Below are 275,955 nucleotides of genomic sequence, written 5' to 3' on the forward strand. Positions count from 1 at the left end.
TTTTCTACACCATTGTTTTCTATTAATAGTATCGTTTTATTTTTATTGAGGTCTTTAATCCATCCAGAATTCACCCTGTACACACTGCTGTATAGGAACATGGTTTTCATTTTTCTCCATATAATGAGCCAGTTTTTCCAGCATTACCTATGAAACAATCTGTCCTCTCTTTAGTGATGGTGATGCCACATTTGCGCACATGATGTTCTCATTTGTACTACATTGTGTGTCAGGTTCTCTTTTGGTTTCTTTGATCTTACACCCATACCATACTGTTTTGATTACTGTAGATTAGAACTTTTTTTTTTTTTTTGAGATGGAGTCTCACTCTGTCGCCCAGCCTGGAGTGCAGTGGCGCAATCTCGGCTCACTGCAAGCTCCGCCTCCCGGGTTCCCGCCATTCTCCTGCCTCAGCCTCCCGAGTAGCTGGGACTACAGGCGCCCGCCACCATACTGGTTATTTTTTGTATTTTTAGTAGAGACGGGGTTTCACCATGTTAGCCAGGATGGTCTCGATCTCCTGAACTCGTGATCCGCCCACCTTGGCCTCCCAAAGTGCTGGGATTACAGGCGTGAGCCACCAGGCCCGCCCCCCCCCCCCTCTTTTTTTTTAAGACAGAGTTTCACTTGTCTCCCAGGCTGGAGTGCAGTGACACAATCTCAGCTCACAGCAACCTCTGCCTCCCAGGTTCAAGCAATTCTCCTGCCTCAGCCTCCTGAGTAGCTGGGATACAGGCGAGCGCCACTACACTTAGCTAAATTGTTTTGTATTTTTAGTAGAGATAGGGTTTCACTATGTTGGCTAGGTTGGTCTTGAACTCCTGACCTCAAGCAATTCGCCCACCTTGGCCTTCCAAAGTGCTGGGATTACAGGGGTGAGCCACCACGCCCGGTCTATAGTCTTTAGTCTTGTAGTATGTCTTGATAACTGGTAGAGCAAGCTTCATTCTTTTTTTTTTTTTTTGGAGTTGGAGTCTTACTCTGTTGCCCAGGCTGCAGTGCAGAGGCACAATCTCAGCTCACTGCAACCTCTGCCTCCCAAATTCAAGTGAGCCCCCTGCCTCAGCCTCCTGAGTAGCTGGGACTACAGGCACATGCTGCCTGTGCCACCACGCTTGGCTAATTTTTTGTATTTTTAGTAGAGATGGGGTTTCACCATGTTGACTAGGCTGATCTTGAACTCCTGACCTCAGGTGATCCACCCATCTTGGCCTACCAAAGTGCTGGGATTACAGGTGTGAGCCACCGCACCCTGCCCAAGCTCCACTCTTTATTCTTCTTTTTATATATTGACTTTGCTAATTTTGAAAATGTACTTCCGCATATAAATACTAGAGTAAGTTTAAGTTTTTCAGAAAATTCCCATGGATTTCAGTTGGAATTGCATTGAATATACACATTAACTGGGGAGAACACTAACAAAATTTGTTATTAAGCCATTCTGTCCAAGATAATGAAATATTTCTCTATTTTATTTGGATCATCTTCTGTGCTCTTTATTTGAGTTTTTCCCCCCAAAACACTTCTATTGGACTTTGAGTTTTAATGTTTTCTTCAGTGTTTGTTGTGTTTTGTTTTGTTTGAGATGGAGTCTCGCTCTGTTGCCCAGGCTGGAGTGCAGTGGTGTGATGTTGGCTCACTGCAGCCTCCGCCTCCTGGGTTCAAGCAATTCTCCTGTCTCAGCCTCACAAGTAGCTGGGATTATAGGCACCACCATTGCACCTGGCTGATTTTTGTAGTTTTTAGTAGAGACAGGGTTTCACCATGTTGGTCAGGCTGGTTTCGAACTCCTAACCTCAGATGATCCACCGCCTTGGCCTCCCGAAGTGCTGGGATTACAGACATGAGCCACCATACCTGACTATAGAGGTCTTATATATTGTTAAGTTCCTATATACTTTATAGTTTTTGTCATTATTGTGAATGGCTTCTTTGATTGTCATTTTCTAGTTGGTTACACCTGGTATAGAGATACGCTATTGAGGCCGGGTGCAATGGCTCACGCCTGTAATCCCAGCACTTTGGGATTACCTGACCTCATGATCCGCCCCGCCTTGGCCTCCCAAAGTGCTGGGATTACAGGCATGAGCCGCTGCGCCAGGCCTATGCTCTCATTCTAACAGCAAAAACCTGCCTCCCTACTGGCTGGGCACGGTGGCTCACACCTGTAATCCCAGCACATTAAGAGGCCAAGGTGAGCAGATCACTTGAGGTCAGGAGTTTGAGGCCAGCTTGGCCAACATGGTGAAACCCTGTCTCTACTAAAAATACAAAAAGTAAGCTGGGCATGTTGGCGGGTGCCTGTAATTCCAGCTACTCAGGAGGCTGAGGCAGGAGAATCACTTGAACCCGGGAGGTGGAGGTTGCAATGAGCTGAGACCACGCCACTGTACTCCAGCCTGGGTGACACAGCGAGACTCCGTCTCAAAAAAACAAAACAAAGAACTACCTCCCACCATGCACCATTGGAACTTAATTGTTCAAATCTGGGATACACATGGAGTGATCTCAACATTATTAACCTACCCCAAGGAAACAGCATTATCAACAAGAGTACAGTACTTGTGTACAGTTCCTTTTACCTTTAGTCTTACAGACTCTACACATTTCCAAAATAGGTCAGCACCATTCTCCCCACGACTCCTTTTCAGTGAAGTTATTTCATATGTTTGTAATACAGGTAGATTCTTTTATTCCATTCTTCACTCCATCCTGGGATCGCTCAATCTCCTAAATGATTTTTTAAAATTTGCATGCATGATGTTTTACTCTTTGAGCTGTAAGGATCTATGGGTTTTGACAAACGCATAGTGTCATGTATCTACAATTACAGTATCATACAGAAAAGCTTCAATGCCCTCCCCCATATCTCCTGTGTTTCCTCATTTAACCGTCACTGCACCCTCCCTCCCAAACCCTGGCAACCACTAATTTGTTTATTATTTCTATAGTTTTGCCTATTCCAGAGTGTCATATAAGTGAAATTATACACTCGGTAGCCTTTTCAGACTGACTTCTTTCACTTAGCACTGTGCATTGAAAATTCATCTATGTATTTGTGTGGTTTGATAGCTCATTGCTTTTTATTGCTGAATAGTATTTCATTGTGGGGATGTATCACAGTTTACCCATTCACCTATTGAAGGATATTTTGGTTGTTTCTACTTTTCAGCAATTTTGAATAAACGTGCCATAACATTTATGTGCTAGATTGCTAGTTTTTGTGTGAACACAAGTTTTCTTATCAGCTGGGTAAATACCTAAGAGTGGGATTGCTGGATTGTGGGGTAAAACTATGTTCAGTAAAACTATGTTCGGCTTTGTAAGAAACTGCCAAACTATCTTCCAAAGTGGCTGTATCGGGCCAGGTGCAGTGGCTGACGCCTATAATCCCAGCACTTTGGGAGGCCAAGGCAGGCAGATCGCCTGAGGCCAGGAGTTCAAGACCAGCCTGACCAACATGGCAAAATGCTGTCTCTACTAAAAATACAAAAATTAGCCGGGCGTGGTGGTGGGTGCCTATAATCCCAACTACTTGGGAGGCTGAGGCAGGAGAATTGCTTGAACCCAGGAGGCGGAGGTTGCAGTGAACCAAGATAGTGCCATTGCACTCCAGGCTGGGCGACAGAGCAAGACTATCTCAAAAACAACAACAAAAGCCAAAGTGGCTGTATCATTTTACATTCCTGCCAGCAATGAATGAGCATTCCTGTGTCTTCACCTCCTTGTCAGCAACTGATATGGTTAGTTTTCTGGATTTTAGCCATTCTAAAACGTGTGCAGTGGTTATTTATGGTATTTTTAAAGTGTTCTTTTTGTTATTTATTTTTAGTTGTAATGCATAATGGTTAGGGAACATAGTCTATGTGATATTGATGTGAATCTAATGGTGGAATCAATGTTGGTCTTTCTTTGTGACTCAATGCATGGCTTATTTATGTAAATCTTCTGAGTGTACACGAAAAGAGGATTCCCTGTTTGTGCAATCCGGCAGAACATAGGAGTTCAGAGCATAAGCTTTGGAGTCAGCCTGCATGTTTCCCATCCTGCTCTAAGGTTAGTAACAATATGAGCTCAAGCAAGCTTTGTTCCCTATGCCTCAGATCCTTCAATAAATGGAAATAATAACAATAGTATCTACCTTTTAGAGTTATTGTAAGGATTAAAACAGCTACTATTTGTAAAGTACCTAGAACTGTGCCTAGCACTGTAGTAAGCATGATATAAATGTTTGTAAAATAAAGTGATGTATCTAAACTTATTGTATATTTAAAGTCTTTTACTATTTTCTTTCTTTTTATTTTATTTATTTTTTTTGAGACAGAGTCTCACTCTGTCACCCAGGCTGGAGTGCAGTAGCACGATCTCAGCTCACTGCATCTTCCGCCTCCCAGGTTCAAGTGATTCTTTTGCCTCAGCCTCCGAAGTAGCTGGGATTACAGGCATGTGCCACCACGCCCGGCCAATTTTTGTATTTTTAGTAGAGGTGGGGTTTCACCATGTTGGCCAGTTGGTCTCGAACTCCTGACCTTGTGATCCACCTACCTCAGCCTCTCACTGCAAGACCAGCCTGACCAACATGGAGAAACCCATCTCTACCAAAAATACAAAAAAGTTAGCCGGGTGTGGTGGTGCATGCCTGTAATCCCAGCTACTCGGGAGGCTCAGGTAGGCGAATCGCTTGAATCTGGGAGGCAGAGGTTGCGGTGAGCCGAGATCGTGCCATTGCACTCCAGTCTGGGCAACAAGAATGAAACTCTGTCTCAAAAAAAAAAAAAAAAAGAGGAATAAACTGATTCATACTACAATGTGGATGAATGTTGAAAACATTATACTAAATGAAAGAAGCCAGACACAAAAAGTCATATATTATAGGATTCCATTTATACGAAATATACAGAATAGGCAAAGCTACAGCGACAGCCATATTAGTGGTTTTTAGGAACTGGGAAGGGGGAAGAGGGAGTGACTGCTTAATGGATACAAGGCTTTCTTTCGGGCTGATGAAAATGTTCTGGAGCTAGACAGTGGTGAATGATTGCACAATATTGTGAATGGGGCTGGGCGTGGTGGCTCACGCCTGTAATCCCAGCACTTTGGGAGGCCAAAGCGGGCAGGTCGCCTGAGCTCAGGAGTTCGAGACCAGCCTAGCTAACATGGTGAAACTCCATTTCTAATAAAAATATAAAATTACCCACGTGTGGTGGTGGGTGCCTGTAATCCCAGCTACTTGGGAGGCTGAGGCAGAAGAATCGCTTGAACCCAGGAGCCTGAGGTTGCAGTGAACCCAGATGGCTCCATTGCACTCCAGCCTGGGCGACAGAGTGAGACTCTATTTCAAAAAAAAATTAATCAATCAATCACTATTGCGAAAGTGCTAAATATCACTAATGGCAAATTTTACGTTATGTATATTTTACCACAATAAAAAATAGTGCATTTTACTACATGTAAATTATACCTCAATAAAACTGATGTAAAATATTATTTAGGTAATTAATGGATGCTAAAACTGGTGGGTGAAATTTTGATGAAGATTAGGATAGTTACATACAATCAAATTGTCTCCCTACAAATGTACTTATTTAATTATAAAAAAAAAATAGTAGCATTATAGTGGAGAAATCTGGCAAGCAACAACCATGATGGTTAATTTTATGTGTCAACTTGGAGTGTTTTTGAATGAGATTAACACTGAAATTGGTGAATTTTGAGTAAAGCACATTGTCCTCCAGAATATGGGTGGGTATATGAGTCACAATTCTCCAGAGAGACAGAACCAATAGGAGATAGATGATGGATGGATGGATGGATGGATGGATGGATGGATGGATGGATGGATGGACGGACAGATAAATAGATAAATGGATGAGAGAGGATTTATTAGGCGAATTAGCTCACATGACTATCGAGGCTGAGCAATCCCACAGCCAGCCCTCTGCAAGCTGGAGACCCGGGGATGTGGCAGTCCAAGTCCAAGTCCAAGTCCGAAGGCCTAGAGCCAGGGAAGCCAATGGTGTAAGTCTCAGTTTGAGGCCATCGACAACCTGAGAACCTGGGAGGCCAGAGAGCCTAGAGTTCTGATGTCTAAGGGCAGGAAAAGGAGTGTCCCAGCTCCAGGAGAGGGAGACAGAGGAAATTCTTTTCTCTCCTTTTTTCTTCTATCTGGGCCACCAGCAGATTGGATGGTACCCTGCCACATTGAGGGCAGATCTTCCCTACTCAGTCTACTTACTCACATGCCAATCTCTTCTAGAAACACCCTCACAGATGCACCCAGAAGGAATGCTTTACCACTTCTCTAGTCTTCATTTTTTCAGACTATAGTCAGCCTTCTTTTTTTTTTTTTTTTGAGATGGAGTCTCATTCTGTCACCCAGGCTGGAGTGCAGTGGCATGATCTCGGCTCATGGCAACCTCCACCTCCTGGACTCAAGCAATTCTCTCACCTCAGCTGGGATTACAGGTGTGCACCACCACACCCGTTAATTTTTGTATTTTTAGTAGAGACGGGGTTTCGCCATGTTTGCCAGGCTGGTCTCAAACTCCTGACCTCAGGTGATCTGCCCACCTCGGCCTCTCAAAGTGCTGGGATTATGGGCGTGAGCCATTGCGCCCGGCCCCAGCTTCTGAATAGGTCTTCCTTAATTTAGTCAAGCTAAGACCCAGAGTTAACCTTCACAATGTTCCTCATCCTATCACTTGAGGGCCTGAACAGAACAAAAAGATAGACCTCCATGAGAAAGAGGAAATTCTCCAGCAGGCTGCCACCAAATTTCATCTGCACCATCCAGTCTCCTGGGTCTTCAGTCTGCCAGCCTGCACTTGACTTGCCTATACAAGCACACAAGCTAATTCCTTATTTTATATATATATGTGTTCTCTCTCTCTCTCTCTCTCTCTCTTTCTCTCTCTCTCTCTCTCTCTTTCTCTCTCTGTTGGTTCTGTTTTCCCTGGAGAACCCTAACACACCACCTTATTGAAAGGATCAAAGTTAAAATTGCCAGTAACAGTAACTGACATGTACATCCTCCCAATGAGATATAGTGAGAAGGATACAATGTCACTTATGTGGTGTTCCTACTGAAAGTGCATATCCTGAATCTAATTATGAGGAAACAACAGACAAACTCAAACTGAGGGATATTCTACAAAACGACTGGCAAGTAAAATGTGTCAGTATCACAAAAGACAAAAAGGAGAAACTACTCCCAATAAAAGACTCTTAAAAGCTGGGAGTGGTGGCTCACACCTATAATCCCAACACTTTGGGAGGCTGAGGTTGGCAGATTACTTGAGGTCAGGAGTTTGAGACCAGCCTGACCAACTTGGTGAAACCCCGTCTCTACTAAAAATACAAAAATTAAGCAGGCGTGGTGGTAGGCGTCTATAATCCTAGCTACTCAGGAGGCTGAGGCAGGAAGATGGCTTGAACCTGGGGGACAGAGGTTGCAGTGAGCCGAGATCACGCCACTGTACTCCAGCCTGGGCAGCAAAGCTAGACTTCGTCTCAAAAAAAAAAAAAAAAAAAAAAAAAGCCAGGCGTGGTGGCTCACACCTGTAATCCCAGCACTTTGGGAGTCTAAGGCGGGTGGATCACCTGAGGTCGGGAGTTTGAGACCAGCCTGACAGCCAACATGACAAAACCCTGTCTCTGCTAAAAATATAAAAATTAGCCAGGCATGGTGAGGTGCCTGTAATCCCAGCTACTCGGGAGGCTAAGGCAGGAGAATCGCTTGAACCCAAGAGGCGGAGTGTGCAATAAGCCAAGATTGTGCCACTGCATTCCAGCCTGGGCAACAAGAGCAACACTCCATCTCAAAAAACAAACAAACAAATAAAAGACTCTAAAGCAAACTATCAACTAAATGCAACCTGTGATCCTGGATTGAATGGGAGAGGGGAGTATCTATAAAGAATATTTTGCAACAATTAGTAAAATGGGAATATTGACTATAGTTTAGATAATAGTATTGTTTCAAAGTTAAATCTGTTATGTAAGAGTATGTCCTTGTTCTTAAGAAACACAAACTGGGCCAGGCACTGTGGCTCACAAACTGGGCTAGGCATGGTACACCTATGAAAAGGTGGCTACTGCCTGGACCTTTGTAATCTCAGAACTTTGGGAGACTGAGGCAGGTGGATCACCTGAGATCAGGAGTTCGAGACCAGCCTGGGTGACATGGTGAAACCCTGTCTCTACTAAAAATACAAAAATTAGCCAGGCATGGTAGTGGGCGCCTATATTCTCAGCTAGTCAGGAGGCTGAGGCAGGAGAATCACTTGAACCAGGAGGCGGAGATCACAGTGAGCTGAGATTGCACACGCTCCAATGTACTCCAGCCTGGGCAATGGAGTGAGATTCCATCTCAAAACAAAGTAGGCCAGGCGCAGTGGCTCACGCCTGTAAGCCCAGCACTTTGGGAGGCCGAGGCGGGTGGATCGCAAGGTCAGGAGATTGAGACCATCCTGGCTAACAGGGTGAAACTCCATCTCTACTAAAAATACAAAAAAATTAGCCAGGTGTGGTGGTGGGCACCTGTAGCCCCAGCTACTTGGGAGGCTGAGGCAGGAGAATGGCGTGAACCCGGGAGGCGGAGCTTATAGTGAGCCAACATTGCACCACTGCACCCCAGCCTGGGCAACAGAGCGAGACTCCATCTCAAATAAATAAATAAATAAAATTAAAAATAAATAAAAATAAAAATAAAAAAATTAGCCAGGCATGCTGGCGTGCAAGTGTAGTCCCAGCTGCTCTGGAAGTTGAGGCATGAGACTCACTTGAATCCGGGAGGTGGAGGTTGCAGTGAGCTGAGATTGAGCCACTGCACTCCAGCATGGGCGAAACAGTGAGACTGTCTCAAAAAAAAAACTACACACACACACACACAAACTGGCTGGGCATGGTGGCTCACAGCTGTAACCCCAGCACTTTGGGAAGCCAAGGGGAAAGGACCCTTCGAGCCCAAGAGTTCAAGACTGCAGTGAGCTATGATTGTGCCACTCTACTCCAGCCTGGGTGACAGAGTGAGGCCCTGTCTCTGGGGGGAAAAAAAAAAAAAAGAAAGAAAGAAAATAAAAGACAAACCAAAGTGTTTAGGGGTAAACAGGTATGATGTGTAAAACTTAGTTTGAAATCATTTAGAAAAAAATGCTTTCTTTGCAACTTTTGTAGAAGTTTTGAAGTTATTTTCAAATACAAAGTTTAAAAATTGCTGAATTGTTTGACGTCTTTCGTGCTGCTACTGTCTTGTTTTCTGCTGTAGTTCCAGCTGTAGCACGTCATAGGCTGCAACAAGAAATATTTCTTGAGTTAACGAATGAATTAATGAACTAAACCATCTTCCAATTTGGGTTTCAGGCAGAGGCTGGGATTTTGGAAGTCAAGCTTTAGACAGCAAGAGGCAAAATTCCTCTCTTTCTTTAGGTGTATCTCTTCTGGAGCTCCAATCTGAGAGGGTAGATCATCTAAACTTTGGGGAAGCAAGACCTCTGCCCTCCCAGGGCAGACAGGCAGCCCATAAGCAGGAGATAATTGAGTCGTACTTTGCAACAAGAAGACCTGGCTGAGTGCCATTTTCTAAGTTGGTTCCCTCAGGTTCACCCTATTCCCCACATCACTACCACCCTTGGTTAAGATTTTTTTTTTTTTAATTGTTATGGAGACAGGGTCTCCCTATGTTGTCCAGGCTGGTCTTGAACTCCTGGGCTCAAGGGATCCTCCTGCCTTAGCCTCCCAAAGTGCTAGGATTACAGGCATGAGCCACCACACCAGGCCAGTTAAGATTTATTGATATGTTCTATCCCCAGTCTGGCAGTGGTATCCTGGGGGCCAAGTTTGAATCTTCCCTCTTGGGCCAGATCAGAGGAAAAGCAGCACTCTGTAGGCCAGCATGGTGGTGGCTGAGGTGAGCAGATGCCTGGATAGGGACCCTGGTGGCCACAATACATTATAAATATATACAATATTTGTCAATTTAAAAATTAAAAAGCCAGGCACGGTGGCTCACGCTTGCAATCCCAATTTGGCAGGCTGAGGTGGGCAGACCACCTGAGGTCAGGAGTTCAAGACTAGCCTGACCAACATGGTGAAACCCCGTATCTACTAAAAATACAAAATTAGCCAGGCGTGGTGGCAGGCACCTGTAATCCCAGCTACTTGGGAGGCTGAGGCGGGAGAATAGCTTAAACCTGGGAGGTGGAGGTTGCAGTGAGCCGAGATCACACTCCAGCCTGGGCAACAAGAGCGAGACTCTGTCTCAAAAATAATAATAAGAAGAAATGTTAAAAAATTTTAGACCAGGCATGGTGGCTCACGCCTGTAATCCCAGCACTTTAGGAGGCCGAGGTGGGCAGATCACGAGGTCAGGAGATTGAGACCATACTGGCTAGCATGGTGAAACCCCGTATCTACTAAAAATACAAAAAAAAAAAAAAATTAGCCGGGCGTGGTGGTGGGCGCCTGTAGTCCCAGCTATTCGGGAGGCTGAAGCAGGAGAATGGCATGAACCCGGGAGGCAGCGGAGGTTGCAGTGAGCTGAGATTGCACCACTGCACTCCAGCCTGGGTGACAGGGCAAGACCCCATCTCAAAAAAAAAAAAAAAAAAAAAAATTTTAAACACTTTTTTTTTTTTTTCTTTCAGACAGGGTCTTGCTGTGTCATTCAGGCTGGAGTGCGGTGGCTGAGTCACAGCTCACTGCAGCCTCAACCTCCTGGGCTCAATCAGTCCTCCCACCTCAGCCTCCCAAGGCATGTGCCACCACACCCAGCTAATTTTTAAATTTTTTGTAGAGATGGGATTTTACCATGTTTCCCAGGCTGGTCTTGAACTCCTGGGCTCAAGTGATCCTCCTGCCTCAGCCTCCCAAGGTGTTGGGATTATAGGCATGAGCCACTATTCCAAGCCTTAATTAATTTTTTTAGTGACAGAGTCTGATTTTGTTGCCCAGGCTGGAGTGCAATGAAGTACAATCATATAGGTCATTGTAATCTTGAACTCCTGAACTCAAGGGATCCTCTTGTCCCAGCCTCCCAAGTAGCTAAGACTACAGGCACACACCACCACATCTGGCTAATTTTTAAATTAATTAATTAATTTATTTATTTATTAGAGATGGGGATCTCACTATGTTGCCTGGGCTGGTCTTGAACTCCTGGTCTCAAGGGATTCTCCTGCCTTAGGCTCCCGAAGTGCTGAGATTACAGGTGTGAGTCACCGCCAACCAGTTAAAAGCTTTTATAACATCCATCACTCTTGTAATGCAGCACTTATCTCAAGCTACTGTAACTGCATATTTCTCTGCCCTTTTCACTGAAGTGTGAGACTCTTCTAGGCACAGGCTAAATCTTTTCAGCTCAATATCCTCCTATGGGCTGGGGAAGGTGGCTCACGCCTGTAATCCTAGCACTGCGGGAGGCTGAGGCAGGCAGATTGCCTGAGCTCAGGAGTTCAAAACCAGCCTGGACAACTTAGTGAAACCCTGTCTCTACTAAAAATCCAAAAAATTAGCCGGGCATGGTGGTGCTCACCTGTAATCCCAGCTTCTCAGGAGGCTGAGGCAGGAGAATCACTTGAACCTGGGAGGCAAAGGTTGCATGCAGTGAGCCGAGATTGCTCCACTGCACTCCAGCCTGGACAACAGGGCGAAACTCTGTCTCAAAAAATATATCTATATATCTATATCATCTATACTCCTTTTTTTTTTTTTTTTTTTTTTTTTGAGACGGAGTTTCACGCTGTTGCCCAGGCTGGAGTGCAGTGGCGCGATCTCGGCTCACTGCAAGCTCCGCCTCCCGGGTTCCCGCCATTCTCCTGCCTCAGCCTCCTGAGTAGCTGGGACTACAGGCGCCCGCCACCGCGCCCGGCTAATTTTTTGTATTTTTAGTAGAGACGGGGTTTCACTGTGGTCTCGATCTCCTGACCTTGTGATCCGCCCGCCTCGGCCTCCCAAAGTGCTGGGATTACAGGCTTGAGCCACCGCGCCCAGCCCATCTATACTCCTATGACTACCACGTAGCCCACTCCATGCTATCCCTCAGGCTGGCCTCGGATCTCCTCTTGGAACATGGTTCCTGCGCTGTCCTGTGCCGTCACCTTCTGCCCTTGGCTGCCATGCTGCTGCCTCACCACCAGAGGGCCTTCCAGCTGGACCTCAGAGACCCTTCTTTATTATTATTATTATTATTATACTTTAAGTTCTAGGGTACATATGCATAATATGCAGGTTTGTTACATATGTATACTTGTGCCATGTTGGTGTGCTGCACCCACCAACTCGTCAGCACCCATCAACTCGTCATGCACACGTATGTTTATTGCGGCACTATTCACGATAGCAAAGACTTGGAATCAACCCAAATGTCCCATCAGTGACAGACTGGATTAAGAAAATGTGGCACATATACACCATGGAATACTATGCAGCCATAAAAAAGGATGAGTTTGTGTCCTTTGTAGGGACATGGATGCAGCTGGAAACCATCATTCTTAGCAAACTATCACAAGAACAGAAAACCAAACACCGCATGTTCTCACTCATAGGTGGGAACTGAACAATGAGATCACTTGGACTCGGGAAGGGGAACATCACACACCAGAGACCCTTCTTACTACCCCACCCCAGGTTCCAGGCAGCCAGCACTGACTCCCCACCCCCTGCCCCTCAGCCTGCAGAGTACCCTGCGCTTTCTGTGGAGCCATTCATCTGTCTCTCCCTCCATTTGCCTCAGCTAAGGCGGCCTTCCTAGCAAGATCTCAGGGCTGGTCCAGCTTTCCAGCAAAGTTTGGCTTCTGCCAATGTGTGTGTCTGGTCTCTGATAGGGATGCTATCTTCCTGGGAGGCTGTCTTACATCCAAGCTCTCCTCAGGACCGAACAGAAGGACCTCTTTTTCCATTTCCATGTGTCGGAGACCTCCCTAATGACTGCTGTCTGCAAACTCATGTTTGTCCAAGGGCTACATGTAGCTCTTGGTTCATTTGTAGAAGGGGCAGAGCACAAGGTGCTTGTGGAAAGGTGACCACTGCGTGGACCTTTGTGAGACCCTCAGGACCAGGGCTGGTCCTACCTGAGGCCCTGGATCACCTGGAGGGACCATCAGCCCATCCACTGTTTCTCCCTAGGCCTGAAAGAGGGACCCTCGTTCAGGATGAAGCTGAGAACACACTCAGTAGAGAAAGGGGGAGAGAGGTGAATGGAACCATGGCCCAGGCAGTATGGAAAGAGGGCTAGGACCCAGCTGGAGCTCCCTGTGTGTTGGGTCCATATGACTGTGTCTGTGCTCCCTATATCGTTCCTGTGCACCTTCCACCCATGAAATTCCCTGGGAAAAGGTCGAGTTCTCTCCACCATGCTAAGTGGGGTGAGCAAAAGGAGATGGTTGGGGTTGAGGGCTCAGATGCTCAAGGAGGCAGGGAGCCCCCCAGGGGATGATCATTGGTGATAGTGGTTGAAATCAGAAGGATAGAGTTAATGCGGAAGAGTGAGAACCATGGGCCCCACTTGAAAGTCCACTTCCTACTGGCTGTCCACCCCCAGCTCTCCTCAAGCTCTCTCTGCAGAATCTCAGTGTGGCCTCTGTCAAAAAGCTTACATGGATGACCCCAAACATGGTCATCTCCCCTCCTTTCCCCAGGGCTCTCAGACTCTCCCTCGGGGGTCCTGGGAGAGGTTTACCGGACCTTCCTAGTTTTTGACAGTATAACACTGTCAAGCACATGCAAAGTCTGCCAATAACAAGGGGCCCTTCTGACAAGCAGAGATGTTTTCTCTTCAGGCGCTGCGGTGATGGGTGGGGGTCACTGCTATGAAGGGGCAGTCTGCAGCCATGAGAAGGCTCTTCAGGCTGGAAGGCTTCACTCCCAAGACCCGCACAACTGAAGAGACCAAGGGGTTACAGGCTGACGGAGCTATCGTGCACACCCTCCCACCCCAGCAGAAGTGGGTAGTTGGCACTGCAGCGATGCCAAGGCCGGTTGTTTGGGGGTGGGAGGAGGTCGCTGCAGTGATGAAGAATCCCTGCTTGGAGTGAGTGGTCACTGAAGTGGCTGCATGAACTAAAAGTACCTGCAGGGATGGGGGAGGTTTTCTGCGGTGATGAAGAGCACTTTGCAAAGGAAAGGGGCTGGCTTCTTGCGGGAAGAGTCCTGCGGTGACGGTGATGGGGGGCTGAGGTTCGCTGCAGTCAGGAGGGAGGGTCTCTGCAGCGATGGGAAGCCACCCAGGGCAGGGGGTGGGGTGGGCTGGGGAATGGGATGCCGTCCCATTGGATAGCTGGGGTCGCGGCAGTGCGGGTGGCACTTGCAGGACGCCTTATTCCTGAAGAATGGAAAGGGTGGGGTCTCTGAGGCCTCGGTCCCGCAGTGACGGGGATCCGTGCGGCGGCGGGAACGCGGTCCCTGCACTGCGGTGCCCAGTCTGGCTCGGGCTGCCGCGGCTGGCGCGGAGGCGGTACCTCGCCCGAGGGAGGGGGGAGCGCCAGCCCCGCCGCAGCAGCAGCAGGCGGGGCTACGGCAGGCTGGAGGGGCGGCCTCTCAGAACCGGGGCGGGACCACCGCCGGCAGGGCCCGCGCCCCTGCGGGGACTCAGAGCCGCTGCAGCCAGAGTCGCTAGCTGGCGGCCGGCAGGTGCCGGGACCCAGGGCCACCCGGGACGCAGAGGCGGCACTAACCACACGGATCCCGTGGGCGCCTAGAAATCGCGGAGGACGCGACGGTGAGGCTGAGGCTGCCACTGGGAGGGGGGCGATCCCCAGAGCCAGCCCGCGGCATCCCCAGCGCGGGCCGCGGCGACTGCAGGTGCCCCCTCCTCCCACATTAGCTCTGCCGGGGTGGGAAACGATGCCCTGGAGGCTCCCATGGACTCTCCCCTGGCCCGACACCTCTCCCGGGCTTGCCTCCCGAAGAACCCCTCTTTTCGCTTTCCCAGCTCGTTCTTCCCACCCTTAACCCCTCCACTCCAGCCAGCACCCCGGTCGGATGAGGCACCAGGGAGAGAAAGACCGAGGCCCTTTCGGCGCCCCCTCCACCCTGCCCCCGCCGTCCCTCGCCGGGCCAGAGGCCTCGGGGGGGTGGAATTCGGACCCTTTAAACCTCCGCCCTCCCGGAGCATCTTCCATCTCCACCCGCGCCGCTTCCGACAGCTGGCGGCCGCGGGGAGCCCCGGGGGGCTGGCAGGTACGGGGGTGGCAGCGAGGTTGGGAGCGGGCGGTGGAACAGCTGTGACCGCCCCCACCCCCGGGGGAGCCTCGGCGGGACTGCTGGGCGCCCGAGCGCGCGTTAATCATTAACCCTCCGCGGCCCGGCTGACCAGGTAACGCGTGAGGATGCCCCCCTCGCCTCCACGCCCTCCGCCCCCTTATCTCCCCCGCCACCTGTCGCCCGCAGGAGCCCCCGCTCGGCCTCGCGCCCCGACAGGCCCCGTCCGGGCGTTGGAGTGAGACTCTCGCGCTGGCCTCGGCGCGGGGTGGGCGCCCCGTCACCTTGCGCCCAGCTCCCCGGGCCGGTTCGCGTAGGGCCGGCCTCCCGGCGCCATGCCCGGCCTGTACTGCCCCTCCAGCTGGACGCCGCTGCCGCTCACGGACTCCTGGGTCCGGGCCTGCGCCAACGGCCCCTGCCTCAGCGTGCGGGCCCGGCTCACCTACCGCAACCCGCAGCCGCACCCGGTGGACGGTGAGGCCCGGGTGGGGCGCGGGCGGGGCGGGGGGTGAACCGGGCGGGGTCCGACGCCACCTCCCGCCGCCCTCCGCAGGCGTGTTCGTGTACCCTCTGGCCGAGGCCGAGGTGGTGTCCGGCTTCGAGGCCGAGGCCGCCGGACGGCGCGTCTCCTTCCAGCTGCAGAGCCGGCGCCGCTCGCAGGCCGCCTGCTGCCGCGCTCTGGGCCCCGGGTTAGGGACCCCGACGCCCCGCCGCTGCGCGCAGGGTGAGTCCGACGCTCCCGCACCTGCGATCCTGAAGGCCCGGCGCAGCTCAGGCTCCCGCACCCGCTCGGCCTACGCCCGTCCCCCGCCTTCCTCCAGGCTCTGCCTTGTGCATTCATTGGCTCATCCTCGTATTCAACAGTCGTGGGCTGGGCACCTGACCTGTGCCAGGTGCTGGGAGAACATGACCCTGAGGTTCACAGCCAGGGAGACATACACAGCAGGCAGCACAGGGCTTGCGGGGGCGCCAGCAGCCCTTACAGCCCAGGAGACGGGTCTCTCTAGGGGGCTGCAAAGGGAGCCTTCTCCCCAGCTGGTCCCCTCCGCCCCCTTACTTTTTTAGGCTGCACACCTCAGCCAGGTCCCGCGTGGGCCAGTGGATCAAGTGTAGACTCCTGTGCCTAGCAGCCAAGGCCCTCAGTCTCACCCCATTCCATCCCTCTCCCCGCGATCCCACACACCAGGTACCACCGCCACTGGCCACACTGACTGACAGGTCCCTTCCTACCTCTGTGCTCTGTCTTCCCATCTTCTATTGAGCAAATTCCTACTTGTCCTTTAAAATCCACTAAACGTCACTCCTTGGGAAACTCTCCCTGACTCCCCCACAAATAATTAGCTGCACTGTTTCCTGGCTCCCCAGCCTTTTGTGCCCCCTCCATTATGGCACTTACAGGGGGAGTCATTGTCACAGATCTGCCTGTCTGTCTCCCCGCTGGAGCATCTCCAAATCCCAGCACCTCACACAGAACCTGGCACTATGAGACCCAGCGAGTGCCTGGGGAAGGGACAGAAGCCCAGCCCTGTGCTGTGCGCTGTGTTTGCACCTGGTTCTTTCATTGATTCATTCATACATGCCTTTGATTCCTGCCCATGGGATTTACAATCCAGGTAAGAAGAGGAACAGAATCTGGTGGTGTTGAGAGCTGGCATAAGCCCAGCAGGTTGGGAAGCTCATGGTTAGAGGCTAGAGTGAGCTCTGGGGTGAGGCCCCAGGAATGTTCCAGAAAGAGGGAGAGCCAGCATTTGTCTGCAAGAAAGGGTAGGACTCAGTTAGGTGGAAGGTAGGGGCAACAGTATAAGCAAATGCTTATAAGTAGGTTATAGTGGGTAATGACAATAAAATGCCTCATGTTTACAGTGATTTACAGTTTACAATTGCTAGTATCACCTCATTTGAATCCTGAGTAGTGGGTAATGCTGGCTTCTTCCTGTTATGAGGGATGGAAGGGCGATAATCCCCCTCCCTCCTGTTATGGGGGTTGAAAGTCATAGCTGGGGTCACTGACTTACATGTTGGGTGCTTTGCATACCTCATTTGTTCCTCCCCACAATCACAGAGTTATTATGATCCCCACTTTATGGATGAGGAAACAGGCTCCTCAGAACAAGACAGTTGCCAAAGGACTCAATTAGAGGTCACAGAGCTGATATTTAAAACCTGATGCTGTGCTCTCTCCACTATGTCAATTGGCTGGAATGGAAGCCCCTTTCTTTCTCTCTTTCCATCTTTTTCTTCCCTTCAGTTATTCAGCAAGTATTTACTGAAAGGATGAACAATTGGTCATTGTGAGGAAGTGAGGTACAGTAGGGCTGTGAAGGTGGGCTGGGGCCAGACCACGTCGGTGGTGTACACAGCTGCCACTGTACATGGTTGGTCATTATTCCTTTAGCAGCCCCACGAGTCCCCAAAGAAACCTAGGAGTTAAATAAAACAGTGTGTGCAGTGTGCAAATGGAGCTTTATGTCCTCTAGCCTGCTTCCTGTTTCTTTGTTCCTCCTGCCTGGGAGGAGTAGATAATTCTGGAGCCACCTTAGTGGGCAATGGGGGAGCTCCTGATGGTTCATGAGCAGGAGATTTATGAGCAGAGTGGGGTCCCAGGCTACAGGGAGATGTCTATCCACAAGGGATGGTGGCCAAGGGCTGAATGGAAAGAGGCAGGCAGGGGGAGAGGGGCAGAGGGTGTGGGTATTCCCAGGGCCTTGAGAGTGGACATGGGCCCTTCTCTTCAGCCTTCCATTAGCAAGGATGTCACTGAGCTCTTGCCTGATGACAGCCAGATCTTTCCACAGTTAGTCTGCCTCTCCTGCTATCATTCATCTCATGCCTCCATCCTGTGTCACCAATGCATTAGCCTAGTGCCAACACGCAAAGTCCCCTTTGCCCAGGCTCCCTGACCCGATGCCTGCTCCCACCTCTAGCTTCCTCCCTCTTCTCTGCTCCCAGCGTGCTCTGACCCCATTTCTCACCCATCATAGGTCATCTTGTCTTGGATCTGGCCCAGGCCCGGTCCACGTTGGTGCTGCCCACAGGCCTTATCGCCGCGGCTGGCACCATGACAGTGACCCTGCACAGCAGCCGGGAGCTGCCCTCAAGGCCTGACGGGGTGCTGCATGTGGCCCTGCCCACTGTGCTCACCCCACTGGCCCTGCCAGGCCCGCTGGGGCCCCCCAGGCCTCCGGGGCTCTGTGACGACAGGTTGGGCCTATGGTGATTCTCTTCGTCCCTCCCTCGGCTTCTCTGGGTCTAGTGCGGGTGAGGGGGCATTGGTAGGGTACCCCAGGGGATGGGAAGGGTGAGGAAGGGCTGGGACCAGTCAGCCGGAGGGGTTAGGGGCCTTCACGGTGGCCCAGTGACCCTCCTCGTGCTCCCTTCCAGCCCCACCAGCTGCTTCGGGGTGGGCAGCCCTCAGGAGGAAGGGCTGGCGTGGGAGGAGCCAGCTGCCCCTCAGGACGTGTTCTCAGGCCCTGCCCGATGCCCTGCCCCATATACCTTCTCCTTCGAGATGCTGGTGACTGGGCCATGCCTGCTTGCAGGTGGGTGCATCTGGCTGGCCTGCCCTCTTTTCAGATGCCCACTCCTCCCAGTGTAGTGACTGGAAAGGAAATAAGGCTCAGGGATAGGAGGGACACAGGACAAAAAGACAGGGACCCAAGCCTCAAGAACATCTGGGTTAGCAGTGGGAGCATCCCCTGGTCACCTCTACCTAACACACACACCCCTAATTTTATCAAGGTAATTTATTTATATCTCATCTCACCCACCAGTGGGAAGAGAGATACTACAATGGGACCAGTACCCGTGAGGAAGTAGCTTTTCCTTATGCAGAAGGTGGGGGGTGGATGCTAAATCAGCACCTGGCTGATGCATGACTCTTCAACCAGCCAGAAACCCAGCTGGAATCTACTTCCCTGCCCATGAAAGCAGGCACATCCTCCCTCGTCCATCTGACCCCTATAGATCAGACTCTGAGAGCTGACTGAATCAGCCATGACCCCTGCCAACAGTTGCTGTCCTTGGGAAGGTGTGATGGCTGCATCTCCCCTTCCTGCCTCTGTGTCCCTTAGGCCTGGAGAGCCCCTCTCATGCCCTGCGGGCAGATGCCCCCCCTCATGCCAGCTCTGCAGCCACCATCTGTGTCACACTGGCAGAGGGCCACCACTGTGACCGGGCCTTGGAGATCCTGCTACACCCCAGTGGTGAGAGACTGGGACACACCGTGGGTCACCCCTGACTTGCTTCTGTATGAATGGGGGAAGCATTTCTCAAGTACAGGTTTCTGGGCCCCAGCCAGATGGACTGAGTCATCTGTGAGGGCGGAGCCTGTGGTGTAGGAAGGCTGGACCTGCAGGCTCCTCCCAGACAGTGAAACTGGGCACTTGGGGTCCAGAGGCAGGGACTTCCTTGACAGAATTGTGTCCTCTCCTCTCAGAGCCCCATCAGCCACACCTGATGCTGGAGGGCGGCAGCCTGAGCTCAGCAGAATATGAGGCCCGGGTAAGGGCCCGCCGAGATTTCCAGAGGCTACAGCGAAGGGACAGTGATGGGGACCGGCAGGTACTGCCATAGGAGCCTGGCCTGGCCCCCGGCCTTGGCTGCATTTGTGCACAAGGAGCAGGCAAGCAGGCTCACATTGGGATGGGCACGGGGAGGTCTCTTTCTCAGCAAGATCTCCACACAGCTGCCACCCCCCATCACAGAGGGCAGATGAGTACTGTCACTGGAGGGCCGATGTTAATCTTTCTGGGGTGTGTCTCAGAGGATGGAGGCTAGGTCTGATATAAACAGAGGACAGCCACCAGCCTTTGCCCCTGCCTTTATTCTAATTACTACAAAAAGATGTCCCCTCTGGGTGGATCAGACAGAAAAAGGCCCCAGAACCAGTCCCACTGCCCAGCCTCAACAAAGTAGCACTAAGCCTTGCCCAGGCTGATTTGGGACTCCCCTGCTCAGGTGTGGTTCCTGCAGCGACGCTTCCACAAGGACATCCTGCTGAACCCTGTGCTGGTGCTGAGCTTCTGCCCGGACCTGAGCTCCAAGCCCGGACACCTGGGGACAGCTACTCGGGAGCTACTCTTCCTGTTGGATGGCAGCAGCACGGCACACAAGGCCCGTGCGGGTGTGGTGTGGGCAGGCCTGGGGGTGGGGTGGGGCAGTAGGTCTGTGGTGGGCTGGGGGCAGCCTCTTGAAGCCAGGAGTTACCTTGTTGCTTCAAACACCATCTTCCAAAGAGGAAGCAGATGGCAACTCCTCAGGGGATTCCTGTAGAGAGCAGCCTTGCTGCAACCGCCAAACAGACACTGTCACGCTCTCTTGCTCATATTCACGCACACACATGTCTCTCCAGGATTCCAAGAGCCTCTCATACATAGACTCGCACTCAGTCACAGGGAGTCACTCCAATCACGGGGAGACTCAAGTTTCATGTATACCTCCAGAGTCCCACACACAGTCTCTCACACACACTCGGGGACTCACTGGCACAGAGGCTTTCCCTAACATCCAGGACCTCTCCCAGGTTACCACAGCCTCTCATTTGAATCACAGCCTGGATAAGGCAGCGATCTGGCTTCCCTTGCTCTCTATCAGGGCCCATGGGGCCGGCCTCATGCCGCCCTCCCTGGCTGTCCACAGGATGCCATTGTTTTGGCTGTGAAGTCCCTCCCGCCTCAGACGCTTATCAACCTGGCCGTGTTTGGGACGTTGGTGCAGCCACTCTTCCCAGAGAGCCGGCCTTGCAGTGATGTGAGTGTGGTCCAGGGATTCTGGGGGTCTTACATAGAGGTTTCATCCCAGTGCGTCCCAGCCTGTGCCTTCTCTCTCCAGGACGCTGTGCAGCTGATCTGTGAGAGCATTGAGACCCTGAAGATTCCAAGCGGGCCTCCAGACGTGCTGGCTGCTCTGGACTGGGCCATGGGGCAGCCCCAGCACAGGGCCTACCCTCGGCAGCTGTTCCTGCTCACTGCTGCCTCACCCATGGCTGCCACTACCCACCGAACCCTGGAGCTCATGAGGTGGCACAGGGGGACAGCCAGGTATGGGATGGGCAGAGCCAGATGCCTAAGATTGAGCCCCCACAAGGGGCTCCTGAAGATCACAGCTGCTTCCTTTCCCTCATCAGATGCTTCTCCTTTGGGCTGGGGCCCACCTGCCACCAGCTGCTCCAGGGTTTATCTGCCCTCAGCAGGGGCCAGGCCTACTTCCTGAGGCCTGGGCAGAGGCTGCAGCCCATGGTGAGCTTGAGCCTGGGCCCTGTTCCCTACACCTGAAAGTTTTTCTTCCAAGTTACACATCCAGTCTGAAACAGAACTCAGGCAGGCCATGGGGGCTCCTGGCGCCCTCACCAGGCCTTCTCCCCACTGCACCAGGGAAGAGCTGTCGGTGCTGTGAAGGCCAAAGGTGTCGGGACACTGTCTCTGACCACCCTCTGAATCTCATTTAGTCCTGGAACTGAGCCTCATCTTCACAGTCCTGCCCCATCCATGTGGCAAAGCTCAGGCCAGGAGACAGACCAAATCCTGAGAACTGAGCACTCAGGCCCCCTGCTTGCTCCTACCCTCATTCCTTCTCCTGACCCCAGCCTGAACCTGTGCCCCATCAGCTCAGGGGCTGGGCAGATGGCATCAAGGGAAGGGCAGCCTTCCTCCTGTGTCTGGCTGTATGACACCTCTTTCCCTCCCATGTCCTCCCTCTGGCCACCCCGCAGCTGGTGCAGGCTCTGCGGAAGGCACTGGAGCCTGCCCTGAGTGATATCTCTGTGGACTGGTTTGTGCCCGACACCGTGGAGGCACTGCTGACCCCCCGGGAGATCCCAGCACTCTACCCTGGGGACCAGCTCCTCGGTTACTGCTCACTCTTCAGGGTGGATGGCTTCCGGCCCCGCCCACCAGGGGTAGGCCTGGGCTAGGGTATGGTAGGGGGGCTAGGGTGTGGTAGGGGGGCCTGGGATGGCTGAAGTCCCCGCATCTCTTCCAAACCCTTTTTCCATTCTCTGTGCCTCTCTCTACCAAGCTCCTCTACTATCCCCTAGGGCTCCACAGAGATCACACTGGGTCCCCCAAGATGACCAAACCCTGCCGCCTTCATGGGGTCTTCCACTGAGTTGTCCTGCAAAGTGTTGCCCCTGATTTTTTACCCAAGGTCATTAAAGCACACAGCCACAGAAAACAGCACCCGCATTTGCTATGAGGTTTCTGTCAAGGCTTGCTCAAGGCTTCACATAGTTCCCTACAGAAAGCACCAGCCAATGTATTTTCTGGGACACGCAGTTATGGATGAGCATAACCTAGGCGCAATCTCTAATCCCAGCTCTGTCACTTGCCAGCCATTTGATTTGAGCAAGTCACTTCACCTCACTGACCCATTTCCTCATATGGAAATGATATTGTTCACAGGTGGCTGTCATCAGGGGTCATAAAGTGAGTAGTCTTGGCAGGACACTTGACACAGTAGGAGCTGGAGACATGGTAGTTATTTTTTAATGAAAAGCCTTATCTCTTTAGAAGAACTATGCATACTTCCTCCTTTTTGATCATGAGAGCTGTATAATAGACTTTTTTTTTTTTTTTTTTTGCCTGGCTGCCAGGGAGCTCAGGGCCAAACTTAAAGCTCAGCTTCCCAGCAGCTCTATTAAGCCTTACGGTGAACATGTTTGCTTCCTCCTTCTTTAGTATTGGTCTTTTGTTTCTGGTTTATTAGCTTTGTTGCCTCTTGCTATAAGCCATCTAAAAATCCTGTTTGGAAGGAGGTAGCATATAACTGCAGCTAATTTTTTCCCAATAATACTCTCTCTAGGGCCAAGAGCCTGGCTGGCAGAGCTTAGGTGGGTCCGTGTTTCCATCCCCAGAAGAGGCCCCATCTGCTGCCAGCCCTGGCACTGAGCCCACTGGCACCTCGGAGCCACTGGGAACAGGCACCGTGTCAGCAGAACTGTCCAGCCCATGGGCTGCCGGGGACTTGGAGCGGAGTGAGTGCCCAGGTGTATGTGTGTGGCTATGTTGGAGTGGGTACTGGGAGGGGTCAGGGCTGGGGTCCATTCTACTGCCTCCCAGCAGGTACTGATGCTCTGACAGACCCAGTCACGGATCCTGGACCCAACCCCTCCTCTGACACAGCCATATGGCGCCGCATCTTCCAGTCCTCGTACATTCGGGAGCAGTATGTGCTCACCCACTGCTCTGCCAGCCCCGAGCCAGGCCCAGGCTCCACAGGCAGCAGTGAGTCCCCAGGCTCCCAGGGCCCTGGCTCCCCCGAAGGTAGTGCTCCCCTGGAGCCCCCTTCTCAGCAAGGTTGCCGCAGTCTGGCCTGGGGAGAACCTGCAGGCTCCCGCTCCTGTCCCCTGCCTGCACCCACACCGGCTCCATTCAAGGTATGATCCAACCCACATTCATTCACCTTGTATCCAGCAAATATTTATTTACCACCTGCTGTGTGCCAGACATTATGTGGAGCTTACTATTAAGTCTAGCTAGAGAGAAAGGTGGGTAAATCCCCAATGATAATACCATGTAACAACCAGTGATGAGCACAAGGACATGTATTATGGGGGCTTAAAGTCAGGGTGACTAACTCCGCTTGAGGGACTCAGGAAAGTCAGAGCCATATCTGGAAGAATAAGCACAAGGTAGTCATGCAGAGAGGGAGAAGACATAAACGAAAACAGAGACAAGCAACAACCACAAGTGGGAAATAGGAAGTGGAGTGGGATGACACTGGGAAGGGGCCAAGGCCAGAGGTCATTATAGGCCATAAGGAACTTGGCCTTTCTCCTCAAGGTGGTGAGTGGCCACCCAGGGTTTCAGACAAGGGGCATGGGCCAGCTGTGCACCCATGTATGATGGTCAGGGGTTCTGCATTCCTTGACCAGTGGCCCCCATATCTCACATTGCAGGTGGGGGCCTTGAGTACTGAGGTGCTGGGCCGTCAGCACAGAGCGGCTCTGGCTGGCCGAAGCCTCTCTTCACCTCCAGGCCGGGCAAACCAAGTCCCCGGCCGACCTCGGAAACCCTCTTTGGGTGCAATACTAGATGGCCCAAGTCCTGAGCCAGGCCAACAATTGGGACAAGGCCTGGATGACTCAGGTAAGTGTTGGATGGGGAGCTGGTTTCCCTGACACCAAGGAGGCCTTGGGGAGGTAAATCCCAGAGGACCACTCTGCTCATGCCCCTGTCTTGCCTTCCCAGGAAGCCTGCTCTCCCCAGCCCCCATGGACTGGGACATGCTGATGGAACCACCCTTCTTATTCACGGCTGTGCCTCCCAGTGGGGAGCCAGCCCCTCCGGCAGTGCCTCCCCAGGCTCCACGCTGCCATGTGGTGATCCGGGGCCTGTGTGGGGAGCAGCCTATGTGCTGGGAGGTGGGTGTTGGGCTGGAGACACTGTGGGGACCTGGAGATGGCTCACAGCCTCCCTCACCTCCTGTAAGAGAAGCTGCTTGGGACCAAGCACTCCATCGGCTGACAGCAGCCTCTGTGGTCCGGGACAATGAGCAGCTGGCCCTCCGAGGAGGGGCCGAGACCACAGCAGACCGGGGTGAGTGGCTCATGGGTCCAGTCAGGGCCCAAAGGCATGGGCTAAAAGCAGCAAAGGTAGAGGTCTGTGTGTTTGGTCACTCTCCATACCTCACTTTCATCACAAAGGATTTGAGGCTCATGACAGACAAGATAAAAAATTAAGCAGGGCAATGGGAAAAAGTAAAAATAAAAGGAAACTGAGAATGAGGTTATATTATATTAAAGGTGCATGCTGTGAGGTGATACACTCTTGCAAGGATCGGATCCAGGACTGACAAGCTTCCTAGCAGCCAGCTCAGAGGGCAATGTGATCCTGTAATGATTCAGAGCACCCACACATTAAAACAAATCTTTGTCATTTAGGAAAATACTTAGAGTTCATTTCCTCAGTTGCACTAGCCACAGCTGAAGTACTCAATAGTCTTATGTGACTAGTGGCTACCACACTGGATCACGAAGAGAGAATATTTCCAAGTTCTGTTAGTGCAGAAATAGGTGGAAGAAAAGGTGCTTCCTCTGGGTGGTGTCCAGAGTGCTGAATTCTGGGCAGCCAGGGGGCCCTTGTTCTGCTACGGGTTGAAGGTTCAGCCTGACCACTTCTTGTCAAAGTCGGGGAGTCTGAGCTGGTTCTGGGCCTAGCAAGGCAATCTACTCTGTTAAAGTCGATAGAGGGAGAAGCTGGGGAGAATACTGCAATTTTTTCTATGAGCCCTCTGTAGAGGGTGGGTGGTAAGGGTTCCACAGACCGCTCCTTGGTTCCACAGGCCATGCCCGGAGGTGCTGGCTTCGAGCCCTTCAGACAAGTAAGGTCAGCTCTGCCCCTTCCTGCTTCACTTGCCCTGTAGCTGTGGATGCTACCACTAGGGAGGTCCTGCCTGGGGTCCTGCAGGTGTGCAGCTCAGGTAGGGGCCTCTTCTGGTGACCTCTCAGGTGCAGCTCTCACCTCACTGGCCACTCTCCTGGACAAACCTGACTCCTGTCCCCTGTGCCCCTGCAGAGCCAGCTGAGCCCCCAGGAACCCCTCCTGCCGCTCACAGCCGTCTAGATGCAGCTCCTCTGCCTACTGTTGTCTACTCTAAAGGTAGGGAAAGGGTAGGGGCACTTGGACTTAGAGACCACCCGCTGGCACTGATGATCCCCACTGCAGGACTTCAGGGAGGCTCTCCAGCAGGCGCCTGGGACTCGGACGGAAATGGCAACTCCAAGTGTGCTTTGGGGGACGCTGCCACTCCCATGGAAGGTCCTCGCTGCCCACCTCCCCGTTCTCCCTCTCGGCTTAGCCTGGGCCGCCGTCACAAACTCTGTAGACCTGACCTGGGCCAGGCCAACAACAGTGAAGGCATCGACCATGACTACCTGCCCCTGGTGAGGACTCGGGAGGTGGAGGGTGGCGCCGCCGGGGCCAGGCGCTGTCTAAGCTCGCTTCTCCCCCCACCTCCTCTCTCCTCAGGTGCGGCTGCAGGAGGCACCAGGCTCCTTCCGCCTGGACGCGCCCTTCTGTGCCGCTGTGCGCATCTCGCAGGAGCGCCTCTGCCGCGCCTCGCCCTTTGCCGTGCACCGTGCCAGCCTCAGCCCCACCTCGGCCTCATTGCCCTGGGCACTTCTAGGCCCTGGTGTTGGTCAGGGTGACAGTGCCACAGCCTCCTGCAGCCCGTCCCCCAGCTCGGGCTCCGAGGGTCCGGGCCAGGTGGACAGTGGGCGGGGCTCAGATACCGAGGCCTCGGAGGGGGCGGAAGGGCTGGGCGGCACCGACCTGCGGGGCCGGACCTGGGCCACTGCCGTGGCGCTCGCCTGGCTAGAGCACCGATGCGCTGCTGCCTTTGGCGAGTGGGAACTGACAGCAGCCAAGGCTGATTGCTGGCTGCGGGCCCAGCACTTGCCTGACGGCCTTGATCTGGCCGCCCTCAAGGCCGCAGCCCGGGGGCTCTTCCTGCTACTGCGCCACTGGGACCAGAACCTGCAGCTACACCTGCTGTGCTACAGCCCAGCAAACGTGTGAAGGCTGCCCGCTGCTGCTTGGGTTGGCGCCCCACCCAACACACTAGACACTGCCGCCCAGGACTGGCCTCTTGGTGCTGGGAAGGTGTAGGCTGGTGCCAGCCTGTCCCCCACTGCTTCCTACTCCCTCCCTAGAGCCCTCTTGCCCCCACAAGAAGTGCCTGCCTGTGCTCTCTCCCGCTCCTCCCACCCCACACACCCTCCCCTCCATCCTCTGAGCTCCCTGCAGCACAGTGGAAGGGGAGAGAGCCACAGTCCCCAAATCCTATGCAATAAAGTGCCTCTTAGGACTGCTTGAGTGAATTCTTTATCTGTCCCACACATGTCCCTCACAGCCTGGACCAGGCATCAGTTGCCCCTACCTCCAAGTAGGTTGCACAGAGGTGGACTTAGCAAGGTTTATTTGGAAGGGCACAGAGTCCATCCCATCCCAGGTCCTGAGAGTGGACTGGAGGGAAAGGGGTGGATTTCAGTGAGCTTTCTTGCTGTGTTGGGTGCTCTTGGGGAAAGGCTGCAGGCCCAGCCAGAGCTGCAGCAGGATGACAGCATGGCATACATGCAGGGCAGCAGAGCTGCAGGATGTGGAGGGGTATGTGTTCCAGGAGAGCTCGATGAGCCCCAGCACCAACAACCTGGAGATGAGAAACAGGCTCCACGTTTTATCCAGTTTCAAGGCCTGCAGACCAGCAGCATGCCCTAGACATAAACCCCCAACAGGAACTCCCTATCCCTTCCCACTCCCCAGATTGTCCCAGCTGGTACCTGAGCAGGTGTGTGAGCCAGCGTGCAGGCGTGGCCCACAGGAGGTAGGGCAGTGTGTGGAAATACCAGACATAGAACTGGTAGTGGAGGGAGCGGCTGAAGCAGATGCCAATGAAGTTGGAGGTGAAGAGGGTAGAAACAATCTGTATGCGGCGGTCAAGGCCAAGGGCAGGAGTGTGTGAGTTGGGGGCTATCCCAAAACAGAGGGGCAATAGTTTTTAGGTCACATAGCCCCCCGGCTCTGCCATTCCTTGATGCATGCCTTTGGACAAGTTTATTAACCTCTCTGGATCTGCTCCTCAACCGAATATGGAATATGGAGAGTAATACCTAGGGCCATAAGGCCTTGTAGGTTTGAACCCCTAACGTACTGGCTGTGTGACCTTGGTAAGTTACTTAACCTCATGAAGTCTTATTTTTTCCATCTGTAAAGGAAAATAGTAAATGTAAGTGTACCTCCCTATCTCGGAGTCTCTTGTGAGCTTTAAATGTTAGAACATATGTGAATCTCTTATGATAGTACCAGGGAGAGGTACTTGTAAGAGTAGCTCGTATTTAGAATTAAGAATCAAATATACCTCAATATGTGAAGTGCTCAGCGCAGTGGTGCAGAATAGGACTTCTATGATTGGGGTCCCCTTTCCTCACCCAGGTCACCAGCTGTCAGGGGATACCTGACCAGGACTCTGTCAGCACCTAGAGAGGGCAAGACTTACCTTCCCACAATTTAAAGGATATGGTTAGGTGTAAGGGGCTGGGGTGGAACCTTCCTTTTGGAGGGATCCCTCAGGAGCGACAAGATACTTTCTCCTGTCCTGGGGAAAAGCCATTCAGACAGTTATCAAGCCCCTATTGTGAGTCAAACTCTAGACTCACCCCATGAGTTTAACTGACACTTCCCCCAAGCAGCCCCTAAGGCTTAGGCCCTTCACTCCTTCCCCCAACTCTGCCCACGGCACTACCACCTTTTCTCACCTGTGCCACCTGCAGAGGGCAAACAGCAGGAGCAGGGTGAGGTGGGCAGCCAACAGGGCCAGGTGGAAGGCTCGATGCAGGAAGAGAGCCTCCGGGAGGAAGCGCCAGTTCACTGTCCAGCGGAACAGAAACTGGCGGCCAAGGTCAAAGGAGCGGGACAGGTAGCCGATGGGGTTCTCCAGCAGGAAGGGCAGCCCCAGCACCACCTGAGGGTCGGTGTGATGTCAGCAGAGCTGCCAAGGCCCGTTCCCAATGACCAGCCTTCACGCTACTCATTGAGGGGTGTGGGACTGGGATGTAGGCCTCAGAGGTTCCCCAATTCACACCAGAAATAGCAGGAAAACCACGCCCCCTGCCCCCACCTCAGGCCAGTGCCTGGGGCCAAAGAAGCTCAGGAGGGAAGTCATAACAATGCTTTAAGGTGTGGATTCACCAAGTCATAAATGGGCAGAGCAAGGAAAGCTCTCAGAAGCCAGGCAGGGTGGCTCATGCCCGTAATCCCAGCACTTTGGGAGGCCAAGGCAGGAGGATTGCTTGAACCCAGGAATTTGAGACCAGCCTGGGCAACCCAGCAAGAACCCATCTCAAAACTTAAAATTACAGGCGGGCAGGTCACAAGGTCAGGAGATTGAGACCATCCTGGTGAACACAGTGAAACCCTGTCTCTACTGAAAATATAAAAAAATTAGCTGGGCACGGTGGCAGGCGCCTGTAGTCCCAGCTGCTAGGGAGGCTGAGGCAGGAGAATGGCGTGAACCCAGGAGGCGGCAGAGCTTGCAGTGAGCGGAGATGGCGCCACTGCACTCCAGCCTGGGCAACAGAGCAAGACTCCGTCTCAAAAAAAAAAAAAACAAAAAACAAAAAACAAAAAACTTAAAATTAAAAAAATAAAAAGGCTCTCAGAGACCATCAAATGTAATACCCTATTTTACAGCTATGGAAACTATAGCCTAGAGATAGTAGCTTCCTAGCTCAGGATCAACTCCAAAACCCTGTCTCTTGGCTTTGAGGGAGTCTCAAGGATAGATCCCCTCAATCAAGGCAAGTGGCTTCTCCTTGATTAGAAAGAGGAAGGGTGAGGTGGGGGTACCTGAAGGCCAGCACAGATGCCCAGCTTGGGGAGGGCCCCACGGAAGCCAAACTGCGTGAGGAGAAGAAACAGTAACCCAGGGGCGAAGAGGAGCACATTCATCTTCACAGAGACTGCCAGGCTGGGGTAAGCAGGGGAGAGGAAGGGTGGAGATCAGCTCCAGGGCCGTGCACACAACACCCAAAGACATACCTCCCACCATCACCACAGCAACCTCCTCCTGCCGCCACGCCAGCAAACTCCAGGATGGGACCTACACTCACAACTGTTGAAGGGAAGAGCCTGGAGTAGGCAGGGGCCAGATACATAGTCTCTATGCCTACTATATGCAAATAAGCATAAACTAAGTATTTAGAATGTGAAGGACTAATTCCAACAATGAATGCTGTCTGGGAGGAAGACAGGATGGAAAGAGGTCATGTGTGTATGTGGGGGGATGGCAGGGCAGAAACTTTCTATATATCCTGGACTGGCTTTGTAGAGCCCTGAGTGGCCCACGCTGTCTTGGCTACTCCTTTACTCCCTCTGCTGCAGGAAATTGGGAAGAGATGGAAATGCAGAAAATGAGAGAGGGGGCCAGAAGGAAGAGGTGTTGACCTGAAAAAGCAGCAGCCCCAGCTCCAGCGCTGGGCCAACAGGAAGTTGATACTGAGGAAGAGCAGCACCATAGCCACTGGGTCATTGAAGAGCCGCAGCACAAAGATGGAGTGGACACGGTAAGAGGCGCAGCACATGAAGAAAAAGACGAAGGGAGGTACCTAAAGGGTGAACACAGTAAGGAACAAGGTCAGCTCAGCAAGCCTGAGCCATCCCCACCACCCAGCCCTCCCAGGCTGGGGCCCTCTAGCCCCGGTAGCATGGATTCACCTTGCAGGTCTGGTGATAGATCAAGAAAACAAGCAGCAAGGTGGCCAGGTAGAGCACAGCAAAGATGTTCTGGGCCATGCGGATGTCAGTGCCTCGGCCAGTGGCATAGTACAGCCCCATAAAGATGTACACGAAACCAGCTGGGTACCTGGAAGATGAGAGAAAATGTGAGCCTGGGTCAGGCCACACAGACTAGTACCTAACCAGCCCCTCACATCCTCCCTGAACTTCCTGACCCCACTCACACAAGTGGTCCGGTGTCACCCTGCAGTTGGGTATAGTCATAGGTACCATTGATGACGCCTTCTACCTGGGCCATGTATGCCTTCCAGTCAATCTCTGTGTCTGGAAGAAGACAAGATGATCTGGTTACTTCTGAGTCTAGAACTTGTCTGCCACCCTCCCCATGCCTCCAGACCATCAAAACACAGACTTTCAGCCAATTCCCAGGGCTTCACTACCTCTTAATCTAACTCTTTATCTGACATTCTCTGGGTGAGCCCAGGCATCTCAAACTCAACATTTCTGTAAGTGAACTCGTGATCTTTCCTCCCACTCCAATCTACTCCCCTTCCTGGGTTCCACAGATGTCACCACTGACCTCTTAGCTACCAGGTCACGAACCTGAGTAATATCTTTGATACTCCCTCCTCTCTCATTTCCAACCCTTCATCACCAAGTTCTGCCTGCTCCTCACCATAAATATTTCTATCTCATCCTTCTCTGCTACTACATACTTGGAGCCTAAAGTAATCTCTAGCCCCAGTGATTATATAATAGCCTGCTAATTAGGCCCCTGACTTCTACTTTTACCCTACTACGATGTATTTTCCACCTTGTACACCAAAGAGTTCTTCCTGAAATACAAATCGTAACAGGCCTCTGCTTAAAACCTCTCAATGATTTCCCAAGACCCTTAAGATAAAGAAAACTCTGTATTATTCCCCTTTTTAGAAAGGGAGCTTAAGAATTAATTAGGTTAAGTGACTGGCTTAAGATAATTGAGCTAGGATGGTGGAGTTGGGATTGAAGCTTGCAGGGTCCTAGGTTCTTAATTATCATGCTGTCTTCTTAACAAAGCTTTCCAATTTCTTCATGATCTGGTCTCAATTTCTGCATTCCCATCTCTTACTACTCTCTTCACTTGATTTCTATACTCCAGCTCTAAAAAAATTATTTCAGTTCCTCAAAGGAACCAGGCTTTTTTTTTTTTTTTTTTTGAGACAGAGTCTTACTCTGTCACCCAGGCTGGAGTGCAGTGGCACGACCTCAGCTCACTGCAACCTTCGCCTCCTGGGTTCAAGTGATTCTCCTGCCTCGGTCTCTCAAGTAGCTGGGACTACAGGTGTGTGCCACCATGCCTGGGTAATTTTTAAGTTTTGTATTTTTAGTAGAGATGCAGTTTCACCATGTTGGCCAGGCTGGTTTTTGTTGTTGTTGTTGTTTGTTTTCTTTTGAGACAGAGTCTCGCTCAGCCACCCAGGATGGAGTGCAGTGGTGCGATCTCAGCTCACCACAACCACTATCTCCCCGGTTCAAGCAATTCTTCCGTCTCAGCCTCCCAAGTAGCTGGGATTACAGACACCTGCCATCATGCCCAGCTAATTTTTCTATTTTAGTAGACACAGGGTTTCACCATGTTGGCCAGGCTGGTCTTGAACTCCTGACCTCAGGTGATCCGCCCGCCTCGGGCTCCCAAAGTGCTTGGATTACAGGCGTAAACCACCGTGCCCAGCCAGGCTGGTCTTTTAACTCCTGGCCCCAAGTGATCCGCCCACCTCAGCCTCCCAAAGTGCTGGGATTACAGGCATGAGCCACCGTGCCCACTCTAACTAGAGAGTTTCTGTTTTGTTTTTTTTTTTTTTTTTGACACGGAGTCTCACTCTGTCACCCAGGCTGGAGTACAGTGGCACAATCTTGGCTCATTGCAATCTCCGCCTCCCAGGTTCAAGCGATTCTCCTGTCTCAGCCTCCCGAGTAGCTGGGATTACAGGCATGTGCCACCACCCCCGGCTAATTTTTATATTTTTAGTAGAGATGGAGTTTCACCATGTTGGCCAGGCTGGTCTCAAACTCCTGACCTCAGGAGATCACTCACCTAGGCCTACCAAAATGCTGGGATTACAGGCCTGCGCTCCCGCACCCGGCCTAACTGGATATTTTTAATAGAGGATCCTCTGCCCAGAGCACTCCTTCCCCTCACCTTTTCCTTCTTTCCTTAACTAGCTAGTTCCTACCTTCCTTCAAGGGTGGCTCTATGAAGCCTTTGCTGACTCCTTCAATCTGGTTTAAGTGACTTCCTATGCCCTTTATGGCATTCTGTCTTACTACCATGATGAATACGATGCATTATCATTGCCTGCTAACTTATTGTCCAGACCGGAGTTAGAAATGCATCTCTTATTCACCACTGTACCTCTCTCTGGTAATATAGTAAGCACTAAATAAATATTTAGTGCATATAATAAGCACTAAATAAATATTTGTTGAATTAAGAGTCTTTAGCAAGAAAGTCAAGTGCCTTAAGCCTAGAGTATAGTTTCAGCCTGGAAAAGAGTAGCCAATAGTGCCTAATGGACTCAAGTGGTCACAAAATGCCATCATTGAGAAGGGACGTTCAAAGATCACAGAACTGAATACATGGAAAAAGCTGAGATTCAGGAGGAGACCTGAGGTGTCCAAAGCCACAGAGAAAAGCAGCAACAGCAGCAATACAACAATTTTGGCTCAAATCTGACTTCTAAGCTAGTTCGCAGGCTGTAAGTTCAGTGCAGAAGGCCAATCTCTAGGGTATCCACCTCTGCCATGCGGGCAGATTAAGATCCGGTTTCTGTAGAGCAGGCTTGGAGCTCAGGTAAGGGATATGTATGGGTTTGCAATTGATGAGTGAGTGGATACAGAGTCTGGTTTTGAGTTCCAGGTCTGAGATCCAGTTTGGGTCGCGGGTTCAGGTCTCCCTCCCTCCCCTCCCCTCCCCTCCCCCTCGGCGCACTCACATGCCACCCTGTGAATGACCCAGAAGGTGATGCCCACCTCCGCCAGGCAGAGGCAGGCGGCCACCAGCAGCGTGTAGCGCGGCTCCCGCAGCAGCAGGCGCCGCTCTTGCCAGGCGCGCTGCAGCCATTGCTTGCAGAGTCCCGCTGCCTGGGCCGCGGAACCGGACCGTCCGCGTTTCCGCAGCCCAGCGGCCATCTTAACGGTGCACCGCTTGTGTGGGCCCACCACCCGCGGAAACCCGAACCTTCGACACTTAGGTTCCGCTTCCCGCGCCTGGCGTCCCACCAGGCTAAGCGCCGATCCGGGTAGCCAGTCTTCATTTACTCCACTAAAATGTAATTTTTCCTCTACATTTGTCTCCTCTGATGCACTCCACGCTCCATAGGAGCAGGAACAATGTCTTACTCCTCAGTTTATACCCAGCCCTAGGTACACAGGCGCTAATTTAGAACGAATGTCCAGAAAAGCAACATTCCTGCCTACCTCCGCTACAGTCCCTGAAGCCAACATTCTACTTCGCTTACGCTGGGAACATCTGTGTTCATGCTGTCTCTCCAGGAGGGCAAAGCCCCTGTTCGCGCCCCTCCTGCCTCTGCTTAGAGCCTTCCGGATGCTGAGAAAAATGAACCTTTCACTAATTTTCAGACTTCCTAATAAAAGTAATTCACATTGAAAATATGAGAGGACGCAGTGATGAGCCCACGTGAGTCTGACACCATGAATGCAGCTCTAGGAAATGAGTTGGCAATACAGCTGGAGGATTCAGGGTCTGGACGATGGTTTTCCCAGCCGGAGGATTGTTCAAAGAGCGCTTAGTAAAGGACGGAAGTTCCACGTGTTTGTGTTGAGCAACTGCAGGTGGTGGGCGGAGACACCAGGGCCCAGCCTTCTGCATCCTGCCGTCCGTATTGGCTGAAGGGCCGGCGGCTCTGGCAGTCCCCGCGGTTGAGAGCATGGCTTCTCCAGGGGCCGGTAGAGCGCCGCCGGAGTTACCGGAGCGGAACTGCGGGTACCGCGAAGTCCAGTACTGGGATCAGCGCTACCAAGGCGCAGCCGATTCTGCCCCCTACGATTGGTTCGGGGACTTCTCCTCCTTCCGTGCCCTCCTAGAGCCGGAGCTGCGGCCCGAGGACCGTATCCTTGTGTTAGGTGGGTAATCCCGGCGCGGCCCCGCCAGGTAGAGCTGGCAGGACCGGCGCCGCGCGGGCTTGGCCCGGTCCGCTTTCCTCCCGCCTGTCTACCCTCTTGGAGGACGCCTGAGTTGGGACGCGAGATCCAGCTCCTTCAGAGTCCCGGCTGTATTTAGTCAAGGCAAATAGAGTAAGAGATTGTCGGTCCCGGGGCCCTCGGGAGAAAGACACCCCCTCAGGGTTTGAACGTGGGGGGTACCCAAGAAGACCGTGTCCGGACCCTCGGGAGGCAGGCAGCCTTGGGGACCGAATTGCTCAGAGGACCTAGTTCAAGTCCTATCGCTAATTGACTTCTGTAACTTAGGACAAGTCATGAACCGGTTCTGAGCTTTAGATTCAGTTCTAGAAATGGGACTGCGAGTTCACATCGGAGGCGGCACGCGCAGGCACCTCGAGAATAATGCCCAGTGCTTTTCTTTTTACTCCTGGGCACTGGGAGCCAGAGTCATCTAGAGAGAGTCCTATCTGAAACTTGGTCCTATGCCTTAGAGAGTGAGAACAGCACCCTCTAAGGGTGGAGGGGAGATTGCCGCCCAGGGTGATGCGATTCCCCAAAGGGAAGACGTGCTGGAGGAAAGGTAGGGCTCTGGGGTGTTCGGCTGTCCTCTTGAGGTTCTCTCCTACTGTCAACCTTGGAGGCGCTAGTAAAGTTTGAATGAGCAACAGGTTTTCTTCCAATTGTCGTTTTTACTTTGCTCTTTGTAAAAGCCTTTTTGTATGTTTAAGTGACGTCTTTAATAAATAAAAGATATATGTAATATAGTACATATGTAAGGTATAAATAACAAATCTAATGTGTGTGTCTATTCCACTCAGTTTGAGAAATAGAACATTACTAGGGATAGAAAAAAAGTATAATTTAGTGGTTAAGAACTAGACTGGGCGCGGTGGCTCACGCCAGTAATCCCAACACTTTGGGAGGCCAAGGCGGGCGGATCACCTGAGGTCGGGAGTTCGAGATCAGTCTGACCAACATAGAGAAATGCCATCTCTACTAAAAATACAACAGATTAGTCGGGTGTGGTGGCACATGCCTGTAATCCCAGCTACTTGGGAGGCTAAGGCAGGAGAATCACTTGAACCCGGGAGGTGGAGGTTGTGGTGAACCAAGATCGTGCCATTGCACTCCAGCCTGGGCAAGAAGAGCAAAACTCCATCTCAAAAACAAAACAAAATAAAACAAAAAGAACCTGGACTGTGGGCTGGGCTCACGGTTCACGCTCGTAATCCCAGCACTTTGGGAGGCCAAGGTGGAAGGATCACTTGAGTGCAGGAGCTCAAGACCAGCCTGGGCAACATAGTGAGATCCCATCTCTACAAAAAATTTAGGTCAGAGTGGTGGCTTATGCTTGTAATCACAACACTTTGGGAGACCAAGGCGGGTGGATCATTTGAGGTCAGGAGTTCAAGATCAGCCTGGCCAACATGGTGAAACCCTGTCTCTACTAAAAATACAAAAATCAGCCAGGTGTGGTGGCACGTGCCTCTAATCCCAGGTACTTGGAAGGCTGAGGCAGGAGAATTGCTTGAGCCCAGGAGGTGAAGGTTGCGGTGAGCCAAGATTGCACCACTCCACTCCAGCCTGGGCAACAGAGTGAGACCCTGACTCAAAAAAAAAAAAAAAATTAAAAATTAGCTGGGTATGGTGGCCTGTGCCCATAGTCCCAGCTACTCAAGAGGCTGAGGCAGGAGGATCATTTGAGCCAGGAGATCCAGGCTGCAGTGAACTGTGATGGCTCCACTGGGCTTCAGCCTAGGTGACAGAATGAGACCCTGTCTCAAAACAAAGCAAAACAAAAAACAAACAAAAAACCATCTTGGACTCTAGAAGCAGTGAATGATGTTGGAATCTTGGCTCAGCTTTTACGGGCTGTGTAATCCTGGACAAAATACTTGAATTTCTGTGCTTCCATTTTCTCAACCTTAAAAACATAAGCATATTTATTAATTGGGCTTTAAGATGATTAAATGAGCATGAAGTATACCTAAAACAATGCCTGGCAAAATGAAAAGTATATTCAAGGTTCTCTGTGTGGTCCTCCTAAAACCCCTTCTCCCCACAAGTAAACACTTTCTTGAATCTGTGATTTTAAACCATTGCACTTATTTATCAATTTACCATAGATCTATGTTTTCTCAAGCTTTAGTGTGTATCAAAATTGCCTGGAGAGCTACATTGCACTGTGAGATTCTAATTCCAGGGATGGTCTAATGTGGGTCTCAGGAATCTGTATGTTCAACAAGCTTCACAGCAGATTCTTATGCTGGTGATTGGCAGAGTAACACTGCCTTAAAATCTACTTGATCGGTTTTTCACCAAACTGATGCTTTAAAAAAAATCTGCGCCGGGTGCGGTGGCTCAAGCCTGTAATCCCAGCACTTTGGGAGGCCGAGATGGGTGGATCACGAGGTCAGGAGATCGAGACCATCCTGGCTAACACGGTGAAACCCCGTCTCTACTGAAAATACAAAAAACTAGCCGGGCAAGGTGGCGGGCACCTGTAGTCCCAGCTACTCGGGAGGCTGAGGCAGGAGAATGGCATGAACCCGGGAGGCGGAGCTTGCAGTGAGCTGAGATCCGGCCACTGCACTCCAGCCTGGGTGACAGAGCGAGACTCCGTCTCAAAAAAAAAAAAAAAAAAAAAAAAAAAAAAATCTGCTTGACTGGGAACTGTCCTTTTCTGGATAGGAAGGGCAAAAAGTCTAAAAACCAAAAGGGGAATTTCTAGAATGGCCAAGATGTAAGAACAGGACCCACAACTTGGGGAATACTCTACATTACATTCCACCTCAACAAACTTAAGTTGAATGCCTGATAAGAGCCAGAGAACGTGCTGGGCCCTTTCTGACTTACTTAATCCTTATAACAATCCCTAAAGGCAAGTCAAAAGTATTAAGAGACTTACTCTAGGCTAGGGTCTGTAAACTTTTTTTTTTACTCTAGTCTGTAAACTTTTTTTGAAAATGGCCAAACAATAATTTAGGCTTTGCAGGCTACACAGTCTCTTTTACAATGACTCGGTTCTGCTGTTGTAGTGGAGAAGCAGCTACAGATAATACAAAAGTGAATGAAGGCCGGGCGGGATGGCTCATGCCTGTAATCCCACCACTTTGGGAGGCTGAGGCGGGCGAATCATCTGGGTCAGGAGTTCCAGAGCAGTCTGCCCACCACGGTGAAACCCCGTTTCTACTAAAAATATAAAAATCAGCTGGGTATGGTGGCAGGCACCCTTATTCCCAGCTACTGCGGAGGCTGAGGCAAGAGAATTGCTTGAACCAGGGAGTCGGAGGTTGCAGTGAGCGGAGATTGTGCCACTGCACTCCAGCCTGGGTGACAGATTGAAACTCCATCTCAAAAAAAAAAAAAAAAAAAAAAAAAAGTGAATGAGAATAGCCATGTATCAATATAACTTTACAAAAACAGGTGGCAAGCTGCATTTGGCAACCCCTGCCACTCACTGTCTTAGATTGAGTTCCCCAGAAGCAAATCCTGAGATGAGGATTCATGTCCAAGTTACTTGTTAGGAATGTGCTCCCAGGAGAATTGGTAAGAGCTAGAGGGAACAGGGAAAGGAAAGAAGCGAAGTTTCCCTGAAGGTTGTTTCAGGCTGAAGAGTCACAGATGTACACCATTAGAAGCAAACACACACCAAAACCTAGGGATATAAAAATTAAAATGGGTAAAAAGACTCCCAGAGCATCTAGTCAGAACACTGACAGTGTCCACTACTGTCATGCAGCAAGTAAGTGGTGAAGTAAGTGTGCTTTGTGACACCACACAGATGGGTGTAGGGAGGCACCTAGAACTCTTAAAACTGGTAAAATGACTACATTGTGAATTATAGCCTTATGGTTATATCGACATAGCTAACAATGGGATGTCACAACTGAAGGTGAGTGGGCCTCTTGAAAACTGGGAGGCAGTTGAACACAGTGGATTCAGAGCTCTGGCTCTGGAGCAATAGAGACCTGTGTCCAAATTCTGGCTCTTCCACTGACTATGTGACCTTGAGAAAGTTTCTTACCACTTGGAGAAAATGGGAATGGTAATAATAGTATCTTTTTTTTTTTTTTTTTTTTTTAGACAGAGTCTTGTTCTGTTGCCCAGACTGGAGTGCAGTGGTGCAATCTTGGCTTACTGCAACCTCCGCTCATGGGTTCAAGTGATTCTCCTGCCTCAGCCTCTCGAGTAGCTGGGATTACAGGTGCCCACCATCACGCCTGGCTAATTTTTGTATTTTTAGTAGATGGGGTTTCACCATGTTGGTCAGGCTGGTCTGCAACTTCTGACCTCAAGTGATCTGCCCACCTTGGCCTCCCAAAGTGGTGGGATTACAGGCATGAGCCACCGTGCCCAGCCAATAGTATCCTTTATATGGCTCTACTATGAAAGTAAACTGAAATAATTCTTATAAATGCTTAACATAGTACCTGGTGTTCAATGACTGTTAGCTATTATTATTTTTATTGAAAATGGGAATCAGAGAAGCAGTTTATCCAGGACTGTTCAGAGAACAGAGTACCCTGTGGGAGGACTCGTGTGTCTGGTCCCTATGGCTAAAATATCCTCATAGCAAATGAATATATATGAATGGCTGGCCCCACTTGGCTGTTATTGTGCTTTTCTGATTTGCTGTGCTTGCTTGACTTCATGCTCTGTAGGAATCTTCTTCTTGTTTTTTTAGAGACAGGGTATTGCTCTGTCCCCAGGCTGGAGTGCAGTGGTGTGATCTTGGCCCACTGCAGCCTCTTGAACTCCTATGCTTAAGGGATCCTTTGGAATCTTTTGATCATAATCAAAAATTAATTTGGAAGCGGCCAGGCATGGTGGCTCATGCCTGTAATCTCAGCACTTTGAGAGGCTGAGGCGGGCAGATCACAAGGTCAGGAGATGGAGACCATCCTGGCTAACACGGTGAAACCCCGTCTCTACTACAAAAAATACAAAAGAAATTAGCCAAGCACCTGTAGCCCCAGCTACCCAGGTAGCTGAGGCAGGAGAATAGCGTGAACCCGGGAGGCAGAGCTTGCAGTGAGCTGAGATCGGGCCACTGGACTCCATCCTGGGCGACAGAGTGAGACTCCGTCTTAAAAAAAAAAAAAAAAAATTAATTTGGAATCAATTTGACTTCCAATTTAGATTTCCTATAAAGAGAAAAGGGACTGGCCAGAGGATTCAACTCCAGTCTCCATGATGGCTATTTTTCTTGTTATAAGTTAGTAAATTGGCATTCTGGCTTATATTTCAGTCTCTTGGTGTTGAGTTAGGATCCACACAGCTCTGGGCCCTCATGTGATGTATTCTTGGATATGGATAAATTCTCCAAGGCTCTACTTCCCTCAGGCTCCACTTTGGAAGGCAGTGGCTTTCCCAAGCCCCTTCTTACTTGCTGGCCCCAAATCTCTGAGTCAACAGAATCAAAAGTCACTGCTTGTAAGCATGACTGCCCCAGTGGTCAGCTTTTGTTCCCCCTTCACCTTTGGTAAAGTTCTCTTGGAAGATGCCATCCTGTGCTAAGGAGAACAAAGGAAGGAAATCTGGATTTGTCCACAGTTTGGCAGAGCTCTACAGGTATATGAGGTCAGGTGTGGGGGTAATGAAGGGATTGTGGGTCAGCAAACCCAGTGGGATTTCAGCCTGGAACTAAGTCAGGTTCTGCCACCCTTACCCCCATCCCATGTGCTGTATCTACCAGGGCTTTTTGTGGCTTCAACTTTGGGAAGCACGTGTTGGTTTCTCCTAGGCAAGATAGTTTTCCTTGAGCCCCAGGGCTTGAAGAGGAACATGAGAAGGGGCAGCTGGGGAGCAGCCAGCTGCTTCTGGGTATGTTGTCCAGGTGCCAAACCCTGATAGATTAGGGCTATCCCAACTGCTGATCCTGTGATCCTCTTAGGGAGGCAAGTGGGGATTAAAGGAAACCTAATCCCAAGAGCTGAAGATCCCCAGCCTGGGGCTGCTCCCAGCTGGGACTGGCCATAGGAGGGCCTAGAAGAGGCCACTGGATCTTCTAAGGAAGTCATGCCCTTTGGACTATAGATCCACATCCACTCCTCTCACCTCTATCCCTTCTCCATCCTGACCCTACCCACTTTGGGACTGCTTTCCAGGCACTTCCCACCAGAGTGTTGGGAAGTTGTCAAGACTCCGTTTTTCAAGACTTTGCTTGGTTGTCACCTCCCTGGAAACTCTTGGCTGACTCACCTGAGGTGAGGTCCAGACCCTCCTGCGTACTCTCACAGCCTGTCCCTATTGAAACACTCATCATGTTTTGCAGCAACTGTCTGATTACACATTTGTTCCTCCTACTGGAGCAGGAGCTCCTTGAGGACAGGGACATTTATTCATTGGCAGAGCCTAATATGTAGTGCTCAATACATATGTTAAGAATTGCAGCCAGGTGTGGTGGCTCGTGCCTATAATTCCAGCACTTTGGGAGGCCGAGGCAGGTGGATCACCTGAGGTCAGGACCAGCCTGACCAGCGTGGTGAAACACTGTCTCTACTAAAAATACAAAATTAGCTGGGCGTGGTGGTGCGTGCCTGTAATCCCAGCGACTCAGGAGGTTGAGGCAGGAGAATTGCTTGAACCCGGGATGCAGAGAGCCAAGATTGCGCCACTGCGCTCCAGCCTGGGCAACAAGAATGAAACTCTCTCTCAAAAAACAAAACAAACCAAGCAAACAAACAACAAAAAAATATCGCAAGGAAGTGATTGGCTCCACTGTGTGTCCCCACCTAGTTTCCCCTTCACTTGTTAATTCTGTTTTGGAAAACAAAGTAGAATAACCCCTAACATGAAGCCTTCCCAGGGTTGATACCTTCTAAGGTTTTCTAAGAGGCTGGGGATTAGGATAATGCTAACTTATATCATTATTATGCTACCAATGATGTTGCGGTCCTAATGATACCAGTATTATCCCCATTTTGAATCTGAGGAAACTGAGGCTCAAAGAATTGAATGATTTGCTGTGGCTGTGTGACTAGGAATATCAGAACCTTAATCTCTGAACTCCTAACTTTAGAGCTCCTTCAGCTACTCTACAGCTCTTAGTTCTTTTCTTTTCTTTCTTTTTTTTTTTTTTGAGACGGAGTTTCGCTCTTGTCACCCAGGCTAGAGTGCAATGGCATGATTTTGGCTCACTGCAACCTCCGCCTCCTGGGTTCAAGCGATTCTCCTGCCTCAGCCTCCCGAGTAGCTGGGATTACAGGCATGTGCCACCAAGCCTGGCTAATTTTGTATTTTTAGTAGAGATGGGGTTTCTCCATGTTGGTCTTGAACTCCTGACCTCAGATGACCCGCCCTCCTCAGCCTCCCAAAGTGCTGGGATTATAGGCGTGAGCCACCACGCCCGGCCCCTAGTTCTTAGTTGTTAAGTTTAATGCATCACATCCTTCATATGGCCTAGGTATTATTATCTTCATTTTTCTGAATAGGATATCCAAGTTTTAGCCAGGCATGGTGGCACACACCTGTAATCCCAGCTCCTCGGAAGACTGAGGCAGGAGAATCACTTGAACCCGGGAGGTGGAGGTTGCAGTGAGCCGAGATTGTGCCTCTGTACTCCAGCCTGGGCGACATCTCAAAAAAAAAAAAAAAAAAAATCCATGTTTCTAGTATTTAAACAACTTGTTCCAGCCCACACAGCTAGGAGTGAGAGAGCCAGGGTTTGCACCCAGGCCTGTGTGATTCCAAGGCTTGTGCTTTTTCTGCACTCTACCACCTCCTCTCAGTACTGGAGGGTTTGGACTGAGAGAAAACGGGGCCAAGAGTGGATAGATATTCAGGGGGAGGTGAGAACCAAAACTAACGTAGCTCTTTTGCCACCCATCCCCTCCCACCCCAGGTTGTGGGAACAGTGCCCTGAGCTATGAGCTGTTCCTTGGAGGCTTCCCTGATGTGACCAGTGTGGACTACTCGTCAGTCGTGGTGGCTGCCATGCAGGCTCGCTATGTCCATGTGCCGCAGCTGCGCTGGGAGACCATGGATGTGCGGAAGCTGGACTTCCCCAGTGCTTCTTTTGATGTGGTGCTCGAGAAGGGCACACTGGATGCCCTGCTATCTGGGGAACAAGATCCCTGGACCGTGTCCTCTGAAGGTGTCCATACTGTGGACCAGGTGTTGAGTGAGGTGAGGGAGCAACGAGACAGGAAGGCAGATCAATAGGTGGGGCTGTGGGGTTGAGGTTTCATGGGACTGGAAGAAATCAGAAGCCAGAAGCATGTTTTGGAACAAGTAGTGGGTTGCCCTCAGGAGTGTGGCTCTCTGAAGGAAGGGAAGGGTTAAGCGGGGTCGAGATTATAGAGGTGACTGGAATAGCCAGGCTCACAAAGGCTGATGTGTGGCTACCAGGTTGCCATAGGGATGCGGTAGCCAGGTTCCTGATGGGTGACAGAGACTGCCAAGGTGAGCAGTTATAGGAAAGTGGTGCCCCTGTACCTGATATCACTCCTATACCCCTCCCTGAATAGAATATAGCCCTAATCCCAAGGAATGACTGGGGCAGAGAAAGTGGCTCACTCTTTGCCTGAGCTACAGATGAGGGGTGGTTCCTGAGGTTTGACTGGGAGGGCATCTGGAGCAGTACTGACCTTTGAGAACCTGAAGATCCACTTCTCACCAATGGCTTCTGTGTCTGCCTTGCAGGTGAGCCGCGTGCTGGTCCCTGGAGGCCGGTTCATCTCAATGACTTCTGCTGCCCCCCACTTTCGGACCAGACACTATGCCCAAGCCTGTTATGGCTGGTCCCTGAGGCATGCTACCTATGGCAGCGGTTTCCACTTCCATCTCTACCTCATGCACAAGGGCGGGGAGCTCAGTGTGGCCCAACTGGCTCTGGGGGCCCAAATCCTCTCACCCCCCAGACCACCCACCTCACCCTGCTTCCTTCAGGATTCAGATAATGAGGACTTCCTTAGTGCCATTCAGCTCTGAGGCCAGAGCATGGTCCACCCTTCCTGCCATTCTGCCCTGGGCTCCTCAGGTAGTTGGAATTCCTGACTCAGGACTTGGGGTTGGGTCCAAGGTGCTTACATCCCAGGGGCCTCATGCCTAAGATAGAGGGTGGGAGCGAACCCACATGAACCAATACAGCCCATCTCCAACTAGATCCCAGATTTCTTGCTTCTTTCTTGGGTTCCTCAGTTCTCTTCTGGGTTCCCCAACGTCCTCTGCCACCACACCAAGCCAGCAGTGATGCATCCCCTGGGGCAAAGCTCAGCATAACCCCTCTGCACACCAGCCAGCCTGGAGACCTTTGTCCCTGGGGCCTGTTACTGATCCTCATCTAGCCTTGATTTTTCCACAGGAGACTGCAGATTTTGAACCTAGATTGCTTTATGTTTCTCACCCCAGCTCCATCCCGAACACTGGTGACCAGTCCCACCTGGGTTGTATCTGTACCCAAGGAGGCCACATCATAATGATGTTCCCAGGCCAGGCTGGCCTGCCTGTCTTACTTGACAACCATCCCTCACCAGCAACATGCACCTGAGATTCCCAAGTACCTGCCCCTCCTCCCATTTTGGCCTGGCTCCTGAGACCTAAGCAGCGCCACACACACACAGGGAGGTCTGTGTTTATTCACACACTCCTGGTACAGTGAGGATGGAGGAGCATTTACAAAGGGCACCTCTGGGTTGAGAACATCTCCAGGGCCACAGATGTCATCCAGAGGTGCAGAGCAGTCCCCAGTTGGGTTCCCAGGGGCAAGACGCAGGGGTCCAAGGTAAAATCGGATCTGGGCCCTTGGAAGGTGATGATACCTTGGGGAGAAGGGGTCTGCCAGAGAGCCTTCTTGGGTCAGGCCTGGGCAGACTGGCCATGTGGTTGGTAACCGTGTTGGGGGGCTTGTCTCACCCCAGCCTCAACACCCATCCTATCTGCCAGGCGCAGAAGAGCGTGGCCGAGACTGAGGGGAGGGCAGGAACCATGAGCAGAGCCAGTAAACAAAGAGTCGGATATAAAAATACAAATGTGCTGAGGAAGTCCCTTAGAAAGAGGCTGAGGCTGGGGTCACGCCAGACAGGGGTGGGGGTGAGGAACGGCCCGGAGGACTGGGCTCAGGTGGGTAGAAAGCTCATGCAAGTACGCAGCCAAACATCCCTGGCCGCTTGCGGTCCGACACCGGCGGCCGCCCGGTCTGCAGACCAGACTGGCCGGAGGGGGGCGGGGCAGGGGAGCCGTGCGGGAGGGGGCGGGCAGGGGGCTGGGGGCCGCGGGTCTCCGTGTCCGTTCCGGTGTGCGGGGTGGGGCTGCGGCCCGAGGTTTTAAAGTGCATGAGCGCGGCGGCGGGTTCCGGGCGGGTCCGCGCCGCCGCTACCGCGGCCGCCGTGGTGCTGAAGCGGACAGCTCCGGAGTGCCTGGCGGCGGCGGCCGCACGGCCCTGCAGCCCCCGCCCGCGGGCGCCTGGGCCGGGGCGGGGGGCGCCGGCAGCCGCATCGCCGGCCCGCGCTCCTGGCCGCTGCGAGGCTGGGCCCGGAGCCCGCCGCCAGAGCCGGCACGTCTACACTCCGGACGGCGGCTTCTCCCCCATCCCCTTCAGCACGTCGTCTATCCGGTCATCCTCGATCACCACTGCGCAGGGAGAAAGCGCGTCAGCCGCGCGGCCTCGGGGGGCGGCGGCGAGAATAAGCCCCGCGTCCTAGCGTCCCGCGCAGCTACTGCCCGTGGCCCAGCGACGCCCCTCGGAACCCTGCGCTGCTGTGTCCTCCCCGTCCGAACTCTCCTGGAGACCCAACCCGTCGCCAAGCCTCGGTCCCACAGACCCCCTCCCCTCCCGATGGCGGAACGCCCCTCTTCCAAAGGCTCTAGCTATTCTGCCTCCCAGTGCAAGCCCTCCTGACACCTGAGCCTTCCTCCCTCTGAGTTGATCAGAAACCTCTTGCTCATGGAATCCCCCTCTTCAACCTGCACTTCAACAGATCCCCCTCCTCAAATGGGGCTCAAACCGAGTATCCAGCTGGTCCAGCCCTCTCCTCAACCTGAGACCTCTCGCCGCTGGAACCCCTCTTCCGATCCTGGCACCAACAGAGCTCCCCTCCCCATGCAAACAACCAAGACAAGCGGACCCCCGGCCTCCTCCCCTCTCTTGTTAGACGCCCCTCTCGACCCGAAGGTTCTTCGTATTGTCCACCGACTCAGTATTTGATCCCAAAGAATCAGCCCGTTACCCCGTGTTCCCACTTCCAAGCAGCCCCAAATGCCCCGACCGGCCCCTCCCCCTCGCCCGGGTGCCAGGGCTCTGCTTCCAGAGGTGGCGAGCATCGAATCCGGGGCACCGTGTTCCCGGGAGAAGGGAAGAGGGGGACACACACTGCAGCGGGGACCCCCCCTCCAGCCCGGGCCGGAGAGCGGCTGGTGCGCTGGTCTGCGGCAAGAGCTGCGGGCACTCGGCGGGGAACGGCAGCCGGGGGGCGCCCGGCGGAGGGTTTCTGGGTCAGGCGGCGACTCCGGGCCCGGGCCGCGTACCTCGCTTGGCTCGGCCGATCTGGCCCAGCTTGGGGGGTCGCTTGGCCTGGTTGCCCGCGAAGAAGGAGTTGGTGTCCTGCAGGCGGCAGCTGAAGGAGAGGTCGGAGCCCTCGGGGTCTGCGCCGAAGCGGCCCATCTTGTCTTCGCTGTAGGGCAGGATCTCGGACATGGCGGGCGCGGGGTGGGCGCGGGGCGGGAGTGGGACTGCGGCGGGGCGCGGGCGGCGGGCTTGCTGCCGGACCGGCCCTAGCTCAGCAGGGGAGCCGGCGGAAGGATGAAGTCATGCAGCATCCGGGGCTGAGGAGCCAAGCGGGGCCTCCTCCCCCGCGCCTCCGCCTCCCGGGCCGCTGGGCAGGCGGCGGCGGCGGCGGTGGCGGGGACCGGGCGGGGGCGGGGGCGGGGGCGGGGGGCGGGGGTGGCGGCGGCGGCGGCAAGAGCGGAATGACGATGAGCGCCCGACTGCGGCAGAGCACGGCGGGCGGGGCGCGGTAGAGGCGGGGCGGGCACTGGCCAGGGGAAAGAGGCGGGGCCGGGGGCAGGAGCGCGCCCAGCTACCCGGGGAGCCGAGGCAGCTGGAGTGGGAGGTTCCTGCACTGTGGCGGGGAATGACCGGCACGTGGGTCTTGGGGAATAGTACCAGCCAACCCGGCCAGGACCTCGCGGGGAGAGGCGGGACCGGAGGGGGGTGGGATCCAGCCTGGTACTGGAGGAGCTTGGGGGAGGGTCTGACCCCTAGGCTGGAAGAGGCGTGCAAGGGGAACTGGGAGCAGGGGGGCAAAAGCTGACCAGGCGCGTTGGGGCGGGAAGGCGGCTGCAGGGCTGGCAATGGAAAACGGGGAGCGGGAAACGCGTGGGGAGGAGACTCGGGTACAGGGTGACTGGGGAAGGCACGAACCCACAGCGCGGGAAGAGCTCGGGCCAGTGGATGGTGCCCTCGCCGCTGGCGCGCTCTTATACTAGTTGCTCTGCTGGTCTTAAGTAGATATTCAGGGTCTGTGCGTCTCTGACTGCCCGTCTGTGTCTCTTTCTCCACCTTTATATGTGTCAGTCCATCTCTAAGTGTCTGTATCTCGATCTCTGTGCCCCATATCTCTTTCGCTGTGTTATGGCCTTTGTCTATGCCTGTCCCTTAAGTGTCTTTACCTTTCTCTATCTATCTTCATTCTTGGCTCCTGTATCTATGTGCCACAGTATCTCTGTCTCCTGAATCTGGGTATTTCAGTCTCTCCTGGGAGGGGTCTATAGTAACTGGGCCGACGCAGCGCGCACCAGGGCAGACATCCCCAGCCCTAGCCCGGTGGCTGGCGCCGAAATGCGGACTCGAAGAGCCCGCCGCGCCCTGCGGCTCCCCCGGCTCTGGAGTGGTGCGCTCGCAGTGTAGGAGGAATGAATGGCGGCGTCGCGGGGGGCGCCCTGGCTGCTGGTGACGCGGGGAAGCTTGGAGCACCTGAGGACGCGGAGCGCGCCAGTGTGTGCCCTGAGGGAGTGCGGTAGAGATGGAGGGTGCCCCCCGCCCTCGTTGCTTGGGATCACGGGTGAGTTCTCGCCTCACCGACGCGAACATGCCCTCTTCTCCCCTTGCCTCCCGCCCCCACAACCCCCGCCCTGGCTGGCCGTCACCCGCGGCGTCACCTGCTTGCCAGCGCGCAGGAGCTCTGGCGCAATCACTGGCCTTGGGGAAGAGGGGGTGTCTCACATGCGGCGACAGTGACGGCAGCGCTGATAAGGGTAATAATCACTCTGTACGTTCATTCCACACTCCAGGCCGACGCGCTTTCCTTCCTTAATATGGCCAAATAACCAAATCACACAGCTGGTGAGGCTGCCTTGTAGTGGGTCTCCTTCCAACACTTCCTTGCCAGGTGTTAATACCAGGGACAGAGGGACAAAGGCAATGGTGGCTGCCCAGGGAACTGGATGGGGAGGCGTATGCCACAGGATGCCTTGATGCCAGCCTCACTTAAGGCCCCAGGCCTGGGGGCCCATCACTATGAAGCCCTCCTCTGCTCTGTCCTAGTCTCTGGGATGAGGGCCACAGCGGAGGTGGAGGCCCAGCCTGGAGTGAGAGGAGCCCTGAAACTGGAAGGACAATAAAGGTGGAAGATTGGGGTCACTGAAAGAGAATCCAGAAAATTCCACATCCACTGGAAGTTGTCCAGTAATGGGTTCCAATCCTGACTCCCACTTTCTCAGTGACCTTGAACTGAAGGACCCATAATCATGGTTTTAAAAAATTAATTCGTTTGTACTTAAAACATTTTAGGAGGCCAGGTGCAGTGGCTCACGCCTGTAATCCCAGCACTTTGGGAGGCTGAGGTGGGTGGATCACCTGAGGTCAGGAATTAGAGACCAGCCTGACCAACATGGCAAACTCCTTCTCTACTAAAAATAAAAAATTAAAAAAAAAAAAAGCCAGGTGTGGCACACACCTATAGTCCCAGCTACTTGGGAGGCTGAGGCACAAGAATCGCTTGACCTAGGGTAGCAAAGGTGGCAGTTAGTGGAGATTGGGCCATTGCACTCCAGCCTGGGTGACAGAGCGAGACTCCATCTCAATAAAAGAAAGAAAGAGAGAAAAAGAGAGAGAGAGAAAGGAAGAAAAAAATTGGGGGGAAAATTAAGAAAATCACATAACATCTTTTTTTTATTATTATTTATTTATTTTTTAGATGGAGTCTTGCTCCATTGCGCAGGCTGGAGTGCAATGGCATGATCTCGGCTCACCACAACCTCTACCTCCCAGGTTCAAGCGATTCTCCTGCCTCAGCCTCCCGAGTAGCTGGGACTACAGGCACACGCCACCATGCCCAGCTATTTTTTTTTTTTTTTTTGAGATGGAGTCTCACTATGTCACCAGGCTGGAGTACAGTGGCACGATCTCGGCTCACTGCAACCTCCACCTCCCGGGTTCAAGCGATTCTCCTGCCTCAACCTCCTGGGTAGCTGGGATTACAGGTGGTGTCACCACGCCCAGCTAATTTTTGTATTTTTAGTAGAGACAGTTTCACCATGTTGGCCAGGATGGTCTCGATCTCTTGACCTCGTGATCCACCTACCTTGGTCTCCCAAAGTGTTGGGATTACAGGTGTGAGCTACTGTGCCCTGCCAATCTTTGTAGTTTTAGTAGAGACAGTTTCACTATGTTGGCCAGGCTGGTCTCAAACTCCTGACCTCGTGATCCACCCGCCTCGGCCTCCCAAAGTGCTGGGATTATAGGCATGAGCCACTGCACCTGGCCTTATAACATCTCTTATATATATATCCTTCTAGTGTTTTCACCATGTGTCTGCATGATATGATATCTCTCTAAGCCCCATATTCTAGTCTGAAGCATGGGGGTGATAAAACCTACTTATTAAGGAAAGTTTTGCTGGGCACCATGGCTCACACCTATGAATTCTGCAACTCAGAAGACTGAGGCAGAAGGATCGCTTGAAGCCAGGAGTTGGAGATCAGGCTGGACAACATAACTAGGCCCCATCTCTAAGTAAATAAGCAAGCCGGGCATGGTGGTACACACCTGTGGTCCTAGCTACTTGCAAGGCTGTGGTAGAAGGATTACTTGAGCACAGGAGTTTGAGGCTGCAGTGAGCCATAATGGTGCCACTGCACCCCAGCCTGGGTGACAGAACAAGACCCTGACTTAAAAAAGAAAGAAAAGGACAGTTTTGTAAATGAAACTGTCCTGGGGTAAAGTGGGTTGTCTCAGGAGGTAGTGAGCTGCCCCTCACCTAAAGGGCCAAAGAAGAGGCATGAGGGTTCTTGCCAAGGATGAGATAAGAGCATTGTGTGAAGTATTGAAACAATTCTCTTTTCTCTCTGCACAGTGAGGGAGATTGGAAAAATGACAGTTTAATCCAGAATTCACTTGGTTACAGCCTTCTTAAATAATTATATTCCCGTCCCTGCTGGATCATGGTTAAAGCAAAAGTCCTAAGTACAAACCTGTGTACTATTACAATATATAAGCTTCAGCTATGTTGTAAAAATGTGGGGATTTCTTTAAGTTCTGCTTCTCTCTTTAAAATCCTGATATTCTGGGCCAGGCGCGGTGGCTCAAGCCTGTAATCCCAGCACTTTGGGAGGCCGAGACGGGCGGATCACGAGGTCAGGAGATCAAGACCATCCTGGCTAACATGGTGAAACCCCGTCTCCACTAAAAAATACAAAAAACTAGCCGGGCTAGGTGGTGGGCGCCTGTAGTCCCAGCTACTTGGGAGGCTGAGGCAGGAGAATGGCGTAAACCTGGGAGGCGGAGCTTGCAGTGAGCTGAGATCCGGCCACTGCACTCCAGTCTGGGCGACAGAGCAAGACTCCGTCTCAAAAAAAAAAAAATAAAATAAAATAAAATCCTGATATTCTGCATCCTTCCCATGAGAGAAAAATACATTTTCACACTAAAATGAAATAAAGCTTGTATGAAGTTGTGCGACAGTGCGTTGAGTCTCTCAATTGGAAGTCCCTCAAACCTAGTATACTTGCTCCACATGCTCCAAACAGAATAACATGCCTTTTGACAATTGAGTATTAATGACACTTTTAGTCAAGTGGAAACTGTAGACCCCTGTAGTGGATTGAATAGGGGCTCCCACAACAATTCGATGTTCACCTGTAACCTCAGAGTGTGACCCAGGGCCAGGTGCAGTGGCTCATGCCTGTAATCCCAGCACTTTGGGAGGCCAAGGCCAGGGGATGACTTGAGCCTAGGAGTTCAAAATCATCCTGGGCAATATAGTGAGATGCCATCTCTACTTAAAAAAAAAAAAAAAAATTAGTTAGGCATGGTGGTGGCATGCCTGTAGTCCCAGCTACTTGAGAGGCTGAGGTAGGAGGATAACTTGAGCATAGGAGCTAGTTTACAGTGAGCTATGATTGCACCACACGGAACTCTAGCCTGGGTGACAGAGCAAGACCCTGTCTAAAAAATAAATAAATAAATAAATAGATAAATAAATAAATAAAGTGTGACCTTATTTGGAAATAGGGCTTTTGCAGATACAACTAGTTAAGATAAGGTACAGTCAGGCTTGGTGGCTCATGCCTATAATCCCAGCGATTTGGGAGGATGAGATGGGCAGATTGCTTGAGCCCAGGAGTTTGAGGCCAGCCTGGGCAACATGGTAAAGCCCCATCTCTACAAAAAAAAAAAAAAAAAAAAAAAAAAAAAAAAAAAAAGGCCGGGCTTGGTGGCTCACGCCTGTAATCCCAGCACTTTGGGAGGCCCAGGCAGGTGGATCATCTGAGGTCAGGAGTTCAAGACCAGCCTGGCCAAGATGGAGAAACCCCGTCTCTACTAAAAATAACAAAAAATTCGCTGGGCTTGGTGGCGGACGCCTATAATTCCAGCTACTCTGGAGGCTGAGGCAGGAGAATCGTTTGAATCCAGGAAGTAGAGGTTGCAGTGAGCCAAGATCGCGCCATTGCACTCCAGTCTAGGCGACAAGAGCAAAACTCAGCCTCAATAAATAAATAAATACATAGCCGGGTATGGTAGTTTGCGCCTGTAGTGCCAGCTACTAGGAAGGCTAAGGTGGGAGAATTGCTTGAACCTGGGAGGCAAAGGTTGCAGTGAACCCAGATTGTGCCACTGCACTCTACCTCTGTGACAGAGTGAGATCCTGTCTCAAAAAATAAAATAAAATAAAATAAAATAAAATAAAATAAAATAAAATATAGGCCGGGTATGGTGGCTCATGCCTGTAATCCTAGCACTTTGGAAGGCCAAGGCAGGAAGATCCCATGAACTCAGAAGTTGGAGACCAGCCTGGGCAACATAGGGAGACCCTGTCTTATATAGAAAGAAAAAAATAAAAATAAAAAATAAATTAAGATGAGGTTATACTGGATTATGGTATGCCCTAAATCCAATCACTTATATGTTTATAAGAAGAGGACAGACCCACAGGGAAAAAGGCCACACGAAAGACACAGAGATAGGAGTGAGGAGTAAGGGAACTACAAGGTAAGGAACACCAAGAATTGTTGGGAGCCACCAGCAGCTGGAAAAGGCAAGGAAGAATTCTTCCCTAGAGTCTTCCAAAGGAGCTTGACCCTACCAACACCTTGATTTTGGACTTCTGGCCTCTAGCACTGTGAGAGAATAAGTTTCTGTTGTTTTAAGCCCCCAGTTTGTGGTACTTTGTTACAGCAGCCCTAAGAAACAAATACAAGCTGTTAGAAATATTTTGGGGTAAACCGGGTGTGGTGGCTCACACCTGTAATCCCAGCACTCTGGGAGGCCGAAGTGGGTGGATCACCTGAGGACAGGAGTTGGAGACCAGCCTGGCCAACATGGCGAAACCCCGTCTCTACTAAAAGTACACAAATTAGCTGGGCATGGTGGTGGGTGCCTGTAATCCCAGCTACTGGGGAGGCTGAGGCAGGAGAATTGCTTGAACCCGGGAGGCAGAGGTAGCAGTGAGCCAAGATCAGCCACTGTACTGCAGCCTGGGTGGCAGAACAAGACTCCATCTCAAAAAATATAGGCCAGGTGTGGTGGCTCACACCTGTAATCCCAGCACTTTGGGAGGCTGAGGTGGGCGGATCACGAGGTCAGGAGATCAAGACCATCCTGGCTAACACGGTGAAACCCCATCTCTACTAAAAATACAAAAAATTAGCCAGGCATGGTGGCACACGCCTGTAGTCCCAGCTACTCAGGAGGCTGAGGCAGGAGAATGGTGTGAACTCAGGAGGCGGAGCTTGCCGTGAGCCGAGACTGTGTCACTGCACTCCAGTCTGGATGACAGAGTGAGACTCTGTCTCAAAAAAAAAGTATATTTTTTTGGTGGAGTAGTATTTTTACTATCATTTCTTATGATCATGTTTCTCCTTCCTCAGATTCTTTCTGGGACCTTTGGTCCTACCCTATCCACCTGATGGAAGCCCACACCATGAGGGTATTTCTAGGACTCATTCTATTTAAAAGAAACTGATAAATTACTGTATCAGTCTGTTTTCACACTGCTGATAAATACATACCTGAGATTGGGTAATTTATACAGGAAAAATAGTTTAATGGACTTACAGTTCCACATGGCTTGGGAGGCCTCACGATCGTGACAGAGGGCAAGGAGAAGCAAGTTATGTCTTACATGAATGGCGGCAGGCAAAGTGAGAGAGCTTGTGCAGGAAAACTTTACCTTATAGAGCCATCAAATCTCATGAGACCCACCCATTATCACGAGAACAGCACAGGAAAGACCTGCCCCCATGATTCAATCACTTCCAGCCAGGTCCCTCCCACGACACATGGGAATTCAAGATAAGGTATAAGATTCAGGACACTGCCAAACTATATCAATTACCAGAAAAAGAATGAGAAAGATCTATGTGAACAGGCATGGTAAAATCCTCAAGACCTACCAAAATGTCACCAAAAAACAAGTTTAGAGTAGAATTTTACATATGTGGGAAAAGTACACACACTCACATATGTATACACACCTACATTCACATATATACATATAGTATAGGTAGGAACATAAATGCACATAAAAGAAAGATCTGGGCAGGCGCAGTAGCTCACACCTTTAATCCCAGCACTTTGGGAGGCTGAGGCAGGCGGATTGCTTGGGCTAAGGAGTTTGAGACCAGCCTGGGCAACATGGCAAAACCCCATCTTTATTAAAAATACAAAAATTAGCTAGGTATGGTGGTGAGCACATATACTTGGATTGCTTAAGCCCAGGAGGTAGAGGTTGCAGTGAGCTGAGATTGCGCCACTGCACTCTAGCGTAGGTGACAGAGTGAGAACCTGTTCAAAAAAAAAAGAGAGAGAGAGAGAAAGAAAGAAAGAAAGAAAGAAAGAAAGAAAGAAAGAAAGAAAGAAAGAAAGAAAGAAAGACTGATTAGGAAAGATACATACCTAACTGCAAATGATAGTTATCTCTGAGGATGGTACCAGGATCCCAACAGAATGAATTTCATATTTTATTCAATGTAATTCTAGAGTATATTACATTTGCAATAAAAGGTTTAAATATATTTTAAATTTTATTATTTTATTTTCTTTATTAATATTACTATTTTTGAGACAGAGTCTCAGTTCCATCACCCAAGTTGGAGTGTAGTAGCATGATCTTGGTTTACTGCAGCCTCAAGTTCTATGGTTTAGGGAATCCTCCACCACACCTGGCTAATCTTTGTGTATTTTTAGTAGAGACGTGGTTTCACCATGTTGCCCAGGCTGGTCCTAAACTCCTGGGCTCAAGCAAACCTCTAGTCTTGGCCTCCCAAAGTGCTGGGATTACAGGCATGAGCCACTGAGCCCAGCCTTAATATATATTTTTAAAGGCTTAAAACCAGTGATACAGCACATTTATCAAACATTATACTCTAGCCCCAGACAAATTAGCTGCCTTTGAAAGGAAAATAGTGGGCCAGGTGCAGTGGCTCACATCTATAATCCTAGCACTTTGGGAGGTAGAGGCTGGTGGATCACCTGAGGTCAGGAGTTCAAGACCAGCCTGGCCAACATAGTGAAACCCCATCTCTACTAAAAATACAAAGATTAGCCAGGTGTGGCGGCAGGCACTTGTAATCTCAGCTACTCTGGAGGCTGAGGCAGAAGAATCACTTGAGCCCAGAGGAGGCAGAGGTTTCAATGAGTCAAGATTGTGCCGTTGCACTCCAGCCTAGGCGACAAGTCTCAAAAAAAAAAAAAAAAAAAAAAAGGGAAAATAGTGTAGCAGTTAAGAACACGAAGTTTAGATTCAAATCAAGGCTCTGCCCTCTACCTGCTTGTAACTTTGGACAAGTTATTAAGTTTCTCCGTGTCTTAGGTTCCTTATCTCTAAAATATAGACAATGATATTGGTAGAATCCATCTTATAGGCTATCGCAAGGATTAAATAAGTGAACATATATATAAATTGTTTAGGTAAATGTTGGACTATAGAAATGTTATTATTATACAGAAAAACATAAAGAAAAATAATGCCATCACTAGATATATTTATTATTAACATTTTGTTGTATGTATTCTTAATCTTGTTTGCTTTTTTTGTTTGGTTGGTTTGTTTTTTGTTTGTTTTTCTTGTTTTTGTTTTGTTTTGTTTTGTTTTGTTTCCGCTCTGTCATGCAGGCTGGAGTGCAGTGGTGTGATCTCGGCTCACTGCAACCTCTGCCTTCCGGGTTCACACCATTCTCCTGCCTCAGCCTCCTGAGTAGCTAGGATTACAGGTGCCCGCCACCACACCCAGCTAATTTTTTGTATTTTTTGTTTTTGTTTTTGTTTTGTTTTTGTTTTTGTTTTTGTGACAGAGTCTAGCTCTGTCGCCCAGGCTGGAGTGCAGGAGTGCAAGAGTGCAGTGGCACGATCTTGGCTCACTGCAAGCTCCGCCTCCCGGGTTCATGCCATTCTCCTGCCTCAGCCTCCTAAGTAGCTGGGACTAGAAGCGCCCGCCACCATGCCTGGCTAATTTTGTTTTTGTATTTTTAGTAGAGATGGGGTTTCACTGTGTTAGCTAGGATGGTCTCAATCTCCTGACCTCATGATCCGCCCACCTCGGCCTCCCAAAATGCTGGGATTACAGGCATGAGCCACCGCGCCCAGCCTATTTTTTGTAGTTTTAGTAGAGATGGGGTTTCACTATGTTGGCCAGGCTGGTCTCGAGCTCCTGACCTCATGATCCGCCCGCCTTGGCTTCCTAAAGTGCTGGGATTACAGACATGAGCCGCTGCAACCGGCCTTGTTTGTTTGAGATAGGGTCTCACTCTGTCATCCTTTCTGGAGTGCAGTGGCACAATCAAAGCTCACTGCACCCTCAATTTTCCAGGCTAAAGCGATCCTCTCTCCCCAGCCCCCTGAGTAGCTGGGACTACAGGTGTATGCCACCATGTCCGGCTAATTTTTAAAAAATTTTTAATAGAGATGAAGTCTCACTATGTTGCCCAGGTCTCAAGCTCCTGAGCTCAAGCAATCCTCCTGCCTTGGCCTCCCAAAGTGCTGGTATTACAGGCATGAGCCACTGTGCCTGGCAATTCCAATTTTTTTTTTTTAACCTATGCTTTTATACCTTCTGCTTAACAAAAATGAGCTATTGTAACCCTTTTTCTCCTCCACTTAACTGTATGTGGGGAACATTTTCCTACAGCATAAACTCTTCTTGTCTATCGTTTGTAAACACTGCATAGCATCTCACTGTATGGATGTTTGATTCAACAAGCCCTCTACTCATGAACATTGAATTCCCTCCTAATTTTTTTGTTTGTTATTATAAATAGTGCTGTGATGAACAAATGTTGTAGGGAAAAATGGCCACATTATTTTGTACCTCCTCCAATCAAGAAGTAGCATCTATTTCTCCAACCCTGAATGGGCTTGATCATGTGACTTGCTTTGCCCAGTGTGGACGCTGGTAAATGTGTTGCAAGCAGAAGCTTGAAAAAAGTGTTTATGACCAGGCACGTTGGCTCACGCCTGTAATCCCAGCACTTTAGGAGGCCAAGGCGGGCGGATCACCTGAGGTCAGGAGTTCGAGGCCAGCCTGGCCAACACGGACAAACTGTCTCTACTAAAAATACAAAATTAGGCATGGTAGCACATGCCTGTAATCCCAGCTACTCGGGAGGCTGAGGCAGGAGAATCGCTTGAACCCAGGACGTGGAGGTTGCAGTGAGCCAAGATCGCACCATTGCACTCCAGCCTGGACAACAAGAGAGAAACTCTGTCTCAAAAAGAAAGTGTTTATGTACTGGGGCTTGCCCCTTCTTTGTTGCTGAGAATCCTAAGGCCACCATATGAAGAAGCCTGGGCACGTCTACTGGAAGAGAAGATAATACACAGAGACACTGTTCAGACATCCCAGCTGAAGCCCCAAAATGGAAATGAAGCCATACTAGACCGTGCTAAACCATCCAGCTCCTGCTGAGCTGGCCAATCCCAAAGCATCACAGAACATGAGAAATAATCAATATTTGTTATTTTAATCCAGTTTGAGATGATTTGTTACACAACAAAAGCTAATTGATATAAATATCCCGTGGATAATGATTATTTCCTGGAACAATTTCCTAGAAGTACATTTTCTGGGTCAAAGAGTGTGTACACTTTTATGCCTTTTGGTTCATATTGCCCAAAAGGTTGTATCAACTTCTAAGCTACCAGCAATGTATGAGTGTTCACATCTTCCATCTTTATCTATACTGACATTGATGTTTCTTTTGTTTTTGAGATGGAATGTTGCTCTATCACCCAGGCTGCAGTGCAGTGGCACCATCTTAGCTCAGTGCAACCTCCATCTCCCAGATTCAAGCAATTCTCCTGCCTCAGCCTCCGGGATAGCTGGGATTACAGGCACCCACCACCACACCCGGTTAATTTTTGTATTTTTAGTAGAGACTGGGTTTCACCATGTTCGCCAGGCTGGTCTCGAACTCCTGACCTCAAGTGATCCGCTCAGCTTAGCCTCCCAGAGTGCTGGGATTATAGGTATGAGCCGCCACACCAGGCCTCGTTGATGTTTCTTGTAATCTTCATGACTATATTGTGTTTGAAATTTAACACACAAGCCATTGTCCATTCCCTCTCAATTCACAATCAATTTAGACCAAAAATGAGATTATCCATGTAGGAAAAAAGACCAAAAAAGATTATTCAGTAGGAAAAAAAGATCAAAAAAAGATTATCCATGTAGGAAAGGAAGAGTAGAAGAGAGAGAAAATAGGAGAATAAGAGAGAAACAGAGTCAAAGATGATAAATACAGAGAAAGAAAATAGAAATATAAAATAGAGCAACTTCCAAGACTCTTATACATAGGGTATTTAACATGTAGTCAGAAATAGTTATGGGGGGCTGGGCGTGGTGGCTCAGGCCTACAGCACTTTGGGAGGCCAAGGCAGGAGGATTACTTGACTCAGGAGTTTGAGACCAACCTGGGCAACATAGTGAGACCTCATCTGTATGGAAAAAATAAAAAATAAAAGGCCAGGTGTGATGGCATGCACCTGTAGTCCCAGCTACTTGGGAGGCTGAGGTGGGAGAATCTCTTGAGCATAGGAGGTTGAGGCTGCAGGGAGCTCTGATAATGCCAGCCTGGGTGATAGAGCAGACCCTGTCTCTAAAAATTTGAAGGAAGGAAAGAAGGAAGGGAGGGAGGGAGGGATGGAGGGAGGGAGAGGAGGGATGGTTATGGGTCTAAAAATAATTTGGGCTATGAAAGAGACTTGAAAAGAAAGTGTCCATTTAGGCCAAGCCTAGTGCATCTGAGAGCACTGTAAAAATAGGTAACAGGCTCTATAATATGTGGTTGCATTTAATTCTCACAGCAACTCTCTGAGACAGGGGTGATTGTTCCCATTTTATAGATGAGAAAAATTAACAGTCAGAGCTTTCAAATAACTTGATAAAGATGATACAGCTGATAAAGAATTGAACCCAGATTTGAGCCCAAGTCTGCCTGTCTTGGAAATTTATGTATTTCCACTAGAAGGGATGTAGCAAAACAATAGCAACTAATGCAGGGAGGAAGTGTAGCCTCCTTTTGATTCATATTGCTAAACTGCTCTCCAGAAAGGAACCATATTCCCTGGGTTTGAATCCCAGCTTTGCCACTTACAAGCATATAACTCTTAGTGTTTCTATGCCTCAGTTTCCTCATCTGTAGAATAGCTTCATAAGTGTCATGAGTGCATAAGATGTAAACCACTTAGCGTAGTGGCTGCCACATAGTAAAGTACTGTCTAAACTTGCTGTTGCAGTGACCCTGGGAATATTTCTAATGATCCTGTTGCCAGGTGGCCCATATGCAGTAGCTTTCCTTATGCAATCATGCACCACATAACAACCTTTATGTCAATGATGGACTGCATGTATAATAACAGTGGTCGCATAAGATTATGATGTTGTAAGCCAGGCACAGTGGCTCACATCTGTAATCCCAGCACTTTGGGAGGCCAAGGCGAGCAGATCACTTGAGGTCAGGTGTTCAAAACCAGCCTGGCCAACATGGTGAAATCCCGTCTCTACTAAAAATACAGAAATTAGCTGGGCATGGTGGTGCGTGCCTGTAGTCTCAGCTACTCGGGAGGCTGAGGCAGGAGAATCGCTTGAACCCAGGAGGTGGAGGTTGCAGTGAGCCAAAATCGCGCCACTGCACTCCAGCTTGGCAACAGAGCGAGACTCCGTCTCAAACACACACACACACACACACACACACACACACACACATTGAGTGCCCATTATGTGCCACGCACTGTCCCATATACTTTACAAGTACTATTTCATTTAATTCTCACAACTAGCCTTTGAAATAGGTATTAGTCTTTTTTTTTTTTTTTCTTTTCTTTTCTTTTTTTTTTTTTTTTTGAGACAGAGTTTTGCTCTTGTTGCCCAGATTGGAGTGCAGTGGCACAATCTCAGCTCACTGCAACCTCCACCTCCTGGGTTCAAGTGATTCTCTTGTCTCAGCCTCCCGAGTAGCTGGGATTACAGGCGTGTGCCACCACACTCGGCTAATTTTTTGTATTTTCGGTAGAGACAGGGTTTCATCATGTTGACCTGGCTGATCTTGACCTCCTGACCTCAAGTGATCCACCTGCCCTCAGGTGATCCACCCGCCTCAGCCTCCCAAAGTGCTGGGTTACAGGCATGAGCCACCATGTGTGGCCCGAAGTAGGTATTCTCACTTCCATTTTACAAATGAGGAAACTGAGTCTGGATCCAAAATCTTTTATCCTTACTGTGACACTGTACTGTCTCCAGTTTGAGAACTATGCAATTTTGGGATGAAAAATGCCAACAAAAGCAATGCAACACTTCTCAGCCTGCTTCATTCATCATCTACTCTTTCTTAGCTGCAAGAACATTCTGCGTTAGATCCACTGCAGCAAGTTGTCTGAGAACTGAGGTGAGCATCAATAAATGGATTATGGGCCAGGCATGGTGACTCATGCCTGTAATCTCAGCACATTGGGAGGCCGAGGTGGGAGGATTGCTTAAGGCCTGGAGTTCAAGACCAGCCTGGGCAAGATGGGCAAGACCACCCTGTTTCTACAAAAAAAATTTAAAAAATTAGCCAGGCACAGTGGCACCTGTCTGTAGTCCCAGCTACTAGGAGGCTCAGGTGGGAGGATTGCTTGAGCCCAGGAATTTGAGGCTGCAGTGAGTTATAATCATGCCACTGCACTCCAGCCTGAGCCACAAAGTGAGACACCCGTCTCTTATTTTATTTATTTTTTTGAGACCAAGTTTCATTCTTGCCCAGGCTGGAGTACAGAGGCACGATCTCAGCTCACAGCAACCTCCACCCCCCTAGGTTCAAGCGATTCTCCTGTCTCAGCCTCCCAAGTAGCTGGGATTACAGGTGCCCACCACCATGCCTGGCTAATTTTTGTATTTTTAGTAGAGATGGGTTTTCACCATGTTAGCTAGGCTGGTCTTGAACTCCTGACCTCGTGATCCGCCCGCCTTGGCCTCCCCAAGTGCTGGAATTACAGGCATGAGCCACTGCGCCCGGTTGACACCCTTCTTGAGAGAAAGATGAGAAAGAAAGAGAGAGAGAGAAGGAAGGAAGGAAGGAAGGAAGGAAGGAAGGAAGGAAGGAAGGAAGGAAGGAAGGAAGGAAGGAAGGAAAGAGAGAGAAAGAGAGAGAGAGAAAGAAAGAAAGGAAAAGGGAGAGAGAGAGAGGGAGGGAGGAAGGAAGGAAGGAAATGGATTATGTGTTTGCTACCCATTCAAGCCTTCTCAGGTCAAATTCTTGTACTCCGTCAGTGGGGGTGGGGTTGGAGGATGGGGAGAAGAAGATGAAGCGCACTCTCTTTTCCTTTTTTTTTTTTTTTTGAATTGTAAAACACTAGGCACTTTTCAGTGCAGCAGACTGCAATAACACCAGGCCTGATTAAGGAATGACAATATGGAAGGCAGATGGCAGATGCATGGGTGCCACACTATTGCTTTTCAGTTAAATATTGCTTGGTGTTAGTTTTTTTCTCCTTGTAAATCTCCCAAATAAAACGGTTTGCTTTCCCCAAGTTAGAAGTGTTAGCACGTCTTTTCTTTAAATATCTGTGCATGGCTGTTTTTTTCCCTGCCAATTTGTCACCATCTGTAACCCTCCCTTTATGAGATGATCTGATGACAGCAGTTATCTTGGAGAGTAGAAGTGTGGTCTTGAAGCACCATGGAAGAGTGGAGTCAGTGTGGGCTGTGTGTGTGGAGTGTATGCTCCCCCTGCACTTGGTGTGTGTACGTACAGAAACACAGTGTGCGTGTGTTGGCTCTCGGTGTGTTGTGCGTGTGTACACTGTGTGTGAGTATGCAGAGTGTGTACATTCTGTGGGCATTTCATGTGCTTGTGTGGACTGTGTGCTGGGCATCGTGACTGCCCGTGTCCTTGGCGTCTATGTGCTCTCTGCACATAGGTAGGTACCAAAGGTAGGTACCACGTGCACACCCTGAATGTGGGTGAACTGCCTGTGTGCTCTGTATTTGCCAGCTGAAGAGGGGCTGTGTGGACTACTGGGGGAAGACGTTCCTCAGGAAGGCATAATTTCTCTAAAGTGCTTAAAGGGGACGGAGAGAGCCTGAAATTTGGGGCAAGTAGGCCAAGGAATATTAGCAACCTCTGGGACTGGTTGCATTTCATTACTTTTCCTAGGAAAGTAAATTATGAGTGGCTTGAAGGAGGGTGCTGCTGAGATGGGGGGCGGACCATGAAGCGTGGAGGGGTCTCCGGTGTTGCCGGAGGGCACTGGAGCCTGCGGAGAGCCTCGGCGCGCTCCTCCCTCTCCCCCACGCTCCCCCCACCCCAGGCGGGGCGCCGCGTGGGGCGGGGGACTCCGGCGGGCGGGGGCGGCCGCGGCCCGAGCGGGGGTGCTGCGCAGCGGCCGGCAGTGATGGCTGGTGGCGGCGGGGCCGGGCAGGGGACCGGGGCCGCGGCCTGGGAGAGGGCCAGCTGCCGGGAGCCCTGAATCACCGCCTGGCCCGACTCCACCATGAACGTCGCGCTGCAGGAGCTGGGAGCCGGCAACAACGTGAGTGGGGGCCCCCGGGCTCCAGGGGAGGGAACCGGGTGGAGGGGGACGAGGCAGAGGGGTCGGCAGCAGAGGGGCAGGCCATGCCTGGCTCGCGGAGGTAGGGCTGTGTCCCGGGCCTGGTGGAGCTGTGATAGAGAGACCCCAGGCCCGAGAGCGTGGCAGGTGGGAAGAGAAGGGCCCTCTTAGCAGGGGGGAGGGGTCCGCGAGGCAGGGGGCACTGGGGCAGGGTCGTGGGCAAAAAGCCCTCTCTGCCTGACCTCGGTTGGCAACCCCGACTGTCTGGCAGATGGTGGAGTACAAACGGGCCACGCTTCGGGATGAAGACGCAACGGAGACCCCCGTAGAGGGCGGGGCCTCCCCGGACGCCATGGAGGTGGGCAAGGGGGCTTCCCCTTTCTCACCAGGCCCCAGCCCTGGCATGACGCCTAGCACACCCAGGAGCTCTGGGCTGTTCTGGAGGGTCACCTGCCCCCACCTCCGCTCCATCTCTGGCCTCTGCTCTAGGACTATGGTGAGGCGATGCTAAGCCATGACGTTGCACAAAACAGACTCAGGGCTCAACTCACCAGCTGGCCTCATTGCCCCCGGGCCCAAAGTTAACCCTGTGGCTCTGAAAACTGCCTGTGGCTTCACCCTCTGGTGATCTTGGACCCCTGCCCTGCAGCTCAGTTGCTCTTTGTCCCCCTGTGTTCCCCAGGTGGGATTCCAGAAGGGGACAAGACAGCTGTTAGGCTCACGCACGCAGCTGGAGCTGGTCTTGGCAGGTGTCTCTCTACTGCTGGCTGCACTGCTTCTGGGCTGCCTTGTGGCCCTGGGGGTCCAGTACCACAGAGGTAGGTGGGCCCACACTCTTCATCAGCATTCATAACTAGGGGTTCTGGAGGCCAAAGGGCCTCTAAGATTTTCACTCGAGGGGGCCAAGCCTTCCCCGAAAAAAAGCCCTGGCTTTGCTTTCTCTTCTCAACCTTCCTGCTGTCATGGCCCTTGCAAAGAGTTTGCCTCTTCCAGACAGACAGACTGACAGTCTCCTACCCTCCCGCCGTGTCCCCTACCACAGACCCATCCCACAGCACCTGCCTTACAGAGGCCTGCATTCGAGTGGCTGGAAAAATCCTGGAGTCCCTGGACCGAGGGGTGAGCCCCTGTGAGGACTTTTACCAGTTCTCCTGTGGGGGCTGGATTCGGAGGAACCCCCTGCCCGATGGGCGTTCTCGCTGGAACACCTTCAACAGCCTCTGGGACCAAAACCAGGCCATACTGAAGCACCTGCTTGGTGAGTGGGGCTGTTAGGGAGGCCTTGGGCCACCTATGTGCTTTATGCCTAGCACAGGGCCTGGCACTTAGCAGATAGTCAATGTCCATGAATGAGGAAGTGGATGGCTCTGTGAACACTCCAGAGGGTTGGGAGGCAGAGAGCAGGGACTCTTGAGAAGTGGGGATGGGTTTGACGGGGGCAGAACTCTGGGTATAATGGAGGACCGCTTCTCTGCACCCTGTTTGGAGCACTGTTGTGGTGTGGTAGACACCAGGGAGCCTGTACTGCTTAGATATACTTGAGTCTCCATGGACAGGGAGAGGAAGCCACGGCTTGCTGTTTCAGACACTCTTCCTGGGTCTGCGTTAGGAGGACTGCTCATTGACAAGGCAAGGAGAGGAACCGAGCGAGCAAGGGCCAGGGACTCCCTCTCAGCAGTTAACGTAATTGCCACCTGGATCCTATGTTCTGCCCCACAGAAAACACCACCTTCAACTCTAGCAGTGAAGCTGAGCGGAAGACACAGCGCTTCTACCTATCTTGCCTACAGGTGGAGCGCATCGAGGAGCTGGGAGCCCAGCCACTGAGAGACCTCATTGACAAGGTGGGGCCACTGAGCCGGCTGAGGGCAGGGGAGCAGGAGGGGCCTTGAGAGAGGAGATGGCCCAGGAACACTTTGGGAGCTCCTGTGCTAATTATTCCACTTATGGTTTCTACACAGATTGGTGGTTGGAACATTACAGGGCCCTGGGACCAGGATAACTTTATGGAGGTGTTGAAGGCAGTAGCAGGGACCTACAGGGCCACCCCATTCTTCACCGTCTACATCAGTGCCGACTCTAAGAGTTCCAACAGCAATGTTATCCAGGTGATGAGCTGGGAAAGGGTGAGGAGAGACTTAGGGACCCTTTGCTGAGCCCAGACTTCCCTCTCGTGTGACAGGCAGGCTGGGCTGACCCCCGGCTCCCACCCCAACCCCTGCTGGGGAATTCAGGTTCCCGTGGTGGGGAAAGCGAGGGGCTCACCTTCTTTCCTTGCCGTTGCAGGTGGACCAGTCTGGGCTCTTTCTGCCCTCTCGGGATTACTACTTAAACAGAACTGCCAATGAGAAAGTAAGGAACATCTTCCGAACCCCCATCCCTACCCCTTGCTGAGCTGGGCTGATCCCTGTTGACTTTTCCCTTTGCCAATGGTCAGAGCAGGGAAGGTGAGCCTATCCTGTCACCTAGTGAACCAACTGCCCCTCCTTTCTTCCTTCTTTTCTTCCTCCCTCCCTCCCTTTCTTCCCCTTTTCCTTACTTCCTTTCTCTTGTTCTTCTAGTAGGTTTCATAGACACCTACTGTGTGCCAGGCCCAGTGGGGGAATTCTGAGATATAAGTTTCCAAGCCATTGTCACAGGAAGCGTTCAGTGTCAATGGGTTCCTGGACCTAGATAGCTGAGAACAAAGCTCACAAGAGGGTCCTGAGGATTCAGGAGAGACTTAGGGAGCCAGTGAAGTCTTCCTAAAGAGATTGCATTTGATCCAGGCCCTGTAGAATACATGGGAATGCATGAGGGCATGCTGGGTAGAAAGAAGTTTAGGCCAGGTGCGGTGACTGACATCTGTAGTCCCGGCACTGTGGGAGGCCAAGGTGGGTGGATCACCTGAGGTCAGGAGTTCGAGACCAGCCTGACCAACAAGGTGAAACCCTGTCTCTACTAAATATACAAAAATTAGCCAGTCATGGTAGCAGGCACCTGTAGTCCCAGCTACTCAGGAGGCTGAGGCAGGAGAATTGCCTGAACCCGGGAGGCGGAGGTTGCAGTGAGCTGAGATCGCGCCACTGCACTCCAGCCTGGGTGACAGAGCGAGACTCCAACTAAAAAAAAAAAGAAAAGAAAAGAAAGAAAGAACAGTTTGCCGGGTGCAGTGGCTCACACCTGTAATCCCAGCACTTTGGGAGGCCGAGGCAGGTGGATCATGAGGTCAGGAGTTCGAGACCAGCCTGGCCAAGATGGTGAAATCCTGTCTCTACTAAAAATACAAAAATTAGCTGGCCATGGTGGCACACGCCTGTAGTCCAGCTACTTGGGAGGCTGAGGCAGGAGAATCGCTTGAACTCGGGAGTGGGAGGTTGCAGTGAGCTGAGATCATGCCATTGCACTCCAGCCTGAGTGGCAAGAGCAAAACTCCATCTAAAAAAAAAGAAAGAAAGAACACTTTAAACAAAAGTGTTGATGAGGCCGAGCACAGTGGCTCACACCTGTAATCCCCGCACTTTGGGAGGCTGGGCGGATCACTTGAGGTTAGGAGTTCGAGACCAGGCTAGCCTACAGGGTGAAAACCCGTCTCTACTGAAAATACAAAAATTAGCCAGGCATGGTGGCAGGCACCTGTAATCTCAGCTACTTGGGAGGCTGAGGCAAAGAGAATCGCTTGAATCCAGGAGGCAAAGGTTGCAGTGAGCCAAGATGGCGCCACTGCGTTCCAGCCTGGGCAACAGAGCGAGGCTCTGTCTCACACACACACCCTTAAAAAAAAGTGTTGAAGAGGGAAAGGCTAGGCGTGTTTGGACCATGGCGAGGGGTCCACTATGGTAAAGTACAGAACTCAAGGCAGATGAGAGGCTGGAGAGGTGGGCAGGAATGGGTTATGGAGGGGACCTTGAATAGCACACTACGGAGTTTATTCTGTAGCTCCCGGAGAGCCACTGCATGCTCCAAAGTAGGGAGGCAGCGCAGTGCTTTGGGAAGTCAGTTTGTTTGGGGTGTGAAAAGTAGATGTGAGAAAGAAAGCCTGGAGATGAATTAAGAGTGTCTGTGGTACTCTGTGCTCTGAGTCAGGAAGGTCCCAAATGAAAGAGGTGGCAGAAGGAATGGTAAGAAGAGGAGGATGTAAGAGATATCATCAAGTCAGAATCATGAGTTCCTGGTGCCTGGATGTTAGAGGAAGGAAGAGGTGAAGATGGCTGAAGCTGTTCACTTTCATGATGGTGGAATGGAGGGGTGCCTTGGGAATTAGGGGTATCTGTAGGAAGAACCAGCTTAGGGTACATTGAGAAAGAGGAGACAGTGCAATGTCACAGGAATAGGAGAGACTTTGGAGCCAGACCTGCATTTCAGTCTCAGCTCTGCTGCTTGGTGCAAGTTAATTAATCTCTCTGATGCTATTCCCTCATCCGTAAACAGGGGATCATAGCATCAACCTTATGTGGTGTCGGGAGTAGGGTAGGGGTACAAACTTATGCTCCTGCATGTGGAAGATGCTCAGGGTGTGGGAGTTGCTCCTTTTAGACATGTGAGTTTGCTGGAACCTGAGCACCTTACATACAGAGAGGCCAGCAGGCAGCTGGGAAAGCCGTGCGGAGTCCTGAAGAGAGAATAACCCTGAAAGGACCCAGAGGCTTGAGAGGCATCTCCTTAGAAACCCAACCAGGCCACGCAGGGTGGCTGTAATCCAAACACTTTGGGAGGCCGAGGCGGCCTGATTACTTGAGGACAGGAGTTTGAGACCAGCTGGCCAACATGGTGAAACCCCATCTCTACTAAAAATACAAAAATTGGGCCAGGCGTGGTAGCTCTCGCCTGTAATCCCAGCACTTTGGGAGGCCAAGGCAGGTGGATCACTTGAGGTCAGGAGTTTGAAACCAGCCTGACCAATATGGTGAAACCCCATCTCTAATAAAAATACAAAAATTAGCCCGATGTGGTGGCGGGTGCCTATAATCCCAGCTACTTGGAAGGCTGAGGCAGGAGAATCGCTTGAACCCGGGAGGTGGAAGTTACAGTGAGCTGAGATGGCGCCACTGCACTCTAGCCTGGACAACAGAGCAAGACTGTGTCTCAAAAAAAAAGAAAGAAAAAAAAGAAACCTAAACAAAGGCTTTGAAGAGGTGAGACAGGAGGAGAACAGAGAAAGGACAGAAGGAGATCCTTGTATTTTAAGGGCAGTGGGAGAAAAATAGTAAAAGAGATTGCTGTGGAGTAGGACAATCATTTATCCTTCTGTCATTCATTCAGAAACATCTGCTGACCATCACTTGGCCAGACCCTCCTCTAGACATATGGTGAACAAGACACTTCTACTACCCTCTGAATGGGGAAGAAGGCATACAACAGTTTGCTACACAGTTGTCCTGTTTCCAGTTGTTGAGACTATTATAGAGAAGAAGCATAGGGTTCTGAGAGCAAGTGCGAATAGGAACCTGCCTAGTTCCAGGGTGCGGATAGGCTGCAATGAAGGGAGAGGGCTCTGCAAAGGCAATAGGTTATGCAAAGGCGCCAAGGTGGGAAGGCATATGGCCCACTGGCCATTCTCAGTGGGAGAGGGAGCAGGAGGGGCATGCAGGCCAAGGCCTTCTGGACAAGTCCATAGGCTCACGCTATGCAGGAGCATTGTGGGCCAAATTTAGGATTCATCCCAAAAGAAATGGAAGGGGAAACTTAAAAGTGATGTGAACAGATGTGTGATTTTGACATCATCTGAGTAGGGGAGGAGATAATTTTTACGATTTGGGAGAGAACCACATCCTTCAACCCTTTGATAGGGGCAAGAGGAAAGACTTGGGTTTGACTGTCAGCATGTCACTGGTTGCCTTCAGGAAGCCTCCTGTGCTGGGATCTAGAGAAAGATGAAACGCAAAAGGTTGAGATAGGATGAAAACTAAGAGTAGGCTGGGTGCAGTGGCTCACGCCTGTGGCCCCAGCACTTTGGGAGGCCGAAGTGGGCAGATTACCTGAGGTCAGGAGTTCGAGACCAGCTTGGCCAACATGGCGAAACGCTGTCTCTACTAAAAATACAAAAATTAGCCAGATGTGGTGGCCCACGCCTGTAATCCCAGCCACTGGGGAGGCTGAGGCAGGAGAATTGCTTGAACCCGGGAGGTGGAGGTTGCAGTGAGCTGCGATCACACACCTGCACTTCAGCCTGGGTGACAGAGGGAGATGCCATTTCAAACAAACAAACAAACAACAACAACAACGACAAAAAACTAAGAGTAAAGCAGGGTTCAGGAGAGTCTCAAAAGTAAGCACTAAGCTGAAGGTGAGGAGGTAGAGAGAAGGGGTACGATGAGATCACTGGTTTAGCTAACCATCCCCCTCAGGAGCTGGGATGACTGGGATTGGTACTCAAACCTCTTCCTCTGATGCCAGCAGCAAGTAAGAGGAGAGGTGAGGGACAGGAGGAATTTGAAATACACAGAATGGATATTAAGGGATCTAAAACTTCTTAGTAAGTAGAAGAGGAGATGGCCTTTGGTGATTTGGGGAGCCCAGGTGGGCCTTCAGATTGAGTGGAAAGTGATTTCTGGGAGGAGGATTAAGGGAATTGGCACAGAGCAGTGTTGAGTGTCTGTTTGCAGGTTTTCATCCTGTTATTCAACAGACATTTATTAAGCACCTACTATGTGGCAGACAGTTGCACTTGGGCCTGAAATTACAGTGGTGAACAAAGCAAACACAGCCCTGCCTTCATGGAGCCTCAGGGCCAGAAGGGGTGAGGCCGCATGAGTTTGTACTGGACCCGGGCAGGGCCACTGGGTTCATCGGGCCTGGGCCACATTCTCACTCTGCCATCCGCTAGTTTGTGATGGAAGTCAAGCCGTGTCATCTTCCTAAGTTTGTCCCCTGGGGTGTGAAATGGGACTCATCTTCACTTCATGAAGTTGCTGTGCAGGGAGGAAAAGATACACTGTATGGAAAGCCTCTAATAGAGAGTCTGATGCATGTCCACAGAAGTGGTCACTAAATGTTTCTTTTCCATGCTTTTCTCTCCCTTGGAGACCAGCGGGTAGTGGAGAAAGCAGCAAGCTTGAGGCCTGGCAGGATGGGAGGTAATAGAGGCCTGAGGATACCATGGCCCAGATCCCCTGTGAGGTCCAGTCAGCTGTTCAGTGAAGGCACATGGTCACTGATGGGCTGGGACAACTAGCAGGGATCTAGGAAACAAGAAGGCAAAGCAGTATGGGAAGCAGGCCCATCTGCTGGACAGACACTTGCAGAGCATTTACTCTGTTCTAGTCCCTAGAGACTAGAGTACTGAGTAAGCTGCTGTAACTTGGAACAATGCTCTGCTGGAACTCACCTTCTCCTTGGGGAAATAGATGACAAACAAGTACAGAAGTAAGTAAACAAGGCCAGGCACCGTGGCTGATGCCCGTAATCCCAGCACTTTGCAAGGCCAAGGCAGGCAGATCACCTGAGGTCAGGAGTTTGAGACCAGCCTGGCTAACATGGTGAAACCCTGTCTCTACTAAAAACACAAAAAATTAGCCAGGCGTGGTGGCGGGCACCTGTACTCCCAGCTACTCGGGAGGCTGCAGCAGGACAATTGCTTGAACCCGGGAGGTGGAGGTTGCAATAAGCTGAGATCGCACCACTGCACTCCAGCCTGGGCAACAGAATGAGACTTAATCTCAAAAAATAAAATAAAATAAAATAAAACAAAAGAAGTAAACAATACTTAGCCGATGGTGGTAAGCAGCGTGTCAGAAATGAAACAGGTCATCCAAGAAGGCTTCCAGAATCAAGCAGAAGAAATAGTGAGCAGAGGTGGTGGTAAGAATAGATCTTCTCAGCCTTGGGCAAGACTTGTTGCTGGGCTCTGAGGGTCATCTGGGCCTTGACAGGTGCTCACTGCCTATCTGGACTACATGGAGGAGCTGGGGATGCTGCTGGGTGGGCGGCCCACCTCCACGAGGGAGCAGATGCAGCAGGTGCTGGAGTTGGAGGTACAACTGGCCAACATCACAGTGCCCCAGGACCAGCGGCGCGATGAGGAGAAAATCTATCACAAGATGAGCATTTCGGAGCTGCAGGTGGGGCAGGCAGGGGACTGGAGACATCTGAGAGGGGCCAGCCCTGGAACACACCACCCAGCTTCCCTCCATGCCATCTCCCCAAGGCAGCCAGTCCTTTCCTCATTCCCTTGCATTTCTGTGCTTTCCAGTTGCACTGGGAAAAACATGGTGTCCATTTAGGGCCACCTCTGGTCCCTTTCTTGTTGCCTGGGGATGCATGGAGGGATTGTGTTAAAAATGTGTAACAGTTTCTATGAGATGTCCACAAAACAGTCAGAATAGGCTGGACATGGTAGCTGACACCTGTAATCCCAGCACTTTGGGAGGCCGAGATGGGTGGATCACCTGAGGTCAGGAGTTCAAGACCAGCCTGGCCAACATGGTGAAACTCCATCTCTACTAAAAATAAAAAATTAGCCAGACTTGGTGGCACATGCCTGTAATCCCAGCTACTCGGGAGGCTGAGGCAGGAGAATCACTTGAACCTGGGAGGCGGAGGTTGCAGTGAGCTGAGATCATGCCATTGTACTCCAGCTTGGGTGACAAGAGTGAAACTCCATCTCAAAAAAAAAAGATAGAAGTGGAAGTTTCTACTGGAGGACCGGTACTGTGCCAGGCCATTAACACTTTAGATGTTGGATTATGGAAAAGTTGGGGTGGGATGTGGTTCTGGAGGAGAAGCCAGTATGTGTGGGGTGTCAGGGGAGTGGTATTTTATCAATTGTTAGGAAAATATTTGAATATCTAGGCCCCAGCTGAATGTCACAAGTAGTGGTTATCCTTGTATAATAAGTGGCTGGGCTCCCAGATTGGAGGTGCCCAGGCCTGGAAAAGGGTATATTACAGGAAGGAGTCGCCATGAAGCCAGTAGTTGTTGCTATGGCAATGGGAAGGGCTCCCAGGCTCCAGCCTACAGTGGGGGAGGGTTCTGCTGGAAGTGAGTCAGGCAGGCAAGGCCTGAGATTTTTTTCTCTCAGGCTCTGGCGCCCTCCATGGACTGGCTTGAGTTCCTGTCTTTCTTGCTGTCACCATTGGAGTTGAGTGACTCTGAGCCTGTGGTGGTGTATGGGATGGATTATTTGCAACAGGTGTCAGAGCTCATCAACCGCACAGAACCAAGGTGTGGGGGGATCCCAAGGTGAGGGTGGGTTCCGTGGAGGTCTCCAGCAAGGCTGGGCATAGTGGACTGGCCCAGCCACACAGAACAACATTTGATAATGCCATGAGCCTTCCAAACATCAAATCAGAATGCCTATGGGCTTTTCATCTGTGCTAGGGTTTCAGGGTTCTCCCTGTGATCTCTGTTCCCACACCTCTCTCCAACCTGACCTCTACAGGCAGGTATGTGGCCCTGGGGCCAAAGAGGAACTCTGGGACAGCTTCCACATATGCCTCTCAGGACTCCTGCAGCCTGCATGTTCCTAGGGGCTGGTTTGGGGGGTGGAAAGGGCATCCCACCTGCCCTTTTCTTATTTTCTGGTCTGGTTGTCAGCATCCTGAACAATTACCTGATCTGGAACCTAGTGCAAAAGACAACCTCAAGCCTGGACCGACGCTTTGAGTCTGCACAAGAGAAGCTGCTGGAGACCCTCTATGGCACTAAGAAGGTGGGCTCTCTGACTTTGCCTCCACGTTCTGATCCAGTCTAGCTGATGCTGCACGCCTTCAGTGTATCAGGCACCATGTGCCTCATGGTGCACAGGTGCATACTATGGAGCGCAGAATTTGGAAGCAAGCCGACTTGGGTTCCAACCCCAACTCATTCATTTTCTAGCCTGTAGGACCTTGAGCATGTCACCTCTGAAAGTGCTAGAATTACAGGCATGAGCCACCGTGCCCAGCCCACAACTAATTTTATATCCAGTCAGTCGCCCATGCAAGAAACATGAGAGTCACTCCAGTGACTCTCAGGACACTCTCAGTGACACTCTCCATTTTCTGCTCTGTAAAGCAGGAATAACTTGGAGGGTTGTCAAGAAGAGTATTAGCTGAGTTAACATAAGTGAAGCATCTACACAGTATATGGTATGTATAGGCACTCAGCTTCGATGAGGAGGATGGAGAGGATATAATAAATAATGCAGTATTTGGTTTCAAGATGCCCCATTAAGTGGGGGGAGTGGACATGTAAACAAATACATTATATTTTGTGGTGATAAGTGCTCACACTGAGTGAAAGACTTTTGTGCTATAGGACAGAGGTGGGACAGCACATTTCACCTGGGGGGTTGGTGGGGAAGGGCATCAGAGAAGCGTTTTCTGAGAGGTGCCATGTGATGGAAAAGTTCACCAAGAAAGCTGAGGAGAAGGGCATTCCAGGGACAAGGAACGCCATGTGCAAATTCCTAGAGGCCAAAAGGAGCACGGTGGCTTTACACATATTCTGGCATGAGCTTGAGAAGAGGGCAACCGAGAGGCAGGGTTTGGTAAGGTGGGCATGGGGCACTCGGGAAGGGACCTGAATATTGTGTCGAGAAGTCCGGCCTTGATTGTTTCACAGATGGGGCTCCATGGGAGTAGCCATGGAGAGGAGAAACACAATTGGGTTATGTATGAGATGATATTTCTGGTGGCTAAATGGAAGATGGAGGGGAGCAGCAGGGACACGAGGATAAGAATGGAGTCAGGGTGTCCAGTTAAGAGGCAATTGCAGGCTGGGCGGGGTGGCTCATGCCTGTAATCTCAGCACTTTGGGAGGCCAAGGTGGGCGGATCACTTGAAGTCAGGAGTTCAAAACCATCCTGGCTAAGACGGTGAAACCCCATCTCTACCAAAAATACAAAAAATTTGGCCGGGCATGGTGGCAGGTGCCTTTAGTCTCAGCTACTTGGGAGGCTGAGGCAGGAGAATGGCATGAACCCGGGAGGTGGAGCTTGCAGTGAACTGAGACTGCGCCACGGCACTCCAGCCTGGGTAACAGAGTGAGACTCCGTCTCAAAAAAAAAAAAAAAAAAAGTCAAGTTTGGGTGCGGTGGCTCAAGCCTGTAATCCCAGCACTTTGGGAGGCCAAGATGGGCGGATCACAAGGTCAGGAGATTGAGACCGTCCTGGCTAACATGGTGAAACCCCGTCTCTACTAAAACAAACAAAAAAACTAGCCGGACGAGGTGGCAGGCGCCTGTAGTCCCAGCTACTGGGGAGGCTGAGGCAGGAGAATGGTGTAAACCTGGGAGGCAGAGCTTGCAGTGAGCTGAGATTTGGCCACTGCACTCCAGCCTCGGCAACAGGGCAAGATTCGGTCCCCCCCCCAAAAAAAAAAAAAGTCAAAGTAGTTGAATGTGGGGGTTAGGGAGATGGAGGAAGCTGGAGTGACTCCCAGGTTTCTTGCATGGGAGACTGACTGGATATAAAATTAGTTGTGGGCCGGGCACAGTGGGTCATGCCTGTAATCCCAGCACTTTGGGAGGTCAAAGCGGGCAGATCGCTTGAGCTCAGGAGTTCAAGACCAGCCTGGGAAACATGGTGAGACCCCATCTCTACTAAAAATACAAAAGAAAATAGCCTGGCATGGTGGCATGTGCCTGGGGTCCCAGCTACTCGGGAGGCTGAGGTGGGAGGATCACTTGAGCCCGGGGGACAGAGGTTGCAGTGAGCAGTGATTGCACCACTATACTCCAGCCTGGGTGATAGAGTGAGACCCTGTCTCAAAAAAAGACAGATGTGGCACTGAGCAAACCCAGGACTCTGTTGTCCAGAGCTAAGAAGGGCTGCTAGCCCCAGTGACAGAGAAAGGCCCTCTGACTGGAGGACATAGCCATCTCTGGGGGCCTGGCTCTTTGTCCCTTAACAGTCCTGTGTGCCGAGGTGGCAGACCTGCATCTCCAACACAGATGACGCCCTTGGCTTCGCTTTGGGCTCCCTCTTCGTGAAGGCCACATTTGACCGGCAAAGCAAAGAAATTGTGAGTTTACAAGATTATTTCAACGCTATGCCCTCAAAATTGACTGTTCATGTATGTGCGGACATATAGAAAAACAATGGGGGCCAGGCGTGGTGGCTCATGCTTGTAATCCCAACACTTTGGGGGACCAAGGCAGATGAATCACGAGGTCAGAAGTTCGAGACCAGCCTGGCCAACATGGTGAAACCCCGTCTCTCTAAAAATACAAAAAATTAGCCAGGTGTGGTGGCGGGTGTCTGTAATCCCAGCTACCTGGGAGGCTGAGGCAGGAGAATCACTTGAACCCAGGAGGCGGAGGTTGCCGTGAGGCGAGATCGTGCCAGTGCACTCCAGCCTTGGTCGACAGAGTGAGACTCCGTCTCAAAAAAAAAAAAAAAAAAACCAAACAAGGCTGGGCGCGGTGGCTCACGCCTGTAATCCCAGCACTTTGGGAGGCCAAGGCGGGCGAATCACAAGGTCAGGAGATGGAGACTATCCTGGCTAACATGGTAAAACCCCGTCTCTACTAAAAAAGACAAAAAAATTAGCCGGGTGTGGTGGCGGGAGCCTGTAGTCCCAGCTACTTAGGAGGCTGAGGCAGGAGAATGGTGTGAACCCAGGAAGCAGAGCTTGCAGTGAGCAGAGATCACGCCGCTGCACTCCAGCCTGGGCAACAGAGCGAGACTCCATCTCAGAAAAAAAATTTAAAAACCAAAGAAAAACAACTGGATGTAAATTCATGAACAAATGAAGTGCTGCTTTGGGCAGTGGGATTATAAGCGTCCTTTAAAGTTGTCTATGTGTTTATGTTTATATAACTAGAAGAAATATTTATTTATTAGGATATTATAATGGATGTGCTTAAAGTATTACCTGTAAGGATGTTTATGGTTTTTATGGCAATGTTGTTTATCATAGCAGAAAATAAGAACTGGTTAAATGTCCAACTATAGAGTAAAGGAAAAATAAATTGTGGTTAGGATGGGTTGTGAGGATCCTTAAACAGCTGATATATCTTTCAGTGAAAAAAGTAGGTTACAAAAAATATATACCTAATACAACATAATTCCATATTTTATGTGCATATCAGGGGAGGGAAAAACTCTAGAAGTGGGTAATCAAAATGTTAAAAGAACTTACCTATGAATGAGTGATTTATAGCTGGTCTGTTTTCTTTTTCAATTCTCAGTTTTCCAAATTTTCTGTGAATGCCCTCTTTTCATAATCAGATAAAAATCATTGCACTAGGCTGGGCACGATGGCTCACGCCTGTAATCCCAGCACTTTGGGAGGCTGAGGTGGGTGGATCACGTGGTCAGGAGTTCAAGACCAACCTGACCAAGATGGTGAAACCCCATCTCTAGTAAAAATACAAAAATTAGCCCGGCATGGTGGCAGGCGCCTGTAATCCTAGCTACTTGGGAGGCTGAGGCAGGAGAATTGCTTGAACCCGGGAGGCGGAGGTTGCAGTGAGCTGAGATCGCGCCACTGCACTCCATCCTGGGTGACACAGCCAGACTCTGTCTCGAAAAAAAAAAATCGGCCGGGCGCGGTGGCTCAAGCCTGTAATCCCAGCACTTTGGGAGGCCGAGACGGGCGGATCACGAGGTCGGGAGATCGAGACCATCCTGGCTAACACGGTGAAACCCCGTCTCTACTAAAAAAATACAAAAAACTATCTGGGCGACGTGGCGGGCGCCTGTAGTCCCAGCTAGTCGGGAGGCTGAGGCAGGAGAATGGCGTAAACCCGGGAGGCGGAGCTTGCAGTGAGCTGAGATCCGGCCACTGCACTCTAGCCTGGGCAGCAGAGTGAGACTCCGTCTCAAAAAAAAAAAAAAAAAAAAATCATTGCACTATATTAAATTATGATATTAATTTGATGAACTTATTGTCAATTAAAATGTTTATTTAATTAAGAAAAAAGCCAGCCACAATCCCAGTACCTTTACAAATGGTGTTTCCTTCTTGTCCTCTCTAGGTGCTCAGCTGTATTTCATTAGTCTAGGCGTTCCCATTTCCCCTGGGGGGACAGGGATGGGGCACCAGGGTGGATGGGGGGCGGGGCAAGGATGCATTCAGTGCAGGGGGAGGCTGACTTTGCCTCCTCCCTCCCAGGCAGAGGGGATGATCAGCGAAATCCGGACTGCATTTGAGGAGGCCCTGGGACAGCTGGTTTGGATGGATGAGAAGACCCGCCAGGCAGCCAAGGAGAAAGTGAGCGGTGGCTAGAGTTGGGGCGCCATCTTGAGGTGGGGTTCAAGGATACAGTTTTGCTAGGAACCTGGGGAAGGAAACAAACCCTTAACCTGGTCTCTTCAGGCAGACGCCATCTATGATATGATTGGTTTCCCAGACTTTATCCTGGAGCCCAAAGAGCTGGATGATGTTTATGATGGGGTGAGTACCTGAGCTCATCAGTGCTGAACCTCAGCCCTGTAGAGGACACTGTTCTTTGGGCTTAGTAACTGGGGCTCAAGCACTGGGAAAGAGGTGTTCGTCGGTTTCTTTTAGAGGCAGATGGAGGTAACCAGCATTGTTAAAGTGTTGGCTCTGTGTCAGGCTGCAGGCCAAACAGCAGTGAAATATAGTGTTAACGAGCCAAGATTTGGAGTCAAGCCTAATCATATTCTGTTTCTACCCCTAACTTGGTAACCTTAACAAAACCTCTCTAGGCCTCGGTTTCATTTTCTGTAAAATGGGGGTCCTACTAGTGCCTATCTCATAGGGTTGTTGTGAGATAAATGAGTGCAGTATGTAAAAAAAAAAAAAAAAATAGCACCCGTAACATAAATGCCCTTTAAATATTGCCGATTATGGTTTACTAGATATTTTACAGTTGAGGAAACTGAGGTTTGGAGAGATACTGAGTAGCCAAACTGGGGCTATTATCTTCTCCAATGGATTCTCTTGCTCTCTTTCTACTTCCCACCTTTCCCATAGTACGAAGTTTCTGAAGATTCTTTCTTCCAAAACATGTTGAATTTGTACAACTTCTCTGCCAAGGTGATGGCTGACCAGCTCCGCAAGCCTCCCAGCCGAGACCAGTGAGAATGAGGGGGCGGACATAGACACTAGGGGCGGCGGGAGAGGTGGGGAAAGGTTTCCTGGGATGGGGGAAAAGGGTGGCAAGATTGCTCCCAGACCAGAGGCCCCAAGCCCTTGCAGGAGGTAGGTGGGGCAGGGCTGCTGGGAGGGGAACAGTGTCAGGAGAGTCGGGAGCCTCAGCCTCTCCCTCTTCCTCCTCCAGGTGGAGCATGACCCCCCAGACAGTGAATGCCTACTACCTTCCAACTAAGAATGAGATCGTCTTCCCCGCTGGCATCCTGCAGGCCCCCTTCTATGCCCGCAACCACCCCAAGTGTGTCTGAAGCAGGAGGGGCTGGGTGCTGGGGCCTGGGCCTGTGGCTGAGCTGGGAGCAGGGCTAGAGGTGGGATTCAGAAGTACCCCCACCATGTCCTCACTTGCCATTCCTCACCTACCAGGGCCCTGAACTTTGGTGGTATCGGTGTGGTCATGGGCCACGAGTTGACACATGCCTTTGATGACCAAGGTAGGGGCCCATGGAGTCATCCCCTGGAGCCTAGAATTCCCAGTGGCTCCTGCAGGGCCTTGGGACATTGATGTAGCCCCAAGGGACCTGTAGTCTATGGACCAGGGCTGGTGGGGGCACTGCTGCCCCCGAGATGAGCTCTGGTTTTGGTGGGGTGCAAAGGTGAGTTCTCCTTAGGGCGCGAGTATGACAAAGAAGGGAACCTGCGGCCTTGGTGGCAGAATGAGTCACTGGCAGCCTTCCGGAACCACACGGCCTGCATGGAGGAACAGTACAATCAATACCAGGTCAATGGGGAGAGGCTCAACGGCCGCCAGACGCTGGGGGAGAACATTGCCGACAACGGGGGTTTGAAGGCTGCCTACAATGTGAGTGGCCTGACCAGCCCTCCAGCGGCTGAGGCCTGCTGGCCTGGGGTGAAAGGTGCTGGGTGGATGGGGGCAGGCCTGGATGGGCTTGCTGCCCACTGTTCTGTCCCCAGGCTTACAAAGCGTGGCTGAGAAAGCATGGGGAGGAGCAGCAGCTGCCAGCCGTGGGGCTCACTAACCACCAGCTCTTCTTCGTGGGATTTGCCCAGGTATCACCCTCCGGGAAGGCCTGGGGTCTGCCCCTTTGTCCTGCTCCCTCCTGAGTATGTCATTAGGAGAAGTCTGGGGCATGTGTCAAAGGGGCTGGGGAATGGGGCTGAGGCTGGGGCGTGAAAGGTGGGCTGGGAAGGCCTGTGCCCAGAGCCTTTCGGCCAGCCGGGGCCCACAAAGGCAGCCTGAAGAGGCCTGAGCAGGAGAACGCCTCGGTAGGATTTTACATAGCTCAAAGGGCAGGGTTGCGTGCTTGAGGGGCACAGGGTGGGGCAAAGGGTGGCAAAGGGGGCAAACATTGATCCTCACGCTGTTCCTGTGAGGAAGGCATGCAGGAAACTAAAGCTCGGGACGCAGAGTGGCCTGTCCGGGGCTGCCCAGGAATAGAGTAAGTGGCAGAGCAAGGACTCAGGCAGAACCTCCACTGGGCAGCCACAGCAGGCAGCTTCCGGGGCTCCGCTTTTTCCCCTCGTCATGTCCATGCTGGGCAGCCCGATGTCCAGGGCAATTTTGGAAGGAACTTGGGAGGGGCTGCAGCGGTGGTGGTTTGTGTCTCTGGGACAGCTGTAGCCGACTCTAAGGCCCGGCTCCACACTAGACACCATATGTCCCCATGTCTGTCCTGGCCTGCAGGTATGGTGCTCGGTCCGCACACCAGAGAGCTCTCACGAGGGGCTAGTGACCGACCCCCACAGCCCTGCCCGCTTCCGCGTGCTGGGCACTCTCTCCAACTCCCGTGACTTCCTGCGGCACTTCGGCTGCCCTGTCGGCTCCCCCATGAACCCGGGGCAGCTGTGTGAGGTGTGGTAGACCTGGATCAGGGAAGAAATGGCCGGCTGTCACCAGACCTGGGGCAGCTCTCCCAACAAAGCTGTTTGCTCTTGGGTTGGGAGGAAGCAGATGCAAGCTGGGCTGGGTCTAGTCCCTCCCCACCACAGGCAACACGAGTACAGTCCCTCACTCCCCACCACAGGTGACACAAGTACAGTCCCTCCTCAATCACCACATTGTGCCTCTGCTTTGGGGGTGCCCCTGCCTCCAGCAGAGCCCCCACCATTCACTGTGACATCTTTCCCTGTCACCCTGCCTGGAAGAAGTCTGGGCAGGGAGGCCAGTTCCCACGGGAAGGAGTCTGCCTCTTCTGGCCCCAAGCTTACTCAGCCTGGCGGCCATGGGGCCTGCCGTGCCTGCCCCACTCTGACCTGCAGGCCTGGATGGTGTACCTTCTGGACTTCTCCCCAGGCTCACTCAGTGCGTACTTAAGGGTGGACTCAGCTCTGTCTGGCTCACCCTCAGGGGCTACCCGCACCTCACCCTGTGCTCCTTGTGTCACTGCTCCCAGTGCTGCTGCTGACCCTCACTGACAGCTCCTAGTGGAAGCCCAAGGGCCTCTGAAAGCCTCCTGCTGCCCACCGTTTCCCTGGGCCGAGAGGGGAAGTGCATATGTGTAGCGGGTACTGGTTCCTGTGTCTTAGGGCACAAGCCTTAGCAGGTGATTGATTCTGCCTAGACCAAGCAGGAAAGCAGATAGAGCAGGGAAAAGGAAGAACAGAGTTTATTTTTACAGAAAAGAGGGTGGGAGGGTGTGGTCTTGGCCCTTATAGGACCCTGTGCCAATAAATAGACATGCATCCGTCAGCCTGTCTCTTCCTTCAGTCCTGTTTTCATGGATCCATTCACTCATTCCACCAGTGTCTACAGAGCAACTACTGTATGCCAGCCACTCTCCTCAATGCTCATTTACTCACTCAGCAGATACAGGGGACTGAGATTTGAAGCCCAGAGAAGACAGAGAAAGAGAGGCAGGATGGAGGAATGGAAGGAAGTTGAGTCTGGCTGGGCAGAATACATTGTCTGCTAACTGGTGGCCATAGCCCCATCCCCAGCTGTTCTACAGCTGGAAGGATTTGCTGCTTCCCTCCACTGGTGCATGCAGCCGGGCCTGACACTGAGTCTGGGTAACTACTGGGCCAGGGTCAACTTGGAAGATGGGCAGCCCTTACCCTGCAGTGGTGGGAAGTCCTGGGCGAGGTAGCATATCACTCCCTGAGCTCCCAGAGCTCAAAGCCCTGGCCTCCGCTTGTAGCTGAAAAGACAAACATTTCCTTCTAGCCTCAAAGACTCAGAGCTCCTGAGAGTCACTCATTCCACCTACACGCACTCATCAGGCCTACCAAGTGCCAGGCACAGAGACTGAGCATATGGACTCTACCCTCCAGAGTGAGGGAGGGAAAAGGAACATTGACTGAATACCTCCTGTGTTCCAGGCACCTGTGCTAGGTGGCTCATTTCTTTATTCATTCATCCATTTATTAAGTTATACTTTCATAGGCTTATTTTCAAAAAATATATTGATTTATCAACAATGTGTCAGGCACTGGTGATATAAAAATGAATAGGATAGGTGAGGTGGTGCACCTGTAGTCCCAACTACTCAGGAGGCTGAGGTGGGAGGATTGCTGGAGCTCAAGAGTTCAAATCCAGCGTGGGCAACATAGCAAGACCTCATCTCTTAGAAAAACAAACAAACAAAAAACCTGATGAATGAGAAGTTTCTTCTTCCCTTAGGTGACTCTTCTTCTGTTGGCACTTCCACCTTTATGAGCTCACCTAATCCTTGCAGCAATAGCCCTTTACAAATACTCTAGTCTCCATTTTACAAATCTAACCCTAACTACTACACTGCAGTCAAAGAGAGCTGGGCTGAAATGGAAGCTCTGATAGTTTTGTGAGCTTCAGCTCATTCCCTAACCTCCATGAGCCTCAGTTTCTTCACCTATGAAATGAGAACTACAGCAAAACAGTGGAAAGAGTCCAATCTCAATTATCTTTATTTTTTATTTTTGAGATGGAGTCTCGCTCTGTCACCCAGGCTGGACTGCAGTGGTGCAACCTCCGCCTCCTGGGTTCAAGTGATTCTCCTCCCTCAGCCTCCCAAGTAGCTGGGATTACTGGCATGCGCCACCACACCTAGCTAATTTTTGTATTTTTAGTAGAGATGGGGTTTCACCATGTTGGCCTGGCTGATCTCAAACTCCTGACCTCAAGTGATCCGCCTGCCTCACCCTCTCAAAGAGCTGGGATTACAGGTGCGAGCCATAGCACCCGGCCTCAATCTCAATTCTCTTTAAAACTCAGTGCTCTAGGCGGGGCGCGGTGGCTCACGCCTATAATCCCAGTGCTTTGGGAGGCCGAGGCAGGTGTATCACAAGGTCTGGTGTTTGAGACCAGCCTGGCCAACATGGTGAAACCCCATCTCTACTAAAAATACAAAAATTAGCTGGGTGTGGTGGCGCATGCCTGTAATCCCAGCTACTTGGGAGGCTGAGGCAGGAGAGATTGCTTGAACTGGGACCTGGGAGGTGGAGGTTGTAGTGAGCTGAGATTGCACCACTGCACTCCAGCCTGGGCTACAGATCAAGACTACGTCTCAAAAACAAACAAACAAAAACACAAAAAAAACCTTAGTGCTCTCCAAGGTGCAAGTAGGGATGAGTTTGTTCAGTCTGGAAGGGGAGGAGTGAAGCTCTGGTAATGATTGCTGCTGGTCCTTGGCCCCTTGGTGAATGGCACTAGTATGTGTCCCACAATCTCTCCATAAAGAGCTGTATGTGGATCTCTGTCATGTGACCTCAAAGTGCTGGCTGCCCATGAAAGGAAGAAAGTAGCCGGCTGCTGAGAAAGGAGGAAGGTGTTCTGAGGAACTCCATGACCCGGGGAAAGCACAGCCTGAGTCTCTAAGAGCATGACTCCAGGGTAAATGACTGTGTGTATTGGAAAGAGGAGGGCCATCACATCTGCAGGCCCGGTCTAGCTCCAGCTCTGCCACCCTTGAGCTGTATGACATTAGGCCTTCAGGTCTCAGTATCTTCTGCAGTCTGTAAAACAAGTGAATTGGATGAGACGATCTCTGAGGAACATTTCTGCTTTAATGCTCTAAAAAGTGAATCCATGGGCTTAGCAAATTCCAGCACCCAAAGAGATAGTAATAAATGACTTGTGACATTCAGATGAGATTTATAATGTCAGACAGCATAATGACAGAGGAGAGAGGCTTGGCAGATAAAGCCTTAGCCTTTCCCTGACACCTAATTTCAGAGGCCAGTTTACGATTCTGACAGGCTGGCCAGTGGGGTATTAAAACCTCATGTTGCAAAAAGGTCAAAGTGTCAAATAATGATGATGATGATGGCTAACCTTAATTTACTGAGTCCCTATTTTGCTTAAGCTTGTGCTAAACACTTTAAACATACCTTCTTATGAAATGCACACAACGATTTGCAAGGAGGTTCTATCATTGTCTCTATTTTACAAATGGAGAAACTAAGGGAAAAGATCACGTAACTTCCAATGTCAGACAAGACAGATTGCATTAAAGTTAGATTTGGAACTCAGATCCCCTTAATCACCATCAGTTAGTCTTCCGACACAACAGAATTTAGACTCAAACACAGACATCTGTCTTCTGGGCAATTTCACCATACTTCTGAGTGGGACCATCATCAGCAGATGCATTTCCATGCAACCCAGATCCCCTGGGCAAGGCACATGTGACAACCAGACAGCTTCAGGAAACCTAAGCACACATTAAGCTGAAATCAAGCCAGGGAACACCTGTTTGTTGAACACTCTGCAGGTGCTTGGTTCCAGAGGCAAGGCAAGGTGAACATCAGGTAAGAGATGTAACCTTTACCCTTAGTAGCCCTGTCAGGCTGAGTATGCATATGTAATACGCTCTGGTGTGTCAAGGCAGAAGGGGAAATAAAGGATGGCGCTCCTCAGTGGACACAGGAAAGCAATTATTGGTAAAGTGCTGGGCCATCCCTTATGCAGTCCCATTGATAAGTCTAACTAATTCCCATCCACAATAAGCTAACATATGCCAAGAAGTATGATTTCACACACCTGACAGCACTTTGGAAATGTCCGGGTGGAAGAGAGTCCCTCATAAAACTAAGCACAGTTTTCTGCAATATTGGAGATCCAATTGTTTTTTTTTTTTTTTTTTTTTTTTTTTTTTTTTTTTTTTTTGAGACGGAGTCTCACGCTGTCGCCCAGGCTGGAGTGCAGTGGCGCGATCTCGGCTCACTGCAAGCTCCGCCTCCTGGGTTCCCGCCATTCTCCTGCCTCAGCCTCCTGAGTAGCTGGGACTACAGGCGCCCGCCACCGCGCCCGGCTAATTTTTTGTATTTTTAGTAGAGACGGGGTTTCACTGTGGTCTCGATCTCCTGACCTTGTGATCCGCCCGCCTCGGCCTCCCAAAGTGCTGGGATTACAGGCTTGAGCCACCGCGCCCGGCCTTTGTTGTTTTTTAATTTAAAAAAGCAGGCCGGGCGCAGTGGCTCACACCTGTAATCCCAGCACTTTGGGAGGCCAAGGCAGGCGGATCACCACGTCAGGAGTTCGAGACCAGCCTGACCAACATGGTGAAACCGTCTCTACTGAAAATACAAAAATTAGCCAGGTGTGGTGGTACGTGACTGTAATCCCAGCTACTCAGGAGGCTGAGGCAGGAGAATCGCTTGAACCCAGTGAGCCGAGATCGCGCCACTGCACTCCAGCCTGGGCGACAGAGGGAGACTCCATCTCAAAAAAAAAAAAAAGTGGTTTTAGTGGATCTGTTATGATTCACAAATGGAGAAACCTGATGATTTTCCAATGCCTAGTTCTGGCCTCCAAAGACAGCCCCCAATGGGTCATTGTTATACACAAAGATGGCCTGAAGATGAATGCAAAGCCATTCATTCATTCATTCATTCACGCATGCATGTATTCTGCAAACATTTATCAAGGCCTACCACAAGCCAGGCACTAGGCTGGAGGCAAGGAGCATAAAGATGAATAAGACACAGTTCCAGGCCAGGCACAGTGGCTCATGCCTGTAATTCCAGCACTTTGGGAGGCCGAGGCAGGCAGATAACTTGAGGTCAGGAGTTCGAGACCAGCCTGGCCGACATGGTGAAACCTCGTCTCTACTAAAAAATATAAAAATTAGCTGGGTGTGCTGGTGCATGCCTGTAGTCCCAGTTACTTGGGAGGCTGAAGCAGGAAAATCACCTGAACCCGGAGGCAGAGGTTGCAGCAAGCTGAGATCATGCCACTGCACTCCGGCTTGGGCGACAGAGCACAGTTCCTGTCCTCCAAGGGCTCAGAGTCTAGGGAGGGAGAGGTATGTGCCAAGCATGATGAGAGCACAAGGAAGAAATGAATAACCTAAAGGTAGGGTAGGAAAAGCTCCCTGGACTGGTGACATGGAGCTGGAGCTCAGAGGATGGGAGAATTTACTAGCTGACAAACAGTGAAAGGCGTTTCATACAGAAGGAGCAACAATGTGAAATGGGCAATCAACTGAAGGGGCAAGGCCTATTCAGAAATGGTGAAGTGTTTAGAATGATCAAAAGGGGATAAGTGAAAGGGACACAATAAGGGATTATGAGTCTGTAGAAGGGTGGTAGTAATAGTGGGTATGAAAAGAGAGAATTGTAAAATCTTCTGTGGGACTAGGTATGAAAGGGAGAAAAGGCTGGGCGCGGTGGCTCACACCTGTAAGCCCAACATTTTGGGAGGCCGAGGCTGGTGGATCACTTGAGGTCAGGAGTTTGAGACCAGCCTGGCTAACATGGTAAAACCCCATTTCTACTAAATATACAAAAAATTAGCCAGGTGTGGCGGCACATGCCTGTAATCCCAGCTACTTGGGAGGCTGAGGTAGGAGAATCACTTGAACCTGGGAGGCGGAGGTTGCAGTGAGCCGAGATTGTGCCACTGCACTCCAGCCTGGGCAACAAGAGGGAAACTCTGTCTCAAAAAAGAAAAAAGAAAAAAAGAAAATAAAAAAATACAATTCGCTGTCAGTCCCAGGAATTAAGAGTAAGAAGGGCCACAGCACAATCTGGCTGTTTGAAGAATATCTCACAAAGAAAGAAGCAAGCCAGTGGAGACAGTGCAATGCTGAGTGCTGCCAGGAGCATGCCTGGTGTTATGTAAGTGATGGCTTTGGGTTGAACAGTTCTCTGATGTGTGAGCTATCCATAAGATACTATAGCTCTACGGCTTGGGCTGTGTTTGGGGGGCAGCATGGCAGGCTTCCAGATGTAATGTAAGGAAGGAGGAAAGTAGGGTCAGGTAATGGGCTGGCCCCGATTGGAGAGCAGTTTGGCCACAAGGCTGGGAGTTTGGTGATATGGTAGGAAGGAGTGCTCCTAGAAAAATACTTTGGATGAAATGAAGTGTGAAGCAGGACATCAGTGTTATCAAGGGGCCTTGAAAAAATGCCCACAGCTGGGCACAGTGACACACACCTGTAATCCCAGCACTTTGAGAGGCCAAGGCGGGTGGATCACTTGAGATCAGGATTTTGAGATCAGCCTGCCCAATGTGGCAAAACCCCGTCTCTACTAACAATACAAAAATTAGCACTGGGCACGGTGGCTCAAGCCTGTAATCCCAGCACTTTGGGAGGCCGAGACGGGTGGATCGAGACTATCCTGGCTAACATGGTGAAACCCCGTCTCTACTAAAAATACAAAAAAGATTAGCCAGGCGTGGTGGCGGGCGCCTGTAGTCCCAGCTACTCGGGAAGCTGAGGCAGGAGAATGGCGTAAACCTGGGAGGTGGAGCTTGGAGTGAGCTGAGATCGTGCCACTGCACTCCAGCCTGGGCGACTGAGCAAGACTCCGTCTCAAAAAAAAAAAAAAAAAAATTAGCCAGCATGGTGGCGGGCACCTGTAATCCCTACTACTCAGGAGGCTAAGGCAGGAGAATTGCTTGAACCCAGGAGGTGAAAGTTGCAGTGAACTGAGATGGCGCCACTGCACTCCAGCCTAGTGACAGAGTGAGACTCCGTCTCAAAAAGAAAAACAAAAGAATGGCCAGACATTTGCATTTGGCAAGAGAAACTTGGAAGCTTGAGGGCTTGGAGGCAGGGAGTAGGGGACAAGAATATTTAACTCACCCTGTAGATTTGAGGTAATTGGAAAATAAAATGACAACTGCCTGCTTTCTAGTTGCCAGGCATCTACCTGGGCACTTTAAATACCTCAGCTCTTTTCTTTTCTTTTTTTTTTTTTGAGATTGAGTCTCACTCTGTTGCCCAGGCTGGAGTGTAGTGGTGCTATCTTGGCTCACCACAACCTTCGCCTCCCAGGTTCACACCATTCTCCTGCCTCAGCCTCCCAAGTAGCTGGGACTACAGGTGCATGCCACCATATTCGGCTAATTTTTGTATTTTTAGTAGAGACAGAGTTTCACTATGTTGGCCAGGCTGGCCTCGAACTCCTGACCTCATGATCCACCCGCCTTGGCCTCCCAAAGTGCTGGGATTACAGGCGTGAGCCACCGCTCCCAGCCTCATTTCTTCATAACAACTTACAAGAGAGATACTTTATGATTCACATTTTACAGAAGCAGAAACCAAGCTGAGAGAGATTAGGTAGCTTGCCCAAGCTTCACGGCTGGTGAATGGCAGAATTTGGTTGTAAATATCAGATCTACCTCTAAAACTTGTGTTCTCCTATGTGTAAAACCCCCAATGTTTTATTTCAAAACATTTCAAACCTACAAAAATGTTGAAACATACTACAACACCTATTCATTTACTCTTCATCTGCAGTCACCTGAGCTTTATTAAAGCCACATCACCTTACCTCCTCTAAGGTACTGGCTGGGGTGTGACTGGTATGTGGCACAAAATCTGCGATCTGATAGAAGTCATGGGGCTGGGCACGGTGGCTCACACCTGTAATTCCAACACTTTGGGAGGCTGAGATGGGCGGATCACCTGAGGTCAGGAGTTCAAGACCAGCCTGGCCAACATGGTGAAACCCCGTCTCCACCAAAAATACAAATATTAGCTGGGCAAGTTGGCGTGTGCCTATAATCCCAGCTACTCGGGAGGCCGAGGCAGGAGAATCACTTGAACCCAGGAGGCGGAGGTTGCAGTGAGCCAAGATCGCGTCATTGCACTCCAGCTTGGGCAACAGAGCAAGACTCCGTCTCAGAAAAAAAAAGAAAGAAAGAAAAAAAGCAAGAAAAGAAAAAAAAGAAGTCATGGATAAAGAGGAGATTTAGAAAAAAATCCCTCTACAGATGACTGAAGAAAGTGAAAATGTATGGACACCGTGAAGCCAGAGATAGAATAGGCAGAACAGTTATGGACTGTTGAATTTTTGTCTAAAGACCAGCGATGGGGGAGTCATCGGCAATGGCAATGGAAGGTCATGCCTAGAATCCAAACACTGAGTGGAAAAGAGCAACAGGTATTTAAAATGGATTCAGACCTTTACTTCTGTATCTACACGAACATTTAGCCAACATTCATTCAGTGCTATGTTGTACTAGGTGTCTTTCACTCTTCAATGTGTCAGAACCCATAAAATAAGATTCCTAGAAGACTCCTGAGTGTTCCCACTAGGTGAAGGGGAGAAGAGTTACTTCCTTTTTTTCCTCACCTTACACACACACACACACACACACACACACACACACACACACACAGCCGAAGAAGAAACTCTGAGCCGGGCGCAGTGGCTCAGACCTGTAATCCCAGCACACTTTGGGAGGCCAAGACGGGCGGATCACGAGGTCACGAGATCCAGACCATACTGGCTAACATGGTGAAAACCCGTCTCTACTAAAAATACAAAAAATTAGTCGGGCGTGGTGGCGGGTGCCTGTAATCCCAGCTACTCCAAAGGCTGAGGCAGGAGAATGGCGTGAACCCGGGAGGCGGAGCTTGCAGTGAGCCGAGATCCCTCCACTGCACTCCAGCCTGGGCAACAAAGCGAGACTCCGTCTCAAAAAGAGAAAAAAGAAGAAACTTTGGGGTTTGCCTAAAACAGTCGAGGGCTTTGAAGACTGGAAGACTGAGCTTTAAATCCTGATTCGGCCAGGCGCGGTGGCTCACGCTTGTAATCCCAGCACTTTGGGAGGCTGAGGCGGGCGGATCATCTGTGTTCGGGAGTTGGAGACCAGCCTGACCAACAGGGAGAAACCCTGTCTCTACTAAAAATACAAAAATTAGCTGGACGTGGTGGCACATGTGTAATCCCAGCTACTTGAGAGGCTGAGGCAGGAGAATCGCTTGGACCCGGGAGGCGGAGGTTGTGGTGAGCCGAGATTGCGCCATTGCACTCCAGCCTGGGCAACAGGAGAGAAACACTTTCTCAAAATAAATAAATAAATAAAATAAAAAATAAATCCTCATTCTACTACTTGATATGATCTCCTCTGTCAAATGGACCTAACCCTACCAATCTCAAAAGGTTGTAAGAAGTGCATGGACTCACTCAAAAGCAGTCCTGACATAAGCGGGTCAGTCACGCTCCTCTAAGACTGCACAGGGAAAGACGAGAAGATAGCGGAGGAAGACCTTGTCTTGTTCTGCTTTTAACTCCAGAACTTGGCGGGGAGCACAGGGCTTTATTGATCGATTTCGACTCCACCTGGCTCCCCAAAGTATTTAAAATGGTAGCCACGGGAATAGCAGAGTACTCTCTTTCAACTGAGTAAGAATATCAAATGAGGTTAATAAGCCGGGCGCAGTGACTCACACCTGTAATCCCAACACTTTGGGAGGCCAAGGCAGGCGGATCACCACGTCAGGAGTTCGAGACCAGCCTGACAAACACGGTGAAACCCTGTCTCCACTAAAAATACAAAAATTAGCCAGGCGTGGTGGTACGTGACTGTAATCCCCAGCTACTTGAGAGGCTGAGGCAGAAGAATCGCTTGAACCTGGGAGGCGGAGGTTGCAGTAAGCCGAGATCGCGCCACTGCACTCCAGCCTGGGCGACAGAGGGAGACTCCATCTCAAAAAAAAAAAAGTTTTAGTGGGTCTGTCATGATTCGCAAATGTAGAAACCTGATGATTTTCCAATGCCTAGTTCTAGCCTCCAAAGACAGCCCCCAGTGGGTCATTATTATACACAAAGATGGCCTGAAGATGAATACAAAGCCATTCATTCATTCATTCATTCATTCATTCATTCATTCATTCACGCATGCCTGTATTCTGCAAACATTTATCAAGGCCTACCACAAGCCAGGCACTAGGCTGGAGGCTAGGAGCATAAAGATGAATAAGACACAGTTCCAGGCCGGGCACAGTGGCTTATGTCTGTAATTCCAGCACTTTGGGAGGCCGAGGCAGGCAGATAACTTGAGGTCAGGAGTTCGAGACCAGCCTGGCCAACATAGTGAAACCCCCATCTCTACTAAAAAATACAAAAATTAGCTGGGCTTGGTGGCGGGCGCCTGTAATCCCAGCTATTGGGCTGAGGCACGAGAATCGCCTGAACTCGGTATGGGGAGGTTGCAGTGAGCTGAGATGGCGCCACTGCACTCCAGCCTGGGCGAGACAGCGAGTCTCCTCAAAAGCAACAACAACAATAACAAAGACAAATGAAGTTAATATTTCACAGTGGGCTAGACACAGTTACACAGACTTTATACAGGCGGCAATCAAGCGTCCTGGACTTCAAGAAATCTACTTTGTCTGTCGCGCCACGCAGCCAACTGGAGTGTCACTGTGGGTTCTATTTACACCGTTATGAGAAAAACCTATGGCCAAGGAAAACTCGGTATCTCGGGTCGCAAACCGCCCATCTACGGCAGCGAGCGTACCCAAACGCCACACGGCGAAGTCCCGCTGGATGCAGGAAACTCCGAAGAGGTCGGGGACCAGGAGTGCCTATGGCGCGAGGGAGGCTGGGAATTGTAGTCTCCGCCTGCCTCCGAGGGCGGGGTCAGGGGGCGGGGCTCTCAGGCCATGTGGGTGGATGGGTCGCCGAGCGCCCCCGGCTCGCCCCGGCGTTTCCGGTCGCGGGTGGCCTCTGGAGGAGGAGGGGCGCCGCGGCCGACGCGCGCGAGGCGGTCTGGGAAAAAGGGCGGTGCGAGCGGGTGCGCGCGCAGCGGGCCGGCAGTGGCGGCGGAGATGGAGGAGGGAGGCCGGGACAAGGCGCCGGTGCAGCCCCAGCAGCCCCCAGCGGCGGCCCCCGGCGGCACGGACGAGAAGCCAAGCGGCAAGGAGCGGCGGGATGCTGGGGACAAGGACAAAGAACAGGAGCTGGTGAGGCGCGACCCCAAGAGCCGGCGGAGGAGGCCGCGGGGCTGAGTCACGGCGGCTCCACAGGCCTCAGGCCCGACACCCAACGACCCCACCGCACCAGGGAGAGGGCGGTTGGGGCGACCCTCGGGACTCCCGGCACCCTGCCTCTCTGCTCCTCATTCTCCGTTCCGCGCTGTCACCTCCGCCGTCTCCACCAACCCTCACCACCGCCGCGTGAGGTGGACTCGGGCGGGTCATTGTCACCTCCGTTTCCTAGAGTGGCTTTCAAGTAGAGCCTCGTTCAGAACCCAGGCTGATTTCCCACCAGAGCTTCCTATTCCCACTGTTTCCTTGCCCACCTGGCCCCTCCTAAGAAGGCAGGCTTATTCTCCACCTGCCCCGGGTAAGTGGGAGGAGGACGTCTTTGGGATTCCTTCTCTTAATGAGCTGCTTCTCCCAACCCTCCAGTCTGAGGAGGACAAACAGCTTCAAGATGAACTGGAGATGCTCGTGGAACGACTGGGGGTGAGTCACGATGTTAACACGATTCGGACATGTTTGGATCTTTCCCACTTGTTTGTTTTATTCTGTTTTGAGGCAACTGCTGTGTGCGGTGGACTGTATTTTAGAGTCAGTGTTATGATGATGTTGGGAGGCAGGAGAGTTACAAAGGGTATTCGTGCAGTTTTGCAGCTTTCTCTTGTGGGAGAAGCAGAGTTCTTAACTCTTAACTTGGGTCATTTGTTTTGGTGCCAGGCAGGGTGCAGGGAGTTGAGGAATCACAGATGAATGAATAAGACACGGCTATTTCCTTGGAGGAGTTGTTAAGTTAAATATCTCTGTATTATGACTTGAAGGGGTGTGACTCCTTTTTGTCTGAGCCCTGTCTTCTCTTGATCAGGAGAAGGACACATCCCTGTATCGACCAGCGCTGGAGGAATTGCGAAGGCAAATTCGTTCTTCTACAACTTCCATGACTTCAGTGCCCAAGCCTCTCAAATTTCTGCGTCCACACTATGGCAAACTGAAGGAAATCTATGAGAACATGGCCCCTGGGGAGAATAAGGTAAAACAGTTTCAAACCTGGTGGAGGCCTAGTTTAGGAATTCCTTTTTACCCAGACCATGGGGGGGCTCATTGTGAGTCACAGGCAGCCTGATAGACCTAAGCCCTGATCTATTTGAGCAGAGTTCATCACAGTCAAAATATCCATAAAAGAGCTGAAAGGAAGATCAACTTCTCAGAAGACACCGTTTCTGTTATTTGTGTTGGACTTTGGGGTTTCATTATAATGGTTTATTTTTAACTTATGTTTAATCTTGGTTTTTCTCTTTCCTTCTATCCCATGCACATTCATTTATCTCTAAAATATGTTCCACATTCAGTCACTTCTGTGCTTGCTGGTACAACCCTCATCCTGGAAATGTTCAGTTTTCGCATGGGCTATTGCAGCACCGCTTAACTGATGTTGCTTTTGTCCTTTGTTCCTACACAGTCTGTCTCTTATGTAGCAGCTATTGTGATCTTTCTCAGTTATGGGTCTTTTCTGCTTAAAACCTTTTAATCGTTTATAATTGCCATTAAAGTAAAATTGAGAGCCTCCATTTTTCTCCACATTATCCCTTGTTTATCACCCTTCAGCTGTGTTAGTTTAAAAGGAAGATAGTGGCTGGGTGTGGTGGCTCACACCTGTAACCCTAGCACTTTGGGAGGCCGAGGGGTGGATCACTTGAGGTCAGGAGTTTGAGACCAGCCTGGCCAACATGGTGAAACCCTGTCTCTACTAAAAATACAAAAAAAAAAAAAAAATTAACTGCGTGTGGTGGTGGGCACCTGTAATCCCAGCTACTCAGGAGACTGAGGCAGGAGAATTGCTTGAACCCTGGAGGCAGAGGTTGCAGTGAGCCGAGCGCACCATTGCACTCCATTACTCCATCCTGAGAGCGAAACTGCATCTCAAAAAAAAAAAAAAAAAAAAAAAAAATGGAGATAGCAACACCAACCTTGGTTTTTGTGAGGTTTAGCTTAGATAACGTGTTAAATTTCTAGTACAGAGATTGGTATATAGTTAATAGTTAAATTTTGGAGATAACGATCTTGATTCCACAAGGCATGTTCCCTTTATGCTGGACTGTTGGGTTTGACTTCAAAGGACTGTTTTCTTTATAGCGTTTTGCTGCTGACATCATCTCTGTTTTGGCCATGACCATGAGTGGGGAGCGCGAGTGCCTCAAGTATCGGCTAGTGGGCTCCCAGGAGGAATTGGCATCATGGGGTCATGAGTATGTCAGGTAAGATCTTTCTTCTTGGGAATCTGAAGGGGGCCTCTGAGGCTCTGAGATAATTCAGAATTCTCTTGTGGAGAACCATCTGTCTTGGAGTATCAGTGTATTGAATTTCCCAGACACTGGATTCCTTGACCCACAGAGAAGTGCTTCCCCTGAAGCTGTGCTCCCTTAATCGTCTGGGCGTATCTGTAGGCATCTGGCAGGAGAAGTGGCTAAGGAGTGGCAGGAGCTGGATGACGCGGAGAAGGTCCAGCGGGAGCCACTGCTCACTCTGGTGAAGGAAATTGTCCCCTACAACATGGCCCACAATGCAGAGCATGAGGCCTGTGACCTGCTTATGGAAATTGAGCAGGTGGACATGCTCGAGAAGGACATTGATGAGAATGCATACGCAAAGGTCTGCCTTTATCTTACCAGGTGAGTGAACATGATAGGGATGGGTGGCAGGCATGCCCTCCTCAGCACCTCTCTCTCTCTCAATTGTGCCTCCTCTATTTTCCCAGAGCATTTGCTCAAGCATAGCATCACGCTGTAGTTAATCTGTTGATGTCTGAGTTTCTTGAGGACAGAGACTTTGTGTCTTCTTAGTACTAACATCTAGCACAGTGCCTGGTGTGTAGTAGGTATTCATTATTTATTTTGGGTAAGTGAATTCAATGGGGAAAATGAGTGCCTGGCACTTTCTGAATTCTTTGTTACTTTTACTTTTGTAGTTGTGTGAATTATGTGCCTGAGCCTGAGAACTCAGCCCTACTGCGTTGTGCCCTGGGTGTGTTCCGAAAGTTTAGCCGGTTCCCTGAAGCTCTGAGATTGGCATTGATGCTCAATGACATGGAGTTGGTAGAAGACATCTTCACCTCCTGCAAGGATGTGTATGTAGGGAAGAAGTTGGCAAAGAGATAAGCTCACGAATAGGACATTTGCATAAAGAGCTGGGACTTGTAGTTTCTGGTTAGGGCTTGAGGGGTTTTCCTGTGCCCTTAGTGGGCAGTGGTGAGCAGATGTACGGACTCTCTCCACAGGGTAGTACAGAAACAGATGGCATTCATGCTAGGCCGGCATGGGGTGTTCCTGGAGCTAAGTGAAGACGTTGAGGAGTATGAGGACCTGACAGAGATCATGTCCAATGTACAGCTCAACAGCAACTTCTTGGCCTTAGCTCGGGAGGTGAGACTGCCCTTTTTTCATCAAGGCCTTTTTATCATAATTCTACCTGCCATTTCACCTCGCCGACTATACCTCTGACTAGACTCTCCTTGATTAGAATTGCCATTCAGTGGGATAGCAGAAGGGACAGCTGGGGGAGTTCTAGGGGAGCAGTTGTGACCCTCTGACTTCTCTTCAGCTGGACATCATGGAGCCCAAGGTGCCTGATGACATCTACAAAACCCACCTAGAGAACAACAGTGAGTATCCCTCTCTGTGTATGGGAGTTGGGGGATTGTAGTTACGCCCCTTGTATTGGGAGTGATGGCTTGGCCAACATGCTTATCCTACTGAGCTCAGAATCCCCATGAACTTTTTTTCAGGTCACTGCTTGGGGGTATAGGTAGAGGATACTAAAGGACTAGTTCAGAACCAGAAACCAGCTGCCATGCTGTGTTTCTTTCCTGTCCTAGCTGAAACCTTCTTTCCTCTCCCTCCTGTTGCAGGGTTTGGGGGCAGTGGCTCTCAGGTGGACTCTGCCCGCATGAACCTGGCCTCCTCTTTTGTGAATGGCTTTGTGAATGCAGCTTTTGGCCAAGACAAGCTGCTAACAGATGATGGCAACAAATGGCTTTACAAGAACAAGGACCATGGTATAATTCCGTTCCTGCTTTGCCTTTTGTTTTGCTTTGATCACTTCTTTTGTCCTCTTGGAGTCATAAGTTATCTGACAAGGGATCCACCGTGCAGTTCTTTGGAGAGCTCTTTATAATAACAGGATCCTCAGGATAGGACCATTTTAAAACTAATAGATTCTTCCCTGGTATAGGAATGTTGAGTGCAGCTGCATCTCTTGGGATGATTCTGCTGTGGGATGTGGATGGTGGCCTCACCCAGATTGACAAGTACCTGTACTCCTCTGAGGACTACATTAAGGTTCGTCTACATACAGCCTGCTCATGGGGACTTCCCCCTTCCATATTCTATTGCCTAGCAGTGCCTCTCTTGCACTGATGAGGTCTGCCCAGTTTTTAACTCCAGTTAGGGCAGGTGCTGCAGTGAGGCCCATGTTGCATCCTTTGTGGTAAGGAAGGTAGAGTATCCTGAGTGAAGAATCTGTTTACTCTTTATAGTCAGGAGCTCTTCTTGCCTGTGGCATAGTGAACTCTGGGGTCCGGAATGAGTGTGACCCTGCTCTGGCACTGCTCTCAGACTATGTTCTCCACAACAGCAACACCATGAGACTTGGTTCCATCTTTGGGTAAGGTTCCTCACTTTTCTTTCTGGTAGTGCTCAGCCTGTACACTCTGGAGAACAGGAATTGGGCCCTTTACACCTATATTGCCAAGGGCTACCACTACGCCTACTGGGTATCTGACTCTTGGTGAATGTTTGTTGAAATGGTGAATGAATGACCGATTCTCTTTTTGTTCTTTTCTTGCTGCATCCTTGGGTATGTGTTGGGGACCGCCTCCCCATGGCTTTTGCAGGCTAGGCTTGGCCTATGCTGGCTCAAATCGTGAAGATGTCCTAACACTGCTGCTGCCTGTGATGGGAGATTCAAAGTCCAGTATGGAGGTAAGTAGAGGCTAGTGAGCATTTAGAGTAGGTAGAGAAGGTGCTTTGAGTCCTACTTTGATAAATAATGAAAAAGAAGTAAGTGTGTGCATGTGTGCATACGTGTACATGCCTCTTTGTGTGTATTGAGGGGTGTCACCTCAGTGAAACCCCTTCATCTAGAATTCTAAGCCTCTGGTGGTTTTAAGGCTAAAGAGTTAACATTTTAGGCCTGGTGCAGTGGCTTGTGCCTGTAATCCCAGCACTTTGGGAGGCTGAAGTGGGCAGATCACTTGAGCCCAGCAGTTTGAGACCAACCTGGGCAAGACTGTGAAACCCCATCTCTACCAAAAATACACAGAAAAATTAGCCGGGTGTGGTGGCACTCGCCGATAGTCCCAGCTACTAGGGAGGCTGAGGTGGGAGAATTGCTTGAACCTGGAGGTGGAGGTTGCAGTGAGCTGAGATTGTGCCACTGCACTCCAGCCTGGGTGACAGAGTGAGACCCTGTCTTTAAAAAAAAAAACAAACAACAAAAGTTAACATTTTAGTATTGCGTTCTGTCCCTTGGAATGTCTGAGAAACTACTTGGACTAGAGTGAAGTGTAACTTAACACAGCCTGGGATTGATGATTCTCCTTAGTATTACAGACATTGGTCAGCCTTAAATGTTCATACTTCTGCAGCGTCATTAATGGATAAATATAGCATGGTGGCTAGTGGCATAGGTTTTAGAGTCAGAAAGTCTTGAGTTTAAATCTTGCCACCTCTGCTTATAAGCAGTATGATCTTGAACAAGTAATTCATTCTCTTCAGGCCATATTTTTCTCATCCATAAACGGGGATAACAGCCAGGTGCGATGGCTCACGCCTGTAATCCCAGTACTTTGGGAGGCTGAGGCGGGCGGATCACAAGGTCAAGAGATCAAGACCATCCTGGCCAACGTGGTGAAACCCCGTCTCTATTAAATACAAAAATTAGCTGGGTATGGTGGCATGCACCTGTAGTCCCAGCTACTCGGGAGGCTGAGGCAGGAGAATCACTTGAACCCAGGAGGCAGAGATTGCGGTGAGCCGAGATTGCGCCACTGCACTCCAGCCTGGCGATAGAGGGAGACTCTGTCTCAAAAAAAAAAAAAAAAAAAAGGCAGTGCAGGGGATAACCTCAGGACCTGTGATCCTGGGGTTGTCATGAGGGTTAAATGTCGATAGTATGCAAAACAGTTGACCTAGTGGCTGGCATATAGTATATATTCAATGAGTAATGGCTACTATTGTTATTTTGATCTACCATCAAAAAGGGATTATAAACTAATGTTATTAGTGAGAATATCTTGCAGTGGACTGTAGAAATAGGCTATCTTGAATCTACATAAATGTTTTAATAACTTACTGTGTGTAATACTGATTTTCCTACCTCTAGGTGGCAGGTGTGACAGCTCTAGCCTGTGGAATGATAGCAGTGGGGTCCTGCAATGGAGATGTAACTTCCACTATCCTTCAGACCATCATGGAGAAGTCAGAGACTGAGCTCAAGGACACTTATGCTCGTTGGCTTCCTCTTGGACTGGGTCTCAACCACCTGGGTGAGGGGATGTTTCTATTTGAGCAAAGAGCTGACAGTAACTGGATACAACAGGGAGGGTTTATGTGTCAGGCTGTGCTGGATGGAGGCAAGTATCCTCAGACGCCTTGAATCTGTCCTGTAGGGAAGGGTGAGGCTATTGAGGCAATCCTGGCTGCACTGGAGGTTGTGTCAGAGCCATTCCGCAGTTTTGCCAACACACTGGTGGATGTGTGTGCATATGCAGGTCTGTGTCTTTATGAGTCTGTTTTGTGCTTCCCCAGTGACTCCTCACTTCTTTCTTGGTCCTTATTTTCAGGTTGTTTCTCCTTTCTCCTTCATTGTGATCTGCTCTAGATTCTTTAGACTTATACTGTTTTCCAAAGCATTTCCTTGGTAACTTCTCATTTCTGTCCATTCTCCCTCACCACCCTGATGCAGGCTCTGGGAATGTGCTGAAGGTGCAGCAGCTGCTCCACATTTGTAGCGAACACTTTGACTCCAAAGAGAAGGAGGAAGACAAAGACAAGAAAGAAAAGAAGGACAAGGACAAAAAGGAAGCCCCTGCAGACATGGGAGCACATCAGGTTATATGGGCAGCTGGGCACTTTCAGAGAGGCTGTGAGAAGAGATAAGCATACAGGGGAACTGGGTTTGGTTTTTGCTTTAGAGCCCCTCTGGGTATTGCCACATATTGAAATAGCGTGAGACTGGGTTCTGTATGTAAGGGGTAAGGGTGTTCCCCACAGGATGGCTTTTTATTTTCAGATGGGACTTGAGGCAAGGGTGACTGTTTTTTATTCCTTGAGCTTAGTGGGTTCTGGTGTCTCTTCAATTGCAGGGAGTAGCTGTTCTGGGGATTGCCCTTATTGCTATGGGGGAGGAGATTGGTGCAGAGATGGCACTACGAACCTTTGGCCACTTGGTGAGTATAGCATGAAGAAAATTGGAATATATTGGTTTTGATGACCTGGGGTTCCCCAGCGAAGACTTTTCTGATGGGTTTTCTTGGTGGACAGGTGGTCTTTTTGCTGTGCCTTTTCTTTTTTTTCTTTTTTTTTGGAAACGGAGTTTCGCTGTTGTTGCTCAGGCTAGAGTGCAATGGCATGGTCTTGGCTCACTGCAACCTCTGCCTCCTGGGTTCAAGTGATACTCCTGCCTCAGCCTCCCAAGTAGCTGGGACTGCAGGTGCACACCACCATGCCCAGCTAATTTTTGTATTTTTAGTAAAGACAGGGTTTCACCATCTTGGCCAGGATGGTCTCAATCTCTTGACCTCGTGATCCAACCGCCTCGGCCTCCCAAAGTGCTGGGATTACAGGTGTGAGCCACCGCGCCTGGCCTGCTGTGCCTTTTCTACAGAAGTTAAGACCCCCTTTTACCCATCAGTCCACTCCTGTAATGGAACTTGTTTTTACTGCATTCCTCTTTACTGTTGTATTTTCTTGGATCATCAGCTGAGATATGGGGAGCCTACACTCCGGAGGGCTGTACCTTTAGCACTGGCCCTCATCTCTGTTTCAAATCCACGACTCAACATCCTGGATACCCTAAGCAAATTCTCTCATGATGCTGATCCAGAAGTTTCCTATAACTCCATTTTTGCCATGGGCATGGTGGGCAGTGGTGAGTATCGGGCAGAAGAAGATCATAAACAGATTGGGGGAAGATTTGAGGCCCCTTTTTTCACTTCTGTAATGCTTAACATTTCCAGGTACCAATAATGCCCGTCTGGCTGCAATGCTGCGCCAGTTAGCTCAATATCATGCCAAGGACCCAAACAACCTCTTCATGGTGCGCTTGGCACAGGTAAAGAATAGAACTCTTCTCCACAGAGCATGCCGGGGAAGTATCTGTGGTGATGGAAGGAGGAACATGGAGTGCTGGCCCAGGAGGAAAGATGTGACCACATGGGAGATTTCTGTTTGGCTGGGTTAGGCAATGATTCCTCAGTGGTGACTCCTCACCTCTACTTCCCTCTGTTTTTTTCAGGGCCTGACACATTTAGGGAAGGGTACCCTTACCCTCTGCCCCTACCACAGTGACCGGCAGCTTATGAGTCAAGTGGCCGTGGCTGGGCTGCTCACTGTGCTTGTCTCTTTCCTGGATGTTCGAAACAGTGAGTTCCTGTCAGAAATTTTATATCATAGCATGTAGTGCTCTGACTCCACCCTTTCCAGGACCACTTGGATAATTTAGGTTCAAGACCCCAAGTTAGCTCTGTATCACTCTACGTTCCTGAGATTCTTTGGGCCTTTCATCACCCACACTTTCGATCTGGCCCGAAGAGGCTTGAGGGTGGTGTGCCCTGCATCTGCTCCTAAGTCACTGGGGAAATGTGATTTTCAAGTCTAAGGGCTGTAAGCAAAGTGAGGTGGGGGTATCTCTGGGTTAGTAGTAGGGTATATGAGGGGAGGAGTATGGATTCAGTCATATGACTGAGAGGTTAAAGGGTTAGGGCTGAGGTGAGCTCTAGTGTTTCTGGCCAGGCCTGCCCTTTTGTCTCCCAGCTTTTTGTCCTGTCTGCTTCCCTCAGTTATTCTAGGCAAATCACACTATGTATTGTATGGGCTGGTGGCTGCCATGCAGCCCCGAATGCTGGTTACGTTTGATGAGGAGCTGCGGCCATTGCCAGTGTCTGTCCGTGTGGGCCAGGTGAGAGGTTGAGTAGAGGGGAGGGCTCAGGCTGTATTCCCAAACTGGAGAATGTACATATACTTGCTTTGCTGAAACTAGCGTGGGCAGTGGGTTGTTGCTACTTTTCCATCTTTTCAATTTTCTTACCCTACAGGCAGTGGATGTGGTGGGCCAGGCTGGGAAGCCGAAGACCATCACAGGGTTCCAGACACATACAACCCCAGTGTTGTTGGCCCACGGGGAACGGGCAGAATTGGCCACTGAGGAGTTTCTTCCTGTTACCCCCATTCTGGAAGGTTTTGTTATCCTTCGGAAGAACCCCAATTATGATCTCTAAGTGACCACCAGGGGCTCTAAACTGCAGCTGATGTATCAGCAGGCCATGCATCCTGCTGTCAAGGGTGGACACGGCTGCAGACTTCTGGGGGAATTGTTGCCTCCTGCTCTTTTGTTACTGAGTGAGATAAGGTTGTTCAATAAAGACCTTTATCCCCGAGGCCTCTCTGTGTCTGTTTTCTGGGGTGTCATGGCTGGAGTCGAAACTAGGGTAAGGAGTGGAAGTGAGAGGACATTGTTTGGGGCAACTCTGAGTCTAGGTTAGCAGTGGGGCTGCCCTGGATGGAAAGAACTGAGCCCCTCCCCTCCCCTGGGTGGAAAAAACTAAGCCCCTCCTTTCTAATCATCTTCTGTTTGCATTTTCTTAGAACCCTTGAGAAGCCAGTAAATGTAATGGATATTCTTTTTGTTTTGTTTTGTTTGAGACAGAGTCTTGCTCTGTCCCCCAGGCTGTCGTGCAGTGGGGCAATCTCGGCTCACTGCAACCCCTGCCTCCCGGGTTCATGCTCTTCTCCTGCCTCCGCCTCCCGAGTAGCTCCCGCCACCATACCTGTCTAATTTAGTATTTTTAATAGAGACAGGGTTTCGCCATATTGGCCAGGATGGTCTCAAACTCCTGACCTCAGGTGATCCTCCTGCCTTGGCCTCCCAAAATGCTGGGATTACAGGTGTGAGCCACCATGCCCAGCCAGTGGATCTTCCTAGGAGATGCAAACACAAATTTTTACACAAACTCTTCCAAATAACTTTTCAGGGGGCTTGTGGATCCTGTAAATAACCCCCCACTCTCACCCTCCATCACCAATACACCCTCTTCAAGCCTATCATCTCCTGACCTTGGGCTAAGGATGCCCAAGAGTGGGCAGCCTCATACTTTTGTAACTTGACTTCTGTGCTACTGAATGAAAGGGACATCTTTACCTCCCGCAACCCTCTGTCTCTCTTGGAAGGCTGCTATTTGAGGGATTTCATCACGTTAACATCTTCTAGGATGTCCTTGTAGAAAGTGGATTCAAGAAGGCTTGACCCTCAGCCTCCCAAGTAGGTAAGGTAGGGCTACAGGTGTGTACCTCCACATCTGGCTGTTTTGTTTTCTGGGTTTTTTTTTAGAAATAGTCTTACTCATCACTCAGTCTGGAGTGCAGTGGCACAGTCATAGCTCACTGTAGCCTCAAACTCCTGGATTCAAGTGATCCTCCTGACTCAGCCTCCCAAGTAGTAACTAGGACTATAGGCATGAGCCACCACACCTGGCCTATTTTTATTTTTGTAGAGGTAGGGGTTTTGCTATGTTGCCCACGCTGGTTTCTTGGCTTCAAGGGATCCTTCTGCCTCAGCCTCCCAAAGTGCTGGGATCACAGACATGAGCCAGTGTGCCTGGCCAGTTATTTATTTTTTGAGATGGAGTCTCGCTCTGTCGCCCAGGCTGGAGTGCAGTGGTGCGATCTCAGCTCACTGCAGCCTTGGCGTCTGGGATTCAAGTGACTGTCCTGCCTTGGCCTCCTGAGTAGCTGGGACTATAGGCATGTGCCACCATGCCCTGCTAATTTTTGTATTTTTAGTAGAGACGGGGTTTCACCATGTCTGTCAGGGTGGTCTCGATCTGACCTTGTGATCTACCTGCCTCGGCCTCACAAAGTGCTGGGATTACAGGCGTAAGCCACCATGCCTGGCCCGGTTACTTTATTACTGAAGTTTTTTAGAGACAAAGTTTCACTTTGTGGCCCAGGCTGGAGTGCAGTGGCATGATCAGAGCTCACTGCAGCCTTGAACTTCTAGGCTCAAGTGATCGTCCCACATCAGCCTCTCAGGTAGCTGGGATTACAGGCACGAGACATCAGCAATTTTGGATTGAGTCATCTTGGCAGCCTGTATAAAAAGGTTGAAACAGGACTAAGGAATCCCTGTTGAGCCTCTTTATTGTTCCTGCCATAATCTTCAAGTTAGCATGTGTGATATGATGAGCCTCTGTTATTATATAATGTGGATACAGTAGTTGCCTTACCTGATTTCCAGTGGTGGTGATGTTAAAATAAATTAAAAAGTGATTTGTAAACCGAAAAGAATAATTCTCTCCCAAATTGTGATTTAGGTGATTATGCATTAGAATAAGACAGTTTCATAGTGGCTTTTAACCTTTCACCTTTAGTTCTTCATTCAGCAGTGAATAGCAACCGAGCCTTACTCTGCATCAGACATTAGTCTATGGGGATGCAAATAGAGAAAAAAAAATCTATGCTCAAAAAGTTTAATGCAATGTCAAAACAATTGTGATGGATACCAGGGTGTGAACGAGGTACCCTGGGATCACTGAGATGGGGCCTAAGTGCCTGGGGCGGTCAGGGATGACTTTGAGGAAGCTTATATGCTTAGAGGAAGATAAGTTTGTACAGAGGAAAAGAGGGAAGAATATCGCTAAGGGAGTAGCAAAGGCAAGAAGGAGGAAAAGCTATTTTCAGAAACTTACTGATAATTTCGTTTGGCTAAATGCATAGGGGCCAGGGAAAAGTGTGGCAGGAGATACAGCTAGAAATTCAGGCTCAGACCAGGTTTACAAGAGCTTTGTTGTGCTAAGAATTTGACAGTATCTTTCAATGGGGCCCATTGAATGCAAGCAGAAAAGTGATGTGATCAGCTATCTGGGTGAGAAAGCTAACCCTGGAGAGCAGGAGAGCAGGCAAGGAAAATGAATGCTTGAACTAATGCAGTTGAAATGGGGACATAGGGAAGGGTAGAATAGTTATTTTTTAAAAGATAAAATCAATAAGACTTGATTTTGATCCAAATACCAATAGGACCTGGTGTCTGATTAGATGTAGTGTGTGGATGGAGAAGGAATATAGGATGAATCCCAGATTTTCAGGTTAGGCACTATCCATTAGGTAAGCAACAATATATTTGGGGGACTTGATTGAGTAAGGAAAGTTAACAAATTCTGGCCAGGTAACAAGTATCAGAGTTTGGATGAAAACCCAAGCTATCTGACCTGTGGATTTGGCTCTGGATGATGGTCCCCGGCCTCTGTCAGTGTTTTTTGTTTTTTGTTTTGAGACGGAGTTTCACTCTTGTTGCCCAGGCTGGAGTGCAATGGCAGGATCTCGGCTCACTGCAACCTCTGCCTCCCGGGTTCAAGCAATTCTCCTGCCTCAGCCTCCTGAGTAGCTGGGATTACAGGCATGTGCAACCATGCGCAGCTAATTTTTGTATTTTTAGTAGAGACGGGGTTTCTCCATGTTGGTCAGGTTGGTCTCAAATTCCTGACCTCAGGTGATCTGCCTGCCTTAGCCTCCCCAAATACTGGCATTACAGGTGTGAGCCACCGCCCCTGGCTGGCTGTCAGTTTTAGGATTACTTCTCTTCCGTCCTTATTCTTCCATCCTTACGCTTTTGCCCCTCCGTGGGAGTGTCTGCTCTTTTTATATTTTATTTATTTATTTATTTATTTGAAACAGAGTCTCACTCTGTCGCCCAGGCTGGAGTGCAGTCGTGATCTCAGGTCACTGCAGCCTCCAACTCCCAGGTTCAAGCAATTCTCCTGCCTTAGCCTCTCCACTAGCTGGGACTACAGGTGCTTGCCACCACATCAGGCTGATTTTTCTATTTAGTGTAGAGATGAGGTTTCACCATGTTGGCAAGGGTGGTCCCGAACTCCAGACTTCAGGTGATCTGCCCACCTTGGCCTCCCAAAGTGCTGAAATTACAGGCGTGAGCCAGCGTGCCTGGCCTTATTTTTTATCTTTATTTTTTGAGGCGGAGTCTCACTGTCATCCAGGCTGGAGTGCAGTGGCGCAATCTTGGTTCACTGCAACCTCCCTCTCCCGGGTTCAAGCAGTTCTCTGCCTCTGCCTCTGCCTCCCGAGTGGCTAGGACTACAGGCGTGTACCACCAGGCCCGGCTAATTTTTTGTATTTTAGTAGAGACGGGGGTTTCACCATGTTGGCCAGGATGGTCTAGATCTTCTGACCTTGTGATCCGCCCACCTCGGCCTCCCAAAGTGCTGGGATTACAGGCGTGAACCACCGCGCCCCGCCCACGATCTTTTTAAACTACAAATCTCATACTACTTGGCCTAGTTAGAATGTTTATATCCTTTTAATTTCCTTTGTTATAGCCCTTTCAATGACCTAATCTAAATTATTTTCAAAGCCTGCATAATTCGTATTGTATCACGATTTACTTAGGCAGGACTGAGTCTTTAATTTCTTTTCTTTTTTTTTTTTGATATGGAGTCTCACCCTGTCGCCAGGTTAGAGTGCAGTGGCACAATCTCGGCTCACTGCAACCTCCGCCTCCCGGGTTCAAGCAATTCTTTGCCTCTGCCTACTGAGTAGCTGGGACTACAGGCGCCCGCCACCAGGCCCGGCTAATTTTTTGTATTTTAGTAGAGACGGGGGATTCGCCATGTTGGCCAGGATGGTCTCGATCTCCTGACCCCGTGATCCGCCGGCCTCGGCTTCCCAAAGTGCTGGGATTGCAGGCGTGAGCCACCGCGGCCGGCCCATGATCTTTTTAAACCACAAATCTCATACTACTTGGCCTATTTAGAATGTTTCTATCCTTTTAATTTCCTTTGTTATAGCCCTTTCAATGGCCTAATCTAAATTCTTTTCAAAGCCTGCATAATTTGTATTGTATCACGATTTACTTAGGCAAGACCGAGTCTTTAATTTCTTTTCTTTTGTTTTTTGAGATGGAGTCTCGCCCTGTCGCCAGGTTAGGCTAGAGTGAGGTGGCACAATCTCCGCTCACTGCAACCTCTGCTTCCCGGGGTCAAGCAATTCTCCTGCCTCAGCCTCCCGAGTAGCTGGGACTACAGGCACACGCCACCACGCCCCGGTAATTTTTGTATTTTTAGTGGAGACGAGGGTTCACCATGTTGGCCAGGATGGTCTCGATCTCTTGACCTCGTGATCCGCCCACCTTGGCCTCCAAAAGTGCTGGGATTACAAGCGTGAGCCACTGCGCCCGCCTTTTTTTTTTTTTGCCAAGTCTTTAATTTCAGTTTCTCAGGCCCCAACCAGCACTTCGCCTTGTACTTAGCATGCACTCAATAAATGGTTGCTTAAAGTATGAATGAACTGAAGAATCGCGGAACAGACAGAGACCCAGAGGGGAGTCGGTCCGGGAGTCTCAAAGTTCGGGAGGGGACACGGGGGCGGGCTGTGGCTGTCATGTGACGGGGCGGGGCAAATCCCATGTGCTCGGCGACGCAGAGCGCCCGGCGCGGCTCCGCCCCCTGCGCCGGTCACGTGGGGGCGCCGGCTGCGCCTGCGGAGAAGCGGTGGCCGCCGAGCGGGATCTGTGCGGGGAGCCGGAAATGGTTGTGGACTACGTCTGTGCGGCTGCGTGGGGCTCGGCCGCGCGGACTGAAGGAGACTGAAGGTAAAGCCGCCATGTCCGGGCCCGACCCGGCCCCCCCACCCCCTCCCCCCGCATCCGCCGCCATCCGGGCCGGGACCGGCCACCCTGCGCCGCCGCCCCGGCGCCCTAGCCCCGCGGCCCGAGCCCGGGCCCCGGCCCGCCAGGGCCCCGATCCCCGGCCCACGTGTGCCTGGCCCGGCCCGGCCTGGCTGCTGGGTGGGGGTGGGGAGCGCAGGGCCGGACTATGCGGGCCCCGCGGGCTGGGAGGGCGCCGGGTTCGTCGCAGCGAAATGCCACCTCGGCCTGACCCGAGGAGGCCCGGCAGCCCACGGGCGCAGGCACCACGGCTCCCGGCCCGCCGCCCCCTCCCCCCTTCGCGGCCGGGCCGCCGGGAAGTGACACGTTGTTCTTTGGCACTGGCCCGCGCTGCGCAAGGAGGGCGCAGGGGAGGGAGGAGGTGGCGGCGGGCAGGGAGGAGCCCCCGGCCCCGCCCGCCCTCCGGGCCGACCCTCACTTGCCTGAAACCGGCTCCTCGACGGCCGCCGCCCGCCTGGCCTTTTAGGGCCTGACTCCCGCCCTTCCTGGCCTACACTCCTGGGCGGCGGCAGGCCTAGCTTCTGGCCCAGTGCGGGTTCCCTGGCGGCAGGCGTATCTTGTGTGCCCCTGGGCCAGGCCCGAACCCGGTGTGCCCGGGTGGGGGGTGGGGACACCACGGCCGAAGCAGCTAGCTCCGTTCGTGATCCGGGAGCCTGGTGCCAGCGAGACCTGGAATTTCCGGTCTGGTTGGTCTTGGGCCCCGCGGAGCCAGGTTGATACCCCTCACCTCCCAACCCCAGGCCCTCGGATGCCCAGAACCTGTAGGCCGCACCGTGGACTTATTCTTAATCGAGGGGGTGAGTGAGGGGACTGTTTGAGTAGACCAGGGGTTGGTTGGAAGTGATGTGGGATTGACAGCATGTTGGTGGGGACAGGCTCTATCTTTTCTGCTTCACCCTCTTGGCATCTCTGGGACTCCGTATGGGACCCAGCCTTGCATCAACCCTTCTACCGCCCCATTTGCCTTAAGCTTGGGTCCTTTCCTCTTCCTGAGCGCCACTCTTTCCCAACAGGTGCTGGGGGGACCCTGATGTGGCACCAAATGAAATGAACAAAGCTCCACAGTCCACAGGCCCCCCACCCGCCCCATCCCCCGGACTCCCACAGGTAATTAGGGAGGAATTAGCAGGGGTGGGGGTGGGGGAGACCAGGCAGTCGGGCAGGAACAGGTTCCAGCCTCTGGATTTTCCTACCCCCATCTGTGTCAGGGCAAAGTGCAGCCGCCTGCTGCCAAATTGAGACAGGGCCCCTGGGCTGTCCCCGGGGGCTGTCACGGGGAGGGGGTATGTGGATTGTTAAGGCTCTTGCCGCAGATCTGCTCCCCTTATTTCACCAGCTTGGGTTTCTGCCCCACCTGGGCTTCCCCTCTTGCTGAACTCTGGTCTCCCCTCTTCAGCCAGCGTTTCCCCCGGGGCAGACAGCGCCGGTGGTGTTCAGTACGCCACAAGCGACACAAATGAACACGCCTTCTCAGCCCCGCCAGGTGAGGGGCTGTGGGGAGGGGAGTAGGGGTTCTGGGTGGGAGCAGTGGAAAGCTTTGGCCAATTTAGGCCTAAGATGGAAACTGGAGGCCCCGTACCTGGCCTTAATCCTCTGTGTTCTTTCATGCGGCTCTGCGCCTTGCCCTGTTGATTACTTACGGTGGCTGGTCCCTTGGATAGTATATTGTCAATGAGGGTGGCATTACTGGGATCCTAGTGCATCTAAGAATTGGGGGCAGTGCTTTGGGCCCTGCTGCCAACTCTTGCTTTCCTATTTGCTCCTTTTACCGGAGGCTGCCATTGCTCTATTGCTCTCTCTGCTTTCTCTTTGGACTGTGGTGAGGTAAACACTTCAGCTGGTCCTTGCCTTTCTCTGTTCCGCAACTTCTTCCTTACTAAGTGGGAGGATTCTTGTCCTGTCCTATTGCCTTCATTCCCTCCCCCCGCCATCACCTTGGGGATAATTCTCTTCTTTCCTGTCCCCATGTGCTCTCAGGGAGGATTCAGGTCTCTGCAGGTAATACCCCTTTCCTAACCCTGGACGGTCTCCTGGTCTCATCCTTACCCTCCATCCTAGTCAGGGGCTAGACACAGGGAATGGGAGTCTTCAGGGTGGTGACTTGTTTGGTGTCCAGGTTCTCAGTTGGACGCCGAGTGATGCATGTTAGGGGCTACATCTTGAAGAAGGCGCATCTGGGGACTGGGAGGCTGTTGCATGTTATGGTTAGCTCCTCATTACATGCTGGTGGAGCAGTGCATGCTGGGGGTATGTTGCCCGAAAGGGCCTTACTTAGGCATGATGCATCTGGGTGTTAGGAAGCCTCTGCAGAGGGGTAGTTTGGTACAGGTGACATGCGTAAGCATGGCAGTGAGAGAGTAAATCTATACAGGATGCAAACTGTACATCTGAATTTGGAGGGTGTGTGTGTGTTCAAGAAGCTGCTTAACCATTTGGTCAAGTGGTCTTGGAAGGATTGGTCTCGATGTTCTGAAGCCCACAGTACTTTCCAGGCTATAGAGACATTGTGGAGTGGCTATGTTTTGTCCACTTCTTCCTCTTTACAATGCCAACTGCTTTCCTCCCTCCTGACAGCACTTCTACCCTAGCCGGGCCCAGCCCCCGAGCAGTGCAGCCTCCCGAGTGCAGAGCGCAGCCCCTGCCCGCCCTGGCCCAGCTGCCCATGTCTACCCTGCTGGATCCCAAGTAATGATGATCCCTTCCCAGATCTCCTACCCAGCCTCCCAGGGGGCCTACTACATCCCTGGACAGGTGAGGCTGGGGGCTTGGAGCCTAGAAGCCACAGACCCATATACTTCTCACTTCCCTCACCCTGACCCTCCAGTTCCATTCCTTTTCCAGAGGTGGGACTTACTTCTGATCATTGCCCAGAGTTGGCTTGTCTTGTCTTGACCTCCATTCTTTTTGGAGTCTGATATGGAACTCATAGCTCCCTCAACTCCTTCTCTCCCCCTCCCCAACCAGGGGCGTTCCACATATGTTGTCCCGACACAGCAGTACCCTGTGCAGCCAGGAGCCCCAGGCTTCTATCCAGGTGCAAGCCCTACAGAATTTGGGACCTACGGTAAGCAGGGGAGGGAGTCGGAGGTGAGATCAAGCCCAAGGGAGCATGTAAACCCATCTGCTGATTTCTAAAGCAGAAGACCCTTCCCAGGCTTGGCTTTTGGTCTAAAAATGATAAAGTTAATAGGTGGTAGGGATTGGTGCTTAATATTTAACTGGTGTTGATTGTGGGGAGAAAATGTGATTCTATTGCCAGGAGAGTTTAGGGTCTTCCCCACATCAGGGAATGTAGAATCAGGTATCAGCCTGAGAGCCTGTTAGTAGGCTTTCCCTATGACACTTCTTCCATGGTTGGGAGCCCATGTAATGCAAATTCGGGAGGTTTTTGTAGCTATTTTTTATTTATATTCTAGGAAAGGATTAGTCTGTTCTTTATGGCAGTGGTTTCCAAGTGTTTTGATCACCTATCAGGAAAAGTTTTGAGTATGAATCTCTCATACACATATGTTTTTGTTTATATGTATGCAAAATTTAAACATACACTCGTGCTTGTCAAAAACAAAACAAGTGGAATTTAGGGATGAAGTTAAAGAATGCGTCCTGGCCGTGTGAGGGATCTTGCCTGTAATCCCAGCACTTTGGGAGGCAGGAGGACTGCTTAAGGCCAGGAGTTTGAGACCAGCCTGGGAAACATAGTGAGACCCTGTCTCTTTTAAAATTTAAGGGGGAGCTGAGTGTGGTGGCCCATGCCTGTAATCTCAGCACTTTGGGAGGCTGAGGCAGGTTAATCGCTTGAGGTCAGGAGTTGAGACCAGCCTGGCCAACATAGTGGAACCCCGTTTCTACTAAATTTTATTGTTATTTTTATTTTCTTTTTGAGACAGTCTCACTCTGTCACCCAGGCTGGAGTGTAGTGGCACAATCTTGGCTTTCTGCAGCCTCCACCTCCCAGGTTCAAGTGATTCTCCTGCCTCAGCCTCCCGAGCAGCTGGGATTACAGGCGTGTGCCACCACACCCAGCTAATTTTTGTATTTTTAGTAGAGACGGTGTTTCATCATGTTGACCAGGCTGTTCTCGAACTCCTGGCCTCAAGTGATCCACCTGCCTTGGCCTCCCAAAGTGCTGAGATTATAGGCGTGAGCCACCACGCCTGGCCCCGTCTCAACTAAAAATACAAAAATTAGTCGGGCGTGGTGGTGCAGTCTTGTAATCCCCACTATTCGGGAGGCTGAGGCAGGAGGATCACTTGAACCTGGGACGTGGAGGTTGCAGTGAACCAGGACTGTGCCACTGTATTCCAGCCTAGGCAACAGAGTGAGACTCCATCTCAAAAAAATGCATATATATTTAAGGGGAAAAAAAGAACGCACCCCACTTTGGAGATAGTTTGCTTTAAGGAATTAATTTTTCTTCATATTGAGCCTAGCTCATAATGTTACTTTGTTTCTTTGCCCCTTTGTAAAGGGCTGGAGACAGGAACTGGACTCAAGTTAAATGGAACAGGGTTGTCAAATCTCTTTCATTCCCAGCCAAAGACCTGGTTCTGTTTCAGGTTCAGAGTATGTGTGTACACGTTGATAGCGGGTGGGGTACCTACATGAGAGTACCTTGTACGGTAGAAGGACAGACATAAGTCCTCTTGGTTGCTGGTGTGTGGTGGGTAAGGAGTGCCTGCCTATGAGATGTGTGTATGTGTGTGTGTCAGTGTTAGGAATTCTTGTAAACGCAGTTCAGACTGGTTCCCCAGCTTTGACAGACACCTGATTCCCTGGGGGAGGAGGGCAGGGCAGGGCAAGGGGCCGGCTGTGGGTGTTGAGAGGTTTTGGGGTGGGAGGTGTCAAGCAGGCATTAGGATATGGTTGGGCCCTGACGCTACCACCATTCTTCTCCGTCCCCCTCCCCCAAGCTGGCGCCTACTATCCAGCCCAAGGGGTGCAGCAGTTTCCCACTGGTGTGGCCCCCGCCCCAGTTTTGATGAACCAGCCACCCCAGATTGCTCCCAAGAGGGAACGTAAGACGGTGAGTAGCAGCGAGGGGCTCCGGGACATCTGGGAAGGGGAGAATCAAGGTCAGATGCTGCTGGGACATTGTGCCGGAAAGAACAGTGACTTGAGGAAGGAGCTGAGAGTGGGCAGAGAATGGGGTCTGTGGAGGGCTCAGGTTCTTTGTAAGATACTAAGATTTTAGCATAGAAGCAGGTCATGGGAAGACTGAAGTGGCTAGCGAGGAAGTTCCTGTGAGACCTGGGTGCTGGGAGGTTGGAAGAACTGTGCTTGCTTTTGGGCTTCTGGTGGCTTGCCTTGGAAATGGTTTGTTTTCTGTGGCCCCAGCCCCCATCCCCACCCGGCCCCCCCCACAAGTCCTGGAAGCTCTCAAGGCCTCCGCCTCTGCTCAGTCCTCAAGCCCTGGGCGTGGTGCCCAGAATAGGGTGCCAGAGCTGGGGAAGCCGCTGAGTCACCCTGGCTCCACCTACTGGATCTGGGCCCTGCCCCCAGAGATCAGGCACACTAGCCACAAGTGAGCCGATTGGGTGCTAGATGGGGGTCTTGGGCCCCAGGGTGTGCAGCCACTGGCTTGGGGACTGCTGGTGGGGTAGGGATGAGGGAGGGAGGGGCATTGTGATGTACAGGGCTGCTTTGTGAGGTCAAGGGTCTCTTAAGGGTGGGAGCTAGGGCAGGGACTACAAGAGCAGCCAGATGGGCTGAAAGTGGAACTCAAGGGGTTTCTGGCACCTACCTACCTGCTTCCCAGTGTGGGGTGGGGAGTTGGCCCAGAGTCTTAAGAGTGGGGCAGGGTGGAGAGGTGGGCTCTTCCTGCTTCCCACTCATCCCATAACTTTCTTTCCCCAGATCCGAATTCGAGATCCAAACCAAGGAGGAAAGGATATCACGGAGGAGATCATGTCTGGGGCCCGCACTGCCTCCACACCCACCCCTCCCCAGGTACTGTCTGTTTTTTGAGCGATACCCTGACTGGGATGTCTGTTCTGCCCTGGACTCCCAAGTCTCTGGATCTTTTCTTTCAACTAAGGGATTTATTTCCCTGCTTTCCTGGATTTCTAGGCAGAGCTAAAGTAGAAATGGCTCTAGTAAAGAAGGGTTGTGGGACTCTTCAGTGCAAACTTGGTAACCCTTTGTGTCCTGCAGACGGGAGGCGGTCTGGAGCCTCAAGCTAATGGGGAGACGCCCCAGGTTGCTGTCATTGTCCGGCCAGGTAAGTAAGCGGGTGGGATGGAACTTTTACGGGGAAAGGGAATGTTGACAGTTTGCTGTCACCTCAATGCTGAGGTGGTGGAGTGACTTGAACTGGGTACCAGAGAAGGATGACTTAGATTTCAGGTCGTGGGATTTTGAGGGTGAATTGGGTTTTGGATGAAAGTGGAAGTATAGCTTAGGTGGGAGATGATGACGTGGGAGTGTTAAGTTGGAAATACCTTGGCTGGAGGATGGGGAGGAACAACAGCAGTGAAGCACTTGCCTTTAGTTGCTCATTCTTCCTTCCTATGGTGCAGATGACCGGTCACAGGGAGCAATCATTGCTGACCGGCCAGGGCTGCCTGGCCCAGAGCACAGCCCTTCAGAATCCCAGCCTTCGTCACCTTCTCCGACCCCATCACCATCCCCAGTCTTGGAACCGGGGTCTGAGCCTAATCTCGCAGTCCTCTCTATTCCTGGGGACACTATGGCAACTATACAAATGTCTGTAGAAGAATCAACCCCCATCTCCCGTGAAACTGGGGAGCCATATCGCCTCTCTCCAGAACCCACTCCTCTCGCCGAACCCATACTGGAAGTAGAAGTGACACTTAGCAAACCGGTTCCAGAATCTGAATTCTCTTCCAGTCCTCTCCAGGCTTCCACTCCTCTGGCATCTCACACAGTGGAAATTCATGAGCCTAATGGCATGGTCCCATCTGAAGATCTGGAACCAGAGGTGGAGTCCAGCCCAGAGCTTGCTCTTCCACCAGCTTGCCCCTCCGAATCCCCTGTGCCCATTGCTCCAACTGCCCAACCTGAGGAACTGCTCAACGGAGCCCCCTCGCCACCAGCTGTGGACTTAAGCCCAGTCAGTGAGCCAGAGGAGCAGGCCAAGGAGGTGACAGCATCAGTGGCGCCCGCCACCATCCTCTCTGCCACTCCAGCTATGGCTCCTTCAGCTACTTCCCCCGCTCAGGAGGAGGAAATGGAAGAAGAAGAAGAAGAAGAGGAAGAAGGAGAAGCAGGAGAAGCTGAGAGTGAGAAGGGAGGAGAGGAACTGCTCCCCTCAGAGAGCACCCCTGTTCCAGCCAACTTGTCTCAGAATTTGGAGGCAGCAGCGGCCACTCAAGGTAAGGATTGGTTGGGCAGTAGAGGTAGGGTGGGCTAGGGGATGTGGTTCCTTGCCCTCCTTGATGACCTCCCGTTTTTGCCATGTTTCTGGGTCATAGAGGCCCTGCAATGGAATCTAAGAACTAGATTAAGGACTTTTAAGCCTGAAGACTGTGATGCAAAGGGGAAATATGTACTTTGGCTGCTTTTTATTTCCCAGGGATTAAGGGTACTCCTTAAATTATTGGCAAAGACCCATGCTTTTATTTATTTTTTAAAATTAGTGGCAGTATCTGTGCCAAAGAGGAGACGGAAAATTAAGGAGCTAAATAAGAAGGAGGCTGTTGGAGACCTTCTGGATGCCTTCAAGGAGGTAAGGGAGCAGAAAACGGAAGGGGAGAGGGCCAAGTTGAGGTATGGAACAGTGGTCATTGTGCAACCAAAACTGGTGTTCTGTTGTTCTAGGCAAACCCGGCAGTACCAGAGGTGGAAAATCAGCCTCCTGCAGGCAGCAATCCAGGCCCAGAGTCTGAGGGCAGTGGTGTGCCCCCACGTCCTGAGGAAGCAGATGAGACCTGGGACTCAAAGGAAGACAAAATTCACAATGCTGAGAACATCCAGCCCGGGGAACAGAAGTATGAATATAAGTCAGGTATGCTGAAGAAAGGGTTGAGAATGACTTGAGTTTTCTTATTAGGGCCAGAGAAGACAGTATGATTGCTTCATTCTCTTCCTCGCAGATCAGTGGAAGCCTCTAAATCTAGAGGAGAAAAAACGTTACGACCGTGAGTTCCTGCTTGGTTTTCAGTTCATCTTTGCCAGTATGCAGAAGCCAGAGGGATTGCCCCATATCAGTGATGTGGTGCTGGACAAGGTTAGTGGCTTGAGTCAGGGAGGGGACGATAAGTTTGTGCTGGATGGATTGGGGAGGAGCCTGAGGTCCTGAAAGAGTAGTCAACTGCTCTAGCCTGCTTCTAAGACCTTTTCCTGTCCTCTTTGCAGGCCAATAAAACACCACTGCGACCACTGGACCCCACTAGACTACAAGGCATAAATTATGGCCCAGACTTCACTCCATCCTTTGCCAACCTTGGCCGGCCAGCCCTTAGCACCCGTGGGCCCCCAAGGGGTGGGCCAGGTGGGGAGCTGCCCCGAGGGCCGGTGAGTGGGGCTGGGTAAAGGGGCAGGTGGGTAAGGAGTGGGAGTGGATGATTCCCCTGTGTCTCAGTGCTGACGGGGAGGGTTTTGCCCTGGAGGCGTGTAGTAGTGGTATCACATATTGTGCTGACTAGTTCCACGTCCCCTCTTGTCTTCATCTCTTGCTTAGCAGGCTGGCCTGGGACCCCGGCGCTCTCAGCAGGGCACCCGAAAAGAACCACGCAAGATCATTGCCACAGTGTTAATGACCGAAGATATAAAACTGAACAAAGCAGAGAAAGCCTGGAAACCCAGCAGCAAGCGGACGGCAGCTGATAAGGACCGAGGGGAAGAGGATGCTGATGGCAGCAAAACCCAGGTACTGGCGAGTCCTGCTTTTGGTCTCTCTCCATTTCTTTTCCATGTCTGCTGTCAGTGCCCTCTTTGCTGCTTTTTGTCCTTATCAGTAGCATCTGTCATGCCTAAGTCCCCACCACTCTCTCCTGTCCCTCTGAACAGCCTGTTCTGAGACCCTCACTGGAACTCTTGTCTCCTCTTCCTCCAGGACCTATTCCGCAGGGTGCGCTCCATCCTGAATAAGCTGACACCCCAGATGTTCCAGCAGCTGATGAAGCAAGTGACGCAGCTGGCCATTGACACCGAGGAACGCCTCAAAGGGGTCATTGACCTCATTTTTGAGAAGGCCATTTCAGAGCCCAACTTCTCTGTGGCCTATGCCAACATGTGCCGCTGCCTCATGGCGGTTAGTTTCCACTGGGTTCTAAATCTTATGGTCTAGTTGCCCATTTCTATTCCCAAGACTCCTTGAGTCCAGCTTCTTGGTTCTCCTCCAACTTGCACCTCTTCCAGCTGGAAGGAGGCACAGCTGGGGCCAGATATCTTCCTGGGTCAGGTAGTTAAAGGCTCTTGGAGGGCCTTCCCTGCCCAGTACTAGTCTGAGTGTGACATTCTCTCCGACCTGCAGCTGAAAGTGCCCACTACGGAAAAGCCAACAGTGACTGTAAACTTCCGAAAGCTGTTGTTGAATCGATGTCAGAAGGAGTTTGAGAAAGACAAAGATGATGATGAGGTTTTTGAGAAGAAGCAAAAAGAGATGGATGAAGCTGCTACGGTGAGAGAAAACCCACTACCGATTCCACTCCCCACTTAGCTCCTTCCCTCACCCAGATTCTACTCAACTGTAGAATTTGGAATGGAAATAGTGGTGTCTTGGGGATTTCTCTGGCTCAGAACTTTTTTTTTTCCTTTTTGAGACAGAGTCTCGCTCTGTCACCGAGGCTGGAGTGCAGTGGCGTGATCTTGGCTAGCCTCCACCTCCCGAGTTCAAGCGACTCTCCTGCCTCAGCCTCCCAAGTAGCTGGGATTACAGGCATGTGCCACCATACCTGGCTAATTTTTTTGCATTTTTAGTAGAGACGGGGTTTTACCATGTTGGCCAAGCTGGTCTCAAACTCCTGACCTCAAGTGATCTGTCTGCCTCGGTCTCCCAAAGTGGTGGGATTACAGGCATGAGCCACTATGCCCAGCCAGCCTGCCTCAGGACTGAGTGCTTATTGCTAAGTTTGGATATCCAGGTAGAAAAGGGTTTTAGCAGAGTGGCTGGCTATCTTTTTGACACAATCCCTGTCATGTGAATGGCAGGCAGAGGAACGAGGACGCCTTAAGGAAGAGCTGGAAGAGGCTCGGGACATAGCCCGGCGGCGCTCTTTAGGGAATATCAAGTTTATTGGGGAGTTGTTCAAGCTGAAGATGTTAACAGAGGCAATAATGCATGACTGTGTGGTCAAACTGCTTAAGAACCATGATGAAGAGTCCCTTGAGTGCCTTTGTCGTCTGCTTACCACCATTGGCAAAGACCTGGACTTTGAAAAAGCCAAGGTAGAGGTTCTTGCATCTGGAGGGGGATGGGCTGAAGCATGCGGGGCTCACTGAGCCACAGGGACGAGGCGGAAGGCCTGAGGGGAGGGGTGGGGCCTGCAGTTATAGGTGAGACATGAGAAGTTCCTGGTCTGATGCCTTTCTCCTCCATAGCCCCGAATGGATCAGTATTTCAACCAGATGGAAAAAATCATCAAAGAAAAGAAGACGTCATCCCGCATCCGCTTTATGCTGCAGGACGTGCTGGATCTGCGAGGGGTGTGTGTCCCCCTCCTCCCCACTGCCAGCCTGCTGCCTCCAGTTTCTGACACTGTCTTGTCTGGCCTTCCCTGACATCATCGTGACTGGCCTTCTGTCTCCACAGAGCAATTGGGTGCCACGCCGAGGGGATCAGGGTCCCAAGACCATTGACCAGATCCATAAGGAGGCTGAGATGGAAGAACATCGAGAGCACATCAAAGTGCAGCAGCTCATGGCCAAGGGCAGTGACAAGCGTCGGGGTGGCCCTCCAGGCCCGCCCATCAGTGAGTTCCAGGCTGGGATTGAGAAGGGAGCAGTGAAGAGACTGGGAGGTTATACTTTCCTCTGATGACTTCCTGTTAGTGCCACGTGTCTGGGCCACTGAGACCCCATGATGGAACTGAGGATCTGAGGAAGGGAGGCTGGGGGTGGCCCAAGGGGAAGGGGCTGCTAAGGTTTATTCATTATTCCAGTATGCCCCTCTTTTTGTGTCAGGCCGTGGACTTCCACTTGTGGATGATGGTGGCTGGAACACAGTTCCCATCAGCAAAGGTAGCCGCCCCATTGACACCTCACGACTCACCAAGATCACCAAGGTAGGGGTGTGTGTGGGAGTGGGTGATTCAACTCAGGTTTAGATCTTCGTCCCCTCACTTTTCTTTTTTTTTTTTTTTTTTTTTTGAGACGGAGTCTTGCTCTGTCGCCCAGGCTGGAGTGCAGTGGCCGGATCTCGGCTCACTGCAAGCTCTGCCTCCCGGGTTCACGCCATTCTCCTGCCTCAGCCTCCTGAGTAGCTGGGACTACAGGCGCCCGCCACCTCGCCCGGCTAGTTTTTTGTATTTTTTAGTAGAGATGGGGTTTCACCGTGTTAGCCAGGATGGTCTCCATCTCCTGACCTCGTGATCCACCCGTCTCGGCCTCCCAAAGTGCTGGGATTACAGGCTTGAGCCACCACGCCCGGCCGTCCCCTCACTTTTCTAAGGTTGAGAAGGTGACAACTAAATGTTTCCTCTTAGACTAACTGGTTGGATTGGTAGAGACAGTACTGCCAGCTGTAGAGGGAGGGTGGTACTCCCATTAGTCTGGACCAGTGTTTGGCAAACACACACACGTGCCAGATCCAGCCCATTCATACATCCCAGGACCCAGTAGTGGGTTTTTACATTTTAAAGTTGTGAAAAATTAAAAAGTGAATGATAATTTATGCTGTGGAAATTAAGTAAAATGTAAATGTCAGTGTCCATGAAGTTTTATTGGAACACAGTCACAGCCATGCCTTTATCATCTACAGCTGGTTTCATGCTGCTGTGGCAGAAATGAGTAGTTGCAATAGAGACTGGCCCTTTATTAAAAAAGGTTTTCTGATCCCTGGACTGGGCCGTGCACTACCTGTTTGGCTGCATGTGGTGGTGCTGGCCAAGGGACTCACCCAGGTTAGACCTATGACTCTACTCCCCTTTTCTTCTTCAGCCTGGCTCCATCGATTCTAACAACCAGCTCTTTGCACCTGGAGGGCGACTGAGCTGGGGCAAGGGCAGCAGCGGAGGCTCAGGAACCAAGCCCTCAGACGCAGGTACGGAGGCAGTGTCAGGAGCTGGGTGGTCCGTCAGAGCTCCCTTGAGGACAGAGCCTTTCCTGTTAGAGAGGCTTTCAGTACAAGGTAGTTAGGCAATGTAGGCAATAGAGGAGGTTTGTGTTGTGGTTCCAGGGATTGAACTGCTTTACTTTTGGGACTGGGACCAAGTGTCTTAAACTGGCAAGTAGGGGATAAAATGCAGGAAAGGAGAAAAATATTTTAATACGGATTTTCTGCATCCCCAGCATCAGAAGCTGCTCGCCCAGCTACTAGTACTTTGAATCGCTTCTCAGCCCTTCAACAAGCGGTTCCCACAGAAAGCACAGATAATAGGCGTGTGGTGCAGAGGTGAGGTTTCCTGGATGTCTTTGTTATTCACACTGGGGGTACCATGATTGGGTTCTGGTTGTTGCCATGGGATGGAAATTCTTCATACCTGTCCTGGTTGGAGCCCTTGGGTTAGATTGGGGCATATTCATTATGCCAAGAACAAGGCCCAACAGTTGCTTAGCATGTTGTGTAATTATATGAGTGCCTGAGCAGTGCAAGTGAGTGAAAATGTGCCTGTCTTTCTTCCAGGAGTAGCTTGAGCCGGGAACGAGGCGAGAAAGCTGGGGACCGGGGAGACCGCCTAGAGCGGAGTGAACGGGGAGGGGACCGTGGGGACCGGCTTGATCGTGCGCGGACACCTGCTACCAAGCGGAGCTTCAGCAAGGAAGTGGAGGAGCGGAGTAGAGAACGGCCCTCCCAGCCTGAGGGGCTGCGCAAAGCAGCTAGCCTCACGGAGGATCGGGACCGTGGGCGGGATGCCGGTGAGAGTCTGGGAGAGGAATGGAGGGAAAAGTGTTGGCTGCCTTGGGACTAGCTGGTCCCCGCTTTTTGAGAGCTCTGAATCTTGTTTGCTGGGAAGACTAAAAAGTCTCTCTAATCTGTGTTCTCTTCCCACAGTGAAGCGAGAAGCTACCCTACCCCCAGTGAGCCCCTTGAAGGCAGCACTCTCTGAGGAGGAGTTAGAGAAGAAATCCAAGGCTATCATTGAGGAATATCTCCATCTCAATGACATGAAAGTAGGCAGTGGGAGCGGTGTGTGATTGAGGAGTGGGCAGGAAGGGATCATGCTGGCAGGCATGGGGTGCATTGTGTGGGTCAGACAGTGACTGGTCTCTTCCTGCTGTGCCCTGCGCCCCTCAGGAGGCAGTCCAATGTGTGCAGGAGCTGGCCTCACCCTCCCTGCTCTTCATCTTTGTACGGCATGGTGTTGAGTCTACGCTGGAGCGCAGTGCCATTGCTCGTGAGCATATGGGGCAGCTGCTGCACCAGCTGCTCTGTGCTGGACACCTGTCTACTGCTCAGTACTACCAAGGGTATGACCAACTTCTCTGGGCCTCCCACTTTTACAGACCCACAATTTTTTACCTCCTTTTTGGGACCCTTGGAACCTTGCATAAGAATATAGGTTCCCTGGCTGGGTGTGGTGAGTCACACCTGTCTTCCCCAACACTTTGGGAGGCCAAGGTGGGTTGGATTGCTAGAGGATCACATGAGGTGGGGAGTTCTAGACCAGCCTGGCCAACATGGTGAAACCCTGTCTCTAGTAATAATACAAAAATTAGCCGGGCGTGGTGGTGCAGTAATCCCAGCTACTCAGGGTACTGAGGCAGAAGAATCGCTTGAACCCGGGAGGTTCAAGGGAGGCCACCTCTGTGTCCTTAGCTTGAGATCATTGTCCCCATGTCTAGAAAGTGTTCCTGGGGGCCAGGCACAGTGGCTCATGCCTGTAATCCCAGCACTTTGGGAGGCCGAGGCGGGCGGATCACAAGGTCAGGAGATCGAGACCATCCTGGCTAACACGGTGAAACCCCGTCTCTACTAAAAATGCAAAAAATTAGCCGGGCGTGGTGGCGGGCGCCTGTGGTCCCAGCTACTCGGGAGACTGAGGCAGGAGAATGGCATGAACCCTGGAGGCGGAGCTTGCAGTGAGCCGAGAGCGCACCACTGCACTCAAGCCTGGGCGACAGAATGAGACTCTGTCTCAAACAAACAAAAAAATAAAACTAAAAGAAAATGTTCCTGGGGGTTCCATAGTTGATCCCTTAGCCATGCCATGTTGCCCCAGAAGGAAGAGTGGGGACCTGGCCTAGAATGTCTTGACTTTGAATTCCCTTTGCAGGCTGTATGAAATCTTGGAATTGGCTGAGGACATGGAAATTGACATCCCCCACGTGTGGCTCTACCTAGCGGAACTGGTAACACCCATTCTGCAGGAAGGTGGGGTGCCCATGGGGGAGCTGTTCAGGTAAGTCCCCTGGGTGGAATTCAGGGGAGGTAAAGACCAGAGGAAAGGTGGTAGGGAAATGTGCTGGGTTGGATACCCGGGTTTGGAGGGAGATGGAGAAGTGGCGAGAGAACTGTGGAGGCTGTCAACATTAGGTTTTTCTCTTCTTGTAGGGAGATTACAAAGCCTCTGAGACCACTGGGCAAAGCTGCTTCCCTGTTGCTGGAGATCCTGGGCCTCCTGTGCAAAAGCATGGTGAGTGAGGGCCAGGAATCCAGAGATGCCTCCCACGGTGTGGTTTTGGCTGTTTGCTGTGGCCCTGAAGCTTCATGGTCCATTGGTGGAGTGGAGTGATGGTGATGGCAGGACTGTGTTGGTACCTGGGAGAGGAAATACTGAGGTGGGCCATCTCCCGCACACCAGTTCCTATCATGAGTTCTGGCCAAGACTGGAGGAGAATGGCAGTCTAAGACCCTATGCCCATGATTGATGCATTTATTTATTCATTTATTGAACTAGGGTTTTGTTGATCATTTATTGTATATTAAGCACTAGGGATACAGCAATGAATAAAACATAAGAAACAAGTTGGTAGAGAAAAAGGAAGAAATGACGGCTTGATAAAAACAGTAAAGTGTGAAATAAAATAGTTGAAGTAGAGTGGAGTATCTTAAGTACTGTGGGGTTGCAAAGGAATATTTCACAATATCTGTGACAGCAGGCTTTCCTCAGGGTGCCGAGGTGGCTTTGTGAAAGTTAATTGGTAACTAGCAAATGTAAAGGCAAAAAGATGGGGAAAAGTAAGTTGAGTGTGGTACTTAGTGGAAGTGAGAAGTTGGGGTGAGTGTGTGCAGTTTCAAGGGTTCAGCCATCTTGAACCTGGAGGAATCACACTTGGGATTTAAAGGAATTGTTATGTCAACATCACTTAATTCTTTTAAATAGATGTGTACCAGGACAAGTTGTTGTTTTTTAACAACAGATAAGTGTATTGAACTATTTGTGTATTTCATCCACTCCAAGGTGCCATAGATTATAAGACATTCTTTATGCGCTGTTAAGAAAGAAAAGACTGGGCCGGGTGTGGTAATTCTAGCACTTTGGGAGGCTGAGGCAGGTGGATCACCTGAGGTCAGGAGTTGGAAACCAGCCTGGCCAACATGATGAAACTCTGTCTCTACAAAAAATACAAAAAAGTTAGCTGGGCCTGGTGGTGCGCACCTGTAGTCCCAGCTACTCGGGAGGCTGAAGCAGGAGAATTGCTTAAACCCAGAAGGGGCAGGTTGCAGTGAGCCAAGATTGTGCCACTGCACTCCAGCCTGGGCGACAGAGCAAGACTCCATCTCAAAATAAAAAAAGATATATATTGGCCGTAAGATAACTTTTAGTTAAAATATGAAAAAAATGGACATGTTTTAAAATATATGAACTGCAATAATCTTGCTAAGGGCCAGTGCTATCATTCTGTTATAAAGAAAAGAATGATGTCTTCATAGTCTGTTGTCTCTTGCAGAAAATGCACTCAGACTGCTGGTTTTATGAGGATTTTTTAATTCATGTTAGGGGTGGGGTGTATCTGTGTCTAACATTTTCTGGGTTTAAGAAACAAGCATACTTGTTAGAAGTTGTCCCTTCCTAGAGGACTTTACGTCGTTTTTCCTACTCTGGTGTCATAGCACTGTGGTGGACAAGTTCTCTTTTATTTTATTTTATTTATTTATTTTTTCGAGACAGTCTCACTCTGTCGTCCAGGCTGGAGTACAGTGGCATGATCTCAGCTCACTGCAACCCTCGCCTTGGGTTCAAGCGATTCTCCTGCTTCAGCCTCCTGAGTAGCTGGGATTACAGGCACCCACCACCACGCCTGGCTAATTTTTATATTTTCTGTAGAGACAGGGTTTCGCCATGTTGGTCAGGCTGGTGTCCAACTCCTGACCTCAGGTGATCTCCCACTTCCACCTCTCAGAGTGCTAGGATTACAGGTGTGAGCCACCATACCTGGGATGAGTTCTTACTTGGGTGGTTATTTGACTGACGTCTGTGCCCTGCACTAGACTATAGGAATGGAAGGGCTGTGCCTGTTAGTACTTCTATAGCATCTTTAACGCCTAGCAGGTACCTAGTAGGCTTTCAGTAAATATTTGTTGGATTCATGTGGTAGAGCTGTTGGGTCCTTGGAGAGAGAGAGCATTGGTAAGTTGGGTTGGTCTTGTGTTTTCCAGGGTCCTAAAAAGGTGGGGATGCTGTGGCGAGAAGCCGGGCTTAGCTGGAAGGAATTTCTACCTGAAGGCCAGGACATTGGTGCATTCATCGCTGAACAGGTTTGGGGCTGGAGTTGGGTTAATTCTAGCATTTGAGACTGGCCAGTCTTCTTTCGTGTCTCACGTTGGCAACCTTACCTCTTAACTGCGGGCCTTTTCCATTGCAGAAGGTGGAGTATACTCTGGGAGAGGAGTCGGAAGCCCCTGGCCAGAGGGCACTCCCCTCCGAGGAACTGAACAGGCAGCTGGAGAAGCTGCTGAAGGAGGGTAGCAGTAACCAGCGGGTGTTCGACTGGATAGAGGTAGGTTTCTCCTGGATATCGGTAAAGGAGAGGTAGTTCTTAGGGTGGGGCTGGGGGGTAGCAAGAATGAAGACCGAAGGGCACAATTCAGAGTTGCGGGGTCATTTGTTTCTCCCGTATAGGCCAACCTGAGTGAGCAGCAGATAGCATCCAACACGTTAGTTCGAGCCCTCATGACGGCTGTCTGCTATTCTGCAATTATTTGTAAGAGGAACCAGGGAGATGGAGGGGCAAGGGTGGGCCTGACAGACAAGTGGAGGGAGGTGGGTGTCAGCCTTGGCCTCCCAGTTCTGAACCGGGGTAAGGGTATATTGCTCCACTCATCCCTGTCTTCTTGTAGTTGAGACTCCCCTGCGAGTGGACGTTGCAGTGCTGAAAGCGCGAGCGAAGCTGCTGCAGAAATACCTGTGCGATGAGCAGAAGGAGCTGCAGGCACTCTACGCCCTCCAGGCCCTTGTAGTGACCTTAGAACAGCCTCCCAGTAAGAGCCAGGCCACGGGGACAGGGGGTGGGGTGGAGGGACTTCCAGACAGCAGGGCATCAGACCCTTCATGGAAGGGTCTTAACCCAGGAAAGGTAGGTAGTCATTAGAGAGCAAAATGCCCTCAGGGTTTCATTCCTTCCTCTTAATGTTTGTGTTGTGTTGTTCCTACCAGTGGAAGGAGTTAGCCTTGAAGGTTAATTGACTGCCTGTTTTGTGCCTAGCTATGTGTTTGATGCCAACAGTGCAGAGGTGATAAATGATAGGATCTTCTCAGTACCATGTGCCCCCATGGCGTGGCACAGGACTGAAATGCTTTGCTTACCTTGCCTCATGTAGTCCTCACAAATGTTTAGGGTAGATGGTATTACCCCTATTTTCCACATGAGGAGACCGAGGTTTCAGTGAACATGTCTCAGGCTATGCATTCAGCACATAGGTATGTGTCAGGGCACTGGCATGCTCACAGAAAGGAAGCCGAGCAATTTCCTGTGCTGGCATGGAGTTAGTACTGCGAGCAATGAGCCTGGGAAGACGGGTCCTGTTGGAGGGAGGACACCTGGTCTGAGGGATAATGGGTGGGAATTCGCTCCACAACAACTGGGAAGGTGGCGGGGAGAATGCTTGAAACGAGGGCACTGTGTGTGTTCTTTCTACCTGTGGTAGGGAGAACTTGACATAGGGAAAAGAAATACTGAAGAAAGGCCAGTGTGGGACAGCACAGCAGCCAGTCCTAAGTGAGGCAAGATGGGGCTGAAGAGAGGGATGTGGGCCTGACCACACAGGGCCAGGTGTAAGCCATGGCCAGAGTCTGGGGCTTATTTAGTCTGAGGGCAAGAAAAGGCCTTTGTGGGATTTTAAGCAAAGAATAAAGGAATTTGATTTTAGTGTTTAGATCATGCTGGTCATAGAGGGAAGAGTGATTTGGAATGGGGTGAGAGTGGATGTGGCAGCGTTAGCACCAGTGGCTCAGCCTTGCTGGTGACAGTGGAGAAGAGTGGGCAAATCAAGAGATACTTAGGAAATGGAGTTGGCAGCTTTTAGTTACACTGGTCTGGGGAGGGGCCATGAGAGATTAGAAGTCATGGATGACTCCCAGGATGGTTTTAAATCATGGTGCATTTAGAGGCCATAGTGTGATGGCGGCATTTGCTGGGGTAGGCAGTGCTGGATCAAGTTGAGTTGTAGTCCTTGAGTAAGGGAATCAAGAGATGTCAGCTCGATAGCTGGGGTATCTGGGTCCTTTTGGAAAAGAAGAGGTCAGGGCAGGAGGCAGCTTTGTGAAATGCTGGCACAGGGTAACTTATATGCAAGTCATAAGAGGATATGGGCTTGCCTGAGGGAGAGTGATAAGGGCCTGAGATACAGCCCCAAGGAGGTGGAGCAGACATACTGGTAGGGACTGAAAGAGGACAGGCCCCTCTGAACAACCAAGGACAGAAATTTGAGGAGAGGGATGTGGTTGGTAATGCTAGATGCTGCTGTGAGCGTTTGTAGGAGCAGGCCTGAAAATGCAGGATGTCTGGAATATAAAATCAGAGGCCACCCTGGCAAAAACAGTATTTAGTGGGGCGGGGGATAGATTCTGGGTCGGAAAGGACTGAGAAATATTTAAGTGAGACAGAAGGGAAAACATCAAGTGTAGACAAAATCTTTAATTAGCTGTAATATAGTGGTTGAAAACGGGTTTTTGTTTTTAGGTGGGAGAAACTCGGGCTTGAAAATACAGGGCAGAGTGCCTAATCGATTGGATGAGGTCCCTGGGTGGGTATGCATGGGATTTGGAGTGTAAGAATGGGATAAGTGAAGGTTCTGCCCTGCTGTGGCCGGTTGCTGTGGGGTGGGGGTAGCAGGTGACTGTGCCCATAGGCAGAGTTTGTGACTTTGAGCCCGGGCATGCCCTGCAGAACATCCTGGCTTGAAGCATTTCATAGATGGCTTGGTTTGGAAAGACTGGTACTGCCTTGTGGGCACTGGGGTGGGTGTGTTTCAGGAGTTATAGGACACGTGCTTGGGAAGGCCACCCAGCAGCTAGGGGTTGAGGAGAAAGAGGGTCCAAACAGGTGATGCTTGAGTTGAGTCCTGAAGGAACGTGACAAGACGAAGTTTCCGGCAAAGGATATAGCATCCACAAAAGTGTCAAGGCCAGAGAAGGTGTGTAGAGGAAATGTGTGCGGAAGGAAGGGAAATTGAGATCAGGAGTTGTCAGGATCTGTTTGGGGGGCAGTGAATTTTCAGGTTACATGTAGCATATATATAGGACTTCTATGTATGATATATATATAGGACTTTCAGCGATTTCCTAAATTCAGGAGTACCAATTCTGAATATAGTTTTCTCCATTAAATACACCATGGGCAGAGACGTTTCAGGCTGCCAAGGTGAGGCTGAGCAAGTTTGTAAGGTTTTTCCGATGGCCAAGTGACTCATTGCTGTGCAGCGGTCTCTCAGATCATGAGATTAGCATCCTGTCAGAGGCCTAGTCACTCTGGAATGGTCACAAATGTCAGGATGGTGCGTCAGGGCCTTGTTTGAACAGTGGAGCCTGGGAGGGGTCCCTGGGGGGGTGGGCTGGGGTGGCAGTGGTGGGTCACCTCTAACTGTTGTCCTGCCTGCTTGCAGACCTGCTGCGGATGTTCTTTGATGCGCTCTATGACGAGGACGTGGTAAAGGAGGATGCCTTCTACAGTTGGGAGAGTAGCAAGGACCCCGCAGAGCAGCAGGGCAAGGGTGTGGCCCTTAAATCTGTCACAGCCTTCTTCAAGTGGCTCCGTGAGGCAGAGGAGGAGTCTGACCACAACTGAGGGCTGGTGGGGCCGGGGACCTGGAGCCCCATGGACACACAGATGGCCCGGCTAGCCGCCTGGACTGCAGGGGGGCGGCAGCAGCGGCGGTGGCAGTGGGTGCCTGTAGTGTGATGTGTCTGAACTAATAAAGTGGCTGAAGAGGCAGGATGGCTTGGGGCTGCCTGGGGCCCCCCTCCAGGATGCCACCAGGTGTCCCTCTCCTCCCCCTGGGGCACAGAGATATATTATATATAAAGTCTTGAAATTTGGTGTGTCTTGGGGTGGGGAGGGGCACCAACGCCTGCCCCTGGGGTCCTTTTTTTTATTTTCTGAAAATCACTCTCGGGACTGCCGTCCTCGCTGCTGGGGGCATATGCCCCAGCCCCTGTACCACCCCTGCTGCTGCCTGGGCAGGGGGAAGGGGGGGCACGGTGCCTGTAATTATTAAACATGAATTCAATTAAGCTCACTGCCTCTCTGCTTTGTGGCCTGCTCCCTCTAGAGAAGGTGTGTATAGGTGGGGATCCTTCCCAGAGCTGGCACTGTAGCGCTGTTCCCTGTAACCTGGCACCCCTCCTGCCTCTTCCCCTGTCCATGATTGCAGGGATCTGAGGTTTCCCAGAAGGTTGGGCCCTCAGGTGGGCTTGATGGTGCCCTCCTGGTCCGGAGAGAAGGGAGATTAGTGATAGGACATTCTTGCTAGACTGCTCTCCTACCAGAATGAGTCAAGCCCCTGTGTGGAGAAGGCTCTTGGATTTCAGGTTGTTTATAGTTGGAGAATCCCTTTATGGCTTCAAGGTGTCATCTGTAAAATCAAGGGGCTGGATGCATCAAGGGAGGCTTTCCGGCCCCGTGTAGTGTGACTCGGCTGGCTTAGTGAGTGTTCGCCACCCCTGCCTTCAGGTGGCAGTCGGGTCTGGGAGGAGAGGACCGGCGTTTTCGAACCCGGCCCAGGCCGCCTCTGCGTGGCCGTGACGTCGCTGAGCCCCGCCTACTTGGGTGGTGACGCGACGGCCACGCCCCCGCGCTTACGTCACCGGCCCGGTTCCCTCTCCGGGGAGCGGCGGCGGACGCGCGGCTCCCACCCCCTCCCCTCTCACGGGCTCTCCCCTCCCCAGTGGTGGCCGCGACCCGACCCTCTGCAAGGCGATGGCCCGCGCCCCCAGCGCAGGCTAGCGTGCCTGGGTGCCCGGCCATGGGCTGTATCGGCTCTCGAAGCCCGGCGGGTCAGGGTAAGAAGAGGCGGCGGCCGGGCACGGGTTGGGGAGTCGGGCTGCGGCCGCCGGTGCGCGGTGCGCGGGCCGCGGCTGGGTGGGGGCCTTGAGGAGGGGGCCGGTGTCGGGAGAGGGAGGAGCCTGCACCGGGAGGCGGGCCAGGCAACAGGAGGGAACGGGAATGAGCAGGGAGGGGGCCAGACCGACTCCGGTTCGCTCCCACGGCCTGCCTGCCTCGGGGTTTTGCAGGGCAGACGCATGGTCTCGCCGCCAGCTGCCGTGTGCCCACTGCTCAGGGTGGCCGGAGACGCACAGCTCGGGGAGGGGCTGGGCAGCCCGATGCCCCCACCACTCCAGCCCGCGGCGACTGGCCTTGCGCGCCCACACACACGCTCCCCTCCGCCTATCCCTCTGCCTTCACTGTCCTGGGAGTGGCCCTGCGCTGGGAACCTGCTTCCCCCAGCCGTGTCCCCATCTTCTTAAAGAGGTAGCCTTTCGGCCCTGGCTAAGCACCTTACCACAGAATTTTTGTCGGACATTGACTCCCCGCTTCAGAGTCAGTTGGTGAAGGGGGACTGAGGCCCCGTTTGAGGCACCTGTGAACACTGAATCACCTCTCACCTATTACAGTTGTTTTAATGTCTTGCCCCCACTCAGCAAAAACAAATCGCCCTACTCTGTGGAGGGAAAGGGGAGCCCAGAGGCAGGCTATCAGGGCTTCCTTCCCACAATGCTGACCCCTGCTTGGGCCTCGGTTTCCGTGGGTGGCCGTGCACACCGGGCCTGACCATAGTCCTGTGCATTGGAGGTGGGCCAGCTTCCTTTACTCGGGTGTCCTGGATTTCTCCACGCATAAGGCCAGGCAGGACTGGGTTTGGGATGGGACCTGGGCCTTCAGGGCAGGTGGTCAGGCCTTGGTGTGGTTGGTACTTGATATTCTTTGGAACTAAGACTGGCTGAGATTTGTACTTCCCTTGAGGAATTCTGGGATTTGTAGTCCCAAGTTAACCTCGTGGCTTTTGAAGCTGAGGAGCAGCTGACTGCTCTGATCTCTTTGGCCCTGCCAAGGCTTGGAGTTCAGGAAGTCATCACTTCCTCTAGTCAGGGGTGAGTTTGGCTGACCTCAGGACTGGCCTCGAGAGCCCTGATTAGGTACCAGTTGGGGGCCAGGGATGGCCTGTAACCTCCTGTTTTCCTTCTGGTTGGTAGCATTTCTGGGGACCAGCAGCTGATTGAGGCTCAGGGATAGAGACGGCTGCTCCAGCTAAAGGTCAGTTGTGATGTACATTGCCTGTTGGCACTCTCTAGGGAATGGGCCTCAGCTCCCCGAGCCCCAGAGAGCTTGGCTGAGCCCTGATGTTCCCACCTCCTCAGAGCCATGAGGCAGGAATGTTCTCCTTATGTGACTAGGCACAGGTTCCAAATGGGGAGGGGACTGGCTCAGCATCCGGAGCCAAAACAGGAATAGAACTGGGAGCTGAGCCTGGAGCGGTTCTGGGCTTTTGGTTCTCCGCATCAACACAGCCAGCATGCCTATGATTTCTGTGCTGGGCAAAATGTTTCTGTGGCAGCGTGAAGGGCCTGGAGGACGATGGACTTGTCAGACAAGTCGCAGAGGTGAGACCAGGGATCATGGATGTGATCTGGGAGACGATGGGAAGCTGAGCAGTAGGGTGCTTAGGTGGAAAAGGAAAATTACTCTGGCTTAGATATTAAGAACCAGGCTGAAAAGGGAGAACCAGGCTGGGGCCAGACAGGGCATCAGGAAACGACTTCAGTGGACAGGGGTGAAAATCAGAAAAAACATCATGAGTTCGTCAGAAAAGAAGAGTAAAGAGCTGTGGACCAGCTGAGGCTGGTGAGAGGAAAGAAGGCAGCAGGAAGAGAGAAGGAAGGCAACACGCCTGCAAAGGGTCCAGGGTGGCTGGTGGTGGTGGGGGGACAGTGATGGCGGAAGAACTCAGTGTGCTTTCCAAGAGAAATGGGTAGGCTGGGAAACGGGGAGGAGAGTCAGAATTTATCATTGTTTGGTTTCACCCTAGGGTTTTGAGGCAAAAATTCATCTAGAGCAGGAAGGTGGCCAGTGGGCTGCCACAAAATGGCCCTAGGGGCCGGAGGGTCAGGGATGTGTGGGATAGGGGCTTTTAGAGTTGAGGAGAGCACTCAGTGGGTGCTGGTCTTCTGGAAGGTGGGGGAGGGGCTGAGAAATGATATGGCAATACCTGATGAAAATGGGGATTTGGGCAGAAGTAGGGGCACAGCTGAACAGCCTTTCCCCTTCCTCTCAGTGTCCTCGGACCCCGCGTGGGCTGTGGAGTGGATCGAACTTCCTCGGGGTCTCTCTCTATCCTCCTTGGGATCTGCTCGAACCCTCCGAGGCTGGAGCAGGTCCTCCCGCCCTTCCTCGGTGGACAGCCAGGACTTGCCAGAGGTGCTGGGCCCCTGGTGGTGGGGGGAAGGAGGACGGCATCCATATAAAGGGGATCTGCAGCCCCCACCCACGCCTGGCCAGCCAGCTTCTGGCTCCCTTTTCCGGCAAGCGGAGGCGCTATCCGGCGGCGGGCCGGGAGGCCGCCCCCGTGCAGGTCTGCTCTGCTCGGCGCTGTGCCAGCGGGCGGAGAGCTCGCGCCTTCTGCGCTGACGTCAGCGCATCCCAGGCCGTATCCCGGGAGACCCTGTTGCATGGTGATGGGTTGCCAGGGAGACATACACCTTTTCTCTGGGCCTGGGCCGCAGCTGCGCGGAGCGCCGGGCACGGATGGCGGCGGCTGAGGGGAGCGAGGCGAGGGAGGGAGAGCAAGCCAAGAAACACCCAGCAGGTGCTCCTCCCCCTAGGCCTGGCTGGAGGCTACTGGCGCCACCCTGGGGGCCCTGTCAGCCAGGTACCCAAGGGGAGGGATGGAGGGTGGGCCTCAGGTCAAGGGGCAGTGTTAGCCGCCCTTGTGAGGGACGGAAACATGATAGAGGAGAGCAATGCCGGGGAGGGGTGCGTGCCTCCAACTTCATTAAGTGAGGGAAACATTTGCTGGGGCTTGTCAAGGAGCCCTGAGCCAAGTACAGGGTGGAGTTAGGAACTTAGGTGCATCAAACTTAGGCCTTGCCATCCCGAGCTTCCTCAGGAGACAGACAAGGGCAATGATGGGGGCGGGGTGTGTCAGAGAAAAGAGAGAGGCTGTCGGCTGAAAGCATTATTAGCAAGTGACACTCGAGATGGGCCTTAAGTGATGGCAAGCATTTTTACAGGTAAGGGTGGCATTCTTGGCCCAGAGGAAAGCTGAGTTCCTTTTCCTGAAGGCAGGTGGGCTGCTTGCTGATAGGGTTTGGTGGAGAAGGATTTTTTGTTTTTTGTTTGGTTTTTTTTTTGGAGACAGAGTTTCACTCTTGTTGCCCAGGCTGGAGTGCAATGGCGCGATCTCGGCTCACTGCAACCTCTGCCTCCCGGGTTCAAGCAATTCTCTTGCCTCAGCCTCACGAGTAGCTGGGATTACAGGCATGCGCTGCCACGCCCGGCTGATTTTGTATTTTTAGTAGAGATGGGATTTCACCATGTTGGCCAGGCTGGTCTCCAACTCCCAACCTCAGGTGATCTGTCTGCTTTGGCCTCCCAAAGTGTTGGGATTACAGGCGTGAGCCACCACACCTGACCTGAGAAGAGGGGTTTTATTGGGCAGAGGAGATCAGTAGTGGATTCAAAGGAGGCTTGGAAGGAGGCAGGGGCGTCACAGAGTGGGATCCTGCAGGGCCTGGGTATGACGCCTGCACTAACCTCACTGGACAGTGGGGTAGCCTAGACAAGATTTTAGAGGTGTGTTGTGACCGGCTGCACTCCAGGAAAACTGTTTACATTATATCTTACCTCATTCATCCAGCCTTTGTATTTTTGTTTGCTTGTTTTTGATACAGAGTCTTTCTCTGTCACCCAGGCTGGAGTGCAGTGGCACAATCTTGGCTCACTGCAACCTCTGCCTCCTAGGTTCAAACAATTCTCCTGCTTCAGCCTCCTGAGTAGCTGGGATTACAGGCATCCGCCACCATGCCCGGCCCATTTTTAAAATTATTTTTAGTGGAGATGGGGTTTCATCATGTTGGCCTGGCTGGTCTCAAACTCCTGACCTCAGGTGATCCACCCACCTTGGCCTCCCAAAGTGCTGGGATTACAGGTGTGAACCACTGCGCCTGGCCCAGCCTATGCATTTTTTTTTTTTTTTTTTTTTTTTAGACAGACTCTTGCTCTGTAGCCCAGGCTAGAGTGCAGTGGTGTGAGCTCGGCTCACTGCAACCTCTGCCTCCCGGGTCCCGGTTCAAGCAATTTTCCTGCCTCAGCCTCCCGAGTAGCTGGGATTACAGGCATGTGCCACCATACCCAGCTAATTTTTGTATTTTTAGTAGAGACAGTGTTTCACCATGTTGGCCAGGCTGGTCTTGAACTCCTGACCTCATGATCCGCTCACCTCGGCCTCCCAAAGTGCTGAGATTACAGGCATGAGCCACCGGCACCCGGCCAGCCTATGCATTTTTTTTTTTTTTTTTTTGAGACAGAGTCTTGCTCTGTTGCCCGTGCTGGAGTGCAGTGGCTGGGATCTCAGCTCACTGCAAGCTCCACCTCCCAGGTTTACGCCATTCTCCTGCCTCAGCCTCCCAAGTAGCTGGGACTACAGGCTCCCGCCACCTCGCCCGGCTAGTTTTTTTTTTTTTTTTTTTTTTAGTAGAGACGGGGTTTCACCATGTTAACCAGGATGGTCTCGATTTCCTGACCTTGTGATCCGCCCATCTCGGCCTCCCAAAGTGCAGGGATTACAGCCTTGAGCAGCCTATGCATTTTTAAGAAATTATTCTGTATTCGGTGCTATGCTAAACACTGGGCACTACAGTGACCAAAACAGACTGAATTCCCCAAGAGCCAAAGACCAGTGAGGGAGACCAACAAGAAACAGGAAATGCAAAAAGACCATTATTACTCACTATGATTAAGGGCCACAAATGGGATACATTGACAGAGAGTGATTTGAGACTAAAGAGAGAGGACAGACTACCAAGAAGGGGGCCAGGAAAGCTACTCTGACGAGGTAGTATTTTGGCCCAAACTGGAAGAATGAGAAAGAGCCAGCCAGCCATCAGAATAGTCCAGAGGAGAAGAGGAGCACTACACTCACTACACTTTGGCCTGAGAAAATACATGAGATTGGAGGAGGCTGGGGGAACACCACCTCTGCCGACCTGGGCAGGAGACATTGAGGCCTTGAGAAAGGGCAGTGGCAGTAGGAGTAGAAAGGACAGGGTAGGAGCAGGGAGCTTGCCGGTCGAATTATTAGGTCTTATCAACAGATATGGGCAAGCAAAGCCTAGGGGAGAGTTGATGGTAATGCTGAGGTTTGGAGCCAGGCTGGATGGGAGAATGGTGGGTGATGCAAAGGAAAGAGGTCAGGAAGCAGGGCTGTATGTGGGGAGAAGGTGTTGGGGTTTGGTTTCCATCTTGCTGAGTTTGCCAGAATGTGGATGGGAAGACCAAGAGGAGGAACAAGGGGCAGAGGGGAGGGGAACCTTTTTTTTTTTTTTTTTGAGACGGAGTCTTGCTTTGTTGCCCAGGCTGGAGTGCAGTGGCATGATCTCAGCTCACTGCAAGCTCTGCCTCCCAGAGGCAGAGTTGAGTTCCAGAAGCTGAGTTCCTTTTCCTGAAGGCAGGTGGGCTGCTTGCTGATAGGGTTTGGCACGCCATTCTCCTGCCTCAGCCTCCCGAGTAGCTGGGACTACAGGCGCCCGCCACCACGCCCGGCTAATTTTTTGTATTTTTAGTAGACATGGGGTTTCACCGTGTTAGCCAGGATGGTCTCGATCTCCTGACCTCATGATCCACCTGCCTTGGCCTCCCAAAGTGCTGGGATAACAGGTGTGAGCCACCATGCCCGGCCGGGGAGGGGAATCTTAAAGAAGTCCTAGCCCAGGTGCGGTGGCTCATGCCTGTAATCCCAGCACTTTGGGAGGCCGAGGTGGGTGGATCATGAAGTCAGGAGTTCGAGACCATACTGGGCCAAGATGGTTAAATCCCATCTCTACTAAAAAATACAAAAATTAGCCAGGTGCGGTGGTGGGCGCCTGTAATCCCAGCTACTTGGGAGCCTGAGGCAGGAGAATTGCTTGAACCTGGGAGGTGGAGTCTGCAGTAAGCCGAGATCACGCCACTGCGCTCTAGCCTGGGCGACAGAGCAGGACTCCATCTCAAAATAAAAAAAAAAAAAGAAGTCCTGGATACCACACTCTTCTCCCTTCCTCCTCTTCCCTCTCCTCAGAGGTCCCACTCGTGGTTTTTCATTTCCTACCCTGCCTCCATCTCCTCTGGGTGCTGGGAAAGTGGAGGATTAGCTGAAGTTTTGCTTCTTGGGGCCTGTCTGAATCTCCGTTGCTTTCTGCGAGGACATAACTCACCTGTCCTAGCTTCTTATCATCTTACATTTCCCTGTAGCCACTGGGACATATGTGCTGTTCCTTCCTAGCTCTTGTCTCCTCATGCCTTCACTGGGGTATGGGCATGTTAGGGGGAAGGTCATTACTGTCAGAGGGGCACTGACCTTCTAATGGTGTTATCCAAGGTGAATGTTGGAGACACAGTCGCGATGCTGCCCAAGTCCCGGAGAGCCCTAACTATCCAGGAGATCGCTGCGCTGGCCAGGTCCTCCTTGCATGGTATGCAGCCCCTCCCGTGTTTCTGGCCACTTTGTCCTTTCTCCTCCGTTTTGCACAGTCCCTTTGGAACTGTTTCCTGTGAGCACATGCTGGGGTCTCCCCTTTCTTCTCTCGCTCAGGTGAATCTCAGCCCCTTCTCCCACCCAAAGGTTCACATAGATCCTAACTACTGCCACCCTTCCACCTCCCTGCCCCTGTGCTCCCTGGCCTGGTCCCTTACGAGGCTTCTCCACCCTCCCCTGTCTCCAGGTATTTCCCAGGTGGTGAAGGACCACGTGACCAAGCCTACTGCCATGGCCCAGGGCCGAGTGGCTCACCTCATTGAGTGGAAGGGCTGGAGCAAGCCGAGTGACTCGCCTGCTGCCCTGGAATCAGCCTTTTCCTCCTATTCGGACCTCAGCGAGGGCGAACAAGAGGCTCGCTTTGCAGCAGGTGGATGGCAGAAAGGGAATAAGTTACACTCTTTGCACAGGGCTGCTTTTTTTTTTTTTTTTGAGACGGAGTCTCACTCTGTCGCCCAGGCTGGAGTGCAGGGACGCAATCTCAGCTCACTGCAACCTCTGCCACTCCAGTTCAAGAGATTCTCCTGCCTCAGCCTCCCGAGTGGCTGGGATTACAGGTACCTGCCACTGTGCCTGGCTAATTTTTGTAGCTTTAGTAGAGATGGGGTTTCACCGTCTTGGCCAGGCTGGTTTTGAACTCCTGACCTAGTGATCCACCTGCCTCAGCCTCCCAAAGTGCTGGGATTACAGGTGTGAGCCACCGCACCCGGCCAGGGCTGCTTTCTTGTCTCCTCAGGTCTGACGTGGGGGTTGGAGTCTTTCCATACCCTGTTTCTCCTCTCTCCTGTCTCCAAGCTGAGCCCTAGACTTAGCTCACCTTCTCTGCTTATGCGTTCTGTCCCTGCGACAGGAGTGGCTGAGCAGTTTGCCATCGCGGAAGCCAAACTCCGAGCGTGGTCTTCTGTGGATGGCGAGGACTCCACTGATGACTCCTATGATGAGGACTTTGCTGGGGGAATGGACACAGGTGAGGGACATCCTGGGCTATTGCTGTGGTGGATCCGGCTGATAGACCTTGGGATTCATTCAGAGCCACACCCAGAACACTCAGCCTTTGGAAGGGCAGGGGAGAGGGGCAGACTCAGTCCAGGCAGGCCTGGACACTCCAGGGACAGGAAGGCTGTCCACACTCACGGGTGGGAAATGAGCAGAGAGAAATGGAGTCGTTCCTTTCCCACAGGTGCTGAGGCCTCTCTGCCTGTCTGCACAGTTGTGCCTTGCAGTCCTCAAAAAAAAAAAAAGCCAAAAGACCTCAAGGACACCTTCTGTGCAGCCACGTCTCTGGGAGGGTCTGCAATGCCTTTGCCTCTTCATCTCCAAGGCAGGCTTCTGGCTGGCTGTGGCAGGGCAGATGAGTTGCAGTGCACAGCCCAGCACCTTGCAGGGCTGCATCCCAGGTCAACAGGAAGGCATGCTGGGCCTGGAACACCCACGGGCCGTGCTGGCTCCAATTCAGCATCCTTGCATTCCAGCCTGTGGGCCTTTCTCCGGGCCAGTGCTTGCAGCGGGGACCCTGCAGGGCTCTGCAGCTGTGTTCGGCCCTCTCATCTTTCATTCCCTAGACCACATGGCTGACTTTCTCTGTAGCTTCTGGGCTCAAGTCTCACAGGCCACCATTCCCCACAACCTCTTTGCCTTTGAAGATTACCTCTACCATCCCCTACCCCTCCAGTGAATTAATAAGTTCTCCAAGGCAGGCAATACATGAGAGCAGGTTGGAAACTGCTGCTGTGGTCTGGGGGGTTGATTTGGATGTCTGAAGCCAAGATGGAACCTTAAACCACAGGCATTTTTGTTTGATTGAGTTCCAGGCCTACTTTGACCCCTGGAGTAATGATAATAACTAACATTTATCCAAGGCTGCTACTAGCCATGTGGAATCTTTGTGCAAATTAGAAAAAGGCACCCCTTTCTCTGGCAGGCCAGGGCATGCTGCTTGGTGAGCAGAGTATGGGTTAGATTTTGCTATCTCTCACTGCCTTGGACAGGCCCTGTTGTGTGATGAGCAACCTGTATGGCCATATGTGGTGACCCTGCATTTACTGCTTGTTTACTGTGTGCCAGACACTTTTTCTTTTTTTTGAGATGGAGTTTCACTCTTGTTGCCCAGGCTGGAGAGCAATGGCACAATGTCAGTTCACCGCAACCTCCGCCTCCCAGGTTCAAGCAATTCTCCTGCCTCAGCCTCCCTAGTAGCTGGGATTATAGGGATGTGCCACCACGCCCAGCTGATTTTGTATTTTTAGTAGAGATGGGGTTTCTCCATGTTGGTCATGGATCCCTGAGATCCTTACCTCAGGTGATCCGCCTGCCTCAGCCTCCCAAAGTACTGGGATTGCAGGCGTGAGCCACCGCACCCGACTGTGTGCCAGACTCTTGTTCTTGTATTGTTAGAATCTCCATCTCACCATTAAGGAAACTGAGGTCTCAAAAAGTTGTGACTGGTTCAAGGTTACCCAGCACCTACCTACCACCCCCAGAGCTATGCCAGGGGTGGAGTGGGGCGAATGTGGCTTCCAGGTTGGCCAATTGAAATGAAGCCAGCAGGACTATCTTCTTTTCTCTTCCCCTCACAGACATGGCTGGGCAGCTGCCCCTGGGGCCCCACCTCCAGGACCTGTTCACCGGCCACCGGTTCTCCCGGCCTGTGCGCCAGGGCTCCGTGGAGCCTGAGAGCGACTGCTCGCAGACCGTGTCCCCAGACACCCTGTGCTCTAGTCTGTGCAGCCTGGAGGACGGGTTGTTGGGCTCCCCAGCCCGGCTGGCCTCCCAGCTGCTGGGTGATGAGCTGCTTCTCGCCAAACTGCCCCCCAGCCGGGAAAGTGCCTTCCGCAGCCTGGGCCCACTGGAGACCCAGGACTCGCTCTACAACTCGCCCCTCACGGAGTCCTGCCTTTCCCCCGCTGAGGAGGAGCCAGCCCCCTGCAAGGACTGCCAGCCGCTCTGCCCACCACTAGTAGGCAGCTGGGAACGGCAGCGACAAGCCTCTGACGTGGCCTCTTCTGGGGTGGTGTCCTTAGATGAGGATGAGCCAGAGGAACAGTGACCCACATCATGCCTGGTGGTGGCATGCATCCCCTGGCTGCTGCTAGGGGCAGAGTCTCTGTGCCCAAGTGTGGGCTCAAGGCTCCCAGCAGAGCTCCACAGCCTGGAGGGCTCCTGGGAGCGCTCGCTTCTCCATTGTGTGTTTTGCATGAAAGTGTTTGGAGAGGAGGCAGGGGCTGGGCTGGGGGCGCATGTCCTGCCCCCACTCCCGGGGCTTGCCGGGGGTTGCCCGGGGCCTCTGGGGCATGGCTACAGCTGTGGCAGACAGTGATGTTCATGTTCTTAAATCAAAATGCCACACACACATTTCCTCCTCGGATGATGTGAACCACTAAGGGGGTTGTGACTGGGCTGTGGGGGGGTGGGGTGGGAGGGGGCCCGGCCACCCTCTACCCTCCCCATGCCTCTCTCTTCTCTGCTTTTCTTCTCACTTCCAAGTCCACGTGCAGTGCTTGATAGAATCACTCCCACCTGGAGGGGCTGGCTCTTGCCCTCCCGGAGCCTATGGGTTGAGCCGTCCCCCAAGGCCCCCTGCCCAGCTGGGCTTGTGCTGTGCTTCATTCACCTCTCCATAGTCTCTAAATCTTCCTCTTTTTTCCTAAAGACAGAAGGTTTTTGGTCTGTTTTTTCAGTCGGAGCTTCTCTTCTCTAAGAGGCTTTGGAATGATGAAAGCATGTACCCTCCACCCTTTTCCTGGCCCCCTAATGGGGCCCGGGCCCTTTCCCAACCCCTCCTAGGATGTGTGGGCAGTGTCCTGGCGCCTCACAGCCAGCCGGGCTGCCCATTCACGCAGAGCTCTCTGAACCGGAGGTGGAAGAAAGGATGGCTCTGGTTGCCACAGAGCTGGGACTTCATGTTCTTCTAGAGAGGGCCACAAGAGGGCCACAGGGGTGGCCGGGAGTTGTCAGCTGATGCCTGCTGAGGGGCAGGAATGGTGCCAGTGAGTGACAGTCATGAGGGAGTGTCTCTCCTTGGGGAGGAAATAAGGTAGAGCCTTTCTGTCTGAATGAAAGGCCAAGGCTACAGTACAGGGGCCCCGCCCCAGCCAGGGTGTTAATGACCACGCAGTGGAGGCCTCTGGCAGATCCTGCATTCCAAGGTCACTGGACTCTAGGTTTTTGTGGTTGTGGGAAGGGTGGGTGGCTTTAGAATTAAGGGCCTTGTAGGCTTTGGCAGGTAAGAGGGCCCAAGGTAAGAACGAGAGCCAACGGGCACAAGCATTCTATATATAAGTGGCTCATTAGGTGTTTATTTTGTTCTATTTAAGAATTTGTTTTATTAAATTAATATAAAAATCTTTGTAAATCTCTATATACATCTGGTCATTGGAGGTTCCAGTTATAAACCCATCTTAGTTCTACCCCTTTCCCCTCAAAGGGGGAGCAGGGGTCAAGTGACCCTGCCAGGGCAGGGCTGATCTTCCTGCCCCTGGAAAAGTTGCTGTAGGTGGGCAGTGGGTCAGATTCCAGGTAGGATAAACTGGGAGAAGCTGGCACCCCAGGTCTGGAGGGGGCTGGGGTTCAGCCTCCGGCTGTAGCTGCCTCCTGCCTTCCCAAGGCAGAAGGAATGAGAGATGCACATTCTGGGATGACAGGCATGGCTAGCACCATCCTAGGCCACCCACGAGGGGCTCATTGGCATTTGTCATCGCTGTCGGAAGGGCTGCCCTCCCGGGGGAGGCCATGACGGGAGTGGGGCCCCCAGAGTGCATGCACCTCAGTGGTCTCCGTGTCACTGCTGCTGGTGGCACTGTCTCGGAAGCTGGCGAGGGGCGGCCGAACTTTCACACCCTGTGCTGTGACAGAGCCCTCGATAGCCTTCCGGAGCTGGAAAGGTGAGAGGGACAGATGTCTGGACCCAGAGCTCCTGGCTCAGACTCCTCCCCACCTTCCTCCCCAGGTGAGCTGGACATAAGTTTCCATGCCTTTTTGGAAGTGGAGCAGTTTTGTAGGCCACCATCACCTCACCTCCTTTAGAGTAACGATTCCAATGAGTCTGCCAATACTGGTGACATAAGCATGGTCCACTCCCAGCAGTGAGAAGATGGTGTGAGTCTGCAGTGTGGGAAGAAAAGAGATTGGACTTGATGGACAATGGGCAGCTCTAAATGACAGGCCACAGGGGCCCAGGACAAGGTTGGTGTGGAATAGAAGGGGTGCCACAGATTGGGAGGGAAGGAGACAGGACTGCTGGAGGGAAAATAATGACAATAGTAATAGAATGTTTCTGTGTCCAGGCCTCAGAAACTTGATACTCAAAATCCTTATGTTGCTTATATTGACGGAGAAATAGGATGGGGGAAGAATTCTTAGCCTCATGTTAGAAAGGGGGATGCAGGACAGAACAACTCTTCACATGTGAAATCTAGTGATTGGCCAGGCTCCATGCTAGGTCTTCATTATCATTTAATTCCAGTACTGTCCTGAGAACTAAGCATTAGGAGAAGCAGCATGGGGCTCAACAGTGAAGTGACTTGTTCCGGGCAGGTCATCAGGAGTGGCTGTGCAGCCCCAGTCACTTTTCATCACACTAGAGAGGGACGCATAACCCCAGTCCTGTTTAGTAGCAGATATACCGAGAAGAGAGAGTCCACACACACCCTAAGGGCACCGGGGCCCTGAATCCCTCGTTCCACTGCTTCTCAGTTGCCCTCCTACCTGGCTGGCCAGGTTTGGAGTCTCCCGTGCTCTGGCATTCCAGTCTTGGCCTGAAGCATGCTATGCTCTCATACAGTCTGCCTTTTCTAGGGTCCAAGCAGTATCCCAAGTTCTGTTGAGATGCAGCTTGCAGTCCAGGAGGACAATGGTCACCCCCATCTTCCCATGTTTTCCTTTTTTTTTTTTTTTTTTTTTGAGACGGAGTCTCGCTCTGTCGCCCAGGCTGGAGTGCAGTGGCCGGATCTCAGCTCACTGCAAGCTCCACCTCCTGGGTTTACGCCATTCTCCTGCCTCAGCCTCCCGAGTAGCTGGGACTACAGGCGCCCGCCACCTCGCCTGGCTAGTTTTTTTGTATTTTTTAGTAGAGACGGGGTTTCTCCGTATTAGCCAGGATAGTCTCGATCTCCTGACCTAGTGATCCGCCCATCTCGGCCTCCCAAAGTGCTGGGATTACAGGCTTGAGCCACCGTGCCCAGCCTCCCATGTTTTTCTTGCTTTGAGCCTTCCCCTAAGCTTTCAGATATAATCACCAGCGGTTCAGAAACTGTCAGCCAGTTCTCCTTATGCTTTCAGTAGATTTTCTTGGGGACAGATGTCTTGAAAAATGCTCTCCTGACTCAGCAGTTCCTGGAATTTTTGGCCTATCATTTATCTCACTGTTCTGAGTTTACTTGTAAGCCTCTTGGCTTAATGTTTGAATCAAGACAAGCATAATAACAGCTTCTTGTGTACCAATTACTCAGAACTCACTTAAATTACCTTAACACTTTTAAAATGTTCTTACACATTTGAAATTCTTTAGGGAAGGATTTCCAGAACCTTCCTAAATTTCTCCACCCATGGCATGATAGTACTTAGAGGGGCAAGAAGTTCAATTTTAGAATAAGCTCTTCCGGGCGCGACAGCTCATACCTGTAATCCTAGCACTCTGGGAGGCCAAGGTGGATAGAATGTTGAGCCCAGGAGTTTGAGACTAGCCTGCAATATGTGAAACCCTGTCTCTACAAAAAGCCAGACATGGTGGTGCATGCTTGTAGTCCCAGCTACTTGGGGGGCTGAGTTGGGAGGATCACCTGAGCCCAGGAGGCAGAGGCTATAGTGAGCCATGATCATGCCACTGCACTCCAGCTTGGGTGACAGAGTGAGACCCTGTCTTAAAAAAAAAAAAAAAAAAAAAGTTCTTCTGTGTTCCTTCGGTACCTATAACACAGTTGTCATGTGGTTAGCGATTCCTCCTCCTATCTAACTTGAGTCCTGTGTGCTACAAGTTAGCTTTAATTTCCTTGTCTGACTTCAGAGGGAAACCTTTTTATTATAAGGTTTCCTGTGTTAATAATCCCTTAGACTTGTCTTCTTATGGTCAAATAACCCCTCTCATCTTCTCCCAAGGAGCCTATTAAATAGTTCCCTTGAATTTTCTTTTTCTCCACAATCGTAATCAGGTGAGCTTCTGGCTGGTGATATGCCTTTCAGGTTTGCAAACCACTTGCCCCTGACAGTCACCAAGCCTTACGAATCCACTTCCTGAACATCCTGGCCATTACTGACTCTAGCCTCACTAGCCTCACAAAGACTGGGGCTGCAACAGCCTGATGGGTTCTCCTTTCTGCCTCCCTTCCCTCCAGTCTGGCCCTGCTTATTCTATGCACTTTGTCAAACCTGAGTACAGCCCAGACTCCCTAGAAGGCCCATGAGACCCTTCCCAAGCCAACTCCAGCCTGTCTTTGTAGCCTCACAGTCTACTGTGCACTCTAGCTTCCAGCCTCCAGCTTCACATAATCACTCTTCTTTTTCTGAAAACATTCATTTCTTTCACACTTCAGCTCTTCTCTCATTATTTTTTTAAACATTTTTTTAGTTAAAAAAATTTTTTTTGGCCGAGTGCAGTGGCTCATGCCTGGCCAATATGGTAAAACCCTATCTCTACTAAAAATATAAAAACTTAGCTGGGCGTGGTGGCATGCTCCTGTAATCCTGGCTACTCGGGAGGCTGAGGCAGGAGAATCACTTGAACCTGGGAGGTGGAGGTTGCAGTGAGCCAAGATCACACCACTGTACTCCAGCCTGGTGACAGAGTGAGATTCTGTCTAAAAATAAATAAATAAATAAATAAATAAATAAATAAATAAATAAAATTTTTTGGTTAGAAGACAGTCTTGCTACGTTGTCCAGGTTGGACTTGAACTCCTGGGCTCATGCAGTCCTCCCACCTCAGCCTCCTGAGTAGCTGGGACTACAGGTGTGCACCACCATGCCCAGCATATGCTATCTTTTAAAATTCATCTCTCAGTATAAGTAGTAGTAGTAGTAACAGTAATTCCTAACATATATTGAGTATTTACTGTGTGTTAGGCCCTATTGTAAGTGCTTCACATGTTTCAAGTCCTGTAATTCTTAGAAAACTCAGTGAGGTGTGATCCCCATTTTACAGATTGGGAAAGTGAAGCACAGAGAGGCTAAGAAACTTACCAAGGTACACAGCAAGCCAGCATGTAGCATAGTGAGGATTTGGGTTCAGTTGGTCTGGCCCTAGCACTGGCCCCACTCTGGCCTTTACCATTGCTTCTCCGTGGGTGGCTTCTGAATGAATTAATTATTAGCTGGCACAGTGATCTCCAGTTGCACGGGTTCCTAAGTAGTCTCCAATGTTTTCTGTCTCTTATCTGAATGTTCCCCTCCTGAACTTAACTGGGTGACTACCTATTGATTCCTCAGGCCTGTAAGGACATTTTGAGTTCTAATCTTTTATGTTCTTATCACTTCTAGTTCTTTGTACTTTTGTTAGTTGGTTCCTCAAAGGCTTCTTCTCTTCCTCTGATTTTCAAGTTTGTAACAAATGTCTACTTTGTTCTTTTTCATTTGATTTAATTATACATCACGGAACCCATTGGAGGGCCCATACTTCTTGGGCTTGGGAATAGTGAACTGACACGGAGAGGGACAACATGGCCTTCTGAAAGAATCCTGGGAGCAGGGCCAGGAAATCTGGGCTCTGGGCCTGACTCTGCTGGGCTGACTCAGGCACATTACCTCCGTGCTGCATGCCTCAGTTTCCCTGTGTATTAATATGGTTAAGACCACAGGCTTTTGAGTCAGACCATTCTAGATTCCAGGCCCAGTTCTGCTAATTATTATTATTTTTTTGAGATGGAGTTTCGCTCTTGTCATCCATGCTGGAGTGCAGTGTCGTGATTTCGGCTCACTGCAACCTCCACCTCCCACGTTCAAGCAATTCTCCTGTCTCAGCCTCCCAAGTGGCTGGGATTACAGGTGCCAGCCACCACACCTGGCTAATTTTTTGTATTTTTAGTAGAGATGGAGTTTCACCATGTTGGCCAAGCTGGTCTCGAACTGCTGACCTTAAGTGATCCACCTGCCGCAGCCTCCCAAAGTGCTGGGATTACAGGTGTGAGCTACTGCACCAGTTCTGCTACTTATTAGCTGTGTGTCCTTGTGCAACTTGCTCAACCTCTCTGAATCTCAATTTTCTCATCTATGAAAACTGGAACATAATATCTAATAGTGTGGTTGTGATGATTCAACACTTGAAGAGCTTAGCACAGTGTCTGGCACATAGCAAGCATTCGAAAAATGTCAGCATGATCATCATCATGAAAGTCTGAGGAGTAAGATCATTGTGGAAAAGCCTCAGAGGTTTTGGGAAGAAAGGCTTTAGAAAAAAGCCCTCTCAGGCCTATTACCTTTTTTCTTGCAACTGCATTGCAGTTTGCCACTCATCCAAGGACTTCCACGTTCCTTTATTACCTTTTACCTTTTTGTTTCTCTTTTGTCCCCTATGCTTCCTGCCTTAGTCTCCACTTGTCCATGCTATGCTGGCTCTTAGGCAAAGTTTGTGTGTAAGCTAAATGCCCAAGCTGCAGGTTTTGGGCATGTCTACCTGCTGCTTATCCCCTCCCCCAAACCCCCCAACGCTTCAAGGCTTGTACATTATGCCTGTCAAAAATTTAGCTAAAACACCCCTTGGCTTCTGCTGGGTCCCAGGAGCCACTTTACCCATGCAGGCTGCCCTCCTTAGGAGTCCTGGAAGCAGAGAGCTCCTGGCCTCCTCTGGTGTCTGCCTCACCCACCACCAGGCAGTCTACTCAGTTCCTCGCCCCCATTTCTACAGGCTGCTTTGCAGTTCTGCTGAGCCATCTTCCTGCGTCCCCACCAGTTTTCCTTCGGCCCACATTAAGGCAGACTTTCTGGGGTCTGACATTCCAAGCCCCCCACTGGGTGTTTCTCATCTTTGTTTATCTCTTCTCTGCAGTCTCCCCACCCCTACTTGGATGTTTGTTAGCTTGTTTATTGGATTTTCTTATCCTGCCTGTTTCTCACCCATTTTTTTCCGCATGGGCGTATCAACCTTGTTGGGCTGTGGTGGCCTCCTGCCTAGCTCTGACCCTGGGCTGGCCTTCTGGCTTCCACCCAGCTCAAGCCCTGTCTTTGTTGCTTCTTTGGTCCAGAGTTCCCTCGAGGGCAAGGCTGAGCAGAGGAAAAACGATGCCTGGCTCCACCACAGAGCAGGAGGAGGCTGCTCCCACCTCCCATCATCCAAGCAATATGTCTAAAAAACATCTCAGCACTGAGCCAACTCTCTTCTCCTCCCTCCTTCCCCACTGGCCTGAGTCCAAACTTGTAGGGGGACCAAGATCCCCACTGTGTCCTGAGAGCCCAGGCCAGCCCTGGGCCAGGCTGCTGGCCCTACCTTGTGCAAAGAGGTCCGCTCCACCAGCTGGAAGGGAGCAGGATCAATTTTGCAGTCACTGAAGTTGACAGGTTCATCTAGTTGTTGCTCCTCCCACTCCAGAATCTGAGGGGAAGAGACTACGAGGGTTAGGGAGAAGGTGCCTGTAGCTGACCTCACCTCCCTGAAAGCTGACTTGCCCTTTTTCCAACCCTGTGGTCCCTCCCATGGGGACAGCAGCCAACATGATGACTGAACACACCCAGAAAGAAACAGGGTCCAGAGTCCAGTGGCACCTTACCTCTTCAGGGCTCATCTCGCCTTCCAGGTCCGCGTCACTCTAGTAGAGAGGGAGGGAGGCTGGCAGCTAGGGGCTCTGGAGTTTATCCAGCCTAGGCCCTGCCCTCCCTGCCCGGTGCCCCCGAGCTGCTGGAAGAGCAGGCATACTTACTGCCAGGGAGATTCGGACCCGCTTCAGCTTGCGCTTCTCACAGGATTCCAACTTCTTCAATTTTGTTAGAGCCAAATCAGAAAGATGAGGAGTTGAGGTTATAGGGAAAGGGGAGGTGAGGGGAAGTGGTAGAGCCCAGGGGGACGGGCATGCCGCAGGACCCGAGCTGACAGCAGGGAGGGCCGAAGGGCAGGGAGAATAGAGGCAGGCACTGCAGGGTTAATGATGTGGTCTCAGCATTGGCGAGGGAGCTGGGGAAAAAGCAAGCTAGGAGGAGAGGCTCCAACCACTCACCTCTGAAGCAGCTTCAGGGGGTGGACTGCCACAGAAGAGGCTCCGGAGGGCAATGCTTGCCGACTCCGCGCTTCCTGTGTTCCCAAACATAAGGCCCCAGGGGGCAGTGTCATCTTTGGGGGAGAGGACCAGGAAAGGTAAGGAAGACAGGGGGAGAGGTATCGTAGTTCCAGCCCTGGCCCATGTGGGCAGCCTCTTCCAGCTGGGATATGCCCCAGCAACAGGGCTGGGCAGGGACTCTAATGGATCTCAGTAGCTTGGCTGAGGCTCTGTTGACACAGGAGAGATGGGCTTACCTGTGGAACTCTCTCCAAGGTTCCTGGTGACACTGGGCCCCCTCTTGAGTGCAGGCTTTAGGGGCTTGTGGGTCTCCCCCCGGGCTGCCGGGAAGCCTGAGTCTTCTGTGTTCACCTGCATGGGCAGGAAGGGGCTGGTGGGGCCATGGCCCCAGACCACCCTCCCAATCAGTCTACACAGAGACATTTAGGAAGTGTTTGTGGCTTCTCCTCTCACCTGGAAGCAGACAGAAGCCTCAGGGCTAGGGGGACCCTCCTGATCAGATGGTGGAGAGGTCTGGGTGGCTCTGCGCTCCTGCATGTGCTGCCGCCGGCGGGCTGGGCTCAGCTGGGCCCCCAGCAATGCCACCACCTGTGAACGCTCGATGGAACCCAGCAGAATCATGGACTCTGGACAGAACAGGTGGAAGGACTCAGGAGCTGAGAGGGAGCCCTCCAGCCCCGTCCTTCTCTCACACTCAAGAGTGGGGCCTTGCATTCAGGCCACACACCAGAGGGAAGCCCCCACCTGGCAAGTGCTGGCCCATTCCCTTTGGAACCAAGGAGACCAGTCCTGAGCTCCCTGCCCCTTCCCGAAGCTTCGACCCTTGGAGATGCCCCTAGCACCTGGGCCCCCTCCTGGCCTCACCAGGGGACTCCACTAGGGCCAGCATTCGGCCCTTGGTCCTGTGCAGTGCCAACCGCAGGTCCCGGAAGGTGCAGCTGAGGGCCACATGGGGAACATCCCGCACCATGATGTCCTCCACACGCACCCGGTACTGCCTGGGGGCCGAGAGGGGCGCTTGGTTTATGGTCAGCATGGGGAGAGTTGCCCAGAGCATTACCATCCCAGGGCCACAAGGAGGGCTCCAGAGCCCATCCATGGGGATGGGGGCTAAGGGCCAAGGGGTGCTCCCACCCTTCTTTCTGAACAGCAGGGGCCAGCTACAGTCCCTCCGGGGTGTGGACGAAGGTGGCTCATCTCCCAGCTTCATAGGCTCCAGGACCTTGCTGGAGGTGGGTGTAGGGGGATCTAGGATGCCCTCTGCCCCTCACCCACAGCCCCCTTGGCACCCAGCCCTCCGTACTGGTGGCGGCCCCAGCCCAGCTCAGGCAGGTAGGGCAGTTTCTTGATTCGGATGATGCTGTCATAGAGGGAGGGCTGTAGACTCTGGGCGACAGCGTTAGCCAGGATGACGGCGATCATGACAGGCAGGATATGGGCAATCTGGCCTGTGAGCTCGAACACGATCACAGCCGTGGACACTGTGTGTGTCACCGCTCCTGCCAACGCAGCCGCCCCTGGGGACGGTCACACTCAGTCTCCTCAGGGTGCCCAGGCCCCAGAAGACTCTCCACAGCCGGGGCAGGTCCTGAGTGGGTCCCTCAGGGCTGCCCAATACAGTCCTGGGATTGGGCCTGTGCTTCTGATGGAAGCCTGCTTTCTGCCAGCAGGGGGCACCAGAGTCTCAGACCCTGTGGCTGGGGCGTGGGTGGGGGGGGTCTTCCAAGGCTGATGGGACCTGAGGCACTTACCAACCACAGCGTAGCCCCCAGGCACAATCCGGTAGGTGCTGCTGTCTGTATGAATTCCATCTGGGAACCAGGCAGCCATGCTTTCGCCCACCAGACGCCCAAATGCTGCTCCTTCAGGGAGGGGGGTGGGAAGAGAAAGAGGCAGTGGAGGGGGAGGGCAGAGGGCACTAGGAAGAGAGAGGGTCAGAGGGTGAGGGAGGGGCCAGTGGGTCATTCAGTGCAGGGCACAGCCCTGCGGGGTCAGGGTTCAGGCTAGGGCTGGACCAAAAACCCGCTCTTGGGCAGAGGGATGGCCCGGGGGCGGCCAGAGGGTGGGGAAGGTGCAGGCCCGGATAGCAAGCAGCTGAGAACTCACCAATGACAAAGACAGGCATGAAGGCGCCACAGGGAACTGGGATGGTGGTGGCCAGTGCAGACATCCAGAACTGCAGGCAGGGGGTGGTTCAAAGGCGAAGAGGCTCCACCTGGCCCCAGGCAGCCCACAACTCCACCCAGGAGAAGTCTACCTCGCTGGTCAGGTAGGCATAACCCTCCCAACTACCCCATAATCCTCTCAGCTACCCCGGAACATCCCAGGTGATGGCAAGGGGAAGGACCCTGGAAGCAGATGGCTTGGGTTCAGATCATCGCTCTGCCCTCTAGCTGTGTGACTTTGGGCCAGCTACTTCACCTCCTTGTATTTCGACTCCCCATCTTTCAAATGGGGCTAAAAATAGTGTCTTTCCCATGTCACTGTGGAGAGGCTTCAAGCAGTGAGCACTGCATGGCAGGTGCTTAGAAGGGCAAGCTATGTAAAGGTTAGCAGTGTACACATGAGGAGCCCACCTTCATGAGAATGAAGATGACCAGGGTGAGGAAGACGTTGGCACGTGGTGGGTTCCAGGCCTGTGAGGTGCTGGGTGGTTCTAGCTCCTCCACCAGGCCCTGGTGGACCCACGTCCGATTGTCAAACAGGGTGACCAGCGTCTCTTTCTGTGAGAGCTAGAGTGAACAGGGTGCCTCAGGCTGGGGAACCAACAGGATGAAGGGAAGAGGCCATGGCATCCCATGGGGAACAAGGGGTCCCACAGTCACACTGGGGCTGTTGGCTTTGGAGGGAATGCCTTCCAAGGGAAAGCACAAACTCCTGTTCTGCCTGTGGTTACCTGTCCAGCCATGAACTGTCCAAAGCCAGGGGGGAAGGTCAGCGTGGAGATGAGCAGCGTCACCAGAGCCGGGAAGAGCAGGCGTCTAGAGTCGTAGGTTTCACGTCAGTCGTGGGTGGCCAAGGGCTGGGTGCCCTCGCATATCTCAGGGCTGAGGTCAGAGCAGAGCCTTGGCTCTTTCATGAAAACACTCAGTCCTGACAGAAGGTCTCCTCTGCTGTTTATGATATGATAGCCCCAAGGGTGATGGTGGACTGGAGTTACTCTAAGTGCAGGGGTCTGACCCGAAGACCTTTCTGTCAGCCCCTGACTCTGTAGGTGGGTAGCAGCAGCAGAAAGTCCATCCTCCAAGCCCTCCCTGGGGCCCCTCCGAGTTGTTATTCCACCCTCTGCCCTCAGAAGCCCATCTGAAGGGCATATTGTGTGGTGGGGTGGAGAAGTTTCTGCCTCTGTTTGTCTCTCTGCGGTGACTTAGAGTGAAGGTCAATGTTGGGGGAAGGTGGGGGTCACTTGTGAAGTTGACCAGAGGTGTGTAGGGAGCAGGTTCAGCTGGGTGCCCTCTCTCTGAAGGATGTCAGTCCCAAGGGAAGTCATGTCTCAGGCCTCCTCACTCCCAATTCTCAGGGTCACACTGACAGAGTTGTGTTCTGGAGATAAAAAAAAAATCTCGGCCATGCACAGTGGCTCACGCCTGTAATCCCAGCACTTTGGGAGGCTGAGGTGGGCGGACCTGAGGTCAGGAGTTTGAGACCAGCCTGACCAACATGGCAAAACACCGTCTCTAATAAAAAATACAAAATTAGCCAGGTGTGGTGGCACATGCCTGTAATCCCAGCTACTTGGGAGGCTGAGGCAGGAGAATAGCTTGAACCCAGGAGGCGGAGGTTGCAGTGAGCCGAGATCGCACCATTGCACTCCAGCCTGGACAACAAGAGTGAAACTCCGTCTCAAAAAAAAAAAAAAAAAACAACCAAGAAATCTCGTCCATCCTCATGGGTCACGGGGGCAAACAGGCTCAAACACTCTCCAGGGAGCATTCCTATATGGGCCAGGCCAGCGGACCTGAGGAGGCCTTAGTCTTTGATTCCCAAATGTCCTCTGCCACTGACTATAAACTTAAAAGTGCCAATTTTCAGGTAATTCATATGAACATAAAAATGCTCACTCAGCCTGGAAAATACCCTGGCTGATTTCTCAGGGGAGTGCCTGTTTTGACTGGGCCACTCTCTCGCCATCACTGTCCCCTGACCTACTGCGGCCCTTATACAACCCAAAGCAGCCTGGAGAGGAGCCGAGAGCCACTCACTTCCTCATGAGGAAGCGATTGATGGTTTTCTGCTTCCGCATCACCTGGACAATCTTCCGGTTCAGGTAGACAAAGAGGGCTCCACCGAAGCCACTAGCAATACTGGAAAGGGAAGAGGCACCCGACTGAACAGGAGTCTTCCGGAAACCCCCCCTCCTCTCCAACACCCCCAGGCCCCTTAGCTCCTCACCCAATGACAGCAAAGGCTGGCAGCTCCTGCAGGTCAAAGGGGAAGTCGAGCCGGAATCGGGTTTTGAAGAGGGCCGTAATAGTCTCTAAAGGGAAGAATAGCAGAGGGAGGCAGGCCTAGCCTCGTGGGCCCCCTACCTGGCACCATCTCGGGCTGCCCTCATCCCCTGGGTGCCCCCCACCTTCATCCCGGTTCCAGACTGCCAAGACCCGGAAGATGAAGGCACTGAAGGTGGCAGCGAAGAAGCCCCGCCAGTAGTTCCGTACCGCGAAGAAGGTGGAGGTGACCTCGATGCTGAAGAGGACGCCTGTGATGGGGAGGGAGACCGTCACTTGAGGCCTGGGCCTGGCCTAAGGCCTCGGACCCAGAGAAGAGGGGTCAAGGAGGAGAGGCCAAGGGCAGGGTTGTGGGGCTGGACAGACCTAGGAGCCCTGCCTACCTCCAATAGGTGCCGCAAAGCAGCAGCCCACCCCCACGGCACAGGCGGCAGCCAGCATCTCTGTGTTCCGGGATTCATTCTGGCGAGAGTGGTGGCAAGAGGGGGTCAGCCGTGGGCTCAGCAGCCTCTGCCCCCCACTTCCCTCAGGGTTCCCCTTACCTCATAGATACCCCCAAAGAGGGAGAGGAACTTGCTGAGAAGGGCAGCACACATGCTTGCGATATGCACAAAAGGGCCCTGCGGGGTGGGGCAGGCCATGAGTCGGGAGGGGGCCCACCCTGACCTTGGCCTGGCCTCCTCTTCCACCAGGAGGGACTCCTTCATTCCCCAACCTGCAGTTACCTCTTTGCCAAGCGGCATTCCGCTGCCCAGGGCGCAGGTCAGCCCAATGACCTTAGCTATAAAGGTCTTGAGTGTGAGGTATTCTTTCAGCACCACTCCCCGCAAGATGGTCTTCATCTCAGGGATGCCAGAGCCTGGAGAGGGAACAGTCTCAGGAGAGGCATTTGGTGTGCCTATTTCAGGGGTCCCACCTCTGCCCTCCCCTTCTCTTCTAACATACCGACAGCCTGAGGGGCCAGGATCTGTGTGAATCCGGCTGAGAAAGTGATGAGGACAACAGGGTAGGTGACCCAGGCCAGGTACTGGAGTAAGATGCTAGTGTTCAAACCCCGGGACATCCACTGCTGGGCTGTGGGAAGATGACCTGCTGGACCCCCAGTGCACAGACCCACTACCTGCCTGGCCAGTGGACCACGCTGATATGACAGGCTGTCCCAAGGAATACATGTCAGGGTATGGGGGAAGGAAAGGGTCCCTGAGGGCATTCACTGGGACAAAGCCCAACCTAGGCAAGAGGGTCACTTGGAGAGGGGACACAAGAAGCTGTACCCTATGGGAGTGGCTGAGAAGATGCCTGAATCTGGGCAGTCAGACTGGCTGGGGAAAGTGGTCAGTGGCCAAGAAGCCAAGATGCCTTCCTCCACGTCTAGATGAGTGTGGCATGGACGCAGGAGGTTTCTTCCCAGTCCTCCCCCTGCCAGCTGTCGCCCTCACCTTGCAGACAGGCAGCAATGGCATAGTCCATGGCCCAGCTGACCAATGCCATGAGGAGCCCCAGCAGGACCAGGAAGATCCAATCTTCACCAACCCTGGATACTAGGAACTTGTGGCAGCGGACAGAACAGACTGGATGCAGGGAAGGGAAGAAGGGGGAGGCTGGCACCAAAGTGCTCCTACCCCTTTTACGGCCCCCTCAGCTGCCCCCTCTCCCCCATCAGCAGCTCTAATGGCCTCTGCTCCCCTCAGCATAGCACAGCCAGGTCCCTTGCCCCCAACCCAGTTCTCACTCCGGCATTGGGCACAACGGCTCCGTCCATATTCCAAGAGCTCTGGGGCAGCCCGAGGGGAAGGGGGACCTTTCCAGGGTTCAGGCCCTCCCAGGCGAATCCGAGCAGCTTCCTCTTTGGCAAAGGCCCCAAGGTCCTGAGTGTACCGGCCATACATCTGGAGCAACAGGAGGGATGGGGGCATTTGAGGTCATGGGCTGAGTGGGAATGCAGGGAGGGTTCTTAGAGCCTCCACTCCCCTTCTCCCAGCCCCCACATTGGATATCCCTCTTGAACGCACAGTTCCCACTCTGGCCCAAGGTGTGGGAACAATGCACATTGCAGACTGTGGGGGCTGTCCTGGCCAGAGTGATGGGGACAGCCAAGGTACAGGGACACAGCTCTGGGGGTGGCAGAATAATCGGTCCTCTTCTCACAGGCCTGGGGCTGGGGCACTGAGGAGGAGTGAGAGGGAAGCCCCAGAAGAGGAAAAGATGGAAAAAACCTGTGGCACAGTCTAGAAGTGGGAGGTGGGAAGGTCAGGGAGTAAGGGATGATCAAGGGCACATGGGCAACAATAAGAGCCTCATGGAGCTAGGGGCAGCTGAGTTGGGCCCAGGAAGCAGGCGCAGCCCCAATCCTTATCACGTTCCTGCTGGGCCTCTGGCCTGTGACCAACTCAGCTGCACCCCTCCCACCCACCCTAATCCCCTTGTCCCCATTCTCCACTGCCACCCCCACCAGCCTGCCAGCCCAGCTGGGAGTGGAAAGCCTCTTGCCTAGGGTGGAGAGGGCTTGGTGACCTCAGCCCCACTATGGAGCTGCACTGAGCCCAGTGGTGGGTTGGGGGACAGCGGAGGCTGAGGATGGCTGGGCTGTGACTGTGGATGCTGGGGTGATGGGACCGGAGAGTCGCCTGAACCATGGCTAGACCTGCCAAGCTGGGCGTGTGTTGGGGGGCGGGGAGGAGTAGATTCCGGCTGCCACCCGCAGAGCTTCGGGACACAAAGGGCTCCTGTTGGGGCTGGGATTGGAGGGGGGGAGGAAGGGAGGGAAAGATAGAGACAGAGAGGGTGAAAGATAGAGAGTGAGGAAAGGGAAAGCAAAGAGAAGAGAAGAGAAGAGAAGAGAGAGAACTAGAGAGGAGAAAGGAAAAGAAAAAAGAGAGGCAAGGTGAAGGGACAGAGAAGAGAAAGAAGGGGATGAGAGAGGAAGAAGTCGGAAGGAGGAAGAGAACTGAGAGTATTAAGAGGCAAGCACGGTGTAGGAGGAGGGAGACGAGAGTGGGAGAGAAAGACAAAGGGACAGGATGGGGAAGGGGGGCGGGGGCAGGCTGGAGCACCGAGTGCCGGGGACAGAGCTCGACCCTGAGAGCTCATTCCAGAGACAGCTGGAAGGGACGGAGATGGAGAGGTGGTGGCTGGTGTTAGGAGGCACCATTTCAGAGGCCAGGTGCCTGGCTTCCTTGACCATGCTCCTATCCTGGTCTGGGCCGATTGACAAGTGTCTCCTACCCCATCCCAAGGGTTGGCCCCTTTACCCTTGCTCTATTCCCACCTCTCCCTGTCATCCTGATTCATCCAGCTACTTTCTCCTAACTGGGCACCTCCCAGACTTAGTTACAGCCTCTCCTCCCCAAGACGTTCCCTCCCTGCCACCTTCCTGGGCAAATTCCAGCCCAAGCTGGTAAAAAGGAACCAGGGGCCCCTTCCTTTCCTTAGGGCTTGGGTCTTCCACCCCAGTGACATGAGGAGGGTCACGTGGCTTCTCAAACACCAAGTAACAATGGGGGCGATAAGTTGGCTCAGAGCCCAGGACCCCTGCTTCTAATGAGGTCAGGGGACACACCCAGCGGTGGGTGGGGGCTAGATACCCCACATCAGCATGGACAAAGGTTCCAATTCCCACACCCATTCCTGCTTCACCCACCCTCCCTAATGCTCCTGTCCCCTAGAGTGGCAAGCCACCTTTTTCCAGAGTCAACTGAGGGGCTCCTAGAGCCAACGCTGGGTGTGGAGCCCCCAGAGGTAGGGTCTGGGGCGGACCATCTTTCTACACACTAGATTCTATGCTTAGCATGGTGCCATGCACGTGGCAGGGACACAGAGAATGTCTTGGGTGGTGGAAACTTCAATGGTGTGAATGGTGCCGCGGAAGGGGCAGTGGGGTGCTAAGACTTGGGCCCAAGTGGTGAAGGGGAGGAGCAAAGAAAACGTGCATGTTGGGGGGGTCAGGGGAAGGACACCTGGGACAAGTACCTGGTGTCCTTGTCCTCTGCAGGCCCTCAGCCTCAGCCAGAAACCAGCATGCAGTTTCCATCCCTTCGGCCCTGCAGCCTCAAACTTCCAAGCCTCAGTTTCCCCAGCTCAAAAGGCTGGGACAGGATTAGGGTAGGCCCCTGGTCCTCGCGCTTCCCAGGGTAACCTGGAGCGGCGGTCCCGGAGCGCACTCCTCGGGCTCAGCTCATCTTCACTTACCAGGGTCTGCTCGTACTGCAGCGCCCGCGGCTCCATCCCTTCCTCCGCCGCCGCGGCCGCCATCTCCGCGCACTGCCCTCTCGCCTCCCTCAGCGGCTCCGGCTCTGTCCTGGACTTGGCTCCCGGCCCGCAGAGTCAGCGCAGGTAGCCGTCCCGTCCCCGCAGCTCCGGAGGCCGAGAGCAGAGTGCGGCGGGCCCCCGGCGGGCGCCGCTGGCGCAGCCTCCCGCTCGCGTCCCCTCCTCGGCGGGCGGGCAGAGGGCGGTGCCCTCTGCGCTGCTCCGCCCGCCGGCCCATCCGGAGGGGACGGCCCAGCCAGGCTGGGGTCCGTGCGGGGCCTCCCGAGAGGCGGCAAAGGGCGCTGGGAAGGCGTAAGCCCGCGCCGGCTCCCTGCAGAGGCCCGGGTCGGAGAGGGGCGCCCGGGAGGGGCGGGTCTACTGGCACGTGGAGGGGCCCACCCGGGTTCGCAGTTCCCAGTGCCCAGGCAGGAGGGGCTGCAGACGCCTGAACTCCGTAGGGGTTGGGGCTGGGAGCTGCGGAGCTGTCTACATCGGATTCCTCCGGGTCAGCTCGTTAGGAGCCGCCTCCCCTCTGTCCCTCCGAAGGGACGAGCGGCCCAGACAGGCCCAGGAAGGCCCCTCTGCCCCGTCAGGGGTGAAAAGCAAAGCTGGGAGAATTCGGAGGGAATTGGAGCCGTCTTCCTCATCCTTCCTTTTCTCGGGGCTCCCCTGGGGAGGTGCACTTGGAGCAACCCGGCCTACGGGGTGTGCAGGGGTGGAGGTTGGGGAGGGCACCGGAAGGGGTAGGCCGGAGGGAAGGGAGCTCCAGGTGCCGGGAAGTCCACTTCTGGGACGCGGGCGTGGGTCGCTTCTCCCTGGTTGGGCCCAAGGAGGAACCAGAGTCGCTGCTTCCATCTCTCCGCTTTGGGGGAACCGCCTGCTGGTGCTCTGGGTTCTCTATCAGGGGCTGGTGAAGGATAGAACAGATGGCAGAGCGCGCGCAGGGTGGATGGGCAGCATAGAGATAGTGTGAGAGGAGCGAGGGCAGCGCCCAGGAAACGCACAAGTGTGCGGGACAGCCAGCACCAGGAGGAAGGGGCATTTGGGAGGCAGAGGAGGGCCTCAGGGGGCGGGGGCAGTGCCCGGGAAGGGGGAGCCTTGTGATAGAAGCCAGCACCCAGGAGGAAGGGCCAGTGTGAGGGAAGAGCTGGTGTCCAAGGGACAGGGCAGTGCCAGGCTGAAGGGGCACGGAGGGGATCCGTGTCCAGGAGAAGGCAGTGGAGGACTAAGTTGGAGGGGTAATGCCCGGGGGAGGCGGGTGGCGGGAGCCAGGCTGAGGGGGCGGTGACGGGGAAGACAGCAGGGCCTGGGGGAAGCGGGCAGTGGTGGGAGGGTGCAGTACGAGGGGAGGGGACAATACAGGCTTTCCTCTTCTCCATAGCGACATCATGGCAAATTCCCAAACTGGACGGATCCGGCTCGGGTTACATCCAGCAGGGCCGAGCCGGCCCGGGCAGGCCCCGGGGTCCGCGGTGCCGGCTGGAGGGGCTGGGCACCTCTGGGGCGGGGTTCTGCTCCACCTGCCCTCGGCGCGGACTGTGCCCTAGGCGGGCACGCAGACCGGCGGGGTAGGGCTAGGGCCCGGCTTCTCTGGGCCAAGGATCAAGGTCCCTGCCTGGGTTAGGCCCCCACGACTTCCAATCTTCGGGACCCGGCCTCTGAAGAGGGCGCAGCAGAGCCCCAGCTGAGCGCTAGAACCCGCTCTACAGCCGCGGGAGGTTGGACCTATTGTTTCCCCGCCCTGGGCGGGGCCACCTGGACGTGAGACCCGCCCTCAACGCCGAAGCCTCTCGGGAGCAATCTTTTGGGGCGGAAGTTAAGTAGCCCCGAGCGGGAGTCTGTGGCGGAAGTGGGCGCGTTACCACTTGTTTGTGCGCATGCGCCACTCTTGTCTGGCTGCCGCGCATGTAAAAGCTGGTTTTGCTCTTCTCCCCTCTTCTGCACCAGAGCGGGTGCGCGTACTCCCAGCTGTGGTCGCCCGCTCACCCCTTCTGCTGCTCTCGTGGCCCCCTCGCGATGGCGGGCATCCTCTTTGAAGATATTTTCGATGTGAAGGATATTGACCCGGAGGGCAAGAAGTTTGACCGAGGTAAGTAAAGTAGGTAGGGGCGATTTGGAGGAAGAGGCTAACCTCGCGGACATGCCCCTGGACCCCGTGTCCACCCAGCTCTTGTGGCCTGCCCCTACCAGCAGGTCCTGATGTAGGGACCTCCCTCAGGAAACAATTTATGGATGAGAAAAGGGAGACTCCCGAGCTTTCTCTGGCTTCACGCATGCCGTGCCCGGTGCCTAGGTGGCCTTTTGTCATGGTGCTGGCAAACTCCTGGGCATCTTTATAATCGCTACCTGCTCTGTGCTAGACACTGTCTTGTGAGACCAGCCTGGCCAACATGGTGAAACCCCGTCTCTACCAAAAATACAAAAATTACAGGCGGGCGCCTGTAATCCCAGCTACTTGGGAGGCTGAGGCAGGAGAATTGCCTGAACCTGGGAGGCGGAGGTTGCAGTGAGCCAAGATTGCGCCGCTGCACTCCAGCCTGGCAACAGAGCGAGACTCCTCAAGAAAATGAGAGTCCTCATGAGGTGGGTGGTGCCTTCCCCATTATTTTCTGAGAGAGTAATCCACCCAAGGCTTCACAGCGAGTAATCTGACTTCAGAGCCTATATTCTTGTATTGCCCTCATAATCCTTAGCGCTTTAAGTCTTCTCTGAGTTAGAGTTAGCTGCTTGGTATATCCTTTTTTTTTTTTTTTTTGAGACAGAGCCTCGAGCCCAGGCTGGAGTGTAGTGGCACGATCTTGGCTCACCACAACCTCCGTCTCCCGGGTTCAAGCGATTCTCTGCCTCAGCCTCCCAAGTAGCTGGGATTACAGACATGCTCCACCACGCCTGGCTAATTTTGTATTTTTAGTAGAGACGGGGTTTCACCACTTTGGCCAGGCTGGTGTCGAACTCCTGACCTCAAGTGATCCACCTGCCTCGGCCTCCCAAAATGTTGGGATTACAGGCGTGAGCCACTCCACTGGCCTACACCTCTTAATTTTGTCATCTATCAATAATTTTCTTTTTGATGTCTCATTCTTTGCCTGGAGACTCAGATGTTTTCAAGACGGATACCAGTTCTTATACATCTTGATAACTCCCCTCAGCACAGTGCCTGTCATAGAAAGAGGAAACCTTTGGATGATTGAATAACTTGCCCAGAGTCAGGTTCTCAGTCATCCAGGCAGGCCTAGAACCGGGTATTATTTGCTGCTGAAGTATCTTTGGTTGTTTTCTGGGGATTACGTTCACTTGCCACAGTTTTTCTCCCCTTTTCCTTCTTGCATGTCTGGTTCTGATGGAGCCTGCATTTCTATGAGAGCAGATGAGAGACCAGTGGTTGTAGACTGGGTTAGATTGAGTATTCTGTTGCATACAATCCCACACTGTAGGATCTGCCTTGGGCCTGGCAATACCTCTGTCACTCTTTTCCTGCTTCTCCCCAGTGTCTCGACTGCATTGTGAGAGTGAATCTTTCAAGATGGATCTAATCTTAGATGTAAACATTCAAATTTACCCTGTAGACTTGGGTAAGTATTGAACACAGACAATAATAAGAGGCATTTTGCCGCTTCCGCTATTCTTCACTCTCTGATATTGCTGTTATTTTCAGGTGACAAGTTCCGGTTGGTCATAGCTAGTACCTTGTATGAAGATGGTACCCTGGATGATGGTGAATACAACCCCACTGATGATAGGCCTTCCAGGTGAGGTAGTGGAGAAGGTAATACTTGGAATATGCCTTGAGAACTAAGTAGATAAGTGATATAGAAAGACTCTTCTTTAATTCCTGGAATAAATGATGATCAGCAGAATCTGAGTAACCTTAAGGAAATTTCTGCACTTAAGAATTCAAACAGGCCAGACACCGTGGCTCACACCTGTAATCTAAGCACTTTGGGAGGCCGAGCAGGAGGATTGCTTGGGTACAGGAGTTCAAAACCAGCCTGAGCAACATAGCGAAACCTCACTGCTACAAAAATAAGAAAAAAAAAAAAAAAGGCTGCACATGTTGTCATATGCCTGTAGTTCCAGCTACCTGGGAGGCTGAGGTGGGAGGATTGCCTGAGCCCAGGAGGTTGAGGCTGCAGTGAGCCATGATTGTACCACTGCAATCCAGCCTGGGTGACAGAGTAAGACCCTGTCTCAAAAAAAAAAGAAAAAAATTCCAACAACCAGGTATTTATAACAGTGATTACATGCTTGTGAGTTGTAGCCTTTTGAAGGCTGAGGAGGTGACTGCTGAGTGCCCTAGGCTATGTGGGTCTTGTGTCTTGGGAGGGAGCTTGGTGTGATGGAAAGACTTTGGCACCCCACTTGAGTTCATTTCTCAGCTCTATCACTTATTTGTTGAGTAACCTTAATCTCCTTCAGCCTGTTTCCCCATCAGTAGAATAGAGATGATCATGATCATGCCTAGCTCACGGGGTTGCTGCGAGGACTAAATGACATCATGTTTGTTTGTAATGTGCCTTTTTTTTTTTTTTTTTTTTTTTTTTAGACGGAGTCTTGTTATGTCGCCCAGACTGGAGTGCAGTGGCTCAATCTCGGCTCACTACAAGCTCCGCTTCCTGGGTTCACGCCAGTCCCGAGTAGCTGGGACTACAGGCGCCCGCCACCACGCCCGGCTAATTTTTTTATATTTTTAGTAGAGATGGGGTTTCACTGTGTTAGCCAGGATGGTCTCGATTTCCTGACTTCGTGATCTGCCCGCCTCAGCCTCCCAAAGTGCTGGGATTACAGGCTTGATACACCGCGCCCAGCCGACCAGTAACCATTTTTAAATGGGATTTTTTATATTGTTAATTACTGTTAAGAATAACTTTGCTGCTATTGCTCCACAGGGCTGACCAATTTGAATATGTAATGTATGGAAAAGTGTACAGGATTGAGGGAGACGAAACTTCTACTGAAGCAGCAACACGCCTGTAAGTTACATAATCTTATGAGGTTCTTTTCCCTCTCTGTGTTCTGAGACTTTGAGCTATGCTCCTGCTTCCTCTGTTGGGTCCCTCTCCTCAGGCACCTCAGACCTAGGTAGGAACTAGAAAGAAATGGTTCTGAGAGCAGTTTCCAGTCTGAAAGGTAGACTGCTCTTTGTCAGGCCCTCCTGGCCCAGCAGTCCAGATGAGAAACTGGTTATCTTACTGTGTAAAGTGCAAAGGAGACTTGCTTCTCCAGAAACAAATGCAGCATTAAGTGATTATCCTATTAGGCTGTGTGTGTGTGTGTGTGTGTGTGTGTGTGTGTGTGTGTGTGTGTGTGTGTGTTTTGCTACTCTGTAACCCAATCCCTAGTTCCTTGGTTTTCCTGTCCAGCTATTTTTTCTTTTCTTTAAAATCTTATTAAAACAATATGTGCTTTTTGTAAGCAATTTGAAATGCAGAAGAGTAATGTGAAGAAGGAAAAAAAAAAGTCACCTGTAATTCCATACCCAGAGATAACCTTTTACATAGACTTTTTTGCATATCCTGGTGTTCTGTTTTTTCCTTTGAGACTGTGGTGTTTATTATGTTTTCTTCTGCTCTTTTTGCTTAACATTATGTAAAATATGTTTCCCCATGTTAGTGTGAAGCTTTTCTTAAATGTTTTAATAGTTGCATAACATTTCAGTAAGTGGATACATCTTGATTCATTTGACCATTCCCCTGATTTGGGGCATATAGGTGTTTTCCACCTTCGCTAATATAAAGAACAGTGCCTTGCACATATCTTGATCTTTGTCAGAATTTTGGTTCCTAGTGACAAAACAGTAGAAAGATGCCTCTTCTTTTTCTTAGGCTGAGATGGAGAGCTGCTGAGTAGCAGTGCTCCAGACTCATGGGATGGGGCCTTCTGTTTCAGCTCTGCCTATGTGTCCTATGGGGGCCTGCTCATGAGGCTGCAGGGGGATGCCAACAACCTGCATGGATTCGAGGTGGATTCCAGAGTTTATCTCCTGATGAAGAAGCTAGCCTTCTGAACCTCGCCAGAAGCCAGCCTTGCTGCCTAGTCACTCAGGTCATCGGCATTGTTCAAGCCTGAGTGGCAGCCAGTCTTGCTCACCTGTTGAGGAGGGGCTGGCTCACTGTCCACTGTGGTGGCATCTTTAACTGGCCTGCACTCAAAGGGAAACTGACTCGCCTGTGAAAGACAGTGGGAAAGCTGCAAATGAATCAGAAGCTTTGTGTATATGATTTTTAAATTAAACTTTACTTTTTCAGACTGCCCCTCCCCTTTTTGTAAAAAGTTCATTTACTGTAAAATCATTTTTTTGCAATTTGTCTGTGGTGTACTGTTTCTGGCCCACAGCCAGCTGATCACTTGTCAATGTAGGATCTATTCCAGCCTTTTGGTATCTGGGTTCAGGGTTATCTCAGTCTCCTGGCTGACTGTTCTCAACATTTATCCTCCAATGCGGTTTTCCGTTTGGGAGAGAGTGTTGTACTTTTGGCTCCTGAGGGTACCCCAGGCCCAGAAGATACCACCCATTTGGCGCGGAATTTTGAATTGGCAAGGAGCCCTGCTCGGGTCCTTCCAGCACTTTCAGGCTCTTAGGAAGTCAGTTCACGCTGACTTGATTGAGTCGCTTGCATAGTCTAGAAATGTTCATTATTTTTATGGAAGATGTGCACAGAGGCTTTTAGCCTTTTAGGCATGGGAGATGACTATGAAGAGAGTAGGAGGAGAGGACTTGGTGGTTCTGGAAGCAGCTGGAGGAGCTGGCTCTCTACATTCCAGTGGGAGGGAGGGTAAGTGGAAGTGGACAGGGCAGCAATACCAATGAAGCTGGCGGGCCAGAGCCAGGACAATGTGGCGGCCTGACTACAGTCACTAACTTATGAGTGGGGGAAGAAAAACATTAAGGAAATGGCTCTGATGATAAGGACTCCTTCAGCATGTGAGCTGGCTCTTCAGCCTGGCATTAGGGGTCTCTAGGAAAGCATATGGGGTTCTGTTTTCCCCTAGGAAGTTTAGGGTAACAATCCAAAGAGATTCTCTGTGTATTAAACAGTTGTCTGTTTGATCTGGTTTTGCCTGGGAGCTGGTTCCCCTGCTGGGATACCTGGGGTATTTCCTTCCCCATCATTTTCAGGTCTTTACGTGAGGTGTTAGAAATCGTATTTAGGGAACTGGGTTGAAAATGAATGGCCTCAGCAGGGAGGAGGAAGAGGTGTTTCTTTTACCTTACTATGGAGTAGGGGGAGTAGATGTACTGGGGGTTGGGATGAATTTTTGTGAAATCTTAGAACCTTTCCATGGGGTGGGTTTTTTTTGTGGGGTTGGAGAATGACAAATGAGAGTGAGATGAACGAATTACCAGTAATAGTTTGTAGGTTATCATAGATGGTCCTGGGGTAGGAGAAGAAAGAACTAGTAGAGCGTTGAATAGGGATAGGAGTGTTCTGGTTGTAATTGTGTTTTTGTGTTAGTGGGAAGAAGGGATGGGACCAACGAGACTGATTTGGGAATGGATTCGATTTGTAATAGGGCAGGTAAGTTCATACTGGAGAAGTCCATGAGTTATTTGCATTTGCCCACAAGTGGAGTAAGTCAAATGCCAATACCAGATGCCTGGTGACATTTGCAGTTTTGCCATTCTTTTTTTTTTTTTGAGACAGAGTTTCACTCTTGCTGCCCAGGCTGGAGTGCAATGGCGTGATCTTGGCTCACTGCAACCTCCGCCTCCCGGGTTCAAGCGATTCTCCTGCCTTAGCCTCCCAAATAGCTGGAATTACAGGCATGCGCCACCACGCCCAGCTAATTTTGTATTTTTAGTAGAGACGGGGTTTCTCCATGTTGGGCAGTCCGGTCTTGAACTCCCAACCTCAGGTGATGCACCACCATGCCCAGCTAATTTTGTATTTTTTAGTAGAGATGGGGTTTCTCCATGTTGGTCAGGCTGGTCTCGAACTCCTGACCTCAAGTGATCTGCCTGACTCGGCCTCCGAAAGTGCTGGGATTACAGGTGTGAGCCACCACACCTGGCCCTGCAGTTTTGCCATTCTTGTCTCTCATCCGTCTGTGCTGGGAACCCATCATTCTCTGGTCCCACTGGTATATCGTATCCTAGGTGCTGGCACTTTCATGTGCTACAAAGTGTTTCGTTTGATTATTAAATTTAACCTAGCTCAGTATGTCAGTAAGTTAGTTTCCACTTAACATTCCCTTGATTGCATGCTGGAATTTGTAGTGTGAATGAACTACTTCCCTTCCATGCAGAAACTGACAGCATTTGAGATTTGGACATTTTTGAGCTTTGTGCATTTGTTGATTCCTTCTCTAGGAAAACTATTCTGTCCATGAAGGGAGAGAGGGACATGGCGAGATGTCTAAATTGGTCACCTCCACCAAGAACTTTGGTTTTCTACTCAGAACTCTTTTTTTTTTTTTTTTTTGAGATGGAGTTTCACTCTGTTGCCCAGGCTGGAGTGCAGTGGCACGATCTTGGCTCACTGCAACCTCCGTCTCCCAGGTTCAAGACTACAGGCATCTGCCACCATACTCGGCTAATTTGTCATATTTTTAGTAGAGACAGGGTTTCACCATGTTAGCCAGGATGGTCTCAATCTCCTGACCTCATGATCTGCCCGCCTTGGCCTCCCACAGTGCTGGGATTACAGGCGTGAGCCACCGCGCCTGGCCCCAGAACTCTAATTGTTACTCTTTAAGGATTTGTATGTCTTTCCCAGTAAATAGAATCATTAAATGACATATAGGACTGTGTACCACACTGGGGAGAGTATGGACCCTAGAATGAGGTTGGACTAGGGTGTTTCTTCTGCCCATAGGGTGTGTAACCACTGATAACTCACCTGGCTTCTCTGAGCCTCAGTTTCCTCATCTCTAAAATAGAAAAGATAATACCTGCCTTACAGAGTTGTGTGAATGTTACAAAAGGTGAGGTACACAAGGTTCCTAGTGCATTGCCTTACATTCTACTGCTTTGGAATGCCTTTGGTGACCCTGCGGTATTTGTGGCAGTGTTTGGGTTTCTGGGTTCCTGGCTCCTCTACCTCCATGGTAGCCTTTCCTTCCTCAGGGGTGAGGGAGAGCAAAAAGCTTCCACTAGTTTTCCTACAGGAACCTCTGGCGGTAGCAGGTTGACTTTTGCAATGGAATTTGTGTTTTTGTGCAACATAAACCTCCTTTTCCTGAGCACCAAGGCAGCACTTATTTGCAAAAACCCATAAGCCTGACTCCTTTTTAGAGATCCCCTAGCAGAGTTTATGGTGGTCACACAGGGCTGCTTTTTAGATGCATTTGTGGGAAGTGGGAAATGAGCCTTCGACTTGTACTTGACTTGTACTTGTTTTCCTGCTGTGTGAGCTCAAGAAGCCTGACTCATGCCACTTCCTGCACTTCCCCCTGACCTCCACAGGAGGGAGGCAGGCGTCCATGCCTGGCAAAGCCTCCTGCTGAGCTGCCAAAGCTCTAGCTGTTTGCTCAGCTGTCACATCCAGGTCCTGTCTTTACTGAACTGTCTACACAGCTTTACCTGGGGTGTGAGGCTCTCCAAGGCTTCCTGTTAGCTTTTTTGTTGGGGGTGGCAGCGTGAGGGGGATCTATTGCCACTCTCGAAGAACACGTTTCCCTTGTTTTTCAGGGAGCTTTTGGGTGCTCTCATTTATTCCTTATACAAGCTCAGTTTTGTCTATTGTATAGGGACAGCATCTCTGAGAGGCAGCTTATTCATTTCTCAAGAGGAAAGATCTGTTAAGAATGTGGGATCAGAGTCCCACTGAGAATGATAGTAAAGGGGATGGGGGCATTGGAAGGCCTTGAACTTGAAGCAAAGGAAATTACCCTTTCTCTGTTTTCTGATGCAAGACCTTTTCTGATGCAAGGTCTCTCCCTCTGTTCAAATGCCAGGCCAGCCCAGGCCTTTGCAGAATTGTCATAGAAAAAGAGCACATAGAGAACGAGTGAGTTGCAAGTTTCTGCAGAAAACAGACCAAAGATCTAGCTGCTCTGATGAATATTGTTGATAGCTTAAAAAAATAGCTTCTGAAGGCTTATAATGTACAGTGAAAAGTGATTCCCTTTTCAGTCCTGTGTATCCCTTTTACCAGGGCTTTGGGTTTCAGGAGAAAGTAGGAAATCTTGTCCAGTTGTCTCCCAGGGGCTCCCTGCAGGGAAGGGAGCTGTACATGAGACAATGCTGATGTCGGCAGTGTCTGAGAACCTTACCCTTCCTGAGACAGATTCTGGGAGTGGGTGTGGGATGTGTTTAGAAGAGGGCTGGTAGGGGTGGGTGTTGGAGCAGAAGGGTCAGGAAGCAGGGGGTGGAGCTGGACCACAGGGGAGGGCAAGGTGGGTGGAAGAGGGAAGAGTGTGTACTGTCCAGTAGGGGGATGGGTTGGGGAAGGAGAATATCCAGGCTGGAGGTTGGGTGGCAGGGAGCCTGTGTCTGATGTTCCTGGGGAAATGTCCGGGGCTCCTAGGGTCCTGCGTGAGGGTCCAGGAAAGAGTCCACGAGTTCCATTCAAGAGTTTGTGTATCCTGTTCAGGTATCCGGGGATTTGGTCCAGGGACCTGGAGGTTTGGTTCAGCAGACCAGGAATCTTGGCTCTGAATCCCTGCTGCCGCTTCTGAAGTCCAGAGCCAGTAGTTCTGGCCGAGGCAGTGAAGTTTGTCTCCAACAATCCAGAAGTCCTGTTTGGGAGCTCGTTCAGTGTGAGGACTAGAGAGGTTCTGCTGGGGACAGCTGTGGTGGGTGGGGCCCGCCTGACGCAGAGGGTGGGCCCTCCTACAAGCAGCAGGAAACGCACCTTTCCTCGGAGCAGGTGTTGGAAGCTCAGGAAGATGGCATTGGGATCCTTGTGAGCTGTGGTCCTGCCCTGTGGAGGAAGCTGAGGGCAGAGGATGGTCCTGAGGCCGAAGACCAGGGCCAGATCTCAGGCCTCCCTTGTCTAAGTAGGAAAAATAGGATACCAGCACCCAGGCATTGTGGCTGGCAGGGAGCACTCTTAGTAGATCAACTCTTCTGCCCTTGAGCTCCCTGGAAGACCCCTTCTTCCCTCAGGTCTTCTAGGGGGACTGAGTCAGAAAAGAACAGTTTCTACAGATCCCTTGACTGGGGACCTACCTGGGTTCCAAGGAGGCTCTGCAGGGCCCCGAGGAGGAGACGGACCTGTCCAGAAAGCTGCCCCAGAAGGGATGAGAGGCAAGTGGGTCCCAGTTGTCCCCGTGCTGCCATCACTCCCTCCAGCAGAAGGGTCACTGCTCCCAGAATGTCCTGTGCCTTGGTCTCCTCCTGAGAAAGAGATGGAAGACAGAAGTGCACTGCCTCAAAGGGCACACTAATAGCGGGTGGGGAACCTGTAGGAGTAGCCAGCAGAGTGAATCATATGGGCTGAGAATTGGACAGGACCAAGGTCCCACCCAGGGCAGGAATTCCTTCACAGTATCCCGACAGCTGGTCATCAGCCTCTGCTTCAAAAACTCCAGGGTCCGCTAGTCCAGCCTGGTCTTAAACTTGGTTTCAGTGAGAAGAGCTCCTTTTTTTCTTACGTTGCTGAAATCTGCCCTGTTATAGCTTTTACCTCTTGGTTCTAGTGCTGCAAATTTACTCTTTCTGCTGCAAAACCTTAGGATCATTTGATTTTTAAACTGAATGAAGGCCGGGTGCAGTGGCTCACGCCTGTAATCCCAGCACTTTGGGAGGCTGAGGCAGGTGGATCACCTGAGGTCAGGAGTTCAAGACCAGCCTGGCCAACATGGTGAAACCTCATCTCTACTAAAAATACAAAAATTAGCTGGGCATGGTGGTGGGCAGCTGTAATCCCAGCTACGTGGGAGACTGAGGCAGGAGAATTGCTTGAATCAGGGAGGCTGAGGTTGCAGTGAGTTGAGATCGTGCCACTGCATTCCAGCCTGGGGAATAGAGTGAGACTCCGTCTCAAATAATAAATAATAATAAATAAATAAACTGAATATAGATATGAGACTCTATCATAATGATCATAAGGATGAAAAGAAAGGACTAGAAGGGACCCATAGGAACTGCCCTTCTTCCCTGACTCAGTACTGAGGGAAGAAGGGATGCTAGGGCTCTTGGGGATAGATTTTAGTTTTTTAAATTATTGCTCATAAAACATGCTCTGGTCTCTTACTGTTCAGGCTGCTGCTTTCTGGACACGTGTTAGTTTAATATGGTCTCTCTTAACAAATTAGCATACGTCTTCAGGGGGATGTCCAGTGTTCAGGCCAATATATTTAAGTGTAGTCCCCTCGGAATAGAGTTCTCTAGGAGCATTTCCACAATGGGTATGCTAAACATCGAACAGAAAAGAATTACTAGCTTTAAGAATAGCTGCTTCAGTAATGTTACATGGCAAGTTTGGGGGCAATTTAATTCTTTCAGATCCTTTTCATAGGAAGTGCTAGGGCCAGAGGCTTAAATGATGGAAGCAGGGCATTGTGGCCTGAAAGCTGGCATAGGACTTTACTCATTAATTTACACATGTAGAACTTTTTTCTTTTTCTTTTTTTCTTTTTGAGATGGAGTTTTGCTCTTGTCGCCCAGGCTGGAATGCATTGGCATGATCTCGGCTCACTGCAACCTCTGCCTCCCAGATTCAAGTGACTCTCCTGCCTCAGCCTCCTGAGTAGCTGGGATTACAGGCATGTACCACCATGCCCGGCTAATTTTGTATTTTTAGTAGAGACGGGGTTTCGCCATGTAGGCCAGGCTGCTCTCAAACTCCTGACCTCAGCTGATCCACTCGCCTCGGCCTCCCAAAGTGCTGGGATTACAGGCGTGAGCTCCCGGCCCACATGTAGAACTTTTTATCTCTGTTATTTCACCTTGTTTTTGACCTAGTCTTTCAGTGATTTGAATCTTGATTCAGTCTTTTGTTATTTTAGTGGTACTTCCCAGCTTTGTGTCATCTGTGGATGACATATGAGTCTTACTTCTTCATGCCAATTTAAGAAGATTGAGTGGGAATAGGTCAAAGGCATGGCCATGAGTGATTTCTCTCCAGCTTTTCATAGTGTTCAGCTTCAAATCTATTCACATATTGGACCTGCAAGCCATCATCTTATCCACAGGCTATCATTATAGGTGAATGTAGATTGGGTTAGGGTGGCCAAGCTGAAGGTGAGATATTTTTAAAAAGCTCAAGAATGTTGGAGAATCCATGGGAAGCAGTAGGAAACTGAAGACAGGACTTAGGGAAGCCAAGGTTAGGAACGGCTTTCTTACCATCTGGGTTTTCCATTCTCCCAAGCTAAAGTCCACAGCAGGCAGCAGGACAGGTGTGGGTAAAGGGTTAACCTCTGGGCACAGGCTCTGTTGAAAAAGATTGTTGGGGGGAGAAGGGAGCTGAAATAGAGAGGGCTATGGTAGCCTAGTGAGAAGGGTAGTCCTCCATGAGTACTACGTCTAGACGGGAGCTTTTAAATGATGGCTGTATTGCAAAGATTAATCCTTGTCAGGGAGTGTGATCAGTAGGTGGTGACAATATGGGAAGAATAGTCATTGGCTCAAGGAGTTAGAGGAAGTGGTGTCTTCCCGGGAGTATGGGTCTCTTACCAGTTAACGCAGATAAAGGGGATAATGTTGGGAGTTCTCACCAGTCTGCTGTGAAGGACACGGGAGTCACGAAGCAGTTTACTGAGGACTCGGGGGTCACAGGCAGGAGGAGCCGGGCTGGACAGAGTTAGCCTTGCAGTTAGGAGAAGCATGACCACGAGGAGCAATTCTTAGATGAGGAGAGGTGAGGTTGAAAGATGAGGAGGAAATCATTGTCAGCTGGTATTCCAGGAATTCCCATTCAGGACCCAGACCCGAAATCCAGGGAATCCACCCCTCAGACCCCTTATTTTTGAGAGAATGGGTTCCCCCAGCTCCCTGCCCCTGCAGTGTGTCTCCTTTCTCTCTCCCTTTCTGTCATGTTTCCATCTGGCCCTAGCCCCTCAAGAGTGTTCTCACCAGTCAGCTCCATTCTGGCCGGGGTGTCTGGCTGGCGTGGCTCCCTGTTTGGGGCCTCTCCCCTGAATCCTTCCTGGGGCCATGGAGGCGGCTTGGGCTCTTGCACTTCTGGGCAGAGTAGGGTGGGTCAAAGGCGGGCCAAGGATGAGGAATCTATCCTGAAAGTGGCAAGAAGAGTGAACATTTAACTGAGTTTCTAGGAAGAGACTGCCTGGCAGGGTGAACAGATGCTGGGGAGGGCTTGAGATGCTGACCAGCCTGGAACTGCCAAAGGCCTGACTTCTCTCACATTTTCTTGTGATGAAAGCATATGGTGTGCCGGGTGCAGTGGCTCACGCCTGTAATCCCAGCACTTTGGGAGTCCAAGGTCAGGAGTTCGCGACCAGCCTGACTAACATGGTGAAACCCCGTCTCTACTAAATACAAAAAAATTAGCAGGGCATGGTGGCATATGCCTGTAATCCGAGCTACTTGGGAGGCTGAGACAGGAGAATCGCTTGTACCTGGGGGGTGGAGGTTGCCGTGAGCTGAGATCCCGCCATTGCACTCCAGCCTGGGCAATAAAAGCGAAACTCCGTCTCAAAAAAAAAAAAAAAAAAAAGAAAAGAAAAAAAGAAAGCATATGGTGTCTCCTTTTTGTCAGGCCTCCTCAGTGAATCTGACATGGATTTGTTGCCGCCTACCCCTGCTGAGAACAGCAGGACATGGTATGTATACATACATATCTTAATTGGCCTTAAATTCTGAGCAACCTTGGTTGTTAGGTCAGAGAAAATCTGGGATAGGGATAGAGAAGGAAAGTATTGTGGCTTCAGCCTGGAGAAGAGAGTGGAAAATGGGATGCAGGGCCCGGGTGAGGAATTGGCAAACATGCACTATATGTTGAGGGGTAACTTTTGCAGTGGGGAGTGGGGCTGGGGTGGGAAACTGCACAAAGCTGTAACTGGGACCACTTAGAGGTCAGGATTAAGGGGCAGTATGGGAGAAATTAACCTCTATTCTTTCCCTATGTACCCCCACACATAAAAACCTCTGGAGCTTTTCTTTGGACTCCAAGTCCTGAAATACTCCATTATCTGAGGTTAAGAGATGGGCTGACAGTCCTGGGACTTCCTTCCTGAGACCAGCTACCCAGGAAGGGGCACCTGCTGGGTGATGCCCACCTTAGGGGCTTACCTTGCCTTTGTCGCCCACTAACATATCTGTCTCATAGCTCACACCTGCCTCCCTGCCCCCTTGGCAGAACCCCTTCCGGTTCCTTCACAGGACCCCCCACATGGCTTCCTCCTCCTTTCACAAGTTGTGCAAAGAGGCTTGCACCTGATTCAATATTGGGATTTCCTGTAGGTCTGTCAACATGCATGGGCCCTCCTCCCATTACCCTCTCCTTGTGCCCTGGCTTGCCTAGCCCAGCTTCCCTAGCGCCAGATTCAGAACCTTAAGCTAACAAGGAATGACCAGCTAAAAATGGGGATTGGGGATGTGTTCATCTTAGTACTGTGTTCACTAAGCCCGAAGTGCAACTCCCTCTCTTATTTTCTCCCTGGGCTCATGTCCCCTTTCCTTAGGGCCAGTCAGGGCTGTGCTGTATTCCACCAAGTAAGTGATCAGTCCCTCAGAAACCAGCACCCCACCCCCTACCCCTGCTCTGCCCTGCTCCTCCCATTCTGGGAAGGCTACACTCTTCTCGACAAAGGTCAGTGCCTGTAGGTTCCAGTTTGCCTGCCCCTCCCCCAGCTGGGAGACCATTTCTCTTTGCTGTCCTTTATACCCTCACATAACCCCACACCCTGCTGGCCACTCACCGGGTGGAGAAGGGCTCCAGGACCCAAGTGCACAGCAGGCAGCCCTCTGGGGAGCAGATGGGTAGGAAGACATGTGGCGGTGGGGCACAGCCCCTCCACAGCAGCAGGTCACACGCCTGCCTGGGCCACTTCTGCCCAATCAGAGGAGGGAACCACCAGACACTGGCGAAGGCCCCCGGAAGTGACGCCTTCTCTTCCCTGGAGCCCCTGCCTGGACCAGGGTCCACTCCTCCACCCACACACACCATGGAGAAGACTTGGATAGGGAGATTCATCTTTTCCTGGACATGGGCAACCTGGGACCTGGAGGGGGACAGGAGCAGAGGTTTTTTTCCAGGAGGAATCTGGCAGGACATTTGTGTCAGTGGGGAAGAAGCCCAGAAGTCTTGTTTTAGATTGGTGAGGTTTTCACTTCCTGGTTATCCAAATTTCTTTTCCCTGGACATCACACCTGCTGCTGAAATCCAACAGGACACTTGCTTTCCTGTTTTTCTTTCTATAACCCCCTAGGGGGTCTTGTCTTGTTATACCCCTTTTCGAAGTGGGAATACGGATATTGCCCACATGAGAGAAATCTCCTGTTATGGGCTGGTGTTATGGGGAAAGGGTTTAGACTGGTTGAGAGGACTGTCAGGTGCGGGGCGCATATATGTGCGCAGGCATGAACCGGGTTAAGCCTGGGCTTAGGTGCTGGTCTGCTGGGGTCTAGTGACTTGGAGGGCTACACACACAGCTCTCTGTGCATGGGGCCCTCCTTTGCTTGTTCTGTCTCCCTCTTCCATCTCCTACCGTTCCACATGTGACAAGAGGAATAACCAGGCCCATGTGTCCCTGTCTTAGGAAAGACAGCTGCTGGACCTCCCCCGCAAATACCTCCCTGCTGGCCCCCCTTTTCCTTTGGCCCTGGCTCTAGCTCCTTTGCTTTCTTCCTAGTCCCAGTCTCCCCACAGTCTCTGTCCTCAGGGGCGTCCCAGCCTGACCTTGTTCCCATCATCCCCCTGTCCCCTAGAACTTCCTCAGACTCTCTCCTGTTCCTCCTCCCCAAGGATGGGCATGTCTGCTGAGAAGTGTGGCCTAGATCCTGGAATTTTCCCGACCAGCCAGACGAGATGTCTCCCAAGATTAGGAAGGAGGGTGCTGGGATAGCTGGGAGGATAGTGGGTGTGTGTGGGTGGGAGAGACAGGGAGGCAGGCATGACCACTGGAACTAAGAGAAAGGAGGCTGGGAGTGGGTTGGAGAGGCAGAGGGTCCCTTGGGTGAAGGAAGGGGGTGAGGAAGCAAGAGGGGATGGTCGAATGGGCCTGAGGATAAGTTACAATGAGAGAGAGACACTGTCATTCCACAGAAAGGGGAATGCTGCCGCTTTCTGGCTAGGTCCGTGTCCTGGGTAACACAAGAATGAGGAGCGACCTCAGAGAGGAGGTAGGGAGGCAGGCTAGGCAGTGAGAGAGGGTGGTGAGGGTTTGAGGGGCGCTGTGGGCCGGGGGAGATCGGCTGATGGGCCTTTCCTGTACGTTGTCATCTTTTAAGACAAGTCTTCATCCTTCGGGCGGAACCGGGTCCTGCTCACTGAGCGGTCCAGGCCTCAGGCCTAGCCTCTGCCCCTCCCTGGCCTGAGGCTCCCCTCCTGGGCTGGACACCGACCTCCTGGTCCAGCCGCCCTGTGGCCGCCAGCAGCGGGGGGCTCCGGGCCCGCCTCTCCTCCCCCTCTTCGCGCCCCCTGGTCCCTCCCCTCCCCCTCCCCCGCTCCCCTTCCTCCTCCCGCTCTTCCCTCCTCCCCTGCCCGGTCCCAGGCCCTCCCTCCCCTCCCCCACCCGCGATCCGGGCCGCTGCTGCTGGGCCGGACCCCCCGGGCTCAGCCCGGCCCCTCGCCGAGCTGCCGCCGCCGCCCCGTTTGCTGAGGAGGAGGCCCCCGGCCGGGGCGTCGGGCGCGGGGCATAAAACGGGCCGGAGCCGGCGCCCGGGGCAGTAGAGCCGCGTACGGCCCGGGTCAGCGCCCGACTGCCCGCGCTCCTCCCGGCCGCTCCTCCCGCCCCGCCCGGCCCGGCGCCGACTCTGCGGCCGCCCGACGAGCCCCTTACTGCACTGCCCCGGCCCCGGCCCCGGCCCCGGCCCCCTCCCGCCGCACCGCCCCCGGCCCGGCCCTCCGCCCTCCGCACTCCCGCCTCCCTCCCTCCGCCCGCTCCCGCGCCCTCCTCCCTCCCGCCTCCCCAGCTGTCCCGTTCGCGTCATGCCGAGCCTCCCGGCCCCGCCGGCCCCGCTGCTGCTTCTCGGGCTGCTGCTGCTCGGCTCCCGGCCGGCCCGCGGCGCCGGCCCTGAGCCCCCCGCGCTGCCCATCCGTTCCGAGAAGGAGCCGCTGCCCGTTCGGGGAGCAGCAGGTAGGTGGGCGCCCGGGGGAGGCGCGGGCGGAGATACGGGCTCGGGGCGAGTCAGCGCCAGTCCGGAGGGGGCGCGGGGCGCAGGTGGCTCGGCGCGGCGGGCCGCCCGGAGGGTGGGCGGGGGCTGAAGGGCGCGGTGCCCGGGACCCGGGACCCGCGGGCAGCCCCGGGGGCGGCACACGGCGCGAGCTGGGCAGCGGCCTCCAGCCAAGCCCGTCCCCGCAGGCTGCTCCTTCGGCGGGAAGGTCTATGCCTTGGACGAGACGTGGCACCCGGACCTGGGGGAGCCCTTCGGGGTGATGCGCTGCGTGCTGTGCGCCTGCGAGGCGGTGAGTGAGCCCCGCGGCCGGCCCGGGCCCTGACTGGTGGGGAGCGCGAGTCGCGCGGACGTCGAAGTGCTGAGAAGGAGCCCAGTCGGCAGATGTTGGGGATGCTTTTCTGGTGGAGGAAGGGGAATCAGCCCCTTCAAGTCTTAGGTGCTGTTACTGATCGCCCACTCTGTGTGAGGCTCTGTGCCAACTCCGTTTCGTTCCCAGCTCACCTAACTCCCATGGCAGCCTTGCTAGATAGCGAGAGTATTATTATCCCCATTTTCCAGACAGGGACCTTGAGGCCCAGAGAGACGAAGTAGCTTGTCTAGGGTCACGCAGATTGTAAGTGGCAGAGCTGGCTGACTCTGCGGGACATCCTTGCCTGGGGGTCTCATCAGTTGGCTTCTTGCGCTCACTTGGGTTTCCCGCCTTTTCCGGGAGCAGCTTCAGTGGGGTCGCCGTACCAGGGGCCCTGGCAGGGTCACCTGCAAGAACATCAAACCAGAGTGCCCAACCTTGGCCTGTGGGCAGCCGCGCCAGCTGCCAGGACACTGCTGCCAGACCTGCCCCCAGGGTAAGGCTTGCTCCGCCCTGCGGGGAGGGAGGCAGGGCCAAGGTACTGGGTCCTGGGCCACTTGGATGGGGCTTCGGACTGGCCCTTCCCACGGCCAGCTGAAGCCCGTGTTCTTACCCCGCCCCCTGCAGAGCGTAGCAGTTCGGAGCGGCAGCCGAGCGGCCTGTCCTTCGAGTATCCGCGGGACCCGGAGCATCGCAGTTATAGCGACCGCGGGGAGCCAGGCGCTGAGGAGCGGGCCCGTGGTGATGGCCACACGGGTAGGGGGCTGGCGAACAGCGGGGTTGTGGTTGAGGCTGGGCCACCAAAGCAGCGTTTGACAGTGCTCAGGCCATCTTCCTCCCGTCCCAGACTTCGTGGCGCTGCTGACAGGGCCGAGGTCGCAGGCGGTGGCACGAGCCCGAGTCTCGCTGCTGCGCTCTAGCCTCCGCTTCTCCATCTCCTACAGGCGGTGAGAAAGGGGAAGGAGCAAGGAGGGGTCAGCTGCTGGCCAGGAGGGAAACTGGGAGAGCTGGGAGGGGCTGCTTTTGGCCCAGTCTGGCCTCACCCGACCTCTCATTCCCAGGCTGGACCGCCCTACCAGAGTCCGCTTCTCAGACTCCAATGGCAGTGTCCTGTTTGAACACGCTGCAGCCCCCACCCAAGATGGCCTGGTGAGATGATGTCATTTATGAGCACTTGTCCAGTCTGGGCACTGTGCTGAGAGCATGCTGTGCATTGCCTCCAGTGGTCCTCACCACAGCCCAGTGGGAGGAAGGCACTGACATTATGATGACCATTTTACAGAAGGGGGAACTGAGGCTCAGTAGGAGAATGTGATTTGTTCAAGGTCACACAGCTAGTAAGTGGTGCAGCCAGGACTGGAACCCAAGCATCTGGCTCCAGGGTTCTTTCTTAAGCTTCCTAGGGCACCCTGGAGGTTCCTCTCCATGTTCCTTTTTCATGAGGCCTGCCTGGACCTCCTAATTGGCCTAACCTGCACAGTGTCTGAGCGTAGGGCCTTCTTGTCTCTCTGCTCCAGGTCTGTGGGGTGTGGCGGGCAGTGCCTCGGTTGTCTCTGCGGCTCCTTAGGGCAGAACAGCTGCATGTGGCACTTGTGACACTCACTCACCCTTCAGGAGAGGTCTGGGGGCCTCTCATCCGGCACCGGGCCCTGGCTGCAGGTAGGGAGCAAAGAGCCCTGGGCATGAAGTTCTGAGTTTTCTCTATCCCCAGGAAAGGGGAGGGGGCGTTCTGACGGGCTCTCATCATCCTCCCTTCCCCAGAGACTTTCAGTGCCATCCTGACTCTAGAAGGCTCCCCAGAGCAGGGCATAGGGGGCATCACCCTGCTCACTCTCAGTGACACAGAGGACTCCTTGCATTTTTTGCTGCTCTTCCGAGGGCTGCTGGAACCCAGGAGTGGGGGTAAGTGGGATGGGGGCAAAATACGTGAGAAGGTTAGGGAGAGCACCTGTCTCAGAAAGGCCCACATGTGCGGCCTTGCAGGACTAACCCAGGTTCCCTTGAGGCTCCAGATTCTACACCAGGGGCAGCTACTGCGAGAACTTCAGGCCAATGTCTCAGCCCAGGTGAGCGGGGATCTGGCTCTTGCTGCCACCTGTCTTGGCCTCTTGCTATTGCCCATCACACCCTGCTCTGTCCCCAGGAACCAGGCTTTGCTGAGGTGCTGCCCAACCTGACAGTCCAGGAGATGGACTGGCTGGTGCTAGGGGAGCTACAGATGGCCCTGGAGAGGGCAGGCAGGCCAGGGCTGCGCATCAGTGGACACATTGCTACCAGGAAGAGCTGCGATGGTGAGGCAGGGCGGGGAGGGCCTGGTGCCCTGGGTGTGCACAACTGAGAGGCACAGACACGTGCCAGGGAAGGGGCCTGGGTGGGTATGGGAGAGATCCTGAAGACTGGGGGTGTAAGTGGCCATGGGTAAGCCTAGCCTCACCTGTCTTGCCCCTCCATAGTCCTGCAAAGTGTCCTTTGTGGGGCTGATGTCCTGATCCCAGTCCAGACGGGTGCTGCTGGCTCGGCCAGCCTCACGCTGCTAGGAAATGGCTCCCTGATCTATCAGGTAAGAGCCAGGGGCTGCAGAAGGTAGGGGAGAGGAGGGGTGGGCAGCAGGCCCAGGCCTTTACTGCCCCTCCACTTTGCCCTCCTTCATCCCTGCCCATCAGGTGCAAGTGGTAGGGACAAGCAGTGAGGTGGTGGCCATGACACTGGAGACCAAGCCTCAGCGGAGGGATCAGCGCACTGTCTTGTGCCACATGGCTGGACTCCAGCCAGGAGGACACATGGTGAGGGCTCCAGGTTGCTTTACCCCAGGGCCCAGTGCATGGGCTGTGGGAAGCCAGGTTGGATGAGCAGGGATGTTCATTATCATCCACTCACTCATGGATTCTCCCACTCATTCTTTTATTCATTTGACTTTTTTTTTTTTTTTTTGAGATGGAGTCTTGCTCTGTCACCTGGGCTGGAGTGCAGTGGCGTGATCTCGGCTCACTGCAACCTCTGCCTCCCGGGTTCAAATGATTCTCTTGCCTTAGCTTCCCGAGTAGCTGGGACCACAGGCATGCGCCACCATGCCCAGCTAATTTCTGTATTTTTAGTAGAGATGGAGTTTCACCATGTTGGCCAGGATGGTCTCGATCTCTTGACCTTGTGATCTACCCACCTCGGCCTCCCAAAGTGCTGGGATTACAGGCGCCACTGCGCCCGGCCTGATTTGACATTTTTAGTGAGCCCCAGACTAGGGACTAGAGTACAAAGCAAATCAGATGTAGCCCCTGTGCTCAGCAAGCTCACAGTCAAATGGGAGGCATTGGACCTGGAGAACAGTGTCATAGGCCACATAGTAGTAATTGTAATGGCAATGGTTGCTACTTATAGGGCCTTTCTATGTGCTAGGTGCTGAATTGGTGGCCTTACATATTTTTTGACTTTCACAGTACGCATTTTATAGATGAGGAAGTGAAGGCTTGGAGAAATTAAGTAACTCTTCAAGGTGGTTACATAGCTAGGAAGTAGCAGGGGAGGGCCATGAAACTGGGCCTGTCAGGTCCTTATCCTGTGTTTCTGGTGTGTGGAAGTGTGTGTGGGTGGAGTGGGGGCACAAAATGACCCAAGGTTTCAGAACCTTGGGCTCGTGTGAGAGCTGAGGAAGGCCTGTCCTCCCCTGTCCCCCCAGGCCGTGGGTATCTGCCCTGGGCTGGGTGCCCGAGGGGCTCATATGCTGCTGCAGAACGAGCTCTTTTTGAACGTGGGCACCAAGGACTTCCCAGATGGAGAGCTTCGGGGGCACGTGGCTGCCTTGCCCTACAGTGGGCATAGCGCCCGCCATGACAGTGAGTGTCCTTAGGGGTCTATCGGCCCCTTGGTTTCCTAGAACATTTGAGGGATGGTGGCAGACAGCCAGAGCCTGGTGTGTCTTTCTTCAGATGCGTTTCCGGTTGCCATCTGAAGGTGGGGACATATAGGGTGGCCCTGCTGGCAGACTCTTCCTGTTGCCGAGGTGCAAGGGTCTAAAACTTGCTGCTCTCCAGGCCCTGGACCTATGGACAGTGTCTAACAGCTCCTGGAATGTGTGCTGGGGAGCTGGGGAATGCTGGGTTTGAGGGCTTGCCGTAGGCCACCTTCTCACCTGTCATCTCTCCTCTGTCTGGACCCAGGGCTGCCTGTGCCCCTAGCAGGAGCCCTGGTGCTACCCCCTGTGAAGAGCCAGGCAGCAGGGCATGCCTGGCTCTCCCTGGATACCCACTGTCACCTGCACTATGAAGTGCTGCTGGCTGGGCTTGGTGGCTCAGAACAAGGCACTGTCACTGCCCACCTTCTTGGGCCTCCTGGAACGCCAGGGCCTCGGCGGCTGCTGAAGGGATTCTATGGCCCAGAGGTAAGGATGTGATGGTAGGCGGCTGCTTGGAACATTTCTGCGTTTTAGCTTGAAGGGCTGTGTGGGCCTATGGTGGGGGAAGCAGAGAGCAGGCAGCCTGGTATAGAAGAGCTGGCGTAAATAAAATAAATTAAACAGTGATTTGTAGGCTGGGTGCAGTGGCTTATGCCTGTAATCCCAACACTTTGGGAGGCCAGGCAGGTGGGTCACCTGAGGTAGGAAGCTCAAGACTAGCCTGGCCAACATGGAGAAACCCCATCTCTACTAAAAATACAAAAGTAGCCAGGCGTGGTGGTGCATGCCTGTAATCCCAGCTACTCCGGAGGCTGAGGCAGGAGAATCACTTGAACCCAGGAGGCGGAGGTTGCAGTGAGCCGAGATCGCGCCATTGCACTCCAGCCTGGACAACAAGAGCAAAACTCCGTCTCAAAAAAAAAAAAAAAAAAAAAAAAAAAGGCTGGCATGGGCTTGGGAGTCAGATAGACCTGGGCATGACTCTGACTCAGCTTTTTATTATTCATTCTCTTTTCTCTGTCTTTCTTTGGTGGGGTATCTTGGATAGTATGTAATATCCTGGACCTCAGCAGGGTAGGTGGGATGGACTAAGCCCTTCAAGTGGGGTGAGTTCTCATGGACTTGGAGTCCGAGCGAGAGACCTGGCTTCCAAGCTCCACACTATTGCCAATGGGTTTTGCTACCCTGAAGACTTTATTTAGCCTCCCTGGCTCTCAGTTTCTTCATCTGTGACTTGGGGAAGTAGGCTCAGCCCTAAAGTGCCTTATTCCCATCCTTTTTTTTTTTTTTTTTTTTTTTTTGAGACGGAGTCTCGCTGTGTCGCCCAGGCTGGGGTGCAGTGGCGCGATCTCGGCTCACTGCAAGCTCCGCCTCCTGGGTTCACGCCATTCTCCTGCCTCAGCCTCCGAGTAGCTGGGACTACAGGCGCCCGCCACCACGCCCGGCTAGTTTTTTGTATTTTTAGTAGAGACGGGGTTTCACCGTGTTAGCCAGGGATGGTCTCGATCTCCTGACCTCGTGATCCACCCGCCTCGGCCTCCCAAAGTGCTGGGATTACAGGCTTGAGCCACCACGCCTGGCCTATTCCCATCCATTATCCTGTCTCTGTGCAGGCCCAGGGCGTGGTGAAGGACCTGGAGCCGGAGCTGCTGCGGCACCTGGCAAAAGGCATGGCCTCTCTGCTGATCGCCACCAAGGGTAGCCCCAGAGGGGAGCTCCGAGGGCAGGTAGGTGGGTAGTGTGGACAGTGGGGGCAGTGGGGAGGGTGCAGAGTTGGGGGGGCACTGTGTGCCCTTGTACTAGTCACTTGCTGTCTCTGAGTCCTGGGGGGTGGTCATATCACACCTCCCGGCTGGTGGGGAGGATGAAGACACACAAGCTACATGAGGAGGCTGGCAGCCCAGCACCCTATTCCTGGCAGCTGGAATGATTGTGGAGCGAACAGCATCCTCCTGGGCCACCGCCGCGCTCAGGGTGCCGAGGTGTCTGCTGTTGGCCGGCCAGCTGCCGCTGGTAAAGACGCGAGGGGGAGCCCCAGCGCCACCTCAATTGGCCTCTCCTCCCAGGTGCACATCGCCAACCAATGTGAGGTGGGCGGACTGCGCCTGGGGGCGGCCGGGGTCGAGGGGGTGCGGGAGCCGGGGGCTCCGGATACAGCCGCTGCTGCGCCACCTGTGGTGCCTGGTCCCCCGGCCCTAGCGCCTGCCAAACCTGGTGGTCCTGGGAGGCCCCGAGACCCCAACACATGCTTCTTCGAGGGGCAGCAGCGCCCCCACGGGGCTCGCTGGGCACCCAACTACGACCCGCTCTGCTCACTCTGCACCTGCCAGGTAGGAGGTCCTGGAAGGGCACATTGTGTCCTGGGATCTGGGGCAAGGGGCCTGGACTCTCCTGTCAATGCCTCTGTCCCTCTCTGCAGAGACGAACGGTGATCTGTGACCCGGTGGTGTGCCCACCACCCAGCTGCCCACACCCAGTGCAGGCTCCCGATCAGTGCTGCCCTGTTTGCCCTGGTGAGTTCCCTGCAGGGGAGTGGAGGGAGGAGTTGGCCTAGTGTGGACCGGTCCTTTGGGGAGGGAAGGAGGTCGGTCACCCTCTGCTTTCACCATTTCTTTTTTTTTTTTTTTTTTTGAAACGGAGTCTCACTCTGTCGCCCAGGCTGGAGTGCAGTGGCCGGATCTCAGCTCACTGCAAGCTCCGCCTCCCGGGTTCACGCCATTCTCCGGCCTCAGCCTCCCGAGTAGCTGGGACTACAGGCGCCCGCCACCTCGCCCGGCTAGTTTTTTGTATTTCTTAATAGAGACGGGGTTTCACCGTGTTAGCCAGGATGGTTTCGATCTCCTGACCTCGTGATCCGCCCGTCTCGGCCTCCCAAAGTGCTGGGATTACAGGCTTGAGCCACCGCGCCCGGCCTGCTTTCACCATTTCTTTGGCTCCACAGAGAAACAAGATGTCAGAGACCTGCCAGGGCTGCCGAGGAGCCGGGACCCAGGAGAGGGTGAGCTGGAAGGGTGCGTGCAGGGTGGAAGGCCCCAGAGGAGCCATTAGGTTGAACCAGGAGGGGGACAAGAAGGGGAGAGCATATAGGGGGTGGCCTGAGGGGCACAGATTCCAAGCAATGCCTGACAGAACTCATTAGTGTTACTGGCCCCCAAATGGGCCCTTGTCTTAGGCTCATGTGGGGGTGGCCTGAGGCTCAAGGCTTGGTTGTGGGCCCAGCTGATGAGCTCATACTAACGGCCGCTGGGCCCTGTTCCCCACCAGGCTGCTATTTTGATGGTGACCGGAGCTGGCGGGCAGCGGGTACGCGGTGGCACCCCGTTGTGCCCCCCTTTGGCTTAATTAAGTGTGCTGTCTGCACCTGCAAGGTATGGCCACCCAATCTTCTCTGGTGCCATAACCCAGCGGGGTCTGCAGAGATGGGGAGGGGCTGCCAGGTGAGGAAGGCCCGTCCTTGCTGAGGAGAGCTAAAGGATCAAACCGATATGAGAAATTGGCTCTGAGAGTTGCGCTCTGAGAGTTGGCTTCCTGTGGGAAAAGGAACAGGGCTGACCTGGGTGTGGATTCTGGCTCTGCCAGCTAACTAGTGCCGATGACCCTAGGCACCTTCTGTCCCTGAGCCTCACTTTCCTCTCCTGTAAGCAGATATGATGGCAACTACCTTGCAGGGTTCCGATGAGAAGCTGAGTTTAGGTCTATAAAGCAAGCCCAGGCCTCTGAGTAAAAGGCCACAGAGAGACTGCATCTGAGGTGTGGAATAGGAGAGGGAGCGGGCAGGAGGTTTATGTGCCCCCTGCCTGACACTCCTTGCTTAATGGATTCCCTACAGGGGGGCACTGGAGAGGTGCACTGTGAGAAGGTGCAGTGTCCCCGGCTGGCTTGTGCCCAGCCTGTCCGTGTCAACCCCACCGACTGCTGCAAACAGTGTCCAGGTGAGAGAGGTGGCTGGGCACTGAGGCCTCACCTTTGGGTTGAAGCAGGCCTAGTCCTGGATGAGGGGAAGGGTGCTCAGCTAATTGAGCATTTACTGAGCACTGCTCTGTGCCTTACCTGGAGCCAGGACTCTAAATGCTGTGGAAAGAATGTGATATTCTAGTGGGGTATGATGGGTTCTGGTTCCTCCTCCATCCATCCATCCATCCATCCATCCATCCATCCATCCATCCATCCATCCCTTCATCTGTCCATTCATCTGTCCACCCACCCATCCAAATTTATCACCTACTGAGTGCCAGAAACTGCTAGGTGCTGGGGATTCAAAAAGAATACTCAAAAAACCAGGCTGGTCCTCCTGGGCTGACCCTTTCTCTTTCCCTCTCAACAGTGGGGTTGGGGGCCCATCCCCAGCTGGGGGACCCCATGCAGGCTGATGGGCCCCGGGGCTGCCGTTTTGCTGGGCAGTGGTTCCCAGAGAGTCAGAGCTGGCACCCATCAGTGCCCCCTTTTGGAGAGATGAGCTGTATCACCTGCAGATGTGGGGTAAGTGGGGAGCCTGGTCTGGAGTAGGGAGGCCTTCCCAGGGAGGTCCCTGAAGAAGCTGAAGGCCACTGTGGGGGACCCTCAGTGTCTGCTCTGTCTTGTACCAGGCAGGGGTGCCTCACTGTGAGCGGGATGACTGTTCACTGCCACTGTCCTGCAGCTTGGGGAAGGAGAGTCGATGCTGTTCCCGCTGCACAGCCCGCCGGCGGCGTAAGTGAGGGAGTCCAGGGTCAGCAGCTGTGAGTGGAGGGCTGACCTGCCCGTGGGACTTCTGATCAGGAAACGGAGCATTCAGTGTGTGCAGCAACAGTGCAGCCTGCCTCACAAGTGCCATTCCAATCCACCCTCACAGCAACCTGGTGGAAGTGTTATTTATGACCTTTTCTTTACAAATGAGAAGCTCAGAGGAATTAAGCAACAAGATGAAGGTCACCCAGCTGTGTGCACTGACCTGTTTAGAAAATGCTGGCCTTTCTGGGACCAAGGCAGGGATGCTTTGCCCTGCCCTCCATGCCTCTCTGTGCCTCTCCACTCCCTCTCCCCTCCTCCAACATTCCCTCCCTTCTGTCTCCAGCAGCCCCAGAGACCAGGACTGATCCAGAGCTGGAGAAAGAAGCCGAAGGCTCTTAGAGAGCAGCCAGAGGGCCACATGACCAAGAGGATGGGGCCTGAGCTGGGCAAGGGGTGGCATCGAGGACCTTCTTGCATTCTCCTGTGGGAAGCCCAGTGCCTTTGTTCCTCTGTCCTGCCTCTACTCCCACCCCCGCTACCTCTGGGAACCACAGCTCCACAAGGGGGGGAGGCAGCTGGGCCAGACCGAGGTCACAGCCACTCCAAATCCTGCCCTGCCACCCTCGGCCTCTGTCCTGGAAGCCCCACCCCTTTCCTTCTGTACATAATGTCACTAGCTTGTTGGGATTTTTAATTTATCCTCACTCAGCACCAAGGGCCCCCGACACTCCACTCCTGCTGCCCCTGAGCTGAGCAGAGTCATTATTGGAGAGTTTTGTATTTATTAAAACATTTCTTTTTCAGTCTTTGGGCATGAGGTTGGCTCTTTGCGGCCAGGAACCTGAGTGGGGCCTGGTGGAGAAGGGGCAGAGAGTAGGAGGTGAGTGAGAGGAGCTCTGACCCTTGGGGAGCAGAAAGAGACCTGGAGAGGCAGAGGATAGTGTGGCAGTTGGCTGACACACCTGGGTTCCACAGATGCTCCTTGAGATGGTCTAGAGACTCAAGAATTTAGGGAAATAGAAGCAAGTTTACTTTCCCACATCGCTGGCATGTTTGCTAACTTCATGTTTGAAGTTGCTCCAGAGAGAATCAAAAGTGTTACCAGCCCCTTTCTCTCTCTCTGCCTCCCTCCCTCCTTCCCTCCCTCTCTCCTTCCTTCCTTCCTTCCTTCCTTCCTTCCTTCCTTCCTTCCTTCCTTCCTTCCTTCCTCCCCCCCTCCCTCCTTCCCTTCCCTTCCCTCCCTCCCCTTCCCTTCCCTCCCCTCCCCTCCCCTCCCCTCCCTTCCCTTCCCTTCCCTAACACCAATGGGGTCTTGCTATGTTGCCAAGGATGATCTTGAACTCCTAGCCTCAAGTGATCCTCCTGCCTTGGTCTCCCAAAGTGTTGGGATTACAGGCATGAGTCACCACACCCAGCCCAGCCTCTACCTTCTTTGTCTAAAGTGAGGCAAACACTTTCCTGTTTTTTTCCTGGAAACTTGTGTTCTGGACCAGTTCTGGGGCAAACTGGGGTCACAGTGGATTGGAATCAGCTCTGGTCCAGCTTTTGGTTGCGCTTACGTTGAGACCAAAGTATATGGAGAATAAGACAAGACCCTCCTGCCCTGTTACCCTCTTCTCTCTCCCCTCCCTCATTCCTACCATCAAGACCCAGGCATTCTGACAAGCTCTAGGAAATGAGGGTATCAGAACAGAAATCTAACAAATGTATGTAGCTGCAGATCCATCTTTCATATAAACAATGTGGAGTCAAATGAATCTGGGATTTTATGATCTGGCAGGGCAGGGGAAAGGGAAATCATAGCTTCCTTATAGAGTGTTAGGCATGCTGTGTGTGGTTAAGAAGTTATTGTCTTAGCCCACTGAAGCATCGAGTTCCAATTCTGCTGTTAACTAGCTGAGTTATTTAACTTTCACGAACCCCTGTTTCCCTTTTATAAAACACATGCTATCCGCCTCACAGGATTCAATCAGAACACGTGCATTACACAGCTCAGGGCCTGGCATGTATTCGCTGCAAAAGGCACTCTCCCTGAGGTGGGATTTGTGGGGCTGGTTTGGAATGAAGGCAGGGGAGAACCGCAGGGAGGAGAGTGGCCATGGGCTTCAGTTGCATTTGGCAACTGATATCCTGCTGAATACTTAGGGGAGAGGAGGGGCTGGACTGAGGATGCAGGGATGATAAAGATGGGGATAACAACTTGGACCAGAGCCCTGGCTCTTAATAGGAGGATCGTGAGGGCCAGATAGGGATAAAAAAGCAGCAATATTCAGCACGGGGTTAAGTGTGGGAGTGAGGCACCAGTTGTGATATGATGAAGGTTTGGCCCAGAAATGGTCCACTGACAGCGTTGTCCTCCTTGCTGAGGAACTTTGGTGGGAAGAAGGGTTGGAAAGGGAAGTTTTGATCCTTGGATTTAACCCGAGTTTGTTTCTGACGGTCACGACACTAGGGGAGGGATAGAGGCAGGTGAGTCACGGTAGGATGGCTCGGTGGGCGCCACCGAGCTGGAACCACAGGCACCAGGTGGGATTCCGAGCAGGCCTCAGTGCACGTGAGTGAACCAATGAGCAGGCGATGGGACCAGGCAGAGCACTGTCCTCTTTAGACAACAACCTTTGAAACACCTTTCCCATCCTAGCCTGTGTTCCAACCAAAGCTGGCCAGTCTCCAGGCCCTGCCTGAGCCCCAGGGAAGTGGTATGGTGACTCAGAAGGGCCAGCCCTGTGCAGTGTGTGAGGAACTTCATTTCAGACCTGTTGGAAGCCCTGATGTTCAGAGACCTCAAGAACATCATTCATTTTTCCCATCCATTCAATGCCCATTCAATGCCCATCCATTCAGTGCCCCATCCGTTCCCCTCAGGCAACTGCACATCGGTTAGACAACCTTTCCCTTTCTGGAAAACCAAACCAAAAACCCTACAACAGCAGCAAAATCCAAGCAGAGGCCCATTTTCCTGGGTTTAATATTTCAGGGTCTCAAAATGGTTACCCGTAGTATTTAAAATTTGATCTCTCACCCTGGGGTCAGTCAGGCCTTCTACATTGCAGAGGGTTTGACTCGACCACCGAGCTTTTCCAGCAGGGATGGTTCTGATACACCATTTTTTGAAGAGAAAACTCCTTCATGTGCAGTAATCTACTTTGCCAAGTTCTCCTTGTGAGACCACCTCTTAGGCATTCCCTAGTGACACTCTGCCCACTTTTAGTATACCAAATCCAGATTGTGCTAAGGTAGGTGATGAACACAGACCAGTTTGGAGCTATGGCATGGTGGTGCTGCTGGCAGCCATCAGTTCACGTTTGTCCATGTCACCAGAGCAGGGTCTGTGCAATGACTTAAGAACAATAGTTTTCAAATCTTGGCCATGGATATGTGAAATTGTCACAGGGCAGAGGGACAGATGGGAGTTCCAGGGACCTCCTGGGAGTGGGGAGGGCCGAGGCAGGCAGATCACCTGAGGTCAGGAGTTCAAGACCAGCCTGTCAACATGATGAAACCCCGTCTCTACTAAAAATACAAAAAGTTAGCCAGGCGTGGTGGCGGGTGCCTGTAATCCCAGCTACTTGGGAGGTCGAGCCAGGAGAATCGCTTGAACCCGGGAGGCAGAGTTTGCAGTGAGCTGAGATCATGCCATTGCACTCCAGACTGGGTGACAAGAGCGAGACTCTGTCTCAAAACAAACAAAGAAACAAACAAACCAGGAAAACTAGCAGATATGTTCCTTGCCAGTCACGACCCATGGTCATAAGATGTTTACGGCTCAGGAAACAGCTTCACAATGCCTGCAAAGACAAACTCCTATGACAGCAGAATGTCCTGATGTCCCCATATCACATAACAATGTATGCTTTTATGATGGTTATAGTCAGGCTTTGATGCACTAAAATGCCAAGGCTAGTTTTCTTTAAATCAGCAACACAATAAATGTCATGCTGTCAGCCCCCCACATGTAGACACAGCTTAGCTTTTACATGGATAAGAACCCTATATAAGAAAACCTTAGGCCAGGTGCGGTGGCTCACGCCTGTAATCCCAGCACTTTGGGAGGCCCAGACGAGTAGATCACTTGAGGTCAGTAGTTTGAGACCAGCCTGGCCAACACAGTGAAACCCCTTCTCTACTAAAAATACAAAAATTAGCCCGGCATGGTGGCACACGCCTGGAATCTCAGCTACTCCGGAGGCTGAGGCAGGAGAATCGCTTGAACTTGAGAGGCGGAGGTTGCAGTGAGCCATGACTGTGGCCATTGCCCTCCAGCCTGGGTGACAAGAGCGAAACTTCGTCAAAAAAACAAAACAAAACAAACAAAACAAACAAACAAAAAAACCTTAGAAGAGGCGTTCCTCCTCTTGCTTTCTGAAGACACTCTATGCTGAAACAGTAGCTTTCAATGAACGATCTCTTCTCACCGCACTCTGCGATTTGCCTTGAATTCCTTTATGTGCAAGATCCAATAACCCTCTCTTGCAGTCTGGATGAGGATCCCTTTTTTTGGCAACACTTCTGACACAACAAAAGTGGCAGAAAGGAGAGGTCTTATCATGTAATAAAATTAAGGCAAAGAAGGATTTCTCTGGGCATGCTGAAAGAGACACAGTTTTGCTTGTCAGATATTAGGTAGTCATAGATGATGTGTGACGAAAAAAGCCTGTGTGTACAGAACGCCTACATAGAGGATATTATGGAATGCTGGAAATACATTGTTAGGGATGACAAAAGGGGAGGACTTATTAGAGACTGTGGAATGACTGTGCTGCTCTGAGAATGGAGCTTACAACATTGTTTGACTTTGATACGTTTTCACGTACAAAGGGACCTGCCGGAATTATTTTTGCTCATCATAAAAGTAAATCGTCGTTAACAATTATGGTAATATACAAATATGTGAGAAAGAAAGAAAAATCCACCTGTTATTCCAACTCCTGGATAGCCAATCACTCTTGAAAAAAGATTACTGATGGCTGGGTGCGGTGGTTCACACCTGTAATCCTAGCACTTTGCAGGGCTGAGGCAGATGGATCACCTGAGGTCAGGAGTTCGATACCGGCCTGGCCATCATGGTGAAACCCCATCTCTACTAAAAATACAAAAATTAGCCAGGTGTGGTGGTCCGTGCCTGTAATCCCAGCTACTCAGGAAGCTGGGGCAGCAGAATCATTTGAACACTGGAGGCAGAAGTTGCAGTGAGCCAAGATCGCGCGATTGCACTCCAGCCTGGGGGACAGAGCAAGACTCCATCTTAAAAACAAAAAAAAAGGACAGGCGCGGTGGCTCACGCCTGTAATCCCAGCACTTTGGGAGGCCAAGGCGGGTGGATCACGAGGTCAGGAGATCGAGACCATCCTGGCTAACACAGTGAAACCCTGTCTCTACTAAAAATACAAAAAATTAGCCGGGCGTGGTGGCGGGCGCCTGTAGTCCCAGCTACTCAGGAGGCTGAGGCAGGAGAACGGCCTGAACCCAGGGGGCGGAGCTTGCAGTGAGCCCAGATGGCGCCACTGCACTCCAGCCTGGGCAACAGAGCGAGACTCCGTCTCAAAAAAAAAAAAAAAAAAAAAAAAATCACTCAGTATTTTTCTAAGTTTTAGTTAGTGAAAACTTCATTACTCAGCTTTGGCCCCACTCCCACTCCCACGCCAGTTTCTACCCCTACATTGCCTTCTGCAGTGCCTTGATCCTCACCTGGGAAGGGCTGTGATGTCCCAACACAGGGTATTCGTGCGATAGCTTCAGGAGCAGGAGTGCACTTCTTTCTGTACAAATAAGGAAAGCTATGGAGTACATTTAAGGGAAATCTGACCTTTTGCATTGAGAACAGCCAGGGAGGTACAAAAACAAAAAGTTTGAAAAAAATCTTCCCTAGCTTAGAGAATTGGGCAAATTTTCTGCAAATTGCCTAGAGCTCCCTCAGGGGAATCCATGCTTCTCAGCTGATGGGTGTTGAGCAGCAGAGATTGGCCAGGACTCCCGCCGTTCCTTGGGAGGAGTCATTCACAGTTTTTTCCTGTCCACCTGCCTTGGCTGGGCTGGCTCAGCCTCTTTTGCAGCCTCCGCTTTTGGAGTTCACCATGCTCCACTGAGGTGCCAGGCCTACTGTGGGGACAGAGACTCCTCACTCTCTCATTTGTGCAGTGGGACAAGCCGAGGGCACAGATAGAGGCAGCCGATGTCAGTGTAAGGGATGCTGCCTGACAGGCATCGAACTGGATACTTCTCCATGCAGGGGCAAAAAGGCTGCTGTCGAGGTCCTGGGAAGACATCTCCATCAAGTACATGTGCTTCCAGCCCAGCAGCTGGCGGGTCTCATGAGCCTGCCTGGCCAAGAGGCCTGTGAGACTGGAGCAGGTGGCCATGGCTGTGACCTTCCACACTCATGGTAAGAACACCCTGGAGATCACAGGCAAAGCTGGCTGGTGTTGCCTGTCTTCCTGGTGGCCCGGCAGCTTTTAACATGGTGGCCTGGGTCCCTGACCAGTCCCCACTCTGAGGGAAGGTGGGGAAGAAGGAGGGAAGCCAGGGGCATTCTCCCCAACACTAATATAAAAAAAGGAAAGGATTTGTCCTTTAGGAAGGAAAAAAAAGAAAGGAAAACAAACAAACAAGAATTTGTCCTTTAAAACCTGAACCTTTTGTGGTCTTTTCTGCCTTCTATAGGGTAGCAGTAGAGACGTATTCTTTTTTTTTTTTTTTTGAGACGGAGTTTCGCTCTTCTTGCCCAGGCTGGAGTGCAATGTTACCAATTTCTTGCATATAAGAAAAAAACCTTTTAAGAACAGGCATATCTAAGATCCAAGTTTAAGTTGTTTGCATTGTTGTGATATAGATCAGTGTTTTGTTTTTTTGTTTTTTTTTCTGAGACAGAGTCTCGCTCTGTCGCCAGGGCTGGAGTACAGTGGCCGGATCTCAGCTCACTGCAAGCTCCGCCTCCCGGGTTCACGCCATTCTCCTGCCTCAGCCTCCTGTGTAGCTGGGACTACAGGCGCCCGCCACCTCGCCCGGCTAGTTTTTTGTATTTTTTTAGTAGAGACGGGGTTTCACCGTGTTCGCCAGGATGGTCTCGATCTCCTGACCTCGTGATCCGCCCGTCTCGGCCTCCCAAAGTGCTGGGATTACAGGCTTGAGCCACCGCGCCCGGCCTCTTTTTCTTTGTATTATTTTTATTTTTGAAATAGAGATGGGAAGTCTCACTATGTTGCCCAGGCTGGTCTTGAATTCCTAGCCTCAAGTGATCCTCCCACCTCAGCCTCCTAAAAATGCTGGGATTCAGGCGTGAGCCACTGCACACATGGTCTAGACCAGTGCTTCTCAAGCATTCATGTGCATGTGAATCATCTGGGAGTCTTGTTGAAATGCAGATCAGAAATGTTGATCAGAAGGTCTGGGGCGAGGCCTGGGATGCTGCCTTGCTGACAAGCTGCCAGGTGATGCTGCTGCTGTTGGTGCAGGAACATATTACGAGTAACAAGGATGTGGGCAGCCTATCACCTGACATTTTTGGCAAAATCTGCCATACTACAAAGCTTCATATAAGTGTATTCACTCAACTAATATTTATTGAGCATCTTTTGTCAGGTAGTGTCTTTTTTCTTTTTTGAGATGGAGTTTCGCTCTTGTTTCCCAGGCTGGAGTGCAGTGGCACGATCTCAGCTCACCATAACCTCTGCCTCCTGGGTACAAGTGATTCTCCTGCCTCAGCCTCCCAAAGTAGCTGGGATTACAGGCAATGTGCCACCATGTCTGGCTAATTTTGTATTTTCAGTAGAGACGGGGTTTCTCTATGTTGGTCAGGCTGGTCTTGAACTCCCGACCTCGGGTGATCCACCCTCCTCAGCCTCCGAAAGTGCTGGGATTACAGGCGTGAGCCACCACGCCTGGCCTGTCAGGTACTGTCTTAAGCACTGGGGGTTCGGCGGTGAATTAAACCAACAAAAATCCCCGCTCATGTGGAGTTTATAGTCTAGTGGGGAAGATAGTTAATAAATATAATGAACAAGTCAGTTATATAGTGTGCAAGAAGAAGATAGTGCTATGGAAAAAATAGAGCAGGAGGAGAACTGGGAATTCCAGAGGGAGAAGATCTGATTGCAATTTTATTTTATTTGCATTTTGTTTGTTTTATTTTTTGTTTTTTTAAATTGTCTTTTTAATTGGGCTTGGAGGCTCACGCCTGTAATCCCAGCACTTTGGGAGGCCGAGATAGGCGGATCACTTGAGGTCAGGAGTTCGAGACCAGCCTGGCCAACATGGTGAAACCTCATCTTACTAGAAGTACAAAAATTAGCTGGGTATGGTGGTGCACACCTGTAATCCCAGCTACTTAAGAGGGTGAGGCAGGAGAATTGATTGAACCCAGGAGGTGGAGGTTGCAGTAAGCAGAGATCACAGCACTGAACTCCAGCCAAGGTGACAGGGTGAGACTCCGTCTCAAAACAAAACAAAACAAAACAAAGCAAACAAACAAACAAAATATATATATATAAAATTTATTTATTTATTTATTTATTTATTTATTTATTTATTTTTGTCTTTGTTTTTTTCTGGTTGAAATTTTAAAAGGGGTAGTCAGAGAATGCCCCAGTGAGGTGACATGGAACTAAAGCCATGGGGATATATAATACTTTTAAAAAATTCATGAACGTGACTAAGCTCCTTGTCAGGAGAAATGAAGGGAAGAGACCTGCCGTAATGGTGAGATTCATGTGAAATCAGTAGGTTGGTAAATATCACAGTAGGAGAAGATCCTGGATATTGGGGTGAGAACTGGACCTCTACAAAAATAGAGGATAAAGTCCTGATTCAATTATATTTAAATCTCAAAGGACATAGTGTTTCCTCTAACATTTAAATGGTATACTATGTAAAGATGAAATATGACCAGAGTGAGCATTAAAGCAATAGCTACTACCTGGTAGAATGAGGTCACATCCATTCATGGGTCAGTTATGCTTGCACGAGTTTGCTTACAAGATGCAACCCACCCAGGCATTTGCCAGTCTGGAAAAGGAGAAGAAGGGAGGGGTATCTACTCAGGACTAGGAAGGGACCCTATCCTAAAATCTCCACTTAGGAAGAATTGCAATTTAAGCACATATTTTGTGGTCAGAAATATGAGAGGCCAAAATGCCACATGAAGCATAAATTGGTTTCCCAGTTGGCAGACAAGGGAGGCTGGAGTGTGAAAATCTCACTGAATGCCACCTAAAGAAGCACTGGGCCAGCAAACACAAAGAAGCTCCTGGAAGCTCTGAGGCAAGGGGTGAATGTGAAAGAAGGGGAACAGCTGGGCGCTGTGGCTCACACCTGTAATCCCAGCACTTTGGGAGGGTGAGGCAGGTGGATCATGAGGTCAGGAGTTCAAGACCAACCTGGCCAACATGGTGAAACCCTGTCTCTACTAAAAATAAGAAAATTAGCTGGGCATGGTGGCATGCACCTGTAGTCCCAGCTACTCGGGAGGCTGAGGCAGAAGAATCGCTTGAACCTGGGAGGTGGACGTTGCAGTGAGCCGAGATCATATCACCGCATTCCAGCCTGGGCAACAGAGCAAGACTCAGTCTCAAAAAATAAATAAAATAAAATAAAATAAAATAAAATAAAGAAGGGGAATAAAGGAAAGGTGGTGGTGAGGGGAGATACCCAGTGGACCATCTTGGAAGGGGAGGCTCCAGATACTGGAGGACAAAAGATGCCTCATTCTCCCCCAGTAGCTCCAGCAGCTGGAACCAGCCCAGCCCATTTTTCCTCCCAGGGGAGTAGGGGCTCACCTGTGGAGAGGCCCAACACCCTTCCTTCTGATACCCGCCAACCCAGGTCTGAGGACGTCTAAACCAGATTTATAATACTTTCAGGATCCCACCACCCATCCCTTTGGCAAAAACATTACTGCACCTGCTGGCTGATGCTTGAAATTCCTTCAGTAGAAGTTTTTCTTCTCAAACTGGAAGATGAGAGTTTTAAAATGCTAATGACTAGTTAAGATATTAGGTCATCTGTTAAAGTATAATCTATCAGTCAACAAACGTGAATGATTATTGTCAGATCCCACTGCTTTTTTTTTTCTTTTTTTTTGAGACAGAGTCTGGCTCTGTCTCCTAGGCTGGAGTGTAGTGGCACGATCTTGGCTCACTGCTACCTCCGCCTCCCGGGTTCAAGCAATTCTCCTGCCTCTGCCTCCCGAGTAGGTGGGATTACAGGTGCATGCCACCACACCCAGCTAACTTTCGTATGTTTTAAGTAGAGATGGGGTTTTGCCATGTTGTCCAGGCTGGTCTCAAACTCCTGACCTCAGGTGATCCGCCTGCCTTAGCCTTCCAAAGTGCTGGGGCTCACAGGTGTGAGCCGCTGTGCCTGGCCCCCATTGCTTTTTTTTTTTTTTTTTTTTTTTTTTGGAGACCGAGTCTCACTCCATCACCGAGGCTGGAGTGCAGTGGCGTGATCTTGGCTCACTGCAACCTCTGCTTCTGGGGTTCAAGCAATTTTGCCTCAGCCTCCCGAGTAGCTGGGACTACAGGCGCCCGCCGCCATGCCTGGCTAACTTTGTGTATTTTAGTAGAGATGAAGTTTCACCGTCTTGCCCAGGCTGGGCAAACTCCTGAGCTCAGGCAGTCCACCCGTGTGGGCCTCCTAAAGTGCTAGGATTACAAGCATGAGCCACCGTGCACGTGGTGGATGGGTTTTTGATGAGAGGGAGGGTTAGAGAAAGGGATGGATAACTGAAGGGTAAGGAGGTAGGGGTATGGGGACATCACAGCCAGCAGGAACATGTACAGCGGCTGGGCTGTTTACCTTCAACAGCTCCACAGAGGAATAGTCGCTGTGCGGGGAGGAATTTCTGTCCTGAACATCTGTGTGCTCACCCAGCTTAGTGGGAACTCTGCCACTCAGACATATGATTCACATCAACTGTGTTTTTCATGAGTTTTTAGAGACTTTCTTTTTTTTTTTTTAAGCAAGGCTGACATCATTATGAAGGAACTTTTTTTTCTCATAGGTTCCAGCCAAGGTACCACTGGAAATGGCACCAGGGAAGACCTTCAAAAGAAGGGTTTTTTTTTTTTTTTTCCCCTCCTCTCCTCCACGAATAGGTGAATGAAGAGACTTCCTGACATGGCTGAAATAAAAAATTATAGCTCTTCATTTTTGACTGATTGTAGATGTAACAATTCTCCATTGGAAAAGTTTCAGAAAACAGAAAAGTATAAACTGAAGAAAATTTAATTACTTAATAAAATTAGAACTGCAATTCAGAATGAGCCTAATTTACCTTTGATTTTTTTCCCATCTTTTTATCCTGAACATTATGATGCCATGATTTATTTCAAAATTTCAGATGGTATTTTTAGTGAATCATGCTTTTTAATTATAAAAATGTTTCCTTGAAGTAAAAAATTTTGGTTAAAAAAATCAAACAACAAAACAAACTAGGAAAAATTCTTTGTGAAGAATATAGAGGTTTTTTTTGGAGTTCTTCTTTCTGTGTGTTTTGTTGAGTTTGCCTTGTGTTTATAGTTTTATATCTCTTTTCCTTGCTTGACTCTATTACTGCACACATAAGTTTTGCCATAGATTGTCAGAATTTTAAGAGAAACGATGCTAGGCCGGGCACAGTGGCTCAATCCTATAATCCCAGCACTTTGGGAGTCTGAGGAGGGTGGATCACTTGAGGTCAGGAGTTCAAGACCAGCCTGGCCAACATGACCCTGTCTCTACTGAAAATACAAAAATTAGTGGGGTGTGGTGGCAGGTGCCTATAATCCCAGCTACTTGGGAGGTTGAAGCAGGAGAATAGCTTGAAACCAGGAGGCAGAGGTTGCAGTGAGCTGAGATTGCACCACTGTGCTCTGGGGTGACAGGGTGAGACTCCTTCTCAGAAAAAAAAAAAAAAAGAGAGAAACAATGCCAGGTGGCTGCTCTCTTTGCACATCTGGATGAAGACCCAGAGGCTGAGGTGACGCTGAAACTCCCCAGCCTGAGCCCCATCCAGCTGATGGCAAAGCAGATACTTCGCGACTGTGCCTTGGTGAGAAGTGAGTTTGGACACCCCAAATGAACTGCAGTTGGGAGCAGCTCCCAGCTCCAGCTCCAGCTCCCTGTTCACTTTCCAAGAGGTGGCAACAGCCAGAAGGAGTCTGAGATGCGACTCCCAGGGAGGAGGGGTCGCCCCTGAGGATCAGTCCAAAGCTGCTGCAAGGCTGGACGCCCTCTGTCCACGTAGCTGTGGTTACCTTAATAGTTTGCAATGTGTGTATTCATTTTGGTTGCCAAGAGGACTCAGTTGAGTAGATGTGGGCTCTGTAGACTGACGTTTTGTGAGAAGAAGGGAGGTAGGGAAATGTGCTTTACTAGTGACTTGGTTCTTGACCACCATCACCTCAGTTTTGTGATGACTTCCCGGAAATATGGCCAGCCTTGAACTGACAGCAGTTTAGTAGAGTGGTATGAACTGAGAATGACACTTGTTAGCTGTGTGACTTTCGCAAGTCATTTGCCATGCCTGAGCCTCAGTTTGCTGCAACATGGCCTTAATGATGGTTACCTGCATGATCGTCACAAGGACCACAGAAAACGTATGTACATGCTTGGCGTATAGTTGGCACTGAATGCCGTCACTGTAATTGAATCTGACAATGGGTGTGAGAACCATTAGGGAGGGGAGAAATGCTCCCCATGCCTGTGAAAGGGTGAGGCCATTCTCGGGTGGAGGGGACACAGTGCTCCGGCTTCTATTATGTGATGCAACAATAATTATTACTGTGGGCATGACCACAGCCTTTCTATCTTTGGCATCCTGTCAAAGGGAATCTTCTGGAGCCAGCCTCTTCCCTCCTTTCCCACCTGAGAAAGGAAACATTCTTTCTTGCTGGGAATGAGGCTGTCAATCTACCTGATTAAGAGTGAGAGAAGAGAGGTGGGGTACAGGGGTGAGGGCTGTAGGGCTGGAGGGGGTGGGTAGGTGTGGAGGAGAAGTCTTCGGAGGCATGTGTGGGTGATGGGGAGTGGAATGAGAGCAAAGAGATTCTAACATTCTGGGCTGTGTTTATAGGTCTCCCTTAATATTTTTCAAGATATGGATTAAGTGGAATTTATCTTTCGTGGTAAAATATATACAACATAAAATTTACATTTTAAGGCTGGGTGCGGTGGCTCATGCCTGTAATCCCAGCACTTTGGGAGGCCGAGGCGGGTGGATCATGAGGTCAGGAGTTCAAGACTAGCATGGCCAAGATGGTGAAAATCCATCTCTACTAAAAATACAAAAATTAGCCAGGCGTGGTGGTGGGTGCCTGTAATCCCAGTTACTCGGGAGGCTGAGGCAGAGAATTGCTTGAACCTGGGAGGTGGAGGTTGCAGTGAGCCGAGATCCAAACAGAAATTCTGTACCCATTAAACAATAACTTCTCACCCTACCTCCTCCAGCCCCTGGTAACCTCTATAACCATGATTCTACTTTCTGTCTCTACACATTTGCTTATTCTCTATCCTATACATCTTATATAAGTAGAATCATACAGTATTTGTCATTTGTGTTGAATTTATTTCACTTAGCATAATATTTTCAAGGGTCATTCATGTAGTAGTATGCATCAGAATCTCATTTCTTTTTAAGGCTAAATAATCTCCCATTATATGTACAGTCATTCTTTGATGTCTATGAGGGATTGGTTCCAGGATCCTCGTAGATGTCAAAATCCAAGGATGTTCAAGTCTCTGATATAAAATGTTGCAGTATTTGCATATAACCTACACATATCCTCCATATACTTTAAATCTTCTCTAGATTACTTATAATACCGAATACATTGTAAAACTATGAAAATTATTATTTTGTATCACTATTTATTTATGGTTATATTGTTACTTTTTCATTTTATTTTTCTTCAAGTATATATACATTTTTTTTAGTTTAGTCTCATTCTGTCGCCAAGGCTGGTACAATGGTGCAATCTCGGCTCTGCCTCCCAGCTTCAAGCTGTGGGCTTCGAGCTATTCTCCCGTCTCAGTCTCTTGAGTAGCTGTTATTACAGGCATGTGCTACCACGCTGGGCTAATTTTTGTAGTTTTAGTAGAGAGAGGGTTTCACTATGTTAGCCAGGCTGGTCTTGTACTCCCGACCTCAACTCATCTGCCCACCACGGCCCCCCAAGGTGCTGGGATTACAGGTGTGAGCCACTGCACCCGGCTGTCTTCAAATATTTTTGATCTGTGGTTGCTTGCATCCCTGGGTGGGAAATCGTGGATATGGAGAGGGCTGACGGTATGGTCCACATTTTATTTCTCGATTCATCTGTCGAGGAACATTTGGGTTGTTTCTGCCTTTTGGCTATTGTGAATAATGCTGCTTTGAACATTAGTGTACAAGTATCTATTTGAGTCCCTGCTTTCGATTCTTTGGATAGATATCTAGAAGTGGAATTGCTGGATCATATGGTAATTCTGTGTTTAATTTTGGAATTTTTCTTTAAGTGCCTTTGGCTGTCAAACTGCATCTTTTGTTCCCATGATGGTTCTCAAATCCTTTCATTCTGTTATAGTTTCTCCCTCTCTTTATTTCATGCCTTTGATTTGTTGGCGAAACTGACTAATTTGTCTCTAGAGAATGATCTACTGCTTAGATATATTTGTTCCCTACTCACAGTGTCATTTAATTTGTTCCTTCATCCCCCATGTTTCCTGTAAACTGAAAGTTAAATATAGTCTTGATTGCATTCTGGTTCAAGTGTGTGACAGGAATAACCTATAGAGGTGCTCTGTGTTTTCCACTGGATCCTATCAGGAGCTACCAAAATATGCTTCTTTTTTTTTTTTTTTTTTTTTTTTGGTGGAGGGGCCAGGATCTCACTTTGTCTTCCAGGCTGGACTGCAGTGGCACGACTACAGCTCACTGCAGCCTCAACCTACCAGGCTCAAGTGATCCTTCCACCTCAGCCAAGTAGCTGGGACTACAGGTGCATGCCACCATGCCTGGCTATTTTTTAAATTTTCTGTAAAGATGGGTCTCACTATGTTGCCCAGGCTGGTCTTGAACTCTTGGACTCAAGTGATCCTCCTGCCTTGGCCTTCCAAACTGTGAGATTACAGGTGTGAGAAACCATGCCTGACAAAATGTACTTCTTAAACATAAACATAAATTTACTCTGAGAATGACCCGCCTGGGTATGTGGGGTAAAACCTCTTTATTCTGTGACATGAATTCTTAATTTCTTTATTTTTATTATTTGTTTGTTTATTTATTTTTAGAGACAGGGCCTTGTTTTGTCACCTAGGCTGGAGTACAGTGGTATGATCATGGCTCACTGCGGTCTTGACCTCCTGGGCTCAAGTGATCCTCCTGCCTCCTGCCTCAGCCTCCCAAAGTGCTGAGATTACAGGCATGAGCCTGTGATTGTTCAGTGGGATGATCTCAGCTCACCACAACATCTGCCTCCTGAGTTCAAGCGATTCTCCTGCCCCAGTTTGCTTTTTTAATTTCATTCATAATGCTCTGGGGTAGGTACTGTCACTCCCACTTTATAGGAGACTGAGGCTTAGAGAGATTAGATAAGGTGTGCAAAGACACACTGTTAGTAAGTGACTGAGCCAGGATTCAGAGGCAGGGACTTGTGGAACATGGATTTGAGGGGCCATTTCAGCTTTAAGGGAGGGGTCAGCTGTCCAGGGGTCCATAGACTCAGTGCCCAGCATCCAGGTCCCCTTGAGGAAGGATTCATGGGGCCTTGTCTAGTCCACAGCGCTCTCTAGCAAGTTGTAGCTGCTTCACTGTAGATTTTCGTGAGATCTGCAAGGTACAGATGATGTAGAGGAGTGGTTCTGGCCTGGGAGATTTTACAAGAGAATGATGCTCTGTTTCTAAACCAGAATCTCCAGGGATGGGGTCTGGGCAGCAACAGTTTTAAAAAGCTCCCTGGAGACTGTGATGCAGGTGGAGGATAGGAGGCAGGCAGGCCTTAGAGGCCTGGGCAGGGTTGTGACTGGCCCTTCCTTGGTGCAGAACTTTCCCTCAGAGCAACCAGCCAGGGAGGGTGCAGTGACTTTGCTATACCTTGCTTAAAAACTGTGGTCTGCTGGGCGCGGTGGCTCACGCCTGTAATCCCAGCACTGGGAGGCCAAGGTGGCCTCCCGTCACTTGAGGTCAGGAATTTGAGACCATCTTGGCCAACATGGTGAAACCCCATCTCTACTAAAAATACAAAAAATTAGCCGGATGTGCTGGCACATCCCTGTAGTCCTAGCTACTTGGGAGACTGAGGCAGGAGAATCACGCCACTGCACTCCAGCCTGGGCGACAGAGCAAGACTCCGTCTAAAAAAGAGAAAAAAAAAAAAAAGGAAAAAAAGTCGTGGTCATAATCTATTATTTGTGTCCATGAGAAGAAAGATTGTTCTGTGGTGGTACCAGCAGCCTCAGGAATCTCCCATGGAAGCCTCCTAAGCCCCACACACTTGTGGGTTCTGGGTAAGCTACTTGTCTGTGTCTGCAGTGTGCTGGGGCAATTGCTGTCAACCACCAGAAGGTAAGGCCAAAGCCTTTCCCCTTGCTGTGCTTCTGCAGGCTCCCTGGGGTCAGGGATGAGAGTGGAAATAGTGATGGGGGTTCGTTTAAATTAGAGCAGTGCCCTGGACTAATGGAGGGCCTTCTCAGTTGCTAGTTTCACCATCCTTTGCTCCGTCAGCCACTGTCTCCCAACCCCTGCCTGGGCCTCTGTCCCTGCTGTTTGCTGGTCATCTGTGACCACCAGTCTCTGGCCACCTCCTGCACCTCTGACAAACATCTGTCACCCTGGCCCTTGGTGCCTGCTGCTCATGTGGGGATGACAGCTCACCCTCATCCTTGGTCCTTGGGTTGTAGGGCAATGCTCGCTCTTTCGCCACTACCTAGAACTCTGTCACCTATCCCCAGACTCCTGGGACCCGCGGTCTTCCTAGTTCCGTTTAGCTTTTTAAGGGGGAAGTGGGTGTATGTGTTTCATAGCAGAATTGCTTGAGCTCCTAATGGTGGTCCTCTCCCACCTCCCACTGGGTTTTACTCTGCAGCCTTCTGCAGTGAGGCATGCCTCTTTCTCCTTCATCATCACCATCAAGACCATGTGTTGAGTATCCTGAACTGACAGCATTGTGATGGGAGCGTAACATACATGCGGTCCTCCGTAGGACCATAGGAGGATGGATCGTAGGAGATTGTTAGCATTGCCATCCCATCCCTATTTTTCAGATGAGGAAAACAAGGTAAGTAAAGTAGTATTCCAAGGGAATGTGGCTGAGTGGATTCCTCATGAGATAATTGCTCCCCACACCTCCTGCCCCTTTAACCTCAGATTTTTGCCTTCCAGGAGGGAGGGGAGTTTGGAGGATTCAGGAGCAGCCTCCCAGGGCACCTTGATTGTTCTGCTGTCCTTGACTGTCACTTCGAGGTGCTGAGTCTGGCCCACTTCCTCACGCGTGGTGATTTCTTTCTTGGGGTACAGTCACCGCACGTGTTACAGGCCTCCATTGGGCCTCTACCCACCACTGGAGCAGTATCGCTGCCTGTGCCTGTGTGAACCTCAAATATGATTAGGGTTCAAACTCTTTTCCACTGGGCACAAAACACATCTCTTAGTATCTCCAAGCATTTTATGACAACTTAATTGGCACAAGGGTGTCTACAGGGTGGTGTCACTTAACTCCATTGGCCACTGTGCGAGTGGGGGGGGGTGGGGGGTGGTAAGGTAAGAAGTCAAAATGTCAGTCATCATGGTCCTCCGAGTGCCAGGATTCTTGCTGAAAACTACTGTTGTTTTTCTTATAGTTTTTGCTGTACCAGACACTTAGCACTTGCATAATCAAAGTAAAATAAATCTGGGAATTTTTTTTTTTTTTTTTTTTTGAGATGGAGTTTTGCTCTTGTTGCCCAGGCTGGAGAGCAGTGGCATGATCTCGGCTTACCGCAACCTCCACCTCCCGGGTTCAAGCAATTCTCCTGCCTCAGCCTCCCGAGTAGCTGGGATTATAGGCATGTGCCACCACACCCGGCTAATTTTGTATTTTTAGTAGAGACGGGGTTTCTCCATGTTGGTCAGGCTGGTCTCAAACTCCCGACCTGAGGTGATCTGCCCGCCTCGGCCTCCCAGAGTGCTGGGATTACAGGCGTAAGTCATCGCACCTGGCTGGGAAAAAGTTTAAGAACGTACAAATAACAGAAGTCTGTTATTTGTGACCAAAAGAGCATGATAACCCCAATCATGCATAGCTGGGTGTGGTGGCGCATGCCTATAATCCCAGCTACTCGGGAGGCTGAGGTTGTGGTCAACTGAGATTGTGCCACTGCACTCCAGCCTGGGCGACAGAGTGAGAGTTCATCTGAAACAAACAAACAGACAAACAAACAAATAAAAAGAAGGGACTGTAGCAGATGAGCCAAGATAAATGGTATTATTATTCAGGTCTTATTCAGAAACAAGCGGTAGAAACCCAGATCCAATCAGCTTGGTCACAAATAACAGAAATCATTCTTAATAAGATTAACCAAAAAGGAAAATGTACTTGGAGGATGGAGGGGGTTCGAAGAACATGGGGCACTTGGCCTTCTGAGGCTGGAGCCAGGAGTCAGGAAGCTGTCTCTGAACAGGACTGAGGTCAATGGATTTGTTGACAGCTCCTCATGTTTTCCCCACCCTGCCCCACTCTGGGGATTCCTCTCCCAGTCCACGTGGCCCTGGGGACTGTCAATCACAGAGCTTCCACACACCCCCCGCCCCCACCACCACCTCCAGATTCTCACAGACATCAGGGGCGTTCTTTGGCCCACTTATTAACTCAGGGCTGAAGTGCACTCCAAGTGTCTGGGTCTTCCTTGGGACAGCCCCGTGGATAGGATGGGACAAGTTCTCATCTCCCTCCCCTGCATGGGACGAGTTCTCATCTCCCAGCTGGTGATAGAGTCTGGCCCTTCTAAAGGCTTTTATAATTACCATGGGGCAATAACTAAATCCAAGTAGGGTAAGGAAGTGGAGAGAGGAACAAGGCAATACCACGCCTACGTAGCAGCTGGTAAGCTCAAGTCATTCTTTTTTGCTCAAGCTGATTGGATCTGGGTTTCTACCGCTTGTTTCTGAATAAGACCTGAACAATAATACTATTTATCTTGGCTCATCTGCTACAGTCCCTTCTTTTTATTTGTTTGTTTGTTTGTTTGAGATGAACTCTCACTCTGTCGCCCAGGCTGGAGTGCAGTGGCGCAATCTCAGTTGACCACAACCTTTGCTTCCCGGTTCAAGCAATTCTCTTGTCTCAGTATCTTGAGTAGCTGGGATTACAGGCGTGCACCACCAAGCCTGGCTAATTTTTGTATTTTTAGTAGAGACCATGTTGGCAAGGCTGTTCTCGAACTCCTGACTTCAAGTGATCCACCTGCCTCAGCCTCCCAAAGTGCTGGGATTACAGGTGTGAGCCACTGTGCCTGGCCAGTCCCTTGTTTTTGAATGCGGGTCTTTGCTGTTTTTCCAAGTCCAGGATGGTGTGTCCACTGCTTGGCAGTTTATAGATACCCAGTCCCACCCATGCTCAGAGACTCGCTGGTTGTGTTTGAGCCCCAGATTCCCAGAGAGGGAATTTGCTTTGAGAATGGAATCACACGGGAAAATGATGGCTGCTGGGGCTCACCTTTGTGGAGGTGTGGAAGTGTAGGTTGGGAGGGATCACAGAGAGAGAGAGAGGACCGTTCTGAGCCAGACAGGCCCCCTGGAGGGATTTCTCAGGCGTCAAAATGTACTCATGCATAAGTACACTTCGCATATTTTTGTGTGGGCGGCCGTGATACAGTGCCATTGATTCCTTAGTTTCTCTTGCCCTGAAGATGTCAGGATCTGCCTTTTGCTCTGGGCCCCCTGCCTCCTGTCTCCTACTCTGGGCCTTTCTGCTGCTTCCCTGGGCTCCCCCTATCCACCCTTTGGTCTAATCAAGGCTCTGCTCCGGACTGACTTTGCATTCTGAGTTCTTATCATTTAGTCAGAGAGACCTGAGGTATGCAGAAAACCCCAATGGCGCGGAGCGGTGTGAGGAGCAGTGGGGCCTCTGGAGATGAGGGAGGGGGACGTGCTCCCAGCTAGGGGAATTAGGGCAGATCTCATAAAGGAAGTGGGTCTTGAGCTGAGCCTTGGAGGACCCCCACACTCAGACACTGCAAGTGAATGGAAGGACCCAGGGCCCTGAGGAGAGTGTGGATTCAGTGGGGCTGGAGGAGGAATATGGAGTGGGAGGATAAAGCTGGACAGGCAGGCCCAGGGCAGCTCGTGGAAGGCCCTGGATATCATACGTATCTGTGCCAGAATAACCAGGGGCCTCCCAAGCTCAGGAGTGAGAGGATGGCTGGGAGTTACCTGTCTCCGTGGGCTGATACCACACTTAGATATGGGAGAGCAGGTCTGTGCCCAGGGCTCGGTCTCAGAGGGCCCAGTACTTTGGAGTGCCTTCCTTGCAATGTTCTAAAACCTTCTTGGATGTCTGGGCTGGGCCAACAGTGCTAGCTGGGCTGGGTGCCCAGTGCCTGGACAGGGTCTGTATGGGTCATGGTTTCTAGAAGCCTGTTCCTCAAACATTTATCTGATGACAGAGGCCAGCCAGAGCTGCCCTCCTGGCAGACATGTGTCTGCCCAGGCTCTGTGTCTGTCCTTTGTGGTGTTCTCTGCCCCTCACTCAGGGTGTGAGGTCAACCTGATGCCCTGAGGAGCTCCGGCACGTGTGCCTACATTGTGGTCCTGGGGTCTGTGCGTGGACCCCACTTCCAGGAGGGAAGCCTGGTGATTGAATTGCTCCCGCTGGCATGCACAGTATTTCTTTTGTGGGATCATGTGAGTTTGGTCCACCTCAATTTGTGAGACGCAGGATGAGTTCAAGGTTCTGGGCTGCAGATGGTCCACGACCAACTCTTGGGTTCAACTGTGAGTGTGCCCAGCCATCAGCCCTCCCACCGCACTCCCACCACAGTGCTGCCTCAGGTCGACAGCACTCGAGTGTACCCGTGAGCCCTCCTCACCTTGCCAATGGCACTAAGGCGGCCAGCCCAACCCTTCTGTGGTCTCCACACCACATGTCAGGCAGTCCTCTGGGGGTGGCCCACTTATCTCCTCCGAGGACCCTCAGCAACAGCTCACAACACCAAGGGGCCTTCCCACGGATGTCCTGCATGCCTTGACAGTTATGTGAGCACGAAGGAGACTGTTCTCTCTGTCCATGGGCCCCGTGGCTGGTCCTTCCTGTTGGTGGTGTGTGGAAGGCTGTTGGGGGTCAGCAGAGAGAAAGATCACATTCTAGGGATTTGGCAATTATGGCCTGAAGAGTTCTAAAGCAGTCATGTTTGGGTGATGTGCTGTTCTATGTTTATGCTCTATAATTCCAAATGATAAATTTAATATAATCAGAACACAAAGAATTGCTCTTTTTTTTTTTTTTTTTTTTTGCATACTCTGGGTGAGACTTGCATTGGTAATCATTATCGAGGAATCACCATCACCACCTTTGAGAGAGCCACTGGAAGCCAGTCCTCAGGGGCTGCACTGCGGATGATGCAGTGTGGAATTATGATGTGACTAGCCTTAAATACACGGTGTTAGGGAATTGCAGAGGCAGAAAGGTCTATATTGTTTCAATATAAACAGGTTTTCTAAAGCAATGGCATTGTGGATAATTACAGTCTTGCTACCTGAGATTTATGAAGTTAGCCAGGAATGACAAATTTGATCATAACAAACGTGAAGAGATGGGGCCGGGCTCGGTGGCTCACACCTGTAATCCCAGCACTTTGGGAGGCCAAGGTGGTGGATCACCTGAGGTTGGGAGTTCGAGACAAGTCTGGCCAACATGGTGAAACCCTGTTTCCACTAAAAATACAAAAATTAGCCAGGCGTAGTGGTGCACGTCTGTAATCCCAGCTACTTGGGAGACTGAGGCACGAGAATCTCTTGAACCCAAAAGGCGGAGGTTGCAGTGAGCTGAGATCTCACCATTGCACTCCAGCCTGGGCAACAGAGCGAGACTCCATCTCAAAAAATAAATAAATAAAATAACAAATGTGAAGAGATGGTTCCTGGACTTAACAGGGAAAGATGGGTCCTGTACCTTCTGAGGCATCATCATGTTCATTGACTGGACAATAAACAAATACAAAGGGACCTCTTCGATCAATCTGTATCACTCATGTGGACCCATGACTTTTTGTAATACAGTATAAAATGAAATTGTTCATATTGACAGGAGCCCACAAATGTATTTGCCCAGAGCCTGCAAATCCTAGGAGTGCTTTTGCCCTGGGCACTACCGGAGAGATCATAGGCCGGAACCATAGGCCCCTACCCACCACCCCTGTGGCAATTCCATCCATCCTGGCCTTGAGAGAACGGTCACTGCCTGCCCTTGGGACCCAAGGCTCTATCCTGTGCCTGCATGCTGGCCTGGCCCATGCACCAGGTAGACATGGGGGACAAGAAGTGTGTCATGGCACAAGAGACCTGGCGTGGGGAAGGAAAAGTCACAAGTCAGGAGGAAGAGATTGGTGGGAAGAGACACATGGGTCAGTCTCTTTTGAGACCAGGTGAACAGCCCTAGCCAGGTGTCCAGGCTGTAAGCCAGGGCCTTGTCTTTGAGTCCCCCTATTCCTCACCCCCACAGTCAGTTAGTCACCATGTCCAGCCAGTTCTGCCTCATATGGAGCTTGCATTTGCCAAGGTTCTCCGGAGAAATAAGACCAATAGGAGGTACATATGTACTTCCTATTATTATTATTATTATTATTATTATTATTATTATTTGAGGTGGAGTCTTGCTCTGTCACCCATGCTGGAGTGCAGTGGTATGATCTTGGCTCACTGCAACCTCCACCTCCCAGGTTCAAGCGATTCTTCCGCCTCAGCCTCCTGAGTAGCTGGGACTACAGGTGCGCGCCACTGCGCCCGGCTAATTTTTGTATTTTTAGTAGAGATAGGGTTTCACCATATTGGCCAGGCTGGTCTCGAACTCCTGACCTCGTGATCCACCTGCCTCGGCCTCCCAAAGTGCTGGGATTACAAGTGTGAGACACTGTGCCTGGCCGTACAAGGCATATTATGTATTACAGGAACTGGCTCATGGTATTAGGGAGGTGGGAGGTCAAGAACTCCCACCATCTGCTCCCTGCAAGCTGGAGACCCAGGAAAGCTGGAGACCCAGGAAAGCTGGAGATGTAATTAGATCTGAGTTCAGCTATCTGGGAACCAAGAGTTCTGATGTCTGAGGGTGGGAGAAGATATCCCAGCTCAAGAGGAGAGAGGAAGAAAATGTATTCTTCTCCGACCTTTTTGTTCTGTTTGGGCCCTGAGGATGACGCCCACCCACATTAGTAAGGGTGGTCTTCTGTACTTAGTCTAATTCCAGTGCTAATCTCTTTTAGAAACACCCTCATAGGCACACCCAACAGCAGTGTTTTCCCAGCTATCTGGGCACCTCTTAGCCCAGTCAAGCTCAAGCATAACCTTCACCATCACAGAGCTATTCTGACTTCCACCTCCTCTTCCTCCTATTGCCCCTGCCTCAGTTGAAGCCTTTTGGTCTCTGTCCTGGACCACTGTAATCGGTTCCTCATCCCTCTTGCTCTGATGGTGCCTCCTCTCCCCATCTCTTCTAGACCTTTTTCTTTTTCCATTTGGTATCTATTTTTTATGACAGCTTTACATACATCTAGTTTTTTGTTTTGTTTTGTTTTTTGAGACAAGTTCTCACCCTGTTGCCCAGGCTGGAGTGCAATAGCACGATCTTGGCTCACTGCAACCTCCACCTCTCAGGTTCAAGTGATTCTCCTGCCTCAGCCTCCCTAGTAGCTGGGATTACAGGCATCCGCCACTGTGCCAGGCTAATTTTTGTGTTTTTAGTAGAGATGGGGTTTCACCATGTTGGCCAGGCTGGTCTCGAACTCCTGACCTCAGGTGATCCCCCTGCTTCGGTCTCCCAAAGTGCTTGGATTACAGTGTGAGCCACTGCGTCTGACCAGTTCTAGTTTAAAGAGTCAAGTAACTCAAGATGACTTTTTACCAAAAGCAGTAGCCTCTTCCCATCCTTCCTCTCCACCTCCCCCCACTCACCCCAATTTATTGCTTCCTAGAGGCAACCACTTTCCACTCACAGAGCTGATTGCTTTCCTGCTTACCTGAGTGTGTATGTGAGGATAAAGGGAGGGTGCTTCGTTGCAAGCTTTGCTGCACGATGGCCTGGGCTGGGCCAGGCTGCTTAATGGGGAGTGTGGATATCAGAGTCTTTAGGACTTTCTTCGTGGGCTAGTCAGGTTCCTGCAGGTGGCTCTTCCAGTCCCAGCAGGGGTTGGGGACCTGGCTGCCAGTGTTGGGGACTAGACAGGGAAGAGGCTGGGGACAGGGCATATTTCCGTCTTCGACTTGTAACTCCTGTTTAATCTCATTTTTGGTGTGGTGGCCCTGCCCTCACTCTGCTTGATGTTCGAATTCAGACACCCTCAATTTTACTGTTTTAGAAGAAAAACACCCAAGTCTGTGAAAGGAGCGGGAGAAGATGAGGTAGCAGGAGGAGCCAATCCCCAGTCCTCCTGTTTTTGGCTGCATCTTTACCAGCTTCCTCTTCCCTGCTTTCAGAGGACCTGGTGCCACCAATACCTGAACCATTTGTGGGTCTGGGGTCTAAATAGAATTGGCTGTTTACTTCCCTCATGGTTCAGGATTGAGCTTTCTTGGTTCTGCTACCTTGGTTGCCATTTTTCTAGCTACTTTCCAGTTTCAAAATGTTGCTATTGACGCCTCTTCTGTTCTCCTTTTCCTTCTGAATTTTTTTTATCTTAAAAAAAAAAGAATTTTGGAAAAGAGGATAAATGTACGTGCCCAGTCCACCATTGTTAAGCTACTGGAGAGACCCTTCTAGCATTTAAATCTGATTATGTCTTCCTCCTGTTCAAAGTACTTCCATGGTGCCCCATTGGCAGTAGGTTAAAATATAGAAACCTTGTGAATGGTGTTTTTGGGCTATGCCCCAAATCAGTGCTCACTCCCCTCATGGACTAGACTGTACTTGACTCTACTAATTTTAATGAAACAGAAATTTCAGGACACCTAGAAACAGACAGACTCAAAAGTTTACTTTTTTCCCCTCTGAAATGGCAATGCTGGAACAATGCTGAGCTATCACCTCGCATGGCCTTCCATTTTTTCCTGCTGGAAACTGTCATTGCTGAGCAGTTAGGAACCCTGATATGACTGGGTTTGGTTTGGGGTTAAAGCTCAATGCCGGTGTGGCGTGTGTGTGTGTGTGTGTGTGGCATGTGTGTTTGTGTGGTGTGTGCGTGTGGCGTGTGTGTGTGTGTGTTTGTGTGGTGTGTGTGTGTGGCGTGTGTGTGTGTGTGGTGTGTGTGTGTGGCGTGTGTGTGTGTGTGGTGTGTGTGTGGCCTGTGTGTGTATGTGTATGTGGCATGTGTGTGTGTGTAGTGTGTGTGTGGCGTGTGTGTGTGTATGTGTGTGGTGTGTGTGTGGCATAAGTGTGTGGCCTGTCTGTGTATGTGTATGTGGCGTGTGTGTGTGTAGTGTGTATGTGGCGTGTGTGTGTGCATGGCGTGTGTGTGTGCGTGGTGTGTGTGTGGCGTGTGTGTGTGTGGCATGAGTGTGTGGCCTGTCTGTGTATGTGTATGTGGCGTGTGTGTGTGTAGTGTGTGTGTGGTGTGTGTGTGCGTGGCGTGTGTGTGTGCGTGGTGTGTGTGTGGCGTGTGTGTGTGGCATGTGTGTGTGGCGTGTGTGTGGCGTGTGTGTGTGGCATGTGTGTGTGGCATGTGTGTGTGGCATGTGTGTGTGGTGTGTGTGTGGCACGTGTGTGTGGCGTGTGTGTGTGGCATGTGTGTGTGGCATGTGTGTGGCATGTGTGTGTGGCATGTGTGTGTGGCGTGTGTGTGGCGTGTGTGTGTATGTGTGTGTGTGTGTGTGTGTGTATGTGTGTGTGTGGTGTGTGTGTGTGTGGCGTGTGTGGCCTGTGTGTATGTGTATGTGGCGTGTGTGTGTGTGGCGTGTGTGTGTGTGGTATGTGTGTGGCGTGTGCGTGTGTGTGGTGTGTGTGTGGCGCGTGTGTGTGGCGTGTGTGTGTGTGGCGCGTGTGTGTGTGTGTCTTCACACCTGCAGCTTGAGCCTCTGCAGGGAATTTCCAGTTTATGTTGCCAGTAACTAGAAGGCAGACTCTTTTTTGTATTCTTTCCGGGGCATAAATTGCAGCTGGTGATGAAATGTATTCAATCTCTCTCACTACTAAATCACATTGGACCACACAAATGCTTGGCCTAGGTAATTCTATTAGACCTAAACCAAAGGGTCAGGCTTTCCCCTAGATGATCATGAAGATGCAAAACCATGGGATGAGCTGGCAGGGTCACCCAAAAGCGGGGGCACTGCCATCTATATTCTCTCCCCTCTTAGTGATAACATGAAGGAATTGTCCCGAACAAGTGCATTTCCCTTTGGTAGGCCTTGCTCAAAACATATTGATCAGCTTACTCTATTACCACATCAAAGGAAAATGCCGTCATGGGTGACTCCGGCAGAGCATTTGGGTCCATGGTGATTTTGCTAAGAATCTCTGATGAAAGGCAATGAAGGCTCTTAATTGCATATTTCCTGTGCACTCATCCCTCTTCACCAAAACAAATGACATTAGCCTCTTTTTTTTTTTTATTTTGAGATGGAGTCTCTCTCTGTCACCCAGGCTGGAGTGCAGTGGCACGATCTCGGCTCACTGCAACCTTCACCTCCTGGGTTCAAGCAATTCTCCTGTCTCCCAGCCTCCCGAGTAGCTGGGACTACAGGCACCTGCCACCATGCCCAGCTAATTTTTGTGTTTTTAGAAGAGATGGGGTTTTACCATATTGGTCAGGCTAGTCTCGAGCTCCTGACCTCAGGAGATCTGCCTGCCTCGGCCTCCCAAAGTGCTGGGGTTATAGGCATGAGCCACTGCACCTGGCCTAGCTTTCTATTTCAACTGCACAGAACCACCCATACGTGTCAGCAGGGACCGACTTTCCTTCACATTAGGTTTTCACAATCTATTCCCTCTGCCTGGAATACCTGCTCTGCCTTTTCTGCTCCAGCTAGGTTGGCGTATTTGCAGGTTTCCAATCTGCCTGTCATATTCCGTCCTCAGAGCCTTTACGGCTGCTCCGTCTGCCTGGAATGTTCTGCCCCGACATCTCCGCACGACTTGCCCTTCATTTCATTCAATCTCCACTCAAATCCTACCTCTCAGCCATCACTGTCAATTGCCCTCAACCAGGACCCCACCTGTAGTGGGGCACTTGGGGTTTATTGCTGGCTGCAGTGAAGGGGAACACACGCCATGGGGCCCTGTGGGCATTTCAGTGAGGGGGTGTCAGAAAGAACTTGTAGGGTTTGGGCTTGTTTCTGTCTAGTTCCATCACAGCCACAGAGTGGCCTTGTCTGATGTTGATGTTCTGTGAAACTGTTTATGTTCAACAGGAGAGCACCATGGGCCTGCAGTGAGTGCCAGGCCAGGACCCGGACAGCAAGAACTGCTTTACTCTTCTTCACCATCGAATCCTTAGTGCACAGAACAGCAGCTGCGGGGGAGGGTGGCAGGTGTCGAATGAAAATGTATTGAACGAATCGATAAAGTCTGTCTGCCTGGCAAACTCTTACTCCACATTCAAGTGCCCAGCCAGAAGCCCCTCTTCTGGGCGCCGTCCCTGACTCTCCTGGGCGAACCCTGATCTGGGCCCAGGCTATGCCTGCAGAGTCTCACTAGAGTGGCTCCTGTGAGTCACATCAGGGGGCTCTGCAGTCAGTCTCCCCACTGTGCTGCAAATGCCTTGAAGGCAGAGACACATCCCTTCCCTTAGAATCCCCAGTGCTAAATACAGAGCAGGTGCCCCATAACTTTAGTGTGACTGACAGACCAGCTGCAGGCCCAGCTCTGCTGTGTTTGAACTGTGCCTCTGGCAGGGGCTCCAGAATTCTGTGTGTGTTCCCTGAGAGTATGGGACCTGTGGGTTACTGGGTGGGAAATAGTTAAACAGGAGAAGCCCAGGCCCCAGCAGCCAGAGGGTATATTTGTGAGTTTGTGATTCTCAGGGACACCTTCAGGGCCTGAGGACTTTGGCCCCCATGTGGGGCCTCTGCAGTGTGACTCCATTTGGGCCTGGCTCCTCCTCAAAAAATGCCCCCAGCCAGGAGCAGTGGCTCATGCATGTAATCCCAGCACTTTGGGAGGCCAAGGTGGGCAGATCACTTGAGGTCAGTAGTTCAAGACCAGCCTGGCCAGCATGGTGAAATCCCACCTTTACTAAAAATACAAAAATAGCTGGGCATAGTGGTGCACACCTGTAATCCCAGCTACTCAGGAGGCTGAGACAGGAGAATCGCTTGAACCCAGGAGGCAGAGGTTGCAGCAAGCCAAGATCGCACTACTGCATTCCAGCCTGGGTGACAGACTGACTCCGTCTCAAAAAAAAAAAAAAAAAAAAAAAGACCCATCCCTGCTGCCCAAGGCCCAGAGGAGGCTGATGGAAGCCGGTAGGTTCCAGGAAGGGCAGAGGAAGAGGCAGTAAGAGCCCAAGCACCTCCAAAACAGGGGCCATGACTGGGGGAGAGGGAGGAGGGACCTGGTTATCTGGCGATATTCTCACAGCAACCCCTTAAGGTATATACAATTATTATCTTTATTTTACAGTTGAAGAAACAGAGGCACAAAGAGGTTAAGTAACTTGCCTAGAACACACAGCTAATGAGTGGCAAGTGGGATTCGGACTCAGGTCTATTTAATCCTCAAACCCACGTTCTGGACCCCTACACAGACTGCGCTACCTCAGTCCTCTGTGTGGCCTCAAGAAGGGTCTGGACATTCAAATTTAAAAATCCATCCAAAAAACTCTATGGACCCAGTGGTCTCTGGAGTCAATGTTCTGAGGCTCAGAAGGGCCAGGCAGGAGGGAGCCGCCTCTACACAGACCTGAGCAGAGTGGGCTCTGTCCCGGCACAGCAGGGGAGATTGTAGAGAGAATTCCGCCCTGGACCCTGTTTCAGTGGGACCTTTAGGCTGCCGGTGCCATGTCCACAGGTCCCAGATCTGCACGATTGGCTGGGTGTGGAAAATCTTCACTCCTCGCGGCCTTGTCCTTGGCAGAGAGCACCGCCGCTTCCTCTGATGGCCACCAGGGGGAGATGCTCCCTTGGGAACGTTTTGCAGAAGCGCCTCACCCCACACCCGCCTTCCATGGTACCCAGCACCAGCCGCTACCCACGGTTACTCCCAGGCCCAGCTTTGCTCTGAGGAGGGAGGAATGGTTGCTGATTAGGCCTTGTCTGCATCCCGTGGCCGCCCCTTTCTTTCCTTTTCCTTCCTTCTTTCCTTCCTTCCTTCCTTCCTTCCTTCCTTCCTTCCTTCCTTCCTTCCTTCGTTCTTTCTTTCTTCTTCTTTTTTTTTTTGGAGATGGAGTCTTACTCTTTTGCCCAGGCTAGAGTGCAATGGCGCAGTCTCGGCTCACTGCAACCTCTGCCTCCCAGGTTCAAGCGATTCTCCTGCCTCAGCCTCCCAAGTAGATGGGGTTACAGGTGCCCGCCACCACGGACAGCTAATTTTTGTATTTTTAGTAGAGACGGGGTTTCACCATGTTGCCCAGGCTGGTCTTGAACTTGCCCAGGCTGGTCTTGAACTGCTGACCTCAGGTGATCCACCCACCTCGGCCTCCCAAAGTGCTGAGATTACAGGCATGAGCCACCACGCCTAGACATGGCCTCCCCTTTCAAATAACCCTCAGCGTGTGTGTGACTGGGAAACACACGGGCTCAGTCTGTTATCCTGAGAGGAAATTCATAGCAAAGTGTAAAAGCCTCCTGGGTGGGCTGGGCACAATGGCTCGCACCTGTAATCTTAGCATTTTGGGGGGGCCGAGGTGGGCAAATCTTTTGAGGTCAGGAGTTCAAGACCAGCGTGGCCAACATGGTGAGACCTTGTCTCTACTAAAAATACAAAACTTAGCTGGGCATTGTGGCGCACGCCTGTCATCACAGCTACTTGGGAGGCTGAGGTAAGAGAATCGCTTGAATCGGGGAGATGGAGGTTGCAGTGAGCTGAGATCGCACCACTGCACTTGAGCCTGGGCAACAGAGTGAGACTCCGTCTCAAAAGAAAAGAGCTTACTGGGTTTTAATGAAACCATCTCTCCTCTTTTACCTGAATGAAAGGAGACATGGGACTTTCTACAGGTACGGTAGCCTCACAATTCAGTGCTGGACTTCCAGCCAAGATGGCACAGTGGGCTCACGCTGTGGCCTCCTCTCTCTGTTCTAAACACACAGCAATCAGGAATAAAATAGAAAAAATGATAAACAAAAGGACATAGTTGGGCCCCAGCCAAAATGACTGTCTCTGTGTACCAGAAGCAGACCAGAAATGCAAATTGGTGAGTGGGGCCGGGGACCTGCCGGCCTCGGGGTCTGGAAATAGCAGTAGCTGCCAGATGCAGAGCTCCTGGTAAGGGAGCTGAAGTGCTCCATGCTACAAAGGGGCCAGCAGCCAGGCGTCTGGAGAATGGGTGGGGAGGGGGGAGGGGGAGCGGAGCCAGTTGTCCACAAATAGCTTGGGGCTTGAGTTGTGGGAAGGTGAGGACAGATTCTTGACTAGATGCTGAGCTAAGCCACCCTCTGGCTACGTGCTTGTAGCTGTGATGTCCTCATGCCGCAACAGAGTGGAGCCCTGCAATGCTATTGTAAGATCTGGTTCTCAGCTGGGCCTGAGGTCCTAGCTCAGGATAGTTAGAGACAGAGTGAGAAATAGATGTAAAAACAAGGTAGAAAACGCTCCAACTCACTGTAAAGTTGTAAGCCAAAATAGATGAGAAACAATGGTAAGAAAAACAGTCAATAAGGCCGGGCATGGTGGCTCATGCCTGTAATCCCAGCACTTTGGGAGGCCGAGGTGGGAGGATCACCTGAGGTCAGGAGTTCAAGACCAGCCTGGCCAACATGATGAAACCCCATCTTTAGAAAAAAAAAAAAAAGAAAGAAAGATAAACAGTCAACAAAATCACCATGTGGAATATGAATTCGCTGTAGATTAAATTAATTTTGTGAAAGTCTTACAAAGAATTAAAAATGTTTAGGGTGCCAAAAATAGCAAATGAAGGCTTAATAGCCATTGGAAATTAACACGACATGAATGAAGGCAGATCAAAATGAAACAAGAACAAGTAGATGTGAAAAGAATCAATTAGAAATCTTAGAAATGAAAAGTTTGTTCATTAAAAAAAAGCTCAGTAGACAGAATAACCTAGACACAAAAAGAATTAGTGAGTTAGAAGACAATACTTAGGAATTAACATGAATACAATACACAGAGACAAAGATTAAAAAATATAAAAGCAGTTATGAGACATGAAGGACAGCTTGTATGAAGGACTATGTATGTCTAATAGGAGTTTCAGAGGAAGAGAATAAAGGGAATGGCAGTGAAACAATATACGAGGAAATAGAAGCTGAGAAATTTCCTTGGGGAAATTGCAGAACATCAAGGGTAAAGAGAATAAAACCTTACAATAGACCTGAGAAAAAGACAGATTTCTTAAAAAGTAACTTCTGGGCCTCAGCAAAGACTGAGGCTGGGGATGAAGGAGTAGTATCTTCAAAGTGCCAATTGAATTTTTTTTTTTTTTTTTTTGAGACGGAGTCTCGCTCTGTCGCCCAGGCTGGAGTGCAGTGGTGCGATCTCCACTCACTGCAAGCTCCACTGCCTTCCGGGTTCATGCCATTCTCCTGCCTCAGCCTCCCTAAAAGCTGGGACTACAGGCGCCCGCCACCACGCCTGGCTAATTTTTTGTATTTTTAGTAGGGATGGGGTTTCACCGTGTTCGCCAGGATGGTCTCGATCTCCTGACCTCGTGATCCGCCCGCCTCGGCCTCCCAAAGTGCTGGAATTACAGGAGTTAGCCACCGCGCCCAGCCAATTGGATTTTTATACCCAGCTAACTTGCAGTTGAAATTTAAGACAAAAGGGGTCATTTCAGTACATGTAAATTGCAGCCTCTCATTGAAAGAATTATTATAGGATATACACTTCAGGAAGAAAAATGAACCAGAAAAAAAGGGGAGAGCACATGAAACACTATTAAGCATAGAAGTAGATAAAACACATTGATAAATTTAAATGAGCACTGACTACAACAGAAACTCCTTTATTTTTTATTTTTTATTTTTGAGACCAAGTCTCACTCTGTCACCCAGGCTGGAGTGCAGTGGCATGATCTTGGCGTCCTGCAACCTCTGCCTCCTGACTTCAAGCTATTCTCATGCCTCGGCCTCCTGAGTAGCTAGGACAGACTTGGCTAATTTTTGCTTTTTTGTTTTGTTTTGAGATGGAGTCTCGCTCTGTTGCCGGGCTGGAGTGCAGTGGCGCGATCTCGGCTCACTGCAACCTCCACTTCCCGGGTTCAAGGAATCCTCCTGTCTCAGCCTCCCAAGTAGCTGGGACTACAGGCACCCACCACCACGCCCGGCTAACTTTTGTATTTTTAGTACAGATGGGGTTTCACTATGTTGGCCAGGATGGTCTCAAACTCTTGACCTTATGATCCGTCCGCCTTGGCCTCCCAAAGTGCTGGGATTACAGGTGTGAGCCACTGTGGCTGGCCTAATTTTTGCATTTTTAGGAAAGACAGGGTTTCACCATGTTTGTCATGACCTCAGGTGATCCACCTGCCTCAGCCTCCCAAAGTCCTGGGATTTACAAGCGTGAGCCAAAAACTCATTTAAACTTTTCATTTTTATTAAAGATATACATACACATGTTTAAAAACTCAAATAACGGCCGGGCGCGGTGGCTCACGCCTGTAATCCCAGCACTTTGGGAGGCCGAGACGGGCGGATCACGAGGTCAGGAGATCGAGACCATCCTGGCTAACACGGTGAAACCCCGTCTCTACTAAAAAATACAAAAAACTAGCCGGGCGAGGTAGCGGGCGCCTATAGTCCCAGCTACTCGGGAGGCTGAGGCAGGAGAATGGCGTGAACCCAGGAGGCGGAGCTTGCAGTGAGATGAGATCCGGCCACTGCACTCCAGCCTGGGCGACAGAGCGAGACTCCGTCTCAAAAAAAAAAAAAAAAACAAAAAAAAAAAACAAAAAAAAAAAAACAAAAACCTCAAATAACTCTGCAGGGCTTATGTGGGAGCCAGCTTCTGGTATGGCCCCAGTGATCCTTACCTCCTGGTGCTCATGCCCTTGTGTCACACCTTTCCACAATGAATAGGGCTGATCTGTGTAACCGGTAGGGTGGTGCAGAAAATAATGGTATGTGACATCTCAGCTTAAGTGACGACAGACATTGTAGCTTCCACCTGTTTATTATTATTATTATTGTTATTATTTTTGAGATAGGATCTCACTCTGTCGCCCAGCTGGAGTGCAGTGGCATGATCATGGCTCACTGCAGCCTTGACCTCCTGGGTGCAAGCGATCCTTCCACCTTAGCCACCTGAGTAGCTGGGACTAGAGGAATGCGTCACCACTCCCAGCATATTTTATTGTTGTTTCAATCAGCTATTGTTATTTCAAGAGTAATAGAGAACTGATATACTCACTTATGAAAGTAGATACAAAAGTCATAAATAAAATATGAGCAAAATGAATTAGCTAGCCTATTTTTAGAGTTTAATACTAGAATATAAGAAAGTTTAACTTAATTTATGAATACTACTCATCATATTAAAAAATTAAAGGAGAAAATATATTATCATCTTAAGAGATGAAGAAAAAGTCATTTGATAAAAAATTATATCCATTCATGGTGAAACTTAACCAAATTTGGAATAAAAGGAAGCTTTTTGAACATGATAAAGGTCACCTGTCAAAAATCACCAGCAAACAAACTCACATGGCACAATTCTTTTTTTTTTTTTTTTTTTTTTTTGTGAGATGTAGTCTTGCTCTGTCGCCCAGGCTGGAGTGCAGTGGTGCAATCTCAGCTCACTGTAACTTTTGCCTCCTGGGTTCAAGTGATTCTCCTGCATCAGCCTCTTGAGTAGCTGAGACCATAGGCACCCACCACCATACCTGACTAATTTTTGTATTTTTAGTAGAGATGGGGTTTCACCATGTTGGTCAGGCTGGTCTTGAACTCCTGACCTCAGGTGATCCGCCTGCCTTGGCCTCCAAAAGTGCTGGGATTACAGGCATAAGCCACCACGCCCAGCCCAGAAGCATTCTTTTAAACTCAGGAGTAAAACAAGGATGGCTGCTCTCATCACGTCTTTTCCACATTGGAGAACCCTAGCCTATGCAATAATATAAGAAAAAAAGGTACAAGAATTGGAAAGGAAGAAATCCAAACGTGGCTAACCTCAAAAACATAACGTTGATCAAAAAATCACTTTGTAAAATGACATATAGAATGTGATACATTTTACATAAAGTTTGAAAATGTAATAGATATGTAGTTACATATATTTTATATAGTATAAACATACAGGAGAAAGATAAATGTCAGAATTCCATAGAGCTGGGTGTTGGGTGCTTGGATGTCAGATACGTTAGTGCTTTACTTTTTTGTTTGAAATATCATAGTAAAAGGCATAACAATCCAGATTTATGTAACTTAGTTAAGAAAGAATTGCCTCTGAGCTCCTTGTGTGTGCAAATTTCATGATTCTGGGGTTCTTGGCTTCCCTGTCCTGCTATATTGTGAACTCCCTGAGCTTAGGGGCATTGTCTTTTTTTGCTCTTCATATTTCTAGGGCCTAGCATGGTATAGATGTTCAACCTGTGTTTGTTGACTGCCTGCCTGACTGAGTGAGTGAATGGAGAAAGAGGGAAATGCAAAAGAAGGAAGGAGAGGAGGAGGATGGATATGAACTTTGAGACAATGCTTTGCCTGCCTGCATCTGACATGGACTTGTATGGAAAGAAGCAGATGGGTTTGAGCAAAGGTAGGGAAATTAGCTCAGACTTCAGGCATGATTAGAGGGAGAAGTCTAGGATGTTTTGTGAGCCTCCCAGTAGAAGGATGGCATTGATGGCATCACCACCTAGGTAGGGAACCCAGAAGGACGTGCAGGTTTAGGAGGATAAGTGCAGTCTAATTTTAGACAGGGCTGTGAGAACTCCAGGTTTAAACATCCAGCTTGTACTAGGATATGTGGGTCTAGCGCTTGGGAGAGAGGCTGGGGCTAGAAATGGTGACTCTATTGTTATAGGAGAAAGGTGATCAGTAGCATGGTAACCCATAAGCTTCTCCAGGGAGAGCGGGGAGGATGAGGATAGGAGGAGGCTGCTGACAGAGTCGTGGGGAGCATCAACATGTAAGGACTGGGCAGAGGGAAATAACTCAGGTAAGGAGGCTGAGATGAGAGTCCAAAGAAGTAGGAGAGGAACAGGAGAGGCAAGGAAAGAAAGCTTCAGGAGAGAGTGAGTTCAGTGGGGTCAGATAAGGAAAAAAGGTCAAGAAATATAAAAACTGAAAAGTGTCCTTTGAATTTGGTAAACGGCAGTCACCTGTGGCCTTTGCTGGACGAGTTTCATTAGAGAAGTGGGAGGAGAGACAGGTTGTGCTGTGTCATCAGTGGTGTTGAACTAAATGTGAGTAAATGCACAAGACTGAATATTGAAACCCACTTTTTTTCAGATGGCTGGCCTTGAGGGGTGGAGAGAGGTTGGCTAACGAGATCATGGGGTGGATGTGGGGGATAGGAGATAGTTGACTCAATAAACTAAGAGAATGAACCTGAAGACAGATTTAATTGTGGGAGAGGCCAGTTATGGTGGCTCATGCCTCTAATCCCAGCACTTTGGGAGGCCAAGCCCAGGAGAACCGCTTGAGGCCAGGAGTTCAGGACCAACCTGGGCAACACAGTGAGACCCCTATCTCTAAAAAAAAAAAAAAAAAAAAAAAAAAATTGTGGGAGAAAGGAGAAATAATGGATGAATAAGGTTTTGGAGGAAATGGAAGAATGTACAAATACTAGCAATACTGATTAGTCCTGCTAATACTGTCACTAGCAAACACTTACAGAGCCCCTACTATGTGCTGAGAGCTTTTCTAAGTACTTAACGTACATTTGGCTTATTTATTTATTTATGTGTTTGTTTATTTTGAGTCAGAGTCTCGCTCTGTTGCCCAGGCTGGAGTGCAGAGGTTCAATCTTGGCTCACTGCAACCTCTGCCTCCCAGGTTCAAGGGATTCTCAGGCCTCGTCCTCCTGAGTAGCTGGGATTACAGGCACCTGCCACCACATTTGACTAATTTTTGTATGTTTAGTAGAGACAGGGTTTCATCATATTGGCCAGGCTAGCCTCGGACTCCTGACCTCAAGCGATCTACCCGCCTCAGCCTCCCAAAGTGCTGGGATTGCAGGCGTGAGCCACTGTGCCCAGCCTCATTTATTCTTCCTAACAATCCTATGAGGTAGGTGCTATAATCACCTCATTTTACTGATGATGAAACTGAGGCACTGAGAAGTGGAGTAATTATCATCATTACTATGTATTGGACTCTCTTTCTTTTTTTCTTGTTTTTTTTTTTTTTTTTTTTGAAACAGAGTCTCACTCTGTCACCCAGGCTGGAGTGCAGTGGTGTGATCTTGGCTCACTGCAGCTTCAGCCTCCTGGGTTCAAGTGATTCTCCTGCCTCAGCCTCCTAAGTAGCTGGGACTACAGTGCATACCACCATGCACGGCTAGTTTTTGTATTTTTTTTAGTAGAGACGGGGTTTCATCATGTTGGCCAGCCTGGTCTTGAACTCCTGACCTCAGGTGATCCACCCGCCTTGGCCTCCCAAAGTGCTAGGATTACAGGCATGAGCCACTGCGCCTGGCTGAGCTCTTTATATTGATCAGATACTACATGAAGAATTCACAAGTCTTACTCCTGACAACTCTGTGATGTATTCGGAGATGAGTTTTACATAGCAGGTAGAGCAAGGACACGGCGAGAGGCAGTGAGAACACAGATGGAGAGTTTGCCTCAGTCTCTGATTCTGGAGGGAGGGATGGATGTGGGTTCAGAGATGGTTGCGGACTCCAGGGAGGGATGAGGAGAAGGCATTAGGAATTTGAGGCCTTGTCACAACCACTCTTAACATTTTGCTGTGTTTCTTTCCAGAACTTTTTTTTTTTTTTTCTGGGACAGAGTCTCGCTCTGTCTCACCCACACTGGAGTGCAGTGGCGAGATCTCGGCTCACTGAAGCCTCCACCTCCTGAGTTTCAGCGATTTTCCTGTCTCAGTCTCCTGAGTAGCTGGGATTACAGGTGCATGGGACCACACCGGCTAATTTTGTAGTTTTAGTAGAGATGGGGTTTCACAATGTTGGCCAGGCTGGTCTCGAACTCCTGACCTCAGGTGATCCACCTGCCTTGGCCTCTCAAAGTTCTGGGATTACAGGCATGAACCACCATGCCAGGCCTCTTTCTAGAACTTTCTTTAAGAATCCATAGGCAAGTGTATATGCATAACAGTGAGAGGTCAGTCCTTCCTTCTTTCTGATGGAGAGGATAAGAGTCAAAATAAACAAACCCAGAAGCTGGGGTTGGGGTGGGAGTGGGACCTCCTGGCATCACTGAGGGGAGCATTTAACAAATGGGTGCCCAGTGAGTGGCCCAGTTGTCTGAGGAAAATGGTGTGGGCTATGAAAACTCCCTTTGGCCGGGCGCGGTGGCTCACGCCTGTAATCCCAGCACTTTGGGAGGCCGAGGCGGGCGGATCACAAGGTCAGGAGATCGAGACCACGGTGAAACCCCGTCTCTACTAAAAATACAAAAAATTAGCCGGGCGCGGTTGTGGGCGCCTGTAGTCCCAGCTACTCGGGAGGCTGAGGCAGGAGAATGGCGTGAACCCGGGAGGCGGAGCTTGCAGTGAGCCAAGATCGCGCCACTGCACTCCAGCCTGGGCGACAGAGCGAGACTCCGTCTAAAAAAAAAAAAAAAAAAAAAAAAAAAGAAAACTCCCTTTGTGTTTAGAGTGTGTAGAAGACCAGCCCGCAGGTCCCTGAGAGAGGATATAGGAGAGATGGAGGTGAGTGGCTATGACTCCAAGAAGGGGAAGGGGTTGGACTTTGTCCTGACCCTACACCTGTGGGTCAGCCTTGGGACCCTCTTTGACCCTTTGAAGAACCCACAGGAATTGATGGAGCCAAGCACCCAGTCTGTGCCTTTACCTTTCAGGCCTGTTCTCCAGAAGCAAGATCACTGCTTTGATGAAGATGGGCTCCTGCTGTCCAGGCCCTTCACTTAATAATGTATTGGAAATATTTTTCTATTTCATTTAGTGTTTTGCTGTGCATCAGGATGTTTGGTGGACACTCCATTGTGGATGGACCCTGGCTTCTTGCCCAACTGCTTATGCTGGAAATGCCCACCAGACTGGACCTCCCTGGAGACCAAACCCAGTCCATCTTGGGAGCTGGCCAGTGCCACATCCTCCCCCTCTTGCAGGGACCAGCTGAGTCATTTGCTCCATCTCGCACCTCTCAACACCTTCCTGTGTGGCGCTGGGCCACCTGTGGAAGCACTGGCATGCCTTGCTACCACAGCTCGCAGAAGTTATGGAGAAAAGGAGGCCCACACAGACTGAGAAAACACCAAGGTAAGGGCATGGCTGGGATCCCAGTGCAGGATCCCCGTTCTTCTGCAGTCACAGTCTTGGCTGAACTGAGCCCTTTCCTCCCAGTGTTTGGCTTGGATGCTAGACCAGGTGAGTCAGCCGTCCTGGCGCACTCCTTCGAGCTGAAAGTCACATCCAGATGGGGCTTTTGCCAGAAGGGTAGAATTATCGATCTCGTCTTCCCAGCCGCCTCTCCGAAACTAGGTCCCGGAATGTGTCCTGTGGGGAAGTGGGCAACGACAAGCCACAGGAGCTGACACAGATCAGCTCTAGGCAGCCCGGAGCCTCACGTCGCCACCCAGGGCCTGGGCCCTCAAATGAGAGACACGCTTCTCTATGTGTCCTCAGATTCTTGGGCTTGAGTGTGCACCTCCCAGAGGATGCCAGATAGACCTGGTTGGCATCCTAGCTTTGTCACTGGCCAGTTGGGTGACCTTGGCCTTACCTCTCTGGGCCCTCAGAGATGAATTATTCTCATGTTAAAAATGGAAAATGTTGTCTGACCTTATGAAGATAAAAAGGTCAATGCATATAAATAGAATAGGGCCTTAAAACTGAAATTTCCACTAGACACCAATATGCACCATAGATGTGAAGATCCAAAGTGAGAGCCTGAGTTACCTTATGGACGATTTTCTATGGAAAAATCAAAAAATCTGATCTAAGAGTTTGAAACCCCTTTCCCACTTTGAGACTCTGAAAATGTAGACAGAGAGGTGATGGGAGGATGTTGTATGGCGGATGTCCTTGAAGAAAGCTGTGCTGCGAGTCCCATCCTGGGGACAGGTGAGCTCCTGCTCCCTTATCTCACACTTGGTAAGGGTGAGTGTCTGTGGGGCAGCTTCTTTAAGAGTCTAACATAAGGCCGGGCGCAGTGGCTCATGCCTGTAATCCCAGCACTTCGGGAGGCCAAGCCGGGCGGATCATGAGGTCAGGAGTTTGAGACTAGCCTAGCCAACATGGTGATACCCCGTCTGTACTAAAAATACAAAAATCAGCTGGGCATGGTGGCACACAACTGTAATCCCAGCTACTCAGGAGACCGAAGCAGGAGAATTGCTTGAACCCAGGAGGCGGAGGTTGCAGTGAACTGAGATTGCGCCGTTGCACCGCAGCCTGGATGACAGAGCGAGAATCCATCTCAAAAAAGAAAAAGAAAAAATAAAAAGAGCCTAACATGAGACCTCTACAACTGGGGGGCGGGGTGGCCTAGGGTCTAGTTTCCCCTGGTAAATCTGAAGGGTGACAGGAGTGCTCACCAGCTGCTCTGGTGGGGCTGCTGCCACCTCACCGGGACCAGCCTGCACCCCTAGAGTTTTTTCTGGGTTAGAGAGGCAGGAGAGTTTCTTCTTAACAGAGGTAGGTCCCATGGCAGAGAAAGCCTGCAAGGACTCCATGTCTTGAGTCTATGTAGAGGGATCCTAGTGGGAGAAGGTTGGAACTGAATGCCTAGGGGCTGAGGATGGGGTCTCAGATGACCACCCGAAATGAAATTGGACTTGAGGCACATCCATAGATTAGAGAGCACTTTGGGAGAAAGAGACTGGAGCCGGCACTCAGCTGGTAACTTGAGTGGAGGGGGTGTAAAAACAGAGGCAAAATTTAACATCTGCCGGCCAAGACAGTCTGAAGCCAACTCTATGGTAACTGGCTCGGGGAGGTCAAGTGGAAAGAGAGAGAAGACCAAGCCCTCTGCATTGTCTCCACTGGAGGTTCCCAGCTGGCCAGGCCTACGCTGAGGGAAGAGAGAAGAATGTAAGGTAAAAATAAGCTCAGAGTGTTGATGAATACCTCACATTAACATTCCAATTTCTGACTTGAGACTGTGTTTGCAACTAAAAGCAACCACAGACTATTCTAAGCATGAGCAGAAAAATCTCAGGCCTGCTGAAATTGGCATCCAGGCTGGGGAGGGAGTCCCATTCTGAACAATTATGATGCAAGGAAATAGCACACTGGTTACTTAAGGCTCAGCAGCTTGGCAGCTGGGACACGCACAGCAATAGCTCTTTGTCTCACTGCTCCACTCACCTGATGGTCTTTGGTTCACAGACTACTCTTTCTCTAGCTCATAGGTTATTCCTTGAAGGATGTTTATCTGAATATCAAGGTCAAGTTCTCTTAGCAAACGCCACTTCTTACCACTGATTATCTTGAGCCTAAGTTCCCTAGAAGTCAGAGGGGCTGGGCGTGGTGGCTCACACCTTAATCCCAGCACTTTGGGAGGCTGAGGCGGGTGGATCACCTGAGGTCAGGAGCTCAAGACCAGCCTGGCCAACATGGTGAAACCCCATCTCTACTAAAAATACAAAAATTAGCCATGGCGGTGGGTGCCTGTAATCCCAGCTACTCGGAAGGCTGAGGCAGGAGAATCACTTGAACCCTGGAGACAGAGGTTGCAGTGAGCCACGATCGCACCATTGCACTCTAGCCTGGGCAACAGAGCAAAATTCCGTCTCAAAAACAAAAACTAAGAAGTGAGATAACCTCCTTGATGGATACTATCCTGAGAGAGAGAACATGACATGTTTTTTTCTCTGTTCCAGACAGGGGCAGTGTTACCCAAGAATCAGGCCGGAAGATGGAACCAGGCAGGCTGGCTGCTGCCTCTTAGAAGTCATGTGGCCCCATGGACAGACTTCAGCTCTCTGCCCTACTGGCTGGTCACCTGTAAAACAGTCGATAGTAATACTGTGTATCTCACAGGGTTAAGAGTATGTAATAAAATTGTCTATTAGGTTGAACTCTAGGAAATCCCTAACACTCAACCATTTTTTACGCTACAAAAAAAGTTTCTAATGATTCATCCAAATATGTAAAAAATGCTTTGCGACCTCTCCATTGCTAGTTATTGTGTTAAACGAAACAAAACAGCAGTAACAACAAAATTTTTCCATCCATGCTCAGAATAATGAGTCTCCAGAATTCTGTTTCCAGGAATGTCTCAAGGAGCCTGGTGAGTTGTAAAGTTGCCATGATCAACAGCTCAAGGCCTGTGAATGCTCAAGACCTTCCTGGTTCCCTTGCTAGATCTCCCCCGTACTCAGAGAGCTCACTGTCTCTCTTCTGGGCCTCACTGCGAAAAGCAAGTACAACCTGTGCCTCAAACACAAAAACCTCTCAATCATATTCTGAAATTTCACTACACTGTGTCTAATAGGTATTGATTGTATTCATCCTGCTTAACACCAGGTGCACCCTCTCAATTCTAAGGACTCGCATTTTTCTTTGGGTTTGAGAAATATTCATTTATTCTTTTTGTTTTTTGAGACTGGATCTTGCTCTGTCACCCAGGCACCAGTGCAGTGTTGCCATCATGGCTAACTGCAGCCTCAACCTCCCAGGCTCAAGCAATCCTCCCACCTCAGCCTCCCAAGTGGCTGGGACTACAGGCACAAGCCACCACACCCAGCTATTTATTTATTTATTTTTTTGTAGAGATGAGGTCTTGCTGTGTTGCCCAGGCTTGTCTTGAACTTCTGGCCTCAAGGAATTCTCCTTTCTTGTCTTCCCAAAGTGTTGGGATTACAGCCTTGAGCCAGCATGCCTGGCCTATTCATCTATTATTTTAAAAATATATAACTCGGGCCAGGCATGGTGGCTCACACCTGTAATCCCAGCACTTTGGGAGGCCAAGACGGGTGGATCACGAGGTCAGGAGCAATCCTGGCTAACACGGTGAAACCCGGTCTCTACTAAAAATACGAAAAATTAGCTGGACGTGGCGACGGGTGCCTGTAGTCTCAGCTACTCGGGAGACTGAGGCAGAAGAATGGTGTGAACCTGGGAGGCAGAGCTTGCAGTGAGTCGAGATGGGGCCACTGCACTCCAGCCTGGGTGACAGAGTGAGACTCCATCTCAAACAAACAAACAAAAAAAAAAAAAAAAAAGAAGGGAAAGAAATGGTCTAATATATATATCACTTGTCAGGTTGATAAATTTGACTATATAAAAATTAAAAACTGTGTATGAGAAAAGACTCTATAAATGCAATAGAAAAAAGGTTTAAAGAGGAAGTTTACAGAAAAAGTGTCCCAAATGTCTGATAGACCATGAAGGATAATCAGCCTTAGCAGAAATCAGGGTCATGCAAATTAAAATTATAATGAGGTATAATTTCTCACCTATCAGATTGGAAAAGCTAAAAAGTCTGAAAATAATAAGTATTGGTGAGGATAAGGGAAAATAGGAAGAGCCGTATACTGCTCGTGGGAGTATAAATAGAAGAGTAATTTGGCAGACTTTAGTAAAATAGGAAATGTGCATATCCTATCGTCTTATAATTCTTCTAGGTATACACTTGGAGAAACCCTCACTCATGTGCAGAAGGCGATATGTACTATTATTATATTGTTTCATTGTTTCATGATGGTAAAAATTTGGAACTACTGCATAAGTCCATCTATAAATAAAGCACTATATAAAAATGTGGTATAGCTGTACAGTGAAATGTTCTATAGCAGTGTGCAGAAATTAACTGACTCTTTATAAATGTGGAGAAAGCCAAAACTTATAGTGCTGAGTGAAAATAGCTAGTTGCAGAACCCTACATACAGTGTTATTACTTAAAGCCACATACAAAGCCATCATATATATTATATACATTCTTGTATTGTGTATTGTATTGGAAAAGTATATACAAATTTATGATGGTGGTTGCTGCCCTAAGGGAAAGGGAGGAGATTAGGGTCAGTAAGACCGTTAGCCTTGTCCATAATGTTTTATTTCTTTTAAAAAATTAATTGAGCTGAGCACAGTGGCTCATGCCTGTAATCCCAGCACTTTGGGAGGCCGAGGCAGGAGGATCACCTGAGGTCTGGAGTTTGAGGCCAGCCTGGTCAACATGGTGAAACTGTCTACTAAAAACACACAAGTTAGCCAGGCATGGTGGTGCGCACCTGTAATCCCAGCTACTTGGGAGGCTGAGGCACGAGAACCTCTTGATCCCGGGAGGTGGAGGTTGCAGTGAGCCGAGATCATGCTACTGCACTCTAGCCTAGGTGACAGAGTGAGACTCCATCTCAAGAAAAAAAAAAATTAATTGAAGCACATTTAGTAAAACAATAAATTGTCAGCATTGATTGGTGGTAACATAGTATTATATTATTTACTGTTCCATTTTGTAACTTTAACATTAAAAAAATTCTCTCTATTCTGTTTTCTTTTTCTAGAACATCCATTAGAGGGATGTTGGAACTTCAGAATGTATTTTTCATATCCCTTAAATATATTAATTTATATTTTTCTTCTCATGCTGCATTCCAGAAGGGTCTCTCAGCTCAGTTTTCCAGCTCAGTAATTCTTTTTTTCTAGCCTCCTTTTTTTTTTCTTTTATAATACTGTTTTTATCATATTGTTAAAATAGTCACTGGTCAGTGTTTGTGTTTACAAAACCATTTTTGTTAAGACTTTATCCCCTCTTTTGTCCATCTATGTGACGATGTTAGGAAGAAATGAAGTGGCCCGGGCGCAGTGGCTCACACCTGTAATCCCAGCACTTTGGGAGGCTGAGGTGGGCGGATCATAAGATCAGGAGTTCGAGACCAACCTGACCAATATGGTGAAACCCCATCCCTACTAAAAACACAAAAATTAGCCAGGCATTGTGGCACATGCCTTAATCTCAGCTACTGAGGAGGCTGAGGCAGGAGGCTCACTTGAACCTGGGAGGCGGAGGTTGTAGAGAACTGAGATTGCGCCACTGCACTCCAGCCTGGGTGACAGAGTGAGACTCCATCTCAAAAAAAAAAAAAAAAAAAAGAAAGAAAGAAATGGTCTATCATATATATGTATACACACACACACACACACACACATATACACACACACACATATTTTTGCTATATGCTTATTAGAATGTCTGAGGTGATAATCTTAAAAATGAACAATACAAAGAGATGGTAACAGGGACTCTCATATACTGCTCAAGAGTATGCAAAATGGTATGGTCTTTTCTTTTTTTTAATTTTACTTTAAGTTCTGGGTTAGATACGCTGAACATGCAGTTTTGTTACATGTGCCATCGTGGTTTGCTGCACCTATCAACCTGTCATCTAGGTTTTAAGCCTCACATGCATTAGATATTTGTCCTAATACTCTCCCTTTTCTTTCCCCCCACCCCCACAACAGGCCCCAGTGTGTGATGTTCCCCTCCTTCTGTCCATGTGTTCTTATTGTTCAACCCCCACTTATCAGTGAGGACATGTGGTGTTTGGTTTTCTGTTCCTGTGTTAGTTTGCTGAAGATGATGGTTTCCAGCTTCATCCAGGTCCCTGCAAAGGACGTGAGCTCATTCTTTTTTATGGCTGCATAGTATTCCATGGTGTAGATGTGCCACATTTTGTTTATCCAGTCTATCATTGTTGGGCATTTGGGTTGATACCAAGTCTTTGCTATTATAAACAGTGCTGCAATAAACATATGTTTTCATGTGTCTTTATAGTAGAATTATTTATAATCCTTTGGGTATATACCCAGTAATGGGATTGGTGGGTCAAATGGTGTTTCTGGTTCTAGATCCTTGAGGAATTTCCACACTGTCTTCCACAGTGGTTGAACTAATTTAAACTCCCACTGACAGTGTAAAAGCATTCCTATTACTTCACATCCTCACCAGCATCTTTTGTTTCCAGACTTTTTAATGATCGCCATTCTAACTGTCATGAGAAGGTATCTCATTGTGGTTTTGATTTGCATTTCTGTAATGACCAGTGGTGATGAGCTTTTCTCTTTTTTTTTTTTTTTTTTGAGACAGAGTCTCTGTCGCCCAGGCTGGAGTGCAGTGGCACAATCTTGGCTCACTACAAGCTCCGCCTCCTGGGTTCATGCCATCCTCCTGCCTCAGCCTCCCGAGTAGCTTGGACTACAGTTGCACGCCACCAGGCCCAGCTAATTTTTTGTTTAGTAGAGATGGGGTTTCACCATGTTATCCAGGATGGTCTTGATCTCTTGACCTTGTGATCCGCCCGCCTCAGCCTCCCAAAGTGCTGGGATTACAGGTGTGAGCCACCACGCCTGGCAATGATGAGCTTTTTTTCATATGTTTGTTGGCCACATAAATGTCTTCTTTTGAGAAGTGTCTGTTCATATCCTTCACCCACTTTTCTTTTTTTGAGACGGAGTTTTTGCTCTTGTCATCCAGGCTGGAGTGCGATGGTGCGATCTCGGCTCACTGAAACCTCTATCTCCCCAGTTCAAGTGATTCTCCTGCCTCAGCCTCCCGAGTAGCTGGGATTACAGGTGCCCACCACCACGCCTGGCTAATTTTCATATTTTTAGTATAGTTGGGTTTCACCATGTTGGCCAGGCTGGTCTCGAACTCTTGACCTCAGGTCATCCGCCTGCCTCGGCCTCCCATAGTGTTGGGATTACAGGCATAAACCACCGTGCCCGGCCTCCTTAACCCACTTTTTGATGGAGTTGTTTTTTTCTTGTAAATTTATTTAAGTTCCTTGTAGATTCTGGATATTAGACCTTTGTCAGATGGATAGATTGGAAAAGTTTTCTCCCATTCTGTAGGTTTCTTGTTCACTCTGATGATAGTTTCTTTTGCTGTACAGAAGCTCCTTAGTTGAATTAGATCCCATTTTCAATTTTGGCTTTTGTTGCAATTGCTTTTGGCGTTTTAGTCATGAAGTCTTTGCCCATGCCTATGTCCTGAATGGTATTGCCTAGGTTTTCTTCTAGGGTTTTTATGGTTTTAGGTTTTACGTTTAAGTTTTTAATCCATCTTGACTTAATTTTTGTATAAGGTTAAGTCTAACTTCTTCTTTTTTTTTTTTTTTTTTTTTTTTTTTTTAGATGGAGTTTCGCTTTTGTTGCCCAGGCTGGAGTGCAATGGCACAATCTCAGCTCACCGCAACCTCCACCTCCCAGGTTCAAGTGATTCTCCTGCCTCAGCCTCCTGAGTAGCTGGGATGACAGGCATGGGCCACCACGCCTGACTAATTTTGTATATTTAGTAGACACAGGGTTTCTCCATGTTGGTCGGGCTGGTCTTGAACTCCCGACCTCAGGTGATCCACCCGCCTCAGTCTCCCAAAGTGTTGGGATTACAGGCATGAGCCACCATGCTGCCCGCCTAACCTCCACCTCCATTTATTTAAAAAAAATATTTTTTTTCTAAACTCCTTAAAAAAAAATTTTGTCGTAGAAGACTTCACATTAGATCTCTCCCCTTAACTAATTTCTAAGTGTGCAGTACCTAATTGTTGACTGGAGATCCAATGTTGCACAGCAGATCTCTAGAGCTTATTCATCTTGTTTGACTGAACCCTGATGCCTACTGGTTAGTAACTCCCCCAGTCCCTGGTAACTGCCATTCCACTCTTCGATTCCATAAAGTTCACCATTTTAGATACCTCATATAAGTGGAATCATGCAATGTTTGTCCTGTGACAGGTTTTTTTTTCACTTAGCCTAACATCCTCAAGCTTTATCCATGTTGTCCCATATTGCAGAATGTCCTTTTTTTTTTTTTTTTTTTTTTGAGATGAAGTCTTACTCTGTCACCCAGGCTGGAGTGCAGTGGCATGATCTCTGCTCACTGCAACCTCTGCCTCCAGGTTCAAGTGATTCTTCTGCCTCAGCCTCCTGAGTAGCTTGGACTACAGGCACGCACCACCATGCCCAGCTAATTTTTGTATTTTTAGTAGAGATGGGGTTTCACCATATTGGCCAGGCTGGTCTCGAACTCCTGACCTCATGATCCACCTGCCTCGGCCTCCCAAAGTGTTGGGATTACAGGAGTGAGCCATCGCATCCGGCCAGAAAGTTCTTCTTTTTAAAGGCTGAATAGTATTTCACTATATGTATATGCCATATTCTCCTTATATATTCATCTGTCAATAGACATTAAGGTTGTTTCTACATCTTGCCTATTGTGAATAGTGCTGCAGTGAACATAGGAGTGCTAATATCTCTTTAAGATCCTGATCTCAATTATTCTGGAAATATCCAGAAGTAGGATGCTGGATTATATGCTGGTTCTAGTTCTAATATTTTGAGAAACCTCCATACTGTTTTTCATAGTGGCACCTGCACCATTTTGCATTCCCATCAACTGTGTGCAAGAGTTCCGATTTTTCTACAACCTTGTTAACACTTATCTTTTCTGTTTTTGGTAATAGCCTTCCTGATAGGTGTGAGGTGATAGCTTGTTGCTGTTTTGATTTGCATTTCCCAGATGATTTGTGATAATTAGTGCTCAAATAGGGATTGAACATTTTTTCACATACTTGTTGGCCATTTGTATGTCTTGTTTGGAGAAATGTCTATTCAAATCATTAGCCCATTTTAAAATCAGGTTATTAGTTTGTTCGAAACTATTGAGTTGTAGAAGTTCCTTATATTTTTAATTTTATTATATTTTATTTTTGAAACAAGAGTTTCACTCTTGTCACCCAGGCTGGAATCTCAGCTCACTACAACCTCTGCCTCCTGGGTTCAAAGGATTCTCCTGCCTCAGACTTCCTGGTAGCTGGGATTACAGGTATGCACCACCACACCCGGCAAATGTTGTATTTTCGGTAGAGACGAGGTTTCACCATGTTGGCTGGGCCAGTCTGGAACTCCTGACCTCAGGTGACCCTCCTGCCTCAGCCTCCCAAAGTGTTGGGATTGCAGGCATGAGCCACCGTGCCTGGCTCCTTATATTTTTTAGAGATTAACCCCTCACCAGTCATATGGTTTGAACATATTTCCTCTCATTTCATAGGTTGCCTTTCATTCTTGATTCTTTCCTTTGCCATGCAGAAGCTTTTTAGTTTGATGTAGTCCCACTTTTTATATTTGCTTCTGTTGTCTGTGCTTTTGGTGCCATATCTGTGAAATCACTGTGAAGATCAATGTCACAAAGATTTTCCTCAGTGGTTTCTTCTAGGAATTTTATAGTTTCCTCTTTCTTTTCTGATTTTATTTAACTGTTTTACCTTTTTTTCTGAGTTAGTCTAGCCAAAGATTTGTCAATTTTCTTTATCTTTTCAAAAACCTAATTCTTAGTTTTGTTCATTTTTTTCTTTTCTTTATTGAGACGGAGTCTCGCTCTTTTGCCCAGGCTGGGGTGCAATGGTGTGATCTTGGCTCACTGCAACCTCTGTCTCCCGGGTTCTCCTGCCTCAGCCTCCCAAGTAGCTGGGATTACAGGCATGCGCCACCATGCCTGGCTAATTTTGTATATTTTTAGTAGAGATGGGGTTTCGCCATGTTGGTCTGGCTGGTCTTGAACTTCTGACCATAGGTGATCCGCCCACCTCGGCCTCCTTAAGTGCATGCTGGGATTACAAGTGTGAGCCACCGTGCCCGGCCAATTTTTTTGTATTGTTTTTCTTTTTTCAATCTTATTTATCTGTGCTCTAATCTTCAGTATTTATTTCTTTCTGCTAACTTTGGGCTTAGTTTGTCATTTTTTTCCCAGTCAGTTGAGTTGTGAAACATATGAGATGCAACAAAAGCAGTTCTAAGAGGGTATAGTGATACATGCTGACATTTACAGTTACAGTAATTATTGATAGAAAAGCATTTACTATTGCCATTTTGTTAGTTGTTTTCTGATAGCCTTGTGGGTTTTTTGGTCTGTCTTTTCTTCCTTGCTGTCTTCCCTTATGTTTTGTTTACTTTTTTGTATTGCTATTCTTTGATTCCTTTTGTGTGTGTGTGTGTAACTTCTTGTTTTTTTTTTTTTTTTTTGAAGACGGAGTCTCGCTGTGACACCTAGGCTGGAGCGAAGTGGGACAATCTCGGCTCACTGCAACCTCCACCCTCTGGGTTCAAGTGATTCTTCTGCCTCAGCCTCCTAAGTAGCTAAGATTACAGGCATGCGCCACCAAGCCCAGTTAATTTTTGTGTTTTTAATAGAGGTGGTGTTTCACCATGTTGTCCAGGCTGGTTTCGAACTCCTGACCTCAGGTGATCCACTTGCCTCGGCCTCCCAAAGTGCTAGGATTACAGGGGTGAGCCACTATGCCTGGCCCTTGTGTAACTTCTATAGGTATTTATTTTGTAGTTACCTTGGGGCTTAGGTAAAATATTTTATAGTTATGACAGTTTATTTTAAGCTGATAATTTAAGTTTAATCACGTACAAAAACTTTACACTTTAACTTCTTCCCCCATCACACTTTATATTATTATCATAATTTACATCACTTCACTGGGTGCATATGCCAAGGCTTGAATGTTTGTGCCATCAGAAACTCATGTTGAAACCTAATCCCCAGTGTGGCAGTATTTGAGAGGCAGTATTAAGAGGTGATTGGATCATGAGGGCCCTGCCCTTCAGAATGGATTAATCCATTATTAGGTTAATGGATTAATGGGTAAATAGATTATCACAGAAGTGGAACTGGTGGCTTTATAAGCAGAGGAAGAGAGACCTGAGCTAGTGCTCTCAGCCCCCTCACCATATGATGTCCTGTACTGTCTTGGGATTATACAGGGTGTCCCCACCAGCAAGAAGGCCTCCACCAGATGTGGCCCTGTGACCTTGGACTTCCCTGACTCTAGAACTTTAAAAAATAAACTTCTTTCATTTATAGATTACCCTGTCTCAGGTATTCAGTTATAGCCACAGTAAGTTGATGAAGACAGTATCTTTTAATATATTTTTGGTTATAGTTCTTTTTTACTTTCTTTCTCTCTTTCTTTCTCTCTTCCTTCCTTCCTTCTTTCCTTCCTTCCTTCCTTTCTTCCTTCCTTCCTTTTCTTTTTTTTTTTTTTAGACAAGGTCTTGCTCTGTTGCCTGGGCTGGAGTGCAGTGGTGTGATCTCGGCTCACTGCAACCTCTGCCTCTGGGGTTCAAGCGATTCTCCTACCTTGGCCTCCCCAGTAGCTGGGATTACAGGCACATGCCACCATGACTGGCTAATTTATTATCCTTTTAGTAGAGACGGGGTCTCACCACATTGGCCAGGCTGGTTTCAAACTTCTGACCTCAAGTGATCTGCCTGCCTTGGCCTCTCAAAGTGTTGGGATTACAGGCGTGAGCCACTATGCCTGGCCGGTTATAGTTATTTTCAATGCTTTTGTCTTTTAACTTGTACAGGAGAATTAAAAGTGATTTCTCTACCACCATTACAGTAATACAGTGTTCTATATTTGTCTATACATTTACCTTTACCAATGAGTTTCATACTTTCTTTTAATACCATGTTGCTATTTAGCATCCTTTCATTTCAACTTGAAGAACTTCCTTTAACATTTCTTGTAAGGCAGGTCTAGTGATGAACTCAGCTTTTGTTTGTCTGGTAGTCTTTATTTCTCTTTCATTTTTGAAGGACAGTTTTGTCAGGTATAGTATTCTTGGTTGGCAGTTTTTTTTGTCTTTCAGTGCTTTGAATGTATCATCCTACTCCCTTCCTAGCTCAGTAATCCTTATAAATTGTAATTATTTTGTTATCAGCTCATCTGCTTAATTTTTTATTTCTATTAAAAAATATTTGAGATGCCTTATTGACTTTTTTAAAAAAAAATCACAGCTTGCCTAAATTTGTTTTTGTTTCTTGGTTATTAGACCTTCCCTTATTCTTCCAAGTATTTGCTTTTTTTTTTTATTTGGAGATGGAGTCTTGCTCTGTCACCCAGTCTGGAGTGCAGTGGCGCAATCTCGGCTCACTGCAACCTCCACCTCGCAGGTTCAAGCGATTCTGCTTCCTCAGCCTCCTGCGTAGCTGGGATTATAGGTTTGTGCCACCACACCCAGTTAATTTTTTTATTTTTAGTAGAGACGGTGTTTTTCCATGTTTGGCCAGGCTGGTCTCGAATTCCTGACCTCAGGTGATCCACCCTCCTCGGCCTCCCAAAGTGCTGGGATTACAGGTGTGAGCCACCGCACCCCGCCCCTTCCAAGTATTTGAATTGTATTAAGTCTTGCTATGATTATACTTGGACTTTGTAATTTCTTTTTTTTTTTAAATGGTTCATTCTATTTCTTTCATAGTGTGGCCTTACTCAAATAATTGCTGATTGTTGATGTGCTCTTTGTTTTAATCGAGAGACTCTGTTAGACTCTCTGATGTCTGTGCTGCTTGCTTTGGGAAAGAGTGGGATGGAAGTGAGGTTGGAGACAAGGAAGGGTGGACAGTTAGGAACAGGGTATGGAACAGGCTGGTCTTGCAGATGTGGGTGCTCCAGTTTCTGGTATTCATGGAGCGCTGCTTTGTCTCTCTGACCCAAGCTGACAGCCATTGCCCTACCTGGTGGGAACCCAGTTGCTTCTGGCTGGCTGGGCATTTGTGAATATGTGAGCAGGAATTGGTTTATGGAGGCCAAACACGTGGCAGTTCCTCTTGATGGTTTTTCCCTTTGGGTTGCCCCAGATCCCTCCAGCTCCCAGGCCCTTCCTCCTTGGTCATGGTGCTCTCCCATCCATATTTTAAACTAAGTATTCTTTCTTCAATCCAATCCTATCATCATTTCATCAGTGTTTCATCTTTAGGAATTCTCCACAGTTTCTGGTCCATCAAGAGACCCCTTCATGATTTTGAGTTATAACTTTAAACAATATCTTTTCTTTCATTTGTTAGGAATATATCCTATTTAGGACAGGCGCAATGACTCACATCTATATTCCCAGCACTTTGGGAGGCCAAGGCGGGTGGATGACTTGAGGTCAGGAGTTTGAGACTGGCCTGGCCAACATGGGGAAATCCCGTCTCTACTAAAAATACAAAAATTAGCTGGGCATCGTGGTGCATGCCTGTAATCCCAGCTACTGGAGAGGTTGAGGCAGGAGTATTGCTTGAACACAGGAGGCAGAGGTTGCAGTGAGCCGAGATCGTGCCACTGCATTCCAGCCTGGGCAACAGAGCAAGACTTGGTCTCAAAAAAAAAAAAAAAAGAAAAAAAAAAAAGAAATATATCTCATTTATGGTCCACCATCTGTGAATCTCAAGCTTGGAGAGAAAGCTTATGTCTAGATACATAGATTTGGGAATCATTTGAATAATAAATGAGAACTTGAAGTGTGGTAAGATAAAAGATATTCAGAGAATGTGTGCACAGAGAGAGGAAAAGCCAGCCAAGGGCAGAATTTAGGAAATTACCTGTTCTGAAGGGGTTGGCATACAATGAGAAACCAGTGCAAGGGGTGATTGGAGAGGTAACAGTAGACTCAGAGAGAGGGAGAGGAGAGAAGAAGGATAAAGACTACAGAGAGGTGATATGTCAACCCTGAGAAAAGGTCACAAGGACAACACCTGAAGCTGCTGTTGACCTTCAAGAGCTGCCTCACTGGAGGGATGAGGTCAAAGCCATATGGAGATGAGGTAAGGAGTGAGTGGGAGAAAGCGAAGGCAGGCAGGTGAGCACCCTCCGATGACGGTAGTGAGAGAGGGCAGGCAAAGTGGGGGGTAGCTTGAAGACATATAGAGCCAGGGGTGGATTCTGATAGACCCCTGGAAAAATCCCTCCATTGAATTGACTCCTCCATCCCACTGCTACCACCTGCAGGGCTTGGATCTGATCTTGCAGTACAGGAGCAGATATTCTCAGTTGGTCATTGTTAAGGGTGGTGGAGGTCAATCCTTCTCTCCAGTCATCGCAATCTGATCTAGCAGGCAACTGCTGTTCTCCGGCCTCTCTTTTTCCTCTGGAGGTGGAGAAGCCCCACCATCCTGGGCACGTCCCCTCCACCCTCCTTCCCCACATGATCCATGATCATGTCAGGATGCCAGTTCATGGCCCCCACATCTTCGGTGGTTTTCCCGTAACCTAAGCCCCTAGCATGTCCTTTAAGGCTCCCATGCTCTGGCCCTTTCTCTGTAATCTCAGTCCCTCCATGCATTGCTACTGAGCCTCTATTAAGAGCCAGGCAAGGGGCTCATGGCCTAGCAGTGGGGCACTGAGACACCTCTGGAGCAAATGGTACAATACCATGTGGAATATTGTGGCATCAAGGTTTGTCCTGGGGCCAGATGGCACTGAGACGGGAGTGGACTAGGTCTAGGGGAAGAAAGCTAGTTGGGCTGGCATGTGCAAAGCCCCGGAAACAAGTCTGTGGCACACTTGGTAAAGGCAGGTGGCTTTGTCGCCTAGACCCTAGAGCAGTGTGTGAGTTTGTGGAGGGAAAGCAAGGCTGAGAAAGACGGGAAAGGAAGCCTGTGAGGGCTGTGGAAATGCACTCTGTTCCAAGGCGATGGGCCATGCGGAAGTGTTGTAAGCAGGAGGCAGCCTGCCCACGTTGGTGTTCCACAGAGATGGCCCTGGGGCCTGTGCTGGAGGAAAGACAGCACAGGAAGATCCATTAGGAAGCTTGTTCTGTGCAGGCAGGTGGTGATGAGGACCTGTGCTTCCCTCAGCAGTGGGAGGTGATTAGAGACCGTTCCTACACAGTAGCAGGCAAGGGTTGGTGAGGAGCAAAGGTGTGGCAGGCATTTCTAAAGAGAATGCTGATTAGGTGGTGCGGATCCCACAACATGTGACACAGGGAACAGAGCGGGGGAGGTTGTTGAGCCTCATTGTCCATCTTGCTTCCAGGCCCCACATCCCACCCACACACCCTTCACCCAACAGGTCTCTTCTCTGAACACATGCCGTCTTGCCACACCTTTGCTAATGGTGTTCTTTCTGCCTGAAATGCCCTCACCACCCACTCTTCACCACCTCATACATAATAAAATAAATGATAATTAGAGCAACCTTTTGAGGTCTCACCACAAATCCAGGGAGGATGCTGACTTCTCTGTTTGTATATTTAATACTCACAACAAGCCTATGAGATGGACATTATTATTCCAGTTGCTAGATGTAGAAACTGGAGCCCAGAGGTGGTTACGTTGCTGATGGGCACCAGGCAGAGCTGGTTTCTGGGCTCTGTGGCACTGGGAAATGCTAGGACCAGTTCTTACCAGTCCCTGGAATGAGCTCCCATCCACAGTTCCTGGGATCGCCTGTCTCGTGGAGGAGCGGGCAGGAGGAAGGGAGCACCCGGCATTGAGGACTTTTTCCTTCCTCTTGAAGCAGTCTCTTTCCACTCTTTCCAGTCTCTTGCATTCTCTTCTTCTTCAATTTTTTTTTTTTTTTTTTTTTTTTTTTTGACAGAGTCTCACTCTGTGGCCCAGGCCGGACTGCAGTGGTGCAATCTCAGCTCACTGCAACCTTCATCTCTTGGGTTCAAATGATTCTCCTGTCTCAGCCTCCTGATTAGCTGGGACTACAGGCATGGGCCACCATGCCCAGCTAATTTTTTTTTTTTTTTAGTAGAGACGGGGTTTTGCCATGTTGGTCAGACTGGTCTTGAACTCCTGACTTCAGGTGATCCTCCCATCTCGGCCTTCCAAAGTGCTGGGATTACAGGTGTGCGCCACCGTGCCCAGCCTCTGGCATTCTCTTCCTCTCTACTTCCCTACCCTTCAGGGTTGGGGTTCTTTCACGTTCTAACTTAGACCTTTGTGTCACCACTCAGTCCATGCTCATGTCTTAATGACCACCTGCATCTAGCAATTCCCAACTCTTTACCTTGATCCCAGGCCTCTTTCTCAAGCACCAGCCATGTATAGCCACTTACCTAGTTGACATCCCAACTTAAACATGTGACATGGAATACAGAATTCATGACCTTCTTCTCCCTCCCCTCCCTTTTCTGTTCCCTGCATCACTGAGTGACCCGCCATCCGGCCTCCCCAGTTGTGAAGCCAGAACCCCATGTGTCCTTTACTTATCTGCGTGTGATGCCCAACCTCTCCCAGCCAGCTTACAACCACCAGGCTCAGTCAATTTTCCGTTAAACATCTCTTAACTCTCCATTCCCTTCCATCCCTATGTCTGGTTGACTGCCATGGCATTCTTCTCTATTTCTTTTTCTCCATCTATTGTCTTAATAGCAACTGTAGACATCTTTCTAAAGTGGAGAATAGCTTAGATGCAATGCTGCATAGACTGCAGGGCCAAACTTCCTGGGTTCATATTGTGGCTTTCTTACTTACTACCTATATGACCTTGGGGAAATTACTTATCCTTCAGCTTCCTCATCTGTAAAATGAGAATATTGACAGGTTTTATACAATCTCTTATCCCAAACCCTTGGGATCACGTATGTTTCAGAATTCAGAAGTTCTGCATTTTATAAAAGGCAGCACTTTGCCTGTGTCCTATGTTTTTAACGTCCCTGGTGAGATCTGGGGCAGTACCCTGCAATCAAACATGGCGTTTCTGCAGTGAAACATACACATATTCACAAAGATAGAATGTCAGTTCGGATCAATAAAGATGTCAGTTCAGCTCAAATTTTGCTGCCAAATAAGTTATGAAAATCTTTAGATTGGGAGCGTTTTGGATTGTGGAATTGATGTTAGCAGATAGTGGACCTACTTCATAAGGCTGGTAGAAAGATTACATAAATTTGGTCAGGCGCGGTGGCTCACGCCTGTAATCTCAGTATTTTGGGAGGCTGAGCTGGGTGGATCACCTGAGGTCAGGTGTTCAAGACCAGCTTGGCCAACATGGTGAAACCCTGTCTCTACTAAAAATACAAAAATTAGCTGGGTGTGATGGCACATGCCTGTAGTCCCAGCTACTCAGGAGGCTGAGGTAGGAGAATTGCTTGAAGCCAGGAGGCAGAGGTTGCAGTGAGCCAAGATCGCGCCACTGCACTCCAGCCTGGGCAACAGAGCAAGACTCTGTCTCAAAAAAAAAAAAAAAAGGAAGAAAGATTACATGAAGTAAATGTGCCTATTTTATAGTCATTTGCAGAGTGTTTGACACACAGTTGGGTGATATAAATGCTGGTTAAGCTGGGCGTTTTTCTACTTAAACCCTCCTGTGGAATCTCCTAGGTCCCGGGAGAAACCTCACTCGGGGGAAGGTCCTGCATGCCACCCCTGTCGGCTGGGAGCCAGCTCTGCCGCATTTTTTTTCAACTCCTCCATTGCTCTGCTGATTCACAGCCTCCAGCTTCCAGAACCTTTTCCCCTGTCGGGACAGTAGTCCACCTGCCTTGTCACATGCTTGTCCTGTTTGCTCATTGGGTTCCAGGAGGCTCTCTCTGTCCCCTACCTCTGCGTATGGCCCCATCGTCCTTACCCCACTGTCCTGCAAGTGCTCGTGAACTCGCCTGGCTCTCCACTGCCCTCTCTTCTCCCTCAATGAAGGAACCCTGGGATCTTGCTCGCACCTAGTATCTGGCACATAGTATGCCCCCAGGAAGTATTTATTGTGAAAATTAATAAATTACCCAAATTGATATTTGCTGACCATCTGTGTGCACGAGGCTGGTGGTAAGCGTTTTGCACAATCATTCCACGCAGATTGCAAAGCTCCTCTCTGAGGTAGCGTCGTAACCCCTGCTTTCCCTTAGAAGTTTGTGCTCCCCGATCTCCCACCTTCTGGTCCCCCTTGTATCTGTCATTCGGTCACCTCGCTTGCCCACTAAAGATTTTGGCACGTATTCCATGGTTTTCCCTGGCAGCTCAGGCCCTTCCCATGTCCTTGTCCAGAAAGCCCCATGCTGGCTTTCCTGTTCTTGAGGCCCCTCATCTCCGGGGGGTTGACTCACTTTAGCCACCCACTCCTGAGGCCACACACAAGACACAAACTCCAAACCCCACCCCCATTTTGTGCCCCACACGCCTGTCCTCCCCTCATGCAGACCCCCACTACTCTCCATGTAAATGTCATTTTATAACGAGGCGTCTTTCAGCACACCAACCCGCCATTCCCTGCAAAGCGCTACACACTGGTTTTGTCTGCATCAGTTTTTTTAAAAAAGGACTTATTGCCACATTTTAAAAGATCCAGTCATTTTACACACAAAAAAAATCCAGATTTATGGCTTTCCTTAGAAGAGAAAAATCAGAAGATCTGAACTCAAGCCTTGCATTCCTGCCAGAGATCAAGCAGCCTGGGCTCCTCTCCGGTTTGCCTAATTTCTTCCACACCCCTTTTCTCTTACTTATCTTACCTGACGGGCCTGAAGGCATCTGAATACGTGACCTTTGTCTTGGATGGAAAAGTTTTCAAGGCAGGAAAAATACCTCCTTATGTTGGCCAACCCAGAAGTTTCTTGGTCATAAAATAGTGTGGATGACAAAGTACCCTGTTTGTTGAGCACTGACTATATGCTGGCACTTCACAGGCAGTGCGCCTCTTGATCCTTACACAACCCTAAGAGGTGCAAACTATTATTCCCCGCCCCCCTGCTTTTTTTTTCTCAGATGAGAAAACCAGGTGCTCAGAAAGGGCAAATAATTTGCTTACTGACACACAGCTAGAAAGTAGCAAGACTTGGGTGGGTGCAGTGGCTCATGCATGTAATCTCAGCACTTTGGGAGACCGAGGTGTGTGGATCACCTGAGGTCAGGAGTTCAAGACCAGCCTGGCCAACATGGTAAAACCCCATCTCTACTAAAAATACAAAAATTAGCCAGGCATAGTGACGCGTGTCTGTAATCCCAGCTACTAGGCGGGGCTGAGGCAGGAGGATCGCTTGAACCTGGGAGGTGGAGGTTGCATGAGTTGAGATTGTGCCACTGCACTCTAGCCTGGGTGACAGAGTGAGACTCTGTCTCAAAAAAAAAAAAAAAAAAAAAAAGAAAGTAGCAAGACTTTGTAGGTGCGTGAACTAAGATTGCTCCAAGTACCAGACCATTTGGATCTTGGTGAAACATGCAAGATATGAGTGCAGATTGTGAGATCTGGGGCAGTACCTGCTGACACCTTTGGCCAACAGGATCCGTCTTTCACAGAGAACCAAACCCTTCATAGGGTTTCGTGTAGTCTTAGGTACAGTAGACATGCTGGAAGATTTTTTGAAGAGCAACATTTTGCTTATAAAACTCTTGACTGGGCACGGTGGCTCACGCTTGTAGGGAGCAGTTTGGGAGGCCAAGGTGAGTGGATCACCTGAGGTCAGGAATTCAAGACCAGCCTGACAGATAGGTGAAGCCCCCAACTCTATTAAAAATACAAATATTAGCCAGGTGTGGTGGCAGGTGCCTGTAATCCCAACTACTTGGGAGGCTGAGGCAGGAGAATTGCTTGAACCTGGGAGGTGGAGGTTGCAGTGAGCTGAGATTGCGCCACTGCACTCCAGTCTTGGCGACAAGAACAAAACCCCATCTCACAATAAATACATAAAATAAAATAAAATAAAACTCTCTAATGACCTGATTGGTGGGGTTGGGAGTGGGTGTGTGTGGTTATAGGTCCAGAATGATGCTCCAATAAGGCTAGGAAGCAAAGAGGAGGAGGCCCAGGCCCAGGGGGAAATGGCTGAGGGCGGAGATGCTGCAGGTGAGGGTGGGAAGGACACCAGTTTGCATTTGCTTCCTGAGACAGGAAGCTGGGCCCTTGCAGGCTCCCTGAGACAATGGCATCTCTGCTGTAGGAGTTTGAGGGGGAAGTCTGGGGCTGCCTCAGACTCTGAGATAGAGGGGCCATCAACTCCGACTCTCAAAACATGCATTCCTGCTATCTATGTCTTCTTCCTCTTTGGTTCTTACCTGACTCTCCTGGGGGTGTGTACCCTCCCTTGCCTCTACCTCTGAAACAAATACTCCATTGGCTCTGCGGGCAACCTCAGCTCCCTTTGGGTCTGACACAAAGTGATCCCTCTACCTGGGGTTTGACTTCTGGAGATCTGGGACTCATCACTTGGCTGAAGTTCTCTCAATGACAGGTTGAATGGAGGCCCAGGATCTTCCCAGACGGGGCGGCACCCAGGCAGCCAGACAGGAGAGCATGGCGCCTGCGCTTCTGTGACGGCCTTTTCCAACGTAGAAGGGAAACAGTGGCCTCTTGCACTTTGTCTTTCAAAGCTCTGACAAACATGGGGTCATGTTTATGATAGGGGTTAAGAAAAGCAGGATTCAGTCATGTAAATACCGTGTGAGTTTAGCAATTGAGAAAGGTAGCAGGAGGGAGATGAATCAATACATCTGGAGGGATCATCCTATGCTGGTACCATTGTGGAGATTTATCTTCTCTCTCCCTTTCCCTTCCAGATTTTCTACCACTTCCAGGTCTTCTACAATGAACAAGTATGACTTTTTTTATTTTTCTTTTCAATTTTTCTTTTTTCCTTTTTTTTTTTTTTTTTCAGACAGAATCTTGCTTTTGTTGTCTATTGCAGTGGTGCCCATAGCTCATTGTAGCCTTAACCTCCCAGGCTCAAGCAATCCTCCCACCTCAGCCTCCCGAGTAGCTGGGACTACAGGCATGTGCCATCATGCCTGGCTAAAGGTGTTGCTTTTCTAAGAAAAACTTTTTTTTTAAAGAAGTTTCATCTAAAAACTTGTAAATGATAATAAGAACGTTAATATTTAGATGAAAGCTTGGAAGGAAAAACATCCAAAAGTTCACTCTGCTTCTTTCTGGAATTTTCCCTGACCCTCCAAACAGGGAACGCCCAGCTCAGTAGTCTGTCTGTCCCTCTTGCCCTGTTTATTCTTCTTCATGGCGTTGTGACGACCCGACATACTTCATGCCCATGGAATCACCTCTTGTCTGCTTCCCCCACTGGCAGGTCAGCGGCACAGGAACAAGGGCCCTTCTGGTTGTGTTCACCTCCATAGCCCAGAGCAGACCTGGCAGTGAGAAGGAGCTCCGTCACACATTTGAATGAAGGAATAGCCAGCTCGTGAGCAATTTCAGTGTTCTTCTTATGTATGTGTTTTGAGACAGGATCTCACTCTGTTGCCCAGGCTAGAGTGCAGTGATGCGATCTTGGCTCACTGCAACTTCTACCTCCCAGGTTCAGGCAATTCTTGTGCCTCAGCCTCCCAAGTAACTAGAACTACAGGCACCCACCACCATGCCCGGCTAATTTTTTAATTTTTGGTAGAGATGGTGCTTCACTATGTTGGCCAGGCTGGTCTCGAACTCCTGGCCTCAAGTGATCCATTCACCTTGGTCTCCCAAAGTGCTGGGATTACAGGCATGAGCCACTGCGCCCAACCTTTATGTTATTGATACTATATTTCTGAGTTTCCAGCTGTTTATCCAATAAACTTTCACTGCTTTCATGATCAGAAAAAAAAAATAAATATTATTTTTTTCTCCATGAAAATAGCACAATGAAGCAAACTCTCAATTCTAACATTTGAGAATGAAGTTCTTTTCTACTGAAGTTAGCATTTATTTTTATTTATTTATTTTTTTGAGATGCAGTCTCACTCTGTCACCCAGGCTGGAGTGCAGTGGAATGATCTTGGTTCACTGTAACCTCTGCCTCCTGATTCAAGCCTTAACTTCCTGAGTAGTTGGGATTACAGGTATGTGCCACCACGCCCAGCTAATTGTTGTATTTTTAGTAGAGATGGGGTTTCACCATGTTGGCCAGGCTGGTCTCGAACTCCTGACCTCAGACGATCCACCCGCCTAGGCCTCCCAAAGTGCTGGGATTACAGGGTGAGCCACTGTGCCTGGCCTGAAGCTAGCATCATTTTAAGTCTCAAAAATACATGAGAAACCTGCTGGTGTGAGTCACATGTCTGTGTGGGTGCATTCCTGCTGAGCTGGTTGAAAGAATAGATGTGTGGAGAAAGATTCCACTCTTTGCCCATAGGGCCATCGACGGTGAACAGGATGGGCCTGTGTAAATCTGCCTTTCCGGAAGGCTGACTGGGAAACCCATGTGCTGTCTCTCCCTCTTGCCCTGTCTGTTCATCTTTTGGTCTTTGGTCAGCAGGTGCAGGGATGGGTTTGCCAACAGGGTTGCTGAAAGCTTGTCTGATTTAGACCTCCAGAGCCACTTGGGGGACATGTCAGAAGGAGAGGGGTTGGACCTGTCCCCAGATGGACCCCTGCTCTTCTGGGAGGACAAACTGGAACTGGTCTGGATCCAGTTGCGACGCTGCTGGAAGAGAACGAGACATCTTTTGCCCTCCAGCGTCTGGAGCCTGCCTCTCCAGGATGGGTCCACCAGGCCTCCGCCAGCTGCCCATTCCTTTCCACACTCCCCTCTTCTTACTTAACCGCTTGCTACCCAGCTTGCAGGGCCTGTTTTTCCTGCTCAGGAACATTGCTTTTTTAGGTGATATTCAGGGCTATCTTCAAATTACAGCTCACCTTGTCTACCATCTTGGAAAGCCTCTCTCTCTCTTTTTTTTTTTTCAGACAGAGTCTTGCTCTGTTGCCAGGCTGAAGTGCAGTGGCAAGATCTTGGCTCACTGCAACCTCCGCCTCCCAGGTTCTAGTGATTCTCCTGTCTCAGCCTCCCGAGTAGCTGGGACTATAGGCGTGTGCCACCACGCTGAGCTAATTTTTGTATTTTTAGTGGAGACGGGGTTTCACCATGTTGGCCAGGCTGGTCTTGATCTCTTGATCTTGTGATCCACCCCACTCGGCCTCCCAAAGTGCTGGGATTACAGGCGTGAGCCGCCGCGCCTGGCCTGAAAACCTCTCTACGCATTATGAAGCTTTCTGATCTCTGATAACAGCACTTCATTTATTTATTTATTTTTGTTTGTTTGATAACAGCATTTCTGACCACAGACTCTTTCATGGAATTGTAGCAGCTTCACTAGTGGGGATTTTACTTTGTGATACTTTCCCTACATCGATGGCCAGCATTTCCTTCCTTCTCTTTCCTTCTCCAGACTTCCAAACGTTGTGCTTTTCCATCTCACGAAAGCAGGCTCAAGCCAGTGGAAGAAGTGGCCTCCCAAATGCACCAAGGGATGCATATTTCTACCTAGTTTCCTATAGCTCTATTTCATTTTATACATCAGCTACCATCATAGTTTATGGACACTTCCTCTCCTCGTTCTGGGAGAAGCCCAGAGGCTCTCTGAAAATGTCCACGAACTCCGGGGTGGATGTTCTCAGGAGCCCTCTGATAAGTTCCTGCATCTTCAGCACTGCTGAGGTCATTTACCTGTCACATTTTTATGGTGATTCTTTCCCTCTGCTCCCACCAACCCAAATATGAGCCTTTTCTATGTGTTCTCCTAGAATCACTCACGCAATATGGTTGGTTTAGAAGCAGACTTTATTTTTCTAATTTTTTGAGACAAGGTCTCCCTCTATTGCCCAGGCTGAAGTGCAGTGAAGATTTTATTGAAAAGGTTGGATTTTTTTGGTCACACCAAGGCAAGCCATTTTAGCATTAGACAGTCCTGCTTTTGAGAGTGCTCTCACAGCCCTGCTGCTGGAGACTCCTTGCTGGTTCCCTGTCTCCTCAGACTCAGGCCTCTGCTAAGGGCTTTGGCTCCTCTCCTTGCCTAGAATCTGCTGCTGGACTGTATAAAAGCCATATGCCACCCTCTCCCAATTTTCCCTCCGGGGTGAAATGACAAAGTTAGTTTTGTTTGTTTTGTTTTTAATTTTTAATTTTAAGTTTTTTTTAATACAGAGTCTCGCTCTGTTGCCCAGGCTGGAGTGCAGTGGCGCGATCTCGGTTCACTGCAACCTTCTCCCCCTGGGTTCAAGTAATTCTCCTGCCTCAGTCTCCCAAGTAGCTGGAACTACAGGCGCATGCCACCATGCTCAGCTAATTTTGTGTGTGTGTGTGTATTTTTAGTAGAGGCGGGGTTTCACCATGTTGGCCAAGATGGTCTCTATCTCTTGACCTTGTGATCCGCCTGCCTTGGCCTCCCAAAGTGCTGGGATTACAGGCGTGAGCCACTGCATCTGGCCATAATTTTATTTATTTATTTATTTATTTATTTATTTATTTATTTATTTTGTGACAGAGTCTCATTCTGTCACCCAGGCTGGAGTGCAATGGCATGATCTCGGCTCATTGCAACCTCTGCCTCCTGAGTTCAAGCAATTCTCCTGCCTCAGCCTCCCGAGTAGCTGGGATTATCAGCGTGCACCAGCATACCTGGCTAATTTTTGTATTTTTAGTAGCGACGAGGTTTCGTCATGTTGGCCAGGCTGATCTTGAACTCCTGACCTCAAGTGATCCACCTGCCTTGGCCTCCCAAAGTTCTGGGATTACAGGTGTGAGCCACCGTGCCCGGAATTGTTTTGTTTTTAAGAGACAGTCTTGCTCTGCTGCCCAAGCTACAGTCCAGTGGCATGACCATGGCTCACTGCAGCCCTGACCTCCTGGTCTCAAGCAATCCTCCTGCCCCAGCCTCCCAAGTAGCTAGAACTACAGGTGCATGACACCATGCTCAGCTAATATTTTTTATTTTTGCAGAGACAGGGTCTCACTATGTTGTCCAGGCTGGTCTCCAACTCCTGGACTCAAGCTACCCTCCCACCTCAGCTTCCCAAAGTGCTGGGATTACAGGTGTGAGCCACCGTGCCCAGCCAGTTTACTTTTTAAACAAGGTGTTAACTTTCCTACAATTAACATAAAAACTAAAAACAAAAAGGAAATGGACAGAGTAAAATGAGGAAGTCTGAGATTCTGATGATCATACAAAGGTGGATGTGAACCATTATTTTGGATTCCATCTCTCTCATGGTAAACATCCTTAGGCATAAGCGCATGCAGCCTTTCCCACTCCAGCGACCCAACCCTGTGCCTACTCGCAGCTCACATGGTTTGAAATGGGTGTACCTTGGGTGTGCTAGAACAATTACGACGTTGGTTCATGACATGCTCCCTTCATTGGTCCTTGCTTATTCTTTTTTTTTTTTTTAGACAGAGTCTTGCTCTGTCACCCAGACTAGAATGTGGTGATGTGATCTCGGCTCACTGCAACCTCCTCCTCCCTGGTTCAAGCAATTCTCCTATCTCAGCCTCCCGAGTAGCTGGGACTACAGGCACCTGCCACCACACCTAGCTAGTTTTTGTGTTTTTAGTAGAGATGGGGTTTTGTCATGTTGCCCAGGCTGGTCTTGAACTCCTGACCTCAGGTGATCCGCCCGCCTAGGCCTCCCAAAGTGCTGGATTACAGGCATGAGCCACCACGCCTGGCTGGTCCTTGCTTATTATTTTATTTTAGTGACCTATTTGTATACCTGAAACCTATCCCTAGTTTTAAGAACTAAGACATTATCGAGAACCTCCTCTTCCTCTGTGTTCCCACCATGTTCCATTCTGCTGCCTCCCTTCCTCTCCTCTCCTGAGGGACGTGTCTTTCTAAATTTTGTGTCTATAATTGCCTTACTTTAAAAAAAGTAGCTTTATCCCAAATTTTGGGAATAGCCAATCTGCTTTTCAAGAAGAACAACAAGGAAGGGGAAATTTTCCTAGCAGATATCAGTGTGGAATAGAGCTGGGAAACTTGGCTAGCCACCCAATCCATGCTCATCCGCTCCCACTTCCCCCTGCTGGTACCCCTCCTGGATTCCAGAGGTGGCCAGAGAAGTCACCTGGCTGCCCTCAGAGAGTCCTGGAAACCACAGCTACAGAATAAACCAGGCAGACAAAAAGTCTGATAGAGGGGCAGCATAAAAGGCATCTTAGGAGCTGGCAGATTTGTCTGGGGACAAGAACCATGGCTGCAGAGATGGGGAGCCACACTGTGGATCTCAGAACACGACAGGATCACTCACCCAGTGGGCAGCCTCCCAAAAGTTCTTACAGGGATAGCACAGCACAGCTGGGGACAGAGGAACAGCCTCTAAATGAGATGTTTTCATCCTGCAGCATGGCCTCTGCCCTGAGTTTCTTGAGTTCTCTTTCACTGGGGTCCATGGGAAACAGCTGGTACCTGGTCCCTGGGAACGCTGTCCAGGAGGAGCAGTGATGGTGCCAGAGGCTGCAGAGGCCACAGACAGCAGCCAGCATGGCAGCCCCCAGGCCCAGGTGCCAGCAGAAGAAGATGGTGAGGAAGGCCAGGTCCGTGTGACTGTCTGCTCGCCAGGGTTGTCTGGATAGTGGGGTGTACAGCAATCAGGAGCCAAGAAACAGCAGCACCCAGGCCTTGAGCATCCAGAGCTGGAGCTGGTCAGGGACCCAGACCTGGATGGTGAGTACCAGGGCCAGCAGGAAAACAGGAATCAACAGCAGGCAGTGCACACGAATCTCCAGGGGGCTCTTGTGCTCGAGGTGGCACGAACAGCAGCATCACAAACGAGGCCGAGGCTGTGGCTGCTCGCTCCAGCTTTATGCTCTGCGGGGCCAGCCACGCCTGGCTCACAAGATCCACCAGACCACTGAGCAGGAAGACCCCAAACATGGTGACATGCTCCCATGGATTGTGGTTCCTGAAAGGCCGCTGGAATCCTCCCAGTTTATCAGGGGAACACGGTTGGCGCCAGGTGGGAAGAAGAACTCTCTAAAGATCAAGATGAAGAAAGTCCCCACCTTCACCGTACCCTCCACGAGTACCTGTTGCCACCACCCCCGGCTTCGTTTATCCCCTGGGGGAAGTGGGGAGAAGAGGATCTGCTGGCCCCGCAGGAGGGCTCTCGATGCCATCACCGCACAGTAAAGCCCCAAGTAATAGAGGGTCTGTGCTGGAATCAGGTGTCCCAGGAAAGTGCCTGTGCCGAAGCCAGCAGTCTGCTTGGGGGTGGAGGAGTGGGGATTATGAGTGACTGTCCCCACTAGGAGCTTGCCACCTCTGAACTGTCAGGGTAGTCCCTGCTGACCTGCCTCTGCTGCCCACACATGGGGTGGGCCCAGGTGCTGTGTGCGCCCAGGTCTATTTTCAGGTAGCTGAGAACTGGCTGGGCTCCTCCCTGAAAAGCAGGGCACCAGCATAGGGTGAGCTTTCTATGATGCTACTTTGCTCCCCTCCTCAGACCCACGCTCTCCCTTCTCGGTTGAGCTTAGGCAATGAAAGAATGCATATGGGCCATCGGTAGCTCATTACTGCAATCTCAGCGCTTTGGGAAGCTGAGGCAGGAGGATCACTTGAGCCCAGGAGTTTGTGACCAACCTGGGCAACATAGTGACACCCTGTCTCTACAAAAAATGAGCAAAATTAGCTGGGTGTGGTGGTACATGCCTGTGGTCACAGCTACTCAGGAGGCTGAAGTGGGAGGATGGCTTGAGCCCTGGAGTTCAAGGCTGTGGTGGGCTATGGTCACACCACTGCACTCCACCGTGGGCAACACAGCAAGACCCTGTCTCTAAAGAATCAAAAAGCATGTGAAGTACTTGGCACACAGGAAGCACTCAGTAGATGGTATTTATTGTCATTTCGTACTATCCTAACTGGAACACTTGAGGTTCATCAGCCAGTGAATACAAATCCAGGCTCACTGCCATTAATAACCATACTCTCAACCCATACCCAAGCCCCTGGGGTGGTTGCCCTTCCCCAGGAGTTTCAGTGTCTGTGCAGGAGGGTGTGTGGTTGAGGTCCTGGGTGTTGCTTTCTGCTGCGCTCCATCTGCAGTTGTGCAGTTTCTGAGCTTGATTCCGCAGCTGCTGGCCCTGAAAAGGCACTCCGCCTCTGCTGCCGTCTGATGGCTGGCACTGCAGCCATAGCTGCCCCAATCCCCTCTGTGTCTGAGCCACTTCCAGGCCTGTCAAGGCTGTCCCCTGACTAGGGACTTCCAGCACTGGCCTCTCCTATTTGGAGGTTCATTACTCTGAGAATTTATTCTGACCAGTGATGGGAAGAGCTTGTTCCAGCCGTGTTGTATTCATTTGGGTGAGGGGTTGCTTGAACTCCAAAGTGTCATGGAAGTTTTGGACAACATGCTTCCAGTTCCTCGTCACAGACCTTTATCTCCTTGATGTATCCATCTGGGGCTTGGATGGCTGAGCTGGGGTGCCTTTGAGTACCAGCTACCACGAATGTTACACCCTGAGACACTGCAAGCCTTTGGGGATCATTTCTGGTCTGGCTTGCTTTACCAAGTCTCTTCCTCCATTATAGCAAATTATCTCGGATGGACCCTGTTTTCCTCTGTATATTTTAGCATTTATCAGCCACAATCTGCCCTGCCCACTCTTGGTTGTATGAAATGTCTATAAATGTCTGAACCTCTACCTTAATACATAAGAATAATGTAAAACATACATGTGTTTGTATACACATATGATATATATATGTGTTTGTATGTGTATTTACATACATACACACATGCATACGTGCACACGCACACATATATACATTTAAACACAAGTGTATTAGGGTACTCTGGAGGAGCAGAACCCATAGTATATGTATACAAATGCGCATGTATGTATAAATATATATATATGTGTGTGTAAATATGTATTTATTTACTCTGAGGAATTGGCTCAGACCGAAAAATCCCATGAACTGCCATTGCAAGCTGGAGCCCCAGGAAAGCCGATGATGTAGTTCTAGTCTGAGTCCAAAGACCTGAGAACCAGGAGCATCAGTGGTATGAGTCCCAGTCTGAGACCAGGAGAAGACCAATGTCCCAGCCCAACAGTCAGGCTGAGAATCACTTTCTTCCTCCACCTTTTTGTTTTTCTCAGGCCATTGGTAGAGTGGACATTCCCATCTACATTGGGAAGGGCCATCTGCTTTTCTCAGTCCACTGATTCAAGCACTAATCTTCTCCTCAAGCCCTTCACAGACACACCCAGAGATAATGTTTAACCAAATATCTGGGAACCCCATGACCCAGTCCCTAGTCAGGGGGCAGCTTTGACAGCCGCGGAAGTGGCTCGGACACAGAGGGGGTTGGGGCAGCTCTGGCTGCAGTGCCAGCCATCACACGGCAGCAAAGGCGGCGTGCATTTTCAGGGCCAGTAGCTGCAGAATCAAGTTGATACATGAAATCAACCATCACAAGTCTACCTGTTGTGCAGCTGGCTCCCATACACACCTGCTTAAACCATACTAATCTCCCATTAAAGATAATACCAAAGTCGTGGTTTCACCTAACATGATGTAATTGTCCTGTGTACAACCAAAAATATACAAATTTCTTCCCCAGCAGAGGAAGTAAAGTTATTGAATGATGTTTACTCCTCTGCTTGATATTCTGTAACTTAAATACAATGACATAAAATTAGCAATATTTAAATACTAAGCAATATTTAAATACAAAATTTAATACCTCTTATGTTATTCCCAATCCTCTTGTATTCCCAATACAAGGGAATAAGAGAAAGGAAAACAAAGATAATATATGTTATGTATTATTATACACCAGGCACACACACACAAAGTATTTATAACAAAACAAGATGGAAATACTCATGATAATTACAGTCCTTATATCTGTAACTGGTCACATGGTTATAGCTGGCGTTTATAACCACCTTATTCCACTATCCCTTCTGTTTTCTCTTGGCCTTCAGCAAGTGCCTCAACTAGTCATGGTCCTTTATGTGATGGGGTGACCCAAACCTTTATTCCTGGAGCATCTGGGTCATTAGTAGTCCTGCCTGGTTTGGGTTGTTGCCGCTTTTTCTATTTATCTTAACCACAGGACATGATAATACTGAGAGACTCCCTGAAGGATTTCCTGTATGCCAGACCTACTCTTCCTTACGGGCATTGTGGAAGAGCAGTCCACTTTCCCCTTGGTAGTCCAGATTTTTTTTTTTTTTTTTTTTTTGAGATGGAGTCTCACTCTGTCGCCCAGGCTGGAGTACAGTGGCCGGATCTCAGCTCACTGCAAGCTCCGCCTCCCGGGTTTACGTCATTCTCCTGCCTCAGCCTCCCGAGTAGCTGGGACTATAGGCGCCCGCCACCTCGCCCGGCTAGTTTTTTGTATTTTTTTTAGTAGAGACGGGGTTTCACTGTGTTAGCCAGGATGGTCTCGATCTCCTGGCCTCGTGATCCGCCCGTCTCGGCCTCCCAAAGTGCTGGGATTACAGGCTTGAGCCACCGCGCCCGGCCCGGTAGTCCAGATTAATCACCCCAGCCGGCAAAGTAATCTACTTCTTCGCCTGTTGACTTAGAGGCATATGAGGAACCCAAAGGGACCCAGTGACCAGGTCTTGACTTCCAGTTCAGTGGGCTCATTGTGTCTTCTGGTGGAAGCATTCCTCCTTCTGGAATTAAGATCTCTAGGCTAGCAGAACATAAGATCACAGGAACAGGAAGCAAAAATTTTGCAGCTAGGCACGGTGGCTCATGCCTGTAATCCCAGAACTTTGGGAGGCCAAGGTAGGCAGATCACTTGAGGCCAGGGGTTTGAGACCAGCCTGGGCAACATAGGGAGACCCTGTCTCTATAAAATATACAAAAATTAGCTGGGTATGGTGATGTACACCTGTAGTCTCAGGTACTCAGGAGGCTGAGGCAGGAGGATCACTTGAACCCAGGAGGCAGAGGTTGCAGTGAGCCAATATAGTGCTACTGCACTTCAGCTTGGGCAACAGAATGAGATCTTGTCTCAAAAACAAAACAAAACAAAACAAAAACTTTGCTAGTGGGTCACTAGGGGTAATAGTGACGGGTGCCACTCCCACTTCCACCCATTCATTACTGGACTCATGAATCATGGCTATGGGGAACAGGGCATCATATATTGGATGCTGGTTCAGAGCATATACATGCTTCTAAAGAAATTTGTTCCTGCCCTGCAAAATATTGCCAACTATTCAGTGCTGAAACTGAGTCATCAAGAACTTGATAGAAACCGTTCTATCAAGCCAGCTCCTTCAGGATGATGGGGAACATGATAAGACCAGTGAATTACATGATCATTGAATTACACAAGTCATTGCCACACTTCTTTTGTTGTAAAGTGTTTGGAAGCAATGCTGTATGAAATTTCACTGGATAAGGCGTTCTTTAAGTTCATGGATGGTGGTTTTGGCAGAAGATTTGTGAGCAGGGTAGGCAAATCTGTGTCCAGAGTAAGTGTCTATCCCAGCAAGAACAAAATGCTGCCTCTTCCATGATGGAAGTGGTTCAGTGTAATCAACCTGCCACCACATAGCAGGCTGGTCACTTTGGAGAACAGTGCCATATCATAGACTCAGTGTTGGTCTCTGCTGCTGGCAAATTCGGCACTCAGTGGTGGCTGTAGCCAGGTCAGCCTTGGTGAGTGTTTTCACTCATGGGCCCATTGCTGGGCCCATGCATCCTCTGTCTCCGCCCCCACAGTCACTTTCTTTATGAGCCCATTAGGCAATGACAGGGGTGGCCAGAGATAGATGCTGATTGGTATCCATAGAACAAGTCATCCTATTTACTTGATTATTAGTGTCCTTCTCTGTTGAGGTCACCCTTCAGTAGACATTGACATGGGACACTAATGTCTTCACGATTTTTTGCCCATTCAGAGAGGTCTGCCCATATATTTCTTTCTCAAATTTCCTTATCACCAATTTTTCCATTCATATTCTTTCTGAGTCCCTAACCATCCAGCCAAACCACTGGCCATAGTCTATAAATGGGTATATAATTGCATGTCTGGCCATCTCTCCTTTGAAGCAAAGTGAACAGCCAGATGCACCTGCTCAAAGTTCCACCCGCTGGGAGGATTCCCCTTCATCGCTGTCCTTCAGAGGTGTCCCAGAAAGGAACTGTAGTGCTGCAAATGTCTACTATCAGGTGGTGCCTGCATATTGTGCAGAACCATCTGGGAACCAGCCCCAAGTCTTCTCTTCCTCTGTCAACTGATTGCAGGGAACTCCCCATGAGGCCATAGATGTAGGCTGGGAGAGAGAGAAGGCAGGGTGGCAGGAGTGGAGGACTGTGGACTTTTGGGCTAATTCTTCATGTAATTTACCAATGCATACAGAGCTTTTTCAGGCCCAATCATGTATATACCATTTCAGTTTGATGATGGAGTATTGCTGTGCACACCCAAATTTATGGCTTGATGGGTCAGATAACATCCAGGTCATGATGGGAAGTTCAGGTCACAGGGTAACTTGATGGCCCATGGTTAGGAGCACAATATCTATTTAAGGCCCAGTAGCAGGCCAGGAGTTGTTTCTCAAAAGGAGAGTAATCTGTGGAGGATGGCAGAGTCTCGCTCCTAAATCCTAAGGAAATTCACTTGTAGGGGCCTGCCAAAGGCTCCAAAGAGCATCCTATCTGCCACTGACATTTCACACACCACTGGATCTGCTGGATCATATGACCCAAGCAGCAGAGTAGCCTGCACAGCAGCCTGGACCTGTTCCATGAGCCACCGTGCCCGGCCTGGCTCTATGTTTCTATGATTCAGATTAGACTTTTGTTCACTTGGCTTAGAACTTTTCTGCTTATATGGATCAAGACATCAGTAGGCTTCCCATCTATTTCACTTCTAGGAACACCGTGCTTAACAGCCAGTGCCGTTGGTCTGCAGAAGTCCGCAATTCGGACAGCTGCTGTGACTCTGCTGCCATCACGGTGACTATGTTCACCTCGCCTGTGGCAGTGGAGTGTTGCCACTTGGTCCCTGAACCCTGAGATCCCATGTCTCCCATTACATTGAAGTTTCCCCATTCAGTGACTGCAGTAAGTTCTGCCTACAGAGATGAGGGATTACAAAGCTCTTTCAAGCTGAGGCTGCATCACAAATTTATTTCTCACAGTATTGGTAAAAAGCAGGTCTTCTGGCCCTTCCCAGTGAGTCTAGAAGATGTATTTTTATGTCTTAGTTGGTAAGTAGGTCTTAAATGACAAATCCCTGCTAACATCCCATCTTCCTATGCCTTTGAATCCATTCTACATTAAACCAAGGCATGTCCACCATTTCCAGTTTGTTCATGGTGGGCCACCCTTTTTGTTTTCTTTTTGAGACAGAGTTTCACTCTTGTTGCCCAGGCTGTAGTGCAGTGGCACGATCTTGGCTCACTTCACCTCTGCCTTCTGGGTTCAAGCGATTCTCCTGCCTCAGGCTCCCAAGTAGCTGGGATTACAGGTGCCCCCCACCGCGCCCAGCTAATTTTTTGTATTTTTAGTACAGATGGGGTTTCACCGTATTGGCCAGGCTGGTGTCAAACTCCTGACTTCAGGTGATCTGCCCGCCTCAGCCTCCCAAAGTGTTGGGATTACAGGCGTGAGCCACTATGCCGGACCAACGGTGGGCCATCTTTGATCCACTCATCAGCCAATCAATCAAACTGTTAGAGCCTTTTCTTATTTTCTGAGCTGCAACATTAAAATGTAGGATCTCTGCTTAGTGAGTCCATGTCAATAAATTCACTCTGATATAAATTTATGTTTTTTCTTTTTCTTTTTTTTTTTTCTTGAGACAGAGTTTTGCTCTTGTTGCCCAGGCTGAAGTGCAGTGGTGTGATCTCAGCTCACTGCAAACTTCACCTCCCGGTTTCAGGCGATTCTCCTGCTCAGCCTCCTGAGTAGCTGGGATTACAGGTGTGCACCACCACACCTGGCTAATTTTGTATGTTTAGTAGAGATGGCAGTCTCACCATGTTGGCCAGGCTGGTCTTGAACTCCTGACTTCAGGTGATCCACCCGCCTCAGCCTGTCAAACTGCTGGGATTACAGGTGTGAACCACTGCACCTGGCTTGTTTTTTTCCTCTATTATCCCACATCCTCAATATCCATTCCCATACATGTTCCCCAGATTTCTGTCTATAGAAATTAGAAAACTTAAGTAGTTCTTTTGGAGTATAGCACACCTCCTCACGGGTAACCTTTGTACCTCATCTGAGGGGCTTGCTGGGACTTGAGTCTAGACTTGAAGTCTAGAAGCAAAAAAGGGTGGTAGGGGTGGATCCTGAAGAGAACCAGCATTGTTTTGCAAAGGCAGCTGACTCAGGGGAGGCCATGACAGTTTCCTCCAGCAATGCAGCGTAAGTTCCTCAGATGGAGGTGGGGAGGCTGCTTCCATGGCAAAGAAGACACATAAGAATTTAGGGGCTCTGGCCAGGCGCAATGGCTCACCACACCTGCAATCACAGCACTTTGGGAGGCTGAAGCAGAAGGATTGCTTGTGGCCAGGAGTTCCAGACTAGACTGGGCAACATAGTGAGACCCCCATCTCTACACACACACACACACGCGCGCGTGCACATACACACACACGATTAGTGGGTATAGTGTTGTATGCCTGTAGTCCTAGCTACTTGGGAGGTTGAGGCAGGATTGTCACTTGAGCCCAGGAGTTCAAGGCTGCAGTGAGCTATCATTGCACCACTGCACCCCAGCCTGAGTGACAGAGCAAGACCTGGTCCCTCTCTTTCTCTCTCTCTCTCTTTTTTTTTTTTTTCATTTGTAATAGAGATTGGGTTTCACCATATTGGCCAGGCTGGTCTCAAACTCCTGACCTCAGGTGATCCGCCCACCTTAGCCTCGCAAAGTGCTGGGATTATAGGCATGAACCACTTACCTGGCCAAGACCTGGTCTCTTAAAAAACAAAACAAAACAAAAAAACACAAAAACTTAGATGTTCAATGTTCCCAGCGTCATCGGGTCTTCCTACACATCCCCATCCCCATTCCATTCTTTCCCAGTCAACACCCTCACTTTCACAGCAGACACCTGTTAAAGACACCTGTGAGGCTGGAAGTTCAGTCTGTGTTGTAATCTGGCCAGTCACAGGATTCTCTGTCTGATTTTCAGTAATCTCAGCCCTTTGGTGACAGGAGATAAGGGTCTCCTTCGGGGCACATGTAGTAGCTTTTAGGTTATTTACGCCACGTTTGAACTAGGAATTTGAATCCCTGAACTCATTCTTTTATTTCACCACTTTGTCCAGCGACTCTAGGAGCAAGTAGCCAACGTTGTTATATTCATTAGTTCTTCAAAAAGGTTTGAAAGTATCTTATATATAGTCACCCAGCTCCTGGCTTCTTACAAGTGGTTGATTAAGTGTATCCAATGGGAATATTTTGCATATTTCCATTGTCAGATCATGCCATGGACGACTAGTGCTCTCTTTCTTACTGGAAACAGAGTGGTTACTGTCTTTAAATCTAATCAGACTAGAGAGACAATTCCAGAAATCTTAGAACTAATTCAGAAAGCTCATTCTTAAAATTCCATTTCTCACGGGAGGCTGAGGCAGGAGAATCGTTTGAACCCAGGAGGCAGAGGTTGCAGTGAGCCAAGATCGTGCCACTGCACTCCAGCCTGGCGATAGAGTGAGACTCCATCTCAAAAAAAGAAAATATGCATATATGTATATATTTTAAATATATACATATATTTATATGTATATGTGTATATATGTATGCACATATAAATATATACATGTACATATAAATGTACATATAAATATATAAATATATACATATAAACATATAAATATATATGTACATATAAATACATGTACATATATTTATATGTATATTTGTATATATATGCATATTTAAATATATACCTATATAAACATATATATTTAAAAAATATATACATGTATTTTAAATATATACATATATTTTTAAATATACACATATATTTTAAATAGATACATATATACATATATAAAATATACATACATATATTTTAAATATATGTATTTTATACACACACACACACACACATATATATGTGTGTGTATATATATATTTTTGAGACAGGGTGTCCCTCTGTCAGCCAGGCTGGAGTGGAGTGGTGTGATCATAGCTCATGTCAACCGTGAACTCTTGTGCGCAGGTCATCCTCCTGCCTCAGCCTCTTGAGTAGCCAGGACTACAGGCATGCACCATCATGTCTGGCTAATTTTTAAAATTATTTGTAGAGATCGGGGTCTACAGCTATGTTGCCCAAGCTGATCTCAAACTCTTGGCCTCAAGTGATTCTTCTACCTTGGCCTCCCAAAGCACTGGGATTATGGATGTGAGCCACCAAGTTTGGCCCTAAAATCTTTACAAGTCAGAGTTCTCCAGAGGAACAGAACCAATAGGAGACAGATAATAGATATGTACATATGGTGGCTGAGAAGATTCACCATCTGTCATTGCAAGCTACAGATGTGGAAAAACGGGGGGTGTAGTTCCAGTCTGAGTCTGGAAGCCTGAGAAGCAGGAGAGCCAGTGGTGTGAGCTCCAGCACAAGCCTGAAAGCCTGAGAACAAGAGGGCTGATGGTGTGAGTCCCAGTGTGAGTCTGAAAGCCTGCGAACCAGGAGCGCTGATCTGAGTTCCAGTCTGAGGGCAGGAGAAGACCATTGTCCCATCTCAAAGAGTCAGGTTGAGACTGAATTCTCCCTTCCTCCACCTTTTTGTTTTATTCAGGTCCTTGGCAGAGTGGACACTGCCCACCCACATTGGGAAGGGCCGTCTGTGTACTCAGTCCATTGATTCAAACACTAATCTCCTCCTTAAGCCCCCTCATAGACACACCCAGAGATGTTTAACCAGATATCTGGGCACCCTGTGACCCAGTCAAATTGCCGTATAAAATTAACCATCATGGCGCAGTGGCTCATGCCTGTAATCCCAGCACTTTGGGAGGCCAAGGCAGGCAGATTACGAGGTCAGAAGAGCGAGACCTTCCTGGCTAACATGGTGAAACCCCGTCTCTACTAAAAACACAAAAAATTAGCCAGGCATGGTGGCGTGCACCTGTAGTCCCAGCTACTTGGGTGGCTGAGGCAGGAGAATTGCTTGAACCAGGGAGGTGGAGGTTGCAGTGAGCCAAGATCGTGCCACTGCACTCTAGCCTGGGCAACAGAGTGAGACTGCATTTCAAAAAAAAAAAAAAAAATTAACCATCACAATAAGTCTCAGCAGCCTTCATGTTAAATAGGTCCTTTTGTGGGAGAGATGTCAGATGGTTCTAGATATGTCTGAGTTTTAGCTCTAGAGAAGTCAGAAATTATGCTGTATCTTACAGATATAGATATAGGGGATTTAAGGTTATGTAGTTGGGTTGATACCAGACATCATTTTAAAATTCCTTTTTCTTTCTCATTTAATTTATTTCTCACAACTCATGACCTAATCAAATATAGTTTCCATTTAAATTACAAATGACTTTTCATTAAAATTACAAAGCATATAATTTTTGTGCTAAACATAAAAACGTATCATTTTGAGCAGACTGTCAGGAATGCAAACATCCAGGGTCCTGCTGACCCTCTCAATTACTGCTGAATTGTTCATGGTTTGCACCAAGCCGGAGTTAATGTAACTATCTTACCCTTTCCATCTGACAGTGAAAGTGCTTAAAACCTTTCTGGGCCTTTAATTAGATTTGTCAACATACACACATGTTGCTATTCTAATTATCCTAGAAAAACTAATGCAAATCACGATAGCACTTCCTATGTACCAAGGCACTGTGCTAAGCACTTTACATATCTACTAATTCATTTAATTCTTCACAACACTCCCTTTGATCCCTCTTTTATGGATAAGGAAGTGAAGCACAAACCTGCCTCAATCATTGGTTAGCGGGGACCTCACCTGGGCTATTCTCTGCTAATTCTAGGGAAAGGCTTCCCATGCCTACCCTCCATGAGTTTCTATATCCTTCCCCATCTGCAAGAAGAACATGACTCCAAATATGCTACATCACCTGGTGACTGTGTTTCAGTCACAATCTGTTTTGTTTTTTCTGCCAACCTTTTCTTCTGAAAAATTCCTGATCCGATATTAGAAGTGACCTGCCATGATGCCAACCACCTGGTGTCTTGTCCTCTGGAGTGGGGACATCCTGGGGCCTGGCTCACACCGAGAGGTAGTGAACTGAACCTTGGTGGGCTGCTAGGGGTGACACCCAGGCACATCCTTGGGGATCCTTGTCCCAGAAAAGGGCTCAGTCCAGGTTGGGCACAGTCAGGGGTCACCAGGAAACAGCTGGGAGGATTTCATCAGATCCCCTCGTAACACGTGGTTGCAGCAATTAATAATGAGAGGGAGAATTGGCTGGCCTGGAGGCCAGCAGAGTCTTCTGGGACTCTGGAGAGCCTCATCCCAAGGAGCAGCCCAGTTAGGTTCATATGAAAGTCCTAGACACCATGAGGTCTGCCTTTGGGGCAGCAGTAGTAGAGGCAATGTTTTCTCTGAGCTCCTCCGGTCCTGAGAGGTAGGACCTGTCTTCCTACACCATGCCCCAGCCCCCGGCCCACTCACTGGGTCTTGGCTTTACCTTCTTGCTCCTTCTCTGTGCACTCCCTCACCCCCACTCTGAGCGGGGACCTGCCTGGAACAGACATTGCCTTTGAGTTCTTGACATCTAGTAAAGACAACCCATGAGCACATAAAAGCCTCACAATACAGAGCAGGGTTAATAAGAACGAAATGCAAAGCCAGTGAAGACCAAGGAGGAAGATATTCCCAGCTGGGGAGTCAGAGCAGACCTCATAGAGAAGGGGGCGTTTGAATGGAACTGTGAAGGTCCAGACATTGCAAGAGGAGGGCCTGGCGTGGGAAATCACAAGAGGAGCATGTGGTTCAGTGAGGCTGAAGCAAGGTGTACGATGAGTGGACAGTGCTGGACTGGCAGGTCTAGGCAACCTGGAGAGGGCCCTAACTGTTGGACTACCCATCTCCATGGGGTTGTGAGCTAAGCTCAGGGGTGAGAGCTGAGCTCAGGGCCTGGGCTGGTATCTTAATCTAATTTCTGTTGCTTATAACAGAATACTTGAAACTGGGTAATTTATTTTAAAAAGGAATTTATTTCTTACAGTTAAGAAGGCTGACAAGTCCAAGATCCAGGAGCCGGATCTGGCGATAGCCTCCTTGTTGGTGGGGACTCTTTGCAGAGTCCTGAGGTGGCACAGGGCATCACATGGTGAGGGACTGAGGTGCTAGCTCAGGAGTCTCTTCCTCTTCTTATAAGGCCACCAGTCCCACTCTCATGATAACCCATGAATATATTCATCCACAAATGGATTAATCCATTCATAAGGGCAGAGCCTCATGACCCAGTCACTTCTTAAAGGCCCCACCTCTCAACACTGTCACATTGGAGATTAAGTTCCAACATGAGTTTAGGAGGCGATTACCATTCAAACCATAGCAGCAGGGACTCTAACAAGTGAGCTGTCTCCAGGGCCATGCCTGGCAACCTCTGTTGGGAGCCTATTTCTGTGCCCTCTCTTGCTGTGTGCATCAGGCAAAAAGGGGTGAGGGATGTCTAATGGTGAAAGGGACCTGAGATGGAGGAACAGATCACAGGTCAAGGGGAAGGGGAGATTGTAGGGGAGAAAGCATGTGGGTTGGTCTCTTCTAGGACCAGGTGAACAGCCAGTCAAATGCTCAAGTCAGAAACGAAGGCATCATCCTGGGCTCCTCCCTTCCTTCATCCCTGTATTAGTTTGTTTTCATGCTGCTAATAAAGACATACCCGGGACTAGGTCATTTATACAGGAAAGAGGTTTAATGGACTCACAGTTCCACATGGCTGGGGAGGCCTCACACTCATGGTGGAAGGGAAGAAGGAGCAAGTCACATCTTACATGGATGGCAGCAGGCAAAAGGAGAGCTTGTGCAGGGAAACTCCCCTTTATAAAACCATCAGATCTCATGAGACTTATTCACTATCACGAGAACAGCATGGGAAAAACCCACCCCCATGATTCAATTACCTCCCACCTGGTCCCTCCCATAACACTCAAGAATTGTAGAAGCTACAATTCAAGATGAGATTTGGGGCCAGCACAGTGGCTCACAGCCTGTAATCCCAGCAGCACATTGGGAGGCTGAGGCGGGTGGATCACTTGAGGTCAGGAGTTCGAGACCAGCCTGGCCAAGATGGTGAAACCCTGTGTCTACTAAAAATACAAAAATTATCCAGGCATGGTGGTGTGTGCCTGTAATTCCAGCTACTCAGGAGGCTGAGGCATGAGAATCACTTGAACCTGGGAGGCAGATGTTTCAGTGAGCCAAGATTACGCCACTGCACTCCAGCCTGAGTGACAGAGTGAGACTCCATCCCTCCATCCCTCCCTCTGCAAAAAAAGAAGATGAGATTTGGGTGGGGACACAGCCAAACCGTATCAACCTCTCACAGTCAATTGCTCACTGTGTTTAGTCAGTTCTACCCACTCTGGGGTTATTTGGGCTTTCCTCTCCATCCCACCACCCCAACTTGGTTCTCTCCTGGACCATTACAGCATCATTTTGACTCTTCCTCCCTTCACCTCCTGGCTTTTCTCTTCCATACAAAGAGGTCTTGCTAATATTCCCATCTCATCATGTCATTTCCCTGATGAACATTCTTCAAGTTCCCTGTGTCAACCAAGCTGCAGGTGGAATCTGAACTTCTATGGTCAGGCAGACAGGGTCCTGTGTTACCCGTCCCCTTTATCATTCATGCCTGTATTCTCCCATTTGCCAACATTTATGTTTCTGCTCCGCTCCACTGGATTCTTTGTATTTTTCTAGAATATACCCATGCTTTACATTGCCTTGGTCTTTGAACATTTGGTCCCCTTTGCCTGCAAAGTCCCCTCTCACCTTATCTTCCTGGTAAACTTCCAGCAAACACCTTGTTACTAACCAGAGAAACAACCATGGTTCAACTGTGCACAGGCTTGCACAGAAACTGTTCTCATATTGTCTTGTCATTGTCAATGTGGCAGACACAGAGATGCCCCTTAGATACCTCTTTGAGAAAGGACTCACTGCCCAGCTGCCCGGCACATGATGAGCTGATAGCTCCAGCTATAGACTCCTTCAGGGTCAACCTCAGCTTTCCAGTTTAGACCATATCGTTTGCAGGGTGGCCTCCCCAGTGATGAACAAGGCAGTGTTACAATGGCCTGGTCATTTCCTCCCAATGCTGGAGTCCCAATGGACAATCTGCTCTGGAGCTTCCCACTGGGCAGCCAGAGGCCTTAGCTAGTCGGCCTCCGAATCAGAGGGCTCTCTCTCCCTACTCTAGCTTCTGCCTCCTTCTTTACACAAGTCCTACTCCCCAGTGAAAGTTTTGAATTCCTAACTCCATCTCAGCATCCTTTCTTTCTCTCTCTTTTTTTTTTTTGAGATGGACTCTTGTTGCCCAGGTTGGAGTGTAGTGGTGTGATCTCAGCTCACTGCAATCTCCACCTCTGACGTTCAAGCGATTCTCCTGCCTCAGCCTCCTGAGTAGCTGAGACTAGAGGCACGTGCCACCATGTCCAGCTAATTTATTTTTTTGAGACGAGTCTCGCTCTGTCACCCAGGCTGGAGTCCAATAGCATGATCTTAGCTCACTACAACCTCTGCCTCCTGGATTCTAGCAATTCTCCTGCCTCAACCTCCTGAGTAGCTGGGATTACAGGTGTACGCCACCATGCCCGGCTAATTTTTTGTATTTTTAGTAGAGACAGGGTTTCACCATGCTGGCCAGGCTTGTCTCAAACTGCTGACCTCATGATCCACCTGCCTCGGCCTCCCAAAGTGCTGGGATTACAGGTGTGAGCCACCATGCTGGGCCCATGGGTTTTCAATAGTAGTCCAAGAAAGCAGTTGGTAAGATGGGGTTTGGGGGCTGGATCACTCCACCACCAATTGGCAATGAGGCCATACCCCAGGAGTAACGTGAGCATGAAAAGTCCCCAGCACATGCTGGTGGCCCTATTATTAAACATTTCACTGATGCTGACCTGGGAGAATGTGCCAGTGAGGGGGAATGAACTGGTCTATGTGATAAGTCAGGCATTTGAAAGGTACACAGGGGAAAAAAAATTCTATACAATATGGATAATATATGATATATAATATATGTGAATATAGAATATATGAATTATAGATAGATACATGGAAATGAACAATTGCACTGGTGATCTACAGACACATGAAAAGCTGAGGGCAATTAACAAACAACTGAAAACTAAGTGTGAAATCCAGAGGGTTTCTTTGGCAGCTTATGAAGAATCCTTCATGTCCTCTACTCGGTGAAGAAAAGGAACTGAAGATGAAGCCATGAGGCGGCTGCACTCCAAAAATGGCTGAATGCTCAAGCGATTCAGATCTCTGGGACCCTGACACATGGGATGGGACCTCGGGGTGGGTGCCCCTGAACATTCTGAAGCCCTGAGCTTCTCTGGCTCTCAGAACCTGCAGAGGTGCCTCATTCCCTACACTTGAGAGTTCTCCCTCCTCCTCCATGTTGGGGGACAATGCCAAGGTCTTTTTTTTTTTTTTTTTTTTTGAGATGGAGTCTCACTCTATCGCCAGGCCGGAGTGCAGTGGTGCGATCTCGGCTCACCGCAGCCTCTGCCTCGTGGGTTCAAGCGATTCTCCTGCCTTAGTCTTCCTCAGTATCTGGGACTACAGGCGTGCGCCACCAAGCCCAGCTAATTTTTGTATTTTTAGTAGAGACGGGGTTTCACCATGTTGGTCAGGATGGTCTCGATTTCTTGACCTCGTGATCTGCCCTCCTTGGCCTCCCAAAGTGCTGGGATTACAGGTGTGAGCCACGGCGCTGGCCTGACAAGGCAGAGGTCTTTCCCTTACAAGGGAACAGGTGTCCCTAGGCAGCTGCCTTCACCTCATCTTCTGGCTGCTAGACTTAACTCCTGGGGTGTGGCCCTCATTGCCAGTGGTTAGCTAGACTTTACTACTGCGTTAAATCATTGCGTAGTTTGCCAGGGGATATGCTAGCCGGATACGGGAGGAAAAAGGCTATATTCCAAAGGAGATGTAAGATCTAGTCAATAGGTGCCAGCAGAGGCTGCGGGAGTACTTGTGGGCCTGGATTCTGAGAGCTTCATGGGGCTAGAGAAGGGAGCTATAAAGCACAGGATTTAACCCCCTGGTAAGGACCCCAAGGAGGGTGCAAGATCACTGTTAGGGTGGCTCCTCGAAGCCTGGACAAAGTGGCGGCTCAAGCTGAGTGAGGTTGAAATATCTGAATTGCCCGGGCAGAGGGCAGAGAAAGGGATCAAAAGCCTTGGGAAAGTGGGTGGGCATTTGGAATGGAGGCAGTATGTTAGGCAAAAGAGAATAGGATTCTATGGGGAGACAGGGGAACACACCATTTGCCACGTCATGACTAGGTTGTTCAGTGGTGGTCCTCCCCTGCAGGCCAGGACTGACGCTGGGAGAGGCAGGCACAGAACTTGGTTTGCTGATTGCACTGGAGATGATAGGGCTGGGGCAATAGAGAGCAGGGGGCAGCACTTAGTGGTCAGAAAACAGGGGTCAGAACAACTGTAGCAGCAGAGAAGGTCAGAGTGATAATTACAGGGGCTTGATGTTCAGACAGTTACGGAGATGGCTCAGAGAACACAGTGTCTCCAGTGGAAAATAGATAAGCAGCCTAAAGGGAACTGTTATGTATAGAAGTACAGTTGACCCTCTGTATCCGTAGATTCTGCATCTGTGGATTCAACAAATTGTGGGCGGAAAATATATATTTTTTAAAATTTCGTGTGGCTGGGTGCAGTGGCTCACACCTGTAATCCCAATACTTTGGGAGGCCGAGGCAGGAGGATTGCTTGAGACCAGGCGTTCAAGACCAGCCTGGGCAACAACATGGTGAGACCCCGTTGCTACAAAAGATTGAAAAAAAAATTCATCTGCACAGAACATGTACAGACTTTTAGTTTCCTGTCATTATTCCCTTAAAAATACAATATAACTACTATTTACACAGCATTTACATTATATTAGGTATTATAAGTACTCGAGATTATTTAAAGTATTCAGGAGGATGTGTGTAGGTGTGTGCAAATACCATGTCTTTTTTTTTTTTTTTTTTTTTTTTTTTTTGAGACAGAGGCTCACTCAGTCGCCCAGGCTGGAGTGTATGGCGTGATGTCAGCTCACTGCAGCCTCTGCCTCCCAGGTTCAAGTGATTCTCTTGCTTCAGCCTCCCAAGAGCTGGGATTACAGGCGCCCACCACCATGCCCAGCTAATTTTTGTATTTTTAGTAGAGATGGGGTTTCACCATGTTGGCCAGGCTGGTCTCAAACTCCTGACCTTAAGATCTACCCGCCTTGACCTCCCAAAGTGCTAGGATTACAGGCATGAGTCACTGCGCCTGGCCAATACTGTGCCATTTTATTATCAGGGACTTGAGCATCCATGGATTTTGGTATCTATAGGGGTCCTGGAACCAATACTGTCCAAATACCAAGGTACAACTGTATTCAAATAAGACCAAAAATTAATAAGCAAGAGGCTGAGGGTAGTTACCCCAATAAAGTCATGATCCCTTGCCCAGTGTCTGGACCTCAGCCAGTTTTCAGACTCAACACCTGTTGGCTGCGGAGGTGGCTGGAACCATTGAAGAACCCTGCAATATCATGGCAAGTATGCACTTTAATGATATTCCCAGTCCTTCCCCAAAAGGACCTTACATTTACCATGGTACTATATCCTGGTAAAAGGATAATACTCAGATTTTTTTTTTTTTTTTGACAAGGTCTTACTCTGTCGCCTAGGCTGGAGTGCAGTGGCACGATCTTGGCTCACTGCAACCTCCACCCCCTGGGTTCAAGTGATTCTCCCACCTCAGCCTCTGGAGTAGCTGGGATTATGGGTAAGCACCACCACACCTGGCTCATTTTTGCATTTTTATTAGAGATGGGGTTTCACCACGCTGGCCAGAGTGGTCTTGAACTCCTGACCTCATGTGATCTACCTGCCTTAGCCTAAGTCCTGGGATTACAGGGATGTGTCACCACGCCCGGCCAAGAAAATATTCAGACATTTCAAGGACAGTTGGACACAGAGTCTGAGTTGATGTTGCTATCCAGAGACCTGAAGTGTTATCATGGTGCCTCTGTTAGATTAGAGCATATGGAGCCCTGGCCAAAAACCCTGCTTACAGGGGGGTTACGATGTTCATAGACCCATCTGGTGGCCTGTGGAACTGAGATTGACATACTTGGTAGTTGGAGTAACCTCCACATTGGAACCTTGGCCTAGAGGTTAAGAGCCATGACAGCGGTAAAGCCCAGAGACAATCCTCTGAAACTGCCACCAACCTACAGCCAGAATAAAAGCACGAAACAGTAGGCTGGGTGTGGTGGCTCACGCCTGTAATCCCAGCACTTTGGGAGGCCAAGACAGGCGGATCACGAGGTCAGGAGATCGAGACCATCCTGGCTAACACAGTGAAACCCCGTCTCTACTAAAACATACAAAAAAATAGCCGGGCGAGGTGGCGGGCGCCCATAGTCCCAGCTACTCGGGAGGCTGAGGCAGGAGAATGGCGTAAACCCGCGAGGCGGAGCTTGCAATGAGCCGAGATCACGCCACTGCACTCCAGCCTGGGCAACAGAGCAAGACTCCGTCTCAAAAGAAAAAAAAAAAGCACAAAACAGTAAAAAAAAAAAAAAAAACAAAAAAAACAAACCAGTATATCAAAAACAGTATCTATCATACTCTGAGGGGGAAAGGTGGAAATGAATGCCACACTTAAGAATCTGAAGGCTGCAGAGATGCTAGTCCTCATTTTATCTTCACATAATCAACAGTCCGGCCCCTGCAGGAACTGGCTGCGTTCTGGAGAATGTACATAATCCTGCTGCAAACTCAAGCAAGTGGTAACCTCAGTCACAGGACGTTTTGCCAGACGTGGTATATTTGTTGGAGCAGATTCATAAGGTCTTGGGTACAATGAGGCATCCATCAATTTGGCAAATATGTTCTTAGATATCTCAGTCAGAAAAGAGGACCAGCAACAGTTGCCTTCATGTGGGATGGACAATCATATTAATTTACAATTTTGCCACAGTTCTGTTCATTGATTCACTCTTGGTGATCATATAGTCTGAGGAGGTCTGAACTACCTGGATATTCAACAAAATATCACATTGACCAAAACATTGATGACATTATGCTAATCAAGCTAGAGGAGCAAGAGGTGGCTAGTATACTGGAGGTCTTGATGTTCCACTGGGTGCAAGAATAAACTCTATAGAGATTTAGGGACTTGCCACATCAGTAAAATTTGGGGGACCCAGTGGTTGGGGGTATGTCATTACTCCAGAGTAAAAGACAAATAATTGCATTTTGCACCCCATATCACAAAGATGGAAGCACAATGCCTGGTGGACTCCTTCGGGTTCTGGAGGCAGCATATTCCACACCTAGGATATGCTATTCAGGTCCATATATTGGGCAGTACAAAAAGATATCAGCTTTGAGTGTGACTCAAAACAGGAAACAGCTCTGTGGCAGGTTCAGTCTGCATTGTAAGTAGCCCTACCGCTTAACACATATGACTTGACAGACCCTATGGTGTTAGAGATATCAGTGGTGGGAGGAGATGCCATGTGGAATTTTTGTAAATACCAGTGGGAGACTAGCAACTCAGGGCCCTGGGATTTGTGGGCAAGGCTCTGCCGTCTGCAATGGACAACAACTCTTGGTGTGCTACTGAGCCCTTGTAGAAAGGGCAAGCTTGACTGAGGAATGCCAGTTGAGCAATGCCAGTTGAATAGTGTCCATGGAGAACCTGTGGTTTTTTTTTGTTTGTTTGTTTTTGAGATGAAGTCTCACTCTGCCGAGGCTGGAGTGCAGTGGCAATATCTCGGCTCACTGCAACCTCTGCCTCCCGGGTTCATGCCGATTCTCTTGCCTCAGCCTCCGGAGTAGCTGGGATTACAGGTGCGTGCCACCACATCTGGCTGATTTTGTTGTGCCACCAACAAGCCATTCCAAAGCGCTAGTATGCCGGCAGCTTCTGATGGTGCGGCAGGTGAGACCACCAGTGATCTCAAGATCATGGCCCTACTTTGCTGTAAAGGGAATTCCCTGGTCAGATGCTGCATTAACTGTGCTTCCTCATCTTTTGTATTCTTGGTGTCCTGGCATTTGGGGCCTTGATCCTGCCTCTCTCAGGGCTAGCTGACTCCTAGAAATAGCAAACAACCTCCCTGCAAGCACATCCTTGATAAGAAAACCAACCAATCCAAGTCCACACCCCCAACCATGTCCTTTATCAAATTCTCACATATCAAACCAATATTCCCCCTGCCCTAAATCACCCCAGGGCCATGGACCACACAATTAGGGATTAGGGATCTTTTTTTTTTTTTTTTTTTGAAACAGTGTCTCGCTCTTTTGCCCAGGCTGGAGTGCAGTGGCGTGATCTTGGCTCACTGCAAGCTCCACTTCCTGGGTTCACACCATTCTTCTGCCTCAGCCTCCTGAGTAGCTGGGACTACAGGCGCCCGCCACCACACCCGGCTAATTTTTTTGTATTTTTAGTAGAGACGGGGTTTCACCGTGTTATCCAGGATGGTCTTGATTTCCTGACCTCGTGATCCGCCCACCTCGGCCTCCCAAAGGGCTGGGATTACAGGCGTGAGCCACTGCACCCGGCAGAGATCACTCTTTATAGCCCAGAGTCTGCCGAAATGATTTCATCTACCCAATCCTGGACTCAGTATACCTACCCTACCTTGTCTGTCGCTCTCTGCGAGAACCCCCGTAGAGGCTCCGGGCTGTGCTCTGCCCTCACCTCTCTTTTTCCTCCTGACCAATCCCAGTCCCTCCTCATGTGGCCTCGCATGGTGTGCTGTGCTTCCTGTTTCCAGGGATCTGTGAGGATAAACCTCCTTCTTCATTACAGGCATTTCCATGTCGGCATGTTTGGCCATATCTGGCTAATACAAATCTGGGGTACATTTGCATAACAGATGCTCTGTTGTATGGGATGCCATGCCTGTGAATCAGGCATTCCATAAGCCTTTAGATAGTAGTGCTGGTTGAGACCTTATGGGCAAGAAAGGCAAACCTATACTCAGAATAGATGGCTATTCTTGTGAGAAAAAACTGCTGACCTTCTGGGATAGAAGGGTTCCTGTGTAGACAACTTGCCACCATGTGGCTGGTTGGTCTCTTTAAGAAGTAGCGCCATACCATAGGCTTAGTATGGATCTCTGTGCTGGCAGATTGGACATGCAGAGGCAGCAAGAGCTAGACTGACCTTGTTAAGTGAGAATTCATGCTGTTGGGCCCATACATAGCCTCGGTCATTGCCCATTGTGCTGGCACCAGGGTAGGCACTGACAAAGACTGGCTACTGTCAACTGCCTGAGTCATTTTGTCCACTGAGGGCCTGGCCATTCCATGTGGATGCTTTCTTGGACCACGTCCAGTTCCAAATGTTTGGTTGTGCTCCTTAGAAAGCAGGCGTGAGACAGAGTGAGGCAGCAGACATTTGATTGAGGAGTAACACCTGTGAATGTAAGGCGTAAAGCAAGATTGAGCAGGGGGAGGCTCAGATGGCCATGCAAGTAAGACAAAATCTCTGCCAGCCCAGTGGGGCGACTCCAGGCAAAGACTGGTAAAGGCTAGGCCCTTGGACTGCCACCGTGCTCAGTTATGGGCTGGGGCTTGCTCCCAGAAGAGGGTGACCTTGGCTCCAACACTGAGGCAGATCCCGACGAAGCCACCACTGGAGGCTGCCTGCCAACCACACTCCTTACAGTTGGGCAGCACATCTTTCCTCAAAGGAGGGTCTGGACAGGACGTTTTCCTTGTTACCAGGGGCTCAGACTCATCAAGAATAAGGCCTAGGGTCACCCCACAGCTAGACCATGAGGGCTGACAGAGGTGGGAGCTGAGGGCAGGGCCATTTACAAGGATTAGTGGAGGGAGCCAAGCACCAGTGGTGGCCCTGAGGCCAGTAGCAGTGAATGAGGTCTCTATTTCACGCCCATAACTTCCCTCTCCTACAGAGGCCCCCCAGATCCCCGGGGGAGCTGCTCCCCACAGGTGTCCACATGACTGTGGCATGTGGACTGTGGCAGACACGGATCTGCTCTGCTCCATTCTCCTTTGAGAAAGTCTTGCTGTCCAGCCACGAGGAGTGTGGTGAGTTGACAGCCTCAGCATCTGGGCTGGTGTTCAAGGTCAGCTGCAGCTTCTGAGCTGAGGTCATGCTCTTCTAGGGGTGGCCCCAGCCAGAGACTGAGCTTGATGATAAGGGCCTAGCTGCTTCTGCCTTATGAACAACTCTTCTAACAGAAAGCCTTGGACACCTTTGTTCCAGGGCTCCCATGGGGCTGGCTGAGCTTTGTCACATCTGCGCTGTGGTCTGGCAGCTCCCTGCGCCACCCACCTTTCCTCCCCTTTCTTCTCGCAGGCGTTGCTTACCAATGAGGCTTGGGTAGTCCAGACTCCGTCTCAGCCTCTGCTTCTCAGAGAACTCAGCTGGCACAGTCTGCATGGCACAGTCCTCTCTGATCTCAGAGGACACCTGTCTACCTGTCTTTTTTTTTTTGAGACGGAGTCTCACTCTGTCGCCCAGGCTAGAGTGCAGGGGCGTGTTCTCAGCTCACTGCAACCCTCCACCTCCTGGATTCAAGCAATTCTCCTGCCTCAGCTTCCTGATTAGCCAGGATTACAGGCATGCACCACCATGCCTGGCTACTTTTTGTATTTTTAGTAGAGATGGGGTTTCACCATGTTAGTCAGGCTGGTCTTGAATTCCTGACCTTGTGATCCACCTGCCTCAGCTTCCCAAAGTGCTGGGATTACAGGTGTGAGCCACCGTGCCCGGCCGGACGCCCGTCTTAACAGCACATGCTTCCTACATGTTTGTGGTCTGACCTACTGACCAGCTGAAAGCCCAGCTTGGCTGGGTATGAGTATGTTCTTTAGAGTATGGGACCAGAATTCCAAGTATGTTCTCTAGAGTATGGGACCTGCGGGCCACTGGGTGGGAAATAAACAGGAGACGCCCAGGCCCCTGCAGCCAGAGGGCATGCTTGTGAGTTTGTGATTCTCAGGGACAGCTTTTTGGCTGGAGGACTTTGGCTGCCAGGTGTGGACTCTGCCGTGTGGACTACATGTGGGCCTGGCTGTCTCCACACCACATCCTCCCCTGCTTCCCTGAGGGTCAGATGAAGAAAGAGACACTTCTCAACTAGGTTCCAGGGACCGAGATAGCAAGTGGTCACAGAGCCCAGCACCTCCAAAACAGGAGCTGCACTCGGAGAGCAGCTGGTGCCCTCGGAGACCAACAGCAAGGGGCAGTGTTGCAGGAGTACTGGGGGCAAAAGAGCCCTTCCTGGTTCACTCCTCCATTAAGACTGAAAGTAGAGGGCTGGGCACCGTGGCTCATGCCTGTAATCCCAGCACTTTGGGAGGCCAAGGCGGGTGGATCACCTGAGGTCAGGAGTTTGAGACCAGCCTGGCCAACATGACGAAACCTCATCTCTACTAAAAGTATGAAAATTAGCCAGGCGTAGTGGCACGTGCCTGTAATCCCAGCTACTCAGAAGGCTGAGACAGGAGAATCACTTGAACCCAGGAGGCAGAGGTTGCAGTGAGCTGAGATCACCCCATTGCACTCCAGCCTGGGGAATGAGAGTAAAACTCCGTCTCAAAAAAAAAAAAAAAAAAAAAAAAAGACTGAAACTAGGGAGGGCAGGGAGGGGCCCTTTTATCAGTGGCCTTTATGATTACAGAGGGGCTCCAGGGAGAAAACCAAACAACCTTCCTCAGCCTCTGCAGGCAAAGCACAGACTCACCCTTCCCAGTGAGAGGAGTGAGGCTCACTCCCAGTGACCTGCATCCTACCTGGCCATTGATTGTGTGTGTGTGTGTGTGTGTGTGTGTGTGTGTGTGTGTGTGTAGTTGGGGTGTCTCATTATGTTGCCCAGGCTGGTCTTGAACCCATGGCATCAAACAATCTTCCCACCTTAGCCTCTTGAAGTGTTGGGATTACAGCAGCAGCCACCATGCACAGTAATTTTTGTCACTTGTTCTATTAGGGGAAATCATGTGAAACCACTATTTTTATAAGTTGAAAAACAGTGAAATACTGCCAATTTTGTATGTACTTAATATATAGAGTTGAATTTAAGTTAGGAATAGGTATTCCCAGTTTAGGGTATCTATTTATGAACCTTTCCCGTAGCCGCCATTCCTGGAGCGCCTCCTACAGGTCAGCCACCAAACAGAGCACTTACCATGTGTATCTGATTCTAGTCTCACGGCAGCCTGGAGTATGCACAATTATTATCCCCATTTTACAGGTGAAGAAAGAGAGGCACAGAGAGACTAGGAACACACAGCTAGTGAGTGACAGAGGTGGGACATAGACCTACATCTGTCTGAACTATGAACCCGTGTCTCTGACTCCGGTGCAGACTGCTCTCCCGGGTCCTCTGTGCAGCCTCCCACGGAGGGAGGTGGGAATGAGCACTGGAATTTGAGTTAAAGAACCTATTCAGGGCCGGGCGCGGTGGCTCATGCCTGTAATCTCAACACTTTGGGAGCTGAGGCAGGTGGATCACCTGAGGTCAGGAGTTCGAGACCAGCCTGGCCAACATTGTGAAACCCCGTCTCTACTAAAAATACAAAAATTAGCTGAGTGTGGTGGCAGGCGCCTATAATCCCAGCTACTTGGGAGGCTGAGACAGGAGAATCGCTTGAACCCGGGGGCAGAGGTTGCAGTGAGCCAAGATCACACCACTGCACTCCAGCCTGGGAGATAGAGCGAGACTCTGTCTCAAAAAAAAAACCTATTCAGAGAGCTCTGGACTAAGTGGCCCCTATGTGACAATCAGGGTCAAATATAGACTTTTTGGCATCTAAAGCAGATATAATTTGTGGGACCCTCTTTAGGAAAGATAATATGAAAAATCTTAGTTTTGCACATTTTGCACGAAACATATGTCCATAATGAACATTTTGCACATTTTGCTAAGACTGCTCCCTGGCTTTAGAAGGGACTTGTGCAAGGGAGGGGTCCTGAAGCTTAAGCTTCATTATCCAGGTTCTGACACCCAGAGGGTCCAGGGTCTCCTGGTCTGTGTGCGTGTGTGTAAAATTAACTCCTTGTTGACCATGTCCTTGGCAAAGGGCACTGCTGCTTCCTCTCGTGGCCACCAGGTGGAGGCGCTCCCTTGGGAACTGTTTGCAGAGGAGCCTCACCCTCCCACTTCCTTTCAGCTCCCCGCTGTTACCCTGAGGGCAACCTCTGATCCGAGGGAGGAGTGGTCGCTGATGAGGCCTCATCTGCATCCTGTGGCCTCCCCTTACAAAGAATAGCTCGCAGGGAAAGGAAAGTACAGCAGGTGGAGGGAGCATATGAATTCTACCTGTATTATACCAAGGTGGAAACTTTTGTTCCCCCAGGCATCCCTGACCTGATAGAAAATCCCACAAGTTAAAAGTAGGTAAGCTGGCCGGGCACGGTGGCTCAAGTCTGTAATCCCAGCACTGTAGGAGGCCAAGACGGGCGGATCACGAGGTCAGGAGATTGAGACCATCCTGGCTAACCTGGTGAAACCCCGTCTCTACTAAAGAATACAAAAAACTAGCCGGGTGAAGTGGTGGGTTCCTGTAGTCCCAGCTACTCGGGAGGCTGAGGCAGGAGAATGGCGTAAATCCGGGAGGCGGAGCTTGCAGCGAGCTAAGATCCGGCCACTGCACTCCAGCCTGGGCGACAGAGCAAGACTCCGTCTCAAAAAAAAAAAAAAAGTAGGTAGGCTGGGTGTGGTGGCTTATGCCTGTAATCCCAGCTACTAGGGAGGCCGAGGTGGAAGAATCGCCTGAGACTGGGGAGGTTGAGGCTGCAGCGAGCCATGATTGTGCCACTGTACTCCAGCTTGGGCAACACAGTGAGATCCTGTCTCAAAAAAAAAAAAAAAAAAGTAGCTAAATGTTTGGACTAGAAACATGTAAGGCCAGGCACGGTGGCTCACACCTGTAATCCCAGCACTTTGGGAGGCTGAGGAGGGTGGATCACTTGAGGTTGGGAGTTCGAGACCAACCTGACCAACATGGAGAAACCCTGTCTCTACTAAAAATATAAAATTAACCAGGCGTGGTGGTGCGTGCCTGTAATCCCAGCTACTCGGGAGGTTGAGGCAAGAGAATCGCTGGAACCCGGGAGGTGGAGGTTGCAGAGAGCCGAGATCGCGCCATTGCACTCCAGCCTGGACAACAAGAGTGAAACTCCATCTCAAAAATAAAATAAAATAAAATTTATCTTTAATTCAGATTTAAAAATAGAGGCCATGAAACTCTCGTGTAGGTGCATCTGGGTTCTGTGCTGTAGGTTTGGAGAGGAAGCTCCTGGGAGGGGCATGGCCCTGTATGTGGTCTCTCTCCTTGCAGCTGTGAGCTCCTGGAACTCAGGACTGATCTTCGTCTATTTGATACCCCTTTATCTAGCATACTGAGGTTCTCGGTGTTTCCAGAATGCATAAGAGAACAGAGGAAGAGGGGGATGGAAAATGAGAGGGAAGGAAGTAGTGAGATATAGACGGAAAGAATGACACTGATACAACTTATTCAAAAGAATTCTGGGCTGGGTGTGGTGACTCATGCCTGTAAACACAGCACTTTGGGAGGCCGAGGTGGGCAGATCACTAGGTCAGGAGTTCAAGACCATCCTGCCCAATATGGTGAAACTCTGTCTGTACTAAAAATACAAAAATAAATAAATAAATAAAATTAGCCAGTCGTGGTGGCAGGCGCCTGTAATCCCAGCTACTCAGGAGGCTGAGGCAGGAGAATCACCTGAACCCAGGAGGTGGAGGTTGCAGTGAGCCGAGATCACACCACTGCACTCCGGCCTGGATGACACAGCAAGACTCCATCTTGAAAAATTACAAACAAAAAAGAATTCTGAATGTCTACTCTTTGTAGGACTTTAGAAATAAAGAGAAGAAGGGGACATAAAGATAAACAAATGGATGTTCCTGCTGCCAGTTAATTCACTGTTTTGTGAAAAAGAAAGGTATATAAGTCCCCAGGGTACTGGTTTAAAAACTAACAAAACAGAAAATGTGAAAGAAAATATAAGATCTATAGAGGATCATCAATCCTAGGACTCCAATGCCTCATAATAATTGTAGAAACTAGGAACAGAAACATATGGGGGAGGGAGGAATTTTCCAAATATAAAACAAGAAAACTTGCTAGAGCTAAAGAACATTTGACTTCCATCAAAGAATAATGAATGAAAAATAATTTCATTGATTGGGGTATTGGACCAAGCACGTGACACAGGCCTTCGTGGAGGGAAGTCCAGCCTCCTCGCCACCTGGAGTTTTTCTGGTTTTCCTAGAATCAAGCATGACTAGTACAAATATTGAGAACCCTATTTGGCTCTTATTCCTTTGTAGGTGACATGTTAGTGTGTTTGTTTATATCTCTGGAATCTTGAACAGTCTCTGAAACCCCAGCGTGTTGAACATCCATGATGATGATGTGGGCGTGCCTGGGCAGAGTTATTTGTCATTCATTATTCTTTGATGGAAGTCAAATGTTCTTTGGTTCTGGAAAGTTTTCTTGTTTTATATTTTGAAAATTTCTGCCCCTCCCCTCTATGTTTCTGTTCCTAGTTTCTGAGATTACTATTAGTCAGGCATTGGAGTCATGAATTGATCTTCTGTAGATCTTATCTTTTCTTTCACATTTTCTGTTTTGTTAGTTTCTAAAATCTATTTTCTCATCTACCAACCCTTTTATTTAAGTTATTTTTCAGTGATTGTATTTTTCACTTCCGAGAGCTCTAGGTTGCTTACTACATTTTCTTATTCTAGAGCTTTCTGTTCTTTTTTTTTTGTGCGTGTAATAGTTTCTCAAATTTTTTCTGAAAATACTGTATGTAAAAAAGTATGCAAAAATGAAATTTTCTCTTGTTCTCAAGCTATCCTTGTTTTCTTTAGGGTCATTTTTCCTGTTTCATTTTTTTTTCCTCTCAGCTTTTTGTTTTAAAAATGTTCAAACTCACATGTAAGATGAAAGAAGAGTGCAATGGATACTTATACATCCTTTTCTGAATCAATATTAATATTTTGCCACATTTGCTTTCTTTCTCTCTTTCTGGTTTTTGTGCTGAATTGTTTGAAAACAACTGCAGACATCATGACATTTTACTCCTAAATATTTGTGCCTTTCCTTTTTTTTTTTTTTTTTTTTTTTTGAGACGGAGTCTCGCTGTGTCTCCCAGGCTGGAGTGCAGTGGCGTGATCTCGGCTCATTGCAAGCTCCGCCTCCCGGGTTCACGCCATTCTCCCGCCTCAGCCTCCCAAGTAGCTGAGACTACAGGCGCCCGCCACCACGCCCGGCTAGTTTTTTTTGTATTTTTAGTAGAGACGGGGTTTCACCATGTTAGCCAGGATAGTCTCGATCTCCTGACCTCGTGATCCACCCGCCTCGGCCTCCCAAAGTGCTGGGATTACAGGCTTGAGCCACCGCGCCCGGCCTTGTGCATTTCCTTTAAGAATAAGGACATTCTCCTACAGGACCACAGGATTTGTTATCACACCCCAAACACTTAACATGAATTGAAGATTTTTTTTCTGATTCTGTTTCTTTCTTTTTTTTTTTTTTTTTGAGACTGAGTTTCCCTCTTGTCACCCAGGCTGGAGTGCAATGGCACGATCTCGGCTCACTGCAACCTCCACCTCCCAGATTCAAGCAATACTCCTGCCTCAGCCTCCTGAGTAGCTGGGATTATAGGCATGCGCCACCATGCCCGGCTAATTTTGTATTTTTAGTAGAGACGGGGTTTCTCCATGTTAGTCAGGCTGGTCTCGAATTCCCAACCTCAGATGATCTGCCCACCTCAGCCTCCCAAAGTGCTGGGATTACAGGCGTGAGCCTCTGCGCCCGGCTGAAAAATATTTTCTAACATACAATTCATATTTAAGTTCCTCATTTGTGCCCACTGTTACTTTAATAGCATTTGTTTTGGATTCTGGAACCAATCAAGAGTCACATATTATAGTTAGTGATTATCTTTCCTTACTCTCTTTTAACCTAGAACAGCCCCCTTCCCCGACCCTTACCAATATTTTGGTGGTTTTTTATGTCATTTCTTTTCTGAAGAACTCAGGCTAGCTCTCTTGTGGAAATTTCTACACTCTGGATTTGTCTAATTTTGTAAAGCAGGTTCGGCATTTTTCTAAAGAACACTCCCTAATTTTAAGATGGCGTGACATCAGGAAGCAGGTGCTTCCTCGTGATTAGATTCTGCCTGTGCACTGTGAGCAGCAACATCACATGCATAAAGCCACATCCTTTTCAGGGCAGCACACTCAGGGACCTACATGTCCACCCGCCCTTCACGGGTGATGTTGATCTTGATTACCCAGTCAAAGTGCTGCCTGCTTTATCCACTTATTTTTCCCTTGCAACTAATAAGCCATTTGCGGGGAGAAATGTTAAGACTACGTAAATATTCTGCTCGTCGTCAAACTCTGTCCTGTTGATTTATCTCCCATTTTCCTGACCTAGGCCTTATCTTGCTGGTTGTAAAATGATGATTTTCAAATTTAACCACTCCCTCTGCATTCATCAGCACTTTCTGACTCTATGAGATGTTCTAGGCTCATCTTGTACTTTCCATATCCTAGTCCTAGAATAGCCACTTCTCCAAGAATCCCTGGTTCTTTGAAGTGGTTGCCTTTATTATTGGAGGATACTTTCACTGGATATTAAATAGGTTATAGGTTGGCAGTCCCCACTCAGCCTTTGGTACTTTGAAGATGGTGCTCCATTGTTTCTTG

The 275,955-nt window shown here is 50.4% G+C and overlaps 12 protein-coding genes, 2 long non-coding RNA genes and 2 other non-coding genes across 161 annotated transcripts; 12 read left to right on the plus strand and 4 right to left on the minus strand.

Annotated features, from left to right (window-relative positions):
* The first annotated feature begins 14,534 nt into the window (after positions 1-14,534).
* VWA5B2 (von Willebrand factor A domain containing 5B2) lies at positions 14,535-27,000 on the plus strand. 32 transcript variants are annotated; one of them, XM_065540287.2, is made up of 20 exons: positions 14,535-14,796; positions 15,385-15,669; positions 15,749-15,919; positions 18,177-18,453; positions 18,577-18,734; positions 19,266-19,397; positions 19,631-19,755; positions 20,152-20,307; positions 20,833-20,943; positions 21,025-21,233; positions 21,320-21,431; positions 21,905-22,090; positions 22,993-23,164; positions 23,250-23,566; positions 24,089-24,278; positions 24,381-24,728; positions 25,474-25,611; positions 25,707-25,790; positions 25,857-26,074; positions 26,160-27,000. In XM_065540287.2, the coding sequence occupies exons 5-20, from the start codon at positions 18,704-18,706 to the stop codon at positions 26,706-26,708; spliced, it is 3,078 nt and encodes a 1,025-aa protein (XP_065396359.1). In that variant the 5' UTR covers positions 14,535-14,796; positions 15,385-15,669; positions 15,749-15,919; positions 18,177-18,453; positions 18,577-18,703; the 3' UTR covers positions 26,709-27,000. The 32 variants fall into 32 exon arrangements, with proteins under 32 accessions (XP_065396359.1, XP_045240990.2, XP_073887622.1 ...); XM_045385055.3 differs by having other exon boundaries at positions 18,177-18,408; XM_074031521.1 differs by having other exon boundaries at positions 18,177-18,408; positions 23,253-23,566.
* A 91-nt stretch (positions 27,001-27,091) lies between these two features.
* Positions 27,092-34,208, minus strand: ALG3 (ALG3 alpha-1,3- mannosyltransferase). Of its 10 annotated transcripts, none has more exons than XM_065540296.1 (9): positions 33,923-34,208; positions 30,647-30,746; positions 30,402-30,549; positions 30,132-30,292; positions 29,535-29,655; positions 28,445-28,650; positions 28,206-28,284; positions 27,470-27,610; positions 27,092-27,339 (listed from the first exon to the last, which is right to left on the minus strand). In XM_065540296.1, exons 2-9 carry the CDS (start codon positions 30,718-30,720, stop codon positions 27,097-27,099), a joined length of 1,173 nt encoding a protein of 390 aa, XP_065396368.1. In that variant the 5' UTR covers positions 30,721-30,746; positions 33,923-34,208; the 3' UTR covers positions 27,092-27,096. The 10 variants fall into 10 exon arrangements, with proteins under 10 accessions (XP_065396368.1, XP_065396367.1, XP_065396366.1 ...); XM_065540295.1 differs by having other exon boundaries at positions 33,882-34,208; XM_065540294.1 differs by lacking the exon at positions 33,923-34,208 and adding an exon at positions 33,435-33,615.
* A 100-nt stretch (positions 34,209-34,308) lies between these two features.
* Positions 34,309-43,695, plus strand: EEF1AKMT4 (EEF1A lysine methyltransferase 4). The gene is made up of 3 exons (XM_005546544.4): positions 34,309-34,547; positions 42,433-42,716; positions 43,233-43,695. Exons 1-3 carry the CDS (start codon positions 34,352-34,354, stop codon positions 43,518-43,520), a joined length of 768 nt encoding a protein of 255 aa, XP_005546601.1. The 5' UTR covers positions 34,309-34,351; the 3' UTR covers positions 43,521-43,695.
* Positions 43,696-44,147: 452 nt separating this feature from the next.
* On the minus strand, positions 44,148-46,447 carry CAMK2N2 (calcium/calmodulin dependent protein kinase II inhibitor 2). The gene is made up of 2 exons (XM_005546545.5): positions 46,056-46,447; positions 44,148-45,161 (listed from the first exon to the last, which is right to left on the minus strand). The coding sequence occupies exons 1-2, from the start codon at positions 46,222-46,224 to the stop codon at positions 45,091-45,093; spliced, it is 240 nt and encodes a 79-aa protein (XP_005546602.1). The 5' UTR covers positions 46,225-46,447; the 3' UTR covers positions 44,148-45,090.
* A 15,415-nt stretch (positions 46,448-61,862) lies between these two features.
* ECE2 (endothelin converting enzyme 2) lies at positions 61,863-79,717 on the plus strand. Of its 16 annotated transcripts, none has more exons than XM_005546540.4 (19): positions 61,863-62,031; positions 62,321-62,545; positions 62,732-62,867; positions 63,092-63,307; positions 63,769-63,893; positions 64,011-64,157; positions 64,336-64,401; positions 69,900-70,088; positions 71,048-71,190; positions 71,563-71,677; positions 73,861-73,971; positions 76,066-76,164; positions 76,270-76,347; positions 76,891-76,994; positions 77,198-77,308; positions 77,434-77,501; positions 77,679-77,869; positions 77,983-78,078; positions 78,713-79,717. In XM_005546540.4, exons 1-19 carry the CDS (start codon positions 61,993-61,995, stop codon positions 78,887-78,889), a joined length of 2,436 nt encoding a protein of 811 aa, XP_005546597.1. In that variant the 5' UTR covers positions 61,863-61,992; the 3' UTR covers positions 78,890-79,717. The 16 variants fall into 16 exon arrangements, 8 of the variants coding, with proteins under 8 accessions (XP_005546597.1, XP_005546598.1, XP_015301080.1 ...); XM_005546541.4 differs by having other exon boundaries at positions 62,321-62,407; XR_012430916.1 differs by lacking the exon at positions 77,434-77,501.
* Positions 79,718-89,985: 10,268 nt separating this feature from the next.
* PSMD2 (proteasome 26S subunit ubiquitin receptor, non-ATPase 2) lies at positions 89,986-99,813 on the plus strand. 2 transcript variants are annotated; one of them, XM_005546546.4, is made up of 21 exons: positions 89,986-90,146; positions 90,594-90,650; positions 91,027-91,191; positions 92,295-92,416; positions 92,606-92,830; positions 93,127-93,285; positions 93,436-93,580; positions 93,759-93,819; positions 94,066-94,212; positions 94,389-94,495; positions 94,693-94,820; positions 95,050-95,137; positions 96,540-96,702; positions 96,826-96,927; positions 97,122-97,267; positions 97,522-97,605; positions 98,138-98,306; positions 98,395-98,489; positions 98,673-98,799; positions 99,217-99,335; positions 99,472-99,813. In XM_005546546.4, the coding sequence occupies exons 1-21, from the start codon at positions 90,012-90,014 to the stop codon at positions 99,652-99,654; spliced, it is 2,727 nt and encodes a 908-aa protein (XP_005546603.1). In that variant the 5' UTR covers positions 89,986-90,011; the 3' UTR covers positions 99,655-99,813. The 2 variants fall into 2 exon arrangements, with proteins under 2 accessions (XP_005546603.1, XP_065396371.1); XM_065540299.1 differs by lacking the exon at positions 99,217-99,335.
* Positions 99,814-104,904: 5,091 nt separating this feature from the next.
* On the plus strand, positions 104,905-125,842 carry EIF4G1 (eukaryotic translation initiation factor 4 gamma 1). 15 transcript variants are annotated; one of them, XR_012430924.1, is made up of 34 exons: positions 104,905-105,035; positions 105,851-105,907; positions 106,124-106,217; positions 106,507-106,593; positions 107,088-107,108; positions 107,685-107,861; positions 108,075-108,174; positions 110,021-110,133; positions 110,964-111,056; positions 111,261-111,327; positions 111,626-112,441; positions 112,706-112,794; positions 112,887-113,073; positions 113,162-113,295; positions 113,424-113,582; positions 113,749-113,937; positions 114,124-114,321; positions 114,544-114,690; positions 115,221-115,457; positions 115,611-115,715; positions 115,822-115,981; positions 116,193-116,293; positions 117,168-117,270; positions 117,519-117,621; positions 117,853-118,085; positions 118,222-118,340; positions 118,465-118,637; positions 119,444-119,569; positions 119,722-119,948; positions 121,771-121,869; positions 121,977-122,111; positions 122,234-122,315; positions 122,452-122,592; positions 125,215-125,842. XR_012430924.1 is itself a non-coding variant. In XM_005546548.4 (34 exons), the coding sequence occupies exons 3-34, from the start codon at positions 106,158-106,160 to the stop codon at positions 125,394-125,396; spliced, it is 4,818 nt and encodes a 1,605-aa protein (XP_005546605.3). In that variant the 5' UTR covers positions 104,905-105,035; positions 105,851-105,907; positions 106,124-106,157; the 3' UTR covers positions 125,397-125,842. The 15 variants fall into 15 exon arrangements, 13 of the variants coding, with proteins under 13 accessions (XP_005546605.3, XP_005546607.3, XP_005546609.3 ...); XR_012430925.1 differs by having other exon boundaries at positions 113,752-113,937; XM_005546548.4 differs by having other exon boundaries at positions 119,722-119,803.
* On the plus strand, positions 112,497-112,575 carry LOC135969748 (small nucleolar RNA SNORD66). Its single transcript, XR_010585164.1, has one exon. It is a non-coding gene; the product is annotated as a small nucleolar RNA SNORD66 (small nucleolar RNA).
* Positions 116,038-116,113, plus strand: LOC123572076 (small nucleolar RNA SNORD66). The gene has a single exon (XR_006696416.1). It is a non-coding gene; the product is annotated as a small nucleolar RNA SNORD66 (small nucleolar RNA).
* A 571-nt stretch (positions 125,843-126,413) lies between the features above and the next one.
* Positions 126,414-137,692, plus strand: FAM131A (family with sequence similarity 131 member A). Of its 9 annotated transcripts, none has more exons than XM_074031576.1 (8): positions 126,414-126,610; positions 126,842-127,699; positions 127,802-127,862; positions 128,881-129,023; positions 133,180-133,273; positions 133,523-133,705; positions 134,186-134,302; positions 135,912-137,692. In XM_074031576.1, exons 5-8 carry the CDS (start codon positions 133,204-133,206, stop codon positions 136,379-136,381), a joined length of 840 nt encoding a protein of 279 aa, XP_073887677.1. In that variant the 5' UTR covers positions 126,414-126,610; positions 126,842-127,699; positions 127,802-127,862; positions 128,881-129,023; positions 133,180-133,203; the 3' UTR covers positions 136,382-137,692. The 9 variants fall into 9 exon arrangements, with proteins under 9 accessions (XP_073887677.1, XP_073887675.1, XP_073887678.1 ...); XM_074031574.1 differs by having other exon boundaries at positions 126,842-127,079; positions 127,802-128,209; XM_074031577.1 differs by having other exon boundaries at positions 126,842-127,079.
* CLCN2 (chloride voltage-gated channel 2) lies at positions 137,602-153,355 on the minus strand. Of its 26 annotated transcripts, none has more exons than XR_012430955.1 (24): positions 153,167-153,355; positions 150,711-150,867; positions 150,418-150,549; positions 149,924-149,959; positions 149,704-149,837; positions 149,521-149,598; positions 149,362-149,440; positions 149,104-149,229; positions 148,923-149,007; positions 148,733-148,834; positions 147,427-147,511; positions 147,107-147,262; positions 146,637-146,706; positions 146,282-146,448; positions 145,834-146,047; positions 145,395-145,528; positions 144,984-145,156; positions 144,767-144,881; positions 144,471-144,544; positions 144,177-144,230; positions 144,027-144,065; positions 143,747-143,851; positions 138,349-138,435; positions 137,602-138,207 (listed from the first exon to the last, which is right to left on the minus strand). XR_012430955.1 is itself a non-coding variant. In XM_074031564.1 (24 exons), exons 1-24 carry the CDS (start codon positions 153,227-153,229, stop codon positions 138,013-138,015), a joined length of 2,604 nt encoding a protein of 867 aa, XP_073887665.1. In that variant the 5' UTR covers positions 153,230-153,355; the 3' UTR covers positions 137,602-138,012. The 26 variants fall into 26 exon arrangements, 17 of the variants coding, with proteins under 17 accessions (XP_073887665.1, XP_005546616.1, XP_073887666.1 ...); XR_012430953.1 differs by having other exon boundaries at positions 149,924-150,052; XM_074031564.1 differs by having other exon boundaries at positions 146,282-146,392.
* A 1,749-nt stretch (positions 153,356-155,104) lies between these two features.
* POLR2H (RNA polymerase II, I and III subunit H) lies at positions 155,105-159,524 on the plus strand. Its single transcript, XM_045385048.2, has 5 exons — positions 155,105-155,312; positions 156,712-156,795; positions 156,879-156,972; positions 158,110-158,193; positions 159,110-159,524. The coding sequence occupies exons 1-5, from the start codon at positions 155,240-155,242 to the stop codon at positions 159,225-159,227; spliced, it is 453 nt and encodes a 150-aa protein (XP_045240983.1). The 5' UTR covers positions 155,105-155,239; the 3' UTR covers positions 159,228-159,524.
* A 3,319-nt stretch (positions 159,525-162,843) lies between these two features.
* Positions 162,844-169,344, minus strand: THPO (thrombopoietin). The gene is given in 6 exon segments (XM_005546568.5): positions 162,844-164,097; positions 164,334-164,501; positions 166,455-166,541; positions 166,826-166,953; positions 167,184-167,341; positions 168,989-169,344. Coding segments are annotated over 6 exon segments (1,563 nt in total). The 3' UTR covers positions 162,844-163,431.
* LOC141409656 (uncharacterized) lies at positions 169,230-170,657 on the plus strand. Its single transcript, XR_012430957.1, has 3 exons — positions 169,230-169,387; positions 170,335-170,411; positions 170,520-170,657. It is a non-coding gene; the product is annotated as an uncharacterized lncRNA (long non-coding RNA).
* Positions 170,658-171,210: 553 nt separating this feature from the next.
* Positions 171,211-181,161, plus strand: CHRD (chordin). Of its 42 annotated transcripts, none has more exons than XR_012430944.1 (23): positions 171,211-171,367; positions 171,593-171,696; positions 172,123-172,252; positions 172,384-172,512; positions 172,604-172,703; positions 172,818-172,905; positions 173,274-173,415; positions 173,518-173,658; positions 173,740-173,822; positions 173,900-174,047; positions 174,210-174,316; positions 174,420-174,539; positions 175,430-175,586; positions 175,911-176,131; positions 177,259-177,372; positions 177,567-177,975; positions 178,065-178,158; positions 178,587-178,643; positions 178,910-179,013; positions 179,475-179,577; positions 179,970-180,124; positions 180,232-180,334; positions 180,699-181,161. XR_012430944.1 is itself a non-coding variant. In XM_005546575.3 (23 exons), the coding sequence occupies exons 1-23, from the start codon at positions 171,220-171,222 to the stop codon at positions 180,752-180,754; spliced, it is 2,868 nt and encodes a 955-aa protein (XP_005546632.1). In that variant the 5' UTR covers positions 171,211-171,219; the 3' UTR covers positions 180,755-181,161. The 42 variants fall into 42 exon arrangements, 17 of the variants coding, with proteins under 17 accessions (XP_005546632.1, XP_005546633.1, XP_073887651.1 ...); XR_006695867.3 differs by having other exon boundaries at positions 177,712-177,975; positions 178,587-178,656; XR_012430937.1 differs by having other exon boundaries at positions 177,712-177,975; positions 178,587-178,656; positions 180,702-181,161.
* An 11,954-nt stretch (positions 181,162-193,115) lies between these two features.
* On the plus strand, positions 193,116-237,134 carry LOC123571662 (uncharacterized). Of its 2 annotated transcripts, XR_006695863.2 has the most exons (4): positions 193,116-193,268; positions 215,101-215,292; positions 218,626-219,050; positions 236,728-237,134. It is a non-coding gene; the product is annotated as an uncharacterized lncRNA (long non-coding RNA). The 2 variants fall into 2 exon arrangements; XR_012430958.1 differs by lacking the exon at positions 215,101-215,292.
* The last annotated feature ends 38,821 nt before the right edge of the window (positions 237,135-275,955 follow it).

Source organism: Macaca fascicularis, chromosome 2, assembly GCF_037993035.2.
Source record: "Macaca fascicularis isolate 582-1 chromosome 2, T2T-MFA8v1.1".
NCBI classification, from domain to species: Eukaryota; Metazoa; Chordata; class Mammalia; order Primates; family Cercopithecidae; genus Macaca; species Macaca fascicularis.

Bases quoted from the DNA above. Each gene is read 5' to 3' on its own strand.
- CAMK2N2 (XM_005546545.5), bottom strand. From the start codon at position 46,224: ATGTCCGAGATCCTGCCCTACAGCGAAGACAAGATGGGCCGCTTCGGC. The intron at 45,162-46,055 runs GTACGCGGCCCG...CTCCCTGCGCAG, and splicing joins GATCGGCCGAGCCAAGCGAG to TGGTGATCGAGGATGACCGG.
- POLR2H (XM_045385048.2), top strand. From the start codon at position 155,240: ATGGCGGGCATCCTCTTTGAAGATATTTTCGATGTGAAGGATATTGAC. The intron at 155,313-156,711 runs GTAAGTAAAGTA...GCTTCTCCCCAG, and splicing joins GGGCAAGAAGTTTGACCGAG to TGTCTCGACTGCATTGTGAG. The intron at 156,796-156,878 runs GTAAGTATTGAA...TGTTATTTTCAG, and splicing joins AATTTACCCTGTAGACTTGG to GTGACAAGTTCCGGTTGGTC.
- ALG3 (XM_065540292.1), bottom strand. From the start codon at position 33,593: ATGGCCGCTGGGCTGCGGAAACGCGGACGGTCCGGTTCCGCGGCCCAG. The intron at 30,293-30,401 runs GTGAATCCATGC...TTCACCCTTTAG, and splicing joins TCTATCACCAGACCTGCAAG to GTACCTCCCTTCGTCTTTTT. The intron at 29,656-30,131 runs GTCAACACCTCT...TGCTTACCCCAG, and splicing joins TGGGGCTGCTGCTTTTTCAG to CCTGGCAGTCTCTGTGAAGA.
- CHRD (XM_074031550.1), top strand. From the start codon at position 171,220: ATGCCGAGCCTCCCGGCCCCGCCGGCCCCGCTGCTGCTTCTCGGGCTG. The intron at 172,253-172,383 runs GTAAGGCTTGCT...CGCCCCCTGCAG, and splicing joins CTGCCAGACCTGCCCCCAGG to AGCGTAGCAGTTCGGAGCGG. The intron at 172,704-172,817 runs GTGAGAAAGGGG...TCTCATTCCCAG, and splicing joins TTCTCCATCTCCTACAGGCG to GCTGGACCGCCCTACCAGAG.
- VWA5B2 (XM_045385051.3), top strand. From the start codon at position 15,531: ATGCCCGGCCTGTACTGCCCCTCCAGCTGGACGCCGCTGCCGCTCACG. The intron at 19,756-20,151 runs GTACTGCCATAG...TCCCCTGCTCAG, and splicing joins ACAGTGATGGGGACCGGCAG to GTGTGGTTCCTGCAGCGACG. The intron at 23,567-24,088 runs GTATGATCCAAC...CTCACATTGCAG, and splicing joins CCACACCGGCTCCATTCAAG to GTGGGGGCCTTGAGTACTGA.
- CLCN2 (XM_065540304.2), bottom strand. From the start codon at position 153,229: ATGGCGGCCGCGGCGGCGGAGGAAGGGATGGAGCCGCGGGCGCTGCAG. The intron at 150,550-150,710 runs GTGAGAACTGGG...CCCTGCATCCAG, and splicing joins CCGTTGTGCCCAATGCCGGA to TCTGTTCTGTCCGCTGCCAC. The intron at 147,512-148,732 runs GTGAGTGGCTCT...CTACGACTCTAG, and splicing joins AATCGCTTCCTCATGAGGAA to ACGCCTGCTCTTCCCGGCTC.
- ECE2 (XM_005546540.4), top strand. From the start codon at position 61,993: ATGAACGTCGCGCTGCAGGAGCTGGGAGCCGGCAACAAC. The intron at 71,678-73,860 runs GTGGGCTCTCTG...GTCCCTTAACAG, and splicing joins CCCTCTATGGCACTAAGAAG to TCCTGTGTGCCGAGGTGGCA. The intron at 76,165-76,269 runs GTGAGCGGTGGC...TGGTCTCTTCAG, and splicing joins GCCAGGCAGCCAAGGAGAAA to GCAGACGCCATCTATGATAT.
- FAM131A (XM_074031574.1), top strand. From the start codon at position 128,122: ATGCCTATGATTTCTGTGCTGGGCAAAATGTTTCTGTGGCAGCGTGAA. The intron at 133,274-133,522 runs GTATGCAGCCCC...CCCTGTCTCCAG, and splicing joins GGCCAGGTCCTCCTTGCATG to GTATTTCCCAGGTGGTGAAG. The intron at 134,303-135,911 runs GTGAGGGACATC...TTCCCCTCACAG, and splicing joins TGCTGGGGGAATGGACACAG to ACATGGCTGGGCAGCTGCCC.
- EIF4G1 (XM_005546548.4), top strand. From the start codon at position 106,158: ATGAACAAAGCTCCACAGTCCACAGGCCCCCCACCCGCCCCATCCCCC. The intron at 107,109-107,684 runs GTAATACCCCTT...CCCTCCTGACAG, and splicing joins GAGGATTCAGGTCTCTGCAG to CACTTCTACCCTAGCCGGGC. The intron at 107,862-108,074 runs GTGAGGCTGGGG...CTCCCCAACCAG, and splicing joins CCTACTACATCCCTGGACAG to GGGCGTTCCACATATGTTGT.
- EEF1AKMT4 (XM_005546544.4), top strand. From the start codon at position 34,352: ATGGCTTCTCCAGGGGCCGGTAGAGCGCCGCCGGAGTTACCGGAGCGG. The intron at 34,548-42,432 runs GTGGGTAATCCC...CTCCCACCCCAG, and splicing joins GGACCGTATCCTTGTGTTAG to GTTGTGGGAACAGTGCCCTG. The intron at 42,717-43,232 runs GTGAGGGAGCAA...TCTGCCTTGCAG, and splicing joins TGGACCAGGTGTTGAGTGAG to GTGAGCCGCGTGCTGGTCCC.
- PSMD2 (XM_005546546.4), top strand. From the start codon at position 90,012: ATGGAGGAGGGAGGCCGGGACAAGGCGCCGGTGCAGCCCCAGCAGCCC. The intron at 93,820-94,065 runs GTGAGTATCCCT...CTCCTGTTGCAG, and splicing joins AACCCACCTAGAGAACAACA to GGTTTGGGGGCAGTGGCTCT. The intron at 97,268-97,521 runs GTTATATGGGCA...CTTCAATTGCAG, and splicing joins CAGACATGGGAGCACATCAG to GGAGTAGCTGTTCTGGGGAT.